The sequence below is a fragment of the Indicator indicator genome, chromosome 8 (assembly GCF_027791375.1).
Source record: "Indicator indicator isolate 239-I01 chromosome 8, UM_Iind_1.1, whole genome shotgun sequence".
NCBI lineage: Eukaryota > Metazoa > Chordata > Aves > Piciformes > Indicatoridae > Indicator > Indicator indicator.
In genome coordinates, this window is record NC_072017.1 from 35,872,529 (window position 1) to 36,142,461 (window position 269,933).

Genomic DNA, 269,933 nt, shown 5'->3' on the forward strand with positions numbered 1-269,933 from the left:
GCTGTGCTGGCAGGAAGCTGTAGGCCCAGCTGGCTGGGGTAGATTTGGGATGTTTTGAAAATGGTAGGAAAAAAAGAGATTAGGAGAGGTTGAATTTTCCAGGCCAGATTGTGGGAAATATTTAGTTAGGATATTTTTCTGCCCACAATAGAAGACATCATGATGGAAGATGATTTCTTTTTTTTTTTTTTTTATCTCTCTCCTACTAGATCTTTATGGCATCCAGCTGCAGTCTAAACCACAGAATTACAACAGTGCAGCTGTACAAAACATGGTGCTAAAAATGTACACATACAGAAAACCTGGCCTCCAGAAATCTTTCAAGAGCTGTACAAAACTGAACAACTGCTTGCTCTTCCAGAATTTCTAGTCCAAAACTGGTGTAGCAAAGCAAATACGTACTCTTTAACTGGGCCAATACTGCAAAAACTGCTATGAGGACAGGCTGAGGGAGCTGGGGTTGTTCAGCTTGGGGAAGAGGACGCTCTGGGGAGACCTAACAGTAGCCTGCCAGTACCTGAAGGGGGCCAACAAGAAGGATGGAGAGAGGCTGTTTACAAAGGCCTACAGTGACAGGACAAGGGGCAACACATTTAAGCTGGAGAGGAGCAGATTTAGATTGGATGTTAGGAACAAGTTCTTCACTATGAGGGTGGTGGAACACTAGAGCAGGTTGCCCAGAAAGGTGGTTGAAGCCCCTTCCCTGGAGATATTCAAGGTGAGGCTCGAGGAGGCCCTGGGTGGCCTGGTCTAGTTGGAGGAGTCCCTACTGACTATGGAGAGGTCAGACTGGATGACCTTTGGAGGTCCCTTCCAGTCCAGAACATTTGATGCTTCTATGACACAATTTCTTAATGGGAAGTTACCACAAATTGGAAGAATCTTCCTTGTCCATCAAAAAGGAAATCAGAAGCTAATTTTGTGACCGAATGCCTATCCTGCACAACTGAATTAAAATAACCAGGCATAGTATATGCCTGCCTCTTTATAGGCACAGTTGTTTCAAAATTAGTGATTGAAGTAGCAAGCACAGTTACAGCAGCAACTGCCAATCCCCACCAGCTGTTAGCTGCAGAAATTTCTAGGTACTTCTGTTCACATGGGGACAAAAATCAATACTGTTTAGCATTTCTTGACATTTCCAGCTTTAAGACATATCCTCTCTTACAACTTATCCTGGAAAATACATGTAAATGTTACTTTACAATGTGAACTTTTACTTAATAGCAGCTTTTAAGTCTTCTGTCTAAAACATATTCATACACATAGTATGTAGGAAAAGACTAAACTCCATTATAGCTGAAATCAATAGATATTCAAAACTTAAATACTAAAACTATCTGTATTTGCCAAAAAGAAAAAGACTTGCTGAAGCTGTTAGATATTTTTCACTCAGAAGATGACTTGGCTTCTCTAAGAATGAAAATACCTGTAAGAGATACAGAATACTTTCTTCCTTTCCTAGCACCAGGATAAGTAGCTGGGTACACATGCAAACCTTTTTTCCTCAGAAGCATTCTGTTCTTGGTGCATACAGCCCTTTTCTGAGGACCTGTATAAAGGAGAACAACATACCAAGCTGGAGTTAAATACATCACCTGAACTGCTGCTTTGGGTATAGCCAAACCACCACTTTCAAAGGCGAAATATACTTGAGAAGGAAGTGCAAGAAACTGAATAAAGTCTTTCTCTGGTGCATTCTCTCAGGCTTTCTTAACAACAGATCAGGAAATTCCAGAGTTATGTACTGTTTCTCAACAATCATGGTTGACAGTCAGTCAGAGACAGAGCTCCTCCACAAAGCTGTCTAATCCTTTGTTATGAGAATTTTTATAAACTGCTGGCCACTTCTGGTGACAAATTCCACATTTTAAGGACATACATTTGGTAAAAGTTGAGATGTTCTACTTCAGTTTCCCCTTTTTACAAAGAGTTTTCAGTCAATGTAACATCACCTTATTCTGATTCTGTTTCATGTCCATTCTAATTCTGGGTATCTTATTTATTACAAAGCATCTCTGCTGTGTTCAAAGTGTAACATACGGGTTAATTCTCTGAGGGTAGAACTGGTTTTGTTCATTTCCTTTGCTGAAGGCACCAATGTACTCTGGCTTTCTGGATGCTGTTAGGCATTTGCAATGATGTCATATCTGTGAACAAACTCACTGTTGAACATGGTTAAAATAGTTGTTCTCAAGAGCCCTGTGTGTGCCCTTTCCGACTCAATCCCTCTGACATCAGGTTATCACAAGGTCTTTCTCATACTCCATACAGCAAAGCAAAACTTTGATCATGGTGGATCATACTGTAGGGGTAGGAAGCTAATGAACCTCACTGCTCCTCTCTGATTCCTTCTTGTCTAAAACAATTCTTCTAAATTCCCAATTAATTTCAGAGCCATATTGTCAGTCTTACATTACCACAACTGGCTTTCCTGGATTGAAAGTATATTTTCAAGTAACATTCTTAAAGACAAAATCTTTTTTTTCTTTTTTGTCCCCAGGTTTTTCCTCCCCCACACTGCTTTTAGAATAATGGGCCTGACCTGCTAGCAATGCTAACCTGGGATTTTGAGGTGAAGAAATTAGGATAGGGGCCTTTTCACATCTGAAAGGTGATACTTGTCTGAATCAAGTTTATTTTCAGCTTCTTGGCAATGAAGAGACAGTAATCTTGTTTCTTTTAGTGCTTTCAATACTTCTGGCTTCCTATTGCACAAGTAACTTCCACATCCCTAGTGCACAGTCACCTCCTGCCCTTTATGGAAGCCTGCTTTCATTCATCTACAGCACTTGGATAGTTTAGAAACAGATTTGCTGACTCAATGTGTCAGTTTTAAAGTTTATGTTTAAGAAAAAGGACTTAAAAAAAATAGTATTTGACGTCAATGGCTAAAGAACCTCCACTTCATACAAGACTGATCCCTCTAGAGTGCTTTTGTATGGAAATTAAAATGGCATTCGACCTTTTTAAGGCATGACCTTCTAAAATGGAAACCCACTACTAGTTGTATAGTAAGTGTTCCATAGCTTTAAGAGACAGTACTGCCAACAGCCTGCCTTTCTGGTAAACAGAATCTTCCAGAAATTGTTGTGGTAACTGTGTTTACAGAAACGGAATGTCAAACCCTCCACAGAGGTGGTGGCCTTCTCCACTTGCACTGGCTCAGCAGCAGCTCTTACAGTGACTTCCACTCTGGGACACATCTTTATTTCCAATCCAGATGAAAAAAAAAAGCTTTCTCAAAAAACCAAAATGAAACAAACCCCCAAAACCCCTCCCATGTTACAGCAATTATTCTTTAAAATATTAGAGAAGACACTTTTTTTTTTCCACATAATACATACAGGGTATGCTTCCAGCTTGTTACTTTCCATATTCATATCCAAATACTCACATTTGAATATTCCATATTCAAAAGTAAAATACTTTTGAAGAAAAATCTGAGTGCAGCTTACAGACATTAAGTGGTAGTTTATCTAGTTCTGCAGAAATATTTGTAAGACACCCAACACCTGCTGAGTTACTCTTCTTCTGTTCAGACTTGTTCAACCAGTTGTGCACTACATCAATGCTTATTGAGGTCTCTTGGAAAGCTTGAAGCTTCTCAGTTTCTACCTTTTCCAACCTCAGCTCTATATAAAAGAATAAACACAAAGCTCCTGTGCTCTAAATCTTCAGGATAAGACACTGATCATCTGGACATCTTGTACACTGAAGACTTCATAATGCCCTTTTGGTTTGGGATATCCATATTGTAATGAAAAGACTTCCCTACTCAGATTGTCCTGAGTGTTTACAGTCACTTAAATCTGTGGTGAAGGAACAGTGAGGAGACCAGTTGGCTTGATCTTGTTGATCCCTCCATCTAGGATACAGATCCTTGGATACTTGTTTTTCACTAGATGAGCTGCAAACTGAAACAAATACATCATTAGCACACTTTATATTATAATCTTTAAATTGAATTAACTTTTATTTAATTATCCTTACTTATCACAAAGAAAAATAAGCACCTGACTCTAGAAGTTCTTTTTTTGCATCACCTAGTCCAATGCAGGAATCCAGGCCTGTCTGTTGAAACAGATGGGATGAATTTGGTGGTCATTCATTGAAGTGTCACACTGACAAACTTTTTTTGTCTCTGCTTAGGCAGGATTTCACCTTGTTCTAACATGATCATTTAATCTCAAAGTATTCACTGGAACCTCTCAAAAAGAATTAAATAAGAGATGCTTTTCTTTGCAGTAGGTTCCCAAGTTTGAGGGCAGAGTCATTGCTTACCTGTGAAACTTGAACAACATGACTTGATTTCACAAATGTCTGATATGAATTTGGTGTCTAGCAGCTGTACTCTGCCCTGCACTCCCTATCTACCCACATACAGGTTACACAGTACAAGCGTAGATATAAATAACCCAGGTCCTTGAAAGCCTCTCTCCCCAGTTCATTCATTCCATAAACCAAACACAGGAGTTGTCAGTTACTATGTGCAACTTCATGAAAAAGTTGCTACATTGATGAAGAAACAGTATTTTGTATATCAAAATATAACAATGATTGAAAAAAAAAAAATCAAACATTATATATCAAAATATGAAATAAAAACGCAAAGGAACTCTGTTTTGTGTATTATGTGTCAAACTCTTACATACTGAGTGCAATACATTAAAAAGCCAACTACCAAAAAGGATTAATCCAAAAGAAACAACAGTTCCACCTTATTTGTGACAGCTGTGAGGAAGCCTGCACTGCTATCCCATTCTTTCAGACTACTGTTTTATACTTGACTGAAAAATTAGTACCCTTTGTAAAATCACCAAGTGCTTCCAAATGGACTGTGTAAAACATTAGTAATGACCCTTTGACCCTTGAAAATTATTTGTCGTACTATTCCAGAACCCTGTGCAAGCATAATGTCCAAATAACTAACTCTGCACAAACAACTAAATTACCAACTCAAGAACATCAGCAGGCACCCACCCTATCTAAATTTAGGACATGGGATTTCTTTTGATATTTACATTCCTCATAATTACCTTTGATAGAATAACGGATAGTAAGGCAGAACAAGATGTACTACACAATGACTTGATCAAATAGAAGGCTTGGAATAACTTCCTTAATGAGTAAGAGTTCACAGTAGCAAAGATATAAACTCCTTCCATAGTCAGAATTTTTGTTTCAAGCTGAAGACATTTTATACATGCAAGGAATTAGTTTCTGTCCATTTATGTGTTGAACATAGCTACTGCATTCCTTTCTCTGTGTTTCAGGATGGATTTAAACAGAGAGTAGCTAGTTCATGATCTGGGACCACTGAGAACTTGTTGAGGCAGAATAAGAGGTCACAGGACATACTTCTGAGTCATACTTGTTTCAGGTATCTGCCTGAGGAAGACCAAAAGTAAGTTCAATCATCTCTTGCCCCATTAGTTTGAGTCAGCCAGTGCAGGATTCCAAAGGGTCAAATGGAAAAGTCCAAACAATCCAGCTGAAGTTAAGTCATGCCATGCCATGCTTTACTATTGCTGAGGTCATGTAACACAGAGGTCTCACTAGGAGACTTCAACTACCTCTCATTACAATCACAGTCCATAAAGACGTGGTGTATAGTAAAACAGAGACAAAGATACTTCTCATTGTCAAAAATAGCACTCAGCTGTGCATACTATGGGCTTCAAAAATAGTATCTATGCCTCATGAAATACTCCTACCAGGCATCTCTACTTCAAATGTACATAACTGTCACCTCACAGTGCTCTCCATCTCTGACTAATGGATAGTGCTCAGTCCTGGACACCTATAATGCTCATAGCTGGCAGAAATCAGGCATGGCAACAAGTGTTCAGACTGACAGGAAGCAGCCTGTTATTTGTTGAGTGCAACGTCCCATGTGTCAACAGAGAAGTTCCACTCTTCGCCTACTGATAATTTTGCACTTCCGATATCAAACTGTAAACTCGGCTCCACGTTTTCGGATGCCCTAGACATAATATAGCTCCCATTCCATGGAATCTGAGAAGAAAATATGTAAGCAGAGGTTTGAGCATTAAGGCCTGTGTCTCACTGCATTTTACAACTGCTTCAGTAACCAAGGTATGGCTGGAAATAAAATTTCTTCACTGCATATGACCAGAGGTTCCTTTATGACCTTATGGTGAGGAATCTCTCACATTTTGCAGGCCCTCTGCAAAGTAAGCACTGCAGAATGTGTGGCTGTTAGCAAACGACAGGCAAAAAGTTCTCACAGAAGTGTCTGCAGACAAAGACTGCAAATACAGTTCAAAATATTGCATCTAAACATCTCACCAGGAAAAACCCAGTGAGCAGGGAATGTACTACTAATGGTGCCTCCCTCCTGTGGGAATTAGCTTCAAGTCAGGGGCCCAGAGGCATATACACTGCCATAAGCTGAGATCTGCCATCGAACTCCAAATATCAACCTCCAAGAGCTTTGCATGTACACTTGTCTCCACACTGCAGAGAGTCAAGTTCTAACTCATAGGGTAATAGGATCTGATCCAATTAAAGACATTTCTAGTTTTATCTTCTGCCTTTCCCCCCTGTGTCACTGAAAGTAGAAACAGTACATCTATATTAAAGAGTAAATTTAGAAGCAGTCATCTTAATAGCACTGCAGTCTTCCTAATTAAAGATTTGATATTTTACAGTTCTGTTCCTCAGTACGTGCTTGTCCCTTCACCTTCCAGACAGAGGAGTGAGTCTGTCACAGACAGAAACAGAACTTGGTCAACACGTTTCTGAAATGTTCCAATGCCAGCTGGCATCTTTCCCTGCCAAAATACACTGTGTGAAGCAGGTATTTTCAAAACACATGAAAGTGTTATTTCTGGCATGTGTGCTGATGGGAGGGGCATGAAAAGAAGGGCTATTTGAAATAGCTATGTGGACTTCCTCCCTAATGTGACCTTCATTTATGTTAAAAAAACCCAGTAACTTAAATCCAAGAAATTAAGAGGAAAAAAAAAGAAAAAAACAAACAAACAAACATTTCCAAAAGAGTTGAAAAACACCTCACCAGTGATCCAGAAAAAAAAAAAAAAATCATGTGTCAAAAAAAGTCTGAGGCACTCTTCTGCATTAGCATCACAGACATTCTGGAGCAGAAACTGCCATCTTGGACTTCACACATGGGCTTTATTTCCTTTATATATGCTATCATAAAGTGTCAACTAGAAGTCTGTAACAGGTATCTAAATACGTAATTTGAGCTCCATCAAATAACCCAATTGACAGAAATGCTCTCAATACAGAAGGTAACATGGTGAGGAGATAAGCAAATGGGTTATATCACCCTTGCCAAGCTGTAAAGCACCTACATTTTAAAGAGATTTATTGAAACATCTAAAGGTCAAGCATAATTGAATTTCCATTATACAGGTTGATTTGAAATAGAAATGAACCTCTATTGTTCGGAAGTTGATGATGCTTCCTCAAATTTATCAAATGCTTCTGCAGACATTACCTCTGAGGTATAAGTGTTTCCCCACACCGCTAATGGGTCACAATCCTCTATAATCCTTGTTTTTGTTCAGACAACAACACTACTTGGGGAAAATGGAGTTACGCTTATCTGAAGCAGAAGATTAAAGGAATGCCATGAGACTAAGCTTTTTCCTTTCTGCCTCAGGTGGCCTTTCCTTAAAATATACTTCCCAAGAAAGTTCCGTTGTTGTGTTTTTACTGGCTGCATCTAGCATTAAATTGAACTTCTTGCTACTGTCACAGCAAATATTAAATAGGAAAGGATGAATGTGTGAGCAACTTCATTAATGACTACTATGTGATGGCTTTGGTGAAGACTTTGGAAACACTAGCTGTATTAAGTATTGCATCAATCAACTCTATGTAAAACACCCTTCCTGGTGAGTATAACTGAGCCAGAAAAGTGGAATTTGCATTTGAAAGCAGTCAGTTCAGCCTCTCTCATGTAGATATGAGTCAGGCTTTCAAAGCCAGGAAAGATCACAGCAAATTCATTTCAAAATTTAGGCAAATATTAAACATTTTACCCTACATTGGTGTTGCTCTCACTCAATACAAACAGCATAAGAGGACTGCTTCTTTAAGTACCATAAAGAACCTTGACGATCTGCAGACTGAACCATTTAATCCGAATGTTTCTACTACCCTCTTCCAAGCAGTAAAATCACAGCTTTCAAGTATGCTGAATGTAGAACACCAGGCCCATCACACTTTCAGACTGTCTTCAGCAAAGAGTCTAATAACACAACACAGCTTGAGGAGCATGGTTCCCAGTACCCCTGGGGCTAGCCATCAGGGCTGCTACGCACACATTATTCACTTTCATAGACATTCTTGTGACAGGTTGTAATTAAAAGGCAGGCTGGGAGGGAAGGAGGAGTAACATACTTTAACAGAATACCAAAAAAGACTGCTGTGACCAATGTTACCATTGGTCTAAATGTTAATAGCATACACTGAAAGAGATAGAAGAACAAGAGATACTTTAGAAAGCCGGAGGAGAAATATGAACCAAATTTTTTAATACTCATCCATTGCCACAAGATTATTATCAGTTCTTCATTTGCAAACACATGCTACACAGAACTCTCAGGGACTGCAGTATGCTTAGATGCGTGACTTCAGTCAAGACTTCAGCACCCTGAAAACATTACACAGTCAAGGTGAGCAGTCCAGGGTTTCTTAAACACCACTTTCCATACAACACAGAGCAGGCTCAGTATGCAGGATTATTAATAGTGAGCTACTTTTTTATATTAAAGTGTTTCCAGATAAAAGAAATGGAACACACTAATGGAATTATAGGCACCTAAATCCTTCTAGATTAACAAAACTCACCCTAGTTAATGGTTACAATATTTGTATAAACTAAATGGAAGTACAAAACACAAAACAAAACTTTGAGCAAAGAGATAACACCAAAGAAGTACCCCCAAACAAAACAAAACCCCAACCACCCCCCCCAAAAAAAAAAAAAAAAAAAAAAAAAAAAAAAAAGAGAGAGGAAGAAAGGAAGAGAGAAAAAGAAAAAAAGATCAAGGAAAAATTCTTCACATTAAGACCTGGCCAAAATGGAACATTTCCATTTCATCAGCGCAAAAGACAGTAGTACCTTCAAGGACTTAGGGGAAAAGATTCAAAAGCAATCCGACACAAATGGGTATTTATTAGCTGGTTTCAGAATAAATCTTGCTGAGAATAAAGGTAAGAGTAAACACTCCAGTTTCTCCAAGTCACAGCTTTTAAACACCTGCAATTTTAACTTTCCAATTACAAATTATATATTTAAGAAAGTAAACACCGAGCTGAGAGGGCCCACTTGAAAAATCAATTGCAGAGATTAAGCTGTTTTAACACAGCTAGTTTATACTGACCAACATTTGGCTTGAATATAATAAAGAAATCATGAATCCTTCTGAAAGTCTAGAGATTCTCCAAGTCTAAAGGTTCTCCTAGATGTTGAAAAAAACATTCAAAGAAACAGTTGGCAGTGAAAAACCTCTCTGTGATTTGCAATACTTCTTACTAATGCTGTCCAAACAGCAATTTTTAAAAAATATTTTTTGCTTTTATCCAGAGAGACAGCTGATGAGGAAGCCTCTGGCAAATCCATCCAGAAACTACCAGCTCTTAAATAGCACTGAGGGCATGCCTACACTGCCTGTTTTGTCCCATTTGTTCTTAAACTCCAGGAGAAAAGCCCTTGGATCTCCCACACAACAGATTCATTCCCTCCTGTAACAGTCTGTCAGTCAGTCCTCCTCAAAAGCTGATTCAGACAGTGTTTTTGGCTGGCAATATCATTACACAAGTCTCCTGGACCTAAACCATGCAATTAACACATTACCACCTCTAATTAAGTTATTCTTTCAGATTCTCTGAACTGGAATAGTAGAACATATAAAACACTGCCCCAGAACGGGATAATTGTGTATTATAATGCAATAGTCTTAAGTGAGATGGATACAGCCTAATCCATGCAAGCTCATGAAAGGACAAGGATGCTCTTTCAGAGGTGCAGCCAAAGAGTATGACCACAGCCAAGACTGACATGCCTGAAGCAAACCGTGGCACCCAACAGCACTACTCCAGCATTCAGATCCACCATGTCCCATATCTTTCCTCTCCTTACAGATGTCCCAAATAGCTGAGAAGAGTTTAGATCCAGCTTGCCAGCACCTTTCAGAAATCAGACGTATTTTTGATAGGTAAAGCTGATAACCACACAATCCTTCATTTCAGAAAGATTCAAACCTCTGTGTAGCAAGGCACACAAATTGGACAAAGTCCACATCAACCAATCAACTAAAATTTTCCATTACTGTAACCGCTTGTCTCAAAAATTGAAGAACAGAACCTATCTGGAGTTCTACAAATCATCTTCTTGCCTTGGCACTTACTTCATAAGAGAAAAAGGAACACTAAAATTTTGCTCCTGAGCTCTCATCTTTAATTTCCCCTTCTCCTCTTTCATATGCAGATGACAAAGGGAATCTCTGCTGTACCCAAGGCATTCAGTGCACACCGTCCAAACCAACTGACAGGGGCAGCATTGCAACAGCATAACACAACTCCTTGCTGACAGCCTGAGTGTGCTTCTTGGACCATATGAAGCTGCATATGTACCTGCAAATTGCTAGTCAGTGAAGGAAAAGATGAATATTTGGAACAAAAATAAAAAGTACTAAGTAAAATAATACAGGCTTTGCAAGACAAAATGAAGATTTTACCATGTCTGGGTAGAGATAGAATTAGCAGGATTGTTCCTGATTAACTAAACCTTTCAATCTCTTTTAAAAGACAACTTAGTCTCTTCTTCTTTAAAGGCAACAGAGAGGCAACCGATGATTCCAGTAGGCTATGAGTCTAAATGCAGATGGGAGGGTGATGCCTTAACAAAACAAACATGGAAAAAGCCATTTCAGGAATCATAAGGAGCCTCTCTGTTACTGCAATGAGAAAATACCTTCAGCTTTCATTCCACATGTTTAATCCATTTGCTGCAAAGAATATTTACAAGGAAATGTAGAATCTAAAAGATGAATGGTGGAAACATCTCATGAAGTTTATTGCCCAATTTCTATTTACTTTCATTGTGGATGTTTCAATAAATTGTTCTAAATAAATGCATCCTCTCTTTAGAATCATGAATGTATCCACCCTTTACTGTTCCATGCTACACCTAATCTTCAGATCACCCTATGAAGTTTCATGGGTATCTATTTGTGATTTTAAGACAGGTTTATAACAAGAAACCAGCTTCAGCATGTGGAGACTTGCTTCTCTGGGAAGGCCTTTTTAACAGGCCCGAGGAAGATGACAACAAAATTACACAAAGTCAGTGCTAACTGAACACTTTTATCTATGTGTCTCAGGCTTCATATATGAAGAAATGCATCTTTGATGATGCACTGAGAGAGAAAAAAAAAATCTTACTTTCATATATATATATATATATGGATTTTTTTTCAGGCTAGGCATACGTTATGCCAAAAATCATGAACTTGACCCTCTTGCTCTTGCCTTGAAAAGAGTCAGAAAGATCTCATGGAAAATTAGGCCTGCTTGTCTTTGAGATAATTCATATACTTCATCTCTTAGGTATCATGATGCAGCAAAAATTACTATTTTGCTTGCAGTAGAACAACTCATAGAAGTTGTCCAGACAATGTATTTACAGTAGCATAATTTATCTAGATTAAAAAAAAAAATTACCAATGTAACAATTAGAAGTTACAAATCAGAATTTATTCCCCTGCTATAGAGACAGACATCATTTAAGCTTTGACTTACAGTTTATCTGTCTTTTTCCAAGGCAAGAAATAAGTCAATTGGTAATTATTACACAGATTACTATGTCCTATATAATTCATTCTGTTATAGCATTTATCTGACAACAAACTACATATACTAAACCACGGAGGAAACACACATATATTAAACAGCCACACAAGTAGAAGCGTGTCACTGTCAAAACTGAGTTGCTAGATCATGATTTAATACCAGGTAAAGTATTTCTCCAGTCCTAATTTCAGTCTACACTGAAATTGTAGTTATACAGCCAAAGAAAGTTGGACACAGAAACAGATAATGCCTTAGCATTTCAGAACTGATTGGAGGAAGGGAGATGAAGAAATTATAATGCCACTCTTAGGAAAAAAATAAGACACAAACCAATCTCCTTCCCACATGTGCATAACTATGATACTCCTTTGTACTTGCTGTGTTTCAGACTTTGAAAGGGATGGAAAACAGGACACATGCTATTTGCCATGCACCAAAAAAAGAGAAGCTGCTTATTTAACTATTATACTCCCAACTGTAATGGCACCTTACCCATACTGCGATTTACAAGGTATTTTCTGTCAATGAATGTGGAAAAGCGGAATTTAATTCACTTCAGAGATGCTGCCACTTAACATTTTAGAAGATAAAAATTGAAATAGAAACTGGTTTATTAACTCCAGCAAAATGCCTTTTATATAGATGTTTCCTGCTGTCTTCAGAGCCAAACAAGTATCTGCTCTATTAACAAGTGCCAAGAAACTCCTAGGAGAAGAAAGGTTGGCACAGAAGGAATATTCTGCAGAGAAGTGCTAGCCAAGCACCACCACATGATGCCCAGTGCAAGCTCCTCTTCACGATACCATTATGCTGCTAATGGCACTTTCAGTAAGGCTGTTGTACATCAGCCAGTCTATTCATCTAACTTTTAGGGTTAGTAAATTAAATAGCTTAACAATCAGGAATACCCTGTTTTAATTCTGTCCTAAGGAAGTGTTCAGCTGGACCCAGAGCTGTACTGGAGCCTGTAGGACTGCTGGCTTCCTTTGCCTCCTGCTGGAACAGTGCTGTGGTGAAGTTTTCAGTTCTCCCTCTTGCCTATCAAGTTCTAGACAGTATTTTCTTTCCAGTTAAAATGTTTTATCATCTGGCACCAAATCAAATGCCAAAGATGGGAACAGAAAAGAAACATGAAAAAAAATTTTTTTCTAGATTCAGATTGCAGGGTTTTTTGGTTTGGTTTGGTTTTATTTAAATGATGCTAAGTAGGCTACTAATATGAAACATAGTTGAAAGATTCAACCTTCTAGTTACAAAAAGCCCTATAAATAACCAATGGGTTTTTTCATAGTCAACCCCAACTCTTTCAACCCTGAATAAATTCAAACCAAACATCTAACATTGCCACTCTCTGTATTTTTTCATGGAGTAAATATCAATGAAAGCTTCTGAAAAAATCTCTCCTCTATGGAAGGGCACAATTTATGGCTCATTCCTTTTTGAGATGGAAATACATAACTGTTTAGAAAAAAATTACATCTTAAACTTAAAACATTCCTTTGGACAATTTTTTTTCTTTCCACACCTTCACTTCTGCAGTTTTTCATATGTTTGCATTACCTAATAAAATTTTAAAAGTAATAGCTATTGTTCTTGTCAAGCCTCAAGCTACACAGGTTTTAGATTGGATAAATTCATGGATGTCACTGGCACAGGTTGCCCAGAGAAACTGTGGAGGCTCCAACTCTGAAAATGTTCAAAACCAGGTTGAACAGGACCGTGAGCAATCTGGTCTAGTACATGTCTCTGCCCATTTGGAACTAGATGATCTTTAATGACCTTCCCAACCCAAACAATTCTATGACATTATTAAGAGTGGCAGACGATTCTCTACGTTCAATCCATGCAGATTAAAACTGAAATTTACCTTAAGATAATCCACAAGAGAAAGGATTTCTAACTTTTATCAACACAGTCAGTTTGAAGCTGGTTTTAAATGTTCTCATAAGGATGTGATAGAGTGGTGAGTCCCTATCAATATTTGGGATTTAGTATTTAATTAATTTGTGGTCAAACTGGTCAATGCAGTATTTTGTTCCTATTTAAAACTCTACACTCTTCAGTTAAACTTTCAAGAACTCTCTAAAAGCAAATCAAGAGGCAAATCGGCTTTTCTCTTTTATAGAAAGTTATAATATTGACAATTCCAGGTAAATTGGGCAAACATGGTCTCAGTTGTAGAAAGTCTGTGTTTGAGGATAAGGCAGCACCCTCTCAAGGGACTGAAGCACTTGCACTTACTAAGCACACTGCAAGTTTACTTTAGCTGCACTGCAAAGGAAACATTCCATTTTTCATTTAACAAAATATTTAAAAGCCAAAACAATACCCCTTAGTGAATAGCAAAGCACTTTCTTTCTCTGTTCCTATTCCTCAGGACATTAGTGAATGGTTTGTCTCCTACTGAGATAAATTAGGGTGTACAATGATTTAAAACGTAGTTGTTGAAAGAAGCTGCACAATCGAAGGTGTAAAGCACCATTTGAATCTCTATTTAGCTTAAGAGTATTTTATACCTTTTGTATTTGTTCCTGTGAGAAGGGGATTTATGCATCAACACTTACTGAGCTATTGGGATTGTTTAAGTCGATGGATTTCACGTTGACATATTTATCATGGACTTACCCAAACCTCATACACAATCCTAAATACTCAATAACCAAAACTATTTGAGATATGCTGCATAGTTTCTCTTATGCCATCACTGTTACTAGTTAATTTTCTAAATGAAATAGAGGTTACTGAAAGGGATTTCTCACACTGCTTACAGCTCTGTATATGTATAAAAACATTTGTCATGCTGATGCTTCTGCTGTCCATCACATGCAAGCATTTAATGATCCACAACTCTGTCATGCCAGGGTTGCACAGGTCATGCCATTTGAGTAAACAGGCTTAAGAAACTAGTGAACTAAAAGTACAACACCTAAGAGCATGTCTTTTAAACAAAACCAAAACAGAATAAAATGAAAATAACCTTTCTTCACCTGAGAAGAAGAATGGCAAAAGAAATACTTCTACTTGTTATTCTGCTGGTTCACACCACCACCAAACATAAAAAGAAACAGGCAACTCTGAATATTCTCTGTTTAGTGAAAGGCACTGACAACAGAAGTGTCATAGAAAGTTACCATTCTCCATTGGAATGATTCTCCTCTTCACTAGCACAACTACATGAGCAAAATGATGAAAAAAAACTAGCCAACAGAGTATACTTTTTATTAACAGGCATATGAATTATATCTCGTTTCATCTGGACTTTGTATCATACCTGTCCCCATTCTACTTACCTTGTGTGTGCATCCTAGCACCATACAAAGGCAATGCAACTCAGTTTTGAAAACTAGATCTTACTGATGCACATGAGAAGTGCTGATATCACTTCTACAATATGCCAAAAGTAGGATTTAAGCTGAGAAAGTCATGTTAAATTATTGCATTTCAAAACATCAGCTTTCTCAACTGCTGATCACTTGAAGAAAAACACGTTTTTGCCTAGAAGCAGAAATAAACAAGATGAAAGATATCCCCCCAAATCCTGGTCATACCCAGAAGCTAGTAATGTGAATTATCCAGACTGGCCTTTATTTACCACTGTCTTGTACTCATGCCATTGAGGTATTTTTAGGTGTAAACATCTATGTATGCATACTATGATTAGTATATGTAAACAGCAATATACTTACAGCAGCTGTGTTCTTTACTGCATTTCCTACAATCACCACAACTCTTCCCTTAAAGCTCTGGAGTGTGGAAGTTGCTGGGCACTGGATGAGATCGCCTTCTGCAGTAAATGCTGATGCAAACGGGACATTGATGCTCCCAGATATATGGCCACGGTTAAAGCTTAGGAAGATCAGTTAAGGACATCTGAAAAGCAGAGAAATCTCTAGTATGTGCACAGCTGTAAGATGAACCTGCTCTTCAACCTGGCTGTCATGATTACAGTATGAAAGTCCAACACTATTGCATAATTTGACAAACCTCATTTAATCATATGGGGAAAACAAGTTCTAATACTATTCGGCAAAAAAGGACAGAATGAGAGTTGACTCAAAGGACACAGAACTACAGAAAGTGATCTGCTAAATGAAACACTTCATGCCAAGGACAGAATATCCACAGTAAAGACATCTGTGGATTTTACTTCAAATCAGCTCTGGTCTGATAACAGGGCCTAAATACCAATAAGCAGCTGAAGCACCTCTTTCAGGGGAGTTTTATGCAAAAGGAATCAAGTGCTTCCAATGACAATCAAAACTAAATATGGATTACTGGAAAAATTCCCTAAACCTCCTGCCAATCCCTGCAAGCGTCCTAGAATTTTGATTCAAACTGAAAATCTCATGTACATGCACTCAGATTCCCAGACAATGAGTATCACATATATTATCCACAGTCCCATTAACAACAAATGCGTATTGGGTATTGAAATATAAACAATAGATGAGTGCCAGCAACTCTGAGATATGGTTAGTCATGTTTCAAAGCACAATGGTTCAAGAAGATTTTACAAGCAAATATTGAATGTGAAAGTCTCTTCAATAAAAATTAAGTTGAACCACTACTGTCTAGCTTTTTATGAATTAAAAAAATGCACCACGACCTTGACAAACCTCTAAATTTCTTTCAGAGACTGCACACACATGCCTGGAACACTTCTCTTCCTCAGCAATAAACAAGAAGTGTTTTGAAGAGCTGGAAAACAGAAAAGCTCTTAAGCATACACACAACGCTAAATATCCAGATTAGTCACTCTTTATTACTGTATTTGCAGAGAGCCAGTTTAAATTAAAATTAAATCTCAGATTCCTTGCCTTAAATGGAGGTTGGATTTAATTGACTTAGGTGAATATTAGCATTTATTTATCATGATTTAAGTAATGGTTTCCGCTTTATGATGATCACTATTATAGTGTGGTAAATACATGGCTGTGGAAAAACACTTGAAAGAGCAAAAGATGATGGCATAGCATTTCGTAATGCTGCCAATTTGTTTCTGTTTTGAAGGGGAAAATTACAACCCTCCTGCTCCACTAACCCGTGCTGATCTCCTTTCCCTAGTCCTACTTATAACCATATCACTGCCATTGCTACTAACCAGGGTAAAAGCTCTGAAACAATCGTCCTTTCCAGAGAAAATAACTTTGGGCAGATTTAGTTTCACACACGCCACTGAATGTGCTTAACTGTTCAGAGAAACCTGACCTCATCTTTTAAAAACAAAATGCATTTGATATCAACATTACTACCTGAACTAGACAGATCCAAACTGGTTTTGCTGCCATTCACATTCCCTCTAATCTTAAGTAAGCATTCCAGTATTCAGACAATTAACAAAAAAGCCAAGACTTTGCGCTACAGATTGAGAGACCACATCTATAACTTTCTAACAGGAATGGAAGGCTGCCAGGACTTCTGACATGCTTAATGAAACGAGCCTTAGATGAACTGCTGGCCAGAAACACTGCTTTGACTATATTACATTTTCATTAGAAAGTCTGCTGTTACAAAGCTCTCTATTGGGAAAAAGGGCTAGTAGCTCTTGGCCTTGAAACACAAGCTTCCTTACAAAACAATGCCTTAGCTTTCAAGTGCATCCTTATATGAAATATGAAGCACATTTTGTACTTGTTGAAAGCCCTCTCATCACACTGTAAACCAAGTGAGAGCGAAGTTTAGGCACGACAGGCATAGATGAGTAAGACAACCAACAAAGCATAAGAAATCATCACATTTTTTAAGCACCTCAAAGTGGTCTGCCACATTTTAAAACACACGCCAGCATAACATACAGACCACCTGACCCTCTTGTACAGCATGTTGAAATTTTGTGACAAACACAGAGACTGTTCCCTTACTGTGAGAATGAACAGGACACAGCACAGTACTCCCACAAACCACTGACAGTTTAATAGCTTTCCATATACCACACATGTTCTTCTACAACTGACATACAAACCAACTCAACTCAAGGAGTAAATTTTCTACCTAACAGGCTGTGTTTTTAATAATGACATGCCCTACCTCCTAATATCAGATGGATATTAGGATCTAAGTTCACCCACTATTTAGAGGGCAGGACATTTTAGTCCACCATGAACGCCAACCAGACTGAAACAACAGCAGCTGCAATTACAGCACACTGCTCAAGATACACAGATTCTCCTCTCACCAGCGTGCTGCATAAATGGAAAGTGTGCTTAAAATTCAGTAATGCAAAAGCCTAATAAAATCACTTACATTATAGAAAATTACTTTAAAATAATTGAAATTTTAAATCCACTCTGCTAGAGCAGAATAGGATCAGTAAGACAGAGTAGACTACTTTATCAAGCTATTAGGAAAGCTCTAGAAACATTTAAGCAAACACCTTGCCCTTGATCCTGCACACAGATCATTACCTTTCAGTGCAATGATTTTAGTCTAGGCATTTTATGCTACCTGTTCTCCTTCTGCATCATCCCTGACCATTTCTAGGAAGTAGCTTAAATAAAGAGTAACAGAATGATGAAAGTAGAAACATTGCATAAATTGGTAATACCACAGCTTCCTATGTACCAACAATAACCTTTTGTAGTTTTTAAATCAAGGGACTACTTTTAAATTGGAGCCTAAGAAAGTTTCATCTCTTGATGAAGAAAAGATCTCTGAAAAAATTGCATTTATATTAGTTTTTGAATAAAAGGGACCACATTTGCAACAATCTAGATCCGAGAATAGAGGACTCCAGAAAAAGTCAAACTAGTCAGACACAAATCTCTACTTAATTGGAATCCTGAACTGATACATTAATACACACAAGAAAAATTAACTTTGACCAGTATGTTTTATCCACACAGCAGATCATATTACAGGTTGAAGTTTGGCATACAATAAAACTGTAATTCCTTGAAATGGTCATGTTAATTTAGAATAGTCTCATTATACTATTCAGTTTACTATGTAACTAATACATTTGCCTCCACATACTAAAAACAGTATGTTTTTCTACTTCACTGTACTTTGATATTAGACAATGTTTATGACAAATAGAAAAAAGTGATTTTATGCATATATGATTACCTTTAAATTGATAAAAAGATGAACAAAAATGAAAATTTAAATTTTTACTATATATTTTAGCCTAAATATTGGCACTCACTTTATTGTCTAGAATTTACACTTTTCTAATATGCATGCAGCATGTTAGCATTTGTTAGACACGGTAAGATCTTTTTTTAACACTAATGATGTTGAATCTCTGTCATTAAAAAACTTTAAGAGCAAGCCAAGTAAAATCTGGAGTAAAACTCATGATTCTTCTGTTGCTCTCCTCTTGAGTACTGCTTGCCCATTAAGAATTACAGCAAGCTGCAAGTACATCTACCACAAAACCAACGAGCCACATCACCTGCGCTATTACAAACACAGCAATACTTTAAAAAATACAAAGCCAGACCAAGTATATTCCCAAACACTTAGTACAACTTTAAGAATTATCTCACACAAAATCTTGCCATTACACCCAGTTCTAGATAGATGTTGACAAAGATGACTGTTCCTGCCAAAGCATATCATCAAGGAGTATTCCCCCCTTCCAGAACTCAGACAAACCCAGCCCCAGAACTATAATACCTCAAAAAACCATTAAAAAAAATAGTCCACAGTGTATCTGAAAAAGAATAAATGAATAATGTGTAGACAGGGTAGCATCCTTGATAGATTCAAGATACTTTAAGACTTCCCTGATTATAAACTGACTAGAGGATGTAAGCTGGGGCAGTCACATGGCTGCTTTACACGACAGGAGGAAGAATGCACTCAGTAGGAATTGCTTTTCCACTGAGGGACTGCCAAACCACACTACCTATCAACTTTTCTCTATTTCCCATATACTTAATTGAAAAGCCTCACAGCCTTCCAAAATACTGGTCACACTGAATGGAGAAGGTATGCTGACTCATTAAAAAACAGCATTAAAGCACTCTGGCTACTGGTAGAAAGCTCACTAGACCCACAGTTTAAAACGGGAAGGCAGGAATAGGTTCGTCCTTTTTTCAGCAAACCAGGCCATGCCACGACAAAAAATAATTGCTTTCAGTCCTTCCATTGTACCTCTATTACAGTGCTTTCCACTAATTATCATTCTAACATCTCACTGCCTGCACACAACGAGGAAGTAATCGATACAAGCATGACTTGGCAAGGTCAGCACTCAGATCTGAAGGATACTCTTCACTGTTCCGAATGTCCACGACCAGCAGCTTTGGCTTGCTAGGCTTTGTTTTCTTTACAGGTGTTTTGGAATGACTAGGTCCTGTCAACTCACACAAATCGATCAGGTCTTCTGCTGAAATTCGTGGTGACACCTCTGCCTTCAGGTCATCCAACTTGATGGAATCCCTAGACTTTAAAAGAAGAAAATTAATATTAGAGGTGATAGAATTAGGGACATGGTATTCTTTGAAACTTCTATTTATTCGACAAGCTCCAAGTGTAACAAACCAGTTAGACAGAAACAGATCTTTTCCCTGTAGCTCTGAAGTAGTTCGAGTTAAACTATCCATACAGAAAAGCTCCTGCTGATTATAGCTCCATTTTCTGTTAAGTTGTTAAAAAAATAAAATTGACAACCTGTGCAAAATACTTCAGTTTGTGATTTGCTACCGAATTATTCACTGTAGCTGTGGCAGTCGCAAAACTCAGTGTTTCTCAGCACCAGGAATTAAGTAAATTGGCTAGAGAGCACTCTTGAAAGGAGAAGCTGAAAGGCTTCATGCTTGGAAAGAGAAAGGAGGGTAGCACATTTGGAGAGCTAGCACGTTAACTGTAGGAGTGCTTCTATCTAACACCAGGTGTTACCCCAGCCCAAAGACCAGGCACATATCAGAACACTAGAAATGTAAGAAATAATATTGAATTATAACACAGAAAACTTGTCCTTTAGTTTTTGGGAACAGGGGAATTGGGAAACAGGAAAACTGGAGAATGAGACAGCTGACAATACAACACACAGCACCACCCATGTGCAGCAACTGGTTTGATCATGATGAAACTGTTTTTGTAAGAAAGCCATCATTGTGCATTACCACTGTAATTTCTTCACTTCAGTCTTAAAAGCTCACGTGTATCTAAATTAAGCAAAACCCTCAAACAACTAGCCTTCCTCATTTTAAATAACAGCTAATTTACAAATCCCGTATTTTTATGAACTACCAACACACGGAAATCTCTGACCAGCAGCAGAAAAAGCAACATATGGTCACTGTAAGACAGTTGTGAAAGCTGTGAGAGTTGTCAAAGTGCATGCCCACCTTCCATCAGAGGCTCTTTTGCAGTGTTTAAAATCTTCAATGCCAATACAATTACACTTTCACTCAAAACAGTTATCTTGACTTACTCAAAATAAAGCATGAGGGAAACCTCCAGCTTGTTCAAGAGGGTCAAACTCAGATTTCTTACAAGGAATAGGTAAAAAGATCTGTAGCATGCTGTATGTTTTTGTCCTTGGGAATACCAGGTTTGCAAAACCTGTCTGAAGATCTGGAAGTTAAAGGACTGCTACAGCCACTTTTCCTATTATTACATTAGCAAACATGAGACTTTCTACTTTACTCTCTCAGCTACCCTGGTGGAACTTCCAGGACTACATCTGCACTAGAAGGTCCTCATATCACTTCACTTAAATGTTGAAAACGCTTATTTTTAAAAACTTTTATACACTATGTAAATGAAATACAGTAGTATGTTTCATGCTGTTAATTCAAGCAGTTAATTCAGACTTGCTGAAACAGTTCTTTTACCAATTGTTTTACCATACCATTTTATTTCCTTCAAATTGCAAAGTGAAATATATGAATGCACTTACAGGATCATCTTTCCTAATTATATTTAAAAGTTGGATTTCATCTGCTGTATCTGGTAACAACTAGATTTCATCTCAGACACTTCCTGACAGGAATTTTCTAACGAACTGTCAGCCATGACAAGCTAAATAGGGCTAACACCAAGCTGTCAATCCTTCTATACATTCCTCTTCACACTAACTTCTATACATTCCTCTTCACACTAACCCTCCATACCACCATCCTGCTACAGATATCTGTAGGCTGACACTGGATTTGAGTTCAGTCAGCTCCTGAGCTTGTCACAGCCCTGAGCACCAAAATCTTGCAGATTCTTCTGAAACTTTAAATATCTTTCCTACTTCTCTCCACAACAGTGTTCCATCTGTTTTCTACCAACTCAGTGACTCCTCTCTTTGCCTCAGCCTGGCTAACTACAGTAAAATGAGGTGCACTAGATGCAGGCTGTCATTTCAGATAGGAGGCTTAATATTTGTCCACACTGCTACCTTGAATTCACTGTTTAGGCTTTATTATGTCGTTGTAGGCATTGGTTTCTAGCTGTGAAGAACACTAAGTGAAGGAACACAGAAGGTCCACTTCAAAATAAAGTCTTTGAGTAAGGATAGCTGTCATCAGGAAAAGTTTATAGCACTATAGCCTCTTATTTACAAATATCCAACAAATTGTGACCAGGCAGTAGTATCCAAGTAAGATATTGATTCCAGTGAAATTAAGTTGCAGGTAGTCACATCTCAGGACAGCTGTTTACAACAGCTTCTTCAATTTATCATCTGCAATTTTTTTTTTTGGTTTGTTTTAAACAATGAAGGGAGCATAAGCATTATCCCACACACAATAATTTCATGCTAGTAATACTTACTAAATATCTCTGGGGGCTACAAACAGGACAATTAAGAGTGAGGATAGCCTCTGGGAAAGTTAAGTACAAATAGCATATCATGTCTATAAGAAACTTGTTTTTTTCTTTCAATTATTCTGCTGTGGCCTGTTTACTCTTTTTGAGACAGATATGGTACATAATTCCTCAAAAATCCCAACCAACCAACAAACACTCAACATCTCTTACTTTTTCTGAAAGAAGGGCAACAGCTCTATGCTAAGCACGGTGCCAGAGTTACAAGTCCAGTTACACACTAGTATAGTGCTACAACAGTTTAGTCAATATATTCATGGATTCATTCACAGATTCATAGAATACCAGGTTGGAAGGGACTGCAGCGCTAAAATTGAGAGCTGTGTTCATAACAAGAGCTTACTAAGAAAAGGCAGGAATTATCAGAAAGGTCCACAGACTTTTTCACGCACACTTGTATAGACAAGTCTAGACATGCTAAGATACTGATCTTGCTATGTAAGTTGCTTCTCCTGTTCTCCTGCAAAGAGACAAGACTTATATTAGCATATCCTGACTTCAAGCACAAATCTTTAGACTAGTCAGCTGTAAGGGGTTCATCAGGGAAAACTGCCTAATCAGCAGGGTGGTCATAAGGAAAAAAAAAAGCATACTTAAACTGAAATCTGAGGTCTACTTGCCTCCCAGAAGTTTCTCTGACAACACCCTAAATTCTTTACTTTGAAAGTACTTACTCCTCTCACCCCATTAACTTTCAAATAGGCCTGGGAATTGCTAAGCCATATACATTTACTACTTTTAATAAGAAGAAACAGGCTTTTTTTTTTTTTAATATTAGGAATTAAAGCTGCTTAAGCATTCCCAAATTAGAAGTGAAGCTTCAGGAAGATTAAAGCAGTCAAGAATATGAGGCTAGCACAATCATAGCTCCTATCTACTTTTCCATTAGTCTGTAATCTCTTACAGCCATTTCATCCTGGATATTAAGTGAAGATATGGGCTTTTTGAGAAAACCAGCAAGTATCCTTAGTTCTGCTAAACTTGAATTTAACAGTCCCAACTGATAAACATCAAAGCTACGAAGCAACTTTTTATCCATGGCAAGTATAGCTGTATCTAAGCAGAAGCAGGGTTTCCCCTCTTACAGCTTAGAAGCTGGCAAAACTTGTTGCAGCAATCCAAATACCGAAGGAACTTCAGCCTGAAAGTCAATATAATTAAAATCTGGGGTTCAAGTAAAATAAACTGTTCAAAATATAAAAGTTCTTTATAAAGAAACATGCTTCATGCAAGACGTCAATCCATACTTTTGGAACATGTTTTGTTTCTGAAATCAATGTGTATCTACCTAGAAACAAGATGACAAAACAATTTAAACCCATCTTAGAAGATAATGGTTTGAAAAGATTTCTGAAGAACTGATCAAACAGAAAAAGAGAAAAGCAGATTCACCAGCTCTGAATCAAAGGTCACATAAGTTTGTAGCAAAGACATCACTGTTTGTGCTCAGGTCTACTTTAAATAAACATAATTGATGAAATGTAGTATGTTTTTTTACAGTGAGTTCCACCTAAATAAAGTATTAAATGCCATGGTGCCATCATATAAGTTCTGGGACTATTTTATACCAATTAAAATACAGCAGTCAGATGAAAACAACGGGTAGAATGGAAGAGGGGGAATAAGCAAGAACAGGACACTTCAGGGCTGGTACCTATAGGCAAAGCCACTGCTATTCTAATTTTTATCAAAAAAGCAGTTTCCAAGACAGGCAGAGTCAGTTTTCTGGATTTATCTGAAAGCAAGACTAAATAACAACACTGGATTTCAGCTGTATCATCTAAAAGGACTTCATGACTGAAACCAGTAATTACCAGTGTGTTTGCATTTAGTATTTTCCATGGAAATACTTTTGTTTATAACTTTCATAACTGAGCTGACCAAGGCAGTACATAATCTGAAATAAGAATAAGAAATAATAAGAAAGCATTGTTCTTTACATGCTTATTTTTGGTGGGATGCTTTTGGGTTTTAAACAAATAGAATGATTCCCTTTGCTCCCTCGAATTCTGGTGGCCTGAAAAGTGAGAAATACTTAACTCCTGTACCAACTGAGAAAGAATGATGCTTTCTTTCCCTTTTTTTAGATGGACGCCATTATTTTTTTAATAAAAAAGGGATTATCTACAAAAGTATGAAATACAGTCACACAGGAAACTTCAGCAAATACTTATAATGGTTGCCAAAAAACCTTCTTTCCACTCTAAAAGAGCCGAAGTCAGTGCTAGAACACCTGAAACCAAAGTCACAACAGTGACTTCAGTGGCTTTTGGCATCCAACCAGTCTGAAATTCAGGACCACTACAGCCTGAAATTATGCTCTCCTTAGGTGCTCACCATCTGATGACCCTACACATTTTTCAGAGAAAATCCTAAAGCATCTCTCAGAAAACATTAACTTTACATCATGTTGTGAACAATCCAATAAATAATTACCAGTGAAATTGCTAAAACTCTGAGGTGCGTAACTATTTTTCATCATTCTCTACGCACTGGATGTGCATAGAAAAAATAATTCAAGGGAAGCATTTGAAAAAGTTTACTGCCACTACTCTTCAGTGAGACCAAGCAAATTCCTCCACGCTAAACTGCAGTTACAGCATAAGGCTTTGCTCCAGCTGTACTTGGGGAAAAAAACATTTGCACACCACCAGGTTTTCAAGAATAGAACAGTACCACTCATGTATCACAGAGACGACCCACCAGTCATCTGTGAGGAAAAAACTGGCACCAACCAGTGCAAGTGTAAAAAGCACCAGTAAAAAAACAGAGCCACTTTGCAGAGCTCAGATCCAGACTGAGTATTGAGTATGGCCAGAAAGATTTAACATTGCCCAGAGAGATGCTAGAAATTCTGGTTTTCCTCCATTTTCCTATATTGCAGTGATTTACTTTAAGAACTGACTTTAAACTACGTTACCAGTACTACCATGTGCATTTCAGATGTCTTCTTACAGGATACAAGCCACAGGGGCCAACACAGAGCATGAAAGGGAAAACCAGAATTGGCACAAATCCAAACTATGTAACAGCTGTATCTAACCTGAATTCACTGTGCTGTTGTGTTTACTACTTCACCATGGGCCCAATCCTCTCTTGATCTTGTAAACAGCTCATTAGTCAACTTCCATGCCTTGACGGGTAGTGACAATGGCTGCTCTATTCCTTATTCTGCCATACAGTAGCTACTGCTTATGCTTTTTCTAAGTAAATTTTTCCTAAGATGCAGAAAGAGATTTGTTTGGGGGTTTTTTATTTTTATTTTTCAGGTATAATTATCCCCTCCCACCTCACCAATACATTTTTTAATCAGCCATGGAATCCCAATTGTGTGAGGTCAAAAAGGTCAAATACATTCAACTTCAAAGTGGTTATAATGGCAAAGTCTTGTAAGGGAGGACTAGATGGACAATCAGTAAATCCAGAACCTGAGCCTAAGGCAGCAGCAGAGCATGCTCTGGTTGCTTCAACAACCCATTTATGTTCATAGCAGAAAAACACATCTCAGGGAGACTCCAAAACCAACCCTCTATAAAATACGTTTACAATCCTTCAATTTGATCTAAGTGAGTGTCTAACAAACTATTGAAGTATCATATAAATAATATTTAGATCATTATAAACATACTCCTTGAATTCTGCCTCAACTAGGAAAAACCACAGCACATTTGTTTCAATAAGCTTACATTCAGTTAAAAGAACTACTATTTATATTACAAGTTAAAAAACCCCAACCACAACATTCATTACAGACTCTTAAATTAACATTTAACATAAGTTTTTTCATAAGCCATATATTTCTTGTTTTATCCACTCTGGTAATTGATTTAATGCCTTACCTTCTATCAGAAAAGTCTTAAACCATAACAAAATACAGTACTTTTTAGAACAGAGGAGACTAAACAAACTGCTAAAAAAAAAAAAAAAAAAAAAAAGGCTTTTTAGCTAATTTAATCTGCAGAACCAAAGCACTGGAAAGAAATGTTTCCTTACACTCCCCATTTTTGGGTTGCTGGCTGCCTGGCTAGTGAGTATCAAAAAAACTTGAAAAAGCTAACAAATACACAAAGTTTTGAAGTTTTCAACAATTCCAAAAAATATTTGCCAGAATGTGATGAGTTTATAACATGCCTAATTAAATGGTGAAATGTTTATTCACTCAGAGGAGAGTGACATAAAAACAGTATTTTAATCAATTCATCTAAAACATGACAAATCAAACTTCTTGCCAGCTGCTGGCAGCTACAACCAGAAAAACAGAAGCATCAAAGGCACGTGGAAAATATATCAGGAACATGAACTCAGACCTTGCTCAGGTAGTGCTTTGCACGACATGAACTAAGGACAAATTTGAGGAACACTTTTCTGTTAAGTACAGCAACGAAAACCAAAAAAAATTCCTTACAAAACCAGAACACACAAAACCAAACACGAAATGGGTCAGGGCAGTCAGAAGATCCTTGAGACAGAATATATTTACCAGCCCTTATAAACAGGATGGCCACTGCACTTAATATTTCCTAACTTGTACACTGAAATGTTGCTCATGGTTTTTTTTTAGAAGAATAGTTGGACTTTATACAGCAGTTATTCAAGGTCTTAATTTAAATCTAGCCAGTACACTTTATCTGGATCAATAATCTTAGGTGCCTACAGGAAACAAAAAGCAACTGAGTGCAGGTGTATTTATTTCCAGTAGACATGAATTCTCATCGATGAGAAGTCTGTCATTGAAGTTATCCTTGATTATATACAAATTGAAGTTACCATTGGGAAACCTTGCTCTTACTTCTTTCGGTATATCAACTGTTTTTCATGTTTTCATCAAGCCATTAAGTCACCTTCTCACTTAGGTATGTCTTCTACTTCATTAAAAAAGAAAAGCTGAACTGGACCAGTGGCATTCAACTATGTGCATGCATTAATAGTCATCTGGTAGACTTTTCTCCAGTTGAATGCTTTCATTCCCCAACATTCACCAGGCACACCCAACCTTAAAAAACACAACTGGTGATAGAATAAAAAGAGGAAGGCATAACTGTATTAAATGAGGGATTTCTGGGAGTCCACCCTTGAGAAGATAATGAAAGAAACTGCATCATGCTCTTGCTTTTAGTTAGAGGTATACAGGTACCTGGAGAGAGTATATATAATAAGAGATATACAGGCATAGCAGAGCGTCCTTACATGACGAGTGCTCTTTGTCTGTGGCCCCTGGACATTAAAGAAAAACATCTTGGGAGTTCAGGGTATGAAGGTAAGTTTAAGGAGGAGTAAGAAAAACAAAACAAAACAAAACACCAGTGTACTGGTGAAGAAAAAATTAGACACAAATTTGAGTTGACTGCTGTAAATTCAGTAGTGAATTTACAGGGGTTTTCCTGCTCTTATTTTTGACATTACATCTTTCTCAAAAGAAACGTGCAAAATCACTTAAGATGTACATTCATTCATTCTCTCTGGAACTATTTCCTCCTTGAGATTTTATCTCAATAGAAATACTGCTTACTGGCTGCAAGGAGTAAAAGATTAAGTAACAAGAGAAGTCCAGGAGGGAAGAGAGCACCCAAGCTTGTTTATGAAATTGTAAACAGATGCCCCTAAAATGAAAACTAAGCAATGCCAGTGATAAAAAGAGTCAAAACAGTTTTGTTCTATTGGCTGCTGATTTAGGAAGAAAAGTGCTCACCCAGGGGGCAAATACTTCTTTTGTTATTATTAACTAAATCACTGTAACATGCTGATACACACAAACATTTCAGTAGCCAATAAAAAGCACTCAGGAAACAAACTGAAGCAGCTTAGAAGGAACATACAAATATAGGAGCAGGAGACAGCTGGTGTTTAAAATTAAATACACTAAACACGTAAGTTGCAAGAAGTCATAAATTACCTTCAGAAGCAAACCTACAGCTCTCTTTACGGAGGAATTGTTTCCTACCCTCCCCACATTCAGATACAGAGGTGACCCACAAATATAAAACCTGAGATACAAACATAGTGCAAAGTGCTTGTCAAAATAATGACTGACTAAACAGCTGGGGAAACAGCAAAGTAAGTTTATAAAAGCTAGATTGGCCAGCAAGGGCACAATTGTGGCTTAGAAAATCTATTAAAGGCTACTATGCATACTAAAGATTGAACTTAGATTCCACTGCTGTGATGGTTCGAAACTGTTTTTAGTATGCACAGAGGTAGTTCCTCTTACATGGGAATTTTGAGATCTCAGCTGTGGCTGTTGACAGAACCGTAACATACTTTGCTTGTATATATCAGTCTCAAATTCTGACACACAAAAACACAGCACATGAGAGCAAACATATTGGTAGACTATAACTTGATTTATGAATCAAATTCCTTATTCAGGTGTCCATGAGATGAGTTTTCTATTTGCTACTGAAAAAGTCAGAATATGTTCACATATTTCTATATAAACCACACAAAACATGCAGTAATACCCAAAAGATCCAATACACCTGAGCTTAAAAAAAAGAAGTTAAACCACCGGTTATGCTGCAATAAATGAAAAGAGCTTCGCTGTTAAGAAGGAAAGTAGAAATTAAAGAGAAGGTTATGGTATTGATTTATTTATTTTCTCCGTAACATACCAAACATGTTAGCTTAATTTCTTGGAAATTGTAGGATGGATGAGACTAGCTACTGGCATTACAAAACAAACAACTTCTGTTGGTTAAAAATACTCCAAAATTTCTCAGAAAAATGGAAGAACACTGAAAGAAACTTTGCTGACCCAAAATAATGCATTGTTATCTCTGCCACAAAATATAAATCTTTATTTATCAGTTAAGTAGAACACTGCTTCTTCCTCCCATCCCCCTCATTACTATTTCCAAGTCCCTTCACTCTCACTTGGACTCAGAAATGCACATGTAGATCCTCTGGACTGAGGAGACTTGTCCTTTTACTCTCTTGTCATCATAACAATAACATTAAGAAAAGCTAGCACACAAAAATGTTTTCACTGCTAGCACTGTCAGGTTGCCGTGAGAGACTGCATAACCCCCTTCCTTGAAAGTTTTCATGACCTGATGGAGAAAAGCCCTGGGAAACTCCATCTAAATTTAGTGGTGGGCCTGCTTTCTGTAGGATTTTTTACCAGGTGACTTCCTAAGATCCTCTGAATTACTGTAGGAATGCATAGCCTTTAGCTCTTTAAGCACGCCTCCCTACATCTCTCTAGAACAGCACAGCAGCCATTTTGTTAGCAACAATTTATATATGACAACAACCAGTCATTTAATTTTTCTTCCCAGCTGTCTTTCTACATTTATTTATTATTTCAAAAATTCTGCAATCTCTTTGGAATTTCCTTTTGTCCTGTATTTGCATGTTTACCACTTAAGTCCCGGATTTGTGTCTAAGGCTTCCAGAAGATGCAACAATAGAAATAAAACCAAAATTAAAATAAAACCCAAGAAAATGACTGTTAAGAAGTGTTAAGAGTTACTTAAAAAGTAACACATGTCTAAGTTTCTTAGTAGTTAGGAAAAACAGATGAGAAGCCTAAAACCTAATGGAACTGGCCATGTAGATATGGCATGTGCATGTATCTTTCCCCTGTTACTGTAATGTGAATGAAGTCTGATTGCAGGAGAACATGGTGGGGGGGACCCCAGCAAACTGCAAACCCAACTTGGTTAGTTTTTAAGAGACTGCAGAAATTTAAACTGCTGAGAAAAAGGAAAGGAATCATTTCAAATCACCATTCTTCAAGACGGGGTGTGTGATGAGAGAAATAACCATCAGGTTCTACAGAAGAGAGACGAGAAAAATATTTTTGCTACATGGAATATGTAACGCAAATACACTCTTAGCTACTAGTTGTTCTTTGCCAAGACAAACACAGGCATAACTCTCAGAGTACCTCTCATACAGCTTGAGCCATACCTTTAACCTGACATGCCAAGATGGAAAAAGCATCCATCACTTTCCAGTTACCTATTTATCACTGGCTAGCTGTTCTTTTTAGTATTTTTCTCCCAAGATAAAGCCTTTCTGTAGTTCTGCAGGTGAGTCATCAACATTGCTCTGTCGTAGTAACAAAAAATCAGAACCAAAGGAGCAGGAACTGGGAGAGGCAGAAATCCAGCACAAGAAGAAATTATTTTATTGGCACATACATCAAAGAAGCTGAAGTTCAAAGCACTACAGTTAAAAAAAACCCCAAACCCAGCAGCCTTTCAGTTATTTCTCATTCACTGCATTGGATCGCTCATCAGATTTAACAACATGGAATAGGCTCTAACACTGTGCACTAGCTGACAAGCAAATCTGAACATCTGATGTATGTGTCAAATCCTTCTGCTTGGAAGTCAAAACCTAACTGCCAGCAACTGAGATTCGGTGGATATTTTCTTCCGAATTTGAAAAAAAAAAAAAAAACCAAAAAAACACCAACCCCAACCACCTGGGGCAGAAGAAACACACAATCTGAACAGTTCACTTCCCCCAATTCCTAAGTCACTCACTAGGTCACTTCGAGGTGTTTCCTGATAGTCTGCTGAGAAGCAGGACACGGAAGTCCTTGCGCCATTGCTCTCGCCGGCCTGCCGAGGAGGCTGCGCATACTGCCGGTAGGTAGCACTCTTTGGTGTCCAGCGGAACAGGTTGATGGACTCACGGACACAACGCTCAATGTCAATCTCTGATCAGGGATTTAAAGACAAAATAAATGCACCAAGTCAATTAACCTAGCTGTAACATTGCTAAATATACCTCTGTCTTTCTCCCACCACCACCCCAACCCTGCCCTTTTAAAAGCACATAATTTTCAAAAACATTCTCCAATTAAAGAAAAACAAAAAACTAAACAAACCCCGAAATTTCTTATGAAAAGCTAGCAAGCATGTTTTGAATTTTTGTTTTTGGGGTTTGTTCTTTTTTTTCTTTTCCTGTAAAGAAACTGCTGTAATTGTGAGTTACAGCCTTGTCTCCTGAGGTTCTTAGCTAAGGAAGCATTGGCACTACTTTTGTAATAAGCAGGAGTGTACTTTTACAATGAAAACAGAATTCAGACACTAAAATAAAAGACCTATTAATCTGAGCTATAATAATTAACACCACCAGAAACATTTGGTGGTGAGAGGGCATAGTAATCTACAAGTAGCTGAAACTGAAAACAGAACTAGGGGATGGAATAGGAAAGCTATGTGCAGTGGGAATTCATGAAAGAGCTGAAAGCAGAAACTGAGATTGACAAACTGAAGTATTGAGACAGACTATCTAAATATTTTTCCCAGAAGCAAACTCTATAATTCTAAAAGGAATCCATCTAGAGAAATGGAAAATGCAGAAATGAGCTTTCCTAAGAATGATAACCAGTTCTCACATATCAGGATGGAAGTAAAAAAATTTAGGAGTCTGTTGTTCTATGATTCTTGGCCTTTTCATTTGTCATTTTTTCTAAAAAGCATTGGCCATTGCCTTAAAACAAAATTCCATGTAACATCAACTCCACTGTAATATCAATTATAAGCAGTGAAAAATAAAAATGAAACAAACAGATGGCGTTTGCCACAAAAAAAAGAATAATAATTAAAAAAAATATATGTATGCAGTTTGGCACATGTATGCATACTATGGAAATGGTCAATATTAATCACCCACAACGGAGTCAAAACTATTGGTAGTGAAAGAATTTACTTGCATTCTTTTTTAAAAAACAATTAGTTTCAGGATACTGGAGACAACATCAGCCCGGTGTAAATATTTACAGAGTACTTATTAGTCACATTGCACAAAAAAGCTTCACACGTGAGTAACCTTCAAGACCATCTTCACCTGTTGGAAATTTCGGTTTAAGAAAAATCACTTCCTATCAGGAACTAAATTGCAACGCAAACATTTGCAGCCTTGCTGGATAAGATCTTTTCTCCTCCTTTTGGCTAATAAAGGTCTGCTGTGCCACTTCAATACTGATTTCTTCCCATGCCCTTTTAAGTATAAAAGCAATGAGTCAACCCCCAATTAAATGTCCATTTTCTGTTATCACAACAAGACCTTTGCATTCACACAGCATTAATTCTGCATGCACTCTTCCCGCTACCAAGTAACTGTGTTACAAGCCAGAAAACACTGAAGCGTACTTAGTAAAACCATGCAGTTGGTCTAACACAAGTTTAAATATATCAAGCTACTGCCTAGACCCTTGAGCAGGACTCCAAACAAACAACCAGAGAGCATCTCATCAGAATGCCAGACTACTTCTCATGTGCAAAACACTTACAAAGAACATCCTTCTGAGAGCAGGCTCTGCATAAATCTCAAAGCGCCAGCAAGAATCAAACCAAAACATGTAGAACAGACAGGGAGGGCCTGTTCACTCCTGCAGATGTGCATAAACCATTTCTGTGCTCTCCAAGGTTCCAACACCGAGGTGTTTTGTAGTTTAAAAGGCACCTGCCTTCCATTTTTCATTCATACAAATTACTGTGCTGGAAAACCTTTAAGAAAAACTTGCTGGTGGCATTAACTATGAAGGGTGCACTGAAAAAAAATGAAGTTTAAACATAATACAAAGACTTCAAGTTCTTATTCAAAATTTAGTACGTCATCAAGCAGTCTGGTCAGAAAGCGCAGGGCACTTGCATTTCAAAAAGCCAAAGTTGGCATCCAAGTACCTATGAACTCAAAAATCACAAATTTCATTTAAAAACATTGCTTTTAGGAGTTCTGGCTCAACTAAGCTCAAATATTTCACAGTCAAGTGGCAATCAAGCTTTACAGGAAACAATTCTACAGCATCAGCTAATTGCTCCATTTCCTGGCATCAAAAGGCTTTTCCTGAGACTTCTAAATATGCAAGTAATAGGGGATTGAAAAGGGCAGGGTGGGGAAGTAAACACAGTGATTTAACAGTAATACCCTAGTTTTGCCATAGCCCCATCCCAGTACTAAGCCTACTGAAATATTGTGCTCCTTTTCTGAAGTAAACCTCCTGATTGCTCCAAGATGTTATTTATTTTGCTCATTTTAAGCTAAATTATCACCCCCTACCAAGCTGCTGCCTCCCTCTGACAAGAGCCTCAACTGAAAAATGACAGCTTGGCCTGGCATGGTTGCTTTTTAAGCTACATATATTTAGCATTCATTATTATAGATACGGAAAAGAAGTAGACTGCACTTGAGGCATCAATTTAAAGGCAACACATCTGTGACAGAAGCACATAGAATTTGTTATTTTTTTACAGTAAAACCAGATATGCATAGGTTGTTCACAGCAAGTAAAAGCAAGTAGTGGAAAAAACAAACCAAACATAACCAGTACGGGTCTTTCTTAATGAAAACGTACACAGACCAAGTCTTGTATCAAGTTAATCAATTCCAGGGCCCTTTCCTTGGGTAACAGGACACCAGCTAAGAAATTTGGCCAAAATAAGCTGCTTCTGCATTTTGGAATCAGCCCAGAATTGCAGGCTTGGTTTGACCTCTCTATTACAAATATTTTATTACTACCCTAACAGGCAACATTAACTTTCACCACACAGCCACATAAATAGGCCAGGAAACCTCTGTGCTATAAAATCAGGGAAGCTGAATAGGTCAGTCAGCTCAATCTCCTGATTCCTGCTCTCTGAAGAAATAGAGGTGAGAGACCATAAACCTTTTCTTTTCTGATGACATATAAAAAGATACACTAAGCCGAAATATTATAAAGGACAAACCTAGGAAGAGGACATTTCAATTCAACATCTCTGTACCTGTTACTGCTAGAAGGTTACTATAAAGGAAAAGGTCAATGCAAAATTATTCTTTCTATATAATTTACTTCATACATTACAGGAGAGTTGTGTTATCGCATTGTTTTGTGGATGGTAATTTGTTCTTACTTGCACACATCAGCATTCTTCTCAGTGCATCTTGCAACAAAATTTCAAAGGCAACATAAATATCAATCATGAATTTTAGTACTCTTCAGCTAGTAAGACAGAAGTCTTTGTTCTTCTTTCTGTATGGATGCAAGGTGTGCATCTTTCAAGAGCTGCCAGGAGGACAAGTGCTGTCAAATCAAGGAGCCATCATACTTCTTACATAAGCAGCAGGTCTACAGAAATTGCACCCAGCTAGAAAAAAATGACTGGATGCAGAAGCAAAGGAATGAATTACAGTACTGTGTCTTCAGGCAGATTGCATGTTACATGGCTGCAATAAGGATCAATAATTACAGTGATACATTGACAGGCTATCTTGTCTGAGAGCATGTGACTCTACAATTCTTTCAGTATCCTGGAATAAAAATAATTCTCTAGATAGTTCTTCACAGTCAATACTGTTAACTATCTCTGGATTCCATTGCTGCTTTCAGTGTACATGTGACAGTTGTCTTGCTGTTAGAAAGGAAAGACAACAACTTAAACTATTCTTCAGCCTGAATACCCACAAACAGTATGCCAAAAATGAAAAGGTCCAGGCCCTTGCTTGGTGAAAGCACAGCAACCATCTACATCAGCTTTCAGAAACCCTTGGAAATGAAGGACTTGTGGTTTTAATGTAATGAAATTGCATTCAATCTGCAAAGAGCAGAAAAAGAACTTGTTGGTCTCTTGACTTAATCTGTAAAGGAGATGTTTGAAGACATCCAGGTAAGAGTTCTGCAGTAGAGGGTGTTACAAAGATAAAAATGCCAGTAGGAATGACATATCTATGCGACCCTTCTACTGAGACCAACAGCAAGTGTGTTTGCAGCCTGTGTATACGTAGAAGAAGCTGAGAGTTATGGCAAGTCCAACTGTTACCACAAAATGCTACCTGCTATGTCTTACCAAGATAGAAGACCAAAACAGATCACATAAATACTGCAACATCAGCTAAACTCTACCAGGAAAGTGTGTTTTAAACTGTATTATAAGGTGTGCCACTGCTGTTTAACAACAGACATTTCTTCAGTTTAACAAAATATTGAAGATACCTACTCCAGCCCTAACATTAGATTAAGGATACTGGCCAACAACAGAAAGGTGTGAATTCACACTGTGTAAAGGAAATACGTGGAGGCTTCTATGCAAAACCCAAGAGATACACAAAACCAAGGAGAAATAAAGCAGATCAGCAGAGAATGAACATTATTTCATTGCTAGATGATAACCACCTGCAGAAGATGCATAGGACAGGTTTAAAAAACTGCAAGGATCAGCTTAAAGGGGAAAGTTTTTAGAACCACCTGTGCCACCCACACAACATCCAACAACATGCCTTTTCTGTGTGGTATGGTTTCTTAAAATGTTCCTAAAACTGACTCAAGAGATACTTAGCAATCACAAATACTAGAGAAACTCAACTCCCTTATTCTCAATCTGTTTTTTTTCAGGAAAGTAATAAACAAATACTGAAGCTCAGTATGCACTAGTAAAGATCACGCCATCTTTAAGTTCCTAGCTGCTGGTATGAAATTGTAAAAAACTCTACAATGAGAAACTCTAACCAGGCCAAATGTTTACAAAACTTGTCAATCTCTAAATAGCCATAAGTAGATCACCATTGTATTAACAAAGCTCTCCTCTGGTTAACCTTCAAGATATTTAAGGAAATAATACGAAGTTATTTAGAATTTCTGGGTTTGAAATAAGACAAAAAAAAAAAAATCAAATAACTTCGAAAAGGAGAATCTGTTGCCCTGAAAAAAGGATCAAAGCTTGTAATTTGACCTAATGGTTCCTAGACCATTAATGGAAAAAAACTTTGGATAAAAATGAGTATAGATATCTAGATGTGCCTACAGAATATCCTGAATCAGGTAACACCCACAAACTACCACAAAGCAAGAAAACATATTCTATAAGACTGAGATGTCAATAATTTCCCACAAATACAGCAACTGCACACAGGAAGACAATAACAGTCTTGCTTATGTACTCATGCCTCAAACTGCTTTTATTTCTAAAAAAAGGGTATTACAGTAGATAGTCTACTGAGACACAAGTTTCAGTGACTACCATTAGTCAAGTCCATGTTGGTATTTCACAGTGTAAAACCAATAGCTTTGACATCTAACATCAGCCCAACCTTCTCAATATACATTTCTAAATGTTTCAAAGTTTGTTGTGTAACTAACCTACCCAAACAAGGATAAAAGTTCTCTGTGCTGTGAAATACCTCTCTAAAACCCCTCCACTTGAATTTGCACATGAAAGTATTCCATGTACCTTCCTAAATATCGTATTTGTATAACAAAACCCCCCAGACCACCATCTTTAAGGCATTTCAAAGTTTGCAGGATTTCAGAGTTACATTCAAGCAGACAAGGTTGGGGTTTTTACTCCATCAGCTTATGATTGCTTAAGCATCCTTAAGGACTGAAGAACTAGCAAAAGCTCCTTGCTTTACTCTGAAGCCAAATGACATATGACTAACCTATCCCCTACAGATGCCTGTCTAGACTGTTGAAGCTTTTGCAGTGAGAGGGGTTTCAGCTGACACACCCATGATGGGCACTTAGCCCATTTATCACGATTTTCAGAAGACAGACAGCATTCTTCACATACAATGCAGGCTTTCCCACTTGGGAGACCTGTCCTTCCTGAACAAGTTTTGCCCTTGAATGCTAACAATCTAGTCCTGAAATTTTTTTCTGAGCCTGCAATTATTGAAGTCTTAGCCTGAGGTACAAACCCTGTTCTAGTTCTCCATGTTTAGTTCTGGTCTTTTCTGGTGATTTCTACTGAACTCCAGCTCTTTATATATTGAAAACAAAGAAGTTCAGATTGCATGTTAGGAAGAAGTTCTTCAGCATGAGGGTAGTGAGACACTGGAACAGGTTGCCCAGGAATGTAGTAGAAGCCCCATCCCTGGAGGTTTTAAAGGCCAGGCTGGATGTGGCTCTAGGCAGCCTGATCTGGTGGAAGGTGTCCCTGTCCATGGCAGGTGGGTTGGAACTAGATGATCCTTGAAGTCCCTTCCAACCCTAACACTTTTATGATTCCAAGATTTTATGATTCTAAGTTCAGACAGACAGAATCAAATGCCTCATGCAAACTTATAAAGGTAAATTTATGTTCTTTGACTATGAGGTCTATTTTAAAGAGCTATCCCAAAGTATGAGACTGCTGAGAATTTACATGGACCTCATTTCTCACTCTTTATTGTGGCAAGATCTTTCTGACTATAAGCCATTCCATTTCTGACTGTATTTAAATAGTTATGTGCATCTCTATTAAGTACACAGGATATACACACCTCCAAAATGTATCTACAGTCAGGTATGTGCTGCTAAGGTACATTCTAATCAAAGAATTTTAACACTGTAGTATTGTGCAGCTCATTTAAAAATCCTCCTCAATCAACAATTAAAGAACTAAAGAGTACTGGGAAAACTACTTATATCTGTACAGGCAAACACACACATTCAGCACAGATACAGACAGATATCCTATTAGGCACCTTCCTCTCACAGAAACGTTGCCCTGTGAGCAACATGTTCTGTCTTTGCTAAAGAAAAAAAAAAATCTTGCTTTCTAATCCTTAACAAGTTATGTTCACAATTTTAATGAAACAAAGCAAGACACTTTTTTCCAAGACACTTTTCTAAACAGAGAAAAAAAACAAAACCAACAAAACTATTTACCACATCAAGAATGAAAAGCTCAGGTAAGGGTGGCCTGAACCCTAAAATTGCTAGAATGTTTGATGGTCTACCTGCACATTTGATTTTATTCCAGGGCCAAGGTGTACAAAATCCTACCTGACTAACAGGTGGATGATTCTGCTCTATGAAGTTCCCTTTTGCTGTGAAGGGTACACAAAGGTTCTATCAACAAATACAACACATAAAGCTGTACCTCAGACTGATATTAAAACCTGCATGATGAACTCACTTTTCACCCTTTCAATGTAACACCATCTCCTGAGACAGTCTTTTGCTAAAGGACATATGTTTGATTTTCTTCTGCAAGTGACAACTTGGGACTAGCAAGCACACTAATCTGAATAAAATAGAGAATTTTTACATTTTTTTCCTGTGGTGTGTAACCGACTGCAGCATTTCTTTCGTCTCAGGAAGGTAGAATTTGTAAATAAAACTGCATTTTGCTCATGTCACTACAAGTGGAAAAAATGAATAATTAAAGAGTTCACAAGTTCAGGTAGAATAGCATTAGTCTTAGAGTCTGACACCACTGAACAGCCTTGGTGAGCAGGTGTGTCCTAACAAATCACTCTGCCTCTGTACCAAAGCCAGCTTCCAACCCACAAACTAAACAACACTATATGCAGTTTCTGCTTCAGAAGTGCCACTATTTAGCAACAATAGTCTTCAGGTATTGCACTATAAAATACACCTGACGCATCTAAAAAAGCATCTCACACAGCAAAGATGAGGAATATGTTCAGAGAAAGATGTCTCAATGAGTATCAGTCATACCTGCATCTTTCAAGAAAGAAACCTAGAAACAGGACTTCATTTTTTGCTTCTTACATCTTCTGATATTCTGATGCAATTGTTTCAGGTAATAGTTACATTGACATTACCACTCATGCCACATGACAGAGATCAAACTGTTTGGTGTTTTTTTTTTTTTTTTAGGCAACACTGCCATTTGAAAAGGCACTCCAGCTTTGCTAACTCCATGATGAAGCACCTCACAGTGTTGTCTTCTGAGGGGGGACAACAGTTTTGAACTTCAGCAAGCTACAACGAAGCCACATGTCAGAGTTCCATAGCTGAGGTAACAAAAAAAAGTTTCCTTTTAAAAGAGCTATTAGGATGTCTCTTCCTCAGAACCTTAATCTAAGCAGTAGGACATTTACAAAACAGTATGATTAAAAGTCACACTAATGAAAACAGTACCTTCATTACCTTTTTTTGTCTGCTGTTCACTGCTGGCAATGGAAGACCCTACTGTATCTCTTTCAGTCTCTTCAAAGTTGTGTGTTTTGATGTCAGAGTTTACATTTTTTATTCAATTAGTGGTAAAATAAAGGGAAACATCAAAAACCCACTAAGTCCGTGTAGGCTTGGTTGCTAACTGCCATTTCTTCCTCCTACCAAATCTTAGTTAAAAGCTGAACCACAGGAATTCTGGCATGATAAAAGTGTATGAAATACGGACCTGGGCAGAGAAAGGATTTCCAGGAAGGAAAAAACAATGTTAAGTAAAATGGTAGCTACCTAGGGTCAGACACATCCAAATCAGACCTCTCTGATGTGTTTCTTAATTCTGCTGCTGTCAGTGGAAACACGTGATTTGTAATTTTAAACAAACATTTTTAGAAAAAGCTACTGCAAAAACAATCTTATAAAAAATGTCTGACCAAGTTGCAAGATGGCAGCAAAACAGCTTTATCAGTCAGGAAAGCAAGTTGCTTTCACTGGTATCCTAAGATAAGCCACTGTAGTGTACAGAAAGCTTTAGAAACCACAGGAGTTTCAGGCTGTTGAGCAACAATTGATTTTAGATTGAAATTACTGCAGATGTTTTGAACAACCTAATCTCTCCCTCGGGGTGACCCAGTTTCAGGTGAAGGTTGTTTATAAATTACTTTCTGAAAATTCTCAGACATGGCACACAATTTATTTCAACCAAAATAGCAGAATTCCTGTTTGGAAGACAAAGGTGACCAAACCCCAAAGGCAGCCAATAGCTTTTTATCAGAAACAAGACTCAGGTCAGAAAGAGAAGGCACAAGGCTGTGACAATTACGTGTTCAAAGTCACTCATTATGGAAGTCGCAGCTTGGCCAGTAACATTTAACTTCATGTCACACTGGGACCATCCTCATTCTTTTTTCCCTTTGTTGTCAGTTTATGATATGCTTTGGATTAATCTTACAATATTGTTGACATCTGAAATACTGCAGACATCACCAATGTTAAAAAAACAAAATAATTTCAGAAACATTCTAACAACTTGTTTCCTAACAGAGTTATCAGCAAAGCCGTCATGAACTATAATTAGCAGAAAACATGTACATTATAACACTATGGATTTCAGTGATTTAATTTTATTATATAAACAGGTATGTATTATGAGAACTAATGTGTTCTTACACATGACCTCAGTACAAAGTACTTCAACTGTCAGTAAGTTAGCTGGTTCAAGATAAATTGGCATTTAGAGAGAACCACTCAAGAAAAGAAAACAGGGATAAATTACCTTAGGCAAGAAAATAAGTTAAATATTAATGTATCTAAATTTAACTAAGACATACAGTTAATAGATAGAGGAGGAGGAAAGGGGGAAAGAGACAATCTTTTAGTTTAGCCCCCACCTTTCAGAGCATTTAAAGATATCCAGTTAAATTTAATAATGGCATTTGAAATGACTAAACATCTAGACTGAAAATGAACAAGATCCACACTGTAGGAACGACCTAATTAAATTTCTCAAATTAAACAATACAGTAGCAAATGCATAATACAGACTAAACTGAAAGGCAGCAAAAAAGCAACTTTGTTAAATTCAGACACGCATTCAAGGGGATACAGCGAGAGACAGAAAACATTTAGAGAAATTACTGAGCTTTGTCAGTAACAACTCAATGACCTTCCAAGAAGACCAGTCTATGCAGCTATGGGAACTTAGCCTCAGCCTGCTTGCTGCCACATTCTAGACTACTGTTAATCTCTAAACTGTAGTTGTGGAGACTGCCATTTAAAAAGAACTTTTAAGCTTAAATGTTCTCCCAAACTTGATTCTCAATCATGTCTTCTGAAAAAGAATAACTTCTGTTTAAATGAATTATGAATTACTGAATTGCACATATGGTGTTCAAACAGACTAATAAATCTGTCATTAGCCCAGGAATGAAGACACAAGTTATGTTAAGGAAGGCCACACATTTAAAACAGTGTCACCTTTTAAGCAAGACCTACGTTATGATAGTAAGATCCTGGGTTGGAGAGAGAGAATTAATACAAGAATGTAAGTATGTTCTGGGTGCAGCAGCCTTCCAATTCATGTGTTATGTAAATATTAGTCCACCATGTAAAATAAAATTTATATAATATAAATATACAATATATATATAAAATATAAATTTATATAATATAAATATATAAAAATATATATAATATAAAAATTAGTCCACCAAATAAAAATACATCTTCCACTTAGCTGGGCTTACTCAGTTCAAACGTCTGTCTCACTAGAAACTTGCTGAGAAGTAAGACCCAAACTTCATGTTTAACTGCACATAAAGTTGCTTCTTTTAAAGATGCAACACATGCTTGTATGGATAGCTTAACAACCTTCCACTGAACAACAAGACAGAACTTCTGCACAATGACCACATGGCCTCTGATCCTATTTTAAGGGTTCTTTTGAAAGCTTTCACATTTCAAATGGAAACTGATTTAACACATGGCAACTCCAATGGCTTCTATACAGCTTTCCCCAATTCTTTTTACATTAATTGCTTCCACAGCAGAAGTTTAGTTAATTTTTTGGAAGGAAGATAGGCTAGTAGCAACATAATTCAGAACAGCATTAGATTTTTCTTGCTAAGAAATCACTATCAACTGGATTGTTTCTATATGTTGAATGTCCATGCACAATAGCAAATGAATTATTTAAAATCAGAAGTTTTAAGTTTCATAATAAAGTAATCCAACATTCACCTGGAAATAACAACAAGCTTGCCCAATTACTGCTGATGACAGCAAAAAGACTTCTACTAACTTCATCAAGCTGTAGTTAAGATCTGCACATTCCAACACTGAGTTTGCCCAAATCTACCATGATTTCAGAGCAGTACACATACATCCATGCAAGCACACACTTTCTTCAGCAACGTACTGGAACAAAGTGAGAAGGGGCAGAAATATTTTTTTCCCTTGTACCTGGCAAGTCTGAAAAAAGGAGAATGCATTCATTGAATCCATTAGCAAGAAGTCGATCCCTCAGTTGTTGAAGTATTGCAACTCCAATGCAGAATGGGAAGGAGGAATTTCCAAGCAGTAAAGTATCCCACAAGTGAAAAATTTTGTGCAAAGGAAAGACATCTGCATGGTGAACAAGAACAATAAAAAACAAGACGCTTTAAGCATACATGTATATATCTATATATATATACACACATGTATAAACACACACACACACTCTTTACACAACTTGAAGTGTTCAAGTGTTCAGAAACAGGTTTCTCTTCACGTGCATTGATTATTCTGGAAATCAGTGTCTTTTATTATTACTCTAAAATGTTCAGGTTTTCAGATTGCAAACAAAATCGAGCAGCATGTTTTTCTTTCGGTACAGTGCAGTAATGCACTAGGTCATGCATACCAATTTTTTCAATAATATGAAGACATTAATGAGTTCATCAACAAGCTCAAAAAAGAGTAGAATATTGCAAAAATTTGCAGAATAAAGGAAAGATAAGGAGGCTTGTTAAAAATAGCAACATTTTACATGTAAAGCTGAGGTGACTGTCCCAAAACAAGGTATCCTTCAACTACATAATACTAACAGTATCACAATTCATTGGAAAACCAAGGAGATGGTTTCCTTGGCGAAGCTGGTGATTCTCATGAAAGTTTTAGAAGAAGGCACAACTGCAAGGAACAGTGCTTTATAGTCACATTCTTTAAAAGCAACAACCAATAATACCACATAAAATACTTGGATATTTAATCAGAAAAATAATACATCAGCTTTTTCTATCCTTTTTATATAAAAAAATATAACTCAAAGTCTGCCAATGTTGACATGCACTGAAAAAAAAAAATCAGAGATCTCTGAGAAAAGATTTGGAATTTCTTTCCAGAGTTGCTTTTCATTAACTTTATCCTCTTTTATTAAAAGCTTACCAAATTACAAAGCCCTCTTTGTTCTTAACACACACAGAGATAAAAATCACAGTAAACTACTGCTAGTAGAATAATAATATGTCAAAGTGTACTAAAAAAGAAAAGCTTTTGTTTGCATTCAAGAAAAAAAAATTACTTGCTTACATTATTTGGGTGAGGGCTGGGGAATGTGGTAGGTTTGCATTTGTTTCAATTTATTGTTTTTCGTTTGTTTGAACTATTTTAAACTATTATTATACCTTTTTCCAGCAGGTAACAGCTTAATTTGCACACTCCTGAAATACTGCATGCATAAAATAAGCCAGCTTAAATACAATGCTTTAAAAAAAGAACTAATTATGGTTAAATTAGAGTAGAAGGTATGTAATAAGCACTGTTGAGATGGGAAGCACAACACACGCCTGCAAATTACAAATGACCTACCAAATGACAGACACATCACATCAATTAGGAAGGCTTTCACTGAAAGTGAGAAAAATTATGCTTAAGAAATATAAGAACATTTAATCAGAGAACAGGAATGCATACTCACGTGTAAACATTGTAAGAAACCAAGGAATGGCATAAAGCTGCAAAACATGATGATGGTGGAAAGAGAACAACAGAAAAAGAAGTTTAAGAGCTAAAGTTTGTGACAATTGTCTACTACATTAAAAATTGTCTAGCTTGGCATGAATTTATTTTAAATGGGAAATAACTGCAGTGGTAGAATGACTATTGCACAACTCAGAAAAGCTTTTTCTTCCCCCAAGGCTCCATTCTCAATTTTTTCAAGCTCCTAGTTTATGATACTGTATGAAAAACAGTAACAAAAACAACCTCCCTCGCTAGGCTTATGTTTGCAAGAAACAACTCCCAAACTCTTAAAGAACTCATAAACCTGATCTATCGAACTGCCACTGTTCCCACCTTACATGTGTATAATCCTAACTGAAAATTAGCAAAGGATGCCTGAACAGGCATAAAATCACTTGATTCAATGTATCTTCTTGACTATGGGGAAAAAAAAATGGTAAAGTGCTAATCACAATCTACAACAGAAAAATCAACTATATCTCCTTTTCTCCTATGTTGGTAGATAGTAAAATGTGTATTTGTCAATAAAAGTCAGTAAGAACAGTTTAATTCTCAAAAGCATATACTGTCAGTTACTAATACCTTAATAAGCATTTATGTATTCTATTGTGACCTTTAAAAGCAGGTGTTATCTGAAGAATTTGTGGCTGCTTCAAAACTTGAACTATTGTAAGACTAAGAACTTGTGCTGCTGCATTGGCTACAGAAAAACCTTAATTTCTGTAAACTCCCATACTCATGACATCATACAGAGAAAATTGTGTGAATTAGAAGAGCTAAGCATTTATGATCCCCTAAGAATTTTCTAATTTTCAGTAAAGTATTTAGCATATTGAAGGCAACATGGACTTTCCTTAAGCATGGAACTGCACAGAAAGTCCCCACAAGTTAGCAATGCAAATTGTTAAGTTTCACTCAGTTGTATAGCTCATGTGCTGTTTTCCACTTCTGAAGATTTACAGTTAGACATAAAGTTTAATATATTACCATTTAATGCACAAAGAGTGCAAATTAGTCCTATTAAGCTTTCACTGGAAGTAAGCAACTGAGAAGCAGAAAGCACAACCGATACTACGTTAATAAATTACTACCTATTCCATAAACTCTTAGCTGGATTATGCTATTGACTGATGAAAAAGTGAAAAGCTCTTTAATGCAGCTCTCTCTAAATTTTATTCCTAAGTCTTCATATGGTCATCTGATAGTATTTGAACCACACTGTCCATAAAACTAAAACAGCTGCAATAAAGCTCAGTCTCCAACCCACCAACTGATGTTAGAAGTTCAAAAACCGAAACAGATCCATTTCTATCACCATTTTCATCTTACAGTACATTCATACTATTTCCTCGAGTGTATCTTTGTCATGCCTTCAATAGATGGCTCACTGAAGAACAACATACTATGTTTCCTGAAATATCCCCTTGGTCTGGTTGTGATCAGCCAATACCTGTTTACCCTCTTACTTGTACGCAGTGCCTTTTTTTCCATGCAGCAGGAAAACAATCTTCCTTAACAGCCTCAGGCTTCTCTTTGCCTTGAGGTACATATTATACAGACATAATTTTGAACTACATTACTTCCTTGGTATTTCAAAGCAATTACTTTCTCCTTTTAGGTATTGGAGTAAATCAGACCCACACTTTCTCCTAAATTCACAAGCATCTCTACCTTGTATATCTCTAGGTAGGTGCGTACAGAACATACACAAAATTTGAAGCATTCATAGAATTATAGAATCAACCGGGTTGGAAGAGACCTCCAAGATCATCCAGTCCAACCTATCACCCAGCCCTATCCAATCAACTAGACCATGGCACTAAGTGCCTCATCCAGTCTCCTCTTGAACATCTCCAGCAATGGCGACTCCACCACCTCCCTGGGCAGCCCATTCCAATGGGCAATCACCCTCTCTTTGAAGAACTTCCTCCTAATATCCAGCCTATACCTCCCCTGGCACAACTTGAGTCTGTGTCCTCTTGTTCTGCTGCTGGTTGCCTAGGAGAAGAGACCAATCCCCACCTGGCTACAAAATCCCCTCAGGTAGCTGTAGACAGCAATGAGGTCACCCCTGAGCCTCCTCTTCTCCAGGCTAAACACCCCCATCTCCCTCAGCCTCTCCTCACAGGGTTTGTGTTCCAGGCCCCTCACCAGCTTTGTTGCCCTTCTCTGGACACGTTCCAATACCTCAAAAGGTAAGAAGGCAAAGTACTGCTTTTCCCTAAAGAATCCTCACCAAACCTATCAACAGTGATGTTAAAAGTAGGTCAAACTATTTAAGTAGAAGGTATTAGGCAAGTTTTTATTGAAGGGATTTATCCCTCTGATTTTCACAAATAGATTTTCTAAGGCAAGAAGTCTTTGCACCACTGAAGAAGCTATGATTACCATGAATAGCAAGTGCAGAAAAAGCCACAACACCGGTATTATTCCACCATGCAAGTCTCATTGGAAAACACAGACAAAAGAACTACATTGACTTGAGACCCTCAAATGAACACGCCACCAAATTGTTTTAACTAAACGACTGCACTGTTAACATATTATTAGTAAATAGTGCCCTCTAGTAACCACCGGCAGAAACAGCACTGGGCCACACTGATGTGTGCTGCTATTTAAAGAGGTCATCAACACTTCACTACTGAACCCTGAAACAATGAGTTTGTGCTTTTTATTGCTACTTAACTCTCCATAGCTGGGAAGCACATCTCATGTTTAATCTAAGCAGTGTCTGAACTGCTGGAAGAGCCTGGGAATAGGTCACATGAAAGTAAGAGCCTGTGAAAGTGATTCTTTATTAGAGCGAGCTTGCAATCAGCAATGTCATAACTTCCATTTTGCTTTGCTCATAAAATAGGAGCTCTTTTGTGCTTTCAAGTAAGGGTGTGGACATTTCTTAAACATGAAGAACACAGAGTCCAGTAACACCAGTTCTCATTCAAACAATAGGACTAAAAAAGAGGGTTTTTTTAGTTACAATTGAAATCTCATATCCTTAGACTTGGTTTCCTTCTCCATTTTTCATTATCCCTAGCTAAAGCTTCCTTCCCAATAGTGCTCTTCTGTGACAAATGTGTCAGCATCTGAGCTGGGAAATGGAGTTCACTGCTCTTCAACTGGGTGAACATGTGTACTAGCCCATGGTTAGATGGTCATATTTTGAGAAGAGTCCATCTCCCATTAGATATTCAAACCCTTTAGAGATTATTTACTCCAGTCTTGAGGAAAGCCTATTCCATGAGGACTGTGTTATTGCTTGTTATTACTGTCTGGTTTGTTTCATAATTTGACAATCAATCAACATACAAATCACCTCCTAGTAGTAAGGGGAGAACTGCCCCTTTCTGCCCCCTTCCACCACAGACTCCCTCCTCCCAAGACACCCAAATTTCAAGGCCCTGTAAAAGAGATTTTGTACTTTTTCTTTACTTTGTAGAAAGCATATTGTTAGGTCCACCATTCTTGAGTGATTTTGGACTGAAAAAAATAGAAGCTTTCTAGTGCATATTTGTGACTGTGTATCTCTCTGATTTTACCTGTAGTGTGACCAGGCTCAAAATATTATCTCAAAGCAAAATAAAACAAAACCTTGTAAAAACAAAATTTAGAACAAAGACAAAACCACAGAAGCACATTTAAAATTGCAATCTTATTCTGAGCATTCCAGTAACTTTTTCAATGTATGTGCTTTAGCTGCATCACAGACTGTGGTTTGTATGAGGTGGCAAGGCCCCAACAAGGCTGCCTCTCAACCACTGCTTTTTTTTTTCCAGAGGATAGGAAGATGAGTGGCAGGTGCTGATTTCTTCACCCTGGGGTGTAGTGATTGGATGTGTGTGAATGGTTCAAACCTGCACCAGGGGAGGTTTAGACTGGATATTTGAAAGATTTACTTACTGAGAAGGTAAAAGCCTGTCACTAGAGAAGTAGTTAATGCCCCAAGTCAGTGTTTAAGAGACATTTGGGCAATGTCCTTAACAATACGCATTCATTTGGTCAGCCTTGACTTTATCAGGCAGTTAGACCAGACGATCATTTTAGGTACCTTCCAACTGAATTAGTCCATTCTAGAAAATCCTAATCTTGCACCTTCATGTTCTGCCTGTGAAATACATAAATGCATACCTAGCTTCAAGCCTTTATGGTGCCTAAACAATCATACATTTGAAAGCTACAAAAACGTGCAAAACCGTTTTGATGACTGGGAATGCAAAGAGAATGTGGACTGAGCCCCACTTTTAATATTTGATTCCATCCACACACATGCATCTACGCAAACAAAATTTCACAACCACAAACTACACAAACTACTTTCCTCACCAGATAAAAATATCAGAATATATCAGAAAATACCTCTCACTTAGGTTCTCCACAATGGTAATCATTTCACAGAAGAAACAGAGAGGAAGTACCTCGGTCACAGGACTTTTAAATTAGTTGAAGCCCTATTACCAACACCTCCTGCATACTGCCAAAACCAAGCTAAGCTATCTACCTATTACAGCAGTCCCAGCACAATGATATTAAGTAACTGCAGCCAAACTTTGTCATCTCTGTTAATGGCCAGCTCAAAACTGTACCTAGCTTCCATAATTTGCAACTGAAAGCTCTTTAGAATTATTTATGGCTATAGTTACCCTTTCAGTAATGTAGCACACTTCCTTGTTTTTCTTCAGTTCAAAACGGTTGATGTCAGAATTATTCAATAAAATACAGAACATGTTATAAAGTATTATAAAGGGGGAGAGATTAGAAACTTCAGGAGAGTGAGTAAAGACGAACTGCAAGTTCCACTGTATATATGCTTCCATTTACATGTAAATCACATAGCAAATGCAATGTACTTAATCCAGGCACCACATCAGCTAACAATATTCACAACTATTCAAGCTTCAGCAGTGTTCAATATTCTGAGAGCTACGTGACCCAGAGCAAATGAGAAAGGTGCCAGGAAACACAATCTTTCCTGCAGCAGAGCTTGCATTTCAGCGATGAAAGATTAATCAGGGTTTACTTTGACAGGATTAGTACTCAAGCACGAAACTCTGGTTCGGATCTCATTACTGCAGTGCATATCCTTCACCTTGATGGATCTTGTGCTGTCTTGTAACAGGTACAAAAATCACCTCTGTTACTAATCTAAAAGGCAGAACCACTTTTATTTATATTTAAAAAAAACAGAAAAGACAAATTTAAAAGGACAAGTTCACAACCTCTCTTTTAAAGATTAGTGTCAATTTCAGAACTGGCATTTGTACTCAATGCAAGGTGCTGGGTTGGTTTGGTTTTTTGTTTAATGGTGTTGATTTTGTGGTGTGTTTGTGTGTGGCTTTTTTTTTTTTTTTGGGTGAGGTTTTGTTTGTTTGTGGTTTGTTTTTGGGGTGGGGGTGTTTATTGTTTATTTTTACACAATTATACCTCTGTTTTGTAATTATTTAATGAGTCTGTGTAAGCACCTTCAGACTGTCACACTTAGACAAGCCTCACATCGGACTATGTGCTGTCCGATGACCAGCAGAACACAAAAACTACAATATAACAGAACAGGTGATTTTATACTATTCCACCTAATTGGCACCTTGAAAGTTTTCAGCTGAAAGATCAGCTAACACCTAAGGTATGTTGCTACAGACCTCTTACAGAGGTAAGTAGCAGAAATGAGGACCTGTAAAATGGCCAAGCAAGTTATATCTGCACATCTTCGGTGGGAACTAGCATCCTGGACAAAACACACAGAGCAATTGCTTTAGTCATCCACAGCCTTTAACAAACAACAATCAAGTGCATTTACATAGTGATGCTGAAAACCTGGTTCTCCCTCAGGAACTTAAATGTTGCTGTTCACCAGACCCTTCATCCCTCTCCAATTATTTAGGCTTTCTACAGATTAATATTCTCTTTTCTCCCCACTTTCCCTTCACCTGCCTCCTACTCACCCTTTTCAGATATGGATCAGCAGCTACACATGAGCCCTTCTCAAAGATCTCTCTTTATAATGCAAAGTACTGGCTTTCTCTCCTGCTTATTTTAATGCTACAGTAGCTTTTAAATTTTTGTAATCCATAAAGAATATTATTACATTAAAAACACCTTTACAAATGAAAGCATCTATTTTGGTTTTCCATTACAATCTCTGTAAAAAGTGAGACTGGCAGATATTCATTGTCAAAGACATAAAAATTCGCTCTGGAATTGGGTGTTTTCAGAAGCTTGGCCTTGATGCTTAGACCTAAAGCGTTTCCTAATGAGGATTAGGCTTTTCTGATAAAATAAGCTTTATATTGCTTAGAAAAAAACACAGCTAAATTTCTTAATTATGGACTTTATATTTCTATATCATCATCTCTTGACTGCAGTTTCCACCTTCTATTTTGACCTTAGGGTCATCATCTGTTCTTATGACCAACTTGTTATCACCAAATTTCTAAATGTCAAATATATCATGGTAAAGGCCCTATCCATTAATAATGTTCTCTCTATATAGCCTTGTTCAAATCTGCTTTTCAGAAACATCAGCCATAAACTTTGCTAATGCTTTAGTAGGCAGACAAACATTTTTACAGAGTATTATCTTGGCTTTCTGGACTATACTTGCTTCTCTAAGCAAAGGAAGAAGGCTTGACTATTTACAGTTACAGCTAAAAGAAGGCCTTGTTTTGCTTTTTCCAACACACCCCTCCATTTCTACTACATTTTTACCTGCGTTTTCAGCTTTCACTTTCCTCTGTCTTAGAGGCTTCTTCCATTGAAAGCATAAAACTTAGACACAAGTTATGCACCTGTCCAATGTTTCTGACTGATTTCAACAAGTGACTGCTCAGCATTTTCCAGGGTCTGATACATCTACAGATTTACCATCACATGCATGTAATTTTTTTATTGCTTGAAATTTCTGTCTTTTGTGTTAGTCAACAGCATTTAATTAGTTTGTAGAAATTTTGCTATTAGTAATTTATAGCCACTTTTTTGTAAAAATATTAATCCACATCTCAAAATAAAATTGTATGAATCCTTTAAGATTAATCTGTAAGTAATGATAAGTGACTAACAGTATTTTCATTGTACTTGCCATGCCAACAGAATAGGAAGGACTGAAGTATGTAAAATAACAATCATAACTTGATCATTTTATCACCATACTCAGAAAGGTCCATTAATATTGAAGTTTCATTTATGTCAAACTGCTACTGAAACAGTCCGGAAAGACGTCTCATCCCAGCTGCCCTCGCTTTTTATTTTTCACTTCATTTGAACAATTCTTAGAGGAACCCTTAGCACTTACATCTGGAATGAAGCCAATTTCATTAAGGTGGTTACTCAGCTCTGGATCATGGAATGCAATCATCTGGGAAAACACTGTCAGGTATTCTGAAACGGCAAATAAATTGAAGGTCATTGTCCAAAACACAAGCTACCATATGCTGCGAGCTAACAACAAAGCTGTAGAAAAAGAACAGCTCTGAATTTTAGTTCATTTTTATGGTTAATTGCAAACACAAAATCCATCCAATTGATGTCAGTTGCAATTTCGTAATACCAATTTTTAGTTTAAATAATTTGGCATTCCATACCTAAACCCCTCTAACTGCTCTTGCTTCCTATTTCACGTAATGAAATAGATCTGATAAAATAGATCTTCATTAGCAAAAACAGCTGTCTTCACTGCATAGCACAAGCTCAGGCACAAAGCACACTGAACTCTGCAGCTCAAAAGATTCTTATCCACCCCTACATGGAAGACACAAGGAAGCTAGGAAGCTAAAACTGCAGTAGGCAGTTAATTGACATTCTTAATACTTCCTTCCAACCCAGCAAAGCAAGGAAATGACACAGAATTTTCCTCTAAAACTGTATTACATGTTGGTGTTCAGAATATGACCCTAGATAAATCAGAATATTGAAAGAATCCCAAAAGGTACACTCTTCCTGAATCCTTGATGGTAACAGATATTGCATGGGAACCCAGGAACACCTACAATATTTTGGGCTCACAAAAATCCTACTGACCTAGAATTCTAACTTTAGCTGCTAGTTATTTCTGTAAAGCCCCATAGGAATAACATTAAGCAACTCCAGAGAGCCATAGTATTATTTTACAGAAGAGTACACCTCCTTGGAAAAAGTCTTTTTCAAGCTATTAATCTTGAAGTCTAAAGCACTTGCCTCTACAGAAACATCTGATAAAACAATCTTCTCACCTTTAGACCTTTATTGCCCCTGTTTTTCCAGCAAGCACTATTTCTTTACAGACAAAAGGATTCAAAAAAGTTCTCTCTCTCAAACAGTTTTCCCAAATTATTATTTTACATCTTTGGTTCATAACACCTCTTACCAATTCTTTCATATGTAAATTCTCCTGACCACTGTGTTCTCTCTCAATGCTAGCTGTCTCTCTGTTATTCTTTTATCTCTAATTAATTTTTGTTGATTTTTTTTTTCATTTTTTGAAGACAAAAAATGAGACACCATTTCTAAAGTTGTGCATTTTCACAAGTCATACACAAAATAATTTCCTTAGAAGAAATATAAGAAGAGCAAGCCATGCTGAGACCTAGTAGTCAAGAAACACTAATTCCTGCTAGCACTTGAAAACATTCATTACCACCTGCTCTTTTAAATTACTAATAGCTTTTCAAACAGCTTCTTTTAGTTTTTAAAACTGTCTGCTAAGCAAATTATCAGACTGTGCCAAGGTGGCTTTTTAGGTCTATAGAATTCCTTTGTGTTTCCAGGAAATTTACAATTAATTTTCAAGTAGAACAGACATTTACCACCTAGCAATTGTTTTAATTTCTCCGAGTTATCTATACAGTTGTTGAAGACTTAACCATGGGGCATTAGTCCTCAGAGTTCTCCAACTCCTGTCCTGTCCTGAATTACATTATATTCTCTCAGTAAAAAATTCACCTCAAATCTCTAACTTTCTGAGTATCATAACTTCCATTTTCTGAGGAGTCACTAGTTGGTACTGTTCCTCTTAATTTTCCCTCATTGCCAAAATAGTTCCTGTAACAGTATGATTTTCATCACCTTAAGGGTAGGTCTTCACAATCTAAGAACGGAACACAACTTCCTCCAACTCCTGTGCTGGATATTACACAGAATATTTGTGTGTGCGCACAAACATTTGGTTGATTGGTTTTCTTTTCCTCCTGCCTGAATCTTTACCCCCCTCATTTTGTTCCTACTTATCTTGCACAGTTGTTATACATCTAAAATAAAGAGTTTGAGAGAAATAGGTGGGTATTTCTACAGTTCGATCCTACCCGTGTTCTTTTACAGCCACGTGAAAAAGTGCATTTATATATACCCAGAGATAATTCTACTTCTTTTAGAACTAGAAAGAATAAATAAAAGGGCTTACTTACCTTGAATAACATGAGAATTATCCTTCAGGAAGAAGTTATACAAATACTTGGGGATAAAAGCAGACATGCAGGCATACGCCAGAGCTGAAAGAATTAGAAAAATGGTTGCAACTAGAGAGGCAGAAACACAAGCATATCTAAAAGAAGTTCATTATTAAGCAGAAAAGAAGCACACTTAAATCAATCTATACACAAATTATTATAAAACACCTAAAAAGGGCACATTGCTCATGAAAGTATTTTAAATGCTCCTAAAAAAAAAAAAAAGTCTCCTTTTTTCACTGAGTAAATAATACAAACCTGGCTGGACCTGATCTGCTCCTAGCTTATTTTCATGTTTCCCACTGACAAAGTACAATATGATGTTTGGAAAGCCGTGGTGATGCTTGTATCAAAAACTGAAGGTCTCTGAATGCATACAATTTTAGAAGGCATAATTTCAGATAACTGCATTGTTGCACTATTCTTCTAAAACTTACACCCAGTTTATGCCCCATCAGACTCACATCTTATCTCTTCAACTCACAGAGTAAAGACAAGAGCATTCAGACAAGAAAAAAAAAAAGACAGTGCACGATATAATTGAAAATACTGTCCAAAAGAATGGACAAAAACGTTTTATATGTCCCAGTGGCTCCTCACATACATACCAAATATAGATTAGAGTCTAAAAAAAAAAAGTGTTTATCCCCTTCATTCCTGGGAACTTGCTGAGAGAATCTATTATAATACAATTCCTAGTCATGGTGCTAGACCATAGATATAAAAAAAGAAATGAGTTTGTCATAAATTGCTCAAAGACAGTAATTTTGAAATTTACTAAGCAAACATCATATTTATAGCAAATATGACACAGGATGACATTATAAACAAATTCTGTGTTGCAACTTTTCTAGCATTGAAACTTTTAAACATCTGAACCAAATGTGTACAATTAAGTTCATGAATCACACCACAATTTTACATAAACTAATACTGTATTTTGCCTCAACAGGAAAGAAATCAGGTTCTACAATCAAAATTTGTGTCCAAGAGCAAGAAAAATCCATTAAAGTATTCAAATGAGACTGCACAATAAGCATAATAGGAGTTATCCTAGGACACCTGTCTTCCCTCACATAGACCTTAGATAAAGAAAGCCAGGTGCAAGAGAATGAAAGCTTGGACTAGACTTATTCTGAACAAATCACATTCTAAGAAGATAAAGGTCACATATCCAAAGCCTTTCAGTGCCTAAAATCCATCATCAGCTTTCCTGAATTAAGCTAATTTGACAGGTTAACAGTTGGGCTAACAAATAATAACAATGCTGAACTACAGCGTCACTGAAAGACAAGCGCTAAAGAAGCATCGCTTGCTTTTCTATAATCAAGGTTATTTGTGCTTTTTATTGTATTTTAATTATTGTATTTGCCAATAAACACAGGGTTTGAACTTCTGCTTGAAGAGCAGCACAGCACACAACACTTTTCAAAACCGAACCGTTTCTTTTGACCTGTGGCAGTAAGAGCTACAATGCCCCTTCGTGGCTGCACAAAGTTTCCATGCACAAGATGTGTGCACACATCTGTCTACACCTAGACACAGAAGAGAGACTGTGCTTGCCTTTCCCTTTCACCCCTAACAAACAAAGGTACTCACCTTCATTGTTAAAATTCAAGTACAGAAATGGTGCACAGAGAGAGTCAAGACCTAAAGAGAGAGGAGCCATGAAAAAAACAAGATAAAGAGCTCATTTATTGTAACGCACAAGATAAATTCATTAACTTATCGTGAAAATTTGCACACTTGATACTGATTATAATTTTGCAATGTCAGGCTTCACAGGTAATGCTGAGAACAACTGTGAAATCAATACATGAAATCAGAGTGGATTTCAAACTGCTGAACTGTAATGTTGAACTGATTATTCTGCCAAGGCTTCCAAGAAATGCTATTTACCACCCCAAGGACTGACTCACTAACTTTTGCCGTTCTACCTTAGAACTGAACAGTAAGCAACACAATTATTTTTTTCTAAATAAAGAGACTGAAACAGAGTAAACACATGAGTGAGGCAATTCTGCACAACACATGAAATATAAATTATTAGGATTTAAATTTGCAATAAGCCACAGATTCATTCTTCAAAAGCAATAGAAAAAAAAAAGTTAAAAGAAGCTTACACTGGGGAAGGGGGACAGGGAAGTGGGGGAGGTATTTTTAAGTCAGCCATAGCTTTCCAGTTAATTATCTTACCTTGCCAACTAGTCAAACTCACCTTGCCAGTACACCAAATCAGGATGGGAAACAACCCAGGCCTTCAACACACGTCTAAACTTTGCATGACCTTCTGGTGATGACAGCAATTCATCATACTGATGGCAACGAGGAATATCCACTTCAATCTGCACCACAGCCAAGTATATAATACAAAGAGAAATCAGGGTAAGTAGGGTAGTACTACATCAATCTTGCAACACTAGAGGTGGAAGTCAGCCAACAAATGTAAGTTGGACCACCATCATAAACACAATCCACTTCCTCCACCACTCTCAAAGACAAAACTGGAAAGGGACAGGGGACTCTAACAGCCCTGTCAAACACTAAAAATAGAGATTTTTTTTTTTCCTTTTTCGAGATTCACATTTTTAAAAGGGTTCTAACTTTAACTCTTGAAAACGGCAGAAAGTGGGTAACAGTTACAGTGGTTTTCTTAAGACCCAACTTCGGGACACATTTCAGATGCTAGTATCACTTTGCTCAAAAAGAGAATCAAATTAGAGGCCTCAGAATGTTGTACCTGATTTGATAGAAAGCATTTCTTCACCTATATCATTCCTCATGGTATCTTTTTGTCTGGCAAGATTTATTGGAGAATGAAATTGCTCAAGAACCCATTTCCATGAAGAAGAACTCTCCTTACAGGATTTCTGGATACCCAGCACTATCAGGTAAAAGGGCCAACAGGCACAATAAACATTAAATAAACACAAGAGTTTTAACAAGACATGGGTGATAATGTTCACTACACTCTGCTGCTGCTCCACAAAGAGTGATTCTGAAGTAAAAGAGGGCTTCACTTCCCACATGTTATAACAGCTTGAGTAAAACTACTTGCTTCCACCTGTTTTGCAAGACCCTTGCCACAGCATGAATGAGGTCAGAGGACAGGGGGAACCCTTGCACTATTACCAGCTGCATCTGCTGTAACAGGGAAGTGACTGCAACTGGTGGAAAAGTTCTCCGCATTACATCAAGTGACAATATTTGATACTACTAAAAGCCTTACTTGTCTGTCTGTAGGAATTGGTGTGTCTTTATCAATGGCATCGTATTTTGCTTGAATGGCTCCCTAAATGTGGAAGAAGAATACTCAAATTGAGAAAGACCTTAATCACACAAATACATGTTACAACATACACATTGATAGACAGAAGTTGACTGGTTTTGTTAAGTGCTTTTGTTAGCAAATTTTTTTGGTCCTGAAAAAAAATCTCCAAGTACAGAAAATTAAGACATCTGAATTTCAACAAAAGTGCCTTAATTCTGTTATAATTCAGGACACGCAATTCTTTCTGTATGACCTCCTCAGCATGATCTTCAGCGATTTTCATTTGTTTATGCAGAAAGCTATGCACTTTATACAGTTTAGAAGCTCTCAATTTAAATTCAGTGTTTATCTAGGCCACTGGGAAGTGGCTTTCAACGTAATTTCTGTAAAGACACTGAATCCTAGCTGCCTGGTAAGTAATTCTGATAGTATCACTGTACAGTCCCCTTAAATAGCCTGTCCTTGCATGAAACCCAAGACAGGCATGCTAACAAGTCCATCTTAATGTATATGAGGCAGCCCCTCTTAACATTTACATCTTCTTTTTGATCATATTACAAAGCATCCCACAGATCATATCCTAGACTAAGTATCCTAAAGAACTTGGGATGTGTTATCTATAAGAACTCTCTGCAACAGTACTGCAGATTGCAAGCTGCATAGATGCAAAAGCTGGGTAGTCACAAAAGCTGGGTAGTGAAGCACTCTCTGCGAGTCCTCCTCATTTCTGGGACATTCCTTTCCAGTCCTTTGTCCAAAAAGGTTACAATTATTTTATTTTTATCCAGTCTTTAAAGGAAATGCATGGATATGTTTCATTCTGATTCGCCCAACCACTGCTGACTCAACCAGAAGGATTCTAACTGCATTTGTAAAAAATATTAACAAACAAAACAAAATTCCCTGTTAACTACCAGTTGCTTTTCAACAATCTAGCCAAATTTGCCTGTGTGGGTGGTATTTTTCAATAATCAAAATTAAAGGCAGTCAAGCTTACATACAGTCTCCTCAACCAAATAATATTAGACACAAGAAGCAAGCCTGTCTCAATATGGTGTTTATTTACAGTTCATGACTCATTTTGTTTGCAAGTCCAGTAATTCTATCTGCCAAATCCTCAAACCCATTCCAGCTTCCCTGTCAATCCAGTTCTTACCCCATTTCCTCCCCAGTGAGTACCGAAACTGCTGCAAATACTCTTACCTCAACACCCAACAGGGCAGCCCAGGTTATGCCTCTCAGAAGAGGAGGAATGTCAACCCTGGCTTCTTTCCAAATTTGGTTTCTCTTATATGGGTAGGCCTTCGAAGAGAAGAGATTAATAATAAAAAATGTTACCATGTAACAGAAACAATTCAAAACCCAATCCCAGGAAAGGGAAAGGAAAAATGCTGTCAGGCTGAACAGCAGAGGCAAGTTCTATAACAACTGAACTCCTAACTGGAAGGCCTGGATGGAAGACTACTGTTTGATGTTGAAACACCTACTTCTCATAACGCATTCACGTGCTTTGGTATAAATTGGTATATATTAAAATATTTTTCTTCAATTATGTTTCTTTTCATACAATGTATCCCTTTTTTTTTTTAAATTAAACATTTTTAATTGATAAGTGCAGTACTTAGAAGGTAATGATGCACATCAGCTCTCTTAAGCAAGATTCTCTTAGGGACTGGTACTTTTTCTACCTCAATATAAACCCCGTATTTCTAACACAGCACTGCTAAAAACTGGTATTGTTTAAGTACTTTACTGCTAGGAAAGGCAGAAATGTTACAGGCATACTTTTACACACAGTAGCTTAGTCTGCTATGAAATAAAGGATGCAGAAGTATGTCCTTCAGTAAATAGCAGGTATTAGCAGCATCTCTATTTTCATGTGCATACTTTAAAATTTACTTAAACATTCATCTAACTGAAAAAACAAACTTCTGTATTTTTATTTTCCATCTTCTGACATTTTTGTATCATTTCCTTCTCCCTTTCCTACTGTGGTCTCTTGCATCTGCTTTCTTTTTCAATTACTTTGTCCTTTAAAAATCCTCTAATTAGCAGACTGAAGCCAATTACCCAGCATCAGAAGGATTCCATACCTTCAACAGCCTGTCAAACAGGACAATGCGATTTAGCTGGTACTCTGTGTCCCTCTCCCGGATGATCAGAGGAAGACTTGCAGCTGCAGACAGCTCATTACTACTGTTTGAATGAGGTAATGTCGACTGGCTGGAAAAAAAAAAGACCTCAGGTAGTAGTATTGAACAGAAAGAAATACAAATCACTGTGAAAGAAATTAATATCCTGTGATGCACTTGTGTCATAAACAAGTATAAACGGATAATTCTGAACATCCAGCACAAACAGTTCAACTTCCAGAACAGAGAAACAGGCTAAGATCCTTGGTTTGGTAGGTGGGCCCTAAATCTATCAGTGCCAAGTGCTTATCAGCTGTTGTTGACTTTAAGGGCCAAAGGTAAACATGTTAGGTTTGCCTTTGGAAGACAGTTGTGTCCAGTGGTGCAGTGTTCCACTCAAAAATTCAAAATTCAGTCCCTTATATCTGAACAAAATTAAACACACTTACTCATCTTCAAGCAATGGATAAAATGCTTCCCCACCAACATCTTTCAGTCTCTGAAATGAAGAATAAAAATAATTCATTATCAGGAATGCTGCTTAGAATTCAAGTGGAAATAGTGGAACATGAAACTTAGCTAGGCCAAATTCGATAGTTTGCCTTGAGACCTAAGCACTAGCTGGGTCCTCCATCAGCAAACAAACATACAGCTTTAAACACTAAAATTTTTGCTAATACAGGCTTTTTGGGTTGATGGATGTTCTTTCTGCCTGAAGGTAACACTTATTTTATTCATAAACCTATTTCCACATAAAAAAAACCAGTTTTTATGGGCCACAAATCAATAAATCAATAGTATTACATAGCTTTTTTCTTTTCCTCATGTTTCTACAGGGACTTCCTATCTAAGTAGCTGCAAAGCAAGTGCAGAACTTGGTTTTATGTTTTTAATCAGTTTGAGAGTTATGCAAATTTGAGCTCCTTTTAGCAGCATCATCTGAAAATTGCACAGAAACACAGACACTCTCTGTAAAGGTGACAGACAAGCATGCCTGGACTTCTGCCTGACATTTTCAGATATCTTTAGCATATCATGATTAATGTTTAATATAATCTTGTTTTGTAGTTCAGTCTCTAACTTAAAGGCACACAGCCTGTTCCTCCTGGAACTAACAAAACAGTTGGTTCGTAGTTCATACACTACTGATCCTCTTTTGATTCTAAGCATCATGATCTGCTCTATGAAAGGTCTTTGAAGAATTGCATAAGTTCAAAAATTTATTTCAGCTAACACTCCGAGGTTCAGGCTTGTATCTTGCCCAAAAAAAACCTTCAGTACATATGCATTAGCTGCGGTCTTTATGCAAGTAGGAAGCAATGTGCAAAATAACGTAATAAAAAGTTTTTGAAAAAAGCCTTAAAAGTTGCCTTTTTGTAGGAACAACAACAGCAGCTGCAGCATGTGTTACCTTTAAAACAGCTGTTGCATATTCTTAGCCTCCTACCAACCTCAAACCCCATCAAGCAAGCAAACAGCCCAGTTCTTCAATCTCTTTTCATGCATTTGTGTGAAGAATTAATACAAAGCTCTACTGAGAAAATGTTTATGCAATATTAGTCACATTACCCTCAAAAGTAAGATGCTGGTGGCAGAGATGAAGTCTTCAGGTGTCACTTTCTTTTCTGTATAAACCCCTCTAGTCATATGGAAAGATTTCTTTTGTAAAGACTATAACAGAACTGTGTTTGCTCTATAAAAAGCAAGCTGCTAACAGGGGAGCACAAATTTCTAATTCTACAGCTCTAAAACTTTACATGTGTAGAGACAAGGAGAACTAAAACATTTCCTTAATATATGCACTGAGTCATGTAACTGATCATTACATCAGGCAAAATGATAAATAATCATTTTGGCAAAAGGTTTTGAAGTGATCTTTTGAACTAGGTCTTCAATTGCTACATATTCCAAATATGAGTAATTAAGTACTGGAAACTTGGTATCCAACTTCACGTATAACACCTTTACAGAGATGCAGCTGAACTGAGTTGATCTTTCTTGCGAATATCGTGAGCCGCCGACAGACAGGAATTAAAGGCTGCAAGAAGACACTCACTGTCCAATTAGTTTAGTTCAACAGTTGTGGAGAGTATCAGGTGTTACAGAACTATTTTGGGCTATACCAGAACAAAGCAGGTAGCAAAAATAAGGAAAGGGAAGGACACAAGGAGGGGGAATGAAAAGACAGAAGGCACATCAAATGTTCGTAAGCATTTGTAGACAAAGCAATTTAAACAGCATAAATCATAATCTGACTCAGACACCAAGAAATGTTGTCCTGGAATTAATAACACTATCACCTGTAGGAAAAGCAGTAGGAGCTGCTGCTCCATATTCCCTTTAAACAAATGTTTCTCCAGCGAAGACATAAGAACAAGTGCAAAATATTATTCTTACGTTTCGGAGCTGGCAAAGAGACAAAGTCACAGTCGTGTCATCTAGGAGGGAACTTCTATCTCGTCCTTGCCCAAAGCTCTCACCATCTTCTAATACAAAGCTTCAAAAGGGAGAAAGAAAAAAAAAAAAAAAATCAGGTTATTTTGTAATGTAAGACTAGAGTTAGAAAAAAACCCAGAAATTTCTTACATCAGTCAGTTCCCACTTTAAAACAGACCACTAGCTTTTAGAAATATACTGTACTGACTCTGCATGGCATAAAACTCACTACCAAGGGAACGAACAATCAACCTTAAATTATTCATATGCTTTTTGCTGAAAAAGGCACATTTCAGGTTTTCTATAACTTTGCTTCACACACAAAAGAAGAGGTAATGAGGTAGGGGATTAATATTCCCTTTTACTCCTTGACCTGGCACAGACCAGGATGGCCATTTATTGTGAACAGCAAAATAAAACATTGTCATAACAAAAGTATTTCTCACCATGACAAAAATCCAAGCTGAAGTCTGACCCAGACCTTTTCTGCTGCAGTCCATTTAATCTTACAAGGCAACCAAGAAAGAGTATACACAAACTGTTTGGTGATATTTTTAAAGCAGACAACATGAAATAGATTTCCAGAAATTTAGCTAAAATTCTTGGTATCACCAAGAAGATGGAGTTAGATTGTATTTTTGTAATTAATACTCCATCTTCAAGATAGATAGTATGACATTTTTTCCTCCAGAAGGTTTTGGCTGTGCACTGACTTTAAAACCCAGAACTAGCAAATTTATCTATATGGACACAAAAATATGCTTACTAAGATGAGATTGTAGGATTGAAATGTTAATATACTACATAAAATTGCAGTGTGTGCAGCAGTAAGATAGAAGTAGTAACTAAAATGCTGCTACAAAACTCAAAATCGCAAAATTAAGCATTTTTTTAAAAAGTAATTAGCTGATCTGATTCAGATTGAGAGGAAACAGTCTCAAGATGCACCACAGGAGGCTGACATTGGCCATAAGAAAAAATTTCTTCACTGAAAGGATTGTCAAGCTCTGGAACAGGCTGCTCAGGGAAGTGGTTGAAACCTTGGAGGTATTAAAAGACCTGTAGATTTGGTGCTGAGGGACATGGTTTAGGACCAGACTTGGTAATGCTAGGTTAAAGGTTGGGTTTGATGATCTTAAAGGTCTTTTCCAACCAAAATGATTCTACTATCTGCCGAGTAATTGGGTTGACCATTCAGCACTGCTGCTTTGTGAAAGGGAATTCAGAATGTGAGAATCTGCTACATAATGTTGCCTTCTCCATCCACCCTCCTTTCCCTTGAAGTGCTGCTCCTTCCTTACTTGGGAAGTGTGCAGATAGGTGGCTTGGATCGAATGATTTCCTTGTTGACAAGTTCTTTCTCCAAATCTCCTCCAGCCAAACACCAGAGATAATAAACTTCTTCAATTGATCTTTCTGCTAGATAATCAATATCTTCATCTATTAGGAGAAATCACATAAAAATGAATTACAGCCTTCTAGGCAGCATGTATTTCTTCCTACCACTCTAAACAAACATTGCTGAAAACAAATTATTATGCTTGAAAGGTCCTAGACCTTATAAGTGAAGTTAAAGCAAAAGCCTTCTTCCCTTTGCAAGTGCCCTTTAGGGAGATTTAAGGGAGAAGCAGATGGGTAGAAATCAGAAAAGGCAAATATTTCTGCAGATTGCTTTGATGCCAGAAAATAAAACAATCAGGTAAATACACTGAAGTGTGGATTTAGTTTTCTGTGTGTCTTCAAAAAAACCCAGACACTATTTGGTACACAGCACCGCACTACGAGGAAAAGTAAAATCTATCGTCCCTTCACCTATCATACCCATAGTAACAACGTACAAAATCTCAGTCCCCAGAAGTTGTACAATGAGACTTGCTAAAGACAGAAATCAGAGTTCATCAGAAAAAATTAAGGAAAACTTAAGAGCAGTTACAGTTTCAGCAAAGTGCAGTTTTCAACATAGAAATGTTGCCTTTTATTCTAACATGTGACCTCTTTCACAAGGATTTATTCTCCAACACTTCCAAATATCATCCCCTGCTATGATCCATCAGAATCCAGTTACCAATTCACAACATAACTTAATGGAAAAAAAAAAAAAAACTACCCCAAAACCCTCTTCATGGTACATGCACATGTCCAAATTCCAAGGTAAAATATGACACCTGCTCTGGTGGGGGGTGTTAGACTAGATGATCTCCAGAGATCCCTTCCAAACCCTACAATTCTGTGATTCTGTGATACTCCAAACTGATTTTAAGTACTAACAATAACTATTTATTCCCTGAGGCTGAAGGAAAAAAATGTGGAGGTATGAAATTCTATTACCCTCTAAGGAACAGCCTGAATATTAAAAGTTCCCTCCTTTGACTTGGACACATTGCTCAAAACATATTTGCCCAAATCACTGCCCATTAAACAATTTACTACAAGAATGTAGCACTGTGACATTTCATAGTTTATCTACAACAATGTACTGAAAGAAAATGCTGAAACATTTTCTTTTCTTCCCCCCTCCAATAACATTTATCACACTATCTGCTTTTACCTTTACATAATTGACTTATGTCTTCAGGTAGCATTAAATTAGCACACCTTGGAGAAGATGAGAACAGACCAGCAGGTTTGTGGAAGAAAGGATATACTGAAGACAGCTCACTGAACAAAGTATCATGTAGCAATTCCTCTGGAGTTGGCCTTGAGTTAAGAAAAGAATAAAAACACTAAGAGAAAAGTGCTTCCAAAAATGTTACTTCAGGAAACATGCCCAGTAACAAATACTAGCAACTTACTGTAAATTACATTGAATTTCAGAAATTTCAACAACAAAAATGTCCACCAATTTTGTTCAACTCATGATGCACAACAACACAGTCTACAGTACAAGTTCATATCTCACCTTCATTTAATGCACACAGCAAATAGTTATTAACTGCCCTTTAATTCCTCTAAGCAGAGATGAAAAACTGATGAGTCTTGATTAAAGAACAGAAGCACAAAGGAAAGTTACAGTGGAATGACATAATGAAAAAGTACTTTGAAACAAGAGATTTGAATAAAGCAGCACTAATTCTGGATACAACATAGCCAAAGTAACCACTACCAACTTCCAGACACAGAATTAGTAAAAGCTATAAACCTGGAATTACAAATACCTGAAGTTTTCCCCCCACATACTCTGACTGAATCTCAAGGATTTGCACTTTTGATTTCTGCCTGCTCCACCTTCCTCCCCCTCCAATTTTTTTCCTTTAAACATCATAAAGTAACAAATTCAAGAATTTCTTATAGGTAGCACAAACCGCCAGTATTCCAAAAAAGGCTCAGCAACAGATTTCCTCATTTCATAGCATCCCAATATGGTTTAATAGGTGTTTGAGATGAATACTTGCCTCTTAGAAGGTTGGAATGTAAGGCATTTTTTCAGTAGAGCTATGATATTTTCAGGAAGGTCCTGGAACATAAGAAAAATATGGAAGAAGTCTGTTTATCACTTTCATAATTCAGCAAGCCACTTAGCTCATGTGGAATTTCTAATATTCAGGTTATTCCTTTGAGGGTAATAGAATTTCACACCTCCACATATGAGGTTAGCTGTGTCAGATCAAAAGATCAGAGAAGTAATACTTCTCATGCCCCAGCCCTGCATCTGCTTTGGTGGGGGGTGTGGGAGGAAATCAAGATTTGGCCTTTTTTTTAATGTAGATATTCTGTACCCAGCTTGAAATAACGCAGTACCTGGGAACTCCCTTCTGCTAGTAGTCAGGATCCTCTTACACAACACACAGACACTAAAATTCAGTGATCAATTTCAGGAGTGGGGAGGAAGTAAACTTTATAAACCTAAGCTATCCTGTAAAGTGGACCAGGCAGAAGACTGAAATTCTACAGGAATAATACTTAAACCCCAGTGTTTTAAAGAAAATTCATAACCCATCCAGAGAGCATTAACATTAATTGAGACTGACAGTAATTTAGGAAAGAATGAATATTACCAGTACTGGCTACTTGAAAGGATCTTAAGTAATTAGTTTAGACCTCAAAATTTTGCTTCATACTACAATACACCAAGCGACCAAGCAAGTTAAAATATATGTGAAATACCATGCAACAATAATGAAATGAACAAGACAGCACAGAAACTACTTCCACAAACCTTAATAGTATCAAAGCAACCATGTTCTTCAGCCAATACAGTTACAATATCATCTACACAGCCTTTCAAAAGAAACCAATAGAACAACAAAAAGTTAAAGACCATGACAAAAAATGATACCCATTAAATTATCAGACAAAACCCTGTCCTAATAAAAATCATTTAACTTTGGGGTTTTATTGACATTGCCACATCACCTGAAAGTGTATTCTCAACATGAGAAATGAAAATTATCATCACCTATGCAGACAGAACACTGAAGCTTAAAAAAAGCTAAGTAGCACATCTAATTTAACAACGAAAATCTTTTTGCAGGCTTAGTAATTGAAGTATTAGTCTCTGCCAAATAAATTTGAACAGTCTATTTATAATAAATTAAAAAAACCCTTAAAAACACTTCAAAATGCCTGCACATAGAAGCCTGAACTATTTTTCATTTTGTTTCTACTTGCAGATAATACTAGCAGTATTTAGAACTGATAATTGATACAACAATTCACAAGTTTTGCAGTGGGTAATGGCTAACAATAACTTGCATCCAACTTGAAGGCGACTGAAATGCTTCAGGAAGCTTAATTAACAAATCACTTACCAAAACAGTCAGAATTTCAGCACCCAAGCACTAACTGCGGAATGAAAACGTTCAGCTGACAGTGACTAACATTACTGTATGTTCTGGATAGTAATAACTTACTGGTAAAGATACAAATGGCAATTTCATGCCCTCCTACACAAAAACCCCACAGGAAACCAAGTTTTAAAAGCCACAAAGTAGTCCCACTCCCAGGCTCATTTACATTAAGCAAAAATTCCATGTCTACTGTAGTATTTTATAGTTTGTAGGTGCAGCCAGAAACAAAAGCCTGGATCCAGCAATATGCTTCTCAGCTCTCATTATTTTATGTCTTCCTATTTAAGTTCTGTGTCTCCCTACTTGGGATTTGGTACATCAGCACCGTCATTGCAAGGATAGTTTTCTTTAGGACCATGTAATTCCTAACACATTTCAGAAACGTCCTGCAACACACTGAAAGAGAAATTGAAAAAAAAAATAATCCAATAACCATGAAAATGACAACCCTCTCTGAGCATGTTTTTTGTTGTTGTTGGTTTTTTTTTTTAATAGTTTGCCTTTAACATACTCTTAGCTTTTCTGTAAAGTTTTTTTCCTGGGATCCACCTCTGTACCTTCCCTAGACAAGCAATCATGCTTCAAATGCCTGTTTCATTCTGGAGATGAAAGCTGACAAAGGTAAAGTGCCTTAGGTCTGAGCATCACAAACTGACTAGTATGCAAAGTTCCAATTACAGAATTGCTTGGAAACTTACAAAAATTAATTTTGTGCTACTTACCTAACATAATTATAAATTTCAATCTTTCTGCTATCTCCAAACTCTGAAATAATTTTCTCCCCTAAATGAATAACAAAAATCAATTTAATAGCTGGAATAAATTTTATGTATTTAGATGTACATACACACTCATCTATACACAAAGACAGTAAAATAAGCTTCCACACATGAATTTTAGATTTAGAGAAAGCAGCTGTTACAACAGAAAACATTATTTACCCCAAACCATAGCAGAAACAGTTTCGTGCCATCACAAATAATACAACATTCATAAGGTCTCTTAACCGGGACAAATGCAAACAAACAAAATATAAATATGCAAAACAGAGTCCAAAGCTACCTTAGCAAACTGCAGGTTTATTACTAATTGAGTAACAATCTTTCAAAAACTATTTTTGAGCATGAACAAATCAATTACTAATTAATAAATTATTAAACATGGAAATCATCACAGCTGGTATTACTGCTGCACAGTGCTTTTGAAAAATCTGAAGATCCCTTTAAAGGTGTTTCAAAATTTATAATTACTGTATTTTAAAGGAAATGTACTTATTCAAAAGAATAAATAATGATCTATGAACAATACACAACACAAAGTACAACCTGCAAAAGAACACTACTTCCAATATCCTGAACTAATCACTATATAAAGAGGTTCTTGATTATGCAGTTGCCTGACGATTTAGTTATCTGATACAATGAATCTAAATACTGAGGTATTCACTAGATTCCCTGCAGAATGTTGCTCTTCAAATGAAAAAAGTCCAATTTAACATATACAAACAGTAAAGATTACGTTGCCATAATTTCAACTTCTAGAGTCAAAAAAGCATTTTCCAAATGAACCTTTAATTCCACACAGAATCTCTTTAAACTCTGGTGATAAAGCAGATTCTCTCCTCTCTTTCCTCTCAATGAAAGTTCATTAGTTTGTCATCCTTTCCAAGGAGAATGAGGGCATGGCAGCAATGGTTATTTTGTGCTTGAAAGCACAATTAAAACCCTGAATTATCTAGAGAGACTTCTTGCTTTAGAAGCTATTCCTTGCTAAGAATTGTATCATTTACATTATTGTGGCTTAACAGGCAGCTGCCCTTCATGGTTAACACAAACCAGGTCAATATGCATCCTACTACTTGAACTCCCACCATTAATATCCAGGTAGAAATGCTAACATATTCTGGTATCTCGACTCAGGTGATGGGCAAGGTGTCATTAACCCCATACTAAAAGATAACCAAGTTAACTGTTCCCCAAGAGTCTTGATGAAGAGAAATATCCTCTTACATACCATGCAAAGCTCAAATAATATTATACCAAGAGACCACAGATCTGATTTAGGGCCAGAAGGCAGAGGCTTCTCACACTGAGTATGATCACTTGGTTTGACAATTCCTTGTGCAATTACTTCAGGTGCCAGATACGATGGGTACCTAGGAAGATACGTAAACATTAAGTAATATCCTGTATGTCTAAAAAACCTCTACCTTTCAGTTACAGTAATCAGAATAATTTTGCATTTTGAGAAACTAGAATTCATAGCAATGCAGATTGCTTTATTGAATTTAAATCCAGACATGGCAGCAGTTTCACTGCAATTGCAAAATACATAGAGCCTACTACATAAAACAGAGGGAATAAGAGCAGCTTTCACAGTAGTATGTCTGCTTATCTCAAAGAAAATGTATATCAAGTTTTAGCACCAAGACATTAGATAAATGTACCCTAGGCTCTTATTTGAGAGCGCTCACTGTATTCCACACCACTGACAGTGTTTCCATCAAATAACTTTTGAAATGGCAAAAAAAAAAGTAACAAAAGCTGTTGAGGACATATTCTGACTGCTGCTACACAGTTCTAAAGTATCTTTTTTTTTTTTTTTGTCAGCAACTCATTAGATTACTTACAAAAAAATATTCAAATCACCTCTTGAATAGAAACATCATTACTTATTTTGGTCAAGTCTTAAACAACCAGTATTTAAACTGCAAACATGACACCGCATAAAAGCAAAAAGTGGCAAGGAAACATTGCAGCATGTCTAGATAGTAAGTCCACTCAAAAATAAATCACAAAATAACAACCCTGCACACATGAGAAAAAGCAAAGCACTGATTGTACTTGTTCCTGGATTTGAAATTAGCTCTTACCTCCAGAATTTGGCCCACAAGGAACTGCTAGCGTTTGAGAGCAAATTCAGGCAGTAAGGAGTGACATGGCATAGTTACAATAACATTTCTGCACAGTAGCCCGTTCTCTGTCTTTCATTAATTTCACCTACTGGGAGGATGTTCTCTTCAGTGACATTATCAGAAGCTTCTATGTAATGGATATATGCAACAGATTAAGAATTAAAAGGGCAACCTGTGTGTACAACACATTTTCAAAGGTAATTTCTCAAAACATAAATATATTTCCTGAAAGAAAAAACCATCCATAATACATTTGTATTGTGTAGCTACATCCTTACCCTATAGGAAAATCAACATCAACACCTTGAGCAGTCATATGGTAGAGCCCAAATTTAGCCAGCTTCACGTGACCCTGAAAATGAAAAAAAAGGCCATTTACAAAATCTGTGTTTAAGTTGAAAAAAAAAAATTGAAATATTAATGTCAGGTTGCATCAGATGTCAAGACAGAAAGACACAAAGTCATCCTCTTTCATTTGTCTCCTCTGTTATGAGGAACTCCAATGCAAGTTAATAGGGTGCTTACTTCAAACAATTCTACTTAAGATTGTGTTAAGTATCTGAACACACAAGAAAATCAGGACTTTGTAACTTATAGTATGTTTTCAGTAAATTAAAAAGGCTTTACTCTATTGAGCCTTTTCCCTGTTTGAAAACTGTTCAAAATCCTGTTTGAATCCTAGAACTCCCTAAGCATCAGCACTATTCCCTCACCTTGTTCCTTTACCCAGTCTTACTCCCTCCAGTCGTTCCCACCAATTTATCTTGTTCTCCTTAACTGTATCAACCCCCATTCCAAACAAACAAGTCTCCCAGGTGCTTTTATCATGGGGAGGCAGAAAGTTAACACCAAAGCAATAAAAAAAAAAAAAAAACACAGAAGTTAAATTGAGGTAGTGCTTCTGCTAGATTTTGAACTATGCTCAGCCAGCCTACAGATGGTGCAACAGTGAAGGCTCCATCAGCAAACTCTTCAAAGTGCAAGGGAAAAGTTCAGAAGTTTTTGGTCTCACGGCCTTCTTTCATTCTTTTATTGATTTTAGTACTATATTAAAATCCTACAATACTTTCACTTCTTAGAGCACTGTTACTTGGTTTACAAGTATATAAAAAAGTGTCCCTTTTTCTTTCTGCCATCCTAGGGGAGAATCTAGCTATCCTATCTACAGTCAGTAAGCAGAAGAAGGAGAAAGGTGTTATGCAGACAGGCTAAGCTCTTCAGCTGCCAGTTCAGATGAAGCAACTGCTCTGAGTACAGCAGCAGCTATTCATTTGCCTCAGCTTTTATAAGCAGAAACTGTAGCAAATGCTGCCAACTCAATAGTCTGTGACAACAGAATTGAGAAATACCAGAATATTAATAATTTAATGTTAACAAAGAAATATGTTAAAATCTTGAAAGTAAGAGTCAAATGTCAGGTTACCAGGAAACACTATTAACAGCTAACTAGCCAGAAGAAATATTTTCCTAGGAAGCTCTTGAAACTAATTACAATGAAAAGCAAACTTTTCTTCTTAAAAGGTAAAAAGTGGTTTGGGATAGAAAAATATGGAAAAAGAAAAAAACCCCATAATTTTAAAATAAATTTTAAATATAGAAAATGAGAGAAATCTGTAATTAAAAAAAAAAACAAACAAAAAAACCAAACACACACAACAACAAACAAAGCTAAGCTAACACTTTTCCAGATATGCAATTTTTTCCCCATTAGAAGGGCTGCAAATGCCCAGTCTCCATATGTGACACAGCATGTTGCTTGCTGGCAGCAAGAGGGAAAAACACAAACCAAACAAAAGCATAGATTTATTCTTGTAGCTGTACCTTTCGATCCAAAAGAATATTGCAAGGAGACAGTGCTCGGTGGACCATTCCATGCTTGTTCATATATTGCAAACCTTGCAAAACCTCATATGCTATGCATAAGATTCTTGAGGGACTAAGGGAGAAAAAAAAGGGTTATATTGAATTGCATCCCTTTTTAATTTGTAAAAATGTATCATTACACAGCTACTCCAAAACCAAGTGAAACATTTATAATTTGAGAAGAGTTTAAAGGATCAACACTGACTACGGTAGGATGTATTTAATGCCGTTCAATATCCTGCAATTTGAACTGGTCATCAAAAACAGCAGAAGATGGTGACAAAATATAAAATATTCTCTGCAGCAGAAATGATGAGCTATAAAGAATCCCAACCTTCCTGTATTTTTGTTCTTCTTAAGTGTGCTATTGATCTTCACAAAAAAAAAAAAAATGAACAGAAGTTTTTTGAAACTTGGATGTCAACTGGATTTTATCTAGAAGACAGTGTAGGACATCTAGGAGTGATCACTCCTTTGGTGAGATTCAGTTTTTGGTCATCTTCACATCTGAAACCAGGAATAAAATAAAGGGCAGAAAAAAAAATTTGTAGCACATTTTGGCTTATAGCCTTGGAAGTATCTATCTTACAGTCTTTGGAAAGAATTGGTGGTTAACCATCCAAACCATTTTGACATAACTATGTGTTTTGACAGAAGTTATTTACTGTAAGAACTGATAGCTCTGAAGAGGAGTTTCTGTGACCAAATGAATGGGAATTTGTACAGAGACCATCAGTATTAGATCTCCTAAGAGTGTAAGAAGACAAGGCACAGTTCTAATGCCACCCAGAGAGATCTCCCTTCAACATTTTAACCCTCCTCATTTCCCACCCGCTCTCCCTTGGAGTACATTTCAGGTCTGTTTGGCACATTTCTCTCAGAAGAAACCAGCTTATAAAAACGTCCAGAACACAAAGCATGATATCTCCTTACCAAGGCCTAACTTTACATCCCCACTTTTAAAATTAATTTCTCAAGATTAACATACAGTAACGTTCCATACAAGGGTCACCACCTTCTCTTGCTTATTAAAAATTTGCAACAGCCAAATGAAGGGGAACATTACAGACTGGCAAGTGACGAGCCAACTAGCCAGCCAAACACCAATATTCATGTCTTTACTATTTTACACTAGTTGTGAATGCTCATTTTTAAGTTAAATTTTAAGCAGAAAAGAAAGCTATCCTAACAGATGCCCACACTAATGTATCTTAGATCATAGCATTTGGGAGTGATTCTCAAGGTCTTAGCCATTCAACCAAAACCACATGGCAAACAACCACAAAACCAAAACAAAACCCCACAACTATCTCACTCCTCCCCCAAGGGCACGTTTTTCTTCCCCATCCCTCCCACACCCATTACATAATAGACCACAGCATCAGCCACTACTAGCTGAGCAGAGTTTCCTCCCTGTCATTCTTGGGTAGAGACATAACCATGGCCAAAAAAACGGTCCCTTACAAGCCTCTGGTTCCCTGGAGAGATTTATACCTGCCACACAAATATTACCAATAATGGCTACAACCAGAATCCTCTCTCCCAATTTTTGAACAGCTTTTCAAAACAAGACATGAAAAATAAATTATGAAGAACTCATATTTCCAGCAAGGAAACAAATCACATGTGAACAACTAGTACACTGTCGAGTATTTTAGCCTTTAAAGTGTTTCTTCATATTAAAAGTAAATACAAAGTGCAACTTGGTAGACGTTGTGCCTGAGGAGCGGTGTCCTCTGCTGGCACTAGGGGGCCTCAGACACCCATTTATTATCCGCCTTCACTTGCAATTGATAAAAGAGCCCAGGCGAACCCCTGAAAATACTGCTTTTGGATTCTTTGCTCCTTAGGATAAATCCTCCAGGGCCAGCAACACATGAATGCTAAGCATTTTTTATCGCACATAATTCTCAGTGCTCTTTGAGCTCTCGATGCCACCGTGTTGGCCAGAAGCATTCAGCTAAGTACCTGACCCTCAAGCTGAAGCATAGGTACCACCTCCTCAGAAAAGAGGCAACTCTGTACAAGCTCACTGTACTACTGTTGCACACTTCCTAGTTCTTATTTCGTTTATTAGGCCAAGCACACTGTTTGTGGGAGTCACCCATGAGATCTGCATTTAATTACAACAACACTCACAGGAGATCCCTCTGCTTCAAACTCCCCAAGGCCAAGTTCAATAGCAATCCCTTGCCTCACTGGAGATGATAACCAAGGCTGTCCCCTTGCATCACGGGTCTCCACTCTCCTAGTTTCTGCAGCCACTCTCAACACTCCAAGCATTGCAAAGAAGTTCTGCAAGTGCAGAAGATGCACTCATGAAGCTGCTTCCCAGGCTTCAGGTTAAGCTGAACTTCAAAAAACACCCCATAAATAGATAAAGAGAAATCGGTAAGTGAGAGACATTCACAATACCCAGTGTTGGTGGCAAGGTCTGAGCAGATTCCAAAACTTTTTCCTTGATTAAAATTAAACTCAGGCTTCCAGATAAACAGTCTAGCTAGAGTTGAACCACTAGAGGAGTGGTTTGGCCACTGGGGCTCTTGACCTGCAGAGGCTTCCATAACCTGCTTTAGCAGGAGGTGGGAGAAAAAGCCAACAGCAAAAGGATTAGAAACAAGGCAGGAGAAAAACCAAAACGGAGGCATAGCAGGTTCAACATCAACCATGCTACATCACTGAACTAGCAAGAGGCATAATGACAGTTGTGTGGAATGAAATACCCTTATCTCAGCAGCTGATACTTGTGGTTGTGACTTCAAAACAGTGAAGCAAATAGATACAGATGCAGGCTGCTAGAAGTTTCAAGTCAGCTGGAACTTAAGCTGGAAGGTACAAAAGCCAGAGCAGCTGACCCAAGCTGTCTATTAGGTGTATTTCATACCATAAACACCCTATTCATTGTAAAAGGGGAAGTTTGCTAAGGACAGGAGACTCGGGCTCCTACTCCTCCTCTCAAGGTCAGTATCTCTGGAAGAGCCTGCTTAACATTCTGCTCACAAGGACTGCTCTCTCATTTATTGTGGCCACTGTACACTCACTGGGTTTAGTATAACTTTGTGTGTCATATATTTGCACTAGTATTAGTTTTGCTCTTTCATTAGATGAGTTTTCATTTCAACCCACAAGTGTCGTCTCCCTTTTCCAATACTCCTTCTGTGCTGGGGGAGTGTAATCAGGTGACGCAGCAACTCTAACAGTTTAGTCCTTGATAGGGTCTACGTGCAGGCACCTACTGAGCTAGGCTTTTGAAAAGCACTTCTTTTCAAGTGAAAGGATTGCACACTGATACATGAATCAAACTGCTCGGATTTAATCAGTGCCTGCTTTTTTGCTGGTCTGGAGAAGAAGAAATGTAGCCCCATGGAAAGGGGTCATTCTGTGTTGTTTCTTTCTAGAAATGAAGAATTGAAGGATTAAAACCAATGCCAGATTGAGGTCTGTAACTTGATTACATAGAAGGTATTGAACCAGAATGTACAGCAAAGGAAGCACAAAAGATAACTTAGTCCTCCCTCAAATGTCTATTGTAAGCAGGGAAAAAAACAATAAAAATAAACCAAACCCAAAAAAGCCTCTACAAGTTTATATGAGCAAGTTTAGCCAAGAGTACAAAACCAGCATGGTTAAGAGGCCATGGCATTTGTGGGTGGAGAGAAAAGGGAAGACAGTTAAAAACACCACAAAAATGAGGATTGTTTTATTACCTCCAGGATTTGTCAGACCAAAAGCTATACCAGACAAATGACTAATTGCCACACTGTAATAGTACACAGGTGGCTGCATTGTGCCTTCACAAAACACTAACTTTTCCACTTAGCTGTCAGCCTGATCACCAGCCTGTAGAATTCTTACTGTGAAGGACATAAAGCCATTTTCTGGAAATTTACTTCTGGAATATAACCTGTTAGAAAACAGATGTTTTAGTAGTTTCATTCTTTTGTGGTGCTGCAAACCCACTGATGAAATAGTCTGATAATTTACAACACTTGTCACTTTTTGAGACAAGCTTCTAGGCAAGGGTGACAGGGAAAAGTTGTACAAGAAGAAATTGGCACACTGAGTCTCTTGTCTTTCTTCAAAAAGATCAGATATTAACAAAATAGAAGGCTGGGGCAGGAGCCAAGGAAAGACAGCAAGCCCCTAAAATAGTAAGTAGAATGAAGACCTAAAAGTGAGCGTATTCACCCAGTAGTGACAGAGCAGCACAAAGGAACAAACAACATCTAGGGGAAGCTGACCAAGCCGTTGGTCTACAAAAGCACAAGATCAAAAAAAGCTGGAAACATATTTAGAAGTTAGGAAGTTTATGACAAGGTGGGATTCTGAATTCTTGCAGAAAAAAATCCCAACCCAACAATATTACCTATTTAGTTTGCTTATTTATTATTATTTGTTATGATCAATGGCAGTGATACTGTCTTCCAAACCCTACAAAGGGTTATACTAAGTCAGACTAAAATCTATTTGAGACTACCATCCTGCTTTCAAAAAAAGATCGCAGGCAGATACCTATGAGAGAGGGACAAGCATATACAAAATGTTCTCTCATACCTTCCTGGCTTCCAACCTTTTTAATTCAGGCTTGCTTCTGGTGGAGGGGAGGTCAGGGGAAGTCTGCCTCCTGAGCATCATGTCTGATTAATTCAGAACATAAAATGGTTGTTTTAAGCTTTCAACAGCTCTCACAAGAGGATACCCATTATTCAAAGTCTTTCGTCCACGTTCATATTTACAGAATACTGGCAAGGAGTTACTGTGCCAACTCATAGCCACTGAGCATTCTGTTGGTAAGATCTCCTTGCTGTCTATTTTATCCTGAGAACCTTCTCATGGTGCTCTGTTACTGTAACTTCCGGAAAACCAATTTTAAAGTTCATCTTCAAGCAAGAAAACAATTAACTCCACAGAAAGAAAACTGATTTTGGAAAAATGCATTTGACAGCGAGATGCAGGAGTCCCTACCTATACCACACACTGCTGAAAAGAAAATAAAACCTACTTGACACATGACATTTTGAATATCTAAGATCAAGAAGACTGTAGAGAATACAGCTGGAAATCAGAGATGGGTGGGTCAGGTGACTTGACCCATTATACTGTTTAAATAAAAATAATTCCAACATAAGGAAAAAAAACAACCAAAAAACCAACCAACCAAAAGTCAAACAAAACACCCAAACCAAACAGTGAAGACAAAAAATTTCAGCATTCAGGTCAGTATCATGGAAGCTACAGCTTCACACAAGTTTCTTTATCTCCAGTGTAAAAGAAAATTAATGCCAATCCACACATGAATTCACTGTATTCATCATATTTAACAGAAGTACATTTGTGGCATCAACTGGAAATAAATCTCAAGCCATTTTTAGTGCTGTAATGAAATAGTTTAAAATGAAAGCACAATTGAGTATCTCAGAAGGTTGTTTTGTCTGCTTACCATCTCCAGTCCTACCTGCTAGGCAAAGCAACCTCCCCTTCTGAAGGCCATGACACAGGCAACTGTAGCTAACTACAGTGCAGTTAACCAGAACACATAAAGGCACCTGGACAGCACTACAGGAACAAAGGTAACTGGAGCTGGATGCAACATGAAGGCAGCAGAAAAATTTTGGAAAGAGGAAAAATACTTCTGGTTGTTACAAATGTATTTGTGATATTTTTAACAGCTTATTTCCAGCTGTAAATTTCACTTGCTTTTACTCTATTGTAACAGTCAACATGGAGCATTTAATCCATTTTGTAGAAGGAATAAAGGCATGCCTGGAAAGTACTGAAAATGAAATCTACACTTAGTATTTGAATAAGAGTGTTTGATGTAGTAAACTGGAGTTTGAAACAATACAGGACTGGAACCGGAAACCAAATCTCATCACCTCCTGAACTAGGACTAGTATGAATGGGGACTAAGGCACTAGCCTTGCATGCAGTGGTAACTCAAGGCAAGAGGAAACTGACAACAAAAACTCCTCTCAGGAAGGCAGAGCAAGACCAAATGGGATATGATTATGTTGATGATACCATGTTCCAAAATTTCTCTTTCCCCAGACTTACAACTCATGGGTACATACACAGAAATGCATGCTGAAAGAAGTCCTTGATGAAATCTCTGCATCTTGTTCCAACATTATTGCTTTAAACAAGTAAACTCTAGAGGAAAACAATCTCAGCAGAATCTTCGGAATCTTATGGCACTGCAACAGGAGCAAAAATATGGGTTTCTCTTCCAGAGAGGAATGTCAGACAGGGTCTGCCTTAAGGAAGACACCAGAGCAACACAAACCAGCAATGTCATCAATCACTACCCCAGAACTTGCAAAACTAACATGCATTTGGAGTTCAGGAAGGAGATTCATCACAAAAAGTTCTGTCTGTTCAAAGTGGAACAAGACCAGGTTGAGAACAGATGTAATGTTTCTCATAAATGTGACAGTATTTCAATACAAACAAAACTATAAAACAAAGAAAATGACATTTGCAGTTAGTTCCATTACTGCCAACAAAGTGGATGGACTGGTTAGGAGTGGTGCGGCCAAGTGATTACAGCAAAGAATAAAGTTTGGGTATAATCCCAGCTGAGACAATCACTAAACTGACCTCAAGGAAGCCATGTGACCTCCTTATGCCTCAGTTAACCAGCTGGAAAACTGGATAAAAAGCAGGACTGGGTTGAGAACCAGATGTGGAGATAAATTGGGTCTTCCTGGGTAAATAAATTACAAAATACCCTATACAGAACATAAAGAGTTTGATGCAGGTGGGAATGGTTTATTTAGCACTTTTATTATGTGTTTGATTAAAAAAATTACACTAGGGACTGAGGTTATAAACACTGCCAATTTACTTGGAAATGCATTCACATTATCAGAATGAAATGAACTGGAAGGGAATGCAACAAGCAGAGAATATAAGACCGAAAAAAAAAAAAAAAAGGAAAAAGAAATTTATAGGCAGAGTCCTCAGGAAGTCTCTAAGTCATCCACAAAGGCATTTCACACAGGATATTTTCAACAAGTTCATATTGCTCATCTGAGGAAACTCAGAAAGTCCTTTCATTCCTTATTTAAAGTTATAATCTGCAAGCATGACTTCACAAGTAACGCAAATTATGTTACATTTTTATGAAGGTCTCAACTTGTATGATAAAAAAAAAAGTCATAAAACAATGAATGAAGGCACAGGTAAAGGACAACTTCATACATAGAGTAATTAAACCAAACCATCCATCCTGGCTTGTTAGTCCACCTAACGAATATCCAAAAGTTACTCACAGCTTTCAATACTACACTTAAAATAGACATTATTATGTGCTTGTTCAGCAGCTATTCCATAAAGTCAGCGAAGTCTCAGCACTACTTGCATGAGTCACTCAGAATTACTGCTTTTCAAGGTTTGCTGACAGGATACTGCTGATTAATTTCATCACTGTTTTCCTGTCTCCTCTCATTAAGCACACAGCGTTTGCTAGTATAGTCTTTGCCATGAAAAAAGGGAAGTGGGGTGGGTGGAAGGACCAAGAGCTGCCTTACTGTGCTCCAGTTAATGGAGAGCAGCTTCCTTCTATACACTAAGGCCAGAACAGAAAGGCTTTCGTAAAGGCACAGCCACGCACATATCAAAGAACAGCATCGTTGGACACCTACTATCCTCCTCCTGTCTTTACCCAAACAGAACTCAAGTCTCATTAACTGGAAGCTGTAACTTTTTCTCCTATAAAGTTAAGACTGAAGATTCTCTTCTACAAAGACCAGTATCACATCAGGATTTCTTCAGAAACAAAAACCAAGCCAGCAACATTTTTAAGTTTCAATGCTGATGGGGAATGGGACAAAAATCTGTGTTTGTCCTTAGGAACAACTCTAACTATGTTGCTAGAAGACTAAAGGTCTTGTCATGTTTTCAACTGCAAGCAGAGGAGTTATTTTGAGGTATCGTTACTAAGAGGACGCTTTCCAAGAAGCTTTTGCATACAACGATATTATTTACAAGAAGAAAAAGTTATAGTTATCTTTATTTAGAAGCAATGCCTTGGGTTGAGTCTTTCAGCAGCAGCTTTCATTCCTGTATTACACAGTTGTGGGTCCATAGTAAGCGGAAGCATTGAAATACCTTGGGAACTATATGGAATCAGCACCCCTAAAATATGTATAGCACACCTCACTTCACAGAGCTGTTCCTACTGGTCCACATTGCTTGCTAATGGAGGTAAACTGAGAAAGATCCTTTTTCTTACAATAGGTCACCCAAGACTTTTTCACCTCATCTGTAGTAGCCTGTGCTACTGGGTTCTACAAAGACAGTCTAGCACTGTGGGCCAAGGGAAGCACAGCAGCCTACAGGCTGTCCCCACATCTAAGCCAGATGCCAACCTCAGCCAGCTTTATGTGTATGAACTCCTACCTACAGCACCAGGAGGGCATAAGCAGGGGCAATGGTCTGAGCTGCAAGTGTCCACAGCTTCTTCCACCACAGCCAAGGAGCACATGTAGTTAACCACTCAGGGTGGAAAGGACTCTTGCCCAACTGCATCTGAGGGCCAGATATTAAGCAGACATTTTAGTATCACAGGGATGCTTCTCCCATTTAAGTTACCACAGATAACTGCGTATTTTACTTGATTTTTATGGAAGACTTACCTATGGCATGAGAATAGAATTGTGCTTTGTGTTAGCCATGCCAACTCTCTCCTTCCCACTGCAACAGAAGCACTGGGTCTCTAATTTCATTATACAATGAGGTGCAGTCACTCAAGTCTTTTTGTGCTGCCCCAGGTGGAACAAAAATCTTCATTAAGAATCCTTTTAATTAATACTTTTTCAAAGAAATGCTGAAAATGATGTCTAGCTATTAATACAGTTAAGATGGTTGCAGCTGTGTGGCAATATGAACTGAACTGACAGCTCTAGAAATCATGACTAGCTAACAATAAATAATGCTGCTCTTGCAGCCAGACAGGATTGATTTTTGGTTATTCATTTCTGCAGTTCTGTGAAGCACTGCCAATTAAAAATAAAACCAAGAGGGAAGGGTAAGCCTGTTGACTACTTGACAGAGTAGCTGCAGAGCTAACATGCTAAAAGACCTTTTAGAAAAGAAAATATTTTTAAAAATGGAAAGCAAGTTCAAAGAAACAAAAATAAGCACTAACTCAAGTAAGTACTTGAGTGTGCTTTATTTTTAGAAGTCACAGAACAGCAGGAAAAGCACTAAAACTTCAGAAAACTGCACTAAAGCATCCCTTTCCAAATTTCTCAGCCCTTGAGAGAAAGGCTGCACTTTAGGCATCTCTGCATGATAGGATTAAGCATTAGCAACAAGCCACACTCCTACTTAACTCTCTCTACCTATTTTATAAAGGTGCAACGGGATTTTGAAGCCATGAACAAAAATTGTACCAGTGCACAGCTCTTCTCTGAAAGCCAGGCATTTCCTGTAAATCAGTAGGCTTTGCGACAGTGTTCTTTTAACAAAGAGCTTGACTGTACCACACTTGAAAAAACAATATCTGAAGTTACAAGCCATACGTGGTTAGCTCAAAAACCTGGATCTTTCTATCAACAGTACAGATGCTACTCAAAAGTGAAGCAGAACAGCAAGTTCCAAGAGAAGAACAGTCTGCAAATGCAGGTGATCAAAGGGACTTTGCAACTAGGCCAATAAGAAACGGTCCTGTTAGGAATTTCACAGCTAACAACTACTATTCCAAAAGGCATTAGAAGTGCATCTCTTTGATCTATATGCCAGTACATGTCATCACAGCAGGCAGGAAACACCTATCTTGAGAAACAGAATACTGAAGTGTAGCCAAAACGGATGCTGTAATTATCAATTATAAAGGTATTTAACAGCATATAATTAGTATTACATTTCCTTGAAACTGATGTATGTGACCAAAGGGGTGGATGTAATTGCATGTAGGAGATACCCATACAACAAAAGTTGCCAGAAAAAAGGCCATGGGAAGCACAGAGGGTAAGTATGCAGAATGTATTCCCCAGTGCTTAAGGATCACTAGCAAAACACAAAGCAAGCAGTATTGTGAGTACAGGAGGCCACTGGTGCTAACAAAAATATCAGGCATTAAATAACAGTAGAAAGAAAGAACTGTCTACACTGTTTTTTACTTCACATAAAGAGCCCTCAAGCCTGACTGTCTTTTGACTTCCAAGAACCACCAAGGGCCACAGCTACACGCCATGGGGCACCAGCCCCATGGCATTGTAGACTCACAGGTATTTTACAACATGTGTTAAACATTTTAGTGTACACAGTGATGATTAATAGCATGAATGACTTAATCTTTAGCAAGAAATATGTTGTTACTGAATGAAATTAAGTTTTAGACTTTAAAACTAGCCTGGTTCACCAGCCTTCCAAACACTTGACACCATAGCCATCTCCAATTCCCTGCTATCTCTTTAGGGGTTAATGCACTCACAAGTGCATATATTTGGTTCCCACACAGTCCTTGTCTCCCCATGTTCACCTGTCCATCTGAAGGTCCTGTTGGTTTAGAAGCCAAGCAATCCAGTCCAATTAGTGTCGTGTTCAGGATATGGTGCCCATCAAACTGCAGGGTGAGGAAAAAGGTGCTGTATGATGCTTCTCATAACATTATGTTCTCTAAATCTACCATTTCATGTCTGGCACAACACTGATGTAGGGATGGTATGGAACTAGTAGAGCTTCTAGGCAGGAAAGCAGCTAGCTTGGAGTGAAAGCACTGTTATATGCACTATCAAGTACAAGAGCTTGAACTCAAAGAGAGAACATCCATATGCACAAAAGATCTCAAACCACAATGACATCAGAGATGTTTGCAGCCATATCAATGCATCAAATAAACCATCTGTCTGATCCCTAATTAGTGACAAATGCTATCCCTGAAGACATTGTTCAGTAGTTCGAAATGCAAAAAACTGCACTTTAAAAACACTTGCTTTTTTTCCTTCCTTAAAGCAGGATGAAGTGCCAAATGCTGTATTAAGTTAAAGTAACCATAGAGCAACCACATCTTGTTCTCGCAAGTCTACAGGAAATTTTTCTTCTAAAACACAACTATCATAAATCAACATTAAGATTAATAATGTGGCTTAAATCCAGTGAGATTTGCACAGTACAAATGTGACATTTGGTTTTTCAGCCATTAGCTCATGAGTAGGAGTCTGCTCATGTGTGCAGAACGGAATTTGAACACTGCTCCCTATAGACTTCCTTGCAGAAATATCTCCACAGGATGAAGCCACCCTCCTGCTGAGGATGGTGTCTGGTCTGTTGAAGAGAAACTCAACATCCTCTTACACTAGATGTGGAAGACTCTTAACTCTCCACTACTTTTGTTCTTAATTAACTCAGCATAACTCATCTTCAGCTCAAGATCTTTAATACCGCTTTTATCACGGAAATCTGTACAAAGTGTCTACAGGCAGCTACAAAAGAAGCACAGTAGAGCAGAGGACTGAAATAGAATGCTTTTCTACAATACTTTTTCCACATCTACAGACTTTGTTAGATACACCCAGCATATCTACTTTCTAATGGCTAGAGGCAGAGATTATCGTAATATGAAAGAGTAAGACTCCTCTGTTGTCATGTATCCTGGAAGAAAGAAAGATAAAGAACAAGCATGCACTCACTGTTACATTTCACACGTAAGGGAGACACAGATGCATGTTCTAGGATGTCTTTGTGCTGCAATCAAATATTGCAGCCAACTATACAAGCAAAGAATTTAGTTCCATACCTAAAAATTTCACCCAGACATCACGAGCAATAATGTTCACCTCAACCACCGTGTGAAAGCCATCTCCCTTTGCCATGACAATCAAATGTTTTCTTGTTGTGAAGGGAAAGGCAGTCACAGGAGACAACCTGTGCCAAAAGGAACACTACAGGAAGATTCGCAGTCAGATTAAAAGCTACTTAGAGAAATATAAAAAACTCCTGTATGAAGTATCATTGGACAACATATTAAAGTCTGGACTGATGACTAATTCTTCATCGAAATTTTGGAACTGAAGCATTGACAAAAAAACTAAAGGAGGACTCTACAGACATTAAATGCCCTAACTATAGCTTCTAACACAGACTTGGGTTGGGGAAAAAAAAAAACCCACTACTTTGTTTGTTTATTAATGCTACTTCATTGTACTACTTCTTCATTTATTCTGCCTAAATGCAGCCTCATTACAACATATGGATCTCTCATGTGAAATTCCAGCACAGGCTTGATTCAAAGCAGAATACACTCAGCCCTTGAAGTTCTGCTCATATGCAGCTCTTCAAGTCAAATTACGTAAAACTTTCAGCCTTTTGATGACTTACACCTGTCTTAAAATATTTTTGAAGAATCCTTGGCTATTCAAAAATTGTAGCTTTCCCCCGTCTAATAATCTCTTCTTTAATGGAATTCAAAGTTTGCCAAAAGCACATTAACAGCACGGATGCTTGAAAAAAATCTAATGCAATCAATGAGCAGAAAACTGTGTAATATAGCCAAATAAAACATACTCATCCGCATCAGTCAGATCATGTTTTCTCCTAACTAGTAAACAGCTGCAGACATGGTCTGCTTCCCATCAAATGTTCCATGTATAACAAACTATACCTTGTACCTCTGATGGTTCACTAGTAATTTTTCAAAACCATGACTTCCAAAACATATGACAACTATATTTTATTGAAGAAAGGAATAGGCTCAAACTGCCCAAGCCACAAACTCAAGATCAATCAAGGAGGTCTACTGTAGGTGCCAAAAGTCTGCTGAATGTCAGCACTTGCTGGCATTTTTATTATTATGAATGCAAGTGCAGATCAACTTCTTCAAAGAAAAAACACACTTCAAGTGTGACAGAAAAGAAAAAGCTCACAACTCCTGTTATAACAGCACAGGAGCAGAGAAAATAACTCCTTTGACAGTCAAAAAAGGTGTCCCAAGGGAGTAGTTGTAAATGTGTTTAAAAGACTGAGAACCTTAAAAACAAATGCCCATGTTTCATGCCGGTCTGTAGTATCAACAATGCTAAAAATAACTAGCAGCTTGGAAAATCTGGTAAAACACTGACTGCCACAAACATGGAAAGTACCCTTAGTGAGACTCTAAGTACAAAACTTCTACGCATGATAATTTTTTGTTACTTGTTTTCAAGTCATTCCCAAGTAAAAAGAAAATCCTTGCATGTGCAAGAAGACATGAGGAAATCTGCCAGACCAAGACACATTTCCAAATCTCTGAACAGCAGTAAACTATTATGAGCTTAAACCAGGTATTTACTATTTTTTCATAACTACATAGGTAAATTCCTAGCCCTTTAAACATTGAACTGACTCCAGAACATACTTCAGAGAGCTGATCTTGCACCAATGTGACTGCTGTAAACGAAAAAGAAATGCATAGTTTGTAACAACAAACAGGACAATAAACTGGGAATAAACGAGTAGGGAAGAGTGACCCAGACTATAATCTCTCACAGAAGGGACAATGGAGACTAGTTGGGCAAATAATGGGATATCTATGACTAAAATTCTTACCCTTCCCTATCCTAAAACTCTTATCCACAGTTGGAGCCTGAGTTTCCTGTGGCACACAATTCCAAAAGAGTTCCTCTGCTATTACTGTGCCACTCTGTGTTGGCACAGGAAAGGAAACAGGAATTAATGTCACTTTTAGAAGCATTAATTGTAGTTATGATGCCCACATGGCTACCCCCCGAATGAAACACAAAACTGTAAAGAGCTGTATTAAATTTCTTCTCTGCATCCAGTTACTTCTGGTAAGAACTGCAAAGAGCCAACTTATTTCACACATTTGAGATCTCTTGAAATTTACCTGAGCATATGCTCCTTCTAGGATCCCAAATATGCATCACCAAAAAGAGGAAGTAATCTGGCTATAAGTTACCACATACTTACTTGCATTGCCTTTTGAAAGTAAAGTTGAACATGTTAATGTTGAGAACAAAGACCAATCATCTTTATAATTCCCAGAGACTGCTGTCACACTATTGCCAGGTAATGCATGAATTGCTGAATACAACACAAATCCAAATTGTAGAAAATTTTTGGTGACATGCTTAGTAAAATGACTCATTGTATGACCGGAGCAGATAAAATAAATGGTCTGATATCCAGTATTGAGCCTTTATGTGCAAATGATTTATCAGAATTAGAAGACTTGGTGAAACTCTGAGGTTAACTGAACAAAGAACTGCACTGCATTTTTTTTCTTTTGAATATAATTCATATACTCCGGAATCTATGCTACACTTGATGCATGGCTTCAGGAACTACCAAACAGATGTATGGCCTGTTTTCAGTATGTAGAGAAAGATAGACAATTCATAATGTAATGTCTTGAATTTCAACGCTAATAGAAGATTTCCTGCCGATTTTACATTAGCTTATGGTACAGGTGCAAAGGACTTGGGTTACTGGCAGACATAAGGAAAATTAATCTAGAAACCAGCTTCTCACATTCCATAAACAGTTTATAAAATTAATTGCAATAGCACACACATCAGCTCCGGATGTGTAACCAGCTATGCTACCACTAACCAACAGAATCTAAACGCACAGGAAAAGCCAAGTACTTCCCACCAAAGGCATTCGTATAGACAGATCACATAACCAATAATGGGGAATTGGCCCATCCAAGTTGCTTCTGGAAATCCATGGGTCTTGCACAAGAACCAGAAAAGAATGCAGGAGTAGAGGGAAAGCATCAGTCTTGCAAGAAACTTTTAAGTGAACATAATTTATCTTTTAGCTACTACTGCAAAAGCTGTAATTTACAGTAGATGAATCACTAACATCTCCTAACGCTATGAGCACACATACAGGCTATATTTTAGCCCTATACCTAACGTGTTCCAACTTCCTGAAGAAATCCCTATTGCCTCCTTAAAATAAAGAGCAGAACATTGAAAAACCTCTCTGAATCTAACAGTAAAAATTTAAGTCAGGCCTTACACATCTACTCTCAACAAATTCACAGCCCATATAGCTAACTGTCACAAAGTTGCATACCTCAGCAAACTGTCTGAAAATGTCTCAGAAGTCTTTCTGGATGCCACAAAACACATTGTAGTATAGAGAAACATAATGGGTGTGTATATAGACCACAACTGTTACTTGAGAAGGTTCTGTTTACAGAATGATGATAATTTCCCCCCTCCCCTCAGAAAAGGGCATCTTGCCCCTTGCAATTCTACCACTCCAAGATTAAATCACAAGAAAAATTGAGAGAATCTGTGTAAGTACACTGTATGCAGCATTTCAAAGCAAATTACAACAGCTACATGCCTACTTTGTCAAAGCCAATCAACAGGCAGCAGTCTAAGCTGATTCTCATCTGACACCAAGATAAAAACATTCTAAAAACAGTGTGAGAACTGAATGAAAAAGGAAGTCAGAGTTTCTAATGACTCAACTATTTCTGGAACTTTCCCTAAGTACTTGATGCAAAACCGTGTGAAGGGCCACCATAAATACCTCTCTGTCTTAAAAAAAAAAATGGAAGACAGACAACATTGTCAGCATCCTGTTCCAGGGCTGCAAGGCTCTAAAAGCTACAGATCCAGTATTATTCCCTTTAGGCATCTTACACGGGCTGATCCCAAAACAGATTTGTGTAATATTAACTGGAAAGAGATAAAAGTTTGTTGACTATTTTACTGAGTAATCATGATCACTACGCTTGCATGAAGAGAGATTAAATCTCATGTCTGCTATAAACTTTCCAGAAAATAGAATGAAGAGACTTTGGACTTCTCTAAAAGTGTTTTTTATTTATATATTTTGGTGGTTTGGAAATAACCACTTAGTCTACAATGCCTTGCTTCTACTCTTCACAATTTCTGTCTTACCTATTATTTAGACCAACAGACCAGTTTATAAATAGTTAACTATTATATACATCCTAGAGTGTAAGTAAATATTCTTGATATCCAGCCTTTCAACTTGGTTTTGACGAAAGCCTTGCCAAAGTGACTTTGTTAACCCAAAATCAAATTAGCTATTGGCACCCTGGCATATGTATCTGACATCCTGTTCACTTTTTAGTTAACAAATTACTACATTTCTGCACATGAAAAAATGCAAAACAAATTTTATTTCCTCATGTATCACACACACAAATTTCAGATTAATTCTTAGGAAGGTATTTATCCTGTCATCAGTCTGATTGTTATTTAAAACAGAAAAACCCCAAAACTACTAATACAAGACAGACAAGATTTTATAAGTTATGAAGTATTTCGGTTACAAGTAAGTTTCCCATAACTCTTCTACCTTTTAGAATCATATGGAAACAAATATGCCTCCTTTTAGACAAGTGCTTTACTTGATAAACAATATTTTTAGGTTAAGCTTCAACAAAGTAAAATTTATATAAATTCACTAGAAGTTAAAAAAGGTCCAGGACTTTGCCACAGATGACATTATGGTGAGTGAATCCAGGTTTAGCTGGACACCTTACCTGACTGGCTTTCTCTCTCGTAGCAAATCTTCCAGACTCTTTTCACAGTGTTCAGCTGCCACAACCAGTCTCTCTAATGGAAAAAAAAATCCAAAACCCCAACGTAAGAGGACTATAACTCGAAGGAGACAATGGGAGTATGAGCTGCTCAGTCTGCCTCTTGGGAAGGAATTAAAGTATTTTGACAGGCACTGTAAGGAAAATTACATATAATTAAATGCTCTATACGTGAAACCTCTGGATATCACCATCATTTTTATCTGAAAATTACAGCAGATTATCTTTGCTGTTTCCTCAGGCAAAGTACTGCTAATCCATTAAACAACCTCCTAATAAGCGTTGAGCTCCTCAGACAATGTCAGTCAAATTAAAAACACAGTTTTGAAGAAGATAAAACATTTACAAGTTGGCAGAAACCTGTGGCTGGCTTGATGAGCAAGAAACTCAAAGTAACACCAGCTTTGAGAAAAGGGACTCAGTGAGCACAGGAGTTCCAGTCCTAATGGGCCAACCAGCAGACTACTAGCTCTAGCACCTCTTGCCCAACAAATAGCTATAAGATGTGCAGTGGTCCCACATGGCTCTGGATACAGAGGAAAAGACAATTATTGCACTGAAGGCAGCAATTATAAAGCAGGAAAAGATGAAGGTGTACGACATTACATGGGTGTGTGAAAACTTCAAAAAGAAGCCAGGCTCCTACTTATTACTAGGTGAGTGTTCAGATATAAAACCAAATCACACTAAACCAAAAAAATCTGGGATTGCCTTCTACAAGGTTAGCAAGTAGTTCAATTTTAAAACAACAACAAAACCAAAACAACAACAAAAAAAACAGTTTCAATGTTCTTCTGTTTCCTTTGTATTTCCCTTTTGAGGGTCTTTTGGGGGGAATGTAAACATCAAACGTGGGGATTTTGCACTGTTTTTCTAGTCTGCTTTCCTGTTTCTTTGTGAGAGTAGAAACTGACATTTACAAGAAAAATAACATCAAATCATTACGCATAGGATTGACAAGTAAAAAATTCTTTCAGGATCAGAATGATGAAATTTGCCACCCATTTTGCCCTATTATCTCAAAGTGATTAATTGCTATTCTAACTACTAGAAATAGAATGGCGTCCTCACTTCATGGTTAGACATTTTATTTGCTACCATTCAAGTTACTTCGATAATCACAAGATGTCTTCTCTTTCATATTTATACACATTCATAAACTGTCATGCTACTGACTCTTCTTTATGAAAAACAAGCCATGTTTTCCTATTTAACCATATCTTTTATATACTAAATGTTACGTTTGCTAATGTTTTTTAGCCTTTCATCCCAGACAGTATTGTAAGAAAATTAGTTTTGGTTTGGAGAGGTAGTAGCAAAACAAGATGAAAATAAATAAGCTTTCCAGATCTCCTTATTGCAGAAAATGAACAATTTATGAGTTTGGAGTAAATGAGAACACACAAAGAAGCTTCCACCCCAAAGAATATTTCCATGTTTGGGGCCGACAATATCCTCATAATCTGAAAATCTGAAAAACTGTACCATACTGCATTCTAAAAGAAAAAAAAATGCTCTATTTTATAAGATCCTGTAGCTAATAAAACAAGTACATAAAATGCACTTTTATATTGGACCATTGTTGATTTAAAAGTTAAAATTGGCAACCACTTAAAATTGCCACAGGAGTCACTGCCTTTTTGTGTCCTCCTGGGGAACTTATAGCAGAAAAACAACGGAAGCCATGTTTGAGATGACAACGTGTGATAATAATAAAAAAAAAAAAAAAGAAAATATCTGATTCAAATAAATGAACTGTTAGGGAGATCTTAACAAGCTAGAATATAAATTAAAACAAACAAACAAAACCCCAAAACAAGCTTGCAGCCAAGACATGAGATGACTGAGACAACAAAACCAGCTGCAAATCACATACAAGAAACACAACCATCACATGAGAACGTTCACAAGATTAGAACATGGGTGTAGGAGTTCACCATCAAAGACACACGTATTTTAATGTCCCACAAAAAGATACAGCACAGAAATAGAGTACAAGAATCTTACATGAAGATAGAAAAATACAGTTCTGATAACATACAACAAAAGAGGACAGAGAGCCAACCTTTGCCTTGACTCTGTAAAGAAGAAACAAAAGCACCACCAGTACTGTCAGCCACAGAAAAGGCAGACTGTCATTTTGAGACTGAAAAACACCCATTTTCAGGTGCTATACAAGCAATATTCTGCTCAATTTCAGATATACTGTCAAAAAATGTAACTGCAAACGTACATAAAATTCCTTATTATACAGGTACTCACCGTGTTTACCTCTGGTTATGTCAACATACTGGCAGAGTCTGGGATGGGTGATTGTTTTGAGGATTTGAAATCTCCCCAATATTTTAATGGAGTTGGGTGTCAGAGGAAGGCCATTACTTCCACAAACATCATGTGGCAGAGCAGAGGCAAAGAAGGTGGAAGCACCCATCTCAGTGTCTTTTAAAGGAAACATCTTCACAGTGTCTTAAGCCCTTTGAAGCAATTTGTGTTCCTTAAAAAGAGAACATGGAGTAAATAATTATCTGCAAAAAACATTCTTGTGACTCAGCTAACTAGTTGTTTTCTAAATAATGCAATTATAATTTTTTCTTTGGTTGGATTTTTTCTCTGTTATGAGGGAATGAGACATTTTTGCTTAATGATCAAAATAATAACTATAATACATGATGATGCTGCATCATAAACACTACATTTAAAGATGTAAATACAGTGATAGCTTTGAAAACAGACTTGAGAAGAAGAACTATGTTTAGCAGCAGATTAATGCTTTAATACAAGCAACCCCCAGACAACTAATGCAATATAGTTCATTCAAAAATCAGTAAAGGCACCAAACAGAAAAAAAAAAATCTTCTAGGATATCACCTTGTACTTTGTGAAGGCCAGACTTTCATGGTACCACAGCTTTAGTGATAATCTAGTATCTACACACTACAGCATTTCTATTATTAAAATCTATGGAGTAACAATGTTTAAATCCATATCAAAGTCCAGCACAACTAGAAAAAGAGAGTGCTACATATCCTCCTAATGTTCAAGGCACACAGTTTTACACCTTGGACTCACCTTCTCTATATTGAAAAGACACATATTGCATTAATTTTATGATTTAGAGAAATGAATTTTGTCCTTGAGAACTTCCCTACTTTGAAATTAAAAAAAAAAGGAAGACAAAAAGAAAGCTTTGTTACTTGAACACCAGAGAGAGTTAAGTCAAATTCCATTTTGGGACTGAATTCTGGAAGTTCATTTCTGGTAATCCAAGAGAGCAAGGACAGAATAGGAAACAAAGACTTGTCTTTTAGTGTCATCTAAAATTTCTGCATCCTTGTTTCCAAAGCATCATTTATTTTGTCTATGAGAGACAGTCTATCACATCTGTGAAACAGGTCTGGCATAAAGACTAGAGGAGGCCTGTTTTGCATCCCACCTCTGAAAGACCTTCCCTAGCCCACTAACTCCCTTAGAAACCTTTACCGTACACAAAACCACTAAACAACATTTTCCACAAAATTCACCACAAACAGAATACTTACAAATTGCTAATTATTTAGATCAGCACTATTTTGATGCTCTTCCACTTGTTAGCTATTTTTGCCCAACACCAAGAAATAAAATACAAAAGGTAGCCCCCCATCTACAGAGCAGCTTTGGTGTTGCTCCATCAAATACCCAGTGCTCTCAGAGAACAAATATTTTTTTCTTCAGAATTTCATATTTTCTAGCTACCATTTACAACTTTTTCACTGCAGCATTGCTAAGGTACTTATGAATCATTGGTCACCAAGAACTCTGCCCTTAAAAAAAAAAAAAAAAATCAAAACATACAAATTTGACCCAGAGGCGAATTTTGCATATACAAACAGACCAAACTAAATAAATCTATCTTCTGAAACACATCTATGGTTTCTAAAGCATCCACATGCAAATACCTGCTAGTAATTTAAAATTTTAAGTTATCTAAATGCCTTCCGAGTATCCAGGTATACATGTCCCTTGCACAAAGGCAGCTTTTCAGAATCTGCAATCAGTACTGCTACTAAATTATTTTTAATGCAATCAAGAAGAATTTCAGGAGAGCAGGTGCCCCGAACATTCTGTGCTTATGTTGTCTTTCATTAAATCACAGCATTTTCAAAGTAGGCCACTTTATAAGAAGAAATTCTTTCACAACAGCTCTTAAGTCTTAAAACATTCCTGTTGCAACGAGAGTAATTACTAATTTGATAAAGTAATTGAATTATAAGCTGCAATTTTAGCTGCAGTGTTGCTACTTCACAAAGAAGCAAAACAGTGCAAATTGCTTCCCACTGTCCCCCATCACTCAGCTATTCATAAAATTTATTAAAATGCAAAACAGATATTTTTCTCCTATGGTATAACATCAAAACATCTTATTTTACAAAATTTCCTAACTTCTCAAACATTCACTGAAGGAAGAAGTATTCTGCCTATAAATAAAAGATAACTATGGAGTCATAGGCAGATAATTACAGACTATGCTCACATGAGGCATAATGAAAAATAAACCCCACATCATTATTCTGTCCAAACTAATAGATTCTGTGTAGCAAATAAACATTTTGCTTCAGATACCAGCTACACCAATTCAGCAACAGATAAAGTAAACGTGCCAAAATTTTCATTCACATACTGTTGACCAAGATAAACAGGAAATGCAAACCAGATTTTTAGAAGGCTCCTATGTCATTTTGTCTTCAAGGAATACACAAATTTGTGGGGGAGAAAACCCAAACAAGTATCTTGATGGCTTTGGTACAGGTAACTAACAAATGTTTGTACAGTTATTTCCTAAAAACGCTAAATAGCAATTCCTTTCCCTGTTGCTGTAGGGATATTTAAAGCATTACTTTACTCAAGTGAAATATAAGTCATCAAGGATATTACAAAATTCTCTATCTCAGCAATATTTGAAAAACTCTGTCCCGCATGCTCAAAAGCCTTTGTATTCTGTGTAATACTTGTCTGACAACAGTTACTGGTGGTGTTTAGAGCATCTACAATGTTAGTACACAGATTAAGATGTCGCTGATTTGAAAGCTAGGCTTACGAGTTAATGAGACGTAAGGACATCTCAAGTTTTCTATCTGCCGGTAGAACATTTAGCTAGTGGGGAAAAAATAACATCACTTGGGTAGCATAAAGAAAACGTATAAACTAATCACAGAAAAGAATTTTCGTCACCTCTCTCTGTAAACCTGTTTTATCTATTCATCTTAAGGTTACAGCCTATTTGCCTGTTCTGCTACATCGGGTATCCTTATGCACACAGGGATGGGGCTTGTTACCGCTTGATTTATACACTGTACACAGCTGGCCTATAACTAGATTTAATAAATGCTGAATGACTGCTAAAAACGCCGCTAACCCCGAGCAACCCTAGTAACCTCGACGAACCTAGCACGCTAACCAGAAACACTCTCCACACACTATACCCAAAACCGAGCCCAAATTGGTGAGAACGGTTGTCTGCCTTTCCAAAACACACCTCCCGGCGCTGTAAGGGGAGTGCCTACCCTCTACCCCCGCCTCCCCTCACCTCGCTCGCGCTACACTGGCCGAATCAGCCGTTCCCTCAGTCCCTCCGTTACCCAACAGCCACCGGCAGGGGCTGCCCTTGGCGGGGGGCTGCCGGCCTAAGCACGACTTGGCAGAGGCAAAGGAGCGCCAAGGCTTGTGCCTATAGTTACCGTGCCGGCGCGCTACCGCCCTCAAATCTGCGTCACACCTTCGCGCGCATGGAACGTCACTTCATCCCGCCGGTCGTCGGAAGGACCCTGGTTTAGAGACATCAAGTGCGATGCCTGAGCAGCCTGTATTGTTTGGGAAAATAAAAAAAAAAGCTTTAACACTCTTCCCCTTGCATCTTCCATGTATGTGTGTGTGTGTGTGTGTGTGTGTATATACTCTTCCAGTACCCTCAGACGACGTGCTGAGTGTCTTGGCTGTGAAAAGAGTACTTGCTAGTGGTAGAGTGGCTTTCCGCGAAGCCTTCTTACAAACCTCAGGCGCTCGTTTGGACGTCCCGGAGGAAGGGGTCCTTTTCCCTTAGCGGATGAAGGTGTGTGGCGGCGGCTCGGTTCATGTGAGTGCCGCTCGGTGAGGGGCTGTGGGGAGCTGGCTGAGGCTCAATATAGAGGGGGTGGCTTTGTTCCCCCTCACTGTTCTCCTAGTGCGTCTATGGGTGGGTTAGTTCGGCCTTCCCGCGCCACTGGAGGGCCATGTCGTGATGCGATGCCCTGGGGTTCTCCCCGCGGGCCCGGCAGGGCCGGGCAGACAGAGGCCGGGCAGGGCTGTATTAGTTTGCTGTGAGGCACCGGCGCCGTGTGGGAGCAGCTAGAGTGAGCGTTACTTGCGGTGGGCTTAGGGAGGGCTTTGCCGTCCCTCGGAGGGGAATTCCCCAGCAGCGGAGGCCCAGAATGAGTGTCTGAAATTGTAGGAAACGGCATTATGTTGGTTGTTGTTTAATTCATATAAAGGATTTAGTGTGCGCTGTAGTTGTAGGATGGCATTGGAAATGCAGATACCGCACTTTAGGGCAAGGAACCCATACGGCTGAAGGGATTCTTCTGAAGTCAGTTATTTGCTTTTATTCAGGCCATTGACTGAAATAACAGTTTGGAAGTGACATAGTGGTGGGCTGGTGAAGAAAATTATGTAGTAATCTGGAAAGTATCTACGGAGCTTTGCAAAGTAATGGCTGTAACTGACTGAAAAGTAGATACTATTTACCAAAACAGAAAAATTATACATATGTTCATTAAGCATTTGCATTGATGTCAGTATAAAACAGAGTCTAACCGTTTGGTCTATCCTCAGTAGAGATACATGCGGGAGTTGACATACAGTCCCTGTTATGTACAGGCATGCATGGACTGGATAACAGGACTGAGCCTCTGATTTATTGCTTGTTGGGTTACATTATGAGCCCACAGCTAGCCAGCCAGCACATGAAAATGTTACTTAAGTACCCGGTACATTAAGGTAATCAGCCAAGTGGCTTTGTGCTGGGCTTAGCACCTGGCAAAACAAAGAAAATGCTACTGCAGAATAAGCAATCCATCCATTTTCTGCTAACTTTGTTCCTATAACTCAGGTACTGTGTTTTTGTTAATACAGTCATTGCTTTTCACAACTAGTTTTATAATTCAGGATACTTAGATGTATTTAATTGAGGCAGTAGTAATTAAATATAACATCCCATATTTGCATTCCCTTATTATTCACTTGCTATGCAGTTTTCCAGTTAGGTTTAAATAGTAATACATTATTTGGTAGGCCTGTTGGTCTATAAAATAAAAGCTAAGTCCTAAAATTGAATTTTTAATATTGGTTATTATGAAATGGGCCTTAGAAATGTGTAACAGAACTTCAACAAATCTTATCAAATAGCTGGTGAAGTGGGCTTGCAGTTTTTTTGTCTGTTAGGGTTTTTTTGTTGTTGTTTGGCTTGTTTTTTATGCAAATTAGGGCTCTGAAATGTTATCCAAGAAGACTAACAATGACTTTAAGTGCACCCTATGATGAGGGGAAACAAGAAATCCGCTAGGACTTCTTATGCTTTGCAAAATCTTTTAAATAAATTTCTGAAAAACAGTTGAGGGATTCCGTTCTACTAGATTCCTTGACTTTATCCTGACCTGGAAGCTATCTGGTGCTTAGAAATCCTGCCTTTTTTACAAGTCCCCGTAAGCACACTGGGAAAATACCTATATATTAAAACTGACATAAGGCAGTTGTCATAAGGAGGGTTGATCAAGTGTGCGGGAAGACAAATCTCATATCTACCATAATATTTTTGGAATTTCCTGATTATGGTTTGAGTGCTGTATGCCTCATTGCCACGTGAATGAATTCATTCACCTTTGTCTCTTCTAGTGGAGTCTTTCCTAAAACCTAAATAATGTCAATTGCTAGACAACATAGATAAAACTGAGGAGTTGACAAAGAGAGCAGTTACTAGGAACATGAGAACAAGGTAAACAGCATTTGTTGTTTTTTGGAGCAATATAAATTATATGTCAGTCCAGCAGAGACCCCCAGAAACCCATATTTATGCTCCTTGTAAACAGTTACCTATATGGTTCTTATTACTGTCACCAAGAAATGTTTCTCTTGTTGGATTTCCTTTCATATTGGCCATGGGGAGGGAAATCCATGTTTGGTTTTAATTTCCACAGTTACATTGGTATTAAACAGTAGGGGGGGGCGGGAAAGTCTCTGCTTTTTTCCCCCCTGGTGTGGTAGAAGACATCTTTACTCTTAATTTAATATGGTGCTTTTTCTTTCATTGTTTTGTTATTTATTTATTTGTTATTCTTGGTTAAAAGGAGTTTCCTTTCAAAAAGCTGCAAAATATTTTACTGACTAGGCTTGCTGGGCACAGATCAGTAAATCATCAGCTAAAGTTTTCATCATTTTCTTTTCTCTTGGGGTGCAAGAAAAGTAGTACTGTCTCCCTTATGATGTTAAAGGTCAATTTCTGCACAGTGAGTGTGAAATTAATACACTGGTGTTTCATTTCACAGGTGTTTTATTTATCCTGTTTTCACAGTTAGCAAGCCTTTGATGTGTTTTTTCTCCCCGATAATCACACTTGAATACGTGGAAATAATCACAATTAGAAGGGTAGGTTTCACTACATATTTCTTCAAAGTTAAATAAAACACAGAGATAAAAAAGAGGGAAAAAAAAATCTTGGTTTTGTAATGTCAGGTATAATGAAAAAACCTTAGCAGAAGAGAAGCAAAAGACCTTGAGTTCATTCTCATCTGTTACACCTTAATCATTTCTGACAGATGTTTGCCAAATCTGTTTTCAAAACCTTGGAGTGATGGATATTCCACAGCTTCCATAGGCAGTCTGTTCAGTTCTTTACTCTTGAAAGTTTTCCAAATGTCTAACTTAAATCCTTCTATTATTTTCCCCCTTTCTGCAGTGAAGCTGGTGAACAGTTTAGGTCCATTCTCATACTAGCTTCAAGAACAAATCCAGGTCTTCCATCTATCTTTTCTTCAACAGACTAAACACTTGCATTTCTTTCAAGCTTTTTGATCTTCTTTAAAGTGTCTCTAATAAGTTCAGAGACAGGAAAGTAAAGTCTGAACAAAAGCAAAGCTCTTTGGCAATTGTTTGGGGTCATTATTATGCATGAATGCAATGTGAATGTTGCTTGGGAAGTCTCTTGTGCAGCTGAGACATCCTATAGTAAAATGTGGCTAATCAGGCCTTACCTGACTTGCATCTCCTTTATTTCTCCTGTCTTCCTCACTTTTCTAGAAATTACAAGTTTGCACTGATTTTATGGGGTCTGGCAAGGGAATAGATTTCCAGGTGAGAAGTTGTTCTTCTCTTAATTTTTGTGGTCTGATTTTGTGTTAATTAACTCATGAGTCAGTTGCCTTTACACTTTTTGAGCCATAAAGTCTTCTAATGGTCAAGTGTGTACCAAGCATGAAACATTTTGCAAGCAGGAATTTCCATCCTGAAATTGTAGCCCCTTTGTTGACTACATCTGACAGAGCAAGGGAAAGCACTTTTTGTGTGTAATGGAAACATGCTCGTTTGTTTTTACATTGCAGGTCTAAATGTTTTGACATTGTCACCATGTTCATTTGAGTATTCCTAAACAGCCTGAGCATGCATGTTTAAATAGAATTAAGAAAAGTCCCTGGTTTGAGCATGCTCTGTGCTTCTAAGAAATGCTTTTAAATTCAGTATGGTTAGAAATTTGTAAGCAGTTATAAATGTGGTTTCAGGCATGGCAATTGCTGGAATTCTTGACAAAATTCAGCATTCTAGATCCTTGTTCAGTTTTCTTGTTGATTATGATGCAGGTCATGGCCTGCTCCTGGGTGATACACTGTAGTAGTAGGTGATTGGCCAGCACAAAGAGAAATCAGTTTATAGGATTTTCTAAATGTTAGTGTTGTTTTTGATGTTGGTTTGTTTGGGTTGTTTTTTTGTTTGTTTGTTTGTTTTGTTTTTTTTTTTTTTTTTGTTACCATTACTACTATTATTACCATTACTACTATTACCATTACTATTTTTTCCCTAAAGAAACCATTATAAAATTATGTGCCTTTCAGGACTGGCAGGTCTGTTTCAGATCTTTGTCATCTTCCTTTTTTGTTATTACCTTGTGAAATAGTTTGCAGTTTGGTTTTTCAATATCATGTTTTAAATAACTGGCTGGTTCGCATGGGAAAAGAGGAGGAGGAATTCAATTGCTCATTTGTTCCTTTATATGCCGCTTATTTTGCTATGATAATTAATCTACTCCAATAATTCTAATGCTGCTGCTGCTGCTTACAGGGTAACATTGAGCTGTATTAGCAGTAGTGGGTGACCACCAAAGAATTTTTCTGAATCATCATGTATATTTTTTCTCTTCAACGTCCTTGGCTCTGTTCCTCTTTGGTTGCTCAACAAATCTTGTCCCCCACCATGGTATTGGAACACGAATTGGGGGGGATAAAAGTAACATCTGAGTATCTGAATAATCTTTTCTTTGAAGTCTTGGAGCAGAGCACCTTCTGGTTGTTCACTTACACATTTGTGTTTTGTTATACTTCCTTCTGTTTTGTCAGAGTATTGTCAGTTGGTCAGTGGCCTTCTGATAAGGGTAGGTCACCCTTTCTGACAATGGAAACTGAGGAGGAGATGTTATTCCATAAAACATGAAGTTTCTCTTAAGTTACACTTACGACCTGAGGTTGTGATAGTCTGAAACTGGTCTATCTTGACGATTAAATGCATCAGTGGTGTCAGCTGTAATATTTTTTGACGCTTGCTGTCTTTTAAAGACATTTACTTTGATACCATACTAAACTGGGAATTACATAAAGGCTTGTGTGCTGTATACAATTTCCAGAAATTACAAAAAAAGAGGTGCCTTCTACTAACCTGGCTTTTATATTGGTTTTATTATTATTACTATTTTTAATAAGTTTTCTTTTATACTTCATAACTTTATATACAATTCATACGCCAATTCATATAAATCAACATCATGGAAGCCGACTCCAGAAAATGTAGGGAGAGAATCTTAAACTAGCATTCGTATTAGAAAGTAACATATACTGTCTTTAGCTGTTATTTGTGAAACTCACTTGAAAGAGCCCATTCTTCTTTCCTCAGAATGCTGGGCTACAACAGCTTCCTTGGTGTGTTGTCTCCTGTCCTAATTATCTGAAAGCAGACAGATTCTGAGGTGCTTTTTACTTTTGAAAGCAGCTGGCAGAACATAAAACATCATCAAAAATTACTTCAGGTTAGCTGATCTCTTTTTGGGATCATTCAGTGTAATCTTTTGCCATAAAACTATCCATTGTAGAAGACTTTTATTTCCTTCTCATCAGCTTTCCCAATGTATCTTCAACTGAATATGAATTCATAGTTTAAAGATTAGTCTTTGACTCCAGGACCCTCTCTTAGAAATGATCCATGGCTATTGGCTCTGGTTTCTATCCCAGAGTGTTTCTCAATTACAGTTTAATATACAGCTTTGTAGGGGCATCTTGTTTCAGACTCTGAAGATAAGTGAGCAGCTCACTTCAGCAGCTCAGTTGGCCAAGGCAGCTAGGGACTGCTGTTCCCACAAGAGTGCACGGGCTTGCATGTGGCATGCACAAGGCACAAGGTTTGGCTTGGTAGCAACTGCTCTGGAGTGAGGGCTGTAAATTCACATTTGTGCTTGTCCTACTGTAAGGTTGGAAACCTGTGTGAAGTGCTCTGGTAATTGGTAACAGTAACACACTAAGGAAGTCACCCTTGCCAACTAGGCCAGGGAAATGAATCTTTTCTTAGGGATTGAATTACCGTGATATGTCACAGTGAGTAAGTTAGTTCACATCTGTATGACCGTCTATAAAATAATGCTAATGATAGGAAGTAGGCATAAATTTGGATTTATTCCTTTACACATAGCTAGTGATTAAATTTTCCTGAGAGCTTACTTGCAAACTCGAGCTTTGCATTTGCAGATGCTAAACCAGGATATTCTAATTGTAAATAAATGTTCTAAAGTGTTTTCGATTTTTAATAGAATTTGAAGCACAGCTTCATGAAGATTTAGCACAATTTGTCTTAAACTATGGAAACAAAAGAAGCATTGAATTCATAGATGAAATATGGCTGTTCCCCAAAGCTACTTAAAAGATTTTTGTCAGATACTGTCAGCCTTAATAGCTGACATCAACCCTTTCAACATCTGAGATGTGTGCAGAAGGGTTTGGTTTTTTTTTCTCTGCACCGAGCTAGTACTAAAAGAGAGGAAAATCGTTTTCATCCAAGAAGTTTTAAAAGCTGTGAATGTGAAATGCTTCTCGCTACATACAACTACAAAGAGGGTGCTGAAAGGCAATTACGAGACTGCTTACTTTTTTTGGTACCATTAAAATATTGCCATGCTTTCTCTCAAGAAGTTCTTAAATGTTTACAGCAGATGTGATTCAGAACTTTACCTAGACTAACATGCTATTAGCTTAATAACCATATTTCTATTGTGAACTATGCCCAAAGGACATAGTATGCTTACTTTGAAATTAGCTTATCAAGTGCCCATAGACCCAGATATTTAGTAATAGTGACATTCCTAGCTGTCCTGTAACAGCTGGAGTTTTGCAAGGGGTGCTAAAAGGTAATAAAAAAACCCTCTTTGATGTTCCCCTCTAGTTTAGAATATGGAAAACAACTCAGGGTAAAAATAACCTTTTCAAGATGGCCCTCTGGCTTGGGAAGGTAGTTTCTGTGTGTCAGCTAGAATAACTATAGTAGTCAAAATTGTCTTTTTGAATGGGATTTATCACTATCGGCAAACTGATGTGCTTTTTGAAATGTGAAGTGAGTATATAAAATCTGTGCAATGGTTATTTATTTGTTAATAAACAATTCTCATTTTAAAAGGAAAGAAAACTTGTAGGCTGCAGGTATTGTGCAAGAAAAAGTTTTGGTTGTTTTTGTGTTTTTTTTTTTTTTTTTTTTTATACAAAGGACATCTTTAGAATTTTCTTCTGTTTCAAATTGGTAGAAGACCTCAAACAGTTATATAATATAACGCTTTGGCTGTTCGCCTCTGAGCAGAAGCAAAGCTGACTTTCTGATTTCAGGTATCTTTTGAATTGTTACTTTCTGCACTTAGAAACTATTTGATAGGTGGTTGCTGTATAGCCTTTGCTTCAGAAGCTGGTTTGTTTTCCTGATGAAAGTAGTGAAGTGTTGATCTGCAGAAATGTAAATCTATTGAAAACTTTCCTCTTTATTTTTTTGTTTATTACCAAATGTGAAAAAATATTTTATGTGTTTCTGCCACACAAATTAAAGTCTTTGATCCAAAACTTAGTTAATTGCAATACTTATTAGTTATATCTGGAGGTTTTTCTAAGTAGATGAGATGCTTCACAGGAATTTTAAGTCCTGTATTTGGAGGCTGGTGGCAGGAATATGCAGTGATAGATACTACTGGTATGTGGTTTTGAAGTGACATGTAATTGCTCTCGTTGCTGGGGATTAGGTATTGTCACTCCACTTCAGATTTAAAAGTTGGTTTAGGCTTTTCACTCCACAGATTAATAAACCTTCTCTGTGCAGAGTAAATTAGTATCTTTTATTGAAGATTTTCATTAAAATATCATCCTTTTGTACTATGTGAGTAAATTCAACATTGGAAAGTACAATTATTAATGTGATGAATGAAAATGGGGTGTTGAATGTGTGTAGGAGGGTTTTGCTTATGTAAATGCTGCAAGCTGTAAAACTGCAGGCTCAAAGTTGGTCAAGGTCTGCTTTTCCCCTTCTAGCTTTGTCTGACAGTTTTGTTGCTCCTCATCAGATGTTTGGCAATATTCTTGCATTGCTTACACACAGATACATGCCCACAAACACACACATTTTCAGGTTTAATTTTCTCAGCTTTTATTTAACCCATAAAAAAGAATACCTGAAATTTCTGCCTCAGTAAATACCAGCATTTGTTAATGCGCTTGTGGTTAAAGAAGACTGTTGGTTTTTTTTTCTGTACATCTGCATGATGTTTGCTGAATGCTTTTGTGCATAAATAATGGTTATTTTTAGCACTTGCTTTAACTGGTTAAATCCTGTTTTCCTTTAATTGTGCAACAGGATACTACTTTTACATGTAGAAAAGCTGGTATTAATGTAAAAGTAGTAAGTTTCAAGATGAGTTTCTACCACAGTTGAACTATGTACAGTAACTATTAGGCAGGTTTCAGACACCGAGTACTGTGAATTAAAACTGAAGAGGGGGATCAGTGTTCCGGTTAACTACCCAACCAACAGTACCATTATTTTGCAGATTATTGCTGACATAAAATACATTGCTTAATGGTAATCTTCTTTCTGAGCTCTCCAAGTCTCTGAGGAGTGGGTATCTTTAAAATATCTTTTTAGTAGGTAGGGTTTTGGATGCAAGAGCTATTATCCTTATTGCTCTGACTTGGATTTTGAGAGAGACTTTCAAAATGTGGTTTTGTTCTCAAGTGAGACTTGTCTTAGAGGGAGTAAACATTTAATTCTTTACCTTTTTTGTAACTGTTGTGATTTTCTTAGTTAAGGATGTGGTGTGAATACTAAAATTTTAAAGATAACGTTACAAAAATCAGTAAGATACCTAAAAGAAACAGTGTTCTACTTGGTATCAACAGGTAGATTTCTGTGCAGTTCTGATTATGCTTCTGCTGTCTGATTTATGGGTGGTTTGCTCTGTAGTTGTAACAGCAACCTCAGGCTTTCACTTCCCAGTAAGCTCTAGTGGGTGACATGCAGTACAAATTCTTGGAGTTCCTGTGGCATATGCTGACCTTGCAGGCTGTCTAGATGTGGCTGAGTCCACTTGTATTTCTGAATTTATAGGCATGTGTGTGTCTGTAATTGTAAAGTCCACCACCTGTCAAGGAGGATACTTTGAGGTATGAGTAGCACCTGGTTTTGGAGTGTGTGTGTTTGTTGGATTGTTTGTTTTCTTATTTCGTGATAGCCACAGGATGCACCATGATTCAGAAAATTAAGCTTTTATATATTTAGGAAAAAGCAACCCAACAACTAAACCCTGTCAATTTTTTTTTATGTAAGCATTCTGTTCCAAAGAATGGATGTATTTTGAGTGTGGAAATGAGTCCTTAAGGTCAAAAAAACCAAGGTAGCACATTGCAAGTGTCGCATCTTTTCCATTGTGGGATTTATGTGAGAATTCCTTCTGCACGTGATCATTTACCACAAAGTTCTGATAGTACTATTAAAATATTAACAGAGCAGGATATGAAAGATATAGACTGCTGAAAAAATACACAAAGCTGTCCAACTGTTTTGGCATATAAGCTGCTACTTAAATTTCAGACTGCATGGTAAAGCACAACCAGATGAAGCTCTACTGAACTTCAGGGGACCTGGCAGATATAGTGGGTGCGTGACCTATGGAGACTTAAGCAGTGCAAGGAAGTTGGCTTTCTTGAGCCGTGTTGTGAGCCATCCATGTTTATTTGGAGATACTGGGCAGTGTTCTCAAGCTAAACAAAGTTACATATGGCTTTGTACACAGTCTTGTTACTGAAAATTTTTGGTGGCTCTGAAGACAAAAATTATGTTACAGACCATATCCAAATCACTTGACTTTTGTCGTAACCTTAACCTCCTTGTAGTCATGTCTCTGCTTTGTTTACTCCTTGGGGTGTCTGCTTAGAGTTGGGAAGGTGTACAAAGTTAATTCAGAACTGGACCAAGACAAGTATTAGTAGAAATGTGTCCCTGAATACAAATTTAGCACAAACTTATAGCCAGAATGTGAATGAAATTGCAAGTACTCTTAACTTACCTTAACCTGTTGCAGCTGTTGTGTGTTAAGATATGATGCAGTTAATGTATTTTGGCATCTACTAGGCCTTGAACAACGCACTAGAATAATTCATACTTCTTCAGTTTCTATTGATCATCACCATACATACCCAAGAGATCCATTTTAATTCAAACTAAGCCTGTCATAATACTCTTCAAATATGAATGTCATGCATCTGCCTTTATTTGTTCTAACATGTGCCTTTGTTACTTCTTCGTTCATTGATTCTCAGAGGTTTTTATGCCTGTCTCATTATCCCTGTGACTTGCCTGTGACTTTGGTATTTATTCCTTTTCAAAACAGACTTGTCTTCCTGTTTTATAGTAATCATTACTGAGTAACTTCTATTGCCTCAGAATGGGTTCCATTGGATGAGCCTTCACTTGTGCAATGTTCCGTGACATTTTTTAAAAATCTCTTTCATGGTGCAGTGTTTTTCAATATGAAAAAGTTTAGTTGTGTGTGTTTTTACTATTTATGGCCTTTTAAAATAGGGAGGGGTAAGCTCTTAGGACTACTAAAAGACTTGTCTGCGGCTGGGATTGAGTCTGATTTATCTGGCAGCCAGAAGGGTTGGACTGTAGTCCCCAGAGCTAGCAAATCATTCTGTAGAGCTGGCGTTGCTACTTGGATGGACTCTGTTAGACATGTCTGTTGTTTGGAATTCTGCAAAGAGAGTATTCTGGCTTTCTTGGTGCAAAATATGTGAGTTGAAATAACACATGGCAGAAACACAACTTTGCCTAAAAATTTTGCTGCGTGGCAAATAGCTTTTAATACTGACTACACAGGAGTTCATCGCTTGTGAATAGTTAAAAAAATGTATTTATTAATATTTTAAATTTTCTGAGTTTTGAAAACAACCCTAAGTAGTTCTATCAAAGATGTGAAATCAAATCAGTTCTTTTAAGTCCTAGCCAAAGATGTATGGCATCAGGTCTGGAATACTTTGTCAAAAGTTAGGAGAAACTCGTAAGAGAGAATTCATCAAGTATGAATCCAGATTCTTTGAGACAGGAGAAGATGGGATAAGGTGCAACTATTTCGTAGCTGCACTTGTCCTTTGGCTCAGCAAAAGATAATGCGGTTCCATTCTGTGCTAGCCTGCTCAGTACTGTTTCTCACTTTGCACAATAAAAAGGTGTGATGTGAGATTCTTAGATCTGATTGGCTTTGTCCTGGCAGTTCATAGAAATGCAGAGACTAGGAAAGCAGAATCTGGCAAACAGCTGGCACATTCTTTTTCATTTATGGGGTTTTGTAAAATTGGCTGCCAGGAGTGACCATACTCAAAAAAAGACGGTCAGATAAAAGTCATTGAATATGCTTCTAGCAGAAACAAAGTGATTGTTGATAGTTTGTTTTACAGAAGGCAGAATGCTTCGCTATACAAGTTGGCCACAATAAAGTGCCTTGAGATGTCTCACAAAAGAATGCATTTGAGAGCTGCTTGAAACTTACGACGAAAAGCTTACGAATTGAAATTATCATTAAATATTTTTCTTTAATAAATTTTGTTAGCATTGGAGAAATTCCCTTTGTGGTGTTGATAACTTAGAATAAGGTTTCTGCTTCATAATGGCAAGCTTCAGTCGGAGTGTTTCAACTGAAAAGCAAATATCTCTTGCAGACTTCTATTTTACTGGGGTAGTAGCTCATCACCTTGGTTGGCAGCTATTCATAAACATGTCATTCTCTGCAAGGCACGTTTTAAGCTATCTTGTGATTGCTGTCTGCTCTTTGCTAAAGATCAGTAGGATTGGATTTGCTGGAGAAGTACTTGATGTCTCTATAGGTGGCAAAGAGCAAAAGGTTTTACTGGATGGGTTGAAGGCAGCTGTGCAGTGAAGAATGCTGCCTTGGTGTGGTACTCTGAAAGTTTACCTTCTCATGGTGGAGGAGTTAGTGTATATGTGGAAGAGGAAGAGAGAAGAAGCAGAGATGTCTAGTGATTTTATTTCATTTCATTTTGCATGGTTTGAGCCAAAATATGGCAACTACTTGTCTCAACACATGCCCTTGAGGAAGAATGAGAACAAGAAATAAAATACCTGTCATTTAAGAGCATAAAACCTTCAGGAATTCCAGGTGCTTAAGTAAAGCTGCTTCAGTGTCATAGGTCAATTTGATACTGACATGAAGAGCATGTTGATCTGTAGAGAGTAATTATTACTAAGCAGCCTGCAGGTTAGATCTTGTTCAGTTAGTGATCTTACTTTGGTGGCATTAACAAAGCATTCTAAGAAAAAGTTGACAACTTCTAAGTATTGAGCTTTTTTTAAACTACCACCTGAAAAAAGGAATGCTTAGTGCTAATTATTTTAGGGTTTGGGGATCAATTTGCTTCTAATTTCTGTGGGTTTGGTTGAATTATTGCTATTCCAATAGTTGTAATTGGTTCCATGTCAGACTGTGGATAGATTCCAAATACAATTTTTTAGTCTTAAGTTTTAAATCTTCTCGTTAATTTTATGGGAGTTTTCACTTCTAAAGCCAGCTAACAGTAATACTGAAAACCTAGCTACAACAGGATTTACATTTGTAGTGTCTTCTTGGTGTATTCACTTTTTAATGTGGATATATTCTAGGGCCAAGATAAACCAGTATTTGTAAAACGTCAAAATTTTGAGGTAATTTGTAATATATGTGAGAAGTCTTGACTTATTATAGAGAGTTTGCCATTTCTTGGGGAGCCTTGAAAAACAAAGCAGAATAATGCTTTTTTTTTCCTTTGAGGGTACTGCAGCTACAGAAGGCCACAAGATGAAGTGCTTTCTGTTTATAAAACAGGCAGCTCATCAATCAGCAAGTACAATGATGAGCAGTTTAACAACTTTTATGCTGATATGTAACTTCATGAATAATTGCAAGGCTTGACTCTTTCATTTGAAGATTGAATCCAGTTATAGTGGAGCAAGTGGATGTTGGAGCACTTCTGAATGTCTTTCAGGTAACAAAGTAGCCCTCAGAGGTCTCAGATTAAACACTTTCAGCTGAGCAGCCAGGTAACTTCAGGAGGTTACCCTTTTCAGGCTCTTTCTTTCCTTGGTTTTCAGAACTACTTTGTTTGAAAGGAAAGGAGCTCGTTAGGCATAATTCTAGGAAGGGACTTTACTTCTGCTGGCCTCTGGAACATTTTCTGCAGAGCAGGTCAGGATCAATGTGTAATAAGATATGGTTCCATTTTTCAATCTATGTTATTCCTGGTTGGTTTTGGTTTTTTCCCCCATTTACTTTGTGTGTCACCAATAGGAGTTGGTTGATTTTTTTTTTTTTTTTTTTACTTGTCTGTGTGTGTCAAGTGGAGAGCGACACAGGATAATAGAGGGCAAAGGAAATGGGGAAAAGGTGTAGTGTCTGTTCCCCCTCCCCCAAAAAAATCGTTGACTGTAACCTTCGATTGCTGTAGTGCTCATGTTTTTAATAAGCTTTGTGTTTTAGAATAAAGGGTGGATCTTAACTTTTTTCTTTATGTGCATTTTTAGATGGAGTTTTATTGCTATGTTGTGTGGGTTCCTGTGCAGCAGTTCATTTCAGCTTGTTGGCTCTACACATCAATATCGGAAATACCTATTCCTTTGTGTTATTGTTAAAATACTGGGTTTGCAGAAATTTATTTGACAAGTGGGAAAATGTCTACCCATTGTAATCATGTAACTTCATTTCCAGATCTTCAGTTCGTTAGCCAACTTGGCTAAAACCTATAAAATGTACCAATTCTATTCACTTTGAAGTTTTAGTAGCATTGCTGTTGTTGTTGGCAAAGTTTCCACTCTTAGTATTGTGTTCCCCTGAGAGAACGTGCAGCTTACAAGGAATAGTACTGGTATGCAGACAGTAATATCCCAGGCTTTGTATCGTGCTGTGTTGTGGCATGGTAGCTTTATGTATATTTCCACTTGACATCTAAATCAGTAACTTATTGGAATTGCTCATTTCCTTTTCTAAACCTGTTTTCAGGTTGCACATGGAAACAAAATTATTTTCTTCATAAAGAGGAATTTGAGTATTAAAATTATGCTAGTTGTCCTGGAGAGATGAGTTTATTGCTCTTCTTTCCACAAGAATCTCTTTTTTTAAAAAAAAAAAAAAAGAAAAATCTGTTGTGTGTGAATTGAAGGTGTGATGGCAGTAATACTCATGTGTTTAACCAAAACAGTGTGTAAAACAGACTTTGATTGTATTCAGTTGCAAAGAAGGCAAGATTCATCACTTTTACATACAGCTGTGTAGAATTGAAGTTGTTTTAATACAAAAACAGTTACAAATACAAATTGATACTGAGAGTGATATGGTGAAAATAGCATGAGTGTGATTGTATCTGTTTACCGTTCTGGTATTTAGAAACCCATTCTGTCTTCAGCATAGCTTTTGTTGCAGGTCCTGGCAGAGGATATTTGTACATTAAAAACAGTCTGAGCTCTTAGCCAACTTGATGTGAGAAAGGCATTTTTGAGTTCTCAAAGTTTTGAGGAGCCAATGCATGCATCTGGATTGTTGTTTTCTTAATAATTCTTCCCTTTACAGTTGAGCAAGGAGTGATCTTTTCTTCACACCTAGAACTTGTTTATTTACAGATGTGGCAGCTGTTAGTACAGCTTCTTCCTTCAACTAGATACTCATTGGAAGGGTAAAGGCATGATTGACTCAAGATACATGTGACTTACTGTATTTCATGATTCTGTTGCTACTTACTGAGCTTTTATGGTTAGACACAAAGGTTACAGAGAATAAATAAGGCCAAATTTGGTGGCTTTCAAGAAATAAGGACTGTACACAAAGCAGTATGGAACATTAGAGAATCCCAGTAAAAGGACTTGAATAACCTGTGAGAAATTTAATGTTGCCCTTACTGGTCTTTTGTGCTTCTTTCTTGAATTTTTTACCTCTGTGCTTTCATTTCACAACAAAGTAAGATGCTTTTAAAAAGCGCTGAAGTAACTCTGAATGTGTAAATCTGCAATAAAAGTTGTTTTAATCCCAAATGAGTGAAAATACTGATGAATTCTACTTAAAAGTTAAATAACAGTAAATTCTTAATGTATGTACAACCACATGATATGAAATATTAGGTATTTTTGGAATAAATTTATTAGAAAACTTCAAAATTTTTCGTGGAATGTTCTGTTTTCTTAGTCTCAAAATTCTGCATACACTTAAAGCATTTTTCTTCTAAGTCCAAGATAGTGTTCTCCTGTCTGGATCTTTCTTTTTACTTTTTCTTTCTTTTTTTTAAATATAATTTTTATTCCAGGGTATTCAGACCTTGCTTTCTGAGAAGGAAGATTTTTTTTTTTTGTTGTTGTTTCATGAGAGAAGAACATATTTTCTACAGCTGGGCAGAAAAGTAGCTTTTCTTCCAAAGTACTTGAAAGCAGCTGTCAAACATGAGATTCCTTTGAATGTTGCTTTTTGTTTGGCCTTTACATTAGGAGGTTGGAGCCCAGCTTGTTCACTTAGCAGATTTTCTTATTCAGCAACGGATTTTAAAACTGCTTCATGTGGTAAGAGGTGGTAGTGTTACAATGTTAAGAAGTCATTGATGTTTGACTGTCTGTTGTTTGTCTAGGATTTTAGCCCGTTACTTGGTAAAGATGGCAGCTAACAACGCAGTGCTGAACAGACTGGAGCAGAAGGGTGCAGAGGCCGATCAGGTTATTGAATACCTCAAGCAACAAGTTGCTCTTCTCAAGGAGAAAGCTAGTAAGCAACTATATCTTCTGATAACCTTCTTAACCAGATGGCTAACATTAAATGTTCATAAGAAAAAATTAGAACATAAACTACATTGGTGCTGTCAGCCTTTTAAATGTGTTTCAAGTTCTCCAAGATAAAGCTTGTAATAGCAGCACCACTTCACTGTCTTGTGGTATGTCAGGGTTTTTTTGAAGCTGCATACTCTGAAGTAGAAAAAACATCTATAAGGATGCATTGGTGATACAAACTGAACACAATTCCATTTTGAGGAACAAAGGAAAGAATATGAGTATGCATTTGCTCAAATGTGTTACTGCTTTTTCACCACTGCAGGATTCTCAAGAGTATCAGACCTTCAGCTTTGATATTTTCCTCATGTTAGTCTCACTGAATTAAAATGCTCCATATTGCAAAAGTGTTCAAGCTTTTACTGATAGATTTCTTGGACATTTGTGAGCCTATTTAGAGGATTGGGAAGCTAGTATATTGAGAGGTAGCTTGAGTATCTAACTATTGTAAAAACTGTCTATTTCAACACAGCTTTTCTATTTATGTACTCATTTAAAGTTTACAAATTTTGGTGTTTCTCTCACCATGTTTCACTTTTTTTTTTTCTTTTTAAAAGCCTCTGTTTGCTAAATGATGAATGATAATTATTGAAACCTGATGGTTTTAATGTAGTGTCAATTCTAGTCTTGCAGGCGTCTCTCAGAGAAGAGAAGAAGCTCCGTGTGGAAAACGCTAAACTGAAGAAAGAAATTGAGGGGCTCAAACAGGAGCTGATTCAGGCAGAAATTCGAAATGGAGGTAGGGGAATAAAAACATCTTATCCTCATACATCATAGGTGTAGTTAGCACAAAATATCAAAGTTATCTTAATTAGTCTTTATTTTTCTGTATGTGACTCTCTAGCATTCTGGATTTTCCTAGGTTCCTTAATTCCATAATAATTCAGTAAGTTATGAGACTCCTTGGTACCTATCTGAGTCAGACATGGAGCTACTTCTTTGTTTTTGCACAGTACCTTTCATAATAAACCCTGAATTTGACTGATGACAGGCACTCCTAATAATAGCTTGAAAATATTTTCACCCATGCTGTCAGTATCCTAAGTGGGCTAAGAGAGTATCCAGTGTAGCTGGAAAATAGCATTCAGCATTACTGAAAATCTTACTGGTAAAACAACCCATACAGTCTTCAAAAAGACTAGCATTTTATAAATACAGAGAATTTTTTTCCTCCTCTGGGCATTAATAAAACCCTTTCATGTACTAAACCAAACCATTAGTTTATATTTCTCTGTTGTCTGTTAGTCTGGAGAAGTTCCTGAGAGGTGTAGAATATTTCACAGAAACTCTGTTATGCTTGAAAGGGAAATCTCATGATATGAGATTTCTTTTTGTAAGATGGGAAAAGGACTAGGAAATCAATATTCAGCTTGATGTGCATCTTTAGCTAGTTTTCCTAAAAGATCATAGGACTAAATTCAGATCTTTTGAAGTTAATGAGTGTAGTAGTTGATTACAGAAATTAGATGTGCACAAACATCAAAAATACCACTGGAGTTTGTTTGTTTGTTTCAAAAATCTGAGGGGAAAAAAAGGTCTTTTCACAACTAGCAAGCAAAACAGCAAGTGGTTGTTGGTCCCACAAATCTCAGATTCAGATGAGTGTAAAAACTTGTTTATAGGATTGGAATTTGTGCAAATCAGTTTTGAAGAGAGCAGTGCAGCCCTTCAGGAAATCTAATAAATGTCTGAAGTGTAAATAGAAGTGTGTAAGCAGCATGGAGAACTGCCTGATAGTGACACTAGAAGGTTTTGACAGTTACAGGTCATAGAACAGCCCAAGGTTGAAAGAGACCTCAAGAGAGCGTCTGGCCTAACCTTTCTTCGGAGAGGAAGCCTGGTTGCTGTTGTCCAGTGCACTAATGATGCTTACCCAGTACAATGATTTTGGTAAAAAGCCTTAATGAGATTCTTGAAGAGTAGAATATAGAATTGAGATGATTCTTACTCCATACTGTAACAATGAGATGATTCTTGTGTGTTCGTCTAGTAAGATTGATAATGAGATGATGGCTGTAATTCTTTGTCAGTGGTGTAAGGAGTAATATGAAGGTAACGTGGAGAATCTAAGCAAGTAAGGAATCAACAGATCATTTAAAGGGCTGCAAGTACTTTCTTGAATTGTGATTATTCAGGCTCAGTTTGTTTACATAATCAGAATAAAGAATTGAGGAATTGTTTGCTTACAAAATAAAAATGATTATGTGCGTAACAAGCTGCAGAGTAGTCTCCAGTATCACAAGAGCTTGTAGCTAGAAACTGTTGATGGGCAAACACAAATGAGAAATAAGCAGTTAGTAGCAAAGATAATGGCATATTGAAGTAAACTACAGAGAGAGGTGGTGTTTGCTCTTATGTTTCATTGTATTTAGCCCTACCTTTTTTTTTTTCCATTCAAGAAACATAAGAGGCATCATTCTTAACTGATCTGTGTAATCATACATAACTCGGAGTTCTGAAATGTGCTTTGTAATGTTGTGCTCCACGTTTCAGCAGTTGTGGTTTAAGTATTGTAAGCAGTATTTTCAATTCTGCATACTTCATGTTGGTAACTTAAGGTGTCATATTATTCAAAGCACTGGTAACTCTTCTAACTTTTGTGGGTTTGATTTTAGTAAAACAGATTGCAGTTCCTCTTGGCACAACCGTTTCTACACCTTCATGTCCAGATGGTGTTCCACAGCCTACAGCAGTTGCATCGTCTCTTGGTTCCAAAGATCAAATGAAAGATGAAGATGAAGAAAAGAAAAAGAACGAAAAAGTAGAAAAAAAAGGTACTTCTGTTTTCTTAGCTGCAATAGATAGTTAAGGCATTTAATTTATGCAGGTAATTTGGCATCACTTTCTGTACAGAAAGAAAATGGTTTGTACAGACCACATATGAAGAGCCATGTCCCAGCTCTTCAAATCTTGAAAGTACTTGAAGCTAATGAAGGCCATCATATAAGAAACAGATTCTTACTTAAATAGGATGCCAAGTTTCTTTTAATGTGACTTCCTCATTTAAAACCAATAAATAGACAACACCCAAGCCCACTTCTCCAAACTCCACAAAAGAGAAAAAAGCAAAACCAAGACACAGAGGAGAAAAATAAAAACCAGGGGAGGGGTGAGGGGAGCACAGGGAAGAAATTGTTAACTATTTTACTTTTTTCTGCCATGAAAATATTGCAGGCAAAAGGTAAAGACCATATGACCAACCTATCTTGAAAACACTAGCATGGCATAAGGAAGAGTGCTGAAATGCAGTTTTTTCCATCCTCTAAGCATCCTGGAATTTTTTGTGGGGGGTGTTTATTTTGTTTGTTTGGGATTTTTGGTGGTGTTTTTCTTTGTTTTAATGGAAAATTCTTACAGGCAGTGAAGTTCCATCAGAACTAAATACATATCAACACTGGTGAAATTGTGTGGCTAAGAGAAATTACTGGGTGAAGGACAAAGGCAGATAGCATAATCTGTTTGTGGCAACAGGGAGGAAATCTAGAAGAGTATGAAGGTTTCCTAACACCTTTACTCCCATTTTTCTTTTATTAGCTGTCCATGTTGACTTCTGTTTGACAAACTGTCACAACAGAAGACTTGTCTGCTACACTTGCATGAAAGTGCTGGTGTCTATCTTCTAACATAAACTCATGTTTTGCAATCATTCCGTTATTCAAATTATTATTGCTATGAATTGATTTGTACAGCTCTTCACAATTTGGATATTAAGCTGATAGGAGACTGTATCTCCTGAATTTTTCTGATGAGCTATAAAAAAGCTTATAAGCCAACTTTGGATTTTTTGTTGTAGTGCAGCCTTTGACACACCAATATTCCACAAAGCTGTAAATATAAAAGCGGAAGCCACAGGGTCATGTGAGGCAATTAACTGTTTTCTTCAAGCATTCAGTGGCTACAGAGCAGCTATTTAGTTGTCAAGATAAAAGAAATCTTTCTTATGTTATTTCCCCTCATCTTATATAAGTATCTTAAATTTGGAAAGCAACCTGTTTGACCTTTTTCCTTCCAGTGAGTGTATTTGGGAAAAGGTGAAATATGGCATTAACATTAAGTACTAGCCCTGAAGGCTTTTTCTTTGGAGCTCAACATCTATTGTAGATATAACGTTTAACAATCCAAATAACCAGTATGTAAAACTTGGGGGTTTAATCTTTGAAATTACAGAATGTCTCCAATCCCTTTGCTTTCTGCCACTTATTTCTTCAGTTTCCTCTTTGATTATTCCCATATTCTTTGGTCTGCTTCTTGCAAACTTCATCTGTGAGGCTTCTCTGCATATTGGGAGCTGATTCTGACATTGGCCAGAGCTCTCCTTAGTCTGTGGCACTGAAATGGATGTTTTCTGTGTCTGTATATACACTGTGTACAGACATCCTTTGCTGTGCTCTCTCTTCCTTTTTTGGTGACAGACTTCCACTTCTCTAAGGTGAAATAAATAGGATGACAGAAGCTGATTTATTTTATTTTTATTTTTTGGCTCCAGATTATTGTAAAGAAATGTCATGAAGTGGAGAACAGTGAGGAATGATACCAAGGATAAAGATAGCAGATCATTGAAATGATTGTAAATATCAACTAGATGGCATTTTTTCAGGTGCTCTTCAATTAGTGTATACATGACTGGCTTTATTAATATAATTGTGATCTAATTACAATTAGATGATTAAAACCCATTCTTATAACACTAGAGCTTTTTATTCATCATATATAAACTAAACTTCTTGAAAACAGATACTGCCTTCTTATTATTGCATGTATTGTTTAATTTGAACTCTGCACTAGAGCATTGTCAAGTGAATCATTGTGTGACATGTCCACTTTTCTGCTCCCTAAAGGAGGGAGCTGAGTTTACATTAGGGTGTTCATCAATATGAAAGAATAACAAAATATACTTAGTAAACAGTCACTAGACCTGTCTTAATTCCCAAGATTTTATAACTGTTAAACAAATCTTGAATGTCTTTTAAACCAGACAATCTCATATACAACCTGGTGTAATTTGCTTGTCTGAAAGGGAGAGGGGCATATTGCTTCTCATAGCCTTGGAATAAAGACTTCTCATCGGGGAGACCTCATAAGCCGTGAGCATTTCCACACACCAGTATATCTGGGAAGTGAAGAATGGTAGCTAGGGTCATCTTGAAGGGTTGCTTTGCAACTCTAACAGTGCTGTTTTACTCATTGCCTTGTCCACAGTCAGGAGTTGTTCTTAAGCACTAGTAATCTGATGACTTGTGATTGTCTAGTTTTCCCTGGTGAAACATTGACAGGACTCACTGGTAATTGCTACTAATTAAAACAGTACTGTCAAGTTTATTGCTGTGGCCTTTGGCAGAATGTATATATCACTTATATGTACGCTAGCTACACATGAAATTTCAGGGTGACTTCAGTTTACAAACAAAACACATCTGTCCTAAGGTGGCAGTTACTTGTAGGAACAATGTCAAGTGGATGGTGCTTTGCTGGAAACTAGTAACAGAGGTCCTAACTTTTTACTGGCTGGTTGTGGTTTACATTGGATTTACATTTATTCCTGAGTTCGTAGCTTGCTTTCCCCTTGCAGTAGTTGTATACATTCTTTATACTTTTTTTAAATGTTTATTTGATGAACTGCACTTTCTTTAATAGGTGAGAAGAAGGAGAAGAAACAGCAGCCAGCTGCTGCAAGTAGTGATGCAAAACCTGTAGATGTTTCTCGTCTGGATCTTCGTGTTGGCTGCATTATTACTGCCAAAAAGCATCCGGATGCAGACACTCTCTATGTTGAAGAAGTGGATGTTGGTGAAGGAAGCCCAAGGACTGTTGTCAGTGGTTTAGTGAAACATGTTCCTCTGGATCAGGTATTGACAAAATTTAGCCATAGTTTTTTGTTTCCTAGAGTATCTTAAGACCTTCTTGTGTTTTTAGGATGTACTTTCATTCTGCTAAAACATTTTACAGTCATGAAAGCAAAAATAATTTGCAAATGGAATAATGCCTAATAACACTTGCCAGAAAATGAAGAAGTGTCCTTACCCTACATCATTCCTTTCTGCTTGCAGTGCTACTTTGCTGGGATCTTATGGTGACTCCTCCTCTGTGTCAGTGGACTTCTAAGTCAAACAGATGTCACTCTCCCTTTAGGCTTCCTAGTGTGTAGTAGGGAACCTATAGTAACTTCTTTACTGTCATCCACGCTTTTGAAACCTTTGCCTTCCAATTCCTTTGATAGCCCATTAACGTGTTTGGCATGGAATGAAACAAAGAACATGTACATTTAAATTAGCTGCCAGCAAGTGGCTTAAACAACATTGGAATACAAAATGTGTATTTTTACTTTCTTCTCTAGAATGGAGTCTGTTTGTGTGCTTTTTGATTGATAGATCTCTGTGTTTGGTTTATATATGTCTTGTAAACAACTTGAAACTTTGTATCCTGTTTGCCTTTCACACCTCTTCTAAATGGTTAGTAGAAGAGTGGAATTGTCTGAAGGTTGTTTCTAAGGTGTAATGCAAGCTTGACAGCTAAAGCAATGTTGTATAGAGCGACTGTGAAATGAGTCATGGAAGAATTGGTGTTAGTATGGAAAAGCTACATTTTCTCAAATGCCTTTTCAATCTTCCTTCACAATCTGTCCCCACAGTAAGGCTACAAGTATAAGAGGCAATTAAAATTATGTTTGGTCTATGGTACAGTAAGTTACTGAGCTGTAAAAGTGACTGAATACAATAACTGTTCTGCACTGATAACCTGAGAGTGTCCAGTTACTGGATTTGCAGTGGGCAAAAGTTCCAGTGGCTCATCTTCAGAAGTCACCTCAAGAAAGCATGCAGAAAAAATATCTTAAAGGCCTTTAAGAATAAGCTGACAAACTTGAAGTATATAGAATGCAGTGGCAGTAACAGTCTTTTTTCTTTTTATCCTGCTTTGTCTCTAGAAAAAAATAGTCCAAAGTACTCATTATCAGAGAATTAGGGATCATTCTTGCATGTTCTTTAGTAACAGCTAGTTTCTGTGTCTGATTTTGGTTTTGGCAAGTTTCCATTAAACAGTAAGTTCTTAAGGGCAAGCTTCCATATTGTGTTTTTTGAAGTGTTCAAAAATGTGAAGGCCTGTCATGTGAGTGCTGCCATATGTTCAAATAAAAATGTATACATCAGATTAAATACGATAGACATAATTCACCAAAAATTCAGCTATTTATGATTGCAGTGTTTGTGGTAATTTAGCAGTATTTGAGGCTGTAGTACTTGTATCATCTGATAATGGTTTTGGTTATGAGGCACAATGTGTACTTTCATTAACATTCCAGTATGTACTGCAAGACATTTATGGGTGTGAAAACCTCTTGCATGCCCACTTTGTATGTGGTTTGTGGTTTGTGCACCACTGATGGTGGTGAACCCAAGTTAGAAGTTGCATCTTCAAGTACCATGTATAAATAGATTTATGCCATCAGTAACAGGGATATGGAACTGAAGTATGAGGTGGATGGACCATGCCAATGCTGAGCTCTTTAAGCAGCAGCTAGGAACAATTGGAGAACATTCTGAAGTGTCAGCAGGAATTAACAGCTTTTCTGCCACTGCATTTGGCTTTTTAAAGTGGATCTCTGTGTCCTTCTAGCATCAATTCCTGTCTCTTAAAATGTGGACAGTTCTCAAGTACTTTGTTTTTTACCTCCTGAAATCCCATTTAACCTAAGAGATCATGGAATGGTTTGAGTTGGAAGGACCTTTAAAGGTCATCTAGTCCAACCCCCTTGCAATGAGCAAGGACATCTTCAACTTAATTAGGTTGCTTGAAGCCCTGTCCAACCTGACCTTGAATGTTTCCAGGGATGGGCCATCTATCTCTTCTTTAGGAAACCTGTTCCATCACCACACTCACTGTAAACAATTTATTCCATATTACCTAGTCTGATCTACTGTCGTTTGGATTAAATATCTCATAGAGATCTCTTCTCAGTGAGCAGTAGTCAAGGACAAGAATGTATCTCAGACATATCGAGAAGAGGCAACAGTCAGCCCCTGGAAACACTGTTCTACAACCACTCCTTCTGAGAGGCTGCATTAGAGCTGTACATGTTGTGAACTATATAATATCACTTCTGTAGCAGAAACTTTTGCCACTTAGATGTCTTCATCTTTTTTCTTTCTAGAGAGTTGTTTAAGGGTTAGCGTTGTCCACCCAGGAATTGGCAGATGGTACTGAAATGTGTATTTCTTTTTCTTAGAATAGTAATTTGATTCTTTATACATAGCCTTGCTCTTTTAATGTTCTTTGTCTAGTGTGCAGTGAAGAGATGCTTCCATAGGTCAGAAAGAACAATGACTGTAAAATGCAATCAGTTAGTTAAACTCATAGTCACTAGCCATTGCAGTTAGTCATGGTATCTGATTTTGAGACACTGAGGGGTAATGAGTTGGCAAGCAGTTACATAGGTAACTTCAAACATTACTTGAGAAAAAAAAAGCAGTTTAACACTTCTGCTTCAAGGATAAGGTCTTGGTTTCTGTAGCAATTAACATTCTGACTTGTAATCTAGGCGAAAGTATGGTGGTTCCCCCTAACAAAGTATGCTTTCTGTGGTTTACTATTATTAGTTTTATTAAAATAGAACAGCAAATGAAGAAGCCTGGTTAGTTCTGCTCTGATGAATTGCAGGGTACAGTGTATACAGCCATTTTCAGTGGTTAAAAAAGATGACAAAACATTTGGGTTAATTAGGATAAATTGAAGATTCAAGGGAGCTAATTACATAAAACAAAGTGTCCTCTCAGCAAGTTAGCTGACAGTATGAAACTGGGAGGCTTTGCTGATACACCTGAGGGCTATGCTGCCATTCAGTGAGACTTGAACGGACTGGGGAACCAGGAATCTAATGAGGTTCAACAAGGATAAGTGCAGAATCCTGCAGCTGGGAAAGAATAATGAACTGCACCAGTACAGGTTAGGAGGTGATCTGCTAGAGAGCAGCCCTGTGGCCAAGGACCTGGGAGTCCTGGGGGACAAGAAGTTTATCCATGGGACACCAATGTGCCCTTGTGGCCAAGAAGGCCAATAAGATCCTGGGGAGCATTAAGAAGAGTGTGTCCAGCAGATTGAGGGAGGTTCTCCTCTACTCTTCCCTAGTGAGGCCCCATCTAGAATATTGTATCCAGTTCTGGGCTCCCCAGTTCAAAAGGGACAGGGTTCTACATGAGCAAGTCCAACAGAGGGCTTACAGGGATGATTAAGGGACTGGAGCACTGCCTTATGAGGAAAGGCTGAGAGACCTGGGGCTCTTTAGTCCAGAGAGGAGAAGACTGAGAAGGGATCTAATAAATGTATATAAATATCTGAGGTCTGGGTATCAGGAAGGAAGGGACAGCCTCTTCTCACTCATGCCCTGTGATAGGACAAGGGGCAATGAATGTAAGCTGCAGCACAGGAAGGTCCACCTCAACATAAGGGGAACTTAACTGTAAGAGGCACAGAGCAGGCTCCCCAGAGAGGTTCCTTCTCTGGAGAGTTTCAAGTTCTGCCTGGATGCATTCCTGTGTGACCTAGATGATATTGTCCTGCTCTGGCAGGGGGCAGGGGGAGTTAGACTCAAAGATCTCCGGAGGTCCCTTCTAACCCCTAACATCCTGTGATCCTGTGAAAAAAAAAAACAAACTGTACACTTTGTGAAAACATCTGTACACTTTGTGTACACAGATGGAATTTTTATTCATGAGCTAGCCTAATTTGTAGAGTGAGAGGTTTTTGTTTTCAATATTGTTAAATGGAAATTGTTTGATTAATAGTGCTATATGGGAAGTAAACTAAGGTGGCAAAGACAGAACACAAGTAAAATGCATTGCTTGGTTTGGTTTGCTGAATTGCACATTTTGCACTTCCATGATAACTGTGTCACAATTCAGCATTCACTCCATTTCTCAATGGCCAACTTTTAAGTGATTTTAATGTTACTTGTTACTGGTGTCAAGGTATTAAAATTGTACATCTGTTTTGTATGCTTTTCTTATCCATGTTACGGTCTCTTCGTTGTAAAATTCTTTGGTTACAATGAAATAGTCTCCAAAAGCACCCAGCATGTAAATACTCACCCTCTTCTGTTTTCCTCCTTCAAGATGCAGAACCGGATGGCAATACTACTCTGTAACTTGAAGCCTGCAAAGATGAGAGGAGTAGTGTCTCAGGCTATGGTGATGTGTGCCAGTTCCCCAGAAAAAGTGGAAATTTTGGCTCCCCCATCTGGGGCAGCGCCTGGGGACAGAATCACTTTTGAAGGTTTTCCTGGTAAGTGTGTGTTTGACGTACCTATTTCCTCCAATTTCTCAAGGTGACCTAAGTGGTTTAAGCAAGTAAAACAGTACTTTGAAGTTGGTTACATCCCTGGAAAATATAGGGAAATGAGTGTACTTGAAAGTCTCAATAAGTATTTTTGCTTTTGAAATGTGTGCACAAATATATTTGCACTGTTCATGTTACAGTAAGCAAATGTAGAGTAGCTTCCTCAGTGTCTCAGTAAGTGGTGTCTTATGTTCCTGATTCCAGTTCTTCCCCCTAATCAAACTGTCAGAAATTGAGGTAAGCTTTTTTTGTTTTGGTTGTGGGGTTTTTGTTGGTTGGTTTTTGTTTTGGTTTTTTTTTTTTTTGAAGAAGGGATGGAGAGGATTGGAGGGAGTGGAAATATCCTGGTTTTGAGGGGAACCTATAATGTTCAAAACACCAGGGTTGTTTTTAGCTTGTCTGGGAGGAAATGACATTTTGGATCTCCAAAGACCCATATTGGACTTCTTCCCACTGAATTAAAATCAAGAAATCTGCATTTTTTTAAAAAATTCAGAATTCAAATACAAAAATAATAAAATTTAAACCTCCTCAGAAGGTTATTTTATTCATTTTCCCACTTCTTCACCTCCCGTTCATCTATGAAAATGAGTAGTTTCTGACCCTGCATCTTGGGAACTGAAATAAGCGTCACAGATGCAGCATGTTAAGGAATGCTTCCCTCCTACTTAGGTCCCAGCTCATTATTCTCACAGGCTGAAAGAGCTATGATATCATAGAATCATTACGGTTGGAAAAGAATGTTCATCATCAGATCCAACCATTAACCCTACTCTACCAAGTGCACCACTAAAGCATATCACTAAGCACCACATTGAAATGACCTTTAAACACATCCAGGGATGGTGACTCAGCCACTTCCCTGGGCAGCCCACTCTTTCAGAGAATTTTTTTTATCTGGTGTCTAGCCTAAACCTACCATGTTGCAGCTTGAGGCTGTTCCCTCTTGTTCTATCACTGATTACCTGTGAGAAGACACCAGCACCAACCTCTCCACAACATCCTTTCAGGTAGTCGTAGAGGGCCACCTCTTCCTCAAAAAAAAGTATAGTCAGATTCAGCTTCTCTTGTGCTTTTCTCTGTTAACATTTTATGATGGTTTTAAGTGTTTTTCATGAGGAAGTGCTGGTCCAGCAGCCACTTTGAAAGGCACTCAGACTCTGTAAAGTATCATTAGAAATGCTGTTTATCAGAGCTGACATTAAGAGCTGTAGAAGAGATTCCCCACTTTCAGTAATTCAAACTGTTGTGTGTTCTTACTCATTTCGGTTGTGGAACAGAGAAGAAATTTGCATGAGAACTTGATGCTGCACTGCTCCACAGAGATGAGGACACACAGATGGCTCAGTCACTGGTAGCACAGTGCAGCTGCCTGCAGGCTCCTGGACTGGCTAGGTTTATCCTGCACTCTGTTAAGCAGAGAACGAGTGCAGGCATACTCAGGTCAACTCTTGGGTAGATCATGAAATTTGTGAGTGGTGTTCTGGGTAGGATCACTGCATCCCCTTGTCTTAAGAAGAAGTGATCTAACTCCCAGTACTTCCCATATTGGGTGTAGTTGTATGTGTGTGTACTTATCAAGAAAGTATACGTCTTAAGGACAAATTTATTGTTCAAAACTTGGCTTTCACATGTGAGAAAATGGTGGAGCTTTCCATTTTCAGCATAGAAACATGCTAACCCTTCTAAGTTATGGCACCTCTGACAATTTCTAGCTGTACAGCAGTGTTTGTATGATCTTCTTGGCAAGCTCAATGCTGTCACATTCACATGAGATGCCTTTCATAAATATATATGTATGCACATAGATTTTTTTTTTTTTTTTTTTTACACTTCTCATGATTGAAACTGATGCTCTAGAAAAAAAACAAATATTTTAGTTGGCATATGATAAAGGAATCAATGATCTCTCTAGGTGGTTTTGAAAGAGGAAGAAAGCTCAGCTTGCTGTGATTTAACACTTTGAATGAAAATATCTTAAGATAATATTATGTTTAAGAAGGAGATCAATCATGCAGCATGTTTTTCATTTCTAGTTTTCGGTATTAAATATACACCAAGAATACTAGCTGAGCTGCAGAATTAGTAAGCTGCACTGAAATTTGAAAGGCTTCAGCAGTCGCACTGACTACATTGTAGGGTTGATTACTCTTAACTTTCAGTAGTTATCACATACAACCATGGGTAAAGGTAGATTAAGTGTTGGATATGTGATCTCTGTTACGTGCAAGGATGCACTCGTGGTTTTCTGTTGCAGTCAAAATGGGTGTGCAAGGAAGAGCCTCAAGCTATAGAGTAAACCCTTCTGGTGCCTGAGCCCTGAAAACTGATGGAGAATCAGCCTGGGCAGGTGGCTTTTCATGCGAGGTGAAGGGTCTTTATTTTTTGGTTTTGTTATGGTTTGGGGCTTTTTACCTTTAAAACATAACCTTATTCCAAACTTGTATTTCAAGTGACTGTATCTCAAAGGCATGGAGCTTTGCTAAGGGCCACACCAACAGTTTTACAGCACCTTTGAAAAATGTATATATCCAGGACTGTAGTCTGAAATATGCAGCACTTTCTTAATGTTTCATAAAAAGATGCTCAGAAAAAGCAGCAGCTATGAGACTAAAGCTAATCATTGGCTTAGAAAATAAGCCTAATAGTTAATATGTCTAATATTTGAAAAAGCTGCCTAATAAATATGCAGGGCAGTGTATCTCCTAGATACATAAAACATATGTTTAAAAAAAAATCAAGATTTGTGCTTTTATTATCTTGAAGAGAGTAGAAAAAGGCCAAGAAAGAAAAAAGCATCGATGGATGGAGACTTAAAACATCATTCCAACATCTGCTTCTGGAACTTAATTTATTGCATATTGCCTTTGCAAGCTAAGTTATTAATACTACTCATTGGTAGGTTTTGATTTGCTTTAGAGGTTTTTTAAACAACATGCCCAAGCTCCCACCCCCTGCAATTTCTTTTTCTAGTTTGGGGTTGCTTCTTTCTTTTTCTCCTTTTTAAATAGTTTGGGATTTTTTTTATTCTGCTTGTTTCAGGGTTTGGGGTTTTTTGTCTTTGTGGGTTTTTTATTTTTATTGAGGAGGGGTACTGACTGGGAGACTGAAAAACTTATTCTTAGTTTTTAATGGGGTTGTACGTCTGTACCCTCTATTTATTCATGTTAAAATCTTATGTGCTTCTTAGCTGCTGCCTCCTCAAAAGCAGTCTGACACTTCACTGATACTGTTATCAGGAGGGTAGAATCCTTACTATGTCAGATATCATGTAATTTCAGTATTTAGTTGTAACCATTTATATTCTGATTAGTTTTTGTCTGATTGTTTTTTAAGAGTTATTTTAAAGCATAAATATTCCTTTTCAGTCCTTGAAATGAAAATAGAGGGGACAGCTGGGTCTTATTTTAGTTTGAAGTATGAAAGCCTACAAAGCAACAGAAGCAGCAGCAGCAACAACAATAAAGCAACTCTAAAATGCACACAGCTGTCTGTCAAGCAGCTTGGAATCAGATAGTTGTTTTTAAGACTTCTCTTCACCATACAGAATATTCACGAGATGTAAGCTAATTTTCCTTGGTTGTTTTAATCATTGTTTTAGTCAAACAAATGATATCTTGATTCAAACCTATTGAACTTCTTTCTGCAGAAACTGGAGAGGTTTCCTATAACTATCTCAAGTGTAGTAGAGGGCTGATTTGATAAGGAATGCTGTTGTCTGAGAGTGTTCTTTTTTGCTACTTCTGTGTCCTTGCCCTTCTGGGAACTTTACACTGTTTGATTCTCCAAGATTCTTCAAAATCTGTTGGGCCTTTTTTGAGTGAAGAACTTCATCCTATTGCATAATTATAATCTAGAGTGGGAAAAGTGGTTATGTAAGGTGACAAATCACCTCATCTTTTTGCCCCTTTACACTATGATGCATTCTATCTGTAGTTACTGAGCTGTTACAAGAGGAGAGATTTCTTGTGTATTGTGAGAATTTTTTTTGCAGTATTTGAACTGACAGTCTGAATGAGATGTTAAACAATATTTGAGGCCTCTTATTTTATTCTTTTTATGAAAAGAGAGTTGGAAACTCATTAAACCACTGCAAGTTTATTTTATTCTTAGAAACCCTTTTAAAGAATGTTTTCTGGGAGGAAGGAATGCAATGAAGAGAAGCCATAGGAAAATGCACAGCCTAAAACTCTGTTGGCATTTAAAATCAGTGCCTGTGCTAATCTAATATGAACTCACCACAGATCCCAAGAGGGATTCCAAAGAAAGTTACTAACATCCAAAGTGTGTCTTTTATAATAGAAGCCTATTTTTTTCTTACTGAAAAAAATTCTCTTTTTATATTTGGGGAGTGGAAAGGAAATGCACAATGGATCATTTAACATTCTATTTAATGATTTTATTAGTTCATATGCATTTACTTTGGTCTAAATTCACATCTGTCTTCATGAATTAGAGCAGGATTTTTACTTTTGAAAAAATGCACTATTAGCTCTAAATCTGTAATTTAATAATGGTATTACTGATTTTTCTTCTAAATATTGAGTGCACTGTGGGTGTAGAATAACTCAACTGCATTATTGGACCTTGCTCTGCAAGGCTAATCTTGCTTAATGGAGAAATCTGGCCTGGTCTGCTACTCTTTTCACAGTTACAGAGAGAGAAACTGTGGAAGTTAGACTGGTTTATGGGCAGATGTAACTTGCTTTTGCAAGCACTGAGTATGTGAGTAAATTAAACCCTTGAAAACATTTAAAGGAGATAAACAGCTAGACATTGGAATCATTTCCCAAGAGAAGTGATGGATTCCCCTACACTGGGCAGTTTTAAGAGTCAGCTTGACTGGGTGCTGGGCCATATGATTTCAACTACACTATCACCTATAAAGTTTAGTCTCAGTGAGCCCTGGGAGCCCTTCCAACCTGGCATTCTGTGATTCTGTGAAAAATAAGGCAGACTAGAATGAGACTCGTTGATTAACCACCTGATGGTCAGCCAGACAGGAATATACCCAGCAGTAATGAATTTCAACCATCTAATAGAAACTTATCCATTAAAATCCCTGTAATCTTTCCCTTTCTGAACTTCTGGGGACATTGAGAATTGGAAGATGAAAGTACCTGACATTCTGTACACTTGCAGTACTTATTTTGCTTTAAGAGCTCCTGGCTCCTCTGAGAGGGTCTCAAGGAATATGTGTTTAACACGGTTTGTTTTTTGAGTCTTGCTTGTTCTAGATCTGAAGATTTTAATAGTTTGAGCAGAATGGTGCTAATATGGCACTCCAAGCAAGTAAAAATAAAAAATAATTTAAAATCAATTTTTAATATATGTGCATGTATACATATATATATACACACACTATATCTATATTATGAAATGCCTTTCAACATTTAAATATGCTCTAATTATTTTTACAGCAAGTCTTGTATTTTACTTGTCCTGCCTGTGTTACACAGAAAAGGTCAGGAGCACCTAGCAGCATTGCGATTAAATGCAAACGTTTTCTTTAAGAGAATCTGCATTCTATTAGAGCTGAGAGATTATATTACCATGACCTTTGCACAGAAAATAATTGTATGCTGAACTGATGGTCTTGCTTTGTCTAGGTAGTGTCAGCAGGCAGCAGTTCATTCAGTGCCTTATTTGCTTTGTTGTTTTGTTCCTGTACTGTTCCTTTTGTGCCTGTTTAAAACCAGGAAAACTATGCCTCTGAAATATATCATTATTCTCTGTAATTTGTTAACGATACTTCAAAAAATTGGTAGAAGAAACCTGCGTTTTGTGGTCCTGAGGAATCCTTAAATAGCTTTACTTGTTAATGTAGTTGGACTCTCAGTATCTCTAGGTTGAAGGTTCCTTATCATGGCATACACAGGGAAACAGGGGACTGAATTCATCGGCTGTAGTTCCTGAAATACAAGCTGACTTCCAATGCCTCTGTAATTTTAGGCCCAAGAGCTTATCATCAAATAGTACAGAAAGTATAATAGTGTTGAAACTAAATTATATGTCAGTATCTTAATTTTGGGCAACTGTTGTCTAAATTCATTATTTCTCAACTGTAAGAGCACCTGCCAAATTTACTTAATATTAATTGCTTATAAAAATTCATTAATTCCTAAATTTAACATTCTAACAAACCTGTGACTTGCTGAGCATGGAATTTTTGCAGTCGCCATCTACATAGTTCTCAGCAATCCTTTTTGTCTCTAGTAAATCTTGTAAATCAACAAGTAGTAATGGTTTGATTGCTTCCTTTTGATAGTGTTTGTGGTTTTTTACTTGCCACTTTTTTTTTTGCTGAAAGATCAGCATTTTGAGAGAGGCTATGGAGACATTTCCTAGGCAGTCCCTAATCCCAATTGGAAGTTTTCATTTTTGGGAATCACAGGTAATTTTTTTTTTTTTCTTAGAAGCGTGTGCAGTGTTGCTGTGTGGGTTGTCACAGATGTGTACCTACACGGAGCTCTTGCTCTTTCTTCTGTGTTGTGTGCTATTAGGTTGCTCTTTGTTTTGAAACAGGTGATCCTGATAAAGAACTTAATCCCAAGAAGAAGATTTGGGAGCAAATCCAACCTGATCTGCATACCAATGACCAGTGTGTTGCTACATACAAAGGAGTTCCATTTGAAGTGAAAGGAAAAGGAGTCTGCAGGGCAGAGACCATGGCAAACAGCGGGATTAAATAAAGGAATGGTTGTTAAAAGCTTTTTCAGATGTTGAAATGGAAAGTAATGTGAGCACAATAAAGAAACATACTACCCCTCTGAAATGCATGGCTAATACCTCTTCTGTTTGACTCTTCTTCCAGAGGTAGAGAATGTGTTGTCTCAAACACTTTCACAGTTCGTTCATTCACCTTGCTTACTGTCCTTCAAACTAAGTGTTGTCAACAGTCATTAGCCATTCAGTGTGCAAAACTGGATTGCCAAGGCTTGCTTATGGTAGAACTACAGGCAGACAAAGAGTATTTTCTGGACAACTGAAAGATTTAGAGGATCTATAGAGCAAAAGCATCTCAATAAGGAAAAATTTCTGCCATGTTCCTTGAGTGCTAACTACATTTCAAGAGATACAGGACTAACAGTTGGCCAATGAAGACCACAACCATCTTCATTCTTCTAGTCACCTTTTAGTAGTGTTTTCTCCTTCCAAGCATTTTTTGAGATGGATTATAAGCCTCTGTAGCTTTGTTCTTGGCTGTGTTGTCTCAGTAGTCTGCAGAGATTGGTAATGGGAAGATTAAACTATGATCCTTTATGCCCTACATGTACAAATGGACATACTTCCATGTCCCACAATTAAGTTTCTATAATGCCAGTGAAGTTGAAACTGTCACTTCACTAAAATAGTTCTGGCTAGTCCACCTAGATAATTCTTTCCAAATGATAGCTAGGACTAAGAATGAATAGCAAATAGATCGCAAGAGCTAATTTCTTTTATTTCAATGTGTTTTCATGCAATTTTTTTTCTTGTAAAAGTTGCTTTGGTTTTAATAGACACAGCTTCTTTATTTTTTACAATTGGAATTATTCTTTAATAATGTTATACAAGTAGTCATGGTTGCTATGGCAATAGTCATGATTTACTACTTTTAATTCCTTCCTTTTAATATTTTAGGTCAAGTTACAATAAGCCTTTCAAGTATTTAGAGGTAGTTCAGATACTTTGACATGTAATATTTAATTAACTGGTTACTCTCCAAACTATGGAACAGTGCTTTTTTTAACCTCTGAAATAATTTAGCCACTCTTGTGCTTTTCAGGCTTTGAACTTCATCCGGTTAATTAGGGGAGAAAACAAAAAACTAGAGATGTAAAATCAAAAGGAATAGGTGCAACAGGAGAGATGAGTGGATTTCTTTTTCAAATAAGTTTTGTATGTGCCTGTGAACTGTTAATTTTTTTTGTATCTGGGAATAAGCAATAGTAATTTGTTCTTTTAAATGTACCAAATTGCATTGGACATATGGGAGCTATTAATCTACCTTGTAAACTACATATGCAATAATGTCTTATTAAACAAAATTCTTGGCATTCAGAATCTCAATTCTAACCCTGAATCAAGATAAGGAATTATTTTTACAGTAGATAAACCTTAGCTTTCAATACTGGAATGCTCTTTACAAAGTTTGAAATTCAGAAGAAGTTTTGCAAGCTTGAAGAATTAAGTGAAGAGGCTCTCATGCTGTCTGAACTCATGTGCATATATTACATTTTTTTCCTTCCACATCTGTGTCCTGTATCAACTGCAGTATTCAGTCTGGTGTAGTGCATAACCTCATTTGTGACTATATGCATATTAGGAGTTCGGTTTAGAGCACTACCTAGTTCTGATTTTCTGGTTGAAATTAGAATTCTGGATGCAGTATTGTGAGGTACTCTGAGATGCAGATAGTTTGGTAATCTAAAGAGATTTTCAACTATGTGTTAAGGTATTTGGTATGCAGGTGGAATTTTCCAGTTGATGGCTGCTTCTCTTAATTCTTTAAATGTTACCTGCTGTAGAAAATAGACAAACAAGCACCTGGAAACAAATTTTATTCCTTGTGATTAAGTAGAAGCGCTCGATAATTATTTTGCTTTATAAAACTCAAGAGCTTTCTTAAGACAACAGCTCTTTCCTCTTTAATGATGCTCTTCTGGTTGTCAAGGAAAATGTATTTATGCTGTACCAGGCTCAGAAGTGACAACAGGATACTTGAGGCACTGTGCAAATACACTTCCTCACTGAATCCAGCCTCTTCTGCCTTGTCTGCCTGAGTAAGTAGAACTGCAGTGAAGTCCTTCCATGTGGGACCCAGAAGTTCCTGTAACAAAAACCAAATCTTAACTGTTTGTCTTGTTCCTTTTCTCTACTCCCACTTCATACTTATGCACTAACAGACCAGTTAGGTATTACTTTTGTGTCAGTATCCCAGTTAATGCTATCTGAGTTGCTGAAGTTTCTGGAGTTATGCAGCTTCCCAAGACATTGACACCCACTTTCAGTGGATATATGTGGTTGTGCAGTGCTAGCAGTTCTCTGCTCTCTTACTACAGATGTTAATAGAATTTTTCCAGTTAAAAAAGTTTACAAGAAGTAAAAGGGTAACTTAGCTGTGTCACATTAGTTTACATCACTCATTTCCACATACCTGTGTTTTTACGGCTCTTTGAAAATGATTTTTTTAAAATCACCTTGTGTTGAAAAAATAAATAATGAATTTCTGCCTGACACCAACTGCAGTTCCAGCTATATCACTTGCAGCTGAACTGTGCTCAGCAAGTCAGGAAAATCAAATGCATCAGCCTAAGTGCTGGATCAGAGATTTCATCTTTAACTGTCGTGGCTCATCTGGTAGAGGGGAATAGAGAAAAGAAGCTGCTCTCTTTGTCAATGAATATGGAATATGTTGTTAGGAATAACGCTGAGTTTCATTTACAGATGTAAATTAAATGTCTGCTTTAGTGCATTCATGCTAACTTGTGTATGGCAAGAAGCCTGTTGCAGTTATCTTAACTCTGCAACCTAAATACTAGGGTATATAAAACTTCTTTAAAGGATATCCTTCTACTTCCAAGGTAAGCAGGGAGCTAGAAAAAACTGGGGTATTGATGGTGATTAATGTGGTTTAGAACCTAGTAATGGAAAAATATTCAACTTCTACAAAATTTTTGCAGCTGTTCTCTAAGGAAGTATTGGGTTATCAGCTTGGAGAGAGGATAGTGTCTTGGTTTGGTAAGGACTGAGTGCTAGTGTTCTGAAATTACTGCCAGACCCTCTCTTAATTCATTAGGCTAGGTTACTGGTATATACAGAGAGATTTGAATTCTGGAAGTTGCCTGGTATGCCATCTTCATTGGCATGCCATCCCTAATTTGCAAATGATCATACCAAAGTATCCATGCTAATGTCTTTGTGGAATGACATACTGAAGTATAACCATTGCTATTCATATTCCTAACACCCAGGCAGCTGTTCTGCCCAGTTTGTTTGTGGCTGATGAAATCACAACATCTGGTCTTTTGAGCAGAAAATAAAGCCAACCATTATATAAGTCAAGAGCCAGATGCTGTCATGGAATAGAAGTAGGTGTTGCTTTCTCATGATTTTGAAATGTGCTCTATTTCCTTTCCAGTGGGGCTTTAAATGTCCGGGCTTGGTGGCATCTTATTTGGCATTTCAATGCCCATGTAGGCTTGATCCAAAACAGTCTGAAATTAAGAGGCATGATAATTTTTCATTGGTTTAAATTAAAAATATCTGGAGTAAACACTGCTTTGTTTTACCTACCACAAAGCAGAGAAAGGTAGAGAACTGTGTAACAAAAAAGGCTAATGCTGAAAACAAGTGAATGTAAACAATGAGTAAGAATGTGTTGAAATTAGAACCAGTTCTTGAACTACCAGAAAAGTGGTAGAGAGTAGAGAGTTACCAGAACAGGAAAACAAGTCAAGCATACTTTAAAAGTTATTTTTGTATCTACATACTTATAAATTGATATATCTACGTATGTATTCTCTGTATTTAGATCATGTCAGTTACAGCAGGTGATAGGACTTGATGGACCAGGAGGGTCGCTTCCAGTCCTAAAGAATTTTACTTGATCAATATTAGATAAACATCAGCATTAACTGAAACCCTTGGTTTCTTCACAAATCATAAAAGCCTGGTGTATATCTGAGGAGACAGACAAACTGAGCAATTCCTGTTTGCATGCCTTTGTGCATGGTGATGAAAAATCTTGCACCAAAAAGCCATTCTTTTCCATGTCCCTCCCCACATATCTTACCTACTTGCAAAAAGGAACTTTTCCTTCAGGAGCTTCCAAGTTTTGTTTCATTTTGTTTCTGGTTTTGTTTTTTTTTTTTTTTGCTTGTTAGTTTGGTTGGTTGGTTGGGTTTTTTTGTTTGTTTTTGTTTTGTTTTGTTTGTGGGTTTTTTTTTTTTTGAGTCAATTATGCTAGAACTTTTCCTTTAGCTAGAGCAAATTTATGGTAACTTTTTAGCTATTTTCTCTTGAACAGCATAGTGACTGTGCAGACAGAGCTGAACAGCTTTCTGTCAGTAAGATTTTCTGTGTAATGTTTGGACCTATTGCTCTCTGCTTTGGTCCATTCAAAGCACAGGAGAGTGATGTTACATGGTTTCTGCTTACTTTAAATAGCATTTTTCTTCCATGAACTGGATCTGCCATTATAAAGCATTAACTGTAATTTCTGAGAGAAAAGCTTACATTGATAGGTAAACTTGATTCCTAAATTCCTTTGTGTCAAGCCCACATGCAGAAGAGGGGAGTTCTCACCTTTATTGTCTCAGGTTTAGTGTGGTAAGTGTAGCTATGGTGTGTAGTGTTGGATTTGTGAATGGCCTGAGTCAACTGCTGGACAACTGGGAAGTGTTCCAGTTTTCAGCTGCACTTCTCTACTTCACTTTTGTAGTTAACTCTTCCATAGCTATTTGTCACCTGAGGACAAAAGAGCTGCTGTTAGTTCAGAGGTTGCTATTGATTTGTTACCTGGATGAACTGAATTGTGTGATCACTTTCATCCGGACACAGAGGCAAGTCAGCCCTCAGGACTAGGAGAGCTAGATGCAGGCCTTCCTTCCCGAAGTGGTGAGCCAGGGCTGATCTCACTGTGTCTCTCACCTGCTCTTTGCTCAGACCAGTGTGAGGGTAAGCTGGAGTGTCAAGTACTTGAACACGGAGAGCCAGCTCATGGCCCTTGCTTCGTATAATCCCTGAGATGCGGCAGCTGCGTCCGAGGCTGCATTGTGTAGTCACAGAGCTTGGAGAGCAACGACTCTCAAAGTCTGAGCTGCCCAGCAGGCTGTTCCCAACAGCACTTTTGCCAGTCTGAGTTCTTCCAAAGACAACAAGGTTGATGGTCTTCTCATTGCTGTCTGCCATTGTCTGCTGTTATACACAAGCCTCTCACTAAGTGAAGAAACAAATAACATGAGCTGTTTCAGATAACTCAAGAAAAAAATCCAGGAAAAAATTGCAAAATTTAGTATCTTTTGACTGTCCTTCCCTTCCTGGAAGAATTTAAGGACTGTGTGGTGTAGGTAGACATTCAGTAGAGCACATATGCCTATGTTTGATCCAAGGATAGATCTTGCTTGGAAATAATAACAAAGCATCACAAGTATCAGAGCAACCTAATGGTCTGTTTTCCTATGCTGACAAAAACTGAAGAGCTGGGAATCAGATATGAGAAGGTTTTAGGAACAAGTAAAGCAGATAAAGCTGAGGAGAGGCAACGGAGAAGGGAGGAGTTGGGAAACATCTGTGGAAAACAGCACTACCAGGCAGGGAGACTAGGTTATGAAAAAGGAAAACTAGGAGAGGAAGAAAAGAATGATGACAAATACATGCTGCTAAATGACCACGTTTCAGGAGTAAATCTTGGTTTTAGGAAAAAACTAGGGAGAAGTAGCTTTTAAAAGAGCACTTTTTCATAGCAGAGAATGGTTTAGAAAATGTCTTTCATCAGCTAGCACTGAAGTTGAAATAGTAATCCAAAAGGGTTTTCTGATAAATATGGGAAGTATATTTTAAGGAAGAGCTGAAGTGGCCACTGCTGCAGGTTTTAACCACATGAATTTGAGGCTTTTGAAATGTATGCCGTACAGAATTTTGTGGCACAGTTAGTGGAAAAGCGCAGCACACTGTGGCAAATGGAGCAATGGGCAAATACTGGAATTGTTCATCAGTGAACCCTTTCATTCACTTGACAGTTTTCTGTAGTCCAGTGTCTGAAGGGATTTTGGTGCATGTTTAAATCGGTTCACAGGTGTTTCATATAGAGTGTCATTGGCAAATAAATAGTTGAATTAATTTATCAGTGACATCTGAACTTCAGACAGACTTTTGTGGGTTTTTGGTTTTTTTTTAAGATTCCTTGTTTAAGTGTTCATAGGGAGGTTGTGGATAATTTTAGAGTGGGATGTGCTGTAATTAATTTATTTAGATCCTTGCATGTGCAGTTGAAGCTTTCTCCCACCTATTAGTCCCATGCCCAAACCGATCTTTTGAAATAACTTCAGTTCAAAGCCAAACACGCAAGAGCTGTTAGCATACTGATTTTATTGTGGGCAGCATTGAGCATTGTATATGATGATCTTCGGTACTGAACTCACAGTGGAGTTTTTGTGGGCTTTACAGTGACCAATTTTTTTTTATTTTTTTTTTGTAAAAATACCTCTGAAAGAGACACCTTATGAAATGAGTGTCAGCAGTTGCTCCATTATCTAGATATGCTATATTCTTTTTCTCTGTAGCATAATAGTATGACTTGGTAAATATGCATTTGTGCATTCATTTTTAAAGTCAGGGTCAAGGATTTGTTCTTTTTTGTAGGCAGTCTATACTTACATACTTAGATTAATTTCATATTATGTCACTTACCTTATTTTCCCTTAAATTCTCATTTCATTCCGACTTCATTCATAAACAGTGTGTGCAGTGTTGAAAAAAAAAGTTGATATGTGGACTTTGAAACTAGCAGCAGCAACGTACCATGCTGAGACTGTTACGTACACATTCATCTGGTTAATCTATTACTGATAGATCCTCATTCACCTGGATATGTTTGGTCAGCATTGGCACTGTTGAATTTTCTCAGCATAGCTGAGTTTTCACAGTCACTTCAGTGATTGTATGAAGTTGATATTTTTGAAAGCTACTGGAGTTCTACCAGTAGTTAAACATGAGGTCATGGAGATACTGGGATTTCTTTGAGTTGCCTGTTCTTGAATGTGTGTTCATATGTGCATGTGAAGTGCATATGCACTTTCTCTTATTATTGCAATGAATTAATAATTGCAGTATTTTCAAAGCACAGTGTGAAGCATTAGCAGATGTAAAACTGTTTGCCTAACAAAGATGGATTAAAATAATTTTTCAAAATGGATTAGAATACAGAAATGTTGCAGTATTATACCATGCTGCAGTATCATTAAGCCCAGGGATAGAAAGATTGTCCAGAGAACGCCTATCACTTGCTCTTCAGACTATTTCCCACAAGCGGGAAAGTAAGTAATTGGAACTCCTGTGCCTAAGTGGAAAATAAATACAAATTTGTGCTTTAATAACTAGGTTTCGGTAATAGAATGAAAGATTTGAGAGAGCTCTTCCTGTCTGTTCACAAGGAAAGGTTTAGGTAAGCCTCTCTAGCTGTAATTCACATGTGACTCAAGGCCCATGTTTACTCCATGGTACTAAGATACATGTCATTTTAGTGAGAACAAGAATCTGGTACGTCTGCAGTTGGAGAAAAACAAGAATGTGCTTTCCAGAGCCCAGTTCTGCTGGTGACATTATCTACTATGTAGCTCTATGTGGTAACCTGAAGCTATTGGTTTACTCCTGCCTGCTACAGCAGTGTGGTGGGACTTTAGCTCCTGTAGAAGCTTATTGTCTCTCGCTGTGGTGCCAGAAAGACAACCAGTGTTTTGGCAGAAGGTAGGAGCTAATGGTGCCTTTACAGCCTCCTCAGATAAATTCACATCATTATCATGAATTGAGTTTGCTAGTTGTGTGACACTAGATGGTTGCGTAATAATTCTGATGCGGTGTGTTTTTAAGAGTACGTAAACAGGTTAGCTGCGCTCAGAGAGCCTGCCTATTCTGGTGAGAGGTGGGGCATGAAAACTTTTCCTGTGTTCTGTGTGTTGTGTAGGTTTCCTTGGTGGAAAGCCTTGTACCTCAGTGCTCTGCACAGCTTTTGTGTCTCAGGGTGTGTTTATATATAAAGTGGATAGCAAGGTTCTGTCATTTCCTAGCGGATACAAACTCAAGACTGGATGGGGAGTGACTCATTTGAAACCAAAAGGGTAGGTCAGTCTCATAAAGCTATGGATACTGTGAAGATAAAATCCAGATGCTTCCTTTAATTTGCCTGAAAGTCTTGACATTGGTCAAATTGTCATGGTCTAGCTCTGTACTGTTCGTTGGACTGTTGCTATACACAACATCTGAGGCAGTATACATCCTAGCAGTGGCATCCAGCTGAGTCAGTAGCCTGCCAAGGAGATAATTTAAGGTGTGCACAGACTAGGGTTTAGACTTCTAGGAAAGCTAGAATCGCAGAAGCAGTGTTGTATGCCAAGTACAGCTTGCCCAGCTGGATGCGGAACAGGGCTTTTTTTGCTGGCAGGATGACTGTAAAATTAAGAACAGTGTAACTGAGGCACTGCTTAAATGATACCTAAAATCTGGCTAAGTGATCCTCCCCACAAAAAAAAAAAAAAAAAAAAAAAAAAAAAAAAAAAAAAAAAAAAGACATTTCTTTCCAGTATTATTATGAATGTAATACAGTCCAAGATGGGACACATCTGGAAGGCCTTAAAACAGCATAGGCAGAGGATACTAAGAATTTGTCTTCCTGGGAGCATATGACTGGGAAAGAACATCAAGCTGATTTATATGGCACTTTCTTAGTGTACTCCTCAAAGTACTTGGAAAGAGTCCTCCCCAAGGTGGCAGTATCAGCCTGTTTCACAGGTACTGTGAAACTCAGCTGGGGTCCCCTTGCTCTGGAGTCCTATGCTGAAATAAAATACCAAGTCAGAAATGAGCCGAAGCATCAGAAAATACAGAATAATTGCAGGAGTCTTCAAGTGTCTCCTGAAGTAAGAGTTGTAAAAAGTATTTGTTTTTCCGTTGTTACAATGTTTTGTTACTTATAAAATGCAGACAGCAATGAGTTTGAACAGCAATAATGAGAAGGTAGCAGTTAGGAAACTCTTAAGTGTTATGTAGTGTTCCTTATGTGATTCTTTATTTATAATCAAGTTTAAGTTAAGTTGGTGACGTTCATTATGGGACTATGGATATGAGATCTGAAAGTCTACTGTCAGAGTACAGATTTGCAAAGAACAAGTAGAGAGTACAACAGAATTGCCTTAGATGCTTTTTAGCACTGCTCACTGCCAGTGGGTGTGCTATTGTTTTGTTTATTTTTATATAATTTGAGAAACGGCAAAGAGAAAACCCAAACTGAGCCTATTACAGATTTGCAGGCAGGAAGGCTTCCTGTAACTGATAAAGGAAGCTTTGTACTACATGGAAATACTGAGCCGGTCAAATGAGGAATTGACAAGAGTGTAAGGCAGCAAGGTCCTTAATCTAATTGAAAATAAGTGATCTTTGTGTATCCAGCTTCTTTAATTGCTGGGGGGGTGGGGGAGGAGGAAGGGTAAAATAATTAGCAACTAACTGTTTGATTCATATCTATCTAGAGTTAACTAGAGTTGCAATGCATCTTAGTCACATTGCTGTGTCAGCTGCTGTACTGTTGTAGTCCCTGTGATGACGCTGGTGGTTTGCACACACCCTAAACAAGCTCTCCATGGTGCTCATTAGGGTATACCAAGTAGGCTAGACCCTGTAGAATGAAATAGCAGAGTTTCTCTTGAGGCACATGGCATCTCTTACCATGTGTTATTCAGTTCCCACGCCTTCCCATCCCTTACAGCTTCTTTCCTGATGTGGGCTCTCATTTTAGCCCGAGATGATGCCATAATAAGTAATTTAAGATGTGCTTTGATGAGTTTCTCTTGCTTAGAGAAAACTCGGTGAGGCCATTTTATGGATTGCCACACACGGAGGCAGGCTCTTAGCCTTCCCAAACAACATGAGAAATCCAGGAGGGTATGCAGGCCATGCAGTCAGTGTGGCTTACTGCTGTTAGATGTGTCATTTCTAAGAAACACCAGGCACGCCACTGCTGAGAGATAGGACAGATCAAGTGGTGCTCTACTCTTGGCCTGCATTCACAACATAAACTGTACTGATCCTGAAGGAGCACACACATAAAATACACTAATATTTCCTTAAAACAGGTTATAATTGTTTCCTTTGCTTAATCCAAACCTTTGTATCCTTAGTATTTCTGAACAAAAGCAAGTAATTAGCAGTTTACAAGGTCATGTTTCTCTTTGCACTTATAGATGGCTGTATAGGTTATGTTCTACTGCATTGGCATTGCTGAGGCAAACAGAGGTGAGGTGTAGCTGCAGACCAACACTGCAGTTGCACAGGCTTTCGACAGGATCAGTCTCTAGAATTGTGGAACGATTCACAGGTTCCCACTGTACTTCTTACAGCGTATTATAGGATCAGGGAAAATATTGCTGGCAAAAAGGCAGATCAAAACTCCATCTTGTGCTTAAAAGAAGATTGAGCAGAACTATCAGCACTGTAGGAACATCAGCCAGACTTCTTTTACCACTAAGACTCACAAGGTATCTTTATCCTTCACCCTCTGCAAATAATAGACCCCTTCAAACTTGAAACCAGCATCCTTGACATGCTGATCTGTTAAGTCTCTGCTGTGGAAGTATCATGTCTCTCCAGTTGGCAGAAATTATACTCTTCCAAGCACTCTGCCTCATGGTGCACTCTGAACAGGAGCATGGATGGTAGCCAATGCCTTGTGGGGTTGGCTGAAAGACTGGAAAAAGAATGGATGGCAGAGAAAAGGAAAGCCTATCTGGGCTGCAGATCTGTGGCAAGACATTGCTACTCGCATTGAGAGAATCCCAGTGAAAGTGAGACACATCGATGCTCATATTCCTAAGAGCAAAGCTACTGAGGAACAACAACACAACCATCAGGCATGGTTTCCTGTTGGTATGGTTTGGAGTTCGATGACTTTCTGAAACCCTGGGGGATGCATAGTGAAATTCAGCATGTCACAGGCTGCCACCTGTGTAATTCTCTTCTTATTCGCTCCTCCAGTCTCTCTAATGATTTTCCCCATGGCAACACATCAATATGTTTTAATATGTAAGGAATGTTTTTACTATACTAACTGTTTTGTTTTCACCCATGTTGCCTTTTCTAATATAATGGTAGGTCACAAATCACCAGTGTAACAAGTTTGGCCATAGGTCTGTACCACAAAGCTGACATGTTTGTGTTTGTTCACTGGTTTGTATGAAATACACAAAGAATCCAAAGAAATAAAGATGGTATTGCAAGTAAGAATATACACGTGAGATAAATAATATTTTTCTATGCATATATATATACATATATACACACTATAAATAATACTTAAAAAAATAAAAATGCTATACTCTTGATTTCAAAGGCATGTGTTTTGGAAAGAATAATAATCAGAAAGTAGGAAAATAGAGACTAAAGGAAGAATCCTTTTTCCTTACACATGCTTAGCTGGATGAGCTGGATGAGTGGCCCCATGTATCTATTGTGACAAGTCAGGGTACCATATTAATTCATCTTCTTGTGTTTGGCCTCACCGTTCATCCATGTGTGCAAAAAATATTTTGCTCCTGGGGCACAAGTCAATTCTTGTGAATGGAGAAAGTATCTGGAAGCTCAGGAAACCCAATCTGGCTGCTCTTTCTGTAATACTCATTCCTATATTCTGAGAAGCTGCACAATTGCTCAGTTTCCTCATCTAGACATTATGGGGGATGTTCGCTTCTGAGGATGTGTAGTGGAATTGATTTATATGAAAGTAATATGTTTCTGTCCAGCAACAACAGCATCGATTGCATTAAAAGAAAGCCAAATCATCCAACCAAAAAAAAAAAACCCAAACACCAAAACCCCCACCCAAAAAAACAACCAAACAAACATAAAATCATGTTGTAGAATGCTCCACAGGGACCCAAATGGCTGAGGACATACTTTCCATAGATATTCCTGTGATGTCTGGAGAGGTTATAAAAATTATAACACTAATAACCACAGAAGCTGCACTGGTGTGCATGGGGTTGGACTGGTCATGCTGCTCTTCCTGTGGGCTCTAATACTTCAGAGATGTCTTGTAGAATGTCAGGAATATAGAGCATATGAAATTTCAACTGGAGGATGTGTAAAAATGACACACTTCTGCTCAGTAGCATGAATATTCATGTATTTTCAGAACATATTTAGCACTCAGTTCCTTCATTTTCTTATCTTCCATGTGTTGCAGGGTGTTTGTATTTCTGTGGATATAACATGTTGAGGACTTCTTTTAAAATGCCCAATAACTAAAACTTGTTTTTTTAAATAGGTAATTCTGATAATGAATCTGTCCTGTTTTCTGTCCATATACCTAGGCTTTAGAGGCAGTATGCTCAATTGCAAAGATCATTTCTTAAAAGTTTAAGATACTGGCAGTCACTGAAATACTACACTTTCTTAGTTGTGGTAATCATGATAGCTTGTGGACAGTAAGCCTGAGCTTTCTATATTTGAAAACATTCCAAGTAAGCTGATTCTGAGGATGTCTTCTAATATGTTTTGTTATAATATAAATATAATATTCTCTAATATGTTCCATTGAATGTGTAAGGTCAGAATTATGCTGTAAAATTTCTTACAAGCCAATGTGGCTTGGTTTGGCAATGCAGTTGTTTAAAAAAGGGGATAGATGGTTTATTGAAGTTCTGAATAGTCTGTATAAGGAAAGGATGCAGAGTATGTTTACAAAGCTGGTATGTGGTTTGGGACTATGAGCCTCAGACTCTGTAATTAACCCCAGTACTTGTAACTTTCCAATATCAACTGTGACAAAATACTGTCAAGTTGGAGCTTTATACACCAGTGTCCTTTATGCATGAAGGGACCAAAGGGGTGAAAATTCCTACCTGCTTTTCACATTGGAAAGGAATTAAGGAATAGGAATGCTTCTTCTCTTCGATGTTGTGTGTTGTAGCATCTGGCATGTGCTGTGTTAAGGAATGTAGTATGTGTATAAATTGTTGATTGTGTCTAGGATTTTTCAGGGCTTGAATTGTGTGAGAGCTTCCCCAGTGGCTGGAAATCTGCCTGTGGTTGATGCAAAATACAGAGCTTCATCGCTGCTTGCTCTCCTGAAATGAAAGTTTTATAGGTACAAACAAGAAAAATTACAGTCTGTGCAAACTCTGTGGACCTGAAGCCTAGTTCCAGTGAACACTGATGTAACTGGGAGCAATAGAAGTCACACTTTTGACCTTCAGACACAGCAGGAAGTTGAGAAGTTGCAGGTTGATCTGATTTTTTTTTTTTTTTTTTCACCCTGCGTTCCTCCATTGTTGTTACATCACTGCTTGGTAGACTTCATTCTCTGCACACAGTGGAAGTCTTCTGCTGATCTTCAGATAAAATGGCCACTGGTGCATCACTGCACATGGCACATAGGAAATGTGAACCCAGTTCCTGCTGATGTTGTATACCTTGCCTGGTTAAGTCACCAGAATTTGAAGACTGGAAATGATACACAATGAAACAAGGAACTAGAAATCAGTTGATGTTATTTTATTGGGTGTTTTGTTTTGTTTTTCTTTACGTCTGCAAACCAATTTGCCACTACCAGTTCAATGGATATGCTCTGCTTTCCTCTGCATCTAGACTTAGCTCATTTGCTTTTCCATGTGACCGTTTTTCCAGCTAGGAAAAGCAAGGTACCACTTCCACCCCTTTGACAGTTGACACCCAGTTGACAGCAGCCTCTGCACCCCGAGAAAAGTTTTGTGGATGTTTGTGGTTTTTTCTTCCCTCATGTAGCAAACATCTGGCATCCTGGAAAAAGTTGTTTCTTGCCAATTCTGATGCAAGCCCAGGCTCCCTGTATGGAGAGGAATAACAAGTCAGAAGGGAAGACTGATTTTTATGCAGCCTTACTAACCCACTATCAATTTCATGGGGTTTGATAAAGTAACTTATGGTCTCCCCTTCACATAGTCAGCCATGAGTTTTATCCAAATAGTTAAGTTCTCCTCCCCCTTCTACTCTGCTCTGGTGAGTCTGCATCTGCGATGTTCTGTCCAGTTCCAGGCCCCTCAGTTCAAGAATGACCTCAGGGAACTGCTTGAAAAAGTCCAGCATAGAGCCACAAAGACAATTAAGGGAGTGGAACATCTTCCTTATGAGGAGAGACTGAGGGAGCTGGGGCTCTTCAGTTTGGAAAAGAGGAAACTAAGGGGAGACCTCATTAATGTTTATAAATATGTAAAGGGTGAGTGCCAGAGGATGGAGTCAGGCCCTGCTTGGTGATGCCCAATGACAGGACAAGCGGCAATGGTGGAAGCTGAGGCATAGGAAGTTTCGTGGAAACATGAATTTTTTTTTTTCACTGTGAGGATGACAGAACACTGGAACAGGCTGCCCCAGGGGTTGAGGCGTCTCCATCTGTGGAGATATTCAAAACCTGCCTGGATGTGTTTCTGTGTGATCTGGTACAGGTGCTCCTGCTCTGGCAGAGGGGTTGGACTGGATGATCTTTTGAGGTCCCTTCTGGCCCCTAACATTCTGTGACTCTGTGATTCCCCATGTATTTTACAATACATTGCATGAACCCATGAGATGAATTGAAGTGTGGTATCATGTGGTGAATAACGTCTGTAGGAGAGATGCAAGTGTTGCATCTGTAGCACAATGCAAATGCAGCACTGCTCCTGTAAATTCAGCTCTAAATTACTGCCATGCAGTGTTCCGTAGGCCTTTTCTCAGGACAGAGGTGTATGGGGGACTGCTGTACAGCAGAGGCCACATGGTGACTCCCAGTAAATTAACAAAGTTTTCTGTTTCCCAGTTAAGTGAACCAACAGGAATAATTCCGGATTTGAATGAAATACAGTTTTGAACTGGAAAAAGTAATTTTATGTAGTGAGTTTGTTTTTACATTAGTTCCACTGTAGCTCAGACAACACTTGTCAGCACAAAATCATCAATGAGCCATGAAGAACAAAAAATAGTACTAATTTTTTCAATCTACACCCACAACTCTTTCCTTAGAAATGCTTTTTGTCTCAAAGGAGAGAACAGATTTTTTAATTTATTTTTTTTTTTTAAACAGAAACAAAGATGGAAACAGTAATGTGGGAACAAAAACTTTAAGCTGTCAGCATTTCTGTAACCTCATAAGACCCAATTTTCATGTCTTAATTTATCATCCTGGTGTAAAGAGAAACATGTTTTTGTTTTTCCTGTTTCAGATGTGAATAACTAGAAGATTACGTGTAAATATACTGCATTTGTGCAGAAGATGTGCTACTTTTTACATCTGTCAGAAAGTGGTATCTTAAATACCTTCCTGTGATCAGGACTGAGTGTTACTTTGCAAGTTTGGGACTTGAAAATGATTTTTAGAATTCTGATTCTAGCAAAAGGATAAATCCATTCTGATTCAAGAAAGTACTCTAGTGTGTATACAATTAGGATTCAGTGTCTAACTTATCAGTTTCCTTATTAAAAAAAAAAAAAAGGTGGCAAAATTCGAAGGGTTTTGGCACTTCCTGAGGCAGCTCTGAAGACTTATGAAGCTTTTTGAGATGAGCGTAAATTAAGTTGCTAAAGGGAGACAACCTTAAACCCATGGTAGAGGAAAAATCTTTTTCATAAGAAGTTGGTGCATAGTTGTTTGCTACCTCTCTGATACCATCACTTAGGCTTTTGACTATAGATTAGTTTGTCTTCTGTGAATGTGAGTTTGCTAAAGGCTCATCAGTCATTCTGTGGGAGCTCTTAGCATAGTTTTTTAGCTGTATTTTCTCTACCATTTGAACATACAGTTTCATTCAGGGAATGAGTAAAATAGCCGATCAGAAAGTGGTGCAAAGTGAGTGTGCAGCCATCCAATGTGACCTGAACGGGCTGGAGAGCTGGGTGCAGGCAAACCTCATGAAGTTTAATAAGGACAAGTGCAAGGTCCTACATCTGGGGAGAAATAACAACGGGCACTAGTACAGGTTAGGGGCTGCCCTGCTGGAAAGCAGCTCCACGGAGAAAGACCTTGGAGTGCTGGTGGACAGCAAGTTCTCCATGGAACAGCAATGTTCCCTTGTGGCCGAGAGCCAATGGAATCCTGGGATGTATCAAGAAGGGTGTGTCAGCAGCTCTGGGGAAGTTCTGCCTCTCTACTCTGCTCTGGAATACTGAGTCCAGTTTTAGGCTCCCCAGTTCAAGAAAGACAGCTGCTGGAGAGAATCTAAGTAAGAGCCATGAGGACGATTAGGGGATTTGAGCATCTCCCCTATGAAGAGAGACTGAGATCCCTGGGGCTGTTTAGTCTTGAGAAGACTGAGAGGGGATCTGATCAATGTCTCTCATTGGGTAGCTGTCAAGTGGAGGGGGCCAGGCTCTTTTTGGTGGTTCACAGTAATAAGACAAGGAACAATGGGTTCAAACTAGAACATAGAAGATTTCACCTCAACATGAGGAGAAACTTCTTTACAGTGAGGGTGACAGGGCACTGGAACAGGCTCCCCGGGGGGGTCATGGAGTCTCTTTCTCTGGAGACTTTCAAAACCCACCTGGATGCATTCTCTGTGCGGACTACCCTAAGTGATCCTGCTTTGGCAGGAGAGTTGGATCTGATGATCTCTTGAGGTCCCTTCCAACCTCTCATATACTGTGATACTGTGTTACTGTGACTTCTTACAGCTGCAGTTCTACCATTAGCCCCAGAGTTCCATGGAAAGGTGGAGTAACAGGCTTTTGGGGATTTAAAAAAAAAAAAAAAAAAAGTGTCAGGAAAGGTAGACATCTACCAGAGCATGCTGAGAAAGCATGAGAAATCAATCCAGAGAGGTGACCTCATTAATGTTTTTAAAGATGTGAAGGGCAAGTATCAGGAGGACCAAGCCAGGCCCTACTCAGTGATGTCCAATGATAGGGCAAGGGGTAATGGATGCAAGGTGGAGCATAGGAGGTTCCATGTGAACATAAGGAAAAACTTTGTGAGGGTGACAGAGCACTGGAATAGGCTGCCCAGAGAGGTGGTGGAGGCTGCTTCTCTGGAGACACTCAGAACCTGCTTGGATGTGTTTCTGTGTGACCTGCTCTAGGTGGGCCTGCTCTGGCAGGGGAGTTGATTCTGTGATCTTTCAGGGTCCCATCCAGCCCCTAACATTCTGTGATTCTGTGACTTTACAATGAGTCTAGTACATGGAAAGTTCAATGGCTCCATGAAGGACATGCTACGTTGTTGTGACTAGTGCTGTGTTGTTCAGTAGTAGTCCACATGTAGGGGGCTGTCTCACTCTCCATGATAGACATAACTTGTGGGTGATGGCAGCTGAAAAGAGGAGTGGGTGATGCGATGACTTTACATGCTTTAGGATTTCTGTATTTGGGGAATATTATGGAACTGCTAACAAATTGGTCTGTTTTAATTGTAGTGGCATGTAGCATGCATTTCCTATTCCAACATGTCCGTGCTTATTCATAGCACACCAAAAAGAATCATAGATACTTTTTTTTGGCTTTGAAGACAAACAGCATGAAGAAAGGTTGTTTTCTAGATATCAAAGAGAATGAAGTAAAAATGACCAGTTCAAGCAAACTGAACAGAAATCTAAATATTGCCCTGGTTTATGCAATTTAATCATAAGACCAGCTATTAAAGAAAACAGAGGGAAAAAGAAAGGGAACCAGGGGATTTGCCTACAGTTTGTGTTTAGTCACAGATAAAATGTCAGTAAAATAATTGTAATTTGAACTGTAATGTGGTGAAAATAGCCATTTTGGATCTTAGTACAGGGATGATGTGGTAATTCAGACTGTAATTTGAATAAGACAAATGAGTAACCTTTCAGATTTTTTTGGATCTGAACATACCTAACCTTACTGAAACACCAATTTAGACATCTGAGTCACTTAACTGCAGCTATGTCAACAGTGACACACCGCAAAGCAACACTTTAGAGTAAGAAGTTATCTATATTAGAGGAAACAGGGGGATTGTACAGGCAGAGTTATTTCTTACATAGAATATTGCCAGGGAATACCAGCTATCTGTTGTCACAAGTGTTGTATGAGTGTTCTTTTCTTATTGCTTCTTTCCAAATACTGGTTTTATGTAGTATAAAACGAGCAAGTAAAAAACCCCAACAAGTTGTAAATTAATATAACCACAGATTTCAGGTTGTGTTTTTTTTTTTTTAAGCTGTGGAAAGCCTGTGTGACTCTTTGCGTTTGATATCAGCAATGTTAATTCAGACTATCTACAAGATTAGGAAACGGTATTGTGCAGCTGGAACTTCTGAAGCTTAGGACCAGAGTGTCGCAGAGATGTGCTCTAAGTAGTCTGTTCCTTCATTGTCTTGGTCCATAGAAGTGCTCAGAATTTACAGAAGTGCTCAGCACCCAGGAATTCTCATTTGGGTTAGTAGGAAGGGACAAATGTTGCAGGTTTTCATTAGAATTGTGAATTTAACTGATTAAATGTGGCTGTAACCAACTAATTTTATTCCTATAAAAAACCCCACCAAAACCTAAACCAAAACAACAATATCCAAAAACCCCAAACCGAAACGAACAAAAAACCCCAAACAAAACCACCACAGCAAAAACAAATAAACAAAACCCAAACAAATGCAGCTCAATCCATTGATAAACCACGTCCCTCAGCACTGCATCCTTATGTCTTTTAAACACCTTCAGGGATGACAACTCCACCACTGCCCTGGGAAGCCTGTTTCAGTGCTTGACAATCCTTTTTGAGAAGATATTTTTCCTAATACACAACCTAAACCTCCCCTGGCACAAATTCAAGCTGTTTCCTCTTGTCCTATCGTTTGTTACTTGGTAGAAGAGACCAACACCCAGCTGGCTACAGCCTCCTTTGAGTTTTAGGGAGTGAGGTCTCCCCTCAGCCTCTTTTAGTCCCAGCTATATGACCTCTGTTCCCACAGCTCTTCCTCATACCTGTTCTCATTGCCCGTCTTTGGACACATGCCAGCACTTCAATATCTTTTTCATAGTGGGAGGCCCAAAACGGATCATAGTCTTTGAGGTGCAACCTCACCACTGCTGAGGACAGATACAATCACTTCCCTAGTCCTGCTGGCCATACTATTTCTTATGCAAGCCGGGATGCTATTAGCCTTCTTGGCCTTTTGGACACATTGTTGGAAGTCCTGTGTCTCCATTTTAAGCTGGTGCCAGATAACTATGCAGACAAGATCTCTGAGCTTTGAGCCTGATTGCAGCGCCAACAAATCCTGCATCAGTACTGTTGGAAGGCTTGCAGAAGCATGTTTCTAAAAGGAGTCTTGCTGTGAGGGAAAGGCTATATGTTTATAGGAACCTTGATCCAATTTCTGCTGGCATAGATAGGAATTATCGCACTGAATTTGTCGGCTTCTCCAGTTCATACAATTTTGGTCATTTTTTGTGCATTCAGTTTTTCTTTGAAATGGTCCCAAAAATAAAGAGCATCCACTGGCTACTAAACTATGATCTTACTCAGCTCTTTCCTGTGTTTGTCAGTCTCTTTTAGGGTACACCTCAAATCTTGCGGACTCTCTACACTGTAGCTTTTCAGATTCACCACTTAAAAAGAGTGTAGAAAGAGTTTCCAGCCTAAAATTGTGACCGTGGCAGCAGCTGAAGGATACAGAGCAGGCTTTAATGCCTGGAAGCATTGAACACAAGCAGAATAGAGGATTTATGTACAGACACTGTTAAGCTTATTGAGAAAAAGCAAGTGTGTTGCTCCTGCACTGAGGTGGTAGAACAGGACAATGTTCAGTTTCCATACATAATAGCACCTCGTGACTCCTCTAAGTAGAGCAGATTTAATTCCTTTCTGTTGTACCCCAGAATAACTGTTGAGTTCATTCACTCTAAGTGCAACAGTGCTCTTTTGGTTGGGTATGCCTATAAATCATTTGAGTAATGCTGGTTAAAACTGAAATAACATTGATGTAAGCGAGACCTTTCATTTCAAATTGAGATGGCAAAATATGTTCAGCCTCTTGAGAGGAAATGACAGTGAGCTGTGGCATACTAAAGGAAAGCTGAGCATTGTAGCTCTTGGGATGACAGTGAGAAACTCTTTGTAAGGCCATGGCCTCTCACTTCATATTTTCAAGTGTCCAAACCGACTTTAATTCTGTTCAAAAGGAGGACACTCAGACTTTTATTTTTCCTGCAACTTTGTGTTCTCATTTCTCTCACTTTCACAAAGAACGTTACCTCAGAAACATTAAATGGGAAACATGTGCTTCAGGGCTAATGGTATTGCTGCTTTGTAAGGTCAGCTCCAAAGTCTCAACATAAAGGCTTCGTTAATCTAAAGTGAAATAAAAGCAGCTGCCATAAAGCATGTGATATAGAAACTCTCATTTAAAGTTGTATTATATTCCTCTTATTATTTTTAATAGTCTTGAATTGAGAGAGAGGAAAAGTATTTATTGAAAGGATAAAAAGCAGCACTTTTATAACTTCTCAAGAAAGAGGAGAGAAATATTTTGTAGCTGATAAAAAGACACTATTTTTAAGTGCTTTTTCCCCCCTCCCTGGCACTCATTTCTCTTAGGTCCTGTATGCTGTCTACAAAAGAACAAGGAGTGTTAGTATTCTGAGAATAGGAGACGAGAGATAAATTTCACAGCTTTTTCAAGATGATGGAAGACTGTTTTTCTTTTTATTAAGTTCTCGTTCTACGATTCTCAGTCAGGCATTTCATTTTAGTTAGCAATCCCAAGGAAGGGAATTCTCTCATGGTCTTATGTCATTTATCTGAGAGTTGCAGTCAATACTAAACAAAATCAAGCATTGCTGTTCAGGTCATGAGACCTCTGTGTATGAATTAACACTGGAAATTTAACTTGCTTCTTTCTTCCACTGACTGCTACAGTCCCTACATTTTATCTCATAAAGACTTATGCAATTTCTAAGGTTGAATCACTTCTTGCTGCAAACAATCATTCAGTCTTTGTTGGAGCATATTTAGAAGATGGTTCGTGTTGGATATGCTGGGTTGCTTGACAGACAGTTTCAGTTATGAAATCCATGGATTCTTACCTGCCAAGAGAGGGGGTCAGCATTTACTATTTATGAATACTTCTTATAATGGGTGCTCATTTTGGGGCTGTATCTATACACCTTGTAAGATGTACACTGGTTTTGTTATGTGTAGGCATCAAGACAGAATTTGCTGCTTTTGTAAAAACAGTGGATCACTTTGATTCTTCTCTCTAAACATTCTTTTGAAAAGGAAAGCATTAAAAGCAGGTCTCTCAGGCATCACTTGGAGGCCCAACTGTTTCATCAAGAAACTAAAAATGTCTTGACAAAGGTAAACTCTCAAAATGAAAACTAAAACTGCATGCAAGTGTTGGGTCTGAACTTTTACTGAGACTATAATGATCATTTGGCTGTATCAAGTTACATCACGGAAAAGTGTGCAAATGTGGGAGCAGTTTGTAAGATGTTGGTCTGGAAACGTGCCTTTTCATGTATTTCAGCAAGAAAATAAATAACTGAAGAAACCTTAAACTACATTCTCTTCACTGACTTGCTGGTCTTTATCAAAGCTATTACCTTGGCATTCAGAAAACTTGGAATACCTGTAGAGAAATTTGGAGCTTTTACAAAAATATGTGTCCATTTTTTATATGGATGTTCAGTTCTCACATCTAGGTTGTTTTCTTCCTAGTGCGTGACAGAATTTATTCATGTTGCAGCTACATAATATACTCTCCAGAGTGCCAAATCAGGATAAAAATTGTATTAGCTGAAAACCAAACGTGATGTATAAGCAGCATAGTGCTTTCCCTATTCTTTCAGCTGTCTTTCCAGTTTTCTGACGTCAAAAGTAATTTCTGGGTTTATCTTATTCAATATCTGTTCATTGTATTTCATATTTTCCCTCCTCACCTTCAGCAAATCTTTCTGCATTCATCGTGGATCTTTCTATCCAAGTGTAATTTTATGACAGTATAAAAAGCCTTTGTTTTCAGTGTACAATTATAGCTATTTTTTATAGAGGCTATATCCATTTCATAACATACATCTTGAGATACTTATTTTGGTGAACTTTAACTGGAATATCTTCAAATATATTTTATAACTCTTTTGGATATCTTTCTTTTGTTTTTCTTTTTTTCTTTTGTATTTTTTTTGGGGGGGGGGTAGTGGAGGGAGCAAGGAATTACAGTTTCCCTTTTTATAGTTCTTCAAGAAATCAAAAACCTTATTAAAAACTGTCAAAATGGAAAAAACATGTTCTGTGAAGCCAAAATATCTGTCTAAGTGGTTTTATGGTCCATTCTTCCTTTTACACAAGATCAAAGCATCAAGGGACAAGAAAATAGGGTGAGAAAAGTTAATCCAAGCTTGCAGAAATCACGCTCAGGCAAATATTTATACAGTGATTCATCAAAAATGTTGCAAAATGTAGTACTGGATTTTTAATAATCACAGGTTTCACTGCCAGTTCTTATAGGACATCCTGTTCTGGAGCAGTGCTATAAAAAAGAAATAGTTGAGTAAATACATGAGGCTGAATGATAATTCAAGCACAACTGAAAGCCTCGTTATGAAGTGGTGGGTTTTGAAAGAATGTAAATACTTATATTGGTGGTGGCAGAAGACTTGAATTTAATTGATGGTAGAGAAGTGTCTGAATTGAACAAGTTCCTGTTTCCGCTCCCAGAGCAAAATAATTCCTCAAGACTGAGGCAAGTTAGAAAAGAAGGGGTACAGGCATGACAACAGTCATCTCTCATGTTTCAGTTCTGCTGAAATAAAAGGGGAATCTTCAGAATTTCAAACCACAAGCTGATGAGCAACAGGTTATGGGTTAAAGGACACTAATGTAGTTTATAGAAATCCTTGATGTGTGAAACGAAAGGATACACAGGAGAAGCAAACAGACCCTGAGCTCTGGAGGCATTGGTGGTAGCAGAGAACAGTAGAGAAAAAGAGGTAAAGCAAAAGGTTGTGAATTAACATAAAAGAATTTGAAGAACAAAATAATAGTGGATGCTAATAAATGTGTATGTAACAATGCAACAAGTACAATTGAAAGATGTCTGCATGAAATCTAGTGTTTTGCTGATCTTTAACACGTAAGAACCACTATTGTAGAAGGGTTTGTTCCAGCTGTTTTTTTTCCTGTCAGGAATTGCTCCACTCTAGCTGCTGCCCTTTTCCCATCTCTTAGGTGACTGTATTTCAGATACAGACCTGTCTCCTTTTATATAAGGAGTAACATTAAAAGCAGAGCTCTGGCTGTGGAAAAGAGGGACCTCAAGAAGCTTCAACTCTGAGTGCCTTTCTGTGACACTGCATAAAAACAAAACCAGGCCAAATACCCATGTTTTTCAGCCTAACCATGGGTACTTTTCACCATATTTCCCCCTGTAATACATCAAAACCTTATTTTTGTTAATAAATTAGAAACAGCAGAATGCATGTACAACCATATAATTTACATATTCATGAGATAAGAGGCATAGTAAGAGAAGAGAGGTAGATGCTAAGAGGTAACTTCAGAAACTTTTGTTTGTGTGTTCGTTTGCAGGAGCAGAACCATTAAAAAAATTGAGGGTGCCTGCTGTTCAAACTGCATATTGCACATCTCTATCCACAGATCACTGTACAATTCAGTATAAAATTAATCCGTGATCTCTTTTTCCTGTGATAGTCTTAAAAGTGAGAAGGCATAGTTCAGTGCAATGGACCAGAGTGTACAACCCCATATAACCACGACAATTATATACTAATGAAGTTAAAAAATAGAGAAGGAGCTTGGAATGAAATGCATGGAAAAACTTTGGCTCTGGTACTACACAGAAAAAGGCAAGCAGAATTGTTTCTTGTGAAACATGAAGTAAATTATGTAACTGAAATTTTAAACATACAAGTTTCTTGGCTTCTCCTTCCAGGAGTACTGAGGTAATGAGGATGGGATTCTACTTGTACTTTTCAAAGCATTATAAATGGCATTCCTGATTGGCAATGGAAATACCTCTGCAGACTCCTGATACACAGTATCAGTGCTGGAAAGCACTGACTGTTCCCATCCAGTTTAAAGATGATAATTTTCAACCGCTCCAGGAGACAGTCTTCAGCAAAAAAAAACAACCACCCATCAAGCTTAACACAGTGTACACATCTGTCTACACACCAGCAAGGAGAAGTGCCCAGCCTCTCTAATGTGACCACAACTGTAGAGAAATGGATGCATATAGCTCTGTGGCACTCGTCTCCTTCCCTAGTGTTGCTGCTTTGGCAGTGTTGTCACAATCATAGAGCAGCAATGACTGTTATATCTAATGTGGTATCTTCAGCCTGTTGTTAAAAGCATCAATTCCAACAAAACATGAATTTCGAGGAAATAATAAATTTTTACTTTATTATAGTTTGCCACATCAGAATGCATGGAAAAGTACAAGGAAAATGGCTCAGACTGACTAAATTGGGTAGTAATTGCAGTGCCGGAAGAAGAGAGCTAATTAGCCTTGCTTTCTTGGTCTAATCTTTAAGACCAAACAGTGGAGAGAATACAAGACAAGAACCTGATTTCCAGAAGGAAAACTATAGCCTTCTTGCCTTTTGTTGTTTAGTTTGTGCACCAAGAGGATTCAAGGAAGGGTTGGGGACGGTTAGAGATCTAGGGGGAAAGCTCTCTCTTCACTTTTAAAATAGACAGATTTGTTAATACCCTTGCAAATAGAACAATAGAAAGAAAATAGATGGTTGGTTTTGAGACCTGCACAGGCATTTCTTGCAGCTCTAAATCATTGATTATATGATGCTGTTGTCCTTGTGAACCAGCAGAAGTGTAACAGACTGGTGATTTAGGCTTTGATTCCTGCCACCTGTGCTGCACAGGTGATGGCATTCAAATGGGATTCACCTCTGAGCAGCTGGCCTGGGAAGGTTTTGTTCCCTTATTTGAGAACGTGTGAGGGTCTGAGTTGTGTGGGATTTCTCCTCTTCAAAGGAGCAAGGTGGTTGTTGATTTACAGTTATTTTCTTTTGCACTGCAAAGTTAAAAGTGAATCTGCCCTCTAGTGAGCAGCAGCCTCTGGTTATCCACGTAGAATAATGGAGGTAAGTGACTGGCTGTTGAAAGGAGTGTGGAGATGTGAAAATTAATAACTAAGGTATGTAAAGGGGGCTTTGAAATGTAAACTGGAGAAAAATAGGAAGTTGATTGGGATAGTGGAGTAGCAGTGGTGCTTGATAGCTCAAGTAGAGGATGTGTGAATTAAGTTGTATTCCTTTTATGCTTATAGGTGTGCAGAAGGATTTGGGCAGCTCTGTATCCTCATAGCTCTCTCTTGGTATTTGTTGCCAGTGAAGAAAGCATTTGCCTCTGTTTATTTTAAGGTGCTGTGCCCTTTTACACTTCTGTCGGATGAGTTGGGATTTAAGGGCTTGCTGCCTTTTTCAAGAGTGTCTGGGGCTATAGATCTCATTTGCCAAGCTAGTTCTCATCTAGTCTTGTGAGCATTTTAATGAAGTGCTTTCTGTGCATGTTTAAGAAATGAATCTACTTTCTGATTGATACCAAATCTTTAGCGATCTCTCTGAACTTGTGAGATTTTTGGGGGAGCAATTGTCCATTCAGTTTTCAGTAGGGCTGCTATGGAGAGGTACAAATCATTTGGATCCAGATCCAACGTATATGTGGCCAGCCTTCTGAGTGGAAAGCTGGAGGAGAGGGAAGACATAAAGAAACAGGGAATTTGATGCTTTCTGGAAAGTCTGTTTGAGAGCCTGGCTGACATAATACTGAACTGAGGCCTGGCAGTGAGACAGGTTTAGGTTTATTCTGCAAGCTCTACAACTCTCTGAGGTAAGTTTTCACGTGCTGTGTGGCTTCAAGTCATACATGCATTTTGGTATGTGGACTGTCAGATAACTTTCCCAACATGATTAAACGCATTGCCTTGAGTCACAGTAACCCAGAGATGAATACAGCCCTGGAGGCACTGAGTAGAGAGGGCTTTGTGATCTCAAGTATGTGCAGCTCTGCAGTGTGTTTTGTGTCTGCTGATGTGTAAAGAAGAGACAGCTGTGATATTGTGGCTTGGTTGTTTTAAGGAAAGTAGTTGTCTGCCACCATAGTTCTTCCTTCTCTCAGTCCATTGTGGGCAGCCAGGGAGATGGAGGTGATGGAATTCAAACCCAAAAAGGGACTTTGTATGTGTATGTGGAGATTATTGTTTTTCACAAAGTTGGTCCTTGGCTGTTTATATGTTGATCTTAAAATCCTACATATGAATGGGAATTGGTTTAAGTACTGTATTTTTTAACTCTTATATTCACTTCAATTTGAATTCATGCAAGTAGATCAGCCCCATAAGTAGTTGGGTTCTTCTGTTCTTTTTCATGGTGAAGAAAGAATTTCACTGAGTTTAAAAGAAAAAGAGAAGCTTACATGAAAACCTTTAAGTTGAGGTGAATTAATCCAACTATTGAAATAGTTCTTATTCCAGATGAAACTGCACCAACTTGAAGAGCAGTGCTGGACACTGGTGTAAGGCAGGTGTGCTTATTAGAATATGGCTTGAAGTGTTGTTCTGCTGCCTCAGTGGATCACAGTAACCATTGGAGGCAGAGAATCAGCTGCTATTGGTTATCCATCAAGAAGTTTGCCTCCAGGTGTCTTAGTGCCTGGCACACGCCTGTATAATAACAAGAGACAGGCAGGATTTAGGAGTACATTAGTAGGCAATTTGACACAGAACCAAGCAGGCAGTACAGAAGATGAAACAGGGAGCTTTAGAGGTAGGCGTAGAGTAAATTACCAAAGCATTTCTCTTTTCCATGTGTTTAATCTGAGGTCTGACTTCATAATAAGTGATCCCATGTGGTGCTTCCTTAAAGTAATACTTACCTATTCTAATCCCTTAAACATTCTGAGATGCCTGAAGTATGAAGTCATTTTAATCTATCACCTGGAATGTACTAATCACACTCAACAAATTTTTTGAACTGCTATTAAATAGTTGAGTGTCATTTTCCTTTCTCATTCCACTTCCTCAGCCATTCCAGGGCTGGAGATATTACTGTTTCTGCAAAGTTGTATCATGTATAACAGAGCTGGTGGTAAAGGGTGGTTGAATAGAGTATTTTAGCTGATTGTATATGTTTGGACAATATAAATCAGTGGTCCAACAGAGTGAGTCATTTTATTCCCAGTTCAGCTGGTAGTTTTTAGAGAATGCATAACTACAGGGGCCATACCTTTTTTTCCTCTGCTTTTTTTTTCCCATCAAAGGTATGATAAACATAGTGACCCTTGTTTCCCTGGCTTGACTCTTTAAAACGTCTTGAAATCTTGCTGGGTTGATTGCGCTCATTTTGGTGATGTGAAACAAAAGAGACAATGTTCTGTGCTTGTGGGTCTCTGTAGGAAATAGCACTGAGAATCTGAGGAATGCAAGAGTTTTCCAATAAAAACATCATAGTAATTGAATTAAATGAGCGAATCATACATGTAATCCTTGAAATACGCTGGCATGGATTTTGTTAACACTGACTTGACTCAACTAGTGTGATAGGTTCTATTCTTCAGAAATATACCTGTGATAATGCAGAGATCAGATAAGATCTCAAGACAAGGTAGGGCCAAATGAGGCTATAACATGGACATGAAACCTCCTGGGACAGATTAGTTTGCAGAAGCAGATGCTTTTGTTTAGCAGACGCTGGACCACTAGAAGCAGTTTCTGTAATTGCCAGCATGATCCTGACAATCTGGTGATACTAATGGAAATTGGTCAAGTTGGAATGGACCTTTAGTGGTTGCCCAACATTGGATTCAGGGCGAGTCTAAAGATGCTTGATTAAGGAAGCTGAATAATTTCCTAGAGAATTAATTATGTTGTGGTTGGTACAGCTGCATGTACTATCAGCCTTCACTGTTGCCAAGTTGCATGAAGTCTTTGCAGAGTCTTTGTCGTGGAGCTGCTAGGCACTTGGTCAGTTCCCACCCCAGGCCCCATACAGCTCTTATAAGGAAAGAGGAGATCTAAGTTACTTGAGAGACAATCCCTGTTCTTATCCACCCAGCTGAATTGTAATTTTTGTTACTAGCCTGCTGTCTTGCCTCTGATTGTAATTGGCCATATGGGTTTACTGTTGTATACGGATTTTAAAGTTGCCATGTTCTACCATCGAAAGGACTGGATTTTAGGTCAGAAGCAATGGCTGTGTAGTCTAGACCTGAAAAAAAACATGAAGAAAATCCAGATCATCTTGGGGAGTGCTCTGTATCACTCTAAATGAAGGAAACTAGAGAAGCACAAGGCATAGGTATAAGATCCAGTTTGCTGGTGGCTCTGGTGCTACTTTCAGTGGTAATATTTTTCCTTTACGTTTTTCACATACAGCTCTCAAGCAGGAGTAACCCTATTAAGTTATTATCACATGGTGAGGTGTTTGGGCTTATTTAGAAGCTTTTTATCCTACCATTTGTTTTTGTTTCTCTTTTATCCTTATTTTCTGAGGACCTGTTATTAAGACTTCCTCTGTGTCTTAACTGATACAGTGCAAGTTTTCACTTGAGTACGGCATAACTTGTGAAACTCACCATAAAAGGAGACATGCTGCTGCTGAATAGTAAATAAGAGCTTGATCATCAACCACTGTTTCAAGCCTATATTAGTGAAATACTTGTTATTCTATCTATATGTAATCTGTACTATGAACTATTCTCTGTGTATAGAATATTATACAATATGCTGTTAACTTTACACTGGTGCCACAGTACACAATGTGGTTCTCACCTAGTGAGGCAGGAATGCTGTTAACACTCAGATGTTCGTTTCTTTGCAGTGTGCAGCCAGTTATGATATAACTGTGGAAGTCAATTGGTTTGTGTGTGTGTATGTTTGGTTTTTTTCTTTTCTTCTACATTATAAATCGTACAAAAATGACACTATTTTCTGTTCTGATTTCTTGCAGGACTATATTAAGAGCAAATTCTAATATCTTCTTGATTAGCTTGTGAACATTCTGCTTGTGAATTAAAGCTTGATAGCATTCAATTTCTTTGAAATGAGAATCCAAGTTGCAAAAATGCATTGTTTTCTATTGGGCACGTCCTTTTTTATAGCACTGTGGAGAGTGACCTTTATTTTTCAGTTTGTGCCACTGAACTAGTGCTTCCTTCATTTTTGAATTGTGTTCAGGTTACCTCCAGCTGTTGTTTAAAAAACAAAATCAAAACAAGCAAAAAATACATCTGCAATAGACATTTGTGTATGCAAAACTGACACCCTCAAGGACCTTTTTTCAGCTGAAAAAAAAAATCGTAGAATTGGCTCCTTTCAAGGCTTCAGAGAAGGCACAAGTATGATAAAATCATAGGCGCTATAATGTACTGGTTCTTAAGTATTTATCAAAGTCTGTTTCTTGAATGCCACCCCTCTGTGCATACGGATCTAGCACTAACTTTAGAAACTGTTCTTCTTTCCCCTTCTGCAGCCCTATGTTTTACTTTAGATGCTTTTGACTTGGTGAGAAATGTCAAAGAATCACAGAAACATACAGGTTAAAAGACCCTCAGGATCACTGAGTTCAACCCAGAACCCTACTCTACAGGGCTCACCCCTAAACCATATCCCCAAGCACCGCATCCAAATGACCTTTAAACACATCTAGGGTTAGTGATTCAGCCACCTCTCTGGGCAGCCATTCCAGTGCCTGACCACTCTTTCCATGAAAATTTTTTCCTAATGTCCAGCCTAAATCTACCCAGTCACAGCTTGGGGCTGTTCCATCTTGTTCTATCACTTCTTACCTGAGCCCTGCAGCTGCCCTGAAAGAAGGGGTGGTTTATGCTGAATGCATTTCAATAGAATGTAGTTTTGCTTGCATTAGAGGCAGATTCATAGTAAACCCAGAAATGTAATTGTTTCTTTGTGAATGAGACAGCCTATAGGTACTTCATGGTTAAAACAGAAGCTGAAGGATACTTTTATCAGTATTCCTTCTGAATACTGCCCAAGGATTGTGCTGCTAAATTACAGATTTGGCTTCATTTGTCGCTTAGAAAATAAAATTTACAAATTACAGTACACTGAACTGTAGCAGTAACTATTTATTGACGTTATTTATAAAAGGGGATTTGTAGAAAAAAAGAGCCTTTTTAAAGTGGTCAAGAACGTGTTTCGTCTTGCATCTTTTTGCTGCAACGTGTGTTGTATGGCAAGGTAGTTGTTGGAAATTGTTGCTGTTATTAGCTTAGGTATACAGTAGTAGACCAGATCAAATCAGGGATAGTTTGTTGGCTGTCTGCTGATGCTTGGTTCATGCAACTACTTATTTGTGTTTTCTTGGTTCATGAAGTTCCCTGCTCCATGAATAGTTCAAAGAACATCTGTGGTTCGCTAAATTGGCTTAAAGAATGCTGGGAAAACATGTCAAAATTTGGTGTTAACTGGATTGCCTTTGTTCTCCATTTGACACTGGTTTGCATTGGTTTTAGGTGGTTGTGTAGTTATCCAAATGGATAGGTTTGTGTTTAGAGATGGGGGAAAAAGAAAAGGAAGTTAACACAGCTTTAGTGTTCAGAAGAGCTGGAGTCTAAATTTTGTCCCAACTCGGCAAAGATTCTTCTCCATTTCAGAGGACTGCACAATAGCATTTTCCTTATGATCTTCTGTTATTTAGAGTCACAAATTCTTAGGTCTTTTTTGTTTCTAAATATTTTCAAGAAAATGCATAAGAAATATGTCCTGTTAAAAATTGGTTTGAAGGGGAGAAGACAGTGAAAAGCTAACACCCCCTCCACCTACCCACGCTCTTCTGAAATGCTCATGGCTTTGTATTGCATAATTAAAACAAGATGTTGACTTTTTATAGGAAATTAGGAAAGTGATCAATGCATAATATGATAAATTCCTTTAGGACATGTTGCGAAATGCCCTAATAATGGGTGAGGTACAGCATTACTTTTGGAAAGCAAACAAAAGATCTGTCCCCTCTTGCTTCAGAGGGCCAACGCACTCAGTTTCTGAACAGGGAGAGGTAGGGTTGTTGTAAATTCTTGATTCACTGAAGAGCTGGGGTCCATACAGCTGGGAAGTGGAAGAGCAGTGTGGCAGCCTCTCAAATGCAATGTGAAACTGGGCTGAAACTGCCATGAGCAAGGGGTGTAGGGTTTTTTTTTTTTTTCAGAATAAGAAATGCTGTTTGTTTTTGCTTAGTTGTATTAAATAAATGTCTTAGCTTTAGCTGGTACTTCTTGGTTCAGCAATGAGTGAAAGCAGTGTCAGCTGATGAACCAACATTTAGTGGAGCAACTCGATCAGGGAAGTTGCAGGTGGTAGAAAGCAGCATCCTGAATAACTGGTGGTGTAAATATTACAGCTAGGTTGAAAGAGGAATCAATTTGCCAGCCCACAGCACTAGGACATGTATAGCTTAGTATTTTAATGCTTGCTTTAATGCATCTGAAAACATCAGCAGAAGAAATGAATGTGGTCTTCCAGTATCATTGCCTTGTATGGCAGCAATCCCAGCTGCAGTGGAATAGTGAGTTACTGCTTGATCTGTTCAGAAGCTAGAGCATTGTGTTGCTGTATGAGAGAAATAATTTCGGAGCTTCTGCTAAATTCTTCATCAATACCACCCAGCAAACTCTTCATGTTATTGCATGTAAGCTGGACAAAAACTTGTTTGTAAGGACAGCAAGATCAAAATCAGCACATGCAAAGCTTCAGTGCTGATCAGTCCTGTTTATTTGCATACACCTAGCCACAGGTGTGCTTTCTTGATGGATTTCAGTGTTCATGGAATAGGCCCCCTCCATTAGAAAGGAAGGAAATGCTGCAGATTTTTAAGTATCCTAGCTGCTATTGAGTACCTTCTAGAAGAATAATAGATGTTTGGAATCACTGTAGATATTGAGACACTGAAAAATGCTATTTTAGCAGGAACACATAGAGGAACTCTAGTGTCAACCCTGCATCTATGGGACCTCTTGTACTCCTGTGATGCTAAGATAAGCTGATTAGTTAGGAAAAGAAATGCAGTTTATAGTATAGTTGAAAGCAACCTGATATCTGCTTAAATGTTAACTACGAGAAACCCCCCAAACCCTATATTTGGCAATAAATTTTTGTGTGTGTGCTGATAACAAGACAGGATTAAAAATAAATACCGAATTGAAGAGTGCTGTGTGGAGAGCTTTAACCATAGCTTTCTCTTTGGCTGTTCAGTGGTGTGAACAAAAGATCTCCTTTAGCATCATATGACCTGTAAGAGAAAAAAGATCAAATAGTAACTTAAATGTTGAGGTGTTACTAATTCTGAAAATTGCTCCTAACTGAATGGTCATATGTATTCGTGCCCAAGTTTCACAGGAACTATGTCACAAGTAATGTTAATTGAGGCATATGTAGCCACTTAGCATTTCATCTGAGTTAAAAAAAAAATAAAAATCAACGAAACTAAACTACCTCTAAAATTGCATTTTAGTTCCCAAAGATATAAAATATTACTTGGGAGAAGAGAAAGCAACATGCCAGCTGATTCCAATACTGTCACAAAGATTTGAGGTTTAGTGAATACACTGGGGCTTTTCAGCAATGCCTTTGAGGTCCACCCACTAACAGTAGTTATGAAAAATGTTTTTAAAGTATGTGTCTCATTCTTTTGATGCATTACTAGAATTTTGGGCTCATGCCTGAATTTAGTGCAAGATAAACTGCAGCTAAGGCAGAGAAGGAGGAAATGAGATGAGAGTGCCTGAAGTAACTTTGAATGTCCTTGCTTTGATGTATTTCACAATCTTAGCATGACTTCATAGCTGGCAGTATGCAATAGATACAAGACTTGAAGAGCCATCACAACATAATGGCCTGAAACAGAAGTATGCATTGTAAGTCTAGATAAAAGTGAGCTTTAAGGTGTCAGGAGTAACTGCAAAGTTCTTATGCAATTGCTGATTGTGGTTGTGAATTGACTTGTATTTTATTTCTGAACAAGCTGTATGTGCCTGTGACATCTAGAAAGACTTAGAGCATTTTTCACGCTCAGATTATAGCGAAGAAGAAAAAAAAGTTTAGAAGTTGTGTTGCTTTTGTGTATAGCATGCATACCTGCCAGGGTGCTCTTGTGCCTTCTGAAAGTACAAGTTTTACTTATTGTCAGTCTTGGGAGATTTATTAATTTCACATATGAAGTTCTATATGCAACTCGTAATTAGATCTAACACGAACTGGAGACAAGCTGTGCTGGTTTTAGGCCAGACAGATCCTCTCTTGCCCTGAGAGGGACAAAAGAATGACACTCACACAAATGGATTGGAGAGTGATGGAAAGTTTAAATGGAAAAAGCGATTGGTGAGACTACAAAACACTACAAAGGATAGTGCCAAGAATATCCCAAAGCATACAGAGCCCCTCACATAATTCCCAAAGGCTTCCCAATCCTTCCCTTCTCCCACCCGAGGGTCTACCCAAAACCCCCAGGGCTCTTTCTTTCCCCCCCCTCACGGGGGCAGAGAGGGAAGAAAGATGAAGAGAATGACTTTGCAGATGGCTTTATAGGGTGCAGGATTTATGGGTAGAAATACGCCGTTTCCTGTGTCCACCTCATTGGGTGGACATTCAGGACACTGGAGGTGTAACATATGTGACAGTATCAGGGGGCACCCAGCCTAAACTGCCACACAAGCATACTCTGAGCACATGTTATTAGGCACCTTAAAGATGGCAAGAAACACCTTTTTAATGTCTGTCTATGTCAAAACAAGCTGACTCGCTTTTGTGCCACAGGAAAAAATTTGGGAGCAAGTTTGAAAGTGGAATTAGAAGAAAAGCAGTAGTTTGGAGAGAGTAGCCAGCTGTACTGTATCTTGCTATGCAGAAAGATGAGATTGCCATGAAATGAATGTTAAACAAGGGCTTTACTTCAACAGCTTTTTTCAGGCATGTGTTGCTGTGATGGGTGCCTCAACCAATGCTTTGCTGTCAAACATCAGTGGGCAGTAGCATAGGATAATTATGGACATCTGTGCATTAGAGAGTTTGCCATTTGCTGTCGCTGGTAAACCTGGTCAGTCATGAAAGGTGCTTATAAAGATTTCTTTACAACTTGCATGAAGAGGAAAGGACAGACAAATATCTCATGGTTTCCACCCCCCCAGTTCAAGAGGTCTTCTGTTGTTCAGGGCTTCTAAGATGCAGCTGTTTCAACAGCAATGCTGCAACATCATGGAGATTTTTCTTTTCGTCTGCAGTTAGATGTGATTGCTTTGGTGACAAAAATGTTGGTGTTTTAACCACTCCTTTTAAAAAAAAAAAAAAAAAAAAAAGCTTGCAAATGCTGGAGTGGACATTCCAGAAATGGCAAGAAACAGCTTCTTGACTGTCCATCAGTGGCAATTATTATCAAATATGGTCTCTTACTTCTGTGCAACAGGATCAATTCTGGGAACAAATTAGAAAATGGAATTGGAAGAAAGGAGTAATTTGACAAGCAGAATTCTTATTTAGCATATATGGCGGATGTCTGTCAAGCTGACCAGTAAAAAAGTGCAACTATATTTGGCATAGTTAGAAAAATGATCTGGGATTCCTCTAGCTGCTTCTTTGCTTCCCTGTGTGTGTCTGTGTGCTCAAATGGATGTCTGCAACATAGCCACCAAGTAGAGTGCAGCCTTTTAATGGCAGAGGAAAAGCAAGGACTGTGCTGATGAGTTAAGCTGATGCTTCTGTTTAGGCTGAAAGACACAGGACCAAGATCTTCCCTGGTTTTACTTTACAGACTACAATTCTGTTTCATCAGTGGACAGTTTTGCTTCAGGACAGCACGGGGTTCCTGAAAAAATGCAATACCATGACCAGCACAAAGGATGAGGTGTGATCTCAGAGGCAGATGTGTTGTAAAGCTAGAATTCTCTTTTGTTGAAAGATTAAGGTGCTGTCTGTTACAGCAGTACTTGCAGTCTGATTTTTCACTTTCTCATCCAAAGTATGAGGGATTTTGCCAAACAAGTAATAAAAAATGAAGTATTATCCACATTAATTGTAGTTCCAGATTAAGATTATATTAAAGGCATGCTTAGGTAGCATGGTAAATTTAGCATTGAGTTTTTATTTTTATTTAAAGTGTGTTTGCATCCATAACAGTGTGTTGGTTGGTTGTGTTTTCTTAATTACCTGGTCACACACTATAGCACATGATAATTTGGGAGAAGTATATATAACATCTGGATAGTAGCCTCCAGTCCTCTTACTTCAAGATACTCTAATTCATTGTGATCCAGCATATTATTCAAACTTGAACATAGAAGATTTCACCTCAACATGAGGAGAAACTTCTTGACAGTGAGGGCAGAGCACTGGAACAGGCTCCCCAGGGTGGTTGTGGAGTCTCCTTCTCTGGAGATTTTCAGAACCCACCTGGGTGCATTCCTGTGTGGACTACCCTAAGTGATCCTGCTCTGGCAGGGGGGTTGGAGCTGATGATCTCTTGAGGTCCCTTCCAACCTCTGATATACTGTGATACTCTGATATTATAACAATAAAGGGGAGATACTGAGAGATGCAGAGATGAGCAAGGAGCTTTCCCTGAAGTGGTCTTATCCATTTTATGCATACTTCTAAATTTATAGTTAAGGTAGGGCAGAATAACATTAAGGTAAAAATGTGGTCGGCTGTACAAAGGCTGAAGCTGAACACAGGAGTGTGGGCACACAAGAAAAGGTGAGGCTTTGGCTGAAGAGGAATTTCTCCTTTTCTCAGAGGAAGGATGTTTTGTTCCCTGAAACATAGATGTTCTGCTTATTTAAACACATTAAGACTGCCGATTGACAATTCAAAATCCAGCTTTGTGACAATACAAGAAGTGAGCTCTGCTTTGGAGGAGAACAGCTTCTGTACAATTTCAGCAAATAGAGCTCCCTTTCACGTGCTTCTGAAGCACATTGTAATTCTTCATCTCCACAAAGTCCTCGTGCTCTAGTAAGTTTAGTGGGTTGTGTATTATAAGCAAACAGTGCTGAGGAGTTTCTTTGGGGTGGTCGGTTTGGTGTTTTTTGTTTGGTTTGTTGGTTTGTTTTTGTTTTGAGAAGATGAGGCAATTCTGTGATATTGTAAGCTCTTGTTCCTCTTTTCACAGGTTGCTTTGTCAAGCATGCAAGCTTGACATCTGTGGGGAATACAACATTTTCCTTGTGCGTTTCATTCAAAGTTCATTGAACAGTTATGATAATAAAAGCTTATGAATTTATGGTTACATGTAACAATAGAACTTGTTATCCAAAGCAGCCTTTGCTGGAACTGAGGCAAGTCTTCCCCCATTCTGCTTTTGCCCATTCCTCCATAGGACTTAAAACACAGTTGTTTTGATAATAGAGGCTGCTGGGTAACTAACGTCTAAGAATGAAGTAAAAGATTTAATAGATCTGATGTGAACTTAAAACTATTTTAAAGGCATAGCCCTAAACCACTACAGTCCAGCAACCTGATTTTCAGCATAGAATCTTTGGATTCATCCTTTGTCTTGATAATATTCATTCCTGCAACTAATTACTCATAATTTATCATAAATTCCTTCCTCTATATTTAAGAAAAACTGAAATAATACTAAGCAATGGGAGTCAGTTTGTGTTTCTTGCAACATTTTGCACATGTGGTAGTACTTCAGGATTTCCAAACCCACTCAGCATTCTCTGACAAAAAAAATGCTGTCTTGATAAATGAGCAGCAAATCAAAATGAACTACCTTTCCATTGGAACATCCTCTCATTGACACTGATGTAAGATATTTCAGTGACCTTGAGACTTCACCTGGAGTACTGTGTGCAGGTCTGGAGCTTTCAATATAGGAAGGACATGGACCTGATGGAGCAGGTCCAGAGGAGGGCCATGAGAATGATCAAGGGGTTGGAGTATCTTTGGTACAAGGACAGGCTGAGGGAGCTGGGGTTGTTCAGCCTGGAGAAGAGAAGGCTCCAGGGATAACTAATAGCAGCCTTCCAGTACTGAAGGGGCCTACAAGAACGATGGGGAGAGACTGTTTACAAAGGCCTACAGTGACAGGACAAGGGGCAATGGCTTTCAGCTGGAGAAGAGCAGATTTAGATTAGATGTTAGGAACAATTTCTTTACTACGAGGGTAGTGGAACACTAGAATAGGTTGCCCAGGGAGGTGGAGATATTCCCTGGAGATATTTAAGGTGAGGTTGGATGAGGCCCTGGGCAGCCTGATCTAGTTGAGGATGTCCCTGCTGACTGTGGGGATGTCAGACTGGATGACTTTTGGAGATCCTTTCCAGCTTGGACCATTCTATGATTCTATGACCCACTCAGTATGAGTAAACAAAATGTGCTCCAATGAGAGGAAATAATTTTGAAGTGAAGTCCATGAGGAACACAAAGTGTTGAATTACCTGACTTGCAGATATGTGGTGCCTATAAAATAATGACAGAAGAGCTTAGTGAGATGGTTGTGCTATGAATTAATCAAATGTCAGGATATAGACTTAATCCATGGGGAAGATGGTTTGTATGTATTTGGAGGACTGTGCCAAATGTAGTTTATAAATGTCTGTGTGGAGACCAAAAGGCTGATCTGACTTCAGAGTGCCCCAATGGCTCTATTTAGTCATGTGTGTCATATCTAAAGAGATAGTTGAGTGGATGATCTGGTATGGGTGCTATATTTCTTTCAAAGCACCAGCAGCTGAGAATGGCATGGTGGCAGAGAGGATGTGCAAGTGATCCTTGCATCTACCAGAGATGGTGGTGATGTGAAAAGTCAGTTTGGAAGGAATGGTTATTTGAACTCCTACTGGGTTCTCTGCCATCACCTGATGTATCATTTCATATGGCTGTTTTGTATATGTGTTCTCAGTTCATACTGTGGTGCTGCTGAAACAGCCTTGGATTATTTTCTTTTCTTGGCATCCTCCCTCTGCCTGTGCTCTTACTGTCTGATGTCTTAATCCTGTGCTTGCTCTCTATCAAAATATTAAAACCTCTGGTGGCAGAAAACATGCTGAAAGTCTGAATGGGCCATTGTCTCACCCCATATGCAATATATGGCAGGCTCAGAGTAGCTGTAATCACAGCTGCTTTCAAACCTGCTTATTGTCAGAGGATCTCCCTCAGGCCCTGTGAATGTCAACATTAAGAGCAGAGCAGGATCAATTAACTTCTGTCTTTCGTGGTTATAGACATCCCAAACCCTACTCTAAGGTGTGATTAAACTGATCCCAAAGCCTGCTCCAAGGTGTGCTTAAACTGTACCCAAAATCATCACTGTTCAGTTGGAGTTGCAGAGGTGGGGAACAAAAAAAAACTTTTTTCCTTGATATTGTTAATGGTTCAGTGCTGAAGAAATTTACAGTGCAGTGACTTACTTGCTCAGCTTAGCATCTTTCTTAAGCATTCTCGTGCTGGGGAAATATTGATTTCAGCTAAAACCATTTACTGGTCTTCAATTGAAGAACTTTTTTTGGGAGACCACAGATTTCTGTCTGTAGATGTTGGACCCCCTATTCCTATCCTCATACTTGCAAAATTATTGGTGCTGTCACACTGTAGTAATTTCACCCCCTCCATGAATATCATGATCAGACCCATGGCTAAGCAGGATTCTTACAACACATTGAAAATATAAACCAAACCAGTTGCTTGTTCTGAAGAACTTGTAAAGCTCAGTTTGGGTCTTGAGAAAGCCATATAAATGTTACTTTTCTTTCTTTCTTTTTTTTTTTTTCTTTTTAATGGAGCTAGTTGTAAAGTTGTTTTCTTTAAATGAATAAAAACAGAAAATGAATGAAAAGAGATCTCTTTCTTTACAAGTGGTTTAATCCCACTGCTAGTGAGGATGTAATCCAGATGACTCTCTCAGGGGATAGGAAAGACTTTTGCCAATACTCTTATACTGCTGAAAGATTCACCAGGCAGCTTTTTTAGCAGCAGGAAAATGCATTGCTGCATTGCTATTAGTTTTACCTCCATCTCCCTTTCTTAAATCTTTTGAGAAACAAAAAAGCAGCAAGTAAAGACCTTACAAGGAACTCTTTGTTAGTTTTTGAAGGCAACCTTTGCAAACTTTTGCTAAAACAGTTAACCGAAACTTGACATTATGCTTATATTAATTTATTAATGTAACGATGTGGTGATGATAGAGTATAACCATTTTACCAAAGTATGTCTTTAGCAAGAATTCCAAAAGTTTACATTTGAAGAAGTGAAAATTGCCCAAACTTGGCACCTAATAATAAAGATTTTTGAATAGCAAAACTCACCTTGTCATGTGGTGTTACTTCAAAAAAAAAAAAAAAATCACAGAATTGTTAGGGTTGGAAGGGAGCCCAAGGATCATCCAGTTCTAACCCCTCTGCCATGGGCAGGGACACCTTCCACTAGATCAGGTTGCCCAGAGCCCCGTCCAACCTGGCCTTAAAAACTTCCAGGAATGGGGCTTCCACCACCTCTCTGGGCAACCTGTTCCAGTGTCTCACCACCCTCATGGTGTAGAGCTTCTTCCTAACATCCAGTCTAAATCTACCCTCCTCCAGCTTGGAGTCATATCACTACCTCTACCTGACACCTTAAAAAATCCCTCACCATAAGGGAGACTCCACAACCTGCCTTCCAATATCATTCAGTTGAAAGGGATTAGTTGCTTTTTGCTCCCTGTGGAGCTGCACAACTGGAAGTATTACTCTGTCCTAGCTACTTGCTGATATGACAACTGACACACCTACTGTCATAACAGCACAATCTCATCCAACACCTCTTTCCAAAAAGAGCTGACTTTTCTACATGTTCTCTGTGCAGCTGTGGATACTGAGCTTTAAACAATTAGAGTTTCATTCGTCTTCATTGCAGTGTGTATTTACTTTCTGATATTATGTAGCATTTTATCATGTGAGCAGATCTGTTGGTTAGCAGTTCATAAAGGTAGCCTTCAAATGCACATAATCTGGTCCTCTGTGAACTCAAGATTACTGCAGATGTACACAGCAAGCCAATCTCTACAGCTAAGCATTATATGCAGTAAACAAAGCTTTTGGGTTCTTCTCAGCAAAGATCGGATAGAGCAGCTGGCGGAGCACAGGCAAATATCTGATTTCATTCTGGCATTAACTTGCAACAGCTCACAGACTATTTTGGGAACTCTCTTTGTATTGTTGGGGCTGAGTTTCAAATAGTGTTGCAGAGTCACGAGTGCTTTTGGCAGGCAGAAAAATTGCCCCAAATTAGAAGTGAAATTGTAACACTACTTCTGATGGTCTAAGAATAAGGTTGATCAGGTAATGGAGTAATTTCTGGAAAAGGATCATTAAAACATCAGTGCCAGGGATGTTTCTGGACTGCACAGAGTGTAGATGATCCTTCAGTAGAAAGGAAAAAATGGGAAAGTCTGTTCTTCCTCAGCAACCATAACACAAAGCACTGCTGCTTTTGTGCTTGTACATTCTTTTTCATTTAGCAGCAAGCTTCTTGAGGAAGATCAGAAAACTCTTTAAATAACCACTTCCTGGTATGTCCTTGAGTTGTTGATAGCTCAAAGGAGAAGCTTATTTTTTTCAAGTGTGAGTATTCTGTTCTTGATCATAGCTTGTGTGGGACTGTTTGTGGCTGATTAGTATGTATAAAGTGTAAGTAAAAATCTTAATGATTTGTGTATGTACAAAACTATCACCAAATGCCTTCTTCCGCTGTCAAAAGTTGTCACACAGAAGTGCTTAGAAGTAGACCTTGGATCTCTGGAAATAGGCCTTGGATTGCTTCAGTCTGATGTTTTGTTGTCATTTGTGACTAATGCCAGACTGAGAGGAAGATACATGAAGTTCTAGTGAATGTTAAAATGAGACAGTTTCCAGTTCCTGTAAGTAACTGTAAGGTTTCTCTTGAAACCTGCATACTTAATGTTATTTCAAGATGTCATACTGGTATTTTGTGCAGGGATATGTCATTTTGAAAGAAAAAGTTAAACCAACTTGTCTCAAGGAACAAAACTTCGAAGGGTAAAAAGAGTGGGAATTGAATATGCATGTCAGCAACTGCTGGCAGCACTTCAGCCGAAGTGTCAAAGTACTGAGCTGATCGTTTTATCAGCTTTTGCCTATGGTTTTTCATCTCTCTGTGTGAATAGCTGGGGAAGAACCATAGCTGTAGCATCCATAGTCACTCCTGCATGTGTCTGGTTATGGCTGCACAGTTCCTTCCTTGATGAGATGGGGAGAGCAACAACTCTGGTGAGGGCCTAGAGAATAAATCTTGTGAAGAGCAGCTGGTAGAGCTGGGGATGGTTAGTTTGAAAAAGAAGAGGTTGAGGGGGAGACCACAACTATCTGAAAAAATGTTATGGAGAGGCTGGTCCTGGTCTCTTTTTTCACAGGTAATTAGTGATAGAACAAGAAGGAATGGCCTCAAGCTGTGACTGGGTAGGTTTGGACTGAACATTAGGAATTTTTTTTTTCACAGTGAGAGTGGTCAGGCATTGGAATGTGCTGTCCAGGGAGGTGATTGAGTAACCAACCCTGGATGTGTTTAAAGGTCATTTGGATGTGGTGCTTGGGCATATGGTTTAGGGGTGAACCCTGTAAAGTAGGGTTATTGGTTGGACTTAGTGATCCTGAGCATCTTTTCCAGCCTGTTTCTGTGATTCTGTGAGATTATCCCTCTGCAGTGCTAAAAGTATGTCGAAACTACACATCTTTGAAGCACCTTCAAACTATCATGCCTGTGATGGTTTGAAACTGTCTCTTTAATTTTTTCTTTGCAAAGTTCAAACAGAGAAAGTGAAAGAGTGTAGATAAGTCACTATTGGGTGTGAGAAAGCGAAATAGTGATTGTTCTAAATGCTTGCATTGGATAGATAGAAATGTTTAAGAACTATTACCCAAAAACAAAATGGGGCACTCTGCACATTCTGCAGTGGGGGCAGTTGCTGGGCTGTCTGGCTGCTGTTTCTTCTTCTTCTCTTCTGGCTGAAGATAACACACACTGACCTTGGCAGCTAAGTTAACAACTTTCTGCTTTAACTAACTCTGCTTTCTGCCAGGGGAGTCTGGGGGGGAGGGGAAGCTCCTGGGAGAGAGGCCCCTTTGGGAAGGGTTCCCTTTGGGGGGAAGCAAAGGGAGCTTGGTTGTGCTTTTCTGTTCATTGTGTATATTTGTAAATGTTGTGAATTTTGTATGTTTGTACACATTCATTGCATTTCATCATAGATTGTAGATTCTGCTTGTAAATACAGCTTTCGTTCGCTTCCACACTGAGCTAGCCTGGTTATTGTTGGTGGGGGGGAATTTCAGCTCACACTGACACAATGCCACAGTGTGTAGTTAGGTAATTTTGTCTGTTTTATCGTAGAATGGGGGTATCATATGCATCCCTTCTCCCTCCTTTGCATCAGAACATGTCTAGGCACATGGGCTAGACTTGAGGCATACCAAGTATGTTCAGGTTTAGCCAAAGTCAGAAAAAAAATTCATATCCTTTCCATGAAATGGTAGCTGTCATCAATAACTAAACAATGTTTTTAGAAAGTAAGACAGTTTCATGGCTGTTAGCAGTTTGAGAAATCGATGCCAGTTTCCAACCAGCATTCCCACTGCTAGCTTGTTGGATTCCCTTGCACATAGTAATGCACATCAATGCCTAGCAAAATTGCTTCTTCCTTGTCTGGTTGTCAGGGGGCAGGGAAAGATAAGAAAGGCCATTTCCATTAAAGAAAAACCTGTTGGCTACTGGCTATCCTACAGAGGCTCCAAGAGTCCACCTGACAGCAAAGCAGAGAGAGACTGCAATAAAAATAGGGAGTCCTATAATAAGACAGAAATTCAGTCTTAGAATTATTTTTTTCCCCTGTAGTTCTTCAGCTTCCTATTTCTTCATTTGTGCTTCAACTGCAAACCAGCAATATGGGAGTGATAGAAACTTGTGTTCTCTATTAATGTGAGCTACAGTTAAAACCTGACTAGAGTTGAAGGACAAATAAAGCGAAAACAAACAAACCTGGAACTCATTAGGTTTTGTAAACACAGTGGGTCACAATAATGCTCCAAATAGGGCAGGGGAGAAGAGAATGGAAAGCTAGGACTACCTTCAGCAGTCTGAGGGTAGGGAGGGTAGAAAGCTACAGGTAAAATTGCATTTGATTGTGTTGTGTTATACTGAAATTTGTCCACTGGCCTGAATCCCCAATACAAATTCTTCACAGTGGAAAAATGTTTCTCAGGAGAATCTCCCTTATTACAGTTTTCCATTTTGATGAAAAAAGTAATGATATGAAGTGGAAAATGTCAAGTGAAATTAATCTAAATATTGGCCTCATGTAACACAATAGAAAACACATTTTGCTGTGTGGTGTTTTTATACACTAAAGACCTGAAGCACAGGTGTGCCAAACTGTCAGGGTATTTTTATAAAACTGACTGATTTTCCCTTGCTAGGAAATGCTGCAGTCCCCAGGGCTCGGTTTCCCCTTGGACCGTGATCCAGAAAGGTTTCTAAACACTTTCTGTACAAGACCCATGACTCCATTTCTTACTGTACCTAGGTACAGTCCTCAGTAGTGGTATTTTCCATCTGTGCAATGTGGCCCTATTACTGCAGGGCCTAAACATCTCACATGGACCACTTTTGCTTCCTTCAGGAAAATACTGTGAAAGTGAGGGATGGACACCATAAGCTGATGTGACAACTGCAATCTAAGCAGAGAGACTTTGTCGCATTTCTGCAGCAAGTCTGTTTTGTGTCCTATCCCCAATGCATGGAAGTAGAGCGGGAGCTGGAGTACCATTTGGAGTGGGTGATGAAATCTGCAGCTGGAGTCTGCCTCCTGGGCTCCCTGAAGCTATCCCTTGGGGACCTCACCGCAAGAGGGTTGCTCATCAATGGAAAGGCCAAGATGCTATTTTTGTACTCCAAAACAGGGAATTTCTTATTTTACAGTCTGGAAGGTAGAAAGCATATATGCTGATCAGCTTAGGCGCTTCCAAGCAAAGCAGCTACTCTTTGAAAATCTGATGCTAAATTGGTTACCAGATTTGATTTTTAGATTTTTGGAATCCCTTGGTAATGTAATCTAAGATACACTGGAAATCCTTACGAGAGGAAGAAATCAAACCATATTTGCAAGTTTGGCCAGTTTCCTAAATGCTAGAATGTCCTCCCTCATGGAGTCTATTTTTGTGAAATGGAGCACTCCTGATGATGTGCTGCTTGAATGACAGCTTGAGAAATTTTAAGAGGAGAGCAGCAAATCTTAAGTTTTTTTCTTTTCTACAGTCTTAGTGAAGATGTTCCAGTTGGGTAGTTGATTTAGATTTAGTCACATGTTCTCTGAAAGCTCATTGTACCACAAATAGCTCCTTTCCAAGTAGAAATCAAATAACTGTAATTAAAATATGTTTATATTAAAACAATGTGACTGATGCTGCTACTTATATACTGCTGTTTATAGACACTTGGCGTTGTTTTCAAGAGCCATATTGTCTCAGGTCACCTTCAATTCTCACTTAAAAATCTTTGGGGTGTTTACTCTGATGGGTACTCATCTTCTACTTAGAGGAAGGCTGGAGAGGGACTTTTCATAAGGGTGCCTAGCAACAAGACAAAGGGGAATGGTTTTAAGATGAGCTGAAATAGGTTTAGACTGGATCTTTGGAAAAAGCTCTTCAGTACGAGGGTGGTGAGATTCTAGAATAGGTTGCCCGGAGAGGTTGTGGATGCCCCCTCCATAAAGGTCTTCAAGATCAGGCTGGATGAAGCCTTGGGCAACCACGCCTAAGAGGCATCCCTGCCTATGGCAGGGGGGTTGTAGTAGATGATCTCTAAGTTCCCTTCCAACTTGGGATGATTCTTTCGTAAATTTTAAATTTAATCACATCTGCATGCACGCATTAATTTGGATCAGTGTTGAAGATGGATTTTAAGAATTAAAAATTACATTGTGGCCACAGTGTTGGACATGTATTGCCTGTCGGTGATGTTCTCTGAGGTGTCTTTATTTTCTTTTTCTTAGATTTGTTCATGAATGAACATCTCTATGCATATTTATTTGTCTGCAGACTTTGTCTTCCACTGGTGAGAATAGCTGGCTTACCTTCAATATGCAATGAGCACTCAATTCAAATACAATTCAAATTTCCTTCTGTTTCTCTTAGCTAATAAGTAATTTGCCAGCCCTAATTATGGTGTTAATGTGTTTCTAAGCAGCACAGAAAGAATAAATGCCATTAAATCCTGGAGTGGCTTAAAGCAATTGGGAGTAGCTGTGTTTAAACGAAGCTAAACGCATCCTCCCTTTGTTACATGGAGCCAGTCGTGATGGCTGAGGGGTTTTTATGTATGACAAAATCAGGCAAACTAAATGCTGGATTAGAGCTGTCCTGCAGGAATCAAACTAGTTTACTTTGGTATTCTATTTTACTTTGGTATTTTATATTTTATTTTCATCCTTTTCAGAAATAGCAATGACAGCTCTCTGATGGCGTATGATGTTCAAGGTTGCACAGCCAACTGAGGGGGCTGTATAAAAAGCAGAACCCCAGACTGAAGTTCTTTGTTGCTTATGGTCGAGTTGAGTACCACAAAATAAGTTGTGGTGAGACACTGGAACAGGTTGCCCAGGGAGGTGGTAGAAGCCCCATCCCTGGAGGTTCCTAAGGGCAGGCTGGATCGGGCTCTGAGCAACCTGATCTAGGGGCAGAGGGATTGGAACTAGATGATCCTTGAGGTGTCTTCCAGCCCTTGATGATCCCATAAGTGGGCACAGTGAGCATGGTCTTTTTTTTAGTCATTGTTCTTTTTGGTTTGCTGGAGTTGTCTTAATACACTGGTGCAAAATTACACCGACTGACAATCCCATCACCTGCAACTTGGTTACATGGTATGTTAAAAATGGCCTGTGTAAGTACAGCAAATCCTTTCAGAGGGTACAGCTGGCTTGAAATGAGCTGTTAGAGATGATTGTTGTATGGGCTGTTGCATACAAAAATCTCTCTTCCTCTTTTTATCTCTTCTCTTATTGAAAATGTATTATGAGCACTGAGGTTGAGCTGTCCTTGAGAGCTTTATAAAAAAACCTCATGTTCATATAGAGCAACTTATGTTTTCCTTATGTAGCTCCGTCTGCCAGAGGAATTTATAAAGTGCTTTTAGCGACTTAAAAGCTTGCAAACTGTAGGGTAATCCCTCCCTGTCTTTAACACAGTCCAGTATCCCTTCATCAGCTCTTCTAGTGGGGTGGCTCCTTACATAGTTATGTGTCTTGTCCACTGCAGATGTATTCAGGCTTGTAGATAGGTTGAGGCTTGTTCTGACAACTGTATCTTCTTTTTCATCTTGGCTGTTCCTCTAGAAGGCTGGAATCGTGACTTTGTTGAATCTTTCTGGGGCCTGCTTGGTAGTGCCAATGTGTCAAAGCCATTTGAGCATACAGACCCATACAATGAATTCTCCTCACTTCACTCTCAATTTTGACATTCACCTGGCTTTTCAAACACGTGATTTACCAACATGTATAGCACAGAAATACCAAGTGTACTGTGCTTTGAGCCAAGCACAGTGATTCCATCACTCCCATCTTCTATAGGTGACTTTTGCTGCTGGTTCACACATCATTTTGGTTTACTCTTTGGTTCTCTGTCCTACTCCTAATAGCTCAAGCATCTCTAGAAAGCCTCATAATTGTACTTTTCAGTGATACAGTGCAAATGATCAGAGAAGAATGGAATGATAGGGTGGAGCCACACTCGAAGCTCACATTCCATCAGATTATAAAGAAACTAAGGCTGGAATTGCACAGAAGGTATTTAAGAACCTTACTTAACACAGCTAAAAGAGATTTGTGGAAAATCCTATTCCCAATCCTGTAAGAGTTTGTTTTGCTCTCTTATATGTTTCTGTCCAAGTTTCACAGACTGAAAATGAAGCAGCTAAGGTAAAATTCTGATCCAGCAAACCACATAATACTGTTAAGTTCTTCTCTGTATTGAAATGTGAAGTCTTAACTCCACTGAAAGTTCGGTATTTAGCCACCTTTTAAGGACCATGATGTAAGTGACCTGTCTGCAGATAGTGCTGCTATAGCACCAGGATCAGAAGTTGGGAGATTCTGGCTCACTTCTGTCTATCTGCAGTAAATGATAACGTCTCTTCCCGTTGCTTAAAATGCATGGTGATGGTGGTGTCTTTTTCACTCCATATGGAAAACCTATTTCATGCTTTGTCTTACCTTATATTCCAGACAACGGCTGGGGAAAGCCTTCAGAGTGGAAAATGCAGGAAAATTGGACTCTGATACTGATCTGAACTGAAACAGTCAGGAAATGCCATATTTTAAGCTTAGTGGGCGCCGACAATTTTTTATTTTTAAGAGACCCTAGTCCTTAATATGACCCATATTAAAAAAATATCCTGTTAAATTCATCAGCTGTTCCCCACATGGTCTTAAAACACTTTCCGAAAAGATATCTATGAATGTAACTTTTTTTTGGAGCAGATTTAGTGTTTTCTTATGGTTACATGTCTCAAAGTTGGATGTTTATCTGGAAACAAAAAAAATCTGTAATAGCCATTGGTATTCCCAGGTTCAAATAACATCTCTTGATTGAAACTTTATTCAGTAATATGAAATAGAAGGATATTTGCTAGCAGCAGATTTAATGAATAGAACATTTTCCTTTTTTTGAACTTCAAGCCATAATGTTACGTTTTGGGCAAACAAAGTCTGATTATTTGGAATTAGTATGTTCTTCTTTCGTCATGTTCAGCAGTGGTGGTGGGGGAGGGTAATCCAGTTTCTGAAATTAGTATCTAGTTTTATTTTAATAAATGGTTTCACTTTTCTGGCTCAGAAAATCTTTAGGCAACAGTTATGCTTCAGTGGAACTGCCTCCACTTTAGAGAGAACGTAGTGAGTCATGGCCAAACAAGTTATGTGACTTCTTTTTTTTTTTTTTTTTTTTTTTTTTACAGCTGTCAGAGACTAAAATCAGGAATAAAACACAGATCTCCTAACTATTTCTTGTGTCACTAAGCCAGCTTACTACTGTGTCATCTATAGCATCTTTAGCACCTTTCTTTTCACTGAGCATTAATTTTTATCTGATATTCTCTTTGGGTGGTCCTTTTACACATGGCAGAGAGATAAACAATGTGAAATTTTAGCTGGTTCAAGGAACTACATTATATTACAATGCTTGGTTAATTTAACTTTGGCACATGATTGAATACAAGGGGTAATTGTTTTTTTGGAGTTATTCAATATTTAAACAGCTTGGAAAGAGCAATCTTCAGGGAGGTGGAGGGTTCAGTTTGATTATAGAACTGTTTTATTTGTGCCTTGTGGGACTACACTGTTTGCTGACTTGTCTCTGATTTGTGGTGCAAAAGAAATAAAATAGTGACATAAAGATTTGAGTTAGAGTAGCCAAACACCAAGGAGAGTATTTTGTTGAACAATGGATTTGATGAGTAGTGTTTAGCCATGCCAACAGTAGAAGGCATGGTCTCACCACTCTGTATTTTGCAGCTTCCTTATGAGCATGTGTAAGAGTGCTAGACCAAATGCTAATTTTGTACTACAAAATATCAATTAAGTGTTTGTTCTGGGTGTATTGCCTGCTACCCAAAGTTACCTGCCCCTTTAAGCTCATATAGTCTAGTTACCACAACAGTTTGCTATTATACCCTAGCTATGTGGCCCTCGAGCTGTCACTAGGAATTCATGCGCAGCATTTGGCCTATCAAACATATTTGAAAAGGATTTAGTATCTAAATCACCTTAGGCAGCTCTGAAATTCCCATCCTTAGTGTTTATGTGCTATCCATTACCTTAGTTGTGATAAGATGCTGTAGTGACGAGTGCCTGCTGGCCTCTCCATCATTATTTGTCCTTCATTTTGCCTACGTAAGGACTGTTGCTCTTTCTGGAACTGTGTTTAAGACATGGTGATGTTCCCTCCATTTCCCCACGTTTCCTGAGGTAATGCTATAAAACAACACATTGCCCCTGAAGAGGCCGAGGTAGATGACTGTTTAAAGGACATCTGAACCAGGATGCTGACAATGATTAATGAGTTTTGTTTTTTTTTTTTAATGTATTGCACTTCATGAGTATCTGACTGGCACAAAATGGCTGTCACTTTTCACTTAAGCCATCCCACAACACACTCCTGAGCTCTGAAGTACTGTTTTTTGTGGGTGTTGGGTTTTTTCTTAATATGTATCTTCTTAGCAGCATAGTAATTTGTAAACATAAACGTGTAGTGTGAAGTACTGTTTTCTCCCTCGGGACTTCTGAATGCAAGCTTTCTGTGGATGTGTGGGCCTGCTGGGCATCATTAAGTATGGAAAGTGACTTTCCAAAAAGATCTGACAATGCTAACAATCAGGAGAAAAAACATTTCGTCAGCATTTGTCTGGAGATTCAGTTTCCTGAAAAAACAGAAAAGTTTCTTGACTTGATTATAGGAAAAGGAGGAATTTCCCAGCACCTGAGCAAGTTAGCAGTGTGCAGGTATTGGACACTCCTGACATGAGTAAGGGTCTCATTGGAGGTGAGTGTGCATGTTGCTGTTGTGCAATCTGAAGGGCCACAGAGGAGGTGGGATGGCAGGAAGATGTGAATAAATGTTGTTAGTTTTCTTTTTAGGTACTATTTATATAGCTAACCCCAGAAAGCACTGACCCCATCGCAAAAGGTTTTGAACAGCAGCCGGAAGTAGAATTCTCTGTCCAGCGAAAGGCCCTTTTGGGGGGTGGGATACTGTGAGAGGGCCCTGAGGAAGAAAGAGGGAAGAAGGGCCATGAGGAAAGGAGAAAAAACAGCTACTTTATTATTCACACAGCCCTGCTTAAGATCCACCTGGTTTTGTGACACATGCCTGTTTTGTAGACATCAGTGAAACGTGGGAATGACTTTGTTCAGCACCTCACTGAAGCCATTTGCAATGTGCAGGCAGACAAAGTAGTTGAGATTATTGATCACTCACCAGATGGACTTTCAGCCAATAGCTTTTCTTGCCCTGGTCTGAGGACGTATGATGGGGAGAAGCTTTAGTTCTGCCTTGACTATAATTTGGCTATTTAATAGGTTAATCTCTCTGGTCTGGTTCATAACTTTTCTGCAGACTTTTTAATTTTGGGGAGAAAGAATTAGCTCTTAAATTCTTTCAAAGATGAAATCTATGTTATTGCTCTTCTCAGATCCTTTTTTGCTGTATGTATATGCGTTCTCGAAGGCTGCTCAAAAAAGAGATGTGTGAGGGCAGCTGATATGGCCTCTTGCATTCTTCCAGTTGCTGAGAATTAGCCGCGTGGGACTAGGCAGTAGATCAACTTCTTTCCTAAATCCAAGGGCCGAGTTCGGTCACTGATACAGTGAGGACAACCCCTTTCCTCCCAGGTGATTCTTTGTTCTTTACACAGCGGATCCTTTTCCACTGCAAGAGGCCTTTCTGTGTTGCATGAATAGCATCAAGACTGTGCCATGAAAATCAGCTTAAAGCCCTTAAGCCCAAGATGTCACATCTGCTTTACAGAAACTACAACAGGAAAACAACACGATTTTTTAAAATATCATTTCAAAATAAACATTGTAAAAACTTAGTGGAAAAACATCTGCAGTTTTCAGACCATTACAGCAGTTTGTCAGGAAGGTCATGGAGAATTTTTGTATTTTTTCCCCTTAAATTTATTATTGTTGCCTTCTAGTTCTAAACAGCATCATTTCTCACCAAGAAAGACTTTTATTTATGCTGATGTCAGCAACAGCATGTAGCAGTTAGTCAAGGTATACAGGGTGTATAAAGCACTGGGAAGGATGTTTGCAACAATTAGGACAGTACAGTAAATACTGAAGACAGCATTTACAAGGGTTTGTTCTTGTAAATTGTTTGAGGACAGAAATGCCTGGGGAGAGGAAAAAAAAAAAAAGGGGTGGGGGGGGTGAGGGGAAGGTGTGTGTGGATTTTTCAAGCTGCTAGAGCAGTTAGTGGAAAAAGCAATGATGCAAATGAAAACCAGCAAGCATAGTCATATTTTTGGATCAGAAAGAAGTGTTACAAGTACGGCTGTGCTAGAAAGGACAGCGTCATGTAAGGAGGTATTGTGGCTGTATGTTGTTGCACAGTTTGGGGTAGGAGAGTTGTTTGTGTGAGCTAATTATGCCAAGAAGCAGAGTTCATCTGATCTCCTTGGACATGGCTGGAAATGGTCTCCCTAAATTAGTTTTGAACTCGCTTGCAAAAGCTAATGAGCTGCCTTACTGAAACTCCACTTTTCTGGTGAAACAGTGAACAGCAATGCTGAGGAGCATCACCTGAGTGCTGACATGAGAGTACTCGTGTTGCTAAATGTCAGCATGGTCACTGGCAGGATTTGGTCCTGCAGATGGTCCAAAATATTTTATATCTTTCTTTCAGAGCCTGCCAGCTCTGCAGATGTGGTTGAATGGCTAATAAAGTTGTCATTATAAAAAAAGTGTTTGTTGTTTCCTTCTTTTGTAGCTGTATAAAGGGTAAGAGTTGGGAAAGGCAGAGTTCACAGAGAAGCCTAAAACACAACAGTAAAAGCTTGTCAGTCTTGGTAGATTCTTGTGTACATTTTCTTGGTAGATTCTTGTGTACATTTAAAATCTTCTAGCACTTGAATAGAAACACTGTTACTGCAGGAGTAGAGTCGGTTGAGTGGTTTAAATGGAGTCTTTAAACTTCTGCTGTAAATGAGTGCAACTCTGCTCCTAATTAACATTAAGCAAACCTGTCTCTTTAGTCGTGATGTCCTGAAGTACTTGGTGTAACTCCTTGTCTGCTTTCCAGTGCCCAGTGTCACATATGGCTTTCCATAGCTGACAGAAGGCAGATGCTGTTGTGCTTAGACTACAAAACTAAACAAGGGTTGATTGCAGTGTGAAGGATCAGTGTAAGTTTTGCTTAGGGCAAGGTTATGAGAGTGCTTTTTGGGATCGGGTCAAGGCTCTTCCTCAAACTTCACATGGCAAGTGAAAGGCCTGTAACAAATTTAGTAGGATGTGTTTTAGTTACTTTACAGCTGCAAAAAAAAGCTGAACCATCAAACAAGCAAGATGTCTGATGCTAGTGTTATTTCTATTACCCTGTAATCAGCCTACACCCACTGATGCAAAGCTCTAAATAGCATGTGCAAAACTCATTCAAGGTGCATCTGAGAAATCCTTTTAAAGAGCAGTTGGAGTTATTATGTTTGCCCAGTTACCCAGGTGATGCAAACGCACTCTGCAAATAGTTTGCAGTAGTCAGCTTTCACACTGAGTAATGTAAATTATCAGGAAATGATGATAGCTGGTCCTGATAATACTGCACAGACAAAAAAAATTCTTAGATACTTGTGATATGGCCAAATTCAAGTAATTTCTACCAGATCTTTCTTGGCTGACATGGCTGACTTTCTCCATGTGTCGGCAGGGTTGAGTCTGTACTTTGCTTTTAAAATAGCTCTTAAAATTAATTTAGATTTGTGTCTATTTAAAATCTGTCTAACTGTCTTTTGTGGACAGGAGACTATTTTATTCATTGTCCTCTTCTCAGGAATATGCTGTAAGCATTTTCCCCCTCTGATTTTATTTACCTGAACCTATTGTTAAGATAAAGTAGGAAACCTGTTGTCCACATTCAGAATGGTAAATTATAAATGTGTCCAGCCATGCTTAATGCCTGAACTTTTGTCTGCTTTTAACTTTAACTAACACACCAAGTAGCCCTTTGTGTGATGAAGCAGGTGGCCTGTGGCCACATTACATATGTAGCCTCAGTGGGCTAGGGACAGAAAGGCTGCACCATTGTAGGATGGGATGTAAAATAGCTGAAGTACTGGTACTGCTTGGTGCTAATGGGGAAACTCAGGAGCATTTCACTTTCTCCACCTGTACCACCACTAATTCCTGAGGCAAAAGAGCAAGAGAAGTGAGATGATATGTGTATGTATGTATAAGCTGATTGTGGTGATGCTTCATCAATAGGGTCAGACTGAAAACAGACTTCTTTAAAGAACCAGGCAGGGAAGACTGGGAACCTTGTTTTGCTCCTGCTGAAGCTGGGAGAAAGTGGCCATTGAGAGAGACCTGAAAGGGAAAACAGGGAGAAAGAGGGAATTGTATGGATTTCTCTCATCCTATTTATATTTTGGATTGCTGGAAACATTATTATTTAGCTGAACTACTATTTACTGGTTTACAGTGAAACACTGAAGTGTCAGTGCCTCAGATATGAAATCCACTGCTGTGATGTGCATAAGAGTATAAACCAGCTAATGTTACTGCTATGACTGCAAAGGACTAATGACCAAACTAATGAACTCAAGGGTGCATGTGCAAAGTCAGCATTGCAACCAGTCTCTTTCCCAAAATGGTCTAGAACTTAAATACTGTGAGGAAATCCCAGAACTGGAACTAAGTTGGTTTAGGTGTAAGGAAATTCTAACACATTTATCAAAATTGTTTTGCTTTCTTTAGCTTGATGGTAAACAAGGACAGCATTATGTCTGTACGGATAAAATTTAACAGCAAGACTAAATGAAATAATCTACCACTTGTGTCATAAGTCAGAATATGTTGATGAGATGTGGTTCATTGAATTTACAACTGAGTCTTCTCATTCGATTGACAGACTTTCCCCTCACACTAAAAATGCCCTGTTCCATACCTCATTTTCCATATTTTATATCCAGAGTTTGGATGGTGCAGAAACTGGGATTAGGAGTCTGCCAAATTCTCTTCCTCTCTTTTTCTTCTCTTTCTCTCGCTCTCTCTCATTTTCTCTCCAGGACTGATAGTGTGATCCACAGTCAGCAGTAGCTTGTAACATTTTTCTCTTTCTGTGGTTTTGAAGTTTCCTTTGAACGGATGTTCTGGCAAAACCTCAGCCAAGGAAGAACCTGGAAAGAGTACTTTAGCAGAGTGTATACTCAGGGGGTAGCAGATGTAGCAAGCTATAGAGCAAGTGACCTTTTTGCATCTAGTGGTCCATCTGAAGTTGTGCAGTAGAGAGTCAGATGTACCCTTGGAGAGAGAAAAATCACAGGAACACTCCACAAGTCAAAGCTGATAGAGTTCCCAAACTTCTGTCTATGAGTTATTCCAAATGGAATGCAAATTCATAAGATTTCAGTTGTTCAGATTTTTTCACACACAGTTATTCTAGGTCCTTCATACTAGAGATGAAGCTGAGCCATCTGAGAGTATCTACTCAAAGTGAACATTAAATTGAAAAATGTACTGGAAACTAATAGAGCAGCACAATGTTTCCACATTTTGGTTTCCTTAAATAAAACTTAAAAACAAATGTAAGATCTAATTTTCAGTATGGAGGGAATATACCAGGAATAACAAAAAAGAATAACAAAACTCTCAGACATTCCAGATTATGCCTGGGGAAAACCTTATTTTCCTGCACTCTGAGTGTAGGGATATGCTAATATCTTCAGTTGCTCTTGTGGGAGCTGTGAATCTTCAATGATACTATCTATTCAAGACCTGGTAGTTGGATCTAGCTTGCAGTAGGTGCTCAGAAAATTGACAGTGGGTCCTGTGAGCTCTTCTTGGGACCGAGGTTACTGAAACCACAAATAACATACTAGCAATAAACTCTACCGTTAGGGAGTTGTGATTGTCTGGTTGGGTCTCAGTGCATGAACAGGTCAGCAGGAACCACTGCAAATCCTTTCTTGCTTTGTGAATCTTGTCATTTGTCTCTGGCTGTAGTTTCCACATCTGCACCTCTGCAACATGATGTGCCAAGTCCTGTGCACTCCACTCATGTGAGTCATTACATTGACCTCAGCATGATGGCTCCTGTGAGTAAAATGAACATAGCTTGGCCCCCTGCCAGCATAAAAACTAATAGCTTCTCACTGTGTCTGGACCTCAGCTTCCTTGATATTTCAAGGTACCTTATTTCAGCTGCTGAGTATGGAGTATCTGAAACCCCTCTATGATGTTACTTGAAGGCCAACAACCAGGCAGTCCTGAGTATTGTTGTACCATAATGGTTGTCCCATAAAACGTTCCATGTTATGCAAAGGCCAAAGATTCTATGATTTCTGTTGTGGGCTCTCTTTCAAAATATGTTTTTTATTTGAAGAAGACTGTTTCCTAAGAAAGCTTTCAGTGACATGTTTATTCATGTTGGTCAAATGAAAGTCACATGGCACATCTCCCTTTCTGCTGTGGTAAGCCACACAGTGTTTGATATAATCCCACTATCTTGTGTGAAAAAAACCCCAGCTGAATATCAGATGTGCCTGGCTTGCATGTCAGGGAAACAGAAGGCGTGTTACACGAGTCACCACACTTTACAAATCTATTTTTAGTTTGAAACAACCCTCCTTTCCACTTTTTCCACTCCCTTTTCTAAGCATAGGGAGAATCCAGGGCTTTTCCAGAAGTAACTATATGAAAAGAAGATGTAAGCCCCAGGAAAGACACTTGAATAACCTGACTTTTTGTATGGCTTCCAATGTTTCTGGGATTAGGTGTGTTGATTGGTTAGCTGACTTTATACACTGGAGATATATAAATGTGATGTCTGTAAGGGACTCTTCAACTGTTACATCCTCTCCAGTAGGGGAAGGCAATAATGAAGTCAAAAGCTATAGCTCCTTTTAAGTGTTTGAGAAGTGACATATTTTTTTGCCTTTAAAAGTAAGTGTAAGATTTAAAGTTATCTACTGCCTCTAAAAACAGAGAATTGAAAGATCTTCACACTAGCACAGGTAATGACTTGGTAGAGCTATTCAGCTTTGCTTCCCTGCTTCCTTCCTACCTGTGAGAGAGCAAGGTCCTTTTGTGTGCGTGCAAATACTCATGTAGCTGGTGTAAGGCATTTAGTAGGTGCATCTCTTCGAACCGATGAAACAAACCCAGACTTGATATGCTATGCAACTTGGGTAATTTGATGTCATGTTTATCAACTTGGTCTGTTTCCACCTGTTTTCTTCTATGTTTTGTGTGTGTGTGTGTGTTCATATTTAACTAACTTAGCTAGTTCTCTGTAAAGTTAGATATTCAGGTATTCTATTCATGATGGATGAAGAGAAGTTCTGAGAGCAGCCAGGCGACACTGAAGCGAAAATAAATGTGTTAGTAAAACTGACCAGTGAATGTGAAACGAGTATCCCAAAAGAAAGGCTACTCCAAATGACTAAAATGAGGAGTGAAAGGAGCTTTTTATGAGAATAGGAGAAACGTGTCAGGTGTGTGAAGTATAACATCAGAGAAGTCCATGTATGCAGAGGACACTGATGCTTGTGCTCAAGGCGCAGAGAATGGCTGTAGCCTTTACCACCTAACCTGCTCCACTGATGACTGTTAGGGTAATGGCAGGAGATGTTCCCACTGCCCGAAACATACATTCACAGAACAGGCTGTATGACCTGGTCAGGCTGGAGTGACTCTTGTAGATGGAGCAGTTTTAGTTGTCCCAGAAATCTGCATCTTCCTCTTAGTTATTTCAAAACCAATTGCATCATATTTCCATCTCAGTACATGTATAGGTGAGCCCATTTAGTCTTGGAACTTTGCACAGTATTTATTTTAGTGCAGAATGTGCTCAATGAGGTTTATTCCTAGAATATTTATTTCATACTTAACTTTTAAGATATTATTGTCTTGTTTACAATGGATATCCCAGTCTGAAACCAGCAGGTAGAAGTGTTTGACTTAAGGTACAAAGAAAAACTGTGTCTGTTTCAGTCAGTGCAATGATGTCTTGCAGTTAGCAAGGAAAAATGCTGTGCCATTCTGCTGATGGGAAATTCAGAGCAATCAGATACAGGCAGGGAAACAGGAGAAGGGCCAAAAAGCCATGTAATGGGAACACTGAGATTCTGGTTTTGAATCAAGTGTGGTTTGTTTCCTTAGTCATACCATGCCTGAAACTCACAAGTTTTCATGAGAACAAAAAAATTAAGTGAACTAAAATACAGCTGGTTATCCTTCTAGGTACCACTGGATACATTTCAGTGTCATTTATTCCTAAAAAGCAAAGTTTTTGTTTGATAGAAACCAAACAAAATTAGGTAATTAACATCATAAGTGAAAGAAATGTGCTCCATCTTGAAGATAGTACTACACTCTGGATGTGACTTGTACTACTGTATGATGCTCCCTGTTCTGGGCATGCCCTGGGCAAAGAGCTCAGAACACCACTGCATCACAAATGCTGCTTCTGGTGAGCAGAGGGGTGAAATAGACTGTTTTGTACTGCCTTGAAGTGAGATGTCCTACAACGCACCTTAGAGCCTGGAGCTTTTGTAGGATCTGCTGACCCTTTGACAGAGCGTATGAAGAATGGCCAGGTGACTACTTCTGTTCAAACATGTTCTGGCATGATGCTTAAGCTGGAAAATGTAGCTGATTATCTAGACAATTTAAAAATCACTTTTCATTATGGTATTCTTGCTTTCCTGTCCTGTAATCCATCTGTGCAGGCCACAGTAACTTTACTGGTTAGTACCATACAGTATCCAGTTTTCTTCATGAGAAGAAGGTGCTGTCAACCTCATAAAGGCCTTGTCATTAGTTTATAACCAAGCAGCCATGGACCTTTAGGTCTATGTTTTCTGGGTTTTTTGTTTGTTTGTTTGTTTGTTTTCTTTATCCACTTCCCTCCTAACTCCCACACTCTATACTCCCCTCTGGCCCCTTCAGTATTACCTTTCCCTTGGGGTTGGAGGGAGGGGGCACTGTAATGTTTGCATAAAACTAAGCTTTAGACTGCTTTTCTTCTGTTGAGCTCTATAGAGGAAGAAGCAAGCTGATATAGAATAGCTGCAATATTTGAAACTCAGTACTGAGCAGAAAGTATATTTTAAATGTGAACAGGGGTCTTGGTTACAAATCCAGAACGTTTTCTAGTGTTGTTGTGGCCTAATGCAGTGATCGTACATTAACTAAACAAAGGAAAAGGTGCACTCACAAGTAAACCTGCATGAAGAAGAGCTTTCCTATATTTCAATCTGGAAAGATGCCCTGGTGCAAAAATTGAACAAGAAGTTGTTTTATAGTGGAAACGTATCCTAGCTGGATGACTCAGTGGCTCCAGGAAGTCAGAAACCTTCTGGTCCTGTCTGGTTCACTCTGGAATATGTTTTATTTTATTTTTATTTTAGTTTTATTTTAGTTTTATTTTAGTTTTATTTTAGTTTTATTTTAGTTTTATTTTAGTTTTATTTTAGTTTTATTTTAGTTTTATTTTATTTTATTTATTTTATTTAATTTTATTTCATTTCATAATTTTATTTTATTTTATTTCATTTTATTTTATTTTTATTTTATTTCATTTTATTTTATTTTTATTTTATTTCATTTTATTTTATTTTATTTTATTTTATTTTTATTTTATTTTTATTTGTTTTATTTTATTTTATTTTTATTTTATTTTATTTTAGTTTTATTTTAGTTTTATTTTATTATTTTTATTCTTTCCCTTGCACACTTCGTCAATTTCTCATATGAAAACTAAACCATTTCCTTACTTTCATTATTTAACTTCAAAATGGATTGGACTTTCTTTGTGTCCTCAAAACTATGAGGGCAGAAATCTCATTCATTAAAGCTCTGCAATGAACAAAGCCAGAGCAGAGTAGCATAGGCATAATTAACAAGGCAAAAGTGGAGCTTGTGGCTTGATGTTGATGGATACAGAATGTGCCACAAAAGAAACAAAGCTCTGAGAATGCTTTGAACATAAGACCAGTCTCACAGGATCAACAATTTCATGCCAAAGAGTAAATTCAGGATAAGATGGATAAGCTCCACCTATCATGACGACTAAAAGCTGTACTGAACACAGCAGTGGATGATCTAGATACTTCTGGGCATATTTTGGGCTCTTTGGAGAGGGTGTGGCCACTTTGCTTACTGATTTTCTTTAGGAATGCTCCACTGGGATTGATCATTATTGTTATTGCTAGTTTTATATTGGCAGAGGTGGGTGCCACGAAGGGATTTGTCCGTAGTGCATACTTGCCTGAGCTGTCATCAGCTGCTCTCCACAGAAGACCCCAAAGACAAGAGCGATGTGGTTTGACAGGCTCTGCTTACGCATCGGATCGCAAACCTACTGTAGCTTGTCATGCAGCTGAGCTCAGTGTTGTGGGCAGCATGTCTGCCTTCTCACCCCAGCGTTCCTTATCAAAAGGAAAGCCAAACTTCTTTTGACTGCTACTATAAAAAACACTTCATAAAGGATCCGGGGAAAAAGGCTTTTAAAAATCTGTCTTTTCCCTGAAAGTATGTATTTCATCCTGTTCACGTTTTGACTCGGAAGTCTTCAGTACACATCCCTCTGCAAAAATGCACTTATATATTCTGAACCCTATCGTAGTGTTGGGCGAACCAGTAATGTAGTTTCAGCACCTACAGTGGAAATTGTCTTGGATAAGGATAAACCAAGTTCTGTCTTGATTACTAGGGTGGAAACACGAACGTGCAGAACAGAGCTAGAGAGTGTGTTGCCAGGCCTGCTGGGTTTAGCCCTGAGGTGAGTGGCTGCCATTTTGTCAGCAGTCTAGAGCAGTGCTGTGAGCCCTAGGGGGGCAGGGTGTGAGCCCTCCCTGCCTGCCCAGTTGCCACACCGTACCCATTTCCCAGCACTCCTGGTTGCTCACAGGTCCCAAGGATATTTACATCTCCCATGGTTGGTCCTGACAAGGCTCACACCTCCTGGTGGGTTTCTTCCCTCTTCCTTGGGTGTTTCCTTGGCTCTGGAAACCCCTCCCTGTCTGTAGGCCTTCATCTAGTGCTTTGACACACAGGGGTCTGTTGTTACCATTGCGATGTGTGTGCAGGACATAGATCTATGTTTGCAAATTATCTCATGTGTGGTAGGTCTCACATGGGTTAACACCAGGCTTGAGTTCTTAAAAAGGCCTGTGCAGGGCTAGCCAATTAATTAATGTCTGGAAATGTTCCTGGTGTCCTTAATGATGTAACTGTGCTGTATTCCTGCTTTTTTGTTTGTTTCTTGAATGCCTTTAGGCTTTTCATCTACTGTAAGTATTTGTGAAACATAAGCTTGTTTTTAGAAGTATCTATTCTTAGCTAGCTTGCAGTTGCAAATCTGACACACTGTTTTCTTTTGCCGTGTCTCTTCTTTTCCAGTTCTTGCCAACAATTTCTTTAAAATTTCATAATGATTTTCCTAGTGTTTATTTATGGGGTTTGAGAGTCAATCCAAACCTTATGTTTCAGTGAGGCTCTGTGACAGTATTCTCCTCCTTGATGCAAAATCACACAATTTTCAGTTTCAGCACTTTTACACAACTAATGCTTTGCTTAGATCTCTTATATTGTTCCTCCTCTTCTTCTGTGTTCTATTAAAGGAATACTTTTACCTTATAATAAGGTAAAATTTCATTTATAATAAGGAATATTTGGAAAATCGAAGTTAGGAAGGAGGGAGGTTGGGGAGAAAGATGTGACAAGACAACAACATCTCATATTTTCTATGGTGTAAGCCATGAAATGTGAATTCTTTCACTTTCAATTTGCGTACCTCTGACCTGGGAAGACGACTGCCTCTGGGGAAAGGGGTAATTAAATTCCCTTTCATGTCATCTTTCTCTGTAAAGAGGCAGCAGATATGTTTCAGATTCTGTGGGATCGTGTATTTTGGTGACATAGCACATGTCTGCATGGGACTTAGGCTAGACCACCAGGTTTTCTTTGCTTCAGATTTTTGGTTAAGCACAAAACCAGATTGCATAACTTTTGTTTTAAAGATCTTACCCAGTAAACTGTCCAGTTACCTTCTGTAGTTTTGCTTTGATTCTTTCATGAATACTATAACAAAAGAGCTCAGGATGGGTAGAGACTAGAGAAAGGTGAGCAAGGTAGAAAAGGAATGAGAGCAATAGATTTCCTGCTCTGTATTTCTTGTGCAAAGGAAAGTGCTAAAAACTGCTTAAGGGCTGGTGTTCAGTAGCTGGAAGCTATTCAGAAGTGTGCTAAATTCAGCATGATTATGAAAGAAATGAATTAGCTGAAATTCCTTAGGGAAATTATGATAATTTCATTACCATTTAGAGGATTTATATATATATATATATATATATATTTTTTTTTTTTTTTTATATATATATGTATAAAACCCAACTCATTACTTCCTGGAATCAGTAAACCTTGCCAAATTCCAAATACCGCAGTCTTCTCAGCTGAACTGTTAGATTTCTAGAATTAGTTTTAGTCTTTTTCTTAATGTTCACAGCTCCCTCTTCAGTAATTTGACACTGTGTTGTTGGGTCTTCCCTCAATAAATGTTTTCCTAACTATAGAACATATAAATAAATTGTATCTCTAGAAACGCTGCTGTTTCTCCTTAATGAGAGCACTGTTCCTCATCAGGGCAAGTCACAATTCCTTAACTACTATGTACTCCTGTATGTCACTGCAGCCAAACAGTTCTGAGTACATAAAGAAAATATCCTGCACTTTGGTCAAGAAACAGGATTGTTATCTTCTGCTAGAGCACCACGTTGCATCACAGCTCCAACCATCATGTTTCTGTTGTGGAGGGGAAGAGGAACCCAGCATGAAAACCCCCAAACATCAATTCTGTTTTGCTTCCCTACTTCCTTGACAAGCCTTACATCCATGTGTGAGTTAGCACAAGGTGGAGTTCAGTTCATGAATGTCCAGTTGATGCTCAGCAGTTCATGCCTTGCAGGTGAGGCTGTAATGGTGGAGATACACCTGACGTGTAAAATGTCAGATGTGGCCACGTGTTTGCCATATTACAAGCAGGCATGGGGTATAGATAGAAGTGAAGATCTATCCATGGTCTTCCAGAATATCTCAGATACTTAGTTTGCAATTTTCTCCAACTTCAGATCACCTATTAGCTCATGTGAAATATGGGCTGTTCTTGACTCCAAAGACAGTTGTCACAAGGTGTTAAACTGTACCTGAACATTAACGCTGGCAGATGTGTTTTGCACATCTTTCTGTCTTTAACTATTTGGTGCACTGTCACCTCTTTTGAAATATACAAGTTTCTTATCTCTTGTAGTTGGTGGTTGGTTTTTTTTTTTTGAGTTGTTAAAAGAATAATCATCCTTCAATACATAAATACATGTTAATTATTTACCCTCTTCATTTCGTGAGGCACATGAGGTGCTTGAGTCAGTAAAGTATAGGCATGGTGAGAATGTTAATGCAGAAGAACAATTCCCTCTAGCAAATGAGGGTCTTCTGACTAACATACAGGTACCTTTTGGGCCAGTAGAACTCTTAATATTTGAGAGTAGTGGATACTAGTGAGCGTATTGATGCCATATTATATATCTGGTTCGAGAAAATGATTAACTGGACCATTTGGAACAAAAGCCAAGCTCTAGTTGTGGAAATAAACACAACTGTCTCAGCTTTCGATGGCTTCTTACCTTTGAAGGGGTTTTTAATCTTACAGAAAACCATCAAGGTGACCAAATCAGCATTGGTGTGTAGATTTATCCTGGGTACAGGTTTCAGGCTTCCTGAATGTGATTTAATGTAATGTAATCTTAATGCTATATTGACATTAGGAGACTGGACTGCACCTCTGGGGTTTTTTTTGGCTTGGTTTCTTTGGGGGGCTTCTCCCCTCCTCCCAGTTTCCTGGTATTGTTGTGAGGGGCAAATTTCCTAATAGAATTCAGAAAATACATATAAAATATCTTATTAAAGTGCTGCTGGAGGTCTCTAACTGCCTCCAGGCATAGTGCAAGCATACAGATGTGTTAGCAATCAGCCAGGAAGCAATAACTTGTTACTTTTGGAATGCACAAATATGCTGGGATCAGGTGTTCAAAGCATTGGCTGTTGTATACCACTCAAATTTCTGGCTGTACCTGAACAAGCTTGCTCTGTGGGATTACGTTTTTGGAGGCTTACTACTAACTGCAGGACTGGGACTTCTTGTCCATATTCACACTGGAGCTGGTGCTATAAATCATTGAGGGTGTACTGCTGTTGTATTCCAGACAAAGGAGGATTTTATCAGAAAATTCTTTGTCATACTGAGGAGAAGCCTCTCTCAGAGCTCTATTAACTTGCCCTAGCTTTTTTTTTTTTTTTTTTTTTTTTTTCCCAGCTTTTGGCTTGGGTTATTGACTTTACTTGAGCAATGTTAAGCCAGTATTGCTCAGCATTTCTTCTCTATAGACAGAAGACTCATAGAAAGTGACTTAAGTTTTCTTTGCATAGCACACAGCCAGGACATCAAATCTTGTGAAGTTTTGCTTTTAGAATTGCCACAAAGTGATAGGGATACAAATAAGCAGAGTGTTATCTTGGCCTATCACCCCCCAGAAAGGAAATAACACACATAAATTAATAAGGGCAGACCATACTGAAACTGGTTTTGTGGTATTTCTTTGATTATACAGTGGTGTAATTAAAAGATTAGTTGTTTTAGTAGCTCAGAAGAATGTAGAAAGAGCATCTGAGTGGCATTTTGCTTTTCTTAGTATAATCACTAAGTACTTACTGAAGTTGGATTTCATACATTTTGATACTACTGTGATCATGAACAGGAACTGGACTTGTAATTATTTTTTTTAATGAATAAAAATCTGTCAGACCAATAATTATTTGGCAAAACTGTATTCTAGTGAAAACAGACAATGAGTTGCTAGGTACTGGATTAGATTTGATAGTGCGCAGAGCAACATTTCAGGATGTTTTTCTTAAATGCTAGATAGGTACTTTCTAAGTCTGGGAAGTAGTATTTTTTTATTTAATTAGACATCTTCTCATGATAGTATTGTACAATGAAAGACATAAAAGCCATAGCAATGAGAGTTTGAGATAAAATGGTCTAGCCTTGCAAAAGTATTAGGCATGGGACAATTCTGTTGGTCATTTGATTGCCTTACCTTAAATGATTGAAGTCCTAGGCACATTGCATAAGGTGGGAATTCCCTCTTTCCCTTCTCTCCCACACTTGCCAAAAAAAGACATCTTGCTGAAATACCACTCACAGCAGGAGGTCAGAAATACTTTGTGTGTGTAAATCCTTCATCTTCATCTATGTATGGGGAAATGCAAGGCTGGAGCATAAAGTTTTTTAGCTCTGTCCAAGCACTATTGAAGATTGCATATTCACGTGGGGAATCTGCAATAAAGGAGGAAACAAATGCAAAAGTAAACCCACATGAGACTAGGTTGCCTGTGCTGGCAGCAACATACCTGCATCAACCTTCCAAGGTGCCTTTTAAGTAGTGGGCTGCCATCCAGTTGAAGACATAACCCTGATCATTAATGGAAATGTCATATTTTTATGGGAGAGAAAATTGCAATACAATTCCCAAGTTAATGACAGCAATGTATCGTAACTGAGAAATGGCATGGTAAAAAATATTTTCTTTAAGTCAAACCACCACAGACTTCCACTCAAGTGTACATCTGTCCTTTTGCCAGCTCAGGTAGTAGGAAGGTGTTTGGATTTTGGTCTTGTTAAGAGACTAAACTTTCTTGCAATCACTGCCATGGGCTTATGGATTGGGTGCTGTCACAGGTTGAGTTGTAGTCTCCTGCTATTCATACCATCCTGCTTCTTTATGCTAGCTTCAGAAATTGAAGTGCTGACTGGAGCAAAGAGTTATGGGGCTTGAAGTTCAGATTGTAACAAGGGGGGCTTCCTATTCCAGTTGCTGCTTTTGGGTTATGTGTGAATGGTGTTGGCTCTTCCTCTGAGATGGCAGCAGGACAGGAAGGGGTGGAGGAGTAGCTCCCTAGCCTGGGATTTTATCTGGCTTATTTCTGCTTGTTCCTGCTTCCCATCCCTCCCTCCCCCCACCCCGGCTTTTTCTGCAAATATGCATATTACTCAATTCTCCATCTCAACACAGAGGTTTCTCTGTGTGTTGTTTCTTCCCTCAGCACTGTGTTGGAGGAGGCAATCAGGTTAACCCTGATGTTAATGCATTACAGGTGAATTGCAAGCAAATAACTGGTGTGGCTCTACTTGCCAGTTCAAATAGGTGGAAAATATGGTACATGCTCTGGAGAAATTAAAAGACAGTGCAGGTCTCCCACTGGAGTGGGGTGGAAAGATTTCAGGATTGGATATCATCCTGTAAGCGGAGCTCATCATCACCCTGCTGGCTCTACAGAAATGTTGGTTGGCTGTCTTTGTTCTGCCCAAGTATTCACTGTCTTCCCTTTGTGTAACCATACTATTTAATTTTAATTCCCTTGAAAAAGATCCATTTAGAAGCTTTTGCTTATAATCTGCATACTTGATTTGGTTTTAGTAAATATTCTTCCATCTATTTTACCTCTAGAAGAAAAAGATCACTTAGTGTAGCTATACTGTGACAGCGAATTAATTTTGTAAATCCACATTAACTGTAATAAAACAGATGTGTTATGAAGCTAACTAAAGAAGGGTTTCTTAAATAAACCTAAATTTTCTCATACAAGTTAAAAAAGAAAGTAGTATCAGCAATCAGTCGTCGTGTGGTAAGGAACTTTCTGAGCAGTGTGAAGAAAGATCTCACTATGACCATAAAGGGTCATGTCTTATATCGAAGAGCATTCCTGGAGCATTTCCTCTTGTGAATTGCTCTTCAGATGTAGCGCTATTTCCTGATGACTACCTTTTTCATTTCTGCTTGGCCATGATGACTGAAGTACTGCAGCTTAAATTACCTGCTTTGAGTATGGCAAATGTAACCACTTATTTTATGTATTTTTTTTCTTTCCAGGAGTTTCAGGGTGGCTTATGTTTTGATGAAGCCATGTGTGTTTTGAGGAAGCACAGAGTTAAATTTCAAGTGTCCAGAGAAACTACTGGAAGCAAGCATACATTTGAATGGAAGGTCCTTGAAGGTAACATTCTGTATTATTACAGCTTTGTAGCCTTTTAGTAAAACAAATAGTGATGGGATGGTTGTGTCATGTTCATTCTGCCTCTGTGACTGTTAAGTAGTGATGTCAACAGATGTTTTTTTAATTAAGAAACGAGGGAGTAGGCTATATGACTGTGTCCTCTCTAATGCTAATATTGTATTGTTTTCACCTGACTCAACTACATGACTTTTGAGTGGGGAAAAAAATACGTGTTCGTTCTACAGAGAAGTGGTGAGCCCAGACTTTCAAACCATAGGTGTGTGCATGCCTTGACCATACTAGGCAGGCCAGACAAGAAAACAGCTGTGCAATGAATCCTGGGCAGACTGGCTAACCACCTCCAATGAGACTGTCCTTTCTTTTAATGGGAAACTCTGCTTGTGCTGTTTTGTACTGTTACTATAAACACAGGAGTCTGCTAAACAGTTTTGTCTATACCTGCTTGAAGTTATGGGGCATTTGGGGGCGGGGGGGGCAGAGGGGGAGGGTGTTGGGGTTTGATTCTTTATAAGTTTCTATGTTGAGTTCTGCTCTGGATGAATTGTGTCTGCTGAGGCTCTCATTTACCGGAAAATATTGGGTCTTTCTAGTCTACTCTATTGAACAAGGCAGATGTGATTCTTGCCTGCTCCCTGTCCATTAGGAAGGAAGACTCTTGAGTCTAGGTTGTGATGATGTATAGATTTTAGGCATAGAGAGCATGAGCTATGTACATTTTCACATACTAATCTGTCAGCTTTTATATTCTCTTCATAGTTTATGTGAGCAGGGATTTGAGAATATCCTGAAGCCTTCTTTCATCATTCTAGAATGATATTGTTTTGTTTGCCCTAGATCCTTGATGTTAAACCTTCTCAATTATGCTTTTATGGTCAACCACAGCAGCAGCAACACCTGCACAAAAGTGTTGTTTTTTTTTTTGTTTTTTTTTTTTAAGAACCTGTAATTTGAGTGTTGCAGCTGTTATGGGGTGTGCTGGCCACTCTTTCAAGTACAAAAGCCATAGCTGTTACTTGGGGGATGTACTCAAATATATAGACTGTAACCACTGGTTGCACAGTATGGGGCTAACTGCTCAGAGGAAGAAGATACAAACAATCACAAGTAATAAAAGTCACCCTTTGCCATAAGTCAGACTTCTTTCATTTGATCTTGTTTGTCAGATCTGCCATGCTTGTTCCTCCTCTGTCACTGTTTAGCCATCAAAATGGTAAGAAATACCTGGATTGGGTCATCCAGTTAAGGTGGAGGGGAGTGAGAGAAATAATGCAGCCTTCCCTTTTTTCAGTGGTGAAGAAAAATGCAGTAAAGCAGATGATGTATGCTACAGAGAGGTCTTTGTTGGTAAATGGTAACCAAAAACAGATTTATAAAAATTTGGTGGAACTGACTTTAAAAAATAAGATTCACAGGGGTATGCTATGCCTCCTTATCAACATCACAAGCACAGTTTGTTGGTTACTTTGAAATGATGTCAGGACAGTATAGAAGGTGCACTCCTTTCCCCCTTGTCCCTCTCACAGCTCTGTAGACTGAGTCAAAACCCAGATGGCTCAAACTTAATGGGAATGTGAAGTCTAAAGAAAGATGCACCATTGTGTTGTCTGGCAACTTCCAGAGTCCTGTGGTCCTCAGAGTTAGGAATGGGGAAGATACTTTCCACAGACTGCTTCACTTGAGTTCCTGAGCTAAGTCTGGGAACAGAATAACCAGTTGAAGCTGGTTTTTATGTCTAACATCTAATATGCGTGTCATGCGTTTTCCTCAAGGGTAATGACTGCTTCTTATTTACTGCTTAAGAGTGGATAATTAATTAACAGGGGTGAGAATGTGCACGCTTGACTAGACACTCAAAAATCACATAAGTGATTCCTGGGTTGGAATAACATTCTTTTTTCTTAGTGTCATAAAAACAGCCTTGAACTGGAAAGGTTCTATTGTCAAAAGTATGTGCTAAAACTTTCATGTGTATGCTGTAATTTATTTTTATTACAAACAGTGCTTCTTTCACTCTGTTAAGAAGGATATTGAATCTCTACTAGTAAAACAGAAAAAGAAATCATTGCTATAGTTATTGGTGGCATTGTATAGTATTGATGTTTTTTTCACAAGATGTCTTAGTAACTAGTTAAGGTGTATGAAGGTAGATACATGAATAAGTTTTAAGTGCCTGTTACTTAGCTGCTCCTGTAAGATCTTGCTTAAACGTATGACTAGCTAAGAGCACAAGGCTATCAGTTTGCAAGGTGATGTCTGCTTTGAACTTACAAGTGCTTAAAATGTGTCTACTAGAGAATTTATTGTTTATTAATACAAGTGGCTTCTTAATTTGTGAGTGATATTATGGCTGAACATCTTATTTGGCAGAATATTTAGGCGATGCTTAACTTGAAAGCTACAGAATAGGAAATCATTGAAATGTCTTTCTGTGGGGGAGAAGATCCTTATCCTAAACATATTCACAAGCTATTGACAATTGCTAATTAATATCTAAGACTCGGGAGGTCATGAGTCTATGGCTGAAGACTAGAGTTCCACCAGAATGCTGTGAATATTGGGTTTAGTTAATTAAGCATAGTAAAATCTTGGTTTTAAACGTCATTGTTCGTGGATGATCATGTTTCATTGTTGTGCTCTCCAAATGTTCTCCAGAGAGCTATATACTGAGAGCTTGTCGGTGACACTTCTCTGGCTGTGTGTTTCCAAATAGGCTGCTTGAGCATGCATAGAAAAGCTGGGGTGAGCTTACAGGGCAGTAGGTCAAGCACCGTCAGTCATGGACTTGTGATGCGAGAGTCCTCTCTGGGTTTGGTGGTTCATGTGTTGGGTTCTACAAGGATCCGTCACAGATGTTGCAATGGTGTTTATGACATAATATTTCTTCCCAACACAGTCAGATCACTGAAAGTGGCCATCAGTAAGTGTATGTATGGGGAACACTTGCATGTGTGATTTCATGAGGGAGGCAAGTCAACCATCACATGCTGGAGGAACTTGGCCAAGTAATATACATAAAACTGGACTATGTCTCAGTGCTATCCCAAGAGGATGTGCATGCAGATGTTAGTGGGGCATTTGCAAAATGAAATCCCATCGAAGAGAACTAAATCAAAGCTGGACTGCTGAGACGTGAAGCTCAAGTTCTTTGTGGCACGGTTTCCTCAAGCAGTTTTTATAAACACTTCCTAAACATTTTATGAGCTATGAAAACAGTTGGGGAAAGTGTGGAGCCACAGAAAGGTTACATGCTAAGTACATTGCTGGAAAATGTTCAATAAATTTTGAGAACCAGCAATTCACTCACAACGTTATGGACCTCTAAGATACTTCTTTGCCTTGTCTGCTGCTTAAACAATTTTATTAAAACTTATCTATTGGTATTTACACCTTTAAAGAAAATGCTCCATTTGCTAGATACTTATCTTCATTTCACTTTCTTTAAGCTTGACACTGTAAATTGCCCTGAAAATTGGTTTCTGCCTATACCAGTATATGGTCTAGATTATGGAAGTATGTTTTATTAATAAGTAAAATTCTTTTTTAAAGTGCTGTTTTCTGTATTTGATTTATGTTTGCAATTTCTGTAAATGCAGACAGCTTATATTGTGGTCTCAAACTCTTTAAGTTACTAGGGTTTATGATGACTTCCTTTGGCTTGTTTGTGAATATTCTGTAATGTGACTGTATCGAATTTATTCAGTGTGCCGCAGCCTTTTTCATGCTCAGTTTCTTCTACTTTTCTCTGACGAACAGGTGCCTTCTCCTACACATCTTACTGGTGGTCTGCCTGAGTTACGTCCATTCTATTGAACAGTTATACTAGTAGATCTGAGAAAACTGAAGTTCTTAGTGGCTTCCAGCTTGCTCCCTTTGTGCAGTATTGTCTGTACAGGGAATCTTGGCAAGCCAAGCCATGCCAGCTCACCCAAAGTGTGAACTGAATTCAGCATCCTTTCATGTGGCACTTTTTATTTAAAAGAGAATAAGCTAAAAGCATCTGAAGGTAAGTACTAAATGAGACAGCAGACAGGGTGCTCATCTGCCCTGATTCCTTAAAGATAGGATTTTGAAATGCTAGTAAGTAAACTAAATGATAAATCATCAGATGCTGGCAGTTTCAGGAGCAGTGGCTGTTAATTATACTTTAGGAATGCTTTATGTGCATGAACAAAGTTTATGCCATGAAGCCTGTGTGGTTAGCCATCACTTTCTCCTCTAGTTTTTGGCCTTACTGCAAAAGCAGTGACGTTGGCTGTGGCCTTTCTTCACCTATAAAGAAGGGAAAAGATGGAGGAGGGTAACTGTCTCTGGGAGTGATGTCAAGGGAGACTTAATCATCTTCAGATCCCCACATAGCTTGGTGACTGCTATGTCAGCCTGTTAGTAATTAGGGCAGACCCCACTTGCCATGCAGGATAGCTTTGGAGCGCCTGCTCCCCACCCCTGTGGAGAACCAGCGTGGGGCCTGACTGATGCGCTCATACTCTCATGGATCTTTCTCTGAAGTTCAGATCACTATAAAGGAAATATTTGGGAGGGAGGGGGAAAGAGTCTAGTCCTGTAACAGCTCTGTGAAGCAAAAACGCTGTCAAGGAACTATGTGCAGCTAGTCAGGAAGTCATATATTTCAGACAACTGAAATTTTCAGTGAGCAACTTCTGAAGGAGCCCTGTCACCCTGAGCAGAAAGATGACTGTACCACAAAATCAAAGTGGATAGAGAGATTGAATTCAGTTTAATGCTTTATTTTCCTGTCTTTATTCTGAAATATGTGTGTATGTGAGAAAGAAAAAGGAGTATTTGGTCAATGTGCTCATTGTTGCCTTGTTCCTTGTATGCTTCCTTTGTTCATTTTCCAGTTACTGTAGTTTCTGACTTTCACTCACTGAACAAGCAGCAAATGTCACATAAAGAAATACAGGCATATGTTTCATATTTCTCTGACATTCTCTGAAATGTTCAGGTTTTGTCTCAACTTTTACCCATTGGAGAAACTCATCAATTAAAGGAAATAAGATGCTCAGTGGAACCTTGCTGAATGGTTGGAAATCTCTAGGTGAGTATATGTGGGACTGAGGCATTTTCAAATCTGTGACTGTTGAACTGAAATTGAACACTGAAAGTGAGCGCTTGCACTAACTCTGGTGTCAGTGTCCAATACCTCAGTAGCACAGATCCCTTCTATATTATCCCTTTTGTGCCATTAGGTACCACTGATACAAACTTTTAAGAACTTGCCTACGCTTCAGGAAAAATCAATGGAATTGAAGATCCTCAAGCCACAGTGTCAGCAGGGTTAATAGCTATTGGTGCAAATACTTGCTGGCAGGATTTATGGAGGCCTGTAATTCTATCCAAGGAGATCATGTACCGAATTACTTCTGAAATCAGTGAGAGGTTATGTATTCACATCCTTTAATGCTATTTGAGGATCCAGCCACATCACTTCCTGTATTTATGAGTATCTCAGTGTCTTTGAAAGTCTTTGAGTCAAGTTCTTAAAACTGTAGGAAGTGTTTATATGTACTCTCACAAATACCGATGGACTACATCTCCTGCCACACCCAAAGGAGGCTTGCAGTTTGAGTTACTGTCTTTGTGAATATGAGGATAACGAAGACAATGAGTGAATCCTGTGGTGTCAAAAATCACTCCTGGCAAGTCCTGCTCCTCTCTAGAGTCAAAATTAAAGTTGTGCACAAGTCTGCGCGTATCTATAAACAGCTTGCCCGCTTGGATCCCACTATGCAGGGAGAGGCAGGAAGCTGACAAACATGAGAATGATTTAGTAAGGATGAAGTTGTTCACTTTTATAGAGAGGGTAAAGGGGAGGACAAAAACTACTGCTTGAATAATTCTCCTCAAATTTAACCTGAATTGAGGCTTGAATGTGTTGCCATTGACATCAGTATGCGTTTTATCATTGGTTTCCCTGGGAGCAGGATGGTGTCTCCTGTTTACATGAAGTGTGGAGGTAGTTTTACTTCTCACTGTGTATAAGGGGTTTTTTCTGGTCCTTATCCTAGCAGTCTGAACACCTCCATCAGTGTGATTGGAGTGATTCCTGTGCTGTGCCTGTGAGTCAGATGTGGTGGTCTGCCACTTCAGAGGATGTGAAGTGAGACACAAAAGGTTTGTGATGCTGTCTCCAGTAGATTGCACAGAAGGAGTCTGGCTGGCTCTGTTTGCCTTTTGGAGATTGAAGTTGGCAGACTGCAGTAGTTATCCTCAATGGAATTTAAATGTGAAAGCTGAAGTTGGAGGTGAGAAGCCCTGAATTTCTGGACTGTTTGCTTCATTGCTTAAGGAACTCAAAGCTCCTACTCAGTCCAGCAGAACCTGGATTTCTCCCCAGAGATTTTATTCAAAGCCCACTGAAAGAGATTTTGGTCTGTTCAATTAAACGTGGGTCCAAAACACTTCATCTTATTCATCAATTGTTTAAGTTGTTTGTTCGAAGGGTGACATTTGCTTCAGCTCTTTCCTAGTGTACATTGAATTGAAAAACAGTTGGTGCTTTGACCTTTCCTTGAGGCATCTAATTAAGGTTAACAGAAACCTAAGTGGCTTGGGTAGAGGCATGAGGAATGGAAGACCTGGACTTTGGGTTTAGGTTTGGCTACTTGTTTTAGGTCCATACAAAAATTAACTTCAGTTTATTTTGTCTCTTGTAAACATAATGAGGTGAATGTTAACCTTATTACACCAAATGTTGTTTCGATGGTGTTTTCCTAATAATTTTTATTGTGATCATATCTGTAGGAAAGAGCATTTGGCTCTTTTCAGGTTCGAATCCTCATAAAGCATTTATCAATACCAGAAGGCCTAATCTCAATTCCCAGAAGATGCTTCATTGTTCATAGTTGTTGAAGTGTGTGTTCATGGGGAGACTCAAACAAAAAAGAGTAGCTTTAGGTGTTTTGCCCAGTTCCAAATCTTAAGAGAGTGAGCCACAGTGTGAATATTTCAGTATTTCTTAGTTTCCATAAAGTCAACAATAACACAAGGGACTGGTTGTGTTGCTATTTATTTATACTTTAACTTCTGGGGGAAAACAACAATCCACTTGAAAAGGCCTGACAAGATGAACAAGCTGCTTTGATGCTTGGAGGGTTTGGAGAATGAAAAGGGAGATATGCTGGATTTCGTTTGGTTGCTACATGATGAGTCTTCATCCTACTTGCTTGTTTTGGCTGAAGAGTCTGTAATTTTTTGTTTATTCTTTTTTTACACCTTGGAAAGCACTGTGACAAGACTTAGTGCTCATTTGATGTATGCTTGAATAGAATGCATACATGGCAATGCTTTACAACTCCTGTGTGTATATCTGATGTGACACGTTTATGACCTTTATTTACAGCTCCTTGTTGTTTAGTGTTCCAGACTTGTAATTCAATTTATCTGGTTCTGTATCAGAAAGGACTACTCACCACTGTTCTGTTCTGCTTTCCTAGCTTTTCTTTTCCAAAGAAACATAATTGCTGAACATTACTTGCCAAACCCCGGTAGCCGCAGAGAAGCTGCTTGGGTCAATTGAAGGGTTCTCTGTTGTAATCTTGGGTGGGGTGTTTTTCTGTGTATGGGTTTTTTGGTGGTGGTGGTGGTTTGGTTTTCTTTTCTTTTTTTTTTTTTTTTTTTTTGACTGGGAATAGAAAGCATTTAAAATTTATGCATCTGATGTTCTTAGGTAGTTGTGGTTTTATCAGTAAGAGATGGGTGCAGGATGGAGGCCTTATAAATTCATTGCCCTCTTACATGAACTTCAAATTCTCTGCATACTACATGGGATAGGTAAAAGTATTGAGACAAAATGCCCATCCATTGCCCAGCCCTTCCATGAAGGAAGTGTTGTAGATAGTATTGTAGATTTTTCATCTGAATGTGAGATTTTAAGCTACTAGAGACTATCAAGGATGTCAGTATGTGTTTGTTAAAAAAAAAAAAAAAATCAGTCCAGGTGTAATTTATCAATTGCTTTGAACCATCAAAGAACAGACACCTTCACCTCTCCAAATAGTTGTTGACTTTACCAAGGAATTCTTTGACTGATTTATTTAATTTTTTTTGAGAGAGCAGCCTCACCTATCCTAATCTTAACTTTTTTAACATGTTGGCCAATTAATATCTTAATTGGAAAAAGATGCACAGAATTCATCTGGTTTTTACATTATATGCATGTAATTGATAGCATATGCTGAATTCATAACAGCTATGAGTGAACACTTTCAACTCTTAAAAGCATTTGTCACTTAAATTAACAGTGTCTCCAGTATAATCCTGCCTTACCCGCAGTGTGCCTGTGCACCAATGCACGCAGCATGGGGAGTAAATAGGAAGAACCAGAAATCTGGTTGCAGCCACAGGGCCACGATCTCATTGCAGCTAGAGAGGCATGGTAGGATAGCTTGCGTGGTTTGAATGCTGTCATGGCTTTCTACATACTTTTGGGGAAAGACAGGCCAGCAAGGTGAGGTAATGGAGTTGCTCTTTATGCAAGAGAGCAACTGGAATATATTGAGCTCTGCCTGGGAATGAAGAATTAATTAATGAAGAATTACGAGGCAGGCTAATATGGGTGATGTTCTAGTGGGCATTTACTACAGACCATCTGATCAGGATGGGGAAATCAATGAGGCCTTCTACAGACATGAAAGTAGTCTGACAATCACAGTCCATAATTCTTATGTGGGACTTCAGCCAACCTGGTTGGAGAGACCTGCGTGGATGAATCTTATGGGTTAGGGCTCTAGGAGTTAGAGGGGCCCAAGAGATCTGGTTAATATTCAAGCACTACTTCCTTCAAGCATTAGTGCATCTCTATGGATAAGAAATCAAACAAAACAAGGTGGAAGACCTGCATAGATGAGCAAAGATCTTCTGTAAAAACTCAAATGGAAGAAGAAAGTATGCATAATGTGGAAAAACATACTGGCCACTTAGGAGAAATACAGGAATATTGGCAGAATATGTAGGGGTGCAGTGAGGAAGGCTTGGAATAAATCTATCAGGGAATGTCAAAGCCATCAAGGAGGGCTTCAAGTAAGTCAGTAGCAAAAGGAAGACTAAGGAAAACATGGACCTACTGACTAAAGTGGAGTAACTTTTAAAATAAGGAATTTGTTTGTTTATTAAGGTGGACTTGAATTATAGGAAAGAAAAAATACCTACATATTTGTTGATATTCCTGAAGAAAAGGGATTTTCTTCATGTTCTGACAATGAGTGATGGAATAATTCCACCAAAATCAGTAGAACTGCCTTAGTGCAAACTTGATGCAAAACTCAAACTGGATGTGAACTGTTACAATTCTGGTTTTGGATGAAATATCTGAAGATACTTTTTAGAAGTTATGTGTGGTGAGGCAAGGCTCAAGTGCCTTCTTTTTTTGAAGTGAAAACTGTTCTGTGTCATAAATGTCAGCTGATCCTGAAGTATGCTATTTTCGGATCATTATTCCCAAAATAATCACCCCAAAATGATGAAACATAGCCTTAAATAATTTTTCATCATGCTTGATAGAACAGTGAACCCTCACTATCAAAATCCCGGGTGAAGTGAAATGTTGTCATTGCTGTCTGTAGCTGAGGGTCTTCACAAGGAAGAGAAGAGAGGGAGTGCCCCAGCAGAAGGTGGCTGTTTCGTGAAAACTGATTCTGAAGGATGAGCAGTCAGACAAAATGATGAGAATTTGCAAAGACACTGGGTACAGATGTTCACAGTGTGGGTTATATATTGTTTGTAGCTCTTACTGCCTACCTTTGAGACTGTTAGTGGGAGCCGGTCTCTAGAAAGCTGTATCTATCACTACAAACACTCAAGGGTAAATCTCACTACAACTAGGAAGGAAATTCTGCAGATTAATGTTTTGGCTGAATGCCTTATGAAGAAGGCACTAGCTGAAATATTAGTCTATAGAACTTCCTTTCCTCAGCTGTGTTCAGCCTGTTGAAGCCTCTTCTCAGAAAATATCAAACCCAATATGTGCTAAAATGAGATCTGGAGACATGGTAGTTCTGACTTGGAGGAGAGAAAGCTTTAAAGACTTGAGGAAAATGGAGGATCATGCTGACTTACTGAAGAAAAATTCATTTTCCACGATGAAGAGCAAAACTGAATTGCTTAAAGGAAGCCAGAAGCATTTACAGAAAGAGGTATTTTAGAAATGTACTGTGGAAGTAACAACTGAAGGCTGACAGGCATAAGCAGAACTTGGAAATAATGGTCACATTACTGTTTAGGTGTTTACTTGAGAAATTTGCTGCATTTGACTTTGCTGATAGTTAATGCAAAACCTCACAAAACAAAATGGTGCAAAATTTCCAAGAAAATGCTGTGCCATTGTGAGATTATTTTTCCTTTTCTTATCCTCAAGAGACCAGTTCAGTGTGTGAATAGAATAATAGTGGTCCTGGGCATGATCTGTTGTGCCCAGCTTTGACAGTGTGCGTCATCAGTCGTCTTATGAAACAGCTGGGTTTCTGAAAGGTCAGACAAAAAAATTAAAGGAATAAGTGATTGCTGTTTAGGTTTGGAGGTTAACTTGCAGGATCATATCACTTCCTTAACAGTAAGAGAAATTATTGTTATAGATACTTTTCACACAAGTTTCCTCTTTGTGTCTTTAACAACATATGCCTCTACAGTACCTTCTGCATGGAAGTTAATCTAAGCCTCCTCCCAAATATCTGTTAATAGCCTATCTTTAAATCTAGTGAATGCCAGGCTAATTATTTTACTGTATCCATGGTCTACTCAAACTGAAGGCTTAAGATCAAAGAGGAAGTGTGTGTGTGGGAAAAACACAACAAAACCAAACCAACAAAACAACCAACAACGACAAAATAAAAATAACACACCAGAAAAAAGTCATGCAAATCCTATCAGAACTGTGGTTATGAGAATGTTTGCAAAGGTCTTAATAACTGTACTGACATAAAGCATTCTCTCTGCACTCGCTGCAGGTGCGGTACTCCTGCTCCCTGGAGAAGCCTGTCTTTAAGTCTTTTCTCCATGAGTCTTTCCATTCAAGTGAGAGGTGGGAGGCACAGATGGATAGTTTTTCCCCAAGAACACCCCCCCAAAAGGTACCAAAAATGTTGTGTCTTCAGGTTTTTCAGATGTTTTCCTTGGGCTCTGTAAGGTAGGACAACCTGTTATTACATAGATTAGCAATATACCTGAAGATACGCAAAATGTAGTAGAAAGAGAGAGGAAATGAGGGAAGACTTGATCTATCATCCTGGGTAACTGATGGATCAGTCAGTTGACTTCCCTCTCTAGAAACAGGATTTTCTGTAGGAGAGAAATCATTTGTCCCTATGAACTCTGACCTTCTAAACTTCCTGTACTAGATGAACTTCACCAGATCTTGTCACTCTCCTGTAGATCTCCTCTTTTCCCCTTTTTCGTTCTCTTCTCCACCTCTCTTTAGTACCAGAAAGTAACAGAACTTTTCTTATTCTAGGACAGGAGGTGGGCCAGAAGAACTTGTAAAAAAGGGTAATATATTTTAGAAGAATGCAAAGTTCTTAAGATGACTTAATGACAGTTCTTCCCACCCTGATTATTCCTTGTATACCTCAACTCCCTTTATAAGAGGATTTTTACAGTGAATCTTCATGCTTGTTTGAGTTTTTTCCCATTAATTATGCAGAACTGCACAAAAGCTCCAGTCCTGTTTTAGTAGGAGCTTCTCATCTGTTTTCAGAGGCTTTACCTTAGTGTGAGAAATGAATGGAGAAAGTTAAGTTAGGGCAGTAGATTTCCTGTAACTTTGGTCTCTGCAGACATGAGATAAAGAAGCTTAATGATTAGTCCAGTAAATGACCAGCTTCATACTGAATGTTGCTCATCTTTAAAAACGTTCTGATGCTTGGTGGTGAAATTAGATCTCTGGGAAGCCTGCCATGGGGAATTTATCCCTAACTTCCATAAGCTACCAATTAACTGCTGCATTCAATGAATAGGCTTCATATCCTCCATCTATTTTTGTTTTAATCTCTCAATAGAATTTAAAGTATTTCACTGTCCACTTGCGTATTTAATCCCTCTTTCAGTTTTACTGAGCTTTGGACCAAGATTTAAAATGTTATTGGCTAACCTCTGTTTTGAAAGGAGAATATCCTAGGTTTTTGTGCTTTGTGTTCTGAATGACCTATCTATAGATGTAGTCCTCAATACCAAGATGATTGTAATCCTGAATGTCTCCTTCATCTGACCATACACATGGTACTGGCAAACTCTCGCATAACAGTATTTGCGAAAGCCTCATTCATAAAGACGAGACAGAGCAGGCAACGCTTTGGAAGTCAGCCGTGTGATTTCATAGATGCTAACTTGTTCTGCAAGTTATGCATACATTTCAGAAAAATGCCTTGGATGCAATGTAGTGGTTTCTTGCATGGTTTCTATTAGTGTCTCTAGTAGAGTAGGACTGTGAAAGAGAAGAACCATCTATCAGCAGAATCATGCTATTTTATAAAACTTTATAGTGGTATGAACCTGTTGTGGTTTTCCACTGTTGCAGAAGCAAAGCACAGAGAAAAAGAGAAGCTTTTTCCTTCCCTCCAATGTCTGACTGACGCTTGTGTTCTGTTGCCATTGAAAGCTATAAACTGTAGAAAGAAGTTTAGCCTTGAAGTACATCTTCATGCTACTTCGGTAGCAACCTTTCTTTTTGCTATTGTTTGGTAGGTTACTGTGTGGTATTACAGGCTAGAGGGTTTTGCTATCCATTCTGTGGTATCTAGACTTGGAAAACCTCAGCTTAAAATCCTTAGATCTCTGAGATATTCGTATGCTAATTCTTAAAGATAGCTGGAAAATGGATGTGAAGAATTATAAAAGTATTTGAAGCAGAGTTGATGGGAACTCCAAACAGACAACAGTTTACATTAAATTGCAGCTGGGATGGATTTCTCACAAGTGTGGAAGTATCAGATGAGGGTAATCTTTCACTGGACTATTAATCATTTGCATGCTTTCCTGTGTCATAGACTGCAACACTTCATTTGTTTCAACTCACTTATCCTTGCCAGGATGTGTGTACTCTGTGTATCTGCTACCTGATGTGCATTAGATAACATCAGGACTTCTGTAGAAATGTGACAACAACTGGACAGGTGAAAAGTTAGTTATGAGCACTGATGTCCCTGGAAAACAAGATATTGAGCTCACCAGAAGTTTTATCCAGTAAAAGCTGTGCACAGCCTTCTGAGCTACTTGCATCCCTAGAGGCTACAAATGCAGGTTCCCTAGCCAGACGCATAGTACAGTGAGGTTAAGCTGCTGTGCAGCCAAGCCTCCCCCACTGCTCACCCTGGCTCTCCTGCCTGACTTCGTGCTGCCTGAATTTGTTCTGGCTTTCACTTTCACAGCTTCAGGCTGATAGGGAGTGAGTGGTTTTAAAACACTGCCAGCCTAATAATCTGGTTTTCTTCTTTGCTTTCAGTGGGTTTTGTTGTTGTTTGGTTTGGTTTGGTTTTTTTTCCCCCCGATATAACAATAGCTTCACACAGCAGATGCTCAGAAGCTATATCACGCTGACATTTCAGTGAGTCTCTTCCAGGGCTCCTACATAACTATAGCAAGCTGAAGGCAAGGATGACAGGACTTCAGGATGCTGTGACAGGGACTCCAGGTCTTGCTGACCATCCAAGCATGTGTGCAGCACCACTAGTGTCTAAGCCATTATAAATTGCTGAAGAACCACTGAAGTCCATGCTTTTGAGAAGTCAGTACTGCTGCTAGCTAGATTAAGTTATTAGAAGAGCCTATTCTATAATCATCCTCTGTTTGTCTCTATATGGAAAATAATATTTGGAGAACACAGCATGCTATCCTGTGGTTATGACATTACTTCCTTCCTACCAATGCCATTTCATTTCCAAATTTGAGATTTGTCTTCAAAGAGTTGCAGGAGTCTCAACAAATCCATAAAACGTCTGTAGAAGTTTTTTAGTGTAGACAATAACAAAAAGCAGATCAGAAAGATTATCTTTCCTTGCTGAGGCAGATATTTTGTGTAAGTTGATGCCAGAATAGCCTAGCTGTTCCCAAAAGTAAAGTTACAAGAGGAAAAGAAATATGACCAAAACAACCAACAAAAACCTCTGAATATTTGTAAAGTGGTGTACAATTAATGGCTTATGTCTAAATAATCACGTTGGTGGGTTTTGTGTAATTTGACAAACCTTTCATTTTAAAATAAAGGAGAAAGTCACATCTTTAATACTTCATGTGAATTTTGTTGGTATTCTCTTGCAACATTACGTGGGCTTTTCTTGCACGACCAACAGCTTTGTTGACTATACATACCCTGGCCTCTTAAGGATTTTCATTCTTAAAGTAGATGTTAATTTATCTCTCTTTATGCCAGTGATATCACTTGTATAACATTATATGGATTTGGAAACAAGTTGTGCTTCGCTTTCTGCCTGAAAAGTGATGTTACGTGCATTTTCAGAGCTGCATAAGAGTTTGTAGTATGGCTATATGTGTGACATTTTGCTGCACAGGGCTGCAGCACAAGGCAAGTTAGTATTTTAAAAATAAAAGCCGAAAAGTACATATTAAACATGATTCATGCCTCATTGGGCTCATGGCACTGTAGTGAGCGATTCATTTCTCTAGTTGCTGGAGCCTGTCTGCTGCTACTCCCAGCTCTGTGCCTTGTGTTGTGTCTCAGCCACTTATTACCTGTTGCAATGCATACCATCAGCAGCTCAGCCCAACTCTTAATGGAAAGCATGTGATATTTGTTGTATTACCGCTTGCCTGGCTCCTTATGCTTGCTCACAGCAGTTAACACGGGCACCTTGGCCTCCAATCACCATTGGTTCGGCCCCTGTTGCTGTTAAAACAGAGGAAGAGCAGTTAATAACCCTGTTCCTGAGCCAGGCACAAGCAGATGTTTCTGGGTGATTTCTCTGCACTTTGTCGGCCAGTGGGGACTTCCAAGGCTGTGTTCTCTTGTTTACTGTGTACACATGCCAGAACGGTGGAGGTTTGGGAAGTTACATGTTTACATCAGGAAGCATTTGACCACAAACACTTGAGCCGCCAGAAAGGCTGTCAGGAGCGTTGTGCTTTCAGACTCCTGTGCCAGCACAGTCTGCATATCTGATACTGCTGTATAAACTTGAGCAAGAGACAGGGAACTATAGGCTAAAGAACTGCCTATGCTTACTCTTATGCATCCCCCAGAAGTGCAAAAGAAGGATTCTCCCATCCCACACCTCTGCTCTCCCAAAAGGGTCTCAAATGAGGTACTTGCCTAACAAGGCAATTTTGAAGTGACAGCTTATTTTTCATTTTTACTGTTGAAATGTTGAGGTCTCTTTTCAAAGCTTGAAAACACATTGTTCTGAAGTCATACAGGTATGCTTTCTAAAAATATCTTACGTTAACATTTCTATCTGCATTTTTGGAGTCTCAGGACACCTCCATTATTTATTAATTAATGTTGTACTGGGATGTGATGCTTCTTGTGTATCTCTCTGGCTTTCTCTCCTCCTGAAGTTTCTGTAAATCTTGATGTTTTATAACTGGGGAGAATTAAATTTGCTATAGAAATGGACTTCCATCTGTCCCTAGGAGTGCCATAAAATTTTAATGTCTTTGTTATTTAGTGTGCTCCATAAGTCAGGAATAATTTTCTGTTTTTCACAAGACTGGACAGTTTCTTTAGCTCTGTAGGATTCCTACTCCCTACAGTCTTCCCATCTCCCCTAAATAAACCGATGCTGTCTTGTGGCTACAAAACTATTCTTCTGGAGACCGACAGTTTCACAAAGTACACAGTGTGTGTGGTTAATATTCACAACACATACTTCATTCATAATTTATCATTAACTTACTCATTTTAATTTCTTCCCCGTGGGGTCTGTAACACACCAGTGTTATCCAGTTTCTTTCTCCATCAGCTCTGGCCATCTGGAACAGTCCTCACCTCAGCTACACTTTCCCATTTCTTAAAATGTGTAAATAAAAACTATCAGATATAGAGTCCTAAAATTAGATACCAAATAAAAATGGCTTAGTGAACTCAAACTCTTGAAACTGTCACTGAACTACATAACCCTGCCACAATGACCAGTAATCTGTGAGGAAGAAAGCTTCACACCTTGCAACCTGGAGGTTTTAAGTCCTAAAGAAGGCTTAGATTGATGCTCCTTTATGTTTAACATTTCAATTAGTGTGTGAGCTTTGAAATGCAGCACCTATTCATTCATACATAAAACACGTTTGTGCTCTTTGTGCAGCAATCTTGACAGCATGTGAACTGAATTTTCTTCAGCTGCAACTAAACCAAAAAATACACTCCAACCTTCTAGTGAGCATTCAGCCCACATGAGCAGGGTGCTGGTCATCAGAAGTAAAAACCCCTGAATGTCTGGCATTGGAAATATCTCACTTTTACCACCAGCTGCTTTACTCTGTGGGTATGTTTTATTGTGCCACACCACCTGCTAACATATGCTTAGTCTGCATTCTTAGTCCTACTAGTTCCTACATAATGAAGACTCTTAAATGTTCCTTTGGATGTGGAAGAAAAACTTCAGGAAAAATATTTGTCTTCCTCCTTGCTTATCAACCTGAAATAATTCATATTGGTGCCAACAGCATTCAGCTTTAAAGCACTATAATCGTTGCTTGGCTTCAGAGCACATTTCTCCAGCCAACCTTACCTGATTTTAATGTCAGCAGGAATAGTTAAAGGGTACTTGATTTCTCCTTAGCTGGTAAAATGACCTACCGAGAGTGTCTTAAAGCTGTGAGACTATTTTCCTGCAGAAATATTAGTCCTCACTTCTCAGAGTGGATCTAGAGGGGGAAATGACACATCAGAAACACATTACAAAGGAAAACCTTATTTTGGCTTTGTCTTAGTAAAATCTGTGATAATGTGCTGAACTACTTCGCCATCTGTAATGCATATCTATCATATGTAACTGTGTGTTGTTAAACAGAGTCTTCCTCTACGCTGTTTGGTAATTAAATTTGGTTCCTTCCCAGCTAACCTGTTTAAATCCTACTAGGAACCGATCCCATCACACCTGTGCTGGTTCAAAACCACCAAAGACTTCTTTCTTCTGCACAGCTCAACCTGCATGGGTTTCATCACATTTTTCCAATTGCTTAGATGCACTTCACATCTTTCCTCCCCAGGTTTACAGAACAAAAGGTTTTCAATGTTGTTGAAAACTGGGTAGTGGGACCTGAAGAGGCACAGTCACAGTACTTCCTCAAGCTGAAGTGAAAGCTTGTGTGGATGTGTTTGGGAATGCTATTATAATATTGTCCAGGAGATTTCATTCTCAAACTTCTGAAATATACCCTGGACTCTCCTTCAGTGGCTAGTAACAGTCTTTGTAAGTTGTACATAACTACCTTTTGTTTCCTCTTGCTGGCTATAATTTTGTCAATATAGAATCTTTATTTTAGAGCTGGATTTTTCACATGTGGAACTTTATTGGATGATGACACATCTGGGGCACTGCAAAGCAATGTTTCTGCAATTTTTTTGTAAAATCAGTGGCAAAATAGGAGTTTTTGTAAATGGGAAAAAGAGACTTGCTCTCCTACCTAACTGGAAGTAGGAAAAAGGGACTTCTAACTAAAAATTTGGTATGACTGGTTTTTTGAAGTGTGATGTATTTAAGTGCTCAGGCACTTAAGGAGGAAATCTCATGTTGTGAAGGTACAGAAGAAAACTGTAGAGGCTCTATTTGCAAAGGATGTTTCAGCCAACACAGGCATTGTAATGCTTCAGGGATGTCCAGTAATTATGGACCTTGAAGCAGCCAGTATTTCACAAACTTTTTCAGTGCAAGTTTCTTTACAAATTATTTTTGGTCTAGTTGAACAACTGAAGGAGGTTGTCCTAGGGAGCGATTGTGCACTGCTGTGTGAAGACATCCAAATGATCTCATTTACTTAATGCAGTTTAGCTAGAAGAGAACTAGAGTACCTAGGGAGGAAGAGGATGAGAGCAGAGTTACAGGAATTCAGGGAGGACACAGCATTAGGAAAAAGAAGAGTCAAATGGTACTGATGGTACACAATTACAGGAGAAAACGGATGGCCTACAAATGCCAAGTTGTAGCCAGAGGAGGTCCTCAGAGACTAGTAAAGCAGTTGGGATAGCATAAGGAAGAGCTGTACTGGAGTTGCTCTTCTCAGATTTCAGCCTGCTAGTTTTGACTGCATGTTTGGTTAGTCTGCAGAGGAAAGCATGACCCTCTGCAAGTGGGATCAAGACTGTTTTTTAAGAGGGAGAGCTGTGGATGCAGCTGGAAGAGGAAGTATGATGGTTACTGGCTGCTCATCACATCCTTCCTCCCAGAGGCTTTCATCCTCTCACAGCTGCCAGCTGAGTTGGTCATATGGATGACCCCTCACCTGGCTAAGCAAAAAGGATCTGGGCTAGGTTAATTAGTTTAAATTGTAAGTCTTTGGTAATCTGTCTCATGTAGATTGAAAGTAGCTGAAGAATGCTCCTACAGGCCAATCAGTGGGAGGGTAACTCCTAGCAGCAGCAGGCTGTAGGAGATAGAAACCTCTTCAGGTGCAGTGCTACTAAAAGCCCCCAAGTAAATAAACGGATCAACATCTGCAAGGATGTTTATAGACAAAGCAAGGGAGATGAGTAAGGAGTTACTGGGGCTGGCAGGAGAGGGACAGGTTAAAAAAAAGTCATTGAAGGAGGAAAACAGTGATTAAAAGTGGGGAAAACAACCTGTGTTTTATCCGTGTAAAGTTTTGATGCATCCTCTGCAGGGACAGCTCCTAAGCCTGTGAGAATTATATTGTTTTTATGACTTATTGTAGATGCACATATAGTATATTTTCTTTTTTTAACTTGGTATGCTAACTTTAGCTATGTTAGCCTGAAAATTGAAAACACTTAGAGACTTGTTTTGAAAAGCAATGAGACTTAGCCCCTGTTCTCATCTGAAAACTTAAATTTCAGATCAACTTCTCAGCATTTGACTGTGGCTGGGAGTTACATTGCTTGTCTACCTGTTCCTTTTGCTAGTTGTGGGAAGCTGTTCCTCATTCATAGCCTGTCCTGCAAAGCCACCCCCCTGGTCTAAAAAGACACATACAATAATAGGTCATCTGTCTGGTCACAACTTCTCAGGAGTGAGTTCCATCTTGAATGTAATGAGCCAAAAGTAAGAGAAACCAGCACCACGTTGCTCCATGTGCACACCTTGACAGGTTTGAATCATTATAGTGCATCACAGGGGAGATGAGCAGAGAACGGAGTGAACCTTTTCTTTTCTCTAGAGCTATGAATCTTTTACAATGTTTTAATCAATTTCTACTCTGTTTTTCCCCTCCAAATACCTTATGCACTGGTGGGACCTATTGTATTTATTCAGATTGGACATTTTTACAAGAAAAGCTATTAAGAGGGAAGACTGAAACAGTCCAATTTACCATGTATCCGGAGGCTTAACCAAAACTATTACATAAAAGAATGGTGGAAATTAAGAACAGGGCTTTCAGAATACCAAAAGCCAGTACATTTTTTTTTCTATTTTCTTTCTGTCTAATTAACTCTGTCAAGAATTTGAAAACAATTAAGCACTAAGAAGGAAAAAGGGTAAAATAGCTTTATCTAACTCTTCTGTGCATGCTAAATACTTCCACACTGCATTGCAGGCATCTTTTGGGCTGAGGGGGGAGGGGGGGGAAATGGCTGACATGAACTGTAGAATTTCTGGAAAAATCCTGTTCTCAGTTACTGAAACATGTGATGAGAGCCTCCTAGATAGTAACACAGAGGGCTGTAAAGGTTAAGGAATGATTTAGAGAATACTATTCAGAAGAATATGACCTTAAAAATGAAATATTTGTCTGGTTAATTTTTTTCTGAAGGCAAAAAATGGTGAGAAATAGTTTTAAGAGACCTACAATGTTCTGTTTGGTAAGATTAATCAAGATTCAATTCAATTATATAGAAAGGATAGTATCTTGAGAGCAGATAACCTCTTTTGTTACACCAGGTTATAAATAACCAGGTTTATTTCATGGTGCAGTTATGATTTTCCTTCAGCCACCATCCCATTTTTTGCAGTCCTTACCTCATACAATCTCAACATCTGCGCTTACTTTGATCATAGCATAAAGATTGTGGACTTAATTTAATTTGATGGTAATTGTAGGGGACTTCTGCATGGATAATGATGAGAGCTGGTAGAAGAAAAGACTCTGTTATCTAAGAGTCAACACAAGGCAGTCTGCTTTTAAGCTTGAAGAAGTATGTGAAAAACCTCATTTCCAGCAAGATTTTAATTACCTCATGAAAAATCTGCCTCTTTGCATGAAGTTTCAGCTGGAACCAAAAAGCAGAAGAGCTTAGGAACTGTCAGCACAGTCACAACTGCAAAGTTGGGAGGCAGTTTAAATCCACATGTAACCCTGTACTTATTCTTTGCTGCAGGAACAACAGAGTGTTTCCATCAAAACATATGTGTCCCTCTTCTAAATAAGACACAGTGACCACTGATGTGACAGAATGCTCACTAGAGCAAGGCTTTTCTGCTACTGTTTTCTGGAACACTTGTGCAAGGCTCTTGTATGTGGCCTTTGGGGCAAAAGGAGATGTTGAACGTATTAATGTTCACCCATCAACAGAACTTCTTTTTTTTCTCCCTGCATTAACTAAACATCTTGAGTACACTTAACACAAATATGACACTACTTCTTACTGCTTAGAAGCTCTAGGTCTTTTGCCTTTGGCTGTTAATTCAGAGCATTATTTGTTTCCTATTTCGGCTTGTTTCAACCTACTCTTCCCAGGCATAGTGGGCAGTATGTTTCCTATGAAGAATTCTAGAAAAAATAATAAAAGCTACAAATTGGCTCAGCTGGCAGTGTAACAAGAAAAAGTGTAATGTGATGGTAAGTCTTACTCCAGTGCTACTGTGTGTTGAAGGCAGTCGTTTTTGTCTCGCTGGATGTGTTTTTCTAGATGTGTGCATTTCTTGTGCCAGGAAAGACTGTAAGATCTCCTTATAAAGCAGAATGAGCTTTTCAAGGCTCATTTCTACAAACTCTTATTTTTAAGTTACAGACTGAGAAAATGCCCTGAATAAGCAATGCACTGCAAAACAAATCTGTGACTTGCATCACAACAGGGGTTACCATGTGGACCAAGTTTCTTTGCTGGATTAGCTTCAAGGATACTGATCTCTGTAGTTGTTTCCTGTTGTTACAAGAATCTTGATTTTGATTCCTAATGAGCGTGCTGGTGGTGATTTGCTTCATGGTGTGTCAGAACTGTGAATTTTGCAAAGCTTTTTATAAAATTAGGAGGAAAAAATAGAATATTCTATTCTATTTTATAGCCTAAGTGGGAGAGACAGACAAAAGGAGACATAAGAGACGCAAGCTGGTTTAATGGTGGACTTGGTATATAGTTGAACTCAATTGTTATGGAGGTTTTTTCCACCCTTAATGATTCTGTGATATATCAAGTCAAAAGCAGATTGATTGGATGCTATCATGGGAGTTTGTTTCAATTTTCCATTTTTTAATGTTTTTGTGTTAGGTTGAGGATTAGAGCAGAATTTGAGAGAGGTGAAGTGCTCAGTTCTAACCCTTTATTTTTCAGCTGAGACTTGCTGAGAAAGACTGTCCAGCTAGTTAAACATCTAATGAGAAATGTTGGTCCTGTGCTTCCACTTGGAAGCAAATCAACCATTTGCATATGTTAGACTTGCAAATTTACTTCAGGCTTGTGATTACAGCAAGGCTATAGATCTTCACAACAACTGCTTACACTTGCTTTTGGTGCACTTGCTTTGGCTGTAGAGTCCTAAAGAAAACCTAAGCCAAGAATGGATTCACAGTGTTGCACCTAGTAGTAGAACAGTCTTTGAAAAAATGAATCAAATCCAAACTCAAACAACAACATGCAGTTCCTAGATGTATTACCCAAAATTGGTGGCTACAGCTATGCGCCATGAATTCAAAACTTGAAACTGGTGATAGAACAGAAGGATGGAGAATCTTAAGAGCAAATCCCTTTTGAACAGAGTATCTTCATGTAACATAACCTTTGATGGTATCCAGTTTTCTTCGTATTTTGGCAGAATTTTTATTTTGACTTAGAAAATAAGTATTTAAACCAATATTTCTCAATCTTGTTCCTATCCGGCCAATAGTGTGCAAGTACATTATTTACATGAGAAAGTTCTGTTTGCTTAACAGAATAAATGTGATCCTGAGTTAGCATTACTGTCTAGGTGTCCACAGTTTTCATCTAAGTGTGAGTAATAAGAGTCTGATAATTGGCTGGTATAATTTCTGTATCTGTATAATCTGTATAATTTCCTGTAATGTTTTTACTGATATTTTAGTGATCAGTTTATAGCTCTTTATTAATAAAACTCTCAAACTGAGAGCAGTTCTTACTCACTGCTGACTCAAAAGCAGAACCTTCTTACAGATTTTCCTAATCTTCTCCCTTCACTTTACATTTGGGGGGTGCCCTTTGAAGTGTCATTGGTAGGTATTAGTAGCCTATGTATAATAGGTTGACCTATTCTACTTTTTTCTTTTAAAGTAAGGAGAAGTGATTAAAGTAAACAAGCACATAACCTTAAGACATAAGAAAGTCTGTTATGGACTCATAGTACTTCTCAGCTGATGGACTTAGGTCCTTACTCTCCTTTAACTGTTAAACTCTAGGTACTTTAAGATGACAGGCTTCTTTCCATAAAGTATTTGTATATCTGCATAATATGTGAATGATTAAAGCATATGTTAACCTCCAATGTCTGTGTCTAAACTACCACAAAAAATCATTGCCTTTATGGCTAGTATCCAAAGAAAAGATTACAGTTGCTCTTATCCCCAAACTGTCACTATTTTCATGGTCTATAATGTTCCAGATTCAGATGATTCTTGGAAAAAGGCTTTAAGCATTGTGGCTTCTACAATATTATTTACTGCATGAATTCCTAGATTTGACTCATGAAAGCTTTTAGAAACTTGCCAAATCACCTTGGAAAAAAAATAGTTTCTAACCATCTAACTCAGTGACAGCTGATAGCTATGGGTCAAAGTACAGAATGACACCTGGGATCAATTATTGATGTCTGAATTTGATTTTAATCATCCTTGCATGTGAGTGTAGACTAATTTCTTTGTCCTCTGTACAGATGTTTTCATTGGCTGTGAAACAACACCGTTTTAATTTATGAAAGGTCATAACATTGTGGCAAAGAGGTTTCAAGATGTTTCTGCAGCTAACTGAATCAAAAATTATTATCCTTTCTCAAGATATATTTGGCAAAGATGTACCACATTTCATCTTTAAAAACTGCATGAACTTACGGTGTCCAATAGTGTGAATTGTGAAAACCTTCCCAGTTCTCACTTAGCATATGTGATTCAGGTGTAGTTTAGTGTGTGAGCATGTAAAGGGATATAAAGGGATAAATGGAACTTGCCCAAAAGTCTTCCTGAGTCATTAAGTGTAAAACCAAGTTCATCAGACTTCATTTTGCTAAGTTTCATCACCAGTATTTTTAAAAAATAGATGAAACACATCAGTGTATACCAGTGGGGACAAATTTTGGATATTTTCCTTCGAATTCACTCACACAGGTATTCCTGAAGAATAGGGATTGTGTGTATTCCACCCTGTAGGGAGAAAAATGTAATCTCCTAAGCTGCACAATTTTTGTTTTCCTTCCAGTTCTTCATGATAGATTACTCTTGCATATTTTATACTTCCTTTCTGTAAAGACTCTCCATTATCATCAATACGTTTACTCAGTAAAAACAAATCAAGAAAACCCAGGAGAGTGAACTGCATGATTAACAATTGCCTTTTTTCTGAGAGCTGACATGGTTTACTAATGAAGTACTCTAAAGTTTCTTTTGCTTTATCCCCAAGCATAGATAAAGACTGTAGATGGGGTCTAATAAATTTTACAATGGTCTGAAATTATTATAGCCTGATTACAGAGGACCCTAGTCAAAATCTGAAATATAGAAACCCATCCTGATCCAGAAATCAGAACTTTTTATTTTTTTTTTTTAACCTGGAAGAAAGCACTCAGCAGCTCCTACTAAACTGTCACATAGGTTGTTGGTTTCCTAATGTCCCGTTTTGTGTTAGAACAGCACTGATTCTATTCAATGATTTTGTTTTTCATCTCAGGCTCTTTTCAGTAACTACATTTTCTGAAATTAATGGCAGATTTTTGCAGACAGTGTCTGCTTCTAGCAGCAATAATGCCTGAAGTTTGTGGTTAATACCAAGGACTCATATGCAGGCCAAGGCCACTGCTACATCTTGTGTACCATGTTGGGGGTGCATAAAGTAAAAGGCCACACCTGTGGGGAGGAGTGGATGGCATAGGTGACCCTTAATAGAACAGTGAAATATTTCACTCTGTATGCGTCATATTCAGTGTAAAGTTGAGGGATCACAAGGATCAAGCTCCCTTCTTCAACGGCTGGCATTTGAGGAGGGCTCTCAGTTCTGCCTTTGGTCCTGATCCATGAGTTCCTGAATCCAGTTTCCATCTGCTGTTGAGATCAGTCTGGGATTTCTCCAGTGCCTGACACAGTGGTGACTGTGACTAATTGCCATCAGGGAGAAGGGTTCAATATTAGCTCTCTATATATTCACATATATTTAATTTTAAAGTTATTTTCATTAAAGCTGTTATGGTTGTCTTTTCCAATCCACAAGTCTATCTCCTTTATTCCATTTCTCTTACATTTTGGGAAGGGAGAGGGATTAAAAAAGAGCATTTGTGACCCATTAGTGGCTGGCCCAGCCCTAACCCTCGACACTTTTAAAAGTATCTGCTGGCTCAGATAAATTAGGATGGAGTTATTGAATGCATACTGAAGTTCTTCAAAGTATTTGCTATTTTAAAAGATTTCCTCGAAGGCTTCCATAAAGGAGTATATAAATTATTTCACTTTTTTCACTAGTGATTATCTAGGAATATTTTATTTCAGCAAGCAGAGTTCAGGGCTTTATCTTGCATCAAAGTTGCAGCATAAAGCATGGACATGATACTGTGCTGTTGAAAAATAGAGTAGTTCAGCCAAGTATAGAGATGAAGGACAGAAACCTCTTCAATCTGAATTCACCAGCTGGAAAATAAACTGTCTGAGCAGCTCTGATAGAAAAATAATCCTTAAAAATTAAAAGTAGTCTTTGTTCTTTTATTGCATTTAGTTTACAAGATGAACAAGAACCAACAGGGCAAAGAGTGACTCTTAAGCGATTCCATTTGCTTTATATTCATGGTTCTACAAAAAATACAAATCCCTTCCTTTGGGAGGATTTAATAGAGACTCTTTCCATCCCCAGAGTAACTAGATTGTACAAGATCTTACCCTTTGTTGGCAAAATTTTTGTGCCTTAGTCCAACAATAAAATAAAAGGTAAAAGCAAAATGAGTGATTTCTAGATTATTTAGTTCTGCAGTTAATAATTGTTTAAAAAAAAAATCTTCCAAAGTTTAGAATTCCACTTTGAAATCAGAACTAACACTTGTGTTAGATACTGTCACTGAGTTAGGTTTTATTCTTTCTCGGGATTATAGATCCTTATTTTCTGTGTTTTCAACAGACTTATGAAGTCGACTTCCTCATTCTTATATTAAGTGTAATATTTGTGTAACTGCAGGAATTCCACTGTTTTGAGACTTCTTTAATTGATAGCACATGATATGTAATATAAAATCCTGGCAGAATGGCACATGTCCTTTGACATACTGATCAGGGTCTCAGTTTTGAGGTGCTAGATTTGGCTAGATTCTTTTGCTGAAATAACTTCCCAGGTGTTGTGTGGGATGACAGCCCATCCTGTTTGAAAGGTTCTGGAGAATGGAAAATCGAATAATGATGTTCAACCTCAAACAAAGGAAAGGTGATGCAAAAAAACTATGGGTGGATGATTAAGCTGACTTCTTTCAGCCTGTGACATTTGATTGGATGTGTAGACTTGAAATTTGCGGGGCCCTTTTTGCTGTTGCTTGAATGTGTTGGAAACAGCATTATTTCTTGACCATTGCTCGCCATTGAAGCTGGCCAGGAGACTGTTTCATTCAGGTGTGGATCTTGTTACTGTAATCCATGTGTATGATACCTTAAGACAAGATAACTCCATGTAGAACATAACCATATCCTCTCCAAATGTGAGCTGGTAGTAGTATAGCTTATGAGCACCATATGTTAATGGTGCTCTCTGATATGTGTCATCTGCCAGGGGTTTTAGTGCTGTTTAAGTTGGTGCTTCGTATTGATTTGAAATCCATTGCTTTTGAAATATCATCGTTCCTGAGGCTTTAAAGCTGCAAAGAAGTTGGTGTCAACAGTTTTATTCCTCTAGGTATCATATTCTTGGTACTGTTGCCTCCTAAATACACTGACTTCAAAAACACTCTTGCCTGTCCTCCAAGTAAGAACTAATCTCAATGTGATGAAACAGTGAGTGCGTTACTATCCAGAAATGGTTGCATCCCAATTACGGAATCAGTTCATTGAATTCTCACCAATTTGTCAAGATCTTGTTACGGGCAAAAAGAACACACCTTGTATACAAAGCCAGGAACTTATCATTAGTATGATTAAAATCTTGGTTGTCTAATCAGAGGACTATTGCTTTTCAAGTTACAATAACACTACCACTACTGCTCCAAAGTAAATGCAGCTAAAATGATGCATACATGCATTTTCTATTATGTGCCTTTTTCTCTAATGTTGAGCTTACCTTTCTACTGGCACTCTAGGTCTGAAGGTCAGTACTTTCAGTCTTAGCAGAAAGTGAAATTTCTGATGAGTTGTCTGCATCCCAAGTACTCTGAGTCCATCCTTGGGAGGTCTTTCTCCTTGCTTTAGTATCCTCTCGCAGGCATTTTTATGTTTGCTAACATGGTCTGCACCCATTTCATTCTTCACTGGTCTGTAATCCAACATTGCATTTGAATTTACTATAAATGGTGGTTTTGATGTACATTTGAGGCTTGTTTTTGCACTCTTGGCTAATTCTACAGGTGGTTTTATCCAGCTTTCAAGAACTCCTATCTTTCCTGGCTAGTCATTGACCACTGGTTGCCAGTAGGTTATAGCCCTGGAACCTCCAGGGTCATTCTGTGCCCTGTGTGTTGCCTTTTTCGGTTTACGATCTCAAGTAGCGCTTGTTGTCTGCTATTCCCATCATTTGGTTATACAAAGGTAAACTAAAGGCTAAAGCTAAAGCAAAGGAGGTAAAACACTGCATTATGCAAAATAAAAGACAGTGTTTGGCCTCTTACAGGCAATGGCAGCATCATATTTGCTGGCCAATGGGCCTACAGCAGAGGGTTGGCAAATGGAAGAAGCTGTGGTGTTTGGGATTGCTGAGAGGGAAAGCTGGGTTGGGTGAGGAAGGACAAGTGTGTGGCTGATTCAACACATGAGGAGCGAGCATGGCATGAGGAAAGAAATAAGGCATTGACTTCAATTTCCTTTCGTATACCTTCAGATGTGAAAGTGTAAGGATGTAAGTGAGCACCATCTTAGTATAAAAGATTTCTGGTATGCCTTCAGTTTTAGAAAACAAGGTGCTTTAATATGTCTCAGTTACAGAACTGTGGGTTAGGAGGATATAGACCAGATACTGAGTAACAGTCAGTTCCAGAAGGCTTTAAAGACTGGTTTCAGCATGTCTTCCTGCCACCCAGTGCTTCTTGGAGTGCTTCCTTTTTGTGTTTTCTGTAGGAGACAATAGTAAGTCTGTGGTCTGCTGAGACTTCCTCCCATCTGGGTGAGGAGAGTCCCACCAGTTACACCAAAAAACATGCCTTGCTCAAGTGAAATACTTCAACCAAAGCAATCACCAAGGGAAAATGAGACATTGAAAAGCACTGCAGGTCTGTACCATCTCTGAGTATTATTGCTCTTTATTTTTATCACTTTATTGTATTTGAACAAAATGCTGAATCCACTGAGAGCTTGATAAACATTTGAAACAAATTTTAAAACTTCTCCTAGAAGTACATTGTCCACGATCTCTCTTGGGGGGAAAATTCTGACAACTAACTGACCATCAGTTAGGGAAATCTCTTCAGCAATTTTTCCACTGGTTTAATCAGTCTGGTTTCCAGCACATCTTCAGCCAGAATATGGTTAGCCTGAAGCTATTGCAGCTGCTGTTTGAGAACAGCAATAAGAAAGGATTGTCAGTAGTGTGAAGACCAGACTGGTATTTTGGAGACCAGTCTAAAACTCTCTTTTCTGCCACAGAATTCCAAAGCAGCTCAGTTACCTTTCTGTAAAATGTGTGCAATGGTTCTTTTTTGCAATCAATGTTTTGTGATGAAAAATAAAATTATTAAATATTCTGAAAATCTGTGTGGGAAATGAAGCCATAAAATATATTTGATTGGACAATTTTTCTTTTCTGGAAAAAAAAAACCCAACTTGTTATGACCTCAGCAGTGCTTTTTCCCAGTTCTTTTTTCTTCCCCTTCAACCAGTCATTATGTCAAGAGAGTTATGACCAAATTTGGACCCATTATGAAGAACCTAATGGGACAGTGGAATTGAAAATTTTTAAGAAACTCAGAACCTGGAATTCATTGCCACTAAATTATATCCCATTCAAAAAACACTTTGAGAAACATGGGAAGTGATGAAATTGTTCTTCAATGAAGAAAATCAAAGATGATGAGTTCTATAGGCAGTATTGAGCTAGTTGCCAGTAATTAGCTTCAGATGAGATTGTTCTTTAATGTTTCTTGACTGTTCTTGGATGAGTTGGAACATACATTGAATATGGAATTACAGCCTTTGAAATGTTGGTGGATGTCTCAATGCTTCCTGGAAGTAGTCCAACAGGTTGTTTGGCCAAGTTGTTTGTGGGGTAGCCAATTGCCTATAAAGGAAGAAAGAGAAAGCTGTTTAATTGCTCATGCAGTAAATGGTCTCTTCACATACATTTGATGATGTGGTATTTTAAATACATCTAAGGAAAAGTCAGTCTAATGAAATGAGAAAGGCCTTTTGTCTTTCATGTGGATTGTGTTACTTGTATGCTTAGTGTAATTATTAAAACAATAAGTTCAGTGAGTCTGGGGTGGGGAGAATGAACACTTTAAAGAATAAAGTCAGTAACAGTGGAGTCTGGTAAGATGTATGTTGGTTTTGTGCTGGTGTAAGTACTCCTACTCTGGGTTTATGTCAGTGCATTGCAAATGCAGATCAGGGCTTTAGTGTCCTAAAAACAATTATATGAATGCTTACAGTTCAGTGAAGCTGTAACCAGTCTTACAACAAGGTCTTGAATTTAAAGGTGCTTAAGCTGTCAGATTTCTGTCAGATTCACATTTGATAAGACTTCAATAAGGCTATAAATTTGGTAGTGTGGACTAGGTCTAGTTAAAGTTGTACAAAAAAGTATTTTGGAAACTGGGGTGGATAGTGGCAGTTATGAGACACTAAGGAAGATAGCCGCAGATATGAAACGCAAGTAACCTCATAGCTGCTGTGATCAGGTGGAAATGAGCAGAGAGTGCTATTTCAGGTTCTCTTCTACAAAGGCAGGGAAGAGATGAGAAATATCTCCCCTGGGTGAGGTACCTTGGAACTGCATCAAAATATCTGGGAGGTAGGTGTCCCCACTGAAACTGAGTCAGCAACTATCATCTTATGTTGAAGGGCAACCTCAGCTCTTAGGGTGTCAGCAGATGGAGATCTGGAGAAAACCCCAAACTAGTTATAATCCAGGTACAGTAAGCAGGAACTGCAAACCCTCCAGATGCCAACGTGTTTGAACCACTGTTCTGGAGACCTTTGCTTCATGATGTGTTTCCTTATTCTTTGCTGAATGTCTGTGGAGGAGGATGGAATGCAAGCTGTCTGCTGCAAGCTGTTTCAGGGCTTTCACAAGTAAACTTCTTGTAGTATCCGGCATATGCAGACAAGTGTGCCTTGCATGGTGCTGTCTGAGAGCTGCACTTTACACCTCTTCTCATTTGTACAGAAAGAATAGCGAAATGTGGAAGCAACTTGTTTAATTGGGGACAGGTAATGAGAATTTCTGTTCCTTATTACACAAGCAGCCTAATTTTTGTGATAAATCTCGTGACAACAGAGTTAGTGTTGCTAGTCTGAATTACATCTGTTGAAAACAGTTTTGTTGAAGTCTAGGTCAGTAAGTTCTGGAGTTATTTCAGAATATTAATTTGTAACATGAAGTTCAGGCAATTTGTCTTTGTCAATTTTAACAAAATTGGATGATCTCATAGGAATTGGTCCCACTTCCATCCTTCAGTTCAGGGAGAGAGTGCTGTACTGCACCTTACATTTGCAGGTGGCAGTTTGTAGTTTCAGAGGTAGAGCTGAAGATCTGGAATGAACCATCCATTGTTACATTTTCATTCTAAAATGCAGGAACATGTCCAGATAGGTTTGGCAAAAGAAATTGCCTGGAGTAGATGACTGGTAATGATTACTATTCTAATTGTCTTTTCAAAGGTCTGTCTTGCATTTAAAAAACCAAATGGTGCTACTTTAATTTGGCAACACCTTTTTTCTTGCAGTAATTGACCAGGGATGATAGGAAAGAAAGAGGGAGGAGGATTGCTACCTGGAAATCTTAGCTGAAAATTTTATTTCATGTGCGCTTAAGCACAATAAATAAGAGGTCTTTCAGTACTAGCACACAAAATGCCCATCTGTTAGGCAACTATAGCTTTTGTCTGATGAATTATCTATATAATCAAACCATATCTGGTAAATTAAAGTTACCAGCCTTAATTAAGATAAATTAAAGCTAGAAGTCCACTCCCTGCCCTTAGATGAGAATCTGTGACTTTCTCCTTCTCTTTCTTTTCCTCCTTCCTCTACCTCTTCTTTTCAGATAAGTTTTGAACACAATATTTTGGAAAAATCTGTGCATCGTAAGTGCATAGCTCTGAAATGAATAATCTTTGGGGATTTCTTCCTTACGTATTTTAAATTATCATTATACCAGATGGATCCCAGATCTGCATGGTTTTATCATGGGTGAAAGTGACAAATGTAAAAGCATTCAGGTGAGATGCAGAGGGAAGAATTAGGCTGAACAATCTACAAGTCATTTTTGTCTGCAGCATCCAACATATGTCAAATATCACACATAAGAAGAAATTTTCAAGGCTCTATAAAAATCTCTGAAATGTCATTTTCAAGCTCTGCATTTCAATCAGTACGGGGAGCAAAGTGAAAAATGAAGTTAGCTGTAACATTTTTGTAAACACTTTAGCTAATGAAAATAGGATAGGAAGCCTTCTTTCTACAGTTCTGCTGAGTATGCTTATCAGATCTTTTGTTAAGATTGTGTAATAGAGGATTAAGATGTGTTATTGTATTTTTATTTCCTTGTAATTTTGCTCTTCCTGCATGCATGAAACTACTTGTTTGTATGCACAAGTGAGTTTGCTGATGAATGAAAGACCTCTAAACTCAGATTAGTCATGAAATCAAACAATACAATACAATTTAAAAGACAAGATGTTAAGAGAATGCTTAAAGTATATACAATAATTAAATTCATAGCAAAAAGATCTTACAGTGGGTGCAATCACCAATACTAAATTCATCTTTCTATGGGACTGGAGGGTCTGGTAAGTAACTATGAGTTCTCTTAGCCGTGCATGTGGTGATGTCTGTGTTGGATGCCTTTCATTTTTTTTACCTCTTGGGCTGGAAAATGATAAATAATGCACCCTCTGTTATGAATTTCTGTTTGCGTGTATTTGGCATAACACAGGAATCTTAGAAATGAGTGAACATTTCTCTCGCATCTGGAACATGTCTAAATTATCACCAATAACGTCCTCACTACAAATGGATGAACAAGGCATTAAGGCACTGTGTCAAATTTATTCCAATTCCTTCTGCTATTAAATGAACAACCACCCAAACACTGAAGTCATTACTGTTCCTAAATTCCTGTTTAAAGATAAAATACCGAAATTCAGAATAATGGCTAGTTTTACCTATGAGTTGGCTTGGTTTTAAATTGGTTTCAAGAGAGCCTTGTCCCCAGTGCTTAAGCCCATACATAATAGATTATGTAATAAGGGCAGTATTCATCCTCTGGTGATGTTCTGCTAACATGTGCCTGAGATCTTATGGCTGTGCTTAGTTGAAGTCATTCAGTACCTGGATTTGCTTAGTGTCTGAAAAGTATTCTCCTCTCAAGATGCACAGAACCATGACTGCCATGCAAGCAGGTGGTCAGCACATTGGTGCCAAATGTCCAGCCATGCTGCTGTCTTCAATTAGGCTCCATTCAAAGATGACTCATCTGTTGCTATGGGGCTCTTGTCAACCTGGCTGCTTTCAACCCCTAAGTGTTAACGCGCATTTACCGCAGTGCAGTTGTCAGTCATTCACACCAACACCCTCATGGTGAGGATTTGCCCCATAGGGTTAGCAGCAGTGCTGTGGGTTTGGGACTGCCTCGTCCAACCTGCAAAACTGAGGACCACAGTTTTGTTTTGTGCATCTGTTCCTTTTATTTTCCATGGACTGGGTAACAATTTACCACCCAAAGAGATGAAGGGGTATATCCCATGCTTGTTTTGTTTGGATACCAGCATAAAGATGAGATGGTCTGTGGTGAAGTCTTGTGGTTTAGGAAATTGTACTGCCTATTTTATTTTTCCAGCAGGGTAAATCAAAGAAATAACTTTTTTATTTTATTTTTTAAATTTCATTTTCCATAACCAAGGTTGAACTCAGAGTAATTTATGAACATGCCTTAATACTATGCCCTCCACCCCACCCACTGTGTGGTTTGCTGCTCTGTGCCAGTTTTAAGGACCAGAGAAAAGGGGTCTGGTTGATTTTTGTGGACTTGAATCTATTCCCTGGAAGCCTTATTTTACTACTGCTAGCAAACCCCTCTTTCTTGTGTAGATTCATCGCAGCTGTTTGTGGCACAGCACCAGCTGCTGTTCAGACCCTGTAGTTGAAAGCATGCCCAAAAAGAAGCCCAAAAGCTAATTACTCCATCAGCTTATTTCTTATGGGATTGTGGGTCTTGATTACTGGGCTCCTGCCACAGAGGTGATTTAATATCTTTAGAGTCCATGTGGACCAGGGTTGATGGAAGGTCATGTCCCAGCTCAGTGAGGTTTGGGGTGGGCAGGGTTGTGTGTTTGTGTTTGTTTTTTTTTCTCCAGTTTAGACTCTGGTGACACCACTGCAATTCTTACCTTTTATGTTCTTTTTCTGTTCCCTACTTCTGGCTCTTGGAGCTTTGTCTAGACTACAGATACGGATGATGTGGAAATAACGGGCAAGTGTGCACGTGCATGCACACACATTTTCTATCTTCCGAACTTTGTATTACCTATGTGAAGTACTCTTGCCTGAATGAATAACATTAAATCAAAACAGGCTGTGAGAGGGGAACAACAGGAAATGAAAGAACAGCTAAGATAAGGGATTTGGCTGCATCAACTAGTTTAATAAAAATGCCACTGGTACCTCTCTCTTTACATGCTTTGCCTTGCTTATATTCTTAGCCCATCACAGCTGTAACACTGTGGTGACTACCAAGGACACCAGGATGTGGATTTAGGGGAGGAGGGTTGGGCAGTGGAGAAAAAGTTACCTGACTGATTCCAACCTATGGAACCAGTCAGAAACATCATTGCCTCTGGTTACCTGCTGTGTTGTTTAAGACAGGTGTCATTTTTACTTCTGCACAAGTGCTCATAATGCCATTGAGTGGGGAAGCATTTACTGCAGGCAAATTGAAAGGGCCTGTGGGCCATCAGTGAGTGCCCTGTACTGCTGCAGGAGCTGCTGGGAGCACAGATGCTGGCCTGTCGATGCAGCAGGGTTATTGATCTGCTGAAAGCTACCAGCAGTGTTTCTGCTGGCTTCCAAGGTCTGTCTATAGCCCCGTCTTCATTTCTGTGATGTCTTGTCTTTACTGGCAGCGGAAGGAAGGGTATTTGGGTCCTTTTTGTCTTGCTAGATCACTTTCACACATGCATACAGAAAAAATATTGTCATCTTGCTGTTTTACTTGATTGGTACCTGCCATGGTGACGTCTCTGTATGTCTAGGTCTTTCAGAGATAGAGGCTGAGATAATCTAGAGACTCCCAATTAAACACACAAGCCATTGTCAAACCCAGGTATTTTAGTGATTTGTACTTAGTTCAACTATACTTTCTCAGAAGCATAAAACTTTCATAGCTTCTGCTACGAAGTTTAAATGCATTGCTTTAGCTGTCTTTGTCTTTTGTATTGTGTGCAAGGGTGGGAAAACCCAAATCCTGCTAACACAAAACATACCCTACACACTCACTTGTTCCCCTGGCAGTGAGATGAGAGAAGCAATGAATGGCATATGACTGATGTTAGTCACACCAATTACTATGTCCTACTGGAGGTGTATTGCTCTGAAGAGGCCATTACAGGGAATTACACAGATCAGGGCTGCTCCCCCAAAATACATGGAAAATATATGGAATTTTCTCTGCCCAGCCTAACAGAAGCACTAGTAGAAATAATCTAGGAACAACAGAGTATTTAGGACTAACAAAGAATAAAAACGTTGTGAGTCTTAGTAGTTTCCTGCTCCAGGCTTCTTTTAGTTGCTGCCTTTACCTCTGGGCTTCCCTTAGTTGCCTTCTCTACCTCTTCTGTTCTCCTTTCAGTAGAGCATTGCTCTTTTGCTTTTGAAAGCCTCTTCCTTGCTTGCTCTTATGTTTGCCTTTCTCTTTAGGTCTGCCTCTTCTCAGTGTAAATTATTATAATTTAACTGCCATCTCTGCTTTTCTGTCCAGTCATTTTTACTCTGTTAGTAGAATGCTTTGCACAGTGGGGTCCTGTGTAGTGGTGGGGCTCCAGGGCTCAGTGGTAATGAAAATAATAAAGGCAGGATACTTCATCATCATTTGCTTTTATGTTGTTGTCAGTAGTAGGATGGTGTAATGAGCTAAAAAGTGGACCAGTTGCCATGTTTTGATACTTTGAGTCTGGTTTGCAATAATTATCTGGCAAAAGAGCTTTATTAATGCAGGTTATGTGGAAAGCACTTGGCTGACAATATAATCAGACTCGAAGCCAACCTAATGGCACCCAGATGCTCCACAAAATCGTTGAGTGACCTGAGTATGATTATATAATCGCTTCTTCCATCTCAACTAGTCTGTGACCAAATATATTCCTTGGTGATTTTCTTACTGCATGACTATGTAAATATTCCTGGAGCTGCAAAAGATTCCCTTGGTGTAGGAATACAACATGCACACACATGGCATTATCATGCTATAGGAGAGGCTGCCTGTCTGTATCCTGTAGTGTGGGTGGCTTGGCACAGCTCAGTGCTGCAAAATCAGCTCTTTGCATTGCTGTAGCCAGGTAACTTAAGAGAGGTTTACAGCTGCCTTGTGCTCCCAAAGTGCTGTAAATTAGGCGTTATGAATATAGTAATAAATCTCACCCCAAAATTTTAAAGTGACCGTAAAAGCCACTTTGTGATGTTGTGGGACTTAGGGTATTTTTGTGGTGAAACATTAACTACAGTGCATGTTCTCATCTGACAATTTATACTGTAACTAGCATCTGTAGTACTGTAAGCTCAGTTTTCTTAGACTGTTAATTCCAAAACCTGAACTCAGATCTGAGCAGGTGAAACAAAACGGGAATGAATTTTAATTACAGGGCTTTTCAGTTCCATTGAAGTCCTACTCACTCAGTCTTTCTTTGCTGCCCTCTAGATTGTAGTTAGATTTTTTTTTTTAAAGAAACTAGAGTAGTTGATTAGTCAGGGAATGAAATTTAATTCAAGTTTATTTTTAATATTTAAAAATCTTTTACTCTCCGTGGCATTGTAATCTGGAGAGATTTTATTTTAAAGTTTATTTATATGTGTTATCTGGGTTAAAACAAACTTTGGTTTAGGTAAGTATGAAAATGTACAAATATGATAGTGACTTGGAAGTGTGCGTTACTTAGTCGTGCCTTTCCATCATTCTGCACTGGTATGCCATCAGTGGCTTCATTTAGAAATTGGTATGCTGAGATCTTCTTGACTCACTAAATCTTTCTTCTCATGAGTGCTTAAACTGACAGTGTTTGTATTAAAATGATTTACTTTTTCATTTTGGTAAAGTTTAAAAAAATAATTTGCTGTACTTATGTGTTTTGAAAATAAGGAGGGGGGGGAATAACAGAATCATAGTTTGGGCAGATTCCATATAGAAAAACAATAGGTATTATTGAATTCCTTCTTTATCCTTTTAGGTATCTGAGCCTGCTATTATCTGAGTACTGTATGACAAAGGATTGCAGTATCAAATTCCATACATTTGTGAGGAAAAAAAAGCAGTGAACATAAAAAGAAAAGGAAGCGAGTACAGTGTGACGGTCAAGGAAAAAAAAATTGTATTTTCTTAGCACTTAATAGGATAACCTTTCTTGAACTTAAAAACTGAAATGATAGAAAAGTGTTGAAGGTAGGGCTGATTTCTAGGTTTGTCCATCTCTGGACTACCTGGATGTGAAAACAACTGAGAGAACATGAGAAGATCCCAGGAGACTTCCTGAAGATGCAGTTTTCTTCTCAGCAGGAACACTACCACTGTCTCACCAGGACAGTAACTACATAGGTTTTTTAGAGTGCAAATAGTGAGACACTGGAACAGGTATGCCATTGGTGGAAGTGTCCAAGGTCAGGTTAGATGGAGCATGGAGCAACCTTTTCTATTGAAAGATCTTCCTGCCTTTGTAAATATGAGGTAAATACCAGGTACAACACAAGAGGTTCTTCAGGAGTGTGTTCTGCAGAGGGTCTGTCGAAGTTCTTGTTTTCCTCATCTCTTTCTGCAAGGCAAGCCGTTCTTATCAGTCATCAACATGCAGTTGATGTGAGTAGATGAGGGCCTCACTGCACCCGTGAAGACCTTGTGCTAGCTGCTCCTGGCTGGGTCTACCAGAGGAGAGCTGTTCACATGGGAGTGGGAGGAATATAAACTGGGAAAGAATTGTGTGTACCCATTTGCGCCTATGCTAGTAGGGTCCTGAAAACCTTTTTTCTCCTGCTGCTGTTAATCACTCTGACTGATTGCAGAGGAAAATGAAAGTCCCTTTAAACCTTTGTCTTTTTTTTTTTTTTTTTAATATATGTATATACTAGTCTGAATAAACCACCCTCATTTTTTAACATCCTAACCTTCTGTTCTATTGTTTGTTCTGGTAGCTCTGTTCTGGTTTAAATAAATGTTTTATGAGCTTGGCTGTCCATAAGTGTATCCAGTCTTCCAAAAGAGGCCTTGCTAGTGTCTTGTACCCAGACAAAAATGTTTGGCCCTACTGGAAATTCCTCAGGGTGCATTTAGGGTTAGGTGGCATAAACATATGAGAGGCACTCTGTGTTTGGAAAGTGTAGCCAGATCACTCTGCCATTTCCATCTGTATCACAGTAGAAATGTAGTAATCTTATTCCTGATTTTTCTATTTTTTTGCATAATTTTTTTTGGTGTCATGTCTATCCCTAAGATCACTGATTTTTTTTTTTTTCCTGCAGGATGCTCCAGCCCTCCACTGCAGCTATGCTGCTGGCATACTCACTAGAAAAATATTCCTGTTTGTGAAAACATTACTAGATGAAAATCATCGGCTCTGAGACTTGACTTTTGAGGAGTTGCACTCGTAGCCTCCTTTTAGCCCCTCATATTTTCAGTACTTCCCCACAATTATTAGTCAGCCCCATGTCTCTTTCACAGTTCTGGTGCTAATCTCCACTCTTACCAGCTGAATTAGCAACTTCCCATACGGCACCATATCAAGTACTTCAATGAAATCCAGTGGATTAGATTTTCTCTGTTTCTTTTGTCTAAAAAAGGAACTACCTTATCAGATCAGATAAAGGTAGTTGTCCAAAACATGTTTATGACCTTGGCTGTGGAGCCAAAGAGATGGAGGTAACATCTGTGGATTATGACTGCTGATTTTGAGAGTTGTTACTGATTTTTGGATAGGAACTGTGCCAAGATACACTACTTTGCATTTTTTTTTGTTGTTATTGCCTAAACGTTAGTTGTAATCTGCTTTTGTGATGTTGTTAAAATTTTACCCTTACTAACACTGGTTGACAACTTGGTTTAGTCATGAACATGGTTTTGTCTACTCAGTGTTTAACCTGGGTATCCAATGGCAATGTGATCTGCATGAGTGGGGCAAAAATAAGCATAATGTTTAGAAGAGTTTCCTTTAGTTCACTATGCAGTAGGAAAATGGTCTCTATTATTATCACTTGGACGATAAAACAGCTATTAAAACCCACTTGGCTCCATGCTTCGTGATTTAGTTTCTCAGGCTTTCTAAAAGTAAGATATACATCATAGATTTTGCATCAACTGATCTAATCATCATACCTCACAAACTACTGTTGAAGTGTTTATTAAGCTGTACAGTGGTTATTTGTCTTAAGTCTGCATGGTTATTTCTCTTCAGTCATTTAGTAGGGAATTTTAGCAGGCAATATCAGTCTGGTAAGTCTCAGTAACAGAGACATGTTTCTGTTGAATCACAGAATCATAGGGTTTGGAAAGGACCTCTAGAGATCATCTAGTACAAACACCCTGCTAGAGCAGGCTCATCTAGAGCAGGACACGCAAGTACATTGACAGGCAGGTTTTGCATATCTCCAGAGAAGGAGACTCCACAACCTCTCTGGTCCATAAATGTTTCAATTTAATGAGGAAATTTAAGTAAATAGTATGTTCCACTGAGTATCCGAGATCATTTAGTAGTTGCCTTCAATTATCATCTTGACAGTTACCCAGCATCATACTGCATATTCTTTGAAAGACAGGTGTTTATTCATAGAGATCTAAATAGAACTGCAACAGCAAGAATTCCTATAAATAAATGGCAAATTACATCTTACAGCAATAAAACCACAAACTGAAGTCACCTTTGTCACTATAAAGAATTTTCTGTGACAAACAATGTTTTTGCTTATTAACGGCATTGTGATGCTACCGATATTCATGACTCATGATTTTACTGAAGAAGGGTGGAGCCAGTTGTTGCAGTTGTGAAAATCAGTCTGGATAAAGTAGATGCCAGTGATCATCTATTATTTTTTCATTTGTGATGAAGTGGTATAGTGTTGTCCAAAGTGTCAAATCCTTTTTCAAAAGACTGTTAGATTTTCCAACAACTTACAAATTTTTTTCTGAGCAACGATCTCATTTTCCTGAGAAACCACAAATGGTTTGTGCAGAGAACTAAAGTTAAATTCAATAGAATTATTGCAAATACAGCACTTAATTCTTGGTGTGCATCAGGTTCAACAATGGGAACATTGATAGCTCTTTGTGCAAGCATTAAGTGTGAAAACCTGTTTGGCTTTCAGTTAAGGTTCCCCCTGCATCCACCTCCTGAGATTCAGAAGCTGACATCTGTTTTGCTTCCTTCAGTGAATGTTTGGAGAGATAGAATCAGCAAAGATTATCATTCTTTATCATTTATTCCTAGTGGTAGTTTGCTGAATACAAAAGCACATGCACTTGTCCATATAACTAAATGCTAACATAGTTAAATATTAAACCACAGAGAATTATTAGATATAAGCAGATGTAATGCTTAGAGGTAGACCTGCATATTTGAGGCTGGAAGGTATCTTCTTGTGTGTGTGTTTGTTATGTAGAGGCACATTTTACTTCTCTGGATAGGTTCCTTACCAGATGTTTCTTCAGAATCTTCTCAGATGATTGAGGAACCAAAGTACATCTGGCTATTAAAACATCTTTATATGGTTACATGATTTATTTGGAAAGCATGGTTGAAACTAGTAAGTTTACATCTATATGCATAGGTCTTACCAGTATCTGGATAGAGACAGTAGGCTTTGGAACTTAAATTAGACAAGAGTGCTGTTCTGTGCTTATTTATGAGGGCTGTTTGTTTATTTTTAAGATTATTGCATTTGGGCAGCTTTCTATTTACTTCATGCTATTTTGGTATTTTTGCTGAGAGTCAAGAGACTTAAGTAAACCCAGAGTCCCTATGGATTATAGTTATGTACTGTTTTATACATGCTGGAAAGTCATAAGCCTTCAGGCTGAGATAACTGCATAATAAACATATATTTTATGAAATAATACCTTTAACACATGTTGCTTATATAAAAAAAAAAAAAAAGAGGGAGGTGGAAGACATTTCACCTCTGTCTGCCACAATAGACTTCTATCAAAGATAAATTTAGAAGAGCTCCAGTTGTTCTCCTAGTGTTGGAAGAGAGATGATACTTGACATTTACATAAGGTAGCAAGGAGAACTTTTGAATGTGTTCAGTGAGCCTAATGATACTATGAGATTCAACAAGCTTGCACTCAGAAGGAAAAGAGGAGGTTTCATTTGCTTTATTTTTAAGACTGCGTTTTGCCTGTCAGTGTTTGCCACTGATGAACCATTAGGCATTACCCTATTTGATGTTTGCAAGGATATAATTCCATATTCTGGTACAATTACTGGGCAACTCTATGGCATGTAGATAATGCTCATCTACAGAGTGGCTGAAAAGACAGTCCAGTGTTCCTTTCGCTCTGCAATACCTACAGTTTCAGGTGCTGACTCTGGATTTGCACGTGTTTAACTTCCTCAGCTTCACTCACTCTGTTAGAAAGCAAAAAGTCATGTCATTGTCACCTCCTCTGAGCAATTTCTGAACACTATTCTCTTTCTGATATCTGGATACTGTCAAGAAAATATCCTATAGTGGCTCAGTAATTAGGTATTGCATGTAACAGCTTGCATGGCCTCATATATAACAGCACTGGTACAGCTGCAAGGATGCTATTTTGTCTTGCTCCAGTAGAGTTAAAGAAAAATACTCACTTTTATGTTACTGGTTATCTTAGGTAAAATTCATTAAAATAAGTTGGTAGGCAGTTTTTTTAGAACTTAGTTTCTCTTACCAGATTCAGGTGAATCTCAATGCAGTGGTTCAAATTGAGATTTCCTTTAAAATACTTCTTTATAAACTTAATGGATTGCAACAACTTCTTTGCTAGATGCCAGCTTAAATATTGAAGGAAAAAACCCACTCTTTCTGACCTGATTTGCTTTATTCTTCCTTTTATTTTGATAAGAAATTCTAAGTTTTGAAGCAGATTTTCTGTCCTGCAGATTAAATTCTAATGAGTAACTTTAAAGGTAATCTTTTCCTGAAATAAACATGAAATTTTACTCTTTACTCTTCTGAATCAAAATTTCCTTTAGCTGGCATATTGTGGCCTCCAACGCAGTCAGTCTAGAACTTTAATAAGTAATTCAAACTGCCAAAAAAAAAGTTTGTAATTTTTATTTCCAAGGGAAAATTAAGTAACAAAACTGAGAATATTTTGGTTTGACTAATTTATTTTTTTTTTCAAAATAATGCCCAATTTGCAAGTGGAAAAATGTGCTTTGTCTTATGCTCTTCTCTGTGGATTTCATTTCTTGGTCATGCTACAATCTTTACAATAAATCATGGCTTCTCTTGGTGAGAAGAATAAATGTATGGTGAAAGATGCAGACTAGCCTGGTTGGTAACTTCCAAAAGGATCAGACACACTTATATAAACAAAAGCTGATATTTTACCGATAGAGATTTGTTTCTGGGTTTTCTGGAAGGCTGATAGTTTTTGCAGAAATATGCCCATTACTTTGAAAACCAGACTTTGCTGTCAGAGTTTTGAGGCTAAATAAATGTCTTTCAATTGGAAATGTTGGTCTGAGTCAGCTACATTTTATGCTGGATGGAACTTCTGTACAAAGGTAGTCCCAATGAAAGCACAAGACAAACGAATATTTGTACAGATCCATCTTGATCTATAGCTCTCACAGCCCTCTCTAACTAACAGAACACTGCATTTGATATAAGATTTTCTTAGTTTTAGTGATTTCTTCATCTGGCTGGTGATGCACTGGAACAGGTTGCCCAGAGAAATTGTGAAGGCTCCAACCCTGGAAGCACTCAAAGCTAGGCTGGAGCTGGATGGAGCCAAGCAAACTGTTCTAGCAGGAGGTCTTCCTGCCCATGGCTAAGAGTTGGAACTGGTGATCTTTAACATCCCTTCCAACCAAAATCATTCTATGATTTTAGTTTTCGTAAGTGAATTTACCTGGTCTTATTGTTTTGTTTGATTTTTCTGGATATACAGTTTTTCTATTGGTTTGAGTTAGCAATCAAGATGAAGATTTAATAGAAACAGAACCTGAGATGCATACAAAATGTGTGGCCAGATGGCACTGAGAAATACAGAATTGTACACATTGCTGTTCCATCTCCATGGAGTTTTGGCAAGGTGGTTTCAGAGTGGAAAACACTATAGACTGAAACCTAGGCTTTATAATTTATTTTTTCTTAAAATGTGCTTTCATTGATACAAGGAAAACAGATATCACAATCCACTAGTTTCTACTTGTTTCTTTGAACTCTCTTTTTCCTCTTTAAGTGATTTTTACAGAAACTTTATTTAACTCAGTGTTCTCATGTCATCTTGATTCCTGGCATAGAAGCTCTGTATGATGGCTCTCTAAGAGCTACATGCATGCAGATAACTGAAACCCACATTTCCCCAGGCTATCATTAGTGCAGAAATGTGCATGCCTATTCCATCCTCATTTACTGTGGAGCATCATGTACTTGACTTTTGTTACCAGTTTTAATTTGCTTCCTCTTATACAAGGGAAGGGTCACTACGGATGTGTGTAGATGTATGAATGTATTTATACACGCATACTGGATATTTCACACGGGAAGTATTTGCTGCTAGTGCCAGCACTGGATCCTATAAAGTAATTTCAACTATGCTGGTAAAGAGCAACTTGACTGCTGGCAAAATACATCCCTAAGTTCTTTCACTTTGCTTGGAAAATGTTTTATGTAGAGCAGGTTTCAGATGTGTAAATGTTTTGTGGTTTATCTAAAGCAGAAAAAAAACCCACAAAACCTTTCAGGTGAAGATGTATTCAAATAGCTGTAAAAATGCAAAGTATGAATGAATGCAAGGTAGTGTTATAAAATGCTGGAAATATTTAGGAAAGCTCAGATTCTGCAAAGCTGGTGTAATTACTCTTGCAGTATTTATGTCCAGGCAGAGTGGCTACTTATTCAAGTACTTGTGTTTTGACTGGGCTGAAAAAGTGGCAGGCCTGGTCCGCAGCCCCAGGGAGGGACTATCTGCACATCAGCCTTGTACTGATGGCCTTGCCAGGAAGGCCTGGATGATGACCACTGCCCCTGTCTTCCCTACTGGTACCCAAAATGAAGGTCTCTGGCTTTCAGCATTCAACAACTGCCTTTGTGAGTGCAGCACTGTCCCTCACGCTCTGAGTTTGACTCTCTCAGGACTGGAGAAACATTGCACCATGTGCAGGCATGGGCTCAATTTAAGCAGTCCATTCATTTCACGTTGTAATAACCTGCTCGTGCCCTTGACATTTTCAGTGAATAGGGAATTGGGACGTTATCAATGACTAGTGAGGATGAAAGGAAATACTTCACATCAGCTGTGGAAGCAGCAGCATCTGTTATATTTTAGCTGTTGTCTTTGGCCAGGGACCTATAACTGATCTCACAGCTGAGACAGGAACCATATGCATAAAGAAACTCACTTTAACCCTCTCCTTGCCCATCATTCATGGGTACTCACCACATGTGCTAATGTGAGAGCCATTAACACTCCCTCATCAGGAAGTGCCACCTAATAGGCAAAGAGTTAATGACTAAATATAGTGTTTCTGATGATGATGATGAGGCAGAAAGATATGCTTTCTGTGTGTGATCATGTAGCAGCAGTATGACCAGAAGATCTTATCCAAATCAGCCAAGTATCTTACATATGCTCTATTTAGTCATATTTGCTTCTTTCCAGTTCTTTCTGTGGTTTCATACAATGTTTCATCTACTCTAAGGACATTAATATGTACCAATTGTGTCCAATGAATTGATATCTTTAAGGGAAGTTTGGGTGAAAGGTGATTTTTATTTATTTTTTTTTTAGTTTTAATGCTACATTGGTGGCTTAGCAGGTGGGTGATGCATTTGAAGTTGATCAATTGATGATCAAAATGTTTTACAAATAAGAAAATCAATTATTTTTTAGAAGCCACAATGTTAGTAGCAATATGTTCATGTTGCGAATGATTTCTGAATGCTGTGACTGTCAAATAGGCTGTGGAATTAAAATATGAAAGTGAAAAATCAAACCACCTTTTGGTTAGAGAGGCCCTGAGCTTGGGTCATAACAACCCCAAACAGTGCTACAGGCTTGGGGAAGTGTGGCTGGAAAGTTGTCTGGCAGAAAGAGCCCTTGGGGTTCTAGTTGACAAGCAGCTGAACATGAGCAAGCAGCGTGCCCAGGGGGCAAGAAAGCAAACCACTTGGATTACAAATGCTGTGTCCAGCGGGAGTAGGGAGGTGATTGTCCCCTTGTACTCAGCACTGGTGAGGCCACACCTTGAGTACTGTGTTGAGGTTTGGGCACATCAATACAATAGAGATGTGGAGGTGCTGAAGAGAGTGCAGATGAGGGCAATGAAGCTGGTGAAGGGCCTGGAGAATAAATCTGATGAAGAGTGACTGAAGGAGCTGGGGCTGTTTAGTTTGGAAAAGAGGAGGCTGAGGGGAGACCACATTGCTCTCTACAACTATCTGAAAGGAGGTTGTGGAGAGGCTGGTGCTGGTCTCTTCTCACAGGTAACTAGTGATAGAACAAGAGGGAATGGCCTCAAGCTGCAACTGGGTAGGTTTAGACTGGATGTTAGGAAAAATCTTTTAACAGAAAGAGTGGTCAGGCATTGGAGTGGCTGCCCAGGGAGGTGGTTGAGTCACCAACCCTGGATGTGTTTAAAGGTCATTTGGATGTGGTACTTGAGGTTTAGGGGTTATCAGCTGGACTTGGTGATCCCAAGGGTCTTTTCCAACCTGAATGTTTTTGAATGTGATTCTGTGTGATAATCATTTATGTCATACTCCCGTTCTGTTTATCATTTCCCACACCATATTAGCAAACAAACAAGATCTACTTGCCTTAAAATTGCCTTGCAATTGTCAGTCAAGAGTTACCTTTATTTTTAGCTTCTTACTACATAGCTGAAGCTAGCAACTGGCTGTGTCATAAGAGTTCCCAGGAACTGATTTGGGAGAAAGAGCAAAAAGGAAAAAAATGAAAGAAAAAACCTAATTGCCATTGATTGGATTTGGAGGATTTTCTTTATTCCATTGTACTTTAAGACCATCATTGCATGCTATCTTGAGGTCACTCTGTAGAAGTCTGTCTTAAATGGTCAGGGAAAAAAATAACAACAAAAGCCTGAGGCAAGCCAGAGTAAATATTAATTTTGAAACTATGATATCCACAATGAGGTAACTTCTTTGGCAGACACCTGCAGTTTAGCTTATAGTGTTCTTGCTTATGGTGAATAGGGAAAGAAATTATTTTTGATAATTGGGATGAGAGGCAGTGAAATGAAACACACTGTAAAGAGGTTTTGTGTGTAGTGAATAAAAGTAAACATTCTGATTCCAGTGTTATGATTGATGCATTCTTTGGCTTGACTGTGTAATCTCTATTTGTGCAAATGCCAGATGAGATACCTTATTTTAAAATGTTTATAGCCCTTTGCTAGCTCCCACAGCTTCAAGATAAATTGCAATGCGAGTGGATAAAGTTGTTTCATTTGAAGGATAATACCAAGCACTCCTGATATATTGTTTCTTCGCATGGTTCTAGAACATGGAATCAAAATTTTAAACGCTGGCCAGCCTGTGAAACTAATGATAGATCACATTAATTTTTTTAAGTTAAAGCTTAAGGCAAAATGTCTCTATTAAGTTAATAGAACACACTGTGGCACGCTAAATTGCTCTTTGATGTTCAAAATTTGTCACTGGTTCTAGCATTTAGGAAATAAGTTAGACAGGTTCAAGTGCTACAAAAGAATTCTGCTCCTGACTTTCCCAGAGTGATGTTAAAAGTAGTAGGGCGATGTGCCTGCCTTTCGAATAGGCGGTTCCTAGTCAGTTTCTGCTCATAATACAATAACCACACGAGGAAATGACTTTTTAAATTTGCATTTTAGTATCATACATACATGGAGAATTTTATCTCTTCAGATCCTACATGTATTGAGGATTCAGGGTAAAGAAAGATGCACAGTTTGAAAAAAAAAAAAAACAAAAAACCACCAAACAAAAAAACCCAAAAAACCCAACAAACCCAAAGCTATAAAACATATCAGTAGCACAAATAGCCAGTTTCCTGCTGTCTATTTCATTTTGCATAGGTAAAGAGTAAATAACCTGTTCTGCTTAATGTTGCCTAATGCTTCATATTAGAAGATCCTTTCTAGGCAGAGAATCTTTGCTAAACTTAAGACTTCTCAGCTGAAGTTCCCAGCCTTTTTCTTATTTCTTGCCTTCCACCCTGCTTGCTCAAGAAAAAAATATCAGGAAAATTACTTCAGTTCTTCTAAAACCTAAACCAAAATTTTCAAGATTGAATCTTTTCAAGGTTGAATTAAGGTGCTTTTACAAAAGTGACTGATTGAGATACTGACTGAGCTGCTGAGGAGGGTGATCTTTTGAGAAGCCACTGAATATATAAAGATCAAAGTAGAACTGCTGACACCCAGGCAGTCTGGCAGAGAAGGTGGAAGTTACTCTACTGAAGCCCAAACAAACTGGAAGACAGACAGAAGCAGAGACTCTGGATAGTAATGATATCGTCTTCATTCCTCCTAATGACTATTTTTAAACAGCAGGAAATTTCAATGTGCATTTGTAACTCAGCAAGGGAAAGGGGCTGCTGTGTAGGAGTATCTGTGTGACAACATATTGCAAACCTTTGTTATTTTTGCTGTTGTAAATTACTTTTATAAATTAAGATACTCTGAGATACTAGGCAAGAAGGCTCAGGTTTGTAAAAGGTACCTAGTACCCTTTGAAATCAATGGCAGTTAGCTATTTACATTTTATTCCAATTCACATTTATGTCCCATCCTGTTCAGTCCTAAAATTACGTCAAGGGAACAGACAAGGGTTTAATTTCTGCCTTTATTAAAACTAATAAATAACATAACTACTATTTTCAGATATGCTGTTCCTTCTGTTCACTGTGCCAATATATAGCTCAGCTAAGCCTTAGGATTAAAGTCAGTCATCCGTGATACTAATTAACAGATTTATAAATCATTCTGTATGATCAAGCCATTCATAATTTTCCTGTCATATACAGGAAGGCATATGCAGTTGCCAGAAATGTATTACAAGCATAATGAAAACAAACAGTCCAAAATGCTGAGAAATCAAACAAAATCTTATAAAAAATAACTTCAGTAAAAAAGTAATTATTTGCACAGTTCCTATACCCCACAACACCTGAAAATTAGGTAATGTTTAACATATGTTAGGTTGTAGGCCCAAACCCAAAGTCAATTGTTGAAGTCTTTGCCCTGGAGGAAAACTGTAAATCAGACAGGATATGAGAAATGGCAACTGACTAATGTTCCTCAAGGATCAGCACAGGCAGAAGTGCTTCTAGCTAGTAAATTTGGCAAAGTGCACACTGTAAAATGGCTTCATCACTCATGGCATAGATGTCATGGTGTGTATGTGTGCTTGTGTACAGTGAAACAAGCAGGCTTTAGAGCAAGGTTTGGGTTTCCTTTCTTTAAAAAAAAAAAAAAAGAAAAAGTTATTAATGCCAAACAATCTCTTGCTGAAATTCAGCCTGTTGAGTTTGAAACAGTTCTCCAGGGTAAGTTCATTAAAGGGCTGAAATATTTTAAACTGTTTCAGTGGGAATTTTTTGCAGTTCGCTGTGATTTTCACTTTGAAGCTAGTGGCCATCAATGTTGGAAACGTTAGATTGCTTTTGAGGCAAAGATTGAAAGAGAAAACTTTACTCATTAGGCCACATCTGGAGTACTGTGTCCTACTTTGGGGCTTCAGGACAAACGAAAATGTTGGTGGAGTAGAGAAAGTTCAGCTGAGGGCCACCAGGATGATCAGAGCACTCTGGCAGGTGCCCGGGAAGTGGCAGCAGACCTCGGTTTATTCATCCTGGAAGAGGGAGAGCCCTGGAGGACACCAAATCAGCAAGTCCATACATGAAAGCTAATAAGGAAATGCCACCAGCTTCCTTAAGGAGGTGCATGGCAGAAGAAGGAGATACAGTAGGCATAAAGTGAAAGAGGACAGGTTCCCATCTGACACAACAGAAATGCTTTTTGCTATGACAGTCAAGCACTGGACCAGAGATGCATTGTGGCCTCCATACTTAGAGACTGAATTGGAGAAAGCCTTGGGCAATGTGGTGTGGATTCAGTCTTGGGACTGCTTTGTGTGGCAGGTTGTGGTAGGTGGATGACCTCCCAAAGTCCCCTTTCAGCCTGAAAGGCTCTCTGGTCATAAATGGGGGCAGCAGAAGAGAGAGGGACAGTGAGCAAGAAGTGAACAAAATTACCAGTGAAACTCATGTACCTTGTTTCTTTTTCTTAGTAACCAAAAGTCAGAGTGACATAATTGATTTTGACCACAACAATCCCTAGGCTATGACAAAAATTGTAGCTCAACAAAGTTTTGCAGTATGTAACGTTGTCACGCCTTGCGCTTGTGCAGAACTCCTATCCAGTGATCTCCAATCATGAACAAACTCTGCTATAAAGAGGACTCAGCGCAGTCCTTTGAGGCAAAGGCTATATTGCTGCTAATTTCATTGCTGCAGATGTAGTTTGCAGAAAGTTATTTTGACTGAAGTTGTGCTGAGGTTTACTGTAAATTTTTGTGGGGTCAGGGGAACTGGATCAGATCAGGTGTACTGAGAGCACGAAACGATGGTCAGCTCTCTGCTGAGCAGGCATGGAGTGTATTTCTTCTTCTTCCTACTCTGGAGAAGCTGATACATTGACATTAAGCCCTGCTTTACTGGTGAGAAAATAGTGGCTACAAAGTGTGGATCTCTCAGGTTCCTGCCCACTGTCCTTGTGATTGGAAATAATTATTATAACTTCAGTTTATTTCCCACTGATGCTTGACACAACCTGGCCAGTACTGCATGGAAGAGAAAGAATGAAGATTCCGTTTTCATTAGAGTTGTAGAAGGGAACCAATGCAGTTTAGTCTGCAGGAAGTTAACACCAGACTGCTTCCTAAATGTGGGGTTTGCTCTAAGAATGGTTTGTGCATTACTCAGGCAACAATAGGTGAAAGGGGTTTTTCCTTGCCCTTAATACAGCTTCGACATTATTCACACCCAGTCACTATCCTCACTTTTTGTATAACAAAGAAATCTACATTAAGTATTTATAGTCTCATAATCTGTTTATGTTATTTTGTGTCTATCAGATTGCTGTAGCATCTCTTTACATTGTGAAAAATCTTTTACCCACTTAAGGAAATCTTTTTGTTGCCTATATCTGAGACTGGCATGCCTATCTCTGCACAGAAATACAGCATTGTGGAAGAAAGACAGAATAATTCTGAAATATCTTTTACTTAGTCATGAAAAGCTTTTAGATACTTTATTAATATTTGCTTGATAAACAACAATTTAAAACTTATCTTGCTTGGCTTTGTGGTTAGTCTTCAAGGAAAAGTCAAGGAAAGAGATATTTGTGATTCATCCTCTGCAAAAGTAGTGGGTGAACCGTCAGAAGTTTCTCTCTCCTAGCAGGTTTGGCCTCTGTGTAATCTACCAAAATTGAAGGAAGCACATTCTGTGCAAATGTTCTCCACCATGTAGAGATACAGGTCCCCACAGACAGCTATGTGAGTTCACCTAAGAAAGCATTTAAGTTTGATTTTGATTTAGTTTTTACCTTTTAGCAAGTCTGACTTTATTAGAGGGGAGGTATCCTTAAGTAAGCGAGTAAAGTTGGAAGAAACAAACAGCTCTCCTGGGTGTGCAGCCTGTTCTCAGAGGCCAAGCTGATGATATAGATTAAGGTTAAAACAGAAAAGTGAAAAGGGAGCAAAGAGCAGCCCTTTTTTGATCCTGATTTAAAATACACAGAGGCAATACCAGCCTTGACATTTGTTTGAGTTCAGGATGAAAAGATATTTGCCGCCTCCTCTGCCCCAACAGGAGAAAACATGGGCCATGTTTTGGCTTAGCTCTCATGGATAGCATTATTAATGGATTTCAGAGTCTGGGTGATTCTGAACTTGTATTCAGATTACAGCTTTGTCAACCATTAAATTAAAATTCTCTTGATACTTGGCTTGAAAATTACTAGGAATGTAGAATCCATTGGCTTTATTTTTTTAAGCATAAAACTAACTACAATCGTGTAGCTGTGTAGATCCAGGGTGAGCATAGCTCCATTTCCTGCTGTTCCTTATGGCTAAGCATAGGCAGATTGCTGCTGCATCTGCTGAATCAGCCCTAAGGAGGCAGGAACTGAAATTCACTGTTCCACACCTTGAGTTACTATCATAACCATTAAACCATTATGTTATATTCATGCTGGAATATAAAACCTCAAAAGAGCAATGTCCAATTTGGCTGCTACTAAATGAAATTTAATTAGAAATGCTTGAGCTAGCTTTATTCATTGAACAACAGTGCTGTATAACCAGATTAAAACACTTGCTGCATCTCTAAATTGACAGTGGAAAGGTGAATGAAATCTGGTAATTGCTCTGTGATTTCCCCAGTCAATTTCCATTCCCTAAAAACTGCTGAGTGGTTCGTGTAACTGTTTTCTTAGGTCTGGAACTACCTTTTTTAGAACGTAGCATGTGTCCTTGTTTATTGTCTGAGTTATTTTTGTAGCCCTTCTTGAGCAGGAAAAGAGATCAAGCTTTTCATACACTTTTAAAATTTCATTTATTTTATAGATGTTCTGTGATTTGCATCAATTTACTTTTTTTACATAGAAAGGTGTAATCCACTGAAGTGAATGTAATAGCTCTCAGATCTTGTAAAATAATCTTAAGCTCATGTTAAAACAAGCTGGTAGTTTCTGTAGGTGGGCTGACTGGAGCCCATGCTGGTGCAACAGGGGCAGAAGTCTTTGGGGTGCCCTAGTCAAGAACAGTAACTGTGTTCCCATCACATCTTTTCCTTCCTCTTTCTTGCCCAATTATTAGGCTTTGCCTCAGGCCCTTGAGGAAAACCCCTCATTCTCAGCACAAGGTCACGGCATGGTACATGACAGGGAACAATACCCTCTGCTGTCAGTAATTCTTATTGTCCCAGCTCTTGGAGCAATTAATATTTTCCGGACCCATGGGTGGCAAGATTTTCTGTGGCTGATTTCTTTTGTCTCTTTAAGTGCTCATTCTTCATTGTGAGCCTCATGAGCAAGCGAGCTCTTCAGCCAAAGCGTGTTAATGTGGTAGGAGAGCTTTTCTACTGGTAAGCTTTTTACAATAGATCTCTATTATTCTGAATAAGGAAGGCAGTTTTATAAGGCCAGCGAGTGCACAGTTCCCAGTCTGCTGCTGCTTAAATTACCAGGAATGCAAAAATAACCAATAGTTTGACCTCTTAAATCACAAATTGGATAGGCTTACCATTAAAGGACATTGTAAATGTGTTTCCCATTATTTAGTTCATTTAGTATGTTCAGCAGTGAGCTTTTTGGATGTTTGGGGTTATTTTAATTCTTTACAGAAAGATAACTTTCTTTTCTGGAGTTTGGTTAGGTTCTCTGGACCTACAGTGAGAGAAACTGAAGACTTTATAATGAAGATTGGGTGGAGTTATATTAATAATATTCTTGCTATAAAATCTAATGGGTGCATATAAAGCATGAGCATAATGAACACAGTGACCTTCATAAGTAAGATCTATCCATCTTTCATATTTGGTGACTAGAGACAAAGGTTGTTCCAGAGACCTGTCCTAAAGTGAGACAGTTTACAAGAGATTGCTTTTCTGCTTAGGAAGGAAATAATTTTCTGGGAGATTTCTGAAGAGGGTTGGATCTCTAAAAATTCTGCATGTTGGTCAGATCTTGTTCCCATTTAAATCAATGATAGCATTGTGTACTCTTCATGAAAGTACTGTGTATGCAATGTAAGCGTGTATCTTTTTTTATTTCCTATTTGTCACCCTTGTATCTTTTTTTATTCATTGATCAAGTTGATCAAGTTTTAACTTTTAGTAGAGCTTTGTAACTTGTGATTAGCTTTTTAAGAAGCAGAGGCCCATTCATTGCAGGTATTTCAAAATGCAAGTAATAGAAGCAAGGGTGATGCTCTGGTTTTACAAAGTGTAAATGGATCTTGTTTGGAAATATTTTCATTAATAAATGTCCTCTAAGTCATATCTTTATTTATATAGTCAGGAGAATTTAAGTGGCTGTGTATTGTTCAAACTAGGGTAGGCTTGGTCCTGTGCATATTGCCTGTGGGTAGATTGTAATCATGTTTTGACTGCAGTTCTGTTCTTGCAAGAAAGTAGGTAGCTGCCTTTGGACAAGGATAGTCACCTTCCTTACCATTCCACTTCTCGTAAGGAGGAGATGTAGCCAGCAGCTCTTCTGTGGCTGACAGGCTTGGAAGGAGATAGGTGCTTCATCATAGCAATGCCTGTGCTTTAAAGATATTTATGTAGCTTAATTGTTACTCAATTGTAGTAACATAGAAGTAAAATAGGACATCAGTGCAAAAGATGACCTTTCAGTCAAGTGGGATTTGAAAGGCCACTGCATAGGTGTGTACAGAAAATTAATTTCTGATCTTAAAAGATGAGAACAGTTTACCTTTATTTTTCATCTGGGGGAGGAGGAGGGGGACACATAAAGTGGCCTGCTGTCAGGCAGAGGACGTGAAAGGGGGATGAGATAAACAACTAGAAGGGCAAGTGGTTTTACTGCCTTTGCCATGAAACTGTCTTCTGCCTTTGATTCCTTTAAGAGCGGCATACAGTACAACAAACCCTTCCTTTATTTCAGTGCATGTGAAAGTCAAATGTGTTTCATTAAAGTGAGCTTCTAAATGTGTTTCATTAAAATAAGATTTTTGAGAAATACTTAGATGATGACGACTAGATTCTCAAAGACAGTTTAAAGAAATGTGTGCAGCATTCTGTGAACAGATAAAATGTCATCTGTAATTCTTTGGATATATTGCTTGTAATATGCACTGTCATCCTCTGTTTAAAGTCTTACCAGTAAAGCATATAGAATAAAGTTGTTGTCAATAGCAGAATATTGTTCTAAAGTGGCTTTGTCTATCAGCTGAGAGGAGGACCAGGAATAGATAGTGCAGCTGCTTTTAATGGAGATGTGCAAGCAAAACTCACATAATGAATGTTCTCCAAACTTTATTGAGCTATTTCTAACTTTTTAAAAGTGAACACATTTATGAACATTGTAGAGCAGATAAACCTAAAGGGTCAGGATTCCTCTTTAAGTGGTTCCATAGGCAAAAAGGCTACTATCTCATAGTCAATTTCCATACAATCCATCTGTGACCAGTTTAGTCTAAGAACTGGATAGAGGAGGCAAATCTCCAAGGTACATTGAGGAAAGCAAGTTTATATACATAAACAGTACAGATAATGGTGTATGTTTGTTTGTTTGGTGGTGGTGGTTGTGGTTTTGGGTTTGGGTTTTTTTCCCCCATGAGTTTTTAGTCAAATAATTAAAATTTTCTTAGTCGCTTGTTTGGCCTGTATGCCACAGTTAGTCAGTATGTTCCCATTCCTTGAAGTACCCAAAAAAAGACTACCTGTGACACTAAGAATTTCTCATTTTTGCATAAGACAATGAAAAACATCTGTACGCAGTGAAGGACAGTAATAAAACAATATTAATCTACACAACAGCAGGTGGTCTTAGCATGCAAGCAATTTAAACCTTGTCAAATTATTTTGGAAAAGCCATGTGTAAAAGTGGGATATGAGCCTTGTGATATGCATATAGTGAAATCCTGTGTAAATACCAAGGTTTCAGTGCAACCTGGCTTTTCAGGCAATAAATCTTACTGAAACATCATTTTTGGCCTGTGATAGCTCAGACAAAGAGTAGAACTAGAGTTTGCTGGCAGGCACTGAGGACAAGGTCTGTCAAAACTAATGACATGTGGTTAATTAATGCCCGGTCTGTATGTTGATGCAAATTCATCACACAAGCCCATGGCTGTATTCCTATTCAGATGTATTTCTTGTTTTGAAACTATTTCCTCTGGAGAGGATCATTTCCTTTCGGAGCTTGTGACATATCTGTCTATATCTATTTACACCACATTCCAAAGAAGAAGGAAAATCAAATGTGCTTATGTTGTTAAAATCAAGTTTCATTGGGGTGTTGGCTTAATACCCAACTCTGGGACAAATGGGGCAAAAATGAGTAAGGGGATGGGAGAAGGGCCAGGTCTTGAATTTACAATATCTAAAAGGAAGAACAAATGGAAATAAGTTTTTAGAATCATAACAGCGAAGTGCACTTCAAAGCATGGCACTGATTACACGGAAAAAGTAAAGCAAGCAGGATGAAGTTTATCTGGTGAGGTATTCAATTCCTTTTTCAGCCTGAGGAGATAATTTCTGATAATGTCTGTTGTGGCCTGTGAAGTTTTTCTGTCACTGGAAATGACAGGAGGAGTGGAATGGCTTATGGCATGTTCTGCCTCTGTTTTTGGTAATGGATGCAAATGCACAGCGTCTTGCTGGACAGAGAAAGGTGTAACTCTTGTTTTGGCCTCAGAGGGATCCTAACCAAATGACTGTTATTATCAATACAGCTGTCATGCTGATCTTTGTGGGTGAGAGCTAATGGTGAGTGTTGACTTACTTTATGGAACTTGTTGGGGGTTTCTTACTATGTGTATTTTTTTAGAGAAACTACTCCGCAATTCCCTTTATAGCCAGACAGCACATTAGAGCACAGAGTAATAGTGCACTCAAATCCATCTACAAGACAGAGGAAAGCAATGCTTCTCTTTTCTAGGAATTTAGCAGCATCCAGTAATCACACTGTTATATGCTAGGTTCATACATTCTTCCAGGGAGAGAAAACAAGGGAGCAATAACAGATGCTAGGCTGGGTATCGGTCTCTTGTGATAGTAAAAACAACATTGAAGGTTTCAAGTGGGGAAGGCCTAAATGCAGCAAGTGTTGGAAGATCTGGTTGAAGATTAGTCTTAAACCTCACATGGGGGGAAAGGGGGTGAACTGTTTTTCCATAAATCATCTGGATACTTAATTTGATATCAAACATGAACCTTAACATGTGTCACATAATCTGGTTTAATACACATGGGTCTTATTAAAGTAGTGTGAGCCAAAGACTGTGCTGATTTACACAAGTTTGAGCAAGTCCTTTGAAAGGCAGAAAATGTGTCTTAATCTGAAGTATTTGCATATAGAGAGAGAACTTGGGAGGTTTTTAGCAATTCTAGTAGTTTTCTTCATTAAGGGGTTGTTCCAATGCCTGTTGGTGTCATTAGAAAGATTCCTACTGCTTCTCAAAGGGAGATTCATCCCCTGAGACATGGTGATTAGGCAGAAAGAAAGCTGCCATAGCAACTGTCGGTCTAAGTCCAAATCTAGAGCTACTTTGGACTGGTATATAAAGCTGGATTCTGTGAGCCCCTCTTTTTTAATTATATTTTTTCACATTTTCCTCTCCTTTTTTTCCCCTTTTCTTTTCTTTCTTTCTTCTCCCCCCCCCCCCCCCCTTTTTTTCTTCTTTTTTACATTTTTCTTTTTCATTTTTATGACCAGTACTTTGTAGTGGGCTGACTGTTTCAAACCAGGTGACCTCATTAATGTTTATAAATACGTAAAGAGTGAGTGCCAAGAGGATGGAGCCAGGCTCTGTTCAGTGATGCCCAATGACAGGACAAGAGGCAATGAGTGGAAGCTGAGGCATAGGAAGTTCCATGGAAACATAAGGAAACTTTTTTTCATTGTGAGGGTGATGAAACACTGGAACAGGCTGCCCAGGGGGGTTGTGGAGTTTCCCTTTCTGGAGATATTCAAAACCTACCTGGATGTGTTCCTATGTGGTCTGGTATAGACGATCTTGCTCCGGCAAGGGGTGTTGGATTGGATGATCTTTCGAGGTCCCTTCCGGCCCCTAACATTGTGTGATTCTGTGAAGTCTTCGTTTTTGAGCAGAGAGAAATAGTTCACATTTGGAGTAAGCACATCAGTTACGCTGTAGCTTTGTGACAGCAGGTTGAGTGGACCACAGCCATTGAATGAAGAGGCTCCCTTAGGCAGGATTACCAGCCCTGGCTTCTCCCACTCTTGCATTCAGACTGGGCTCCAGACTCTGCTTCATCAACACCTTGTTAGTCACCACTGAAAGCACAGTCAGGAGTTACCAGAAATTACAGTAATAGGCTAATCAAGGAATTGCAAAAGCAAGTCGGAGAGGTGGGCTGATTTCTCAAAAGACAAGTCAGTGGCAACAGGTAAGCCTTAAAAAAGCAAGCAGAGTAACTAAATCGAAGTGTATGAATAGAGTCTTTTTTTTATCTAACTGAATGTATGTTTGTTTCACTGCAATAATTTTGATAACATTAGCTAGGATTTATATGGTGTGAGTTAGGTCATAACTCTAGTCCATTGTGAGGGGATTTTTACCAGTTAAGTAGTTCAAAAGTGTATTTGGGAAGCTTAACAAATAGATTGAAGGAGATGTGAGAGACTTCTGAGTTCGAGTGAAAGAGGAATTTTCAACCTGCAAAATGCTCTGAAGCACAAAATGCATGTCTTTACATTTGTGAATATATATCTGTTCATCAAATAGTATCTGTAACAGCTTAGAAATTAAGTGAAATCAAGGAATACAGGAACTGTAGGAATCCCTGTAGGAAGAGCATCGCTAGTTGAAGTTGTGTTTAGGAATTTTCAAGCTGCCCTGCTCCAGTCAAAGGACAGAAATAAATGGTTTTATATGCTGATATTTTGCAGAAATCCTCCAGGAATGTTCATTTAAACAAATAACCAAAAGGAAAAAAAAAAGAAAAGGAAAAAAAAGATTATTCTGGCACACTAGAAACATCTTAATCTGACCTATGAGAAATGATTCCTGAAAGAAGCTGGAAATGACAAAGATCTTCATTTAAATGTAGGAACATTCTGAACTCCTGTGACCGAGGCACAGGGAACTCAACTTTAAAAAACATTTGTATGTTAAAATTATGGATGATTTATTGCTTTTGTTAGATGTAAGGAAACTTTAATCTTCTGGGATATCAGATTAGTATTTATGATTAATCAAAACACATAAAAAACAGTTTTATCTGTATAATATACTTGATCAACAGTATCTTTGTCCTATTTGAAGCTTCATTTTTTCCATTTTACTTTTTACATCTTGAAAATATGTAAATATTTTTGTACGCATTTTTTTATGTTGCACTTGAGAGGTCTGTTTCCCAAGTATTCATCATAGTGAACAATTTTTCTTGTGACAACACATGCTCCTTAACTGAACGAAAGGGTACAATTTTATTGCATTTAGCTCCAAAAGAATCAGGCTCACGGTGTTGCAAAACTGAACCTTCAGCAAACACTTAACAGAGGCTTTGAATAGGGAGAAAAATAAGAGCTGTGTTCTGATATCTTTCTTCTGGCAGAAGAGTTTTCTTTAGGCCATGGAAAGTGACCATAAAGCAAGATATTAACATCAGGATTATAACAACATCTCATGAATTTAATCAAAACGTACAAAACAAAGGATGATGTTTTTTTTGTTTTGTATGGGGGTTTTTGTGTTGTTTGGGTTTGTTTTGTATTTTGGTGCTGCTTTTTTTTTTTTTCAGAATTATAAACAAGATTTTAATTGTTCTGCAAAGGGATTTAGAACTGCTTTAATCATATCACTTACTGCAAGGAGTCTCACAAACATAAGTTATAGGATTTCTGGGGTAGTAACTTAGAGTGGTTCAAAAAGGCCTGAATGGTAGCAGTTGGGTAAAGCTGATTGCTCATAGTTACCCTCTGTTTAAGTATTTTTATTAAAATAGCAACAAAAATAATGTCTTCTACTTATCTGGAATGTCACTGCCTCAACAGGATTAAAGATAATAATGTCAGTGAGTTTAATATATTAAGACACATTAATTTTAGAACCTTCATTATTTTCAGCTAATAAAAAATAGGAGGAACTACAAATTCTCCTAGATAGGAGAGAATATTCATGTGGTAGATTGACCTTTGAAGCAACACTGATGATTTAAAAAAACCCACAGGATGCATAGTTTCCTCAGTTGAAGGAGAAATAGGGCAGGTGACTTTTTTCCTTAGCTCTACAGCTCTTAATTCAACATGCTGTGCTGACTGCTCTCTTCTGTCTGCTGTTCTTCATGCTCTGTCCGAAAGATGTGCAGTCTTTCTCCAATACTCTGTTCAACATTACCATACGTGACTTCCCATCTAAACCAGTTTGCCTAAGTGGCTTTGCAGATGTTTTTTGGGGGGAGTTTAGAGACTTAAATTTTCTGAGGACGTTTAATACTTTTCATTATCTGAAATCAAAGCAAACTCAGTGGAAAAACTCTGCTAAAAGCACAGGAAATACAAACTTTTGTGAAAAATCAAGTGAAAAGTAGATTGAGAAATTATATTTAAAACGTACATAGTATTTCTTTATTTTTAATAACACCCAGTATTTCCAATTCCTCTAATTCAGCTTCTGAGAAGTTTTTGGTGGTGTTTGGTTTTTTGTTGTGTTTTTATTGTTGTTGTTAGGGTTTTGTGTGTGTGTGTTTTGTCTTGGCTGGGTTTGGTGTTTTGTTTTTAGAAAGGGATGTTACAATTCCTTTAGTAATTATTATATGAAGGTCAGCAACTGCTGAAATCTTGTGTAGTGAAGATTTCATATTGAATATGAAATTATATGATAGATAACAGCTGTAATTAAGTCTCAGTTTGTTTATTTACACTTCTATCCTGCAGTTAAACACAAAAAAGAAAAAAAATGCTTTGAAGGTATTCTGTTATGGTGGCTGTTAGACAACAATGAACTTTGCAAATTTCATTTCTTAGTACGAGAAAAAATGATGGCAGTGATAACTTGTTTGTCTGTTCAGACACTGGCTTTGGATTCCTTTTTTGTGCTTTTGTAGCTGGCTAACTCTGCTCAGAGAAATAATTCGTAATTTTTGTGAGCATAAACATCTGGAGAAACAGATCCACTGAATAATATTTTGAATCCCCTAGGACTGATTTAGTTGATGACAGAGGTTAGATTATATAGATGATTAATTACACTGAAATAGAAAGAGAATAAATAATATTGATTGAAAGAGAGAAAACCTCTGTATAGTAAAAGTACAAGCTGCTCTCATTTGAACTGTCTGTTATGGTTATTGTTACAGAATACCTTTCACAAGAGTTTGACTTGTATAGAAGTTCTATATTTTCATGACTGTACAAATGGGCAATTAAAATCTAAAAATATATCTTGATCCTTGTATTCTGAAAGGAGCATTTATGTGCTGAATGTAATGGCCCATGTTTCATTGCACTAAACCCATGTACTTCAATTGACTATAATTTTAAGCAGTCAGAAATATTGCTCAAAAATCCTGTTAGTTCAATATATCACTGAAAATGGTTTCTATAGTTTCATTACATTACAAGGATTAGTTACCTCCGTAAGCATGCTGTTACGTAACTTGAAATAAAGATTAGAAATCAATCAGAGCAGTCTTTAAAGAGCATAAAGATTTTCTATTTATAAATGTTCACGGTTATTGTTTTATATTTGTTTCATAACTATGCCCATTCAAATGTGAAGCTTTCAGACCTCTCAATTCTTAGGCAAAATTTCATCATTTAAGAGATTTTTGGCTACAAAATACAATAAACACAAAATGTAGAATTATTTTTATAGAGAATTTTATTGCTAGCTTTGTTTAATCAACATGGATAGGTTTGTATTCTCAGGCATTCTTAAATCAGCATCTTCGTTACTGCATATTCCATTTCCATGGATATATTAGAACTGTTCATATACTTTAATATTTTATGTGTAAAATCTGCTATAAACACACACAGAGGTACAAACAAAATAATGCACAACTTGGGGAGTCACATTGAAGAAGTCATTCAAAAAACATGTGTCCTTTCAGAAAAAAAAATCATTCAGGTACAAACTTTTCTAAAGAACCAAAGAAAGTTCCTCTGGAAGTGTAAGTTCAGTCTCACAGTATATCAGAGGTTGGAAGGGACCTCAAGAGATCATCACGTCCAACCCCCCTGCCAGAGCAGGATCACCTAGGATTGTCCGCAAAGTTATTACGGAAGGGAAGCAGAGGATTTGCTGCTTGTGGATTTTTCTCTTCATTTGTGCTGACAGTGTTGAAATATCAAGCATAAAATCTAGATAATTGTTGTTGTTGTTTTTTAGTAAATTGGTAACTTAATATTTTTAAAATAATGTTTCTTACTACTGCTGAAATTAAGGCATCTTAATGTTGACTTTAAGTCCTGCATATGACATTTTCCCTGAGATACTACTTGCTAAGTAGAAATCTAAATGATTTGATTTAATATTTACTGTTACACATCTCAACATTTCTGCTCATAATTATACACTTGAACAATTCTCCTCTTTCACATGCTTAAGATTTAGATTTGTTGCTTATACTCTACCTGCTTTATCTCAAATGTTTGTCTAAATTATGTTAGATAAGGTTTTACATGTTTTCAATGTCCACATATATGATCAGATTAGTAAGCAATTATTTGATTAGTTTCAAAATTGTTCATCATGCAAAGTAGAGAATGTTAGGTTAATGCACAGTTTTACTGAGAACACGAACGGCTGGAGCCTTTGTCACATTAAATCCACTGACTGCTTTCTAACAGTGCTTCAGTCTCTTTTTCCCACTCCAACAATTTTATTCCTGTTTCTAATCCTAAACTCAACCTCTGTTGATGATTCATCATGGATGGAAACATTATTTTGCTTAAAATCCTGTGTTGGGGGAATATTGTCAGTTCACACGAGCTTAAATTTTGACCTGCGGTTTGTATCCCAATATTAGTACCTTTGCTTGAGGCATAGAGATGAGGACTATAAACGCCTCAACTAGGGGGAAACAAACATTCCTATGCTAATTGGGACAAATTTCTTGTCCATTTTACTGTCTTTTATTTAGCTTGCAGAAATGTGACCAAGATTACTTAACCATCTCAAACTCTTTTCAAGTAGCATTGTATTAGAACATTATTTTTTAAAAAGTAAAGATGCAGCATTTAATGCATTTGGCCTCCATACATAGACTCACCTAGCAGCTCTGCAGCCCTTCCTTTCTGTACATTATGGTGAAGCTTGCATAACCACCCCATATAAAGAACTCGCATCACAGCACAGATCACTACAATTTTTTTTTTCTCTATACTTGGTAGGGAATTAAAAAATATTTTCCCATTGTCGCTTCTGCATTGGAAGCGCTTTCAAATTTGGAACAAAAAAGTGCTTTAGGATTTGATCCAAACAGATAACAGATTATAATGTTGTTTCAAAACACCAAAACCATTTGTAACACAGTTGCCAAGTTTGAGAAAGAACTCAGTTAAACCTGTTTAAGGCCTCTCTCATATATCATTAGAGATTTCCCATTCAAAAGTCTCTCCATTAATGTTATTTATGGACCATTCAAAGTAATATTATTTTGTGTTTGGGGGAAATAAAACTTTGGGGATTAAATATTTGACTTGTCAGTGTTCATTCCAGTAAATGTATTTTTCCCTAGCTAAATCCTAGAGTTCTTAAGATAATAGCTTGCACTTGTAAATACTTGTATTTGTGACCCTGATCTCTCTTTTCTCATCAAAAATTAAATAATTATATTTCAGAAACGATCAGTCAGCCAACCTTTTCTACATTGTCCCACCAGTTCTATTTCAGTTTTGTTGTAACATGAAGCTGACGTTTTACAGTAAAATCAAGAAGACAGCTATGAGGAATTGACTCCTCTCAGCAATACGCTTGCTATGACTTAATGAAAGCAGAGAAAAATTTAGTTCAGTTACATGCCACTCATACTTGATCAAATCCTGCTTGACCATAAGTTCACCCGTGGGGGGACTGGTAGTACTGAACACAATTTCTCCTGGTCTTCACAGATTTTAGAACAGTAGCTGGTCCAAATCCAGGAATTATCATTGATAGTGGTTTTTTGTCTGTAATGAGCAATGATTTTTACATCCTGGACAGAATATGGGTGTTTGTGGTATGAAGGACATGAACAGAAGCAGCCTTTGTGTATCTGTGTGTGAAAGTTACTGCATTTACATAATACAACGTTTGTACGTGTAAATGATGCCTGCAAGATGGTTCTAATGGGTCTGGAAAATCCAGCTTGGAACTGAGTTTATTGCATGCCATGTGGGGTCACTTTTGGTGTACCAGGGAAGTTTAGTACACTTGGCATATTCTGCATTCCTCACATGTTTTATGTTACCTGAGCTGGTCTGTACATGAGCAGTGGTGATTTCTGCAGTGCTTAGACTGACAGCCAAGACCCAATCAGTTACCAGCTTGCCTCTGGTTTCAAGCTTACTTTGTTGTCCATTCTGTAGTACTACACATTTATCAAATAACAAGTACTGAATGGGTCAGAAAAGCATTTCCCATCTCTGTAAGCAGAGAAGACAGTTTCTGGCTGATACCCTTGAGTAACCATACCATGCAAAGAACATATGTTCAAAACTCAGCAAATTGTGGTTGCCTCACTGATGTGAAGTAGATGTGACAGTGCACAGTGTAGGAACAGAGATACAGAAATTCTAGATGGATTTTATATTGTGCAGGTTCCTGGGAGGAAAACAACAGTACTTGAGCTGGAAGGAGATCTTTCATCTGTTATGTTACTATTTATAAGACTTTTTTTTCTTTTTCTTTTTTCCTTTCCATACTGTGAATGTATTTTGCATCATGACATAACACATTTGTGTTGCTGTGGAAACACAATAATGTTATTTTGGTTGTCCTAGGAAACACAGAAACAACACCTGATAGTGGCTGTCATACCACTTTGGATGGATGATTGTTTTCTCTTCTGTTCAACAAAATCCTCCATTCTCAAACATACTTCAAATGGCAGAGGGTATTGTGATTATTATCATTATCTTTAAGTATCCATTCACATAAAATGGGACCAGTACTCTGTGCAAGAAAATATTCAGTGTCTGGGGTAAGGGCTTTTTAGTCTATGGCACTGGTCCAGCAAGTTACTTCTGCCCTTGCCTAGCATCAAACCTGTGAGAAGTCCCACTGAAATCAATGGGACTGCTCTAGTGCTTAAAGTTAACTACATGCATAAGTGCTTTGCTGGACTGATGCCGAACTAGAAGTAAATGACCCACTCATGGCTCAGAATGAGCGTTTGAGAACTTGAGAAAGTTCGTGGCTATTGATTTTGGTTTTAAAATGGGAGAAGATGTATTAGTTATCTCTGCGTTTCCATGTTTCCAGCAATGAAGTAAAGTTTTATCATTTGAGGGGAAAAAAAAAAAGAGTTAGAGAGTAAAGCTGAGGGGCAGTTGTACACAGGTGCGGTGGTTTTACAGCACATAGAGATTGGAACAGGATGCCTTATACCATGGGAACATGTGTGTTTGGGGGGTTGTTGAGGTTGTTTTCTGGATGTTTCAGCAAATATTCACTTTTCTCTGTTGTGCTGCTCTTCTGTGAAAAGAGAAGCAGCAGGCTAATATTATGTTATTATTAATGAAGTCCTATGTGCAATTTTTAGCTTTTTGAATGCCTATCTTTATTTTTTTTAAAGAAACATAGACTAATTTTATAATATTGCATACAGATGTCAAATGTGTAAATAACTTTTCAAGTTCATGTTTTGTTATGCATGGCTAGGAAAAAAAGTAGACCATAGGTTTGTGTTTTATACACTCTTACTCATATGTCCATATATACTTATGTTTGTTCTCTTATGACTATATTTGAATGTCTGTGGCAAAAACAACAGCCAAGCATTTCAGCATGTAAGACTATCTTTAGTTTATATATGAACCAAAGTTCCTGGAATAAAAACTTGGTAGGCTCAAGCATGCGTCCAGTATAATGATAAATGTTGACTCCCTATAGGTTGCTTAGTGTTGAAAGAAAAAACACCCTGGAATCCTGGTGACCTCTTTCCCAAAGGGTCTGACCCCAGTTACTCCCAGTTACTGGCTCCATATAATACTGTCAGTAAGAATAACAGCTCTTCATTTTGTGCAAAGCTCTACAATTTACCTGAAGCACACTCTGTGTGTGTGAGAGAGAGACAAAAGCAGGCAGGGAGGGAGATGAGGCAAAGAGGAGCAGCAGAACTTGTACTTTAAGAAATAATTTCTTTTTCCTTCTGGAATTCAATTTTTCGTTTATATTGTTCTTGCATTCCTTTCCTCACAACTATTGTTGTTTCTTGCTTAGTCATCTTCTTAGATGAGCTGTGTGTGAAACAAGATGGACCATGCAGTAGCCCAAGCGTAATTACTGGAAAAAAATGTTGTCTCTGAGAAGAAAAGTTTTTCATTGCAAATGACGTTTGGTCCGTTCCTTCAGGTAAACAGGCTGACAAAGAAAGGAGAAGATAGAGAAAGCATTTAATAAAACCTGTAATTGTATGCTTTGTCTGGTGGAGGAAGGGCACAGTTGCCGAATTCTTCAGAGATGATTTGGGTGTGGTGGACATTTCTGGCTTCACTCTCAGTGGACGTGGCGTTGGGTGTCAATAGCATGGACATCTGCATTTTCTGGCCTGGGATACATTATTTCATTACTACATCCATTTAGGGGGAGTAGTAGAGAGAGTGAATCTGCTCCTTAGGGGAGGAAATCCAATCAAATGCTTGCGCCAGAGTTCTTTTCTGCTCAGTGCACAAGCTACATAATGCTCAAACCATATAAATGTTGACTGACTTCTATAACACATTAATTTACATAGGTTTCTTCAGTAATACACTTTAATTTTGTGATCTGAGACCGAGAAAGTAATCTTCAGAGGAAAAGTAAAGGCATTCAGTAAAACCTCAGGATCTGTGCAGTGCTCTGCTACCTCTGTGGCTGTGCAAAGGACATTCCAAGGATGTGGCAGAGGGGGTGCTGAACCTTGATGCCAGTGCTTCCTGCAGAATGGAGGGGCCTGCCAAGGGATGATTCATACCACCTGAATTAAGGGGTTAACTTCCTCCCTGGGCTCTCAGGAGCCCAGCTTCCTAATGTAAGCACTTGGTTTATATGTTCTGTAGGAAGCATGAATTCGTCTAATATTTCCAAGCTGAAGTTTTGTGTCTGAAGTTGGTGGATCTATATGTGTCATAAATCAAGGTAGCTCAGTATCAGGTTTGATTCTGGATGATGTTCCCTAGTGTGGACTGAGCAGTTTACCACCAAGGCTAAATTTATTGTTGGGCTTATGATGCATAGAAGTAAATGGAAATCCTGACAGCACTGAAGCTAGGGGCAAAGTTATTGGGCTTCAGTCTATGCTTCAGTTACACAGACAGGAATTTAATCTTTTGTTAACTTCAAGGGGCTTGGGGTACACTTCCCTAGAGAGCATTTACTTGTCTTTCCCTGCTGACTGTCAGTAACTTATTTCTGATTTGTTTTCTCTGTTTCATAGCTTAACATCTTTACTGTGCCATTCCACTTCCAATTTATCAAGCACCAAGGGAACTCTATTTATGTCATTCAAACTCTCCTTGAAACAGCTTTATTCTGTGCAAAGTTTCACAGTAAAATTGTTCTCATCTGTACTCCTATGCTCCTACCTCTTTGGGTTGTTTGCAGTTCATCTAGTGAGTGAGATGTGACAGTGGTTTAAATAAGTTTTTATCTTGCCTCTTGTTGAAATACCAGATATAGTTACATGTCTCTGCTTCTTTTATTGCTTGTTCCTTTGATTATTCCATAAAAGCAACCCCCAACCCCAATGTCAAATTCTGATGAAAACGAACACATAGTCTATAAAGAAATATCCTAAGAAAGGACTGATTTCCATCACACTCAAATGTGGCATATGAACATGTGTCAAAATCCAAGATTTTTGTGGTTTATAATCTGTGATAGGGATAGATGGTGTCAAAAATACCATTTCATCATCTACAAAATTTTGCTTTAATTTCCCTTTTTGAGTGGATGACAAAGGTTATGACATTGAAAACAAAGTAAGAAGAAAAGGGGGAGGGGAGGGAGGAGGAAGAAGGGAACAAAAAAAAAGTATCTTTCTAATAGATAACCCACCCCATAGTTCTGAGTTGCTGCTTATGAGGTTTAGGCCAGAAAAGTTTGGTACTCATATTTTATTCACCAAACCTGCTGTACATCTTTATCATACTTCAATGCATGCTGATGTGTTTTTGGCTTAGTGAAAAGGTGTGCTTCCTTTGTGGATATTTATCTGTCCTTGAAGTAATGAAAGTGAACAGTTCCTACCAAGTGATTTTAACCCAGCTGTTATTTTACCCCCTTGAAAGGTTTCTCTTGTTTCTGTTTCTTTCTGTCCTTCCAAGTAGTGTATCCAATAGAAGTGGACTTGCAGAAGAAAAGTGATGTGATTGCCACGTTTTAGGGAGTATAGAATTACTCTGGATAACCTCTACTTTGCTCTGACAGACTGATTGCCCACTAGCTGCAGGAGTACATCTGCCACTTTAGCGTCATCCAAAAGAAGTTCAGATTGTTCTCAGAGGCGAACTGATGCAGGGGACAGTGCCTCCAGAATCCACTCCAGAGCCAGACCATGTGGTGTTAGAATGTATGAAGACCATGCAGGCATGCCACTTTTTGTGTTAGAGAATTTCTAGTAGGATTTCTTCTGTGGGCTTTGTTTCTCCTATCAAAGTACTGTCATCTTACTATGCACTCATAGTTTTCTTTCATCTGTGGTACTTCCTCTTTCCTGATGCTGTGTAAATGGTCTTTCTTTAACCCAGCTGGGTAAGAGGCTTATCCTTTATCATAAAGCAAAGGAGGAGACATTTGCTTGCAATATCTCCTAGAAGATACGTGATCTGTTATACCATTGTTGATCATGCAGGCAAATATTTCTAGTCTGCAAATTAGTCTTCTCAATTATTGTTATTAGAAAAGCATCTATTTCCATTTTCACATGTTCACTGATTATTTTTTGTAATGAAAATCATGGGTTTTGTGTAACAGAACTTGATTAGGTGTTATATTGATAAATACAATTAATTTACATGTACTTAAGTCTCACTGGCACTTGTGAACCAGGTTTTGTACTATGATAAAGAGGGTGGATAGGTTTGCTAGGTAAATGGATATGAATACAACAAATCCCCAAACTTTATGTAGTTCAAAAAGTCTATAGTTTAACATAGTTTATTAAACTATAGCACATTTTGTGTAATTTATACAGTCTAAATGTCAGCACGGTACCGAGCAAAAAGCCGATCGGCAATAAAATCTAATGGTGGTAAGCAAAGAGACAAGTTAAAATGAAGGAAAAAGTTATAATTTGCACTTAGATAAGTGAATTGATATAATCAGTGATCAGAGAATATGAAGGACACCTTAGGAAAGAGCTGGTACCAAAAAGAAAATTCAAGCTAAGTAACAGAGCCTAGTGTCTCAAGCCCAAGACTAACAGGGTTGTCTTAAAGGTTTCTCTATCTGTCGCTGCCTTCTACAATGTCACATTGCCTTCTGTCCTTCCCAAAACTGGGAGTTGGTGAATGAAATATTACCTCACCCAAAGGTGAAGCAACAGTAATGAGCTAAGGCATGGAACTTACAGAGGAGTTTAATGGTTGGGTTACTTAACAGCATAGAGGTGTATTCACAGCAATGCAGATGGAGCCATGATCACCTGAGGACTGGTGGGTCTTTAGCTGTAGCACTGAAAACAGGTTGGTCTGGATCAAGCATTTCTTTTGCAGGTACTACAGACTGTCATAGGCAACTCAGGCTTGCTAGTTGGAGAGAAAGTTCAGAATATGGTGAAGTTAGTGAAGGCACATGTCTCCCATCCTCACATCTTAGGTACTTGCTGTGCTCCATCTAATAGCCAGGAAGCAGCTATTAGCTTATCGTTATAATGAGAATTAGTATGGGATGAGAATAAACAATACACTGTGGGACTCATTATTTGTCTTCCAGATGCAGGGGGTGAAGAAAATGTGGGAGTTACTGTTTACCTTACAATACTCATATTCTGATGGCTACAGTCCAGGCCCTGACTAATGATTTTGAAATGCTGAGGACAGAAGTTAAACAGACATCTAGATCCTGGACCCCACTAGGGAACCTCTGATTAGCACGTGGGGGGTGCAAAGCAAGAGAGGCACTGAAACTTGAAACTTGGCCAAGAGCATAAAACTCACAGGGCTTGTGGCTATTGCAAGTAACAGCAAAGGGACAGTGTCAATAAGAGGGTGAAGGGGACCATTCAGGATGGGCAAGTCAAGAAACCAGAAGACTGAGGGTTCACATGGAGGGGTCTGAGGAGTCAGATGAGAGAGAGGATTTGCTGCACACTTCAGTCATGGCTTAGGGAAGGCTTGGTGACTGAGCAATGGATCCTCCCTGAGTCAGGCACCTCATACATGATACAGGCACCTCAGTCATTGCTGCGCAGGACCATGCAGAAGGATGATGGTCAGTGCAATGGAATCCCTGAAAAGCCCTAAGTGCCTCTTCAGAAACATTACAAAACCTCAGAAACACAGTTTTACAGCTTTCTTGAAGGAAGTTTCCCAGCTTTACAGGACTCTCTGCTCCTTTCATACTCTCTGATCTTCTGTTACGCATATTTCTTTTCTTACCTGCCCATAGCAGGGGTGTTGAAACTAGATGATCCTTGTGGTTCCTTCCAACTCTGACTATGATTCTATGAACACAAACTGGGGATTTTTTTCCAACAGTCTGGCAAACTTCAGTGATTCTGGGGCAAAAGCTTTGTCGCATTCTAATGATCTTTGACTTTACCCCTCATATTTTAAAAAAGAGGTTAAAGTTTCTATAGTAGAAGTGAATGCTGACATGCATATCCCTGGCAGGGCTGAGATCATCTGAGGTGCTGCTGTGATCTGGATGTTGGTGTAAATATTATCATCTGAGGAGCTACTGTGATCTGGATGTTGGTGTAAATATTCAGTTTAAAAACACTGCAGAGCAACAACGTGGAGGAGTTTATGATAAATGGAAGTCTGGGTTGTATTCTGGTTCTTAGGTTTGTAATAAACCATGTATTGTTGCTGTACTATTTCAGCACTAAGGCAAAAGTCAAAGAGAAAAGGTAGTAAACATCAGAAAAGGAAGCCTCTTATTAGGCTACAAATGAAGATTTATAGCCTGTGCTAGGAGTATAGACAACTCTGCAGTTCAAGTCAAATGACCTAATGGTATGAATTTTCTACATGATGAGACCATGGTGCTTGCTGTCATAGTTAAGCTTGAGAAATTGTCTCATCACTGTCAAAAGACCTGGAGAAGAAGGTTCCTTGTTTTTCTTCTTGCAGAAGTTTCACTGATTGTGGTGTTTATGAGGGACCAGTGGAAGTCAGCCACAGTTTGCTGGACACTGTACTAATGGTAGAGTGAGAGACAATCTCCCTGCCTTGACAAGATAGTATATAAATAGACAAAACGGGAAGGGAGAGGGCAAGCTATCAATGTTGTGATGACAAATGACATCTTAATTCTCCCTTTTTGGCAGAGGAATATTATTAAGGGATTAAAAAGACAGGGAAAGTGGAAGATTTGTGGGAAACAATAGAAGAGGAAAAGAAGCAGGGCAGGTGTGGAGCACAGCAGAGGTAAAAAGGCTGAGGTGAGAGTGCAGTAAGCTTCAATGAAGCTGTCAGTTTAAGTCCAGTCAGAATTGAGAAGATATTTTCAGTATCAGCAGTTCCTGCTTTAGCTTTTACTACAGCTACTCTGCTGTCTCCACTGCCTGGTTGTTGCTTCCAAGCAGCTTCTTTTGCAAAACTCATGTGGTTTGAGTCAAAGGAGATGACCTCTGTGGGACACGCATTGTGACTGACAGTGGGTTGCCCAAGCCCATGGCATGGCGTGCTGTGGGGAAAGTGTTACAAAAGCAAATGGACTCTTTATATCCAGTGTATTAGAAGTTTATTGAACTTCTGAAAATATGTCTGTTAACAATGTGACAGGTGCAAGAGGTGCAATAGCAATGTAGTAATTTCAGCAGTCATAAGAAGAATTTATTTAGTGAAAGTTGTTGAAAAGTTCAATTCAAAAAGTGGGAAGAATGCTAAAAAGTCATTGTCTCTGAAAATGTCACTTGATTTATCCTCATGAGACATCTCAGTCAAATGACAAGTCAAAAGTTCCCACCGTTTCAGAACTGGCAGCTTAAGGCTTCTGAAATCATATTCTTAAATTAAGAGCTCTTATGGGGCTCCCAGGGGGCCTGGTCAGGGTTTGTAATAAAACCAGGGGCATACATAGTCTCTTTCTTTCTCGAGGAGACTCCTCCTCATGAGCCAAGTTATGTCACCTTGCTCGGTGAGAGTAGTGTGTCTCAGGCAGTTGTCTGTGGCCCAATTCACGTGGCCACACCACGGTGCAAGTAGCTCCTTGGAGAGGTGCTGCCAGGACAAAAGGAGGAGTGTACCTCTCCAGCTTATTTCCACCTCAGGCCTCATTACAACAAAGCAAGGTTTGCCAGCTGGACCAAAGTTAAGGCAAGATGAGAACTCTCTTTCTCTGGGAAAAGGTCCAAGATGACCAATCACCATGTGTGCTGGGCACTTTACCTTTGTATCATCAGGACAAGATGGAGTCCCCTTGCTCATGGCTGGTTGTGGACCAGGGTGCCTCAGGTGAAAAGTCATGAGTTGTAAAACTGGCTTGACAAAGTGACCTGTCCTTCCCCGCTTCCTAATTACTGGACCTGTCTTGACCCTTCTTAGAAACAACTCCTCCACCTACATAACTGGACAAAGCCTACACCTGTCCTCACTCCCTCTAACAGATTGCTTTTAATTCACAGTCCCAAAGTCTCCCTTCCATCAGTCTAGAGTTAGGTTGCTCTGTTTTCCAGGCAATAGATAAAAAAATAAGATTGACAAATGAGTTTAGCATATGACTGTCATGCATCATTTACTAAAAGCACCCAAGTGTAACAGGAAGGTCCATCTACTGCTTGTTTGTCTTGCCCACCTGGGAAATGGAATTTGAATTACTGCATTGCTTTAGGAGCAGTTTGTAATCCCAGCAGAGCAAAGCCATGGATTTTTCATGGGATGGGAATAGCAGATAATAAGAGTTTGTGAAGTTAGTGTCATATCAAATGTAATGGAGAGATTGTTGTCATAGATGGAAACATACAGTTGCAGAAGGAGCTGTTCTGTCTTCCTGGATGAAGATACTGGAGCACTGCCACTAGCTTGCTTGTATTTGCAGGGTGTCTTTCCTCCCAGCTACCTGCAGCTTGATTCACATTCTTGCTGAAAAGGTGGAATGACTTCCCAGAAGCTATAACAGGATCATCTTCATGGGGTTGGCTTAGTATGGTATTTTTCTACTCTCTTTTTTGATTTGCAGACCCCTAATCTTATTTCAACTCCTAATTTTTATTCCAACAGGCATGTTTTCTAGCTTAGGCTCTTGGAACATAGGAGTTTCATGGAGCACAGCTTGTAAACTGTTGTAGTGTGAAGCAGGATGGTGCTGTGTTTTCATACTCCCATCTGATGTTTGTGTTTCCAATTACATATGGTATTAAAAATGGTAAAGATGATAGATCTTTAGCTGTGTACTAGGATGCTCTTGTGCTAATTGCTGTACCAATACAGAAGAAAAATATCAGTCCCAGCACCAAAGAGATAAGATGTCAAGTACAGAGAGATGGCTCCAGACTAGGATGAGGGGAATGAGTAAAACAAACTAGTAGAGACACGCTAGTGATTCAGCTGCTGTCAAAGATGCTTGTATGAGTGTCCCAGTTGTTTACAGAGAGACTCCTCCAGAAACAAAAGGTTAATGAGAGCGAAAACTTCAGCTGAAAATTTAATGAGCAGTCAGTGGGGGGGGGGGGGGGGGGAGGGGAGGGGGAGGCAGGTTGAGGGGTGTAAGAGGGCAGGATCTTAAGCAGGGTGCTAAAATCAAAAGGAGGAGAGATGCTCATGAGCGCATGAAAGGTCTCCCTTGAGAACCAAGGCAGCTCTATGCTCTTAGAGGTATGAAGAATAGAGAAAAAGAAGCAGACATAATGAGAGGCAACTTGTGACATATTGATTAGAGGGGTACAAAAACTGCACCATGCTAAGGTTAGCTATGGGAAGCTTAAATTATGGGTAGTGATAGATCTTCAAATACTGAACTTAGGCAGTATTTGACCCACCCTTCATGCTGTCTCCTCAAACCCCTTCCTTCTGTGCACCAAGGGATCAACTTCTCTAATCCTTACCCATCTCAGTGTTAGATCTCTACCTTCACTCAGTGGAGAAATATGGGCAAGGAGTGGACAGCATCTCTTGTCTGTGTGACTAATCTTATCATGACACCTAACAATCAGACAGCTAAAATTAGCCAAGAGAAATCCTGTGACAGGTTTCCTCTTTGATTAAATCCCTTGTTAAGTACTTACATGTTTTTTAAGCATCAAAGTTAACAGCTTTTAAAATGCATTAAACCTCACGTTCCCAGGAATACTCACAACTACTGTTTCTAGTATTTTCTGACCCTTGTACCAAACAGAAGAAAACTTACAATCCATTTCTTACTGCTAGTGTTACTGTCTACGTTTAGCCTGTATCTGGAACTAAACTGCAGCAGTTGCTCTATCATCTGATGATCCCAGCAGAGAAGGGAGATCAGGAATAAGAAGACTACCTCTGTATAGCTATCAAACACCTCCTGCAACCTCTCTTTGGCTGTTCATGATGCTAACTTCCTTTCAGCAAAACCCACCATGATACAAAGGCTGACAGGGAGACCAAAACGTAAGTGGCTTTCAGGGCAGAAATATCTCAATGAGAAACTTGTAGGTACTAGGTGTGTGCTTCATCTGTCAGGAAGAAAAAGAAATCCAGCTGAAACCAAGTGGGGATAAGCCAGATGTATTTAAATATGAAATAACTCTCCTCTTCTCTTGGTTACTTCAAATTGAGGTGATTGAGGGAAATATTATTTGACACTTTGTGTAAGATGTGCTTTAAGAAAGTGTTTGTGACTGTATTTAGAAGGGCTAAGTGGGTAAAATACAGCATCTTACTACACACAGGAGGATTATGCTGACCTACTGTTTCTGACGTAATGAAATTTAAATTCTTGCATCAAGTTACCTTCTCTAAACCTCTCTTTATAGCAATTCATCATCATCATCATCACAGTAATTTTCTTTCTAAAATAGCCAGTAAACCCTTGATCCCTGAACCAAGCCTTCTTATTCTCCTCCATGAATTTTTCCTGCAACTGTTTTCCATTCCTATGATGTTGCTCCTGATCTCTGATGTCTTTTCAGTTCTGCACTGAATGTTTTCTGCTTTTGCTTTTATTTTTCAGGAAAGGTGACCTGTGCCCTGTGGTAACACAAAGACATTCATTAACATTCCTGAAGAGCTTCACTGACTTCTGTGAGACTTCCTGCCTGTTGGATCATTGGTAAATCAACCTCTCTTTTATATTTGAGAGATGTGTTTTAGGAAATACTTAAATTATACGGAAAGAAATAGGGATTTATTTATTTATTTCAAGCTGTTGGGAAGTTCTTCTCCTATTTCCTTGACAGTTTTCTTACTCAGTTTCCTAGTGCTCAGAAGATATTAGAAACAACTGTTCAGTTCTCCTTTCTCCTGCATTTCATGCAAGTACTTTCTTTTACATTCTGCAACTGGGCAGTTAGAGATGGAATATTTCCAAAACAGTCTGCAAATTCTAGCAGTCCGAGGTTTTGTTTTTGTTTTGTTTTTTTTTTTTTTAAAGGCAGTAATTTGAATTAATAATAGATTTTAATTCTTGGATGGAAACTAATTTCCTGTGTTGTTTCTGGGGCAGATAAAATTCCTCTGATAACACAGCTGAGCAGCTCGTTGAATACACATTTGATCATGGACAAATGAACCTCTTTGTTCAGATGGGGAAGACAACGCTAGGGAAGTTGATCTTTATTGAAGGTAAGATCCACTTAAGTAATTCCATCTTTTGTTACAATGTTTGTATGCAAAGCAAGATTTCTTCATACCAGTGTTTCCCTGCTCACTTACTCAGAGAGGTTGTGTCACCAATGGTGATAAAGTGTGAATACATAAATTACGTGGCCAGATTTGTGGCACCATAATGGGAACTGCTTGTTTATCACCAGTTATTTTCACTACGTAATCATCAAAGTGCACCCAGGGTGAAAACCTACTGCTGTAAATGCTGGAAGGTGCGGAGGGGTGCAATGTGTGCCTGATGACAGTGTTAAAATTTCGGTGTCACTCGTTCAGGTGAGTTGTACCAAAAGACTGAGTGTATTTTTAGTTGGAATCATTAAGATAGTCCATGTACAATATGAGTGCTAAATGGTTGCATTATGTCATGGGTGACTTTTAGTCTTCAGCATTGAACTTTGAGGGAAAATATCTTCATTTGATTTGTCCTGCTTTTTGAAGAGGTCCTTCTTCAAAGCGCTGCACAGTAAGGTGTGTAATTGGGATTGTATAACCATACATTTCTATAAGAGCTTTTAAAAACTGAATTTCAAAATTCAGTTAAAAGTTGGTACTCAAACAAAAAGAACTTTGGATTCTTCTTCAATAATTCTGGACATTTTGAGTGTTTAGTTTTGAGCTGCAAATCTCATGACAACAGTTCTGCAGTAGGTATTATTGTAAGATTTTATTTCTTATCAGACTGGAGATACTGTGAGAATTATGTTTTGGCATTTTCTCATCTGACTATGTCAGGATTAAAAAATCCAGTGGTGAAAAGAAATGAAAATGAATTCGGATATATTCATAGGATCTGATACAGTTTTGAGGTCTCACTGGATACCATTGTAGAAAAGGGAAGGCCTCTTATTTCACAGTTATTTACAGTCATTCCTGATGAATTTCTAATAGAGATCATTTATGATTTGCAGACTGTTCCTCCACAGGAACAGGCCGATCTCCACAGGAGAAGGAAGCTTCACAATAAAGAATCCTAGCTTTCAAGTAATTTAAAAGGATTTAATAACTGAGTTCTCCAAACTCAAACCCATTATTGCCAGTTAAGTGTGCTGCACTGGGAAAAGCAGTCAGTATCACCCTCTTCTGAAATTAACATAATAAATGTTGTTTGGAACAGAAGTTAACTGTTCTTAGAAACCATATGCATCAGGGTTTTCTTTTCTCATCTGTTATTAGAAACATTGTTACAATATCCATAACTGCTCAGATAGAGAAAGACATTGCCCAAATAGTTTTAAGGTACGGTTTTTTCTAAAGCTTTAGGTATCTGTATATCTTGATGACTCCATTAAAAATTACTGTCACTATGTAAAGAACATCCATGAGTCCTATGCTTGGAGTTGTACTGAACTATCGAGTGTTTGATTAACAGATGATGGTTTAAATAAGTTTGAATATTGATGAATAGCATGGTCTCAGAAATAAGAAACAGAAAAAGAAAACATGGACTATACATGCCATAGCAGCCACAAAGTTTTTACATCTCTGATTTGTTGAGTACTCTTTGGCCAACCTTGACAATAGCAGTGCAGGATTACAGTATGAGTTTTGCCAAGGATTCAGGCTAAGAAAGATTTCTGTCAGGAAATCTTTTTGCATTAATTACGCATTTTTCCTACTCTTCTTTAAATATTTTTTCCTTAAGAAGAAAAAAAAAAAGGCAAGCCTGTACTTCTTAAAAGATTATTTCCTGTGCTTGAAGGAAGTTGGCATGCAGCAAGTCACTTCTAAATCAAGCTGCAAGCCGGTACTGTAAAAAACAAAGAGTTTATTGCTACCAGACATTTGTAAATAAGTAATTGACATTCATGCTATAACAATAAGCAATTCCAAAAAAAACAGGGAGCTGCCAGAATAAACAAGTTCGCAATGAGCTCCATCCAATGCTGTAGATCCACCAGGGTCAGTCCCGTCAGTGGTGGTCAAAATAATAGCTTTGGGACCAGCTGGAGCTCTGCAATGCAACAGCTGTCTCCTGCTTTTGCCTCTTCCTTCCTTCTCCACAGTTTTCCAGTGGGATTCCTAGGCATGGGCAGACTGCAAGCTATAGCAGTGGGTTGGTGAGAAATCCAAAACCTCTGGAATTACTGGGATTTGGATACACGGAGGACCAAAGTGGGAGGTATGCTGCTGCCAGGGGACATAGCCTCAACCCTTGAAGTTTTGATGGACCAGAATCGCTCGATTGGGCCTTTCTGCTTTAGATCAGTGGTGTGGGGATGTGGCATAGGAACAGATAGAGCACGTTTGCCCTTCCTCTGGTTTTGGTAGTTGTGGGGGATATGATGAACATTCATGTTTTCTGCAACAGCATCTAATTAAAGTTTGAGGGTTGACTTTCCCCAGTTTTCAAGCTTCCGGTTGGCTCTCCAACCCCACCAGTTTCTGTGTTTTCTCCCACATTAGTGTTTTAAACAGGTCTGTAAAAAGCTGGCAGAGCAGTAAGGCAAGTGAAGGCTGCAGCAGACATTCACCACATTGCATCAGCTGCCAACACTTGTTTGAGGTTGAAAGTAAAATGTAAGGTAAGAATGGCTGTGGGGTCTGTGCTGTACTGTAATCATGCTTTGGTAGTGGGGAGTATATTAAAAACTATATTAGCTAATAAAGTGTTTGAGCACAAAGTTTCTGTTCATCTCAGGGAAACACTAATATTTAAATGAGAGAGCCCAGCCTTCTAGACTAACTCTGCTCCTTCACTCCTGTGCAGCATCTCTCCTACTGTAGCATCAGAAAGATCACAGAATCGTATAATGGTCCAGGCCAGAAAGAACCTCCAAAGGTCATCCAGTCTGACCTCCCTGCAGTCAGCAAGGACATCCTCCACTCGACCAGGCTGCCCAGGGCCTCATTGAACCTCACCTTGAATATCTCCAGGGAAGCAGCCTCAACCACCACACATCAGGCTAGTGAGCTAGGTAAGAAAGCATAAATTTATATCAGTGTGACTTAAAAACAAGATTAACAATGGCTTTGTGTGGCATAAATTCATGCCTAGTGCAGAAAAGTAATGACACTCCCCTTGTCGTGGACTACAGGTGAGGTTGTTTTGGGAGAGGGAGTTGTTTGGATTTCTGCCCCCCCCCCCTCAGAGCACACTGTGGACATTAGTTTCACAACACTCAACTGACAATCCAAAAAGCTAGAGTTCTTTATTTTTTGTAAATGTAGTCTTATATACATAACTCTCCTAGCAGTTAAGTTTTTGGAACTTAGAGGATAGATCTCAAGACTCCTTATATCTGTGATTCTGTGAAGTCTTGGTTTAGAATGTCTGCTAATGCAAGGTTCTGCTGGATTTGGGCCTCAGGCTATCTGGGCTTTTAAATGGCTTTCCTAGAAGGAAGGGACACCAGAAGGGATGAAAAATTAACAGTTGGGGTTTTTTTATAGCATCAACTTTTCCTGGGTGAGGTGATGAGGCAGGGCTCTGTAGTGAAAGCAGAGAGCACTGGTGGGTTGGCAGCAAGGACCAGTGTGTCTTCTTTCAGCCTTTGCCCAAGACAGTTCATGATCTTTGGTGAGGGTTGTCTTTTTATTTTTTCTTTTTTGTCAATGACACAACAAGCAGGAGCACCAGAACATGCAGATGATGACTTGAATTCCAGTGAATTCTGTTTTAGGTGTCAGGTGTTCAACGTATGCTGGAAGTGTTGTTATACAAGTAAGTGCATAAATCTATTTTAATTGCTTTCATTAAAAAGTGTTAAAAATTATAAATACTATAGGCAGCAAACAACATGAGGCATAGCAAATAGTACAGTAATAGATACACACCCACATGTATATTGTAAATTCAATATATGCTGTTACAGAGTAGAAATCCTTTACTTTTAGGAAAGTTAACAAGTGTTTCCAAAGAGATGTTGCAATGCTGAGGCTATTCTAGGCTAACAGGAAGAGTATTTGAATTGTTCAATAATCTCTTCAGTACTTGTGTCATGACAGCAGATTTCTGAAATGTTACTCAAACAGTCACTCTTAATTCCCTTGATGAGTGACACAGTGAGTGAGAGCAATTTATCCCAAATTTAGCT

At 38.3% G+C, this 269,933-nt stretch overlaps 3 protein-coding genes across 5 annotated transcripts; 1 reads left to right on the top strand and 2 right to left on the bottom strand.

Moving 5' to 3' along the window:
• Positions 1–3,806: 3,806 nt before the first annotated feature.
• On the bottom strand, positions 3,807–89,750 carry TBCK (TBC1 domain containing kinase). Of its 3 annotated transcripts, none has more exons than XM_054383050.1 (25): positions 89,558–89,750; positions 87,239–87,311; positions 70,723–70,837; positions 69,180–69,253; positions 68,118–68,142; positions 66,710–66,770; positions 65,357–65,418; positions 64,593–64,654; positions 63,749–63,897; positions 62,502–62,640; positions 61,162–61,261; positions 59,214–59,263; positions 58,726–58,855; positions 57,836–57,934; positions 56,591–56,653; positions 55,580–55,706; positions 54,961–55,011; positions 53,320–53,403; positions 51,234–51,319; positions 43,908–43,944; positions 42,410–42,571; positions 31,107–31,282; positions 20,068–20,243; positions 15,540–15,699; positions 3,807–3,917 (listed from the first exon to the last, which is right to left on the bottom strand). In XM_054383050.1, exons 1-25 carry the CDS (start codon positions 89,748–89,750, stop codon positions 3,807–3,809), a joined length of 2,565 nt encoding a protein of 854 aa, XP_054239025.1. The 3 variants fall into 3 exon arrangements, with proteins under 3 accessions (XP_054239025.1, XP_054239024.1, XP_054239026.1); XM_054383049.1 differs by having other exon boundaries at positions 68,001–68,142; XM_054383051.1 differs by lacking the exons at positions 69,180–69,253; positions 70,723–70,837 and having other exon boundaries at positions 68,001–68,142.
• Positions 89,751–93,365: 3,615 nt separating this feature from the next.
• AIMP1 (aminoacyl tRNA synthetase complex interacting multifunctional protein 1) lies at positions 93,366–125,964 on the top strand. The gene is made up of 7 exons (XM_054383065.1): positions 93,366–93,404; positions 108,739–108,872; positions 109,560–109,673; positions 111,550–111,708; positions 114,569–114,780; positions 119,038–119,206; positions 125,786–125,964. Coding segments are annotated over exons 1-7 (957 nt in total). The 5' UTR covers positions 93,366–93,402; the 3' UTR covers positions 125,953–125,964.
• A 1,838-nt stretch (positions 125,965–127,802) lies between these two features.
• Positions 127,803–131,155, bottom strand: GIMD1 (GIMAP family P-loop NTPase domain containing 1). The gene is made up of 2 exons (XM_054383234.1): positions 130,763–131,155; positions 127,803–128,072 (listed from the first exon to the last, which is right to left on the bottom strand). Exons 1-2 carry the CDS (start codon positions 131,153–131,155, stop codon positions 127,803–127,805), a joined length of 663 nt encoding a protein of 220 aa, XP_054239209.1.
• Positions 131,156–269,933: the final 138,778 nt, after the last annotated feature.

What these genes read in the sequence shown, in the direction of transcription:
- TBCK (XM_054383049.1), bottom strand. Translation starts at nt 89,750, where the DNA reads ATGTTTCCTTTAAAAGACACTGAGATGGGTGCTTCCACCTTCTTTGCC. An exon ending in GTTGCTTTGATACTATTAAG is followed by an intron (nt 64,655 to 65,356) that starts GTTTGTGGAAGT and finishes CTTATGTTCCAG; the next exon opens with GACCTTCCTGAAAATATCAT. An exon ending in AAACACCTCGAAGTGACCTA is followed by an intron (nt 20,244 to 31,106) that starts GTGAGTGACTTA and finishes CTTCTTTTAAAG; the next exon opens with TCTAGGGATTCCATCAAGTT.
- AIMP1 (XM_054383065.1), top strand. An exon ending in TCTTCTCAAGGAGAAAGCTA is followed by an intron (nt 108,873 to 109,559) that starts GTAAGCAACTAT and finishes TGTCAATTCTAG; the next exon opens with TCTTGCAGGCGTCTCTCAGA. An exon ending in AACATGTTCCTCTGGATCAG is followed by an intron (nt 114,781 to 119,037) that starts GTATTGACAAAA and finishes TCCTCCTTCAAG; the next exon opens with ATGCAGAACCGGATGGCAAT.
- GIMD1 (XM_054383234.1), bottom strand. Translation starts at nt 131,155, where the DNA reads ATGGCAGACAGCAATGAGAAGACCATCAACCTTGTTGTCTTTGGAAGA. An exon ending in ACACAATTCAGTTCATCCAG is followed by an intron (nt 128,073 to 130,762) that starts GTAACAAATCAA and finishes TTTTTGTTACAG; the next exon opens with GAACTTCTGGGTCCCACATG.